Source organism: Apus apus, chromosome 19 (genome assembly GCF_020740795.1).
Source record: "Apus apus isolate bApuApu2 chromosome 19, bApuApu2.pri.cur, whole genome shotgun sequence".
NCBI classification, from domain to species: Eukaryota; Metazoa; Chordata; class Aves; order Apodiformes; family Apodidae; genus Apus; species Apus apus.
The window spans coordinates 11687772-11935563 of record NC_067300.1 but is presented as its reverse complement, the minus strand read 5'-3'; the positions used below and the strand labels follow the sequence as shown (position 1 = coordinate 11935563).

Sequence of the window (247792 nt, the reverse complement as noted above, 5' to 3'; positions counted from 1 at the left end):
TCTTCCTCAAAAGAGGAGGAGAAAAGATCTTAAGAGAAAATGCAGGAGCAGGGAAAGTGTGATGGAGATGTGAACACACAACAGCAGACCTTTGCTGGGAGACACATGGGGGTGTTTAAACCTCCTGCTGAGATTCCCACTGATCCCTACTGAAGGTAGAAGAGCTGGAACCAGCTATCAGGCTCCAGGCAGCCAGGGAAAAATGTTGGGAATGACATCAGTCCTGTCCCTGCTCTTCTCTGAGGACTCATTCCCTGAAGATCAGAGCTGTGACTTTAGCAGGCCAAGCCCTGCTCAGAGACAGAGGTTATTTTGGAGTATTTTAGATTAGACAACAAATTAATTTCAAATTAGTGTGGGATGTTTTGACAGGTTTTTTTAGCTTTGATAAAACCAATAAGTGAAAATGTTTGGTTAGGTAACAAAAATCAGTAAAAAAAAATTCAGATGCCAAATGGTGTTCTTCCTCTTGCAGTCAGCATGGTTTTCCAGGTAAATTCCTACCAAATTCTGTAAAATCTTTATTTAAAGTTGTTAAAAGAATCCTTTGCAAGTACAGACTAATATTTTGAATATGCTTTTTTAGCCTCTTTTATTAATGTATTTTTTAGTACTAAAGCTTTTGTAAACAAATAAAGTCTGCTAGGTCTGTTAAGATGGAGATATTTTTACTACAATAGAATGAATTTCTCCCCACACCAATTGGCATATATTACAGTAACCCATACTGCCTCTTAGGACCAGAGCTTTTTGCTTTACATACCTATGAGTTTTTCTGCATGGAGAACTAAGCCAAGTTAGGCAATCCTGTTATATAAATAAAAAATTATTGATGTAACATTAAAATACTCTCAGGTCTCTGTATCTTCTTTTAACCTGATTAATAAAGTTTATCTCGGGATATAGTTCATCCTAATTTATGCATGTTACCTTTTCTTGGGTTTCACTGAGATAAGCTTCCTGGAGTTGATTTTCCACATAACTCACTCTTAGTCATGTAAAATCTATTTAAAAAAAAAAAAAAGAAAGAAATGGAAAATCCCAGCAGTTCAGCTGATAGACTGCTCAAAGAGATCATAGAACCCCACTTGGTAAAGAAATTCATCAGCTGAGATCAGTTTTGTTCATTTGAATTGTTGCATTTAAGGCACAGAATATATATGAGGAATTTAAATTGTCCCTATAATAAGCAGAATACTAAAAGTCAATGAGCTACTTCAGCGTTTGACATTTCATTATGCATTTTCCTCTTCTATCATGAGACAGGAGCAGAACCTCCTCAGCTGTCTTTTCCACACTGGTTTTGTCAAGCTAAACCATAGAGAGAAATTCTAATCCATGTCTTCCAATGCCGTATGTTCATAGGGTTTCTTATCCTGACGTCCACTTCTTTCTTTGGTTCAAACTTGATAGTGATTTCCAGAAGAAACTCTAATTTTCTCCTCATTACAATCTCATTAATTACCACACTTACACTTCAGAATGTCTTCCCTGGTTGCTTTCTGCATAAAGATGAGTATTTTAACTGCAACTCTAGAAGAGGGATTGGCACATTCTAAATGTGAACTATAAAGTCCACGCTAGAAGGAACCGAGGGAAAAGGCAGACATGCACCGGAGATGTGCGTGGTACTTGCAGACCAGGGCAGACACCCTCCATCCCTCTGGTACTTGTGTGGCAGAGGAAAGGCCGATGACACTGAAGCAGTGGCAGCTGAATCTCCTGTGGCAGGATCAAGAGGGGGGAACAGCAGCCCTGCCGCTGGACATTTATGCTGCTGAACACTTAAACAGGGGAACATGTTTTGCCCCAGATTTCCTGAAAATCTATGCGTACCAAAAATACCCATCTGAAACCTATTCATGTTGGTTACTCATTGAAATAAGTAAAATTTGGGGGGGGGAAGCACATAAAGAGAAGACGGACACATGCAGAATAAAGCCAGAGCTTACACAGCAGTGCAATGGCAAGAATTAGAGAAAAACACATCCCAAGCAGTCCACAGCCTGTCCCTAGGAAACAGGCCTGCAAGCCAGACAGAAGAGATGGAAGGCAGCACCCACCACAACTTATCTTGGTTACCTATAACCTCAAGCACAAGGATATTCCAGAGTTGTGGAAGAAATTCATAGTTTCCTTGAAAGTCTAGAAGAGGAAGTCAACTGCATTTTTTCTCCTCATTCAGATTATAAGGTAGAGAACAATGGCTTTTGTAACGGACTGCCTCTCCAAAATCACAGACCTGACATTTGAATTTCGTATCAATAAGATGATCCAGAACAAAAGAAGTCACTATATAGTGTGATAATTTTCAAATGGCTTATGAAATTTTGGTTCAATAAATCAATTATATGAAAGTAAATAAACACAGGGTATATTAAGCTCTATCTTCATAACATAAAGAATAGGCTCAATTTTTGTTTCACAATTTAAGTATCAAAATAATAGCTTCAGTAATTTCTGTTGTATGAAATAGAAACCTATGTAATACTAGCTCGAAAAGCACTAGGTTGAAAAGGAATTAAAAGCTCACACTGGCTTTTCCCTCTCAGACTTTGGAGTAGCGCTTGTAAAGTCAGCAGAAAAATGTGGAGGGCTGTCCAGTGGTGGAGCCGAGCAGATCAGTTTGATTGAAGTTGTGTCTTGAGACACTGAAGAACTATTGATCCTAACATTAAAAAGAACCAAGTTATTTACAAACTAGGCACGCAGCCTGTGGTTAAATCTAAAAACTACAGATTCCTAAGGAGAAACCGAAGCAGTTTTGACTGTTCCCTACTAAAAAAACCCAAAAAAACCCAACAACAACAACAACTTAAACATTAAACCTCTCTGCCAAAGCCATTTTGCTAGAGACCTTTCAAAATACTTGCTACCTGCCTCTCATCCATTTTTTTGCATTACTGATGTTTCTTTTGACTTCCGTAAATTCTCATGGCCTACTGAGGTGAAGCACGGCACTGGAACAAAAATGACAGCAGAATGTGGGAGCTGTCTTTTTTTTCTGGTTTAATCAAGCACAAGTCTAAAGTAGTTATTCTCTTAGATAAAATAAATTGGAAGCTAGCACATCTTCCTGCAAAGTACAACTTAGAAAAAAGTCACATTTTCAAGTGCCACCAATCTGAAAAAATAGTTTTTCCCAGGGAGAAAATGTGAAGTATTCCCTTTCATCATCAAAATCACTATACAATGCAATACTTCTTAAAGGGCTTAAGAAATTTTGGTTCAGTAAACCAATTCTATGAAAGCAAACAAACACAGGACCTATTAAGCTGTATTTCCAAACCATAGACAACAGACTCTAGTTTTGTTGGACAATTTCAATCTCAAAATTACAGATTTACTTATTTCTGTTGTACGAATCAGAAATCTATGTAACACTAACCTAGTAATTTAGCTTCTACAAAGGTAATTTATTAAAAAAGGTTACACACTGCAAGCCTGAATCCCATTTAGCACCACATTTTGTATTTGTGAAGGTAAGAACAACTAAACAGGTAACATCTGCAGGCAGCTGGTGAAACACCATAGCCTGAACTTGCTGTGGTTCCACAACGCAGGGAACAATTTGGAATCATTTCCTCAAAAGAGCAGCAGAAGCAACAGCAGAGAAAAACGAATAAAATAAATAAAGGGGGAAAGAAATAACAGGGGGAGAAGGGAGATCAAGGAGGGAGAGAAGGGAGATGTGAAACAGTGACAATTTTATTATGTATTTACACTAATGACTACTGCTTATTACATTTTTAATACCTAAGACTCCTTACTAATAATATTACACATTTAATCAGACATTAGTTAATTAATTGTACTTAACTATTAATAATTTTCATTTCGTACATGAAACAAAACGGGGATGGAGACACAGGACCACGTGCGATCCATGCTCCAATGGAAAATAAACACAAAACAAATGCAGGTGAATGCAGGGGAGTTGGAAAAAAATTATCTCTAAAGTCCCTTCTCACCCGAACTATCCCGTGATTCGAGGAAATACCAGCTGACGATGCCCCCCCGCGCCGCATCCCTCCCCCCTCGCTTCTCGCGGCCGCGCGCGGCAGGGGGGGGCAGAGCTGGGCGGGGGGGGCAGCGCGCGGCGCCGGGCCATCCCCCCCACACCCCTTACCGCCGTATTTTCCCCGCTCTCCTCAGTTCCCACCCCACACCCCCTGCGGCTTCTACCCCGATGTAGACACCACCGGCGGCAGAACCCGGCCCGGCCCGCCCCGCGCTCCCTCACCGACTCCTCACCCCTCCGACCAACCCTCGGCCGCCTCGCGCCGCCTCGCACCGCCCCGCGCGGGAGCACGGGACCCCGCCCAGCCCGGCGGGCACCAATCAGCGGGCAGCAGAGCACCGCCCCGGCCACGCCCACGAAAGGCGGCTGAAGGGCGGGGCCGCGCGCCCGGTGGGCGGAGATCACAGACGAATTAAAAAAAAAGAAAAAAAAACACGCGGCAGCGCGGACCCCCAGAAAGGGGCGGCGGCACAAAGAGGGGAGCACGCACGAAGGAGCGGCGGTGGGAGACACAAAGCAGGGGCGGGGCCACTCAGTAAGAGGGGGCGGGGCGCGCGGCAGGCGCGGATCTTGCTACAAGGCGCAGAGACACCCGAGAGGGGCCGGGCTTCACGGGAAGCTGGTCACGTGAACTGCCCTGGAAAAATCAGCACATAGGGCTGTGATGCCCCTGCGCGGTACCCAGGCAGCTAATGAGGGCATAGACTGGGCCAATCTCCTCCATCTAGATGCCGATTTCACCTTCTCGGTGCTTGGCCCGTCCATCTTGAGGTTAGGCACACCATCTTGATCGATGGCCCTCTTGGCCATTTTGGGGCCAGAAACAGCCATCTTGGGGCAGAGCACCGCGTTCTTGAGGCTCAGCATGGCATCGTGATCCATGGTGCTGCTATCCTGACGCCGGGCTTAGTCATCTTTGCGTCACGAAGGTGGGAGGGCGGGGGAGGGGGCAATGTTGACATAGGGTGCCCCCCAATTTTGATGTTGCTACAATGGCAGGGGGCAGAGCCCAGCCCGGGGGAAGTCTGACTCAGGGAGGTGGCAGTTGTGGGAAGAAAATGCAGCCTAATGAGGGTGGGAGGGGCTGATACACCTTTTTCAAATCTTCACCCATACTTCCCAGAGGCTAGGAGACAGGTATGCTTGCACAGCCTAAGTACCGCTGCTTATGGAGAAAAAGGCACTATAAAGCAGCATTTAATAATATGGGTGGCCTACCATGATGGTAGGAGTAACATGGAGAGCCTAAAACATTAACCACGCAGGGCTTACGACTAATCTTGTGTTGTGGTTTTATCCCAGCCAGCAACTAAGTACCACACAATCACTCACTCCTCCCCCCAGGTGGGATAGGGGAGAATCAGAAGGGTAAAAGTGCAAAAACTCATGGGTTGAGATTAAAACAGTTTAATAATTTAAAAGGAACAACAGCAACAGCAAGTTGTAGGGAAAGGAGGGGAAAAAAATAACACAAAAATCCAAGAAAAACAAGGGATACGAACAAAAAGCAAAATTAATAACATCTTAAATCAAATTTCTAGAGAACACAAATAGAAACAGTAATCCAGAGCTGTCTGCAAATAATGTACTACCTCCTGTCTTTTTAATTTCTAGTCTGATGAACCAAATTTGGAAAAGCTGTCAGTTACGCATGTGTGAAATGAAGTGAGGTCAAATTTATGTTTTATTACATATGAAGGAATAATCTATTACTCCTTCACAAAGCTGATAAATGGCGCTTAAAACAATTCCAACCATGACAGGACTGTTTCTATTTGGATGTCACATTTAAAACACAAACCATACACACCTTCACATGACATTAAAAACAATGGTAATACATCAGCATTTAAGACAAGTGGTAGATAAAAACTTTTTTTTTTAATCACAAACACAGCAACAGTCTTAACAATATACAATTATTAAATTACAAAGCAGTCTGCTGACACTCAAAGACTTACTTAAAACTGATGTTCCAGGTTGATAACACTTTTTGCATAAACCTTTAGAGACATAATGCTTTTCCATTCAACCAGATAAATACCTAATAGAGCGATAAATAAATATGCAGAAAATAGTTTCTTAAATTTTCTTTCAAATCAAGTGCTAATTTCATGACTTCCAGTAGCAAACAAGTCAGTCAGTTGTGGGTCAGCAACAAAATGAAGCAGCTGGGCAGCATACAGACTGGTGAAGTTGCTGAGTGCAACTAGTAAGAGTAAAAAATACCTTCTAACCTGCATGCAAGTACAGATGTTTGCTGCATACTGTCATATGAGCTTTCCCATACTGTTAGTGTTAGATTCTTAGGGTGTAATTTATTCCTTCACAAAATCAGGCTAAGCCTGAGAAAATACTGCTTTAATGTAATTAGCAAACACTCTGCATATGAACCATGACATCAAACAGTTAATAATGCCAATACTATGGTACTCATTTTCATACACTGAAGACAACAAAACCAATTCTGAAATACTTGCAGATGGGATCCCCCCAGTAAGATCACATTGCTTTAGATTCCTATATATATATATGCACTTAGGGCTTTTAATCCCTTAAAACTTGTGGTAGAAACTACAAATATATACACATATACATGTATATACACACATATGTATATATATATTAAAAACTAAATCCAAACCCATAGGATTATATCTCTCAAATGCAGACTAAGCCATTAGCTGTGAGAAAGCTGCTGCATTTGCAAGCACAAGGTATAGATCCACACCTTTAGGAAAACATGCATAAGCCTGAATCCAGGGTTGGTCAAATATACATAGAACCACTGCAAGTTAACGTCAGGAGCTACTACCTTGACCGTAACTGCTTATGCAACAGTGTTACACTTCACATGGGTGCTACCTGTCTCCTGCCCTATTAAGAACTGTTTAAAAATTTATTCAGTTGACTGGCCTCATAGTAAAAAAAAATATACATAAAAAAAAAAAGTATTTCAGTTTGAATCTACTGCTCAATTACAAATGCTTGTTTATGTGTAGAAAGAGTCACATGAAGGCAGACAGCAAATCTGCTATTCATTCTGGGTGCCACTTGCATCCTGTACATTATTGTATTGCAAAAAACAAACAACAAAACCCAAACAAAACCACCCCACAACCCCATTCCCAGACCCCAAGAAACCAAAACAGCCAGAACAAACAAACAAAACATTTGTTACTATTGATGGATGTCATCAATACTGTGATTACAGGCAGACCTTCAAAAGTTCTCACACACACACCCCCTCTTACTTTACAGCTATACCTTACTTCACTGCTGAGGCTCTGCTTGAAGACTTTTGATTTATGGCCCCTTCTTTCTTCAGTCATCTCTATGTTATGACACAAATGCCGCATCTATATGCATCCTGACTACCACCATGCCTAGTGGCCAAGCTTTCAGTCAAGCTTTTCTCATTCTTCTTCCCAGTATTACATCTCCAAGGGTTGGCTTTCAGCATACCTAAATATGTATTTTTTTGGGTTCTTCAAAACCAGTTTTAAAATCTCCAAATACTGCTTCAACTGCTATCAATCTATGGCTAAGTCATGTTCAGTCACTCTAGAACAGCACAGGGGAATATCTGCAATATATTTAAAATTTGATATTGTAACAGTGCAAAGTAGTTTCCAGTTAAAACTGTATTTTAACTAAAGACACGGTTTTGCATCACACTGGTACAGTCTTCAAAAACACCCCTATAACAGAAATTAAATACTACATCAAGAAATTAATTTACTTTTACTTTCTAAAAATATCTAAGTGCAAGCAGTGCTCCCTAAATGGAATTGGTAAGTCTACATAAGTGTTTATAACCTTCAGGAGAATCAGCACTCTGTGATACTTTCAGATTGATTTTTTTTAAACCTTAGCTGCCCAGACGAATAGGACAGGGTAAATTAACACAATCCCTGGAAATAGCATTCTCAAAAAGAATTGTAAGCTCATGCAAAGACTTTGAGCTGGCACTTCCTTTTAGATGCTTATTAAGGTCCACCCCACACTTTTATGGGTGCAAGTAATAGTATCCACTGGTAAATACTGTTTCTGCTCCTAGATTAATTCCTGTTGAAAATATTGCTTCTTTCCTTGATCAGCCACTTAGGCTGAGAGTAAGAAATGATCATTTTATATAAGGTCTTGCCTATTTTTTTACGTGGAGCAACTAAGCCCTCATATACAAGAAACTAGGCAAAAAATACTTTGCAAAAAAGATTTTACATTCAGACTTAAGCAAAAGGCACACATCTCCAGATGGTCATGCTTGGGCAGAAAGTGAAATCATGACACATGAATAGTATTACAATATAAAATCAAGGATACAGAAGTATTCCTACATATAGAACAGCAAATACTTGCTAATAAAGCTAAAATCTTTATATATAAAAAGGCTAGAAGCATCACGCTTTCATGAGACAAAAGAAAAAACTAAACCCTTTCAAAATATTTTTTAAAACTGGTTTTTGGCATAGAGGGAAAGGGTTAAAAAATAATCAAGCTTTAAACATGAAACCCTGTCTTTTTAATGTAACAAAAGATCTAAAATTACTATTTAATCATAGAAAACCAGCTGCTTAGCAATGAAATTTCAGTCTGGATCCAGTCAGAAAAATGATTCTCTCAAATAATGAGTTACACTGTTGGAGCAAGAGCAGACAACAGCTAATGCTGATGCCTGCATAGGAATATTTGTGTAGTCAGAAAGAAAATCAAGGGTTGGTTCTTCTGCCTGTAATGGGAGAATCTGTAGGCGTACTACAGTAACAGTTTTCTAGTAGATGGAGGAATACATTTGGGTTTTGCTTTTTTCTATTTTTTTATTTTAACTTCAAATTCTTAAGGAGTATTTAGAAAGTTTGTGTTTTCTATAAAAAGTCTCTCTGCTCAAGGATTCTTAATACCAGAACAGTCTTCAAGTTTCTCTAAAAAATGTCCATTGACAGGCCAGACTAAAGAAAGTAACATCTTCGTATCTTACCTGATCTTTATAGAACATCCTTGATTCTTCAGTGAGCATACCACAGCTGCATCATTTCAAGGACAGACTACACTGTTTGGAAAGATCTTGATTGCAAGCCTTTTTTTATTTTAGTTTGTTGGGTTTAGTTTTTTTGTTTTGGGGTGGGTTTTTTTTTGTTTGTTTTTCAAAAGGCTGAAAACCAAAAGGAGTGATCTACATTATAAAATTCCTTTTCCCACATGATATAACACTGCTGTAAAACAACTTATGATAGTGATAACAGCAATTAACTTAGATTAATGTCATTCAGGTACTTCAAATTTTAAGAAGCTCAGAACAAATAGTATTTTTTATTCTGTTTCAGCCTACGTCTCTCATTGATTATCTACTTTTAGAATGCCACAAAAAGTAATGGTTTATTAAGTGAGAAAAAAACAACATACCTATGTCAAGGATACAAGCACCACCAAATTAGGCTGAGCTATCCAGAACAACATGGGTTCTATAAAAACTAATCATCAATACTTCCAGCCACATTTTACCACATCTGTGCCGCTTCCACAGAGCTCATACCTTTGTAAGAAAATGTGAAGTAAGGAAGTAAGGTTTTAAGACTGTTTTCACTTCAAGTCAATGATGTCTTCATCATATACAGAAATTGGCTGAAAAGGACAGCTGGATGTTGAGCTCTCCTCCCTGTTTGCTAAAGTATCAGGATCTGAACTAGTGGAAAGATGACGTACTTCAGCATAGCTTTCAAAAGAGCTTGAGACTATCCTGTAAAGAGGAAGACAAAAGTTACTAAAACATATACGGATAGGGGCAAGGAGGATCAGTGTCTGTTTCCAGATTCAATCAAGTTGTCCTGAAGACAGAGACAGACCATTAAAACTTGAGTTTCTCTGTTTTACTCTGCTTAAAATCATAAAAAGGCAATGTTAATGAAGTCCCCTGCCAAATAATTTCCAAATAGTGAAATAAATCAAATACGGTTTTACAATGCAGGAGACTTTTTTTTTGTTCATCTCAGCCTGCTGTATCTTGGCTGAATTCTGCCATTATGCTACACAAACACATGTTGTGGAAACAGTGAAAAGAAGAGAACGGCAGTGGGGCCAGGTAAGCAGAGCCAAAGAGACAAATGCAATGATGTTTCTTTGCAGAATTTATTCTGAAAACAGCAACACAAGAGCATATCAATAAAACAGCAAGCAACTTGCACAGCACAGTTCAAATCCTAAGGACAGGCTCAAGTGCAGCAGGTCCCCACAAAATCCCATTTAGTCTTGCTTTGCTCATTAACATGCCTTTGGAAAAAATTTTAATTGTGACAGTACTTAAAGTATTCAGACAAATAACAAACACAGTAGCATGAAATTCACATTGGTAAACACAGGTCTCAGTCAGCCCCATGCCAACTGAGATAAGCAGTTAACAGGTTGAAAAAAATTTCTGAAAACATTTATAGCCCTTCATAATTTCTCTTCTAAAGCCACTATATTTACCTGTCACTACTAGTTGATCTTACTGTTCCCTGCTTGGGATCTGACTGTCTTCGAGGAACCTTTTTTTGCTTCTGTGCACTTTCTGTCTTGGGTACAGGCTCATCCAAGAGGCCTTAATAAAGGAATAAAAGACTTAAACCTCTCAACAGAAAAGAAAGTATTAATGAAAATGTTAATAGATTCTACCTGGCTTTGAATATGGTCACCTTATATGCAAGCAGATGTTGGCTATTTGCAAATAATGTTTTCTCACAGTTTCATTTGTTTGTTCATACTACTTATTTATGACTACCGGTTGCATGTTACAAATCTGTCTGTGATGGTCCACAGACTAGAAATTATATACTTGGCAATTGATATGGACACTGAAGAATGAGGAGAATTTACCCAGCAATTCTTTACGTGTTCTACTTGCAATTTCTTTAATTTCCATACGAGATAAGGATAGCGAGTGAGTAACTGGAAGAGAGGCAATGCCACTGGATGCTGTAGTAGTGATAACTTTGGGAGCCAAAGGTGACTTCAGAGGTCGTTCAATGCTTCGCCCAACCAGATTACTGAGAGGAATTTTGTACAGGCTTTTGCATGGAACTTCAGCTGAAACACAGAAAGAAAGAAAGCTGCACTTGTACAATAGGATCAGTTCTTAACACTTCCAAATAAAAAGTAAAACAGAAAAATTATACTTATTGTGCTGGGTGCTTTTTAACCCAAATAACAAAGATCTTTCTTGCCCCAGAGATCTTTTGATATAAATAGGATGTTTTGAGGCTAGAACTTTTTACTTTTAGTTCACAAAAGATCTATAACCATCCAGTAGTGGTTTAGCTCTTCTTAAATTAATGTTGTACGCGAAATCTCAAGTTTTCCAACAATTTTATACCTCTTTTTGCATTATTAGTCTTGATCATATGCCCAAAGCTTCGCCAAGTTACCGAAGCTTAATTCTTCCCTCCTACAGAAATAATTTCTTCAAAACAGTCCTACTGTGAATTTAAAAGAGATATTATGAGGCAAAAACTCAGTCAGGTGCTTCATATCTGTGGATTACGAGAAAATCTCTATCTTCCAGACTTTCAGCCAGGCCCCCAAAATCTTTTACCTGATCAATTTCATCTTATTTAAGAACAGCTGCACTGAGATGTGATGCTGCTGGAATGATCAAAGATTGTTATTCAAGCTACCTGGAAACCATGTTACCTTCTAGTGAAGAAAGAGGACATTCTGGCATTTGATATGCTGTTGGTGTTTGAGGAGAACTCCTTGAACAGATTTCCTTAAAACTGCTGTCAGATGATCCACTTACGGCAGCAGTAGCTTTAAAGTAAATATCTGACTGAAATGACAAATCATTCATCATTAGTACAGCCAGACCTTCCTAACCATCTCCTGAGTAAGAGCTCAAATGTTTGTCCACTATGTTCTGTTGCCACTATTGCTGCTAAGTCAAGTAGGGTTGGGCATGAAAGGTTATCCCACTGTAAGTGGAGGGAACATCTGTGATGCTGAGGATAGCATTTACCCCATAAACAGTCAAATATCTCAGATCTGCATTTCCATGAGCAATATAGGATAGTGAGATCAATATTGATTCTCTTTGTATTGATACAAACTAAGACCACACAGATGAACAGTCATCATGGATCAGGTAGCATATGCTTCAGTTTTGGTTTGTTTGGTTTTTCGCTGCAGAAACTTTTAATGTGAATTAGATCCCAGGATATCATGGAAATAGTTAAACATTTTCCTGTGTCTTACCCTTGATGCTACAAGTTGCAGCTCAGGCACAACTGCTGTGTGGACTAAGTTCCCATTCACCACTAACCGGATCTCAATGGAATCAGTAGTGAAGGCAAGGATATAAGGGAAAGCACAGACTGCAACGAAATAAAAAATATTTGTGGCAAGGAAAAATGATTAGTGTAAATGTTTTTGGATGCTCCATGAAAACCGTTCTTGAGTTTCTGACCTCTTCTGGCATCTCCCTTTCCGATTAAAAAAGCTGTCTAACATACTGATGGACACTGAGCTACATCAAGCCTGAAGACAACTTCCCTCTCCATGCCTGGCAGAATGTAGGCTGAATGGAAAATGAAAAACAGAAAAAAGAGAAAGGAAAAAAAATTCAGCAAAGGAAGAACTTGGCACCAAGGCTCCACTTTTGAAAATTATCAGATGCAGAAACTTAAGAGAAAGTGGCATCACAAATGTTACATGCTTATTCCTAGCATACATACTTTAACTCCACTAATCATGGAATCATAGAATCATAGAATCATAGAATCCTAGGGGTTGGAAGGGACCTCGAAAGATCATCTAGTCCAACCCCCCTGCCAGAGCAGGGTCACCTAGAGTACATCACACAGGAAGGTGTCCAGGTGGGTTTTGAATGTCTCCAGTGAAGGAGACTCCACAACCTCTCTGGGCAGCCTGTTCCAGTGCTCTGTCACTCTCACAGTAAAAAATTTTTTTCTGATATTCACCTTAAACCTCCTATGCTCCAATTTGTATCCATTACTCCTTGTCCTATCACTGGTCATCACTGAAAAGAGCTTAACTCCATCTTCTTGACACTCACCCTTTACGTATTTGTAAACATTGATGAGGTCACCCCTCAGTCTCCTTTTCTCCAAACTAAAGAGACCCAGCTCTCTCAGCCTTTCCTCGTAAGGGAGATGTTCCACTCCCTTAATCATCTTTGTGGCTCTGCGCTGGACTCTTTCAAGCAGTTCCCCGTCCTTCCTGAACTGAGGGGCCCAGAACTGGACACAATACTCCAGATGGGGCCTCACCAGTGCAGAATAGAGGGGGAGGAGAACCTCTCTTGACCGACTAACCATCCCCTTTCTAATGCACCCCAGGATGCCATTGGCCTTCTTAGCCACAAGGGCACATTGCTGGCTCATGGTCATCCTCCTGTCTACCAGGACCCTCAGGTCCCTTTCTCCAGTGCAAGCCTAAATGGTAATGAAAAAAATAGCCATCTAGTAAAAAGAGGTATTTTCTTACCAACAGCATAAGGAACTTGATTCCAGCTGAAGTGGAAGTCGTAAGGTGATGGCTGGATCAGTGGAGAACCTCCATTGAAAGGATATACCTTTCTGTATTGGCAAACATCTGTAACAAAATAAGAAGCATCCTCCACCTTACACTAAAAGGGACATACACCAACTTTATAGGCAGATTTTGCAGAACTGTGAGCATTATATACATAATCAAATATTTAGGTTGAAGTCCCTCAAATAAGAAAATGTGCTTTCTCTATGAACACACCATTCGAAAGATCAAAATAAAAGACCTACATTTTAATAAGTTGCCATGTTTCATAAAGTATTACTGTTTCAACAGTTGACAGTTCCTTACCTTGTCCGTGGATAGAGGAATAGGCCAAAAAAATTCAGAAAGCAGTTTCAGCAGAATTACTTACTCTGTAAGAACTGCCCTTCAAGCAGCCATATGCTAGCACAGTTTGCTGCCTTTGAAGATTGTTATACATATGGGATACTACAGACACTTCATTAATCATAGAACCCACTTCTTAGCTCCTGTAAGTTTACCAATTCTGAAATGAATAGTCTTTCTCTGAGTCAGATATTAATGCTGGCTTATCCAGCTTCTTACTGACAATGAAATTCTGGATTTTTAATTTGATAGATCTACTTAAGGGGAAACTTAACTTTCCACTAACAATAGATTTTTCTTTAAACACATGCACTAGTGCTGATCAAAAATTTATTTATCATAGAATGCCAGGGTGGAAGGGACTTCAAGGATCATCTGGTCCAACCTTAAAAGTTCAGGGACTTTAGGAGTCATACCAGCAAATAAGAAAGCTTAAAGATAAGATGCAATTGGAATAATCTTTTTTTCTTGATAAGCTTATACAAGTGTACTGCAGGCTCCATCTATGATCCTCTCAAATATGTACTGTTTCCAGCTCTTTTCTATTTTTTTAGGCAAAATTGTATTTTTTTCCTGTAACTGATGTCCTTAAGCTGATAGAAGTTTATATCCAGAAACATATTGCAGTTCTTCTTCTAAACACAAACTTAGGACTCCACCAAATTCTGTGTTTTCAAATTTGTTCTATATACTTTCAGAATTATTAAAACTCTAAAATAGAAACGTAGGTTTCCCTGTCCTAGCAATAAGAATTCAAGTTGCTGCAAGCCTTTGCAGCACGTTTATTGTAAGTTTAAGATCAGCTATGTTTGTTAGCTTTGGCTCAGCAATGGGTCTATTAAAAGGGAACTGATTCTGTGCAGAAGTGTGGGTGGGAATTCGCTATGCTTCGTCAGACATTTTTTTAGTTCTGAAGCAGTGCTAATCAAACCAGAACCAGGTAGAGTCTGGAAAGCTACTAGAACCGGTAAGGCCTCATCAGAGTCTAGAAAGATCCAGTTCAGAGACACTTATAACCTGTTGTTTCAGGCTGATAGCCAATGCTGCAACACAGGTGCATTCATCCTGTCTCCACCAATGTTCATTTTGGAGGGGCAAATAAGAGCTGCCTTCTGCAGCAAAGGAAGCTGTGCCTTGTCCTTCAGCCTTGCCTCATAAAGGCTACTTCATGCTAAGACCTTGCATTTTCACAAGGACTGGAAGAAAAAGTATCTGTGTGTTGCAGAGAAGTGCATATATGTATTATATCCAAGGCCATATTATAACATGAAATTGAGAGGATTACAATAAAACAATGCAACCAAGAAGCAGGTGGAAGAAAAAGCAAAATGACAGAATGGAACAGCACCCAAAGGAAAAAAAGGGATGGCATGCTAAACTGTACATCTTGAAGACGCCTAGTAAGTGTGTAGCTACCTAAAGTATGAGGCAGATCTGAAGAAACAGGACTTTAGTGGGTAAAGTGGTAACATCTATAAATATACAGCTACATCCTTTTATAACAAATTAAAACCTAACAGTTAGTATGTCTAAACTCAACATACCCTGCAATAAAATACTTCCATTTTCAGTCTAATACACATTTAAATTAAAAATAACTTATTTTGAAAAACTTTCCATGAAACACTGAATTTATTTGAAAACACAGATCCAGATTCCAGTGAAAAAAATAACTACATATGGAGATTGAAGTATTTCCATTTTCAGTCTTCCCAAAATACTTACAGTTATAACACAACAGTAGACCAGCTTCACCATCTTCATATACATCAATAGCTGCAACAAAATTAACCTGCAATGACAATGAGACAGAGTAATGAACAGGCAGAGAACACTGAGGCTATTATAACCAGGTTTTGTCTAACAAGCAAAACAATCGGTTGGGGGAGTGCACAACTACAAATAAGGGTGGTGGGCAGGGGACAAAGGGGATTTTGTGATTAATTTCCAAGATGCTCTCAGAATGGAAATAAATTATTTCTGTGTTCAGTTCTGTACAATACTACATATTCAACACCACACCCACAGTATAAAGCAATAAAAACTTACATAACTTATTTGGCACCATGAATTGTTATATAGCATTTTCAGCCATCCTTTGTAGTGACTGAAAGCCATAGAGCCAATTTCTGCTCTATTACCCATTAAAATAATTTGCTGCCCCATTTCAGCCTCACAAAAATCACTGGATGAGCTCATATTAATTGTCTGCTTTGTTTGTGTTACCAAAGGTAATAGGATTCCTGGCAAGAAGAGGAACGGGGGTGTGGAGTGGTGGGGTACTTCTCCATCCCTATTCTTTACTTGTAGTTCCTCCTCATCCAGATTAAACCAGATTTCCACTGCTGTGGAGAAGTTTACATTGTTTCACCCATGCTAGGAGTATGAAACCTCTTCATCACAAGATGTGAATAAAAATACAGATGATTGAAAAAGAAAATAACATATCAACAAGAACCATCAAATGAAAAGAGTAGTCTCTTATCTCAGTATGAGGAAAAACAACAGCAAAAAAAGATTAACTGTGCAAAATCTTCCTTTTTAATTTTTTTTTTTCCCTAAAGCTGTACATTCACATCCATATTCAGAAATAATTAAAATTATCTGATTTTCAGAGATGCTAAAGATCATTGTATTTCCTGCAGTATGAAATACTGGAGCTCTTTTCTGAAAATCAGGACATTCACTTAAATCCCAACCCCATGTCCTAGTTAGATATTTATTTGTTGACTGGGCAGTTCCTTAAATACAATTAAAAGATACACGTAAATATTTTAGCCTTAGTATATGCAAGTAGACAAATCTGAATGACATGCTGGTGGCCAAAACTTGAAGTTGCTTTACTGCAATTTCTTAAAGAATAAAACACTAAGACCCCCCCAAAAAACTGCAAAAAGCAAGCTGCAGATTAAGAAAGGAGAAAAAATAATTTATGCTGACAGTGATATTCCAGAGCCTGAAACACAAGCTCTTTCCTAATGTGTCATACCTTACAACTGCCTTGTTTGGGAGTGATTATTATCACATATCCCAAAAGGAACAAATCTCTTGGAGCGCACTAAATCAGGTTACAGAAATTAAAAGAAAGAGACATGAGGATCTCCATAAATTACACTCCCGGAAGGTCAGCACAGGATCAACTGAGTATGCGAGAAATTACATTCAGTGTGGTTCTGCAAGACAATAATTTCAATGATGAAAACTTACCTTGTTTGTTTCAACATGGTGCAATCTATAAGATTCTCCGGTACTCTCATTAACTAAATCAAACTGATGCCGATATGCTACACAGATCATATTGTCACTGTCTTCAGTAGGTCCATCCACCAATGTCATAACCACTGGAGGGTCAGAAAGGCCTATTTCCTATAATGTAAATAATAGAAATATTCTCTTTTTCAAGCTCCTGCTGTAGGTGCTGCAGTTACTCCATTAATTTAAAGGCATGTGCCCTAAGCACAGAAGCATGATAAAGAATAAGTAGAAACTTACTTAAAAATCTAAAATATTTTTTTGGCATATGTATGACGGAATCCCATCACATGGCTCCTCACTTGCAATTGTCTGGAGGTTCAGAAGATAATAATGCATGCTCTTTGTCTACGCCCCCAGCTGAATGCTGCCTAGTCTGTTAAGGTAATTAGCAATCAGATTACACATACCCGGATGTACTGGAACTCCTCTACTGGAGATTCAGACGATGGTAGCAGAGAGCTGCTGGTTAAACTGTTGTGTGGATTATATTTCTTTGTGACGAGAAGTAGTTTGTTCCGAATAGCCACAACAATCCTCAGTTCACTGCCATGATGAGTATTAATGGCGTACAAATGGCAGCCTGAGGAAATAATGCGCTAGATTGTAAGTGTTTGTGGTAGGGTCTATTTCTGCATTTTGTTTTGTTCTCTAGGTGTGTAATGATTAGTACAACAGGGCCCTAATGCATGACTCAGCAACCCATAAACACAAACCTCCCAACGGGGTAACATTAACTTCTAGGAAAAGACAAAAAGCTATGACCCTCTTGAAATCTATTTTCCCCATACTCCTTTTCCAAGTAGAGACTAAATACATGGATGTTCATTATTCTGCAGGTTTCAGCTTTCCAAAGCAGCTCTCTTCTGAAGACCACAAAATATTTACGTCTACTAAAATAATCAGCAACACCCAAATGAATCTAAACACTTCTATTTAACGGAGATTTGCTAGTGTTCCTCCACCTTAAAATGCCCTTTATTTTAGTCTCACATCCCTGAATAATTCTTCTCATACCCCTCAATCCTGAAAGCAACACGTCTACTTTTCTCTAGAGCTTTTCATCATCAGCGTTTCCCAAGTAATGTGGAATTTTTACAAAGCTTTAAAATGTCATGCTGGACTATACCAGACATCATACTACAGTGGATTTTTTTAACACAGGATAATGAAGTCACCTTTTGTTCTCTCCAGTTTATTTTCTCTGCAGTTGTATTTGCTCCTTATAATTTGCTTTGTTTCTATATCTTTTTGGACAGCACTGAGTCTGAAGACAAGGAGACGAGATTCCTTCCCTGAAGGATGAAGAGGGACAGAAAATAAGTTAAAAAAAGATGGTGGTAGTTTGAAATTAATATTCCTAAAAAGAAGCATCACCTAACAAGCAGAAGAAAGATAAACAAAGCATACTACTCCTCTGGGGATGAGCCGCAACATCACACAAGACTCTCTAGGCTTTACAATTCTAGTAACCAACCCCTTCAGGTCAGTAGCTTAGTTTCCCATCAGGTGGTGCTGCATCAGAAAATGACTAAGAGCTTCAAAACAGTGAAACATACACCATTTTGCAAATACACACAATTTTGCAAGAAAGCACAAATACTGCAGGGTAAGAGCAAAAGGTTTAACTTGAAGAGCTGGAATCATCCAGCTGAGCAGCTGATAACTGGATTCTTAACAAGAGTCTGAAACCTTTTTGGATGCAGACTGGTTTTGCTTTTCCATTCTTCAAAGGCAAGCAAGTTTCGTTCAAGGTATATTCCACCTGCAAAAATAATACAGTATATCTACTTCCATAGCTAAATCTGTTTCCCACAAAGATAGGTATGAGTTGAGTCTACAACTCCTAAGTTTAAAACAAATACATAAATGATACACTACTACTTGCAGTTGGGAAATAAGCAGCTTAAGAGTAGTTTCTTCTCTAAGAAACCAAGTTTCTTAAAATGCAAGCAAGACACAATTTTCTGACAAAGTGTTTTACTAGACTAGCTGATATGGCTGGAAAAATGAAACATGCTTTCTTAATATATAGTTGGTGTGGATCTCACTATAAAGGCAAAAGCAAAATGATAGGTGGTGCCTTTAATTCTGAGAGAACAGCAACATGAGTCAGGAAACCAGGCCTCTCCATTACTCTCTTCCCACAGCAAGAGAAGATGCAACACAATTTCAAACACTAAGTAATCCAGCACTTGAGAGCAAAGTCTTACTGTCAACAAAACAACAAAAGGAAAACATATGCAATCCCTCTCTTTTCAAGGATGTGTTCACTCAAGAATCTTTGCTTCCAGGAATAAGTTCATGGAAGAACGGCAAACAACATTCCCACCCTTTTGGAGGGAATGTCTAAAAACATATGCTAGGTCAAATGTTCAAAGGTCAGAATTACTGCTCTCATCAGTTGTCTCTCTTTGGACTTACTCCTCCTGCCTTTGTGTTCAGTTTGTCATTCCAAACACAACAACCGGAAGAATGTGGCACCAGAATTCTGCAAATTCCTCAAACAAGCAAAGACCATAAATACAGTTTTCTGTGGTGGGGACACAAATGTCAGATAAACATCAAGCCATAGAGAACGGACATCTTCTGTTTGTAATGTCAAACAAGTTGTCAAAAGATGAACTATGCTGTAGATTTACAGCGAGTCAACTAGTCCATGCTTTAAGTCCTGGTAATACTAGGCTACTCTTTTCTAAAGCTTTCTCCTATGATGAGTAAGGCTGCCTAAAAGGTGTTTCCCCCTCTGTCCAAGAATCTCCTCGTCTTCTCTGAAACCATCCTTGACCACAGCATTTGACCAGCTAACATCTTCCATGCTAGGTGCAATAAGTGGGAGCCTGGCCAGTGATGATCATCTGGTAGTAACTTGGTAAAACCTGAGCTAGAGAGCTGCAGAGGCAACTGAATGGTTCTCTGTAGCAACCAGTAACCCAAGATTTCCTCAATAAATGAGTGACTTTTGATAGCGTCCCACAGGACTAGGGAAATCAATGCAAAAACATATGGAGGGTCTGATTTCACTTCAGAAAAGGCGTAAGGCAGAATCTTTATTAGAAATACAACCTCTGGTGAACACTGCATCATGATAGTTTCCTGTTGGCTGAGTACCAGCCCTGTCATCAACCTTTGCAGTAACTGCTTGTGCCTTCTCTTGGAATGTTGACCTGAATCAGCTCTTGCTGATAGCTAAGCTTAAAAAGTTAAGCCTGCAGCATATAACATCCTAAAATCCCACAAAATCTTTGCACCCAGCTTATGAGCCCAGTGTGAGCATGCTTTTTTTCATCTAACTGATTGTTTTTCTCACTTTTCCTGCTGATGTGTACTCTGAAAACGAACAGCAAGTATAATTTTTCTTCCAGCCCAGATCCTAATTTTAATATGGTATGCAAATACAAAATAGGAGGCCAGAATTCCAGCAAGTATAGAATAACTTTCCCCCAAATGCTTCAAAAAGCATTCATACCAAAAGTTTAAAATCTCTGCAATTTTTTACATGAGTAAGAATTTATCATACAATGTTTGAACTGTCATAAATTGATGACAGTAATAACTTGTTCTGTTATACCTCATAATGCCTGCTTAAATGTTTCTCTTCTGGTTTAATCCAACAGAATAATGTTTTGACAATTAAATGTAATCATGTTTTCTAGAAGCTTCACAAAACAAGCTTCAGATACAACTACCCTTTTCAGATCTTCAGAAAGATCACCCACCCTCCAAGGTGTCTTGAGAGAACTGCAAATGGCTCTCAGGTAGTCTGAGCCAGTTCTGTAAGGTCCAAAGGTGAATTTCTTCATGTGCAGCCAAACTGGGCAATTCCCAGTGATACAAAAGGAGCCATGTTTTACCCAAAGTTTGGGTAAAGGCAACTTCAGCCAAAACTGAGCAAACGGACAATATGCTAAAAACAGTAAAACAATCATATTTATATTTTTTTTTCTCTGTGTTACACATAAAAATCCTGTTCTTGCTTTGTGTATACTCCCTTTGTGAAATTCAACTATTGGGTAAAAAGTACCTCACCAAAAAAGTGCACAGTTCCTGCACATTTAATGCCTCCAATTGAGCCTAAAAGGAAACAAACATTTAAGGTATTTTATACTAGAACCTTCAAGAAAATACATTCTATAGCCCTAGGATGTGGTGACAGTTAATAGAACAAATACCAATAAAACCATTTTGTAAAACTGAGACAGCGTAATTTCCCCCACATTTTTGCACAATTAAATAAACAATTCAGCCAATGAGATTTCCAAAAACTGCTGAGTTCCAATAGCTGCTGAAGAAAGACCATACGACCAGTTTCTGGCTTCCTCAAAGGAAGAATGATTGAGCTTTTAGGGATTCCCTCCGCTGTCCCTGCCTCTAAGAAAATAACAGTAGTTGCTGTATGTGCTCCTTTATTCTAAAAGAGGCATCCAATGTAATTTCCACTGATAGACATAATTGCCTCATGAGACGTACATACCCAGCACCAGCCACATACATATGAGAATGAAAGAACACAGATCTCTCCTACCTTTGTCTGTTCGTGCAATCAAAAGATCCAGAGTTTCTAACACATGCATCTGCTTTATTTGGAGAGTTTTATCAAACACTTGCACTGATGGCTGGCCATCTGAAAAAGAAACACGTATTTATTCAAATTCCTGCTAAATTTTGCTAGTCACTGGTTTTGACCTATTTCCTTCATGTAAGAAAAGAAAAGCTACACAAAGCTGCTACAAATACCACAGCATCATAGCCAGTATTTCCTCACTGGAGTGTTTTGCCATTGCCATGAATCAGATTATGCAACTGAAACCTAAAAGGGAGCTTCCTTTGGAACATTTGAGAATTATCACTGAGAACTAGCTTCATTCTCTCAGTCCCACTGGCTTCTGTGGCACACAGAAGATAAGGTGTCAAACTAGCAATATCATTTCTATGGAAGAAGCAGGCCTGTACTGTCACATAAGCCTTTGGCTTCATGCTCACTATCGTCAAGGGCTCCATTTAAACACTCCATGAGGTTGGATATGACTTTGTAAGTCTTTTCAGATGGTCAAGACAGTAACATCTGAAGTAACAAAACATTCAGATATCTGCATTAACACTGGCTCCCCAATACATAAAAATTGACACAAAACACTGGATCATTTACTAACCATCTAATAACAAGATGCCAGCATCTGTAGAAACCAGCAAGGACTGGCCCCAAGAATCTGCACAGACCACCTCATGAGGAAAATTACTGCAGAAAGACTGAGATTCCCAAGGCTATGAAGTAACATAAGGGATACATATTAAGTACACTAGGAAATACAGATCATACAGACACAGAATGTGATGGACAATGGCAAGTAATAACATGTAAATGCTTCTGGCAGAATACACTTTCAAACAGTATGTATTTTTAATCTGAAATATAAAAATTTAGTTACTTTTCTTGCAGAGGAAATACCCTCCCTATTAACTGGATTTGGAGACTAGTAAGAGAGATTCCTGAAACACTGGAATTAAAACACATGCAGCTGATACTTAGTGCAACTCTGGAAATACTCATTATGTATTTTAAGAAACCCCTGCTGACTGGAAACATGTATCACCATGCATATGCAATTTGCTTACAGTTTATGGTGCCGTTCTAATGTTTAGTCATTAGTACATGGTACAGTTAAAACTGCCTTTCTGCCAAACTGTTCATTTGTCATGTGTTCTCTGTACTTACCTCCCACAGGCTGCCTTTCCTCCCCAGTTTAAATATTACCTGAAGTCTCTGAAATTCTAGAGGTGCTCCTGAAGCTTCTATAGATAATATGCATGCAGAAGAGTGTGGTTTGCATCTTTCACTCCCTAATGCCCTTGAACAAAATCTGGTACTACAGGAAATAAAAACACAACTGAATTTTGTTTTAAGCTTGATGCAAGAGTTAAAATAAAAGATGACTGTGTATGGAAAATGGCATTTTCATAAAATATTCTCAAATATAAAAATAACCACATCTGCTTTTACTTGAGAAATGTTTCTGCCCCTAAGCTTGCCCTTTATTAATTTGATATTGGCTGCAGAATCACTTCGACACTATACATTTCATCTTTAGTGCTACAGTATCTAATTACAAAAGTAAGTGAACAGTATGCAGAACTGATATGCAGTGCCATATCCAACAGCATTCAATTTTTTCATAGCTCTACTCAGACAGACAGGTTCACTCACCTCCTTTTTACCAAAACTTGTAGTTGCCACGTTAGCTGTGGCATCCCCTTTCACAGTGGTTTTCAATTTCAGTGCCTAATAAAAACAGATGTTTTATTTAAATTGAGTTTTTGTCAGCAATATCCAAACTAAAGACTACAAAGAAAGGACAACTTAGGACTACAAAGCAAGTCCAGTTTGAAATTCCTATAATATTTTAAGTAATTAGGAAAGAAGCAGACATCTGTATATCCTGAACAAAGTCTCCATGAATCATTAGGGAGCTCCTGGAGATCATCTCAGCCAAAACATAAGCTAGTGCGATTTTGGGGGGTTTTGTTTGTTTAATGGAAACTCAAAATCAGAAAAGCCTCCACCTCAAGGCGTAGAAGCTAGTAATCTACACAATTCATTCCATAAGCTATCTGCATAGAGGATCATTTGATCAATGATACAAGCTGGCCTTTTGCTTGCAAAACTTCTTAACAAACCACCAAATCAAACCATATATATACTTTGCCATGGGAGCCAAGGACACACAGTCAACAGTCTGACAAATTCTTCAACTAGAACTAGAAGTGAGCTGATTATGAAAGAACTCTAGAGAAATACTATTTGAGTATAGTTTCAGCGAGATACACAGGAAGTCTTGTTTAAAGTATTCTATATACCAACACTGCTAACCCTGGAGTACTGTGTTTAACTCTGAAGCCTCCAACGTAAGGACAACGAGCTCCTGGAGAAAGTCCAGGGAAGGGCCACGAAGATGATCCAAGGGCTACGGCATCACTCCTACGAGGATGGGCTGAGTTGGGGCTGTTCAGCCTGGAGAAGGCTCCAGGGAGACCTTAGAGCACCTTCCAGTGCCTGAAGGGGCTCCAGGAAAGCTGCGGAGGGACTTTTTACATGGGGAGAGAGTGGGAGGACAAAGGGGAATGGATCAAAACTGGAAGAGGGCAGATTTAGGTCAGACATTAGGAGGAAATTCTTTAGTGTGAGGGTGGTGAGACACTGGATCAGGCTGCCCAGAGAGGTTGGGGAAGGCCCATCCCTGGAAGTGTTCAAGGCCAGGCTGGATGGGCTCGGAGCAACCTGGTCTAATGGGAGATGTCGCTGTCCATGCAGGGGGGTTGGAACTAGATGATCTTTAAGGCCCCTTCCAACTCAGACCATTCTGTGATTATGATTATGATAAAGTGGTAACACATGGAATTGCCACAGTATTCTTTATTGCAAAGTTACCTAAACCGACTTTACTGCCCTGAAGTTTGCCCACCATCATGCACGGTCTCTGTGACATGGCAGCAATCAGCTGCATGCACCATTTGCACATCTGCATTAAATATGCCTATCACCTTACAGATAAGCATTAAATACTTCATCGCACTAGCATTTTTATTTCACCAGTCAGTAGGGATCACCTTGATAATAAATAAATAATAAATAAATATTGCTGAAGCGGCCATCATTGGGTTTTATTTACCATCAAAAAAAATAAGGGACAGATGCATTCATAGAGTTTGACAAGAATGATTAAGAGCTACTTGGAAGGCATGTTGAAATGTGTTCAAGCCTACAACTTCTTACTGAGAAGAAAGTTCTTTTAGGGAAGAGAAAGATGTGTGAAAAGAACCTCTGAGAAAAACACAAACATACAAGTCTCGATGAATTTTTAACCCAGGTATTAGGTTTCCCTTCAATGAAGACCATAATGGAGATGGAAATCTTGTTTAAGAAATGAGTCTCAACTAGATGTGTTACATGAGTAATTAATCAGCATTTAACTTAGGAGGGTGGAGGGGATCAAGCCTATAAGGCTTCTATACTTTCAATAACCATGTTTTTCTTCAACTTCTGTAAAATAATTTGTAAACTTGGGGTATAAATCATTGGTTACTTCTGTTTGAGTATTACAGACATACTTTTTTTTTTTTGACTAGCTGTTTCAAGGTGTTTGGGGAAAGGGTGGGTAAAGCATAGATGAGCAGACTTTGCAGCCCTGCCAATGCAGGTTTTAATAGCCCTGAGATTTCTGCATCACTCTTAACCACATAATTCCATTCTCTATCTTTCACCAGACCTGGAACTTCTCAGACTCTTCTACACCTTAGCTTACTAACTCATATTTAAAAATGAGAGGAGGCTCAGGTTTTGATGGTGATGGGTTTTCTTTAGGGTTTTTTTTTTTTTTTTTTTTTTTTTTTTATTGGTTTCCTGCTCTGTTTACTCCTGCTGGGTTAAATTAGCTCAGAAAAGAAGCATTCTTAAGATAACCAGCAGAATCCTGTCACCAGACCAGGATGAGGAAGAGACAAGTGGAAAGGGACAGGATAAACTGATGAGCATAGACACTTTAGTTTTTTTTGCTGCAATCAACTTTCAGACCAAACCAGACTGTCTAAATCATCAGGAAGCTTTACTCCTCACTGAACCAAACTGCATCAAATAAGCCCATAGGAAACTACAGTCAGCACCTGGTAATATTCAAAGACATATGGCAACCTCTGATTTAGCAGAAAGACTGTTGAAACTTAATGCTGGCTAAAGTAGGGTAAAAATTTCTAAGAAATTCAATCTTAATAAAACAAATAGAGAAAGTCTATGAAAGGCTATGTTTCTCCAAAGCACAGAAAAAGACAGAGCATTCTTTGGCTTGGAAGCAGAAAGATCTGCTGCATGAAGTAGGGAAAAGTCTTTTAGGTTTGATCCTAAGGTGTGATTTTTTTCCAACCTTACTTTAGGTTTATGTATTTTATAAATATTTGCAACTGTGTTGTGTACCTCAGGTGCTACAAATAAATACCTCTATTCATATTTTTCCTTAACATAGTTTAAACTAATGCAATACTGCAAAGCTGTTTCTGACCACAGTGAACTGCATTAAGTCTTGACATAACCCTGCAAGCTAATAAAATTCTAATAAAAGGGATGATGCAGTCTTTGTAAGCACAGGTGCATACCTCTTAAATTGACCCTACCTGACCAAGTCGGACAAACTCTGCTTGCCGAGCTTCCTCTTTTTTCCGTGTTGATTTTGGGGACTCTGGTAACACATCACTGAAGGACCTTCTGTTGAGCATGTTCTAAAACAGAAAATGTTTCTTTTTTAAACTGAAACAAAAGTTTTCAGAATCTTTTAATCTAGGTTAACTTACTGTGGTATGATTTAAATTTTCTGTCTTTTTTTGGATATATTCCTGTAGCATCAATCTAATGGTATGATTTCTCAGAGAACAAAAATAGCAACTCTTTCAAACCTTGAGTGCTTCACTTTCCAGCTTGTCATAGTTTACCACTATCATGCTCTAATCAATCAGAACAAAGACTGCAGATATTAATATATAAAAAAGTTTAAGCAGATCTATTTAGCTAAGAGAAATAAACAGCGGGGAAAAAACAGCAGCTCAGTAATTTTAGAACTATTTCTTTTCTGTTAGTTAAGCATAACCCTAAGAATAAGTCTTCGTCATCTAAAATGAAGAGCTCATTGCTACTCGCAGGTAAAAATTATCCAAATGTACACATTGTTAAATTAGTAAGTGCAGGTTTTATGGTGATGAGATTAATACCTGTATTTGCAGAGCCTAAATTTCCTATTTCCTTACTTCAGGTAAGCTTATACATAGCATGATATTGTTACATTTCTCTTCATTCCTGGTTTAAATAAATGCATCAAGAGTCCTAGTCTGAAATTATTGTCTTTCCATGTTTATATAACTGTAAAACAAGTTCTATGACAATGGTATTTAGCCTAGTGCATACAATTCCATGCTCAATACAGTCTTGTAAAGCAACAGAACATTCAATATGCCAGTGAGAAAAGGAAAGCCCAAATGAGGTATGCAGAAGCTTCCGACTTACATTTACCTTGTGTAGATCAGGCATCAGGTCTTGGTATAAAGAGCGGATCAGCATGTCTAGAGTGCGCTGACGTTTCTGAGAAAATGTTGGGGTTTCCAAGGTGGCTTTTTCCCCATTTATTACTAAAATATTACAGAATGGAAGACACATTACTTAAATGAACTTTTACAGGTTCAACTGACTCTAGTTTGCCTCTGAACAAAAACACCTGTTTTCCCCTTAGTAATTTAGAATTGCCTCCTTTTTGCATGTTTTTTAGGGAATAACGATCCCTAAAGCTTAAAAGAGAAAAATTAGTAATAGGAGATTTCTACAAGGCATACTAATAACATCCTACTTAATAAAAAAATTAAAGACAAGCTGCTTATCAATTTAAGTACTAAACCGATTCAATTTGCAAAATGAGTTATTAGTCAAGTTCCTATCAGATAAGCATCTAATTGTCGTCATAATGATCAGTTCTCACAGATTTCTTTCTTGCTGATTTACAAAATCAATGAAAACCAGAACTGAATCATTACACAATTAAAAAGTTCTTAAAAGTGCTGAAAGGCACCTATACAGCATGCATTCAGAAAAGCTTTCAGGTTTCAGAAAAGCATTTTCAGATTTTCTGAGCTGCTAACCTAACACCTTCTATTACTAAATACTTAACAGCATTATAAATTTTTTCAGGTCTCAAAGTCCTTTAACAAAAAGCAAAGCTAAACATGGCTGCACATTCTGCAAACGTAAAAGACAGTTTGTATCTAGTAGCCTGAGAAGAAGCATAATCACATGGAAATTCAGTTTTTTTGTTCATCTGAGTGGAACAGTTTGATGGAACTGTCATCCTGCCTATGCTACAGATTTGAACAAGAATTCTATATAGAACAGAAGCATACACAAGAAAATGTGTTTACATTTTAAGCATCAATAATTTCATTTTATTAAAGCACTTATTAAAAAAATGTTTCTAGAAAAAAAAAAAAAAAAAAAGAAAACCAACAACAAAACTGACTTACATTTCACTAACACAAAATCCCTGAATTCCTGGTGATTTGTAAATACGGGCGGGGAGGGAAGGGGAGGCCCAAAGAGAGGAACACTTTCTTCTGAAAATATTTTCAGCCTATTGAAAGAACAAATCTTTGTCTATATTGAAAGTCATATTCAAACCCCACTGTTTTTATAGACACTATTCCAAACAGAAAAATGAATTGGAAACTGTTATCTGGGTATGTCGTAGTTAACATTAACTTGGAATTATTCACTTAAGCAAAACTCTGCTTCCTTTACACAAACTAATACTGGGACACTAACAATTACAACTGAACTCTGCAGATCGACTCATAGGAACAAGGATTTTACTGGCACTAGCAAACTCTAGTCCTTTGTCAAAAAACCTGTAAAAGATTAGTTATTTGCCTACAAAATATCTTCACCTAAGAGATTTCCACCTTACCAATATACATTCACCATATGCATTAAATAGCTTGATTCTTTATGAATAACAATGGCTTACTAGAGCTGAATCTGTATCTCGGAAATAGCAAATTCATTTTCACTGAGAAAGAAAGAGTCAGAATTACTTCCGGGACAGCTGGACCTGCCAAGTTCTTTTGATCCATAAGGAATCTGGCACAGCAAGAATGAATGCCAGGTACAAAAACTGTGTATACAACATGCTCAGCAAGCTGCAACGTCTTTAAGGTAAATAATAATTCCTTGGCACTTCAAGTTACAGTCTGCACAATTTTCTCCACTGTAAAATAGCAGTCAAAGATCTTCCAAGTGGCATGAGCAGCTGACATAAGTCGCAGCAAGTTAAGTGGTACAATTACAGATTCAACTCATATTTATTGTTATACAAACCAGTCAGAATTTGCTTGCTAAAAAAAACAGCAGTGATTGACCATGACAGAGTTATATGGATTGATATGGATTAATCCAGTCTATTTTCATGAAAGCTTAGAAACTGCCCATACAATCTGAAATGCACTATCACATTTGCATGGTTATTGGTCATGCTAATACTGGCTTCACAGATTCAAGACACAATTTCAGAGATGCCCTATCGCTATCTTTTTCCATCCAGGAAAAAAGATAATTTATCACTACAGAGTGTGAAATGTTTCTTGGCTAAAGCAGAATGAGTTAAGACAGGGAAAACCACAAAACTGATCTTGAGTCACACAAAATAGGAAGTAATTCTAAGCAGAAATTCAGTGTCAAGCCTCACAGTGGTACTGCATATGAAAAAGCCCAGAGTATCCCCTATTTCTTTGAAATTTTTGCCACTTGGAAGACCATCCTCACAAAAAAATAACAAATGGAACAAGAGTCCTATGTGTGTCTAAGGTGAAGAGACAGAAAGAAATGAAATTAGGCCTAGCTGAAATATAAAATAATGTATTAAGCCTGCCACATAAGGTAAAAATACTGCATGGTACACACTAATGGAAGATGTGTTAAGACTGGCAAAATTAAGCAACTAAGGAATAAGAGGAACTGACATAGTAAAGGCAGTCAGTTATTCAGCGTGAGAGAGACAAATTTATCTTATTTACCATGGCTAGCTCATCTACTGACTATTAGCTTACAATTAGGACAACATTCACTTCTTAAAGGCTAATGACAGTTGTATGCCAGGATTTCTGCTCCAATATAAGAAGAAAATAAGAAGTAACTGAACTTTAATTGAACACTGTATTAACGAACATGTTTTGTGCCTCTCACAAACTTGAGAATTTTGAAAAGCAGAATCTATGGGGACACTCAATTGGAAACAACCAACCAACCCATCCAAAAAGGTGCTCACAGAATAGTAAGAGCAAAATAAAACTGCTCCTTTTTTTAACTGCACTACCAACATTTTCTAAAAGAAACTTCAGCTACAAACAGGAGGAGGGGGCAAAAACCCCACATATGCAAACTGAAGTATCATGCTGTTGGATTGTTCTCTGGAGACAGACTTAATGGTATGCTGGAGAGAGACAGCAATATATATTTCTCTCATTTTATTGAATCCAGATAAAAGTGTCTTAGCTATTTTGAAAGTTACTTCTAAATAAAAATACTTTTGAGATGTACTTGTCCCTATATATATTCTCCCTGTGGATATACATGCACCTTAAGCACCCAAGTTCATAGACTTTCAACTCCTTACCTATTTAGCATATACCTGCTTTGTCTCACACTCCCCTTCAAGAACAACATTGATGGTACGAACCTTTTCCTCCAGCATGCCCCAAAATAAAGACTCCCAAATATTAAAGAACCCAAAGATAAAGGTAAGACAGGAGCTCCCTAGAAGAAATTTAGTTAATATTGATCCATTTTCTTCTCATCTTCCCATTCTTGTGGATTTCCACATTTGCACTGCAAATCACTTCAAGTAACATTCATAAATGACTAGATGGAGTTGCAGTTGCACAAAAAGCACCAAACTCTTGAAGCTAATGATCACATTTTGCATTTAGACAAGAAGGCTTAGTCAATCCTGTATCTCGAGATACAAAAAGATCCAGTAATTTACATTGCAGCAAGAAAAGAAGATTCTTAGATGACATGAATATTGCTCAGTCTATGAAGTTTAAAAAAACTTCCAAAGCAAGCCAGAATTTACATATGTTGGAATGGCTGGAACCATGTGATTGGATGCAAGCAGCAGTCTCTGCAACCATGGATCAAGGCTGGCATCAGGAGTCTGTATTATGCATTGAGGGCGAGGCTAAAAGAATGCCTCCTACACTTGGACTGTATTTCTTAGCTGACAAAGGTATACTGGTTGTTCAAAAAAAGGATGAGTGCCAGGTGATCAGTTCCAAGGATACTGCTGGTCTCTTTCACAGACTTACAGAATTGTCAAGGAAGAAGGAAGAAAAACTACTCTACTTAAGGACCCAGTTTTCCTGGAAGCTATTTCCAAGTTCTGCTTCTTTCTTTCCATTACAAGCTTACTACTAGTTCACATCAAAGGATCACGGACCCAGTGCTGTCAACCCTGGGCTTCATCTTGCAAATGTTGGGTTGAATGATTTGCAAACTATTTAAAATTTTGCTAAATAATAAGTAATGTCATGCAGGCTCACACAGCTGTTAGAAATTTGCATTCAAAGCCTAACTTTCCCCCTTCCATCTTGCAAAGTTTTTAGCCTTGAGGGTTGTAGACATACACACATACACAGATTCCAGTTTGAGGCATAATTTTAGCTTAATGCCCTGAAATTTCCTTTTTAGTGCTTGATAAACCAAGCATTTTGGCTTCCCAATGTAAATTTTTTAGCCTTGAGTGACTTAAGCACCTGACCTGGCAGTGATTTCAAACCTAACCAGTACTCTCCTAAGATGCATATCCAAAGAGCACACAATTCTCCCATTTCATTTTGAACTAGTCTAAGCAGTAAATGACATAGCATACTTTCAGTAGAAGTGGGATCACTACAGACATTGCTAGTTCTTTGTAAAGCAGAAATAACAGTGCTAAGTCTATGTCGTCTCCTGAGGACTGCAGCATGCACTGTTAGCTAAAGGGTGGGTCTTCTAATTCTCTAAACTGCTTATAAGGTTCAAGCCCAAGGTGAATCCCTCCCATGGGCTGGAACAATGACATCCCACTGTCTCTCTGCTTTTTCAAGACTGACAGATATGCCAGGCATCTCACCATTAATCTCAAGATGACATTTGGGATTAACTATTTGGTTAAAGCCACTTTGTTCATTGAAGCCTAAGCATGAGGCTGCAGAAATTCTTGCTTTTCAGATTCTAGTGAGACCTATCAGGCTCAGAGTGGGACAGCATATGCCTCCAAGTGTAAGAGTTCCAAGGCTAACTGAAACACAGATGAATAACATGCTATTTACCAGCAAAATTCCACTAGGCTTTAAGTATGTGATGTCCAACTGTCCAAGTACTCTAGTAAAATCCCTAAAAATGAGCTGCTTTGCTTAGCTACAACAGAATCCTAACGTGCAGTCCATGGTTGTCACATCACATCTCAATAACTTTCATCATACATGTAATTCACCACATCATTGATCTCACAGGTCCAAATGTTCCAGGCATATTTTCCATCATTCTGTTACATTTAATCTAAAAAGTAGTTTTGTTTTGCTCCCTTAGCTTATGCCTGCTCCAGAAATTCATTTTTCTGATGGTCAGACCCATGCAACTTATTCACAGCCAGTTTACAGCCATCTGCATCCAGGACCATACTGCTTTTTCATTTTGCACATTTATTTGACTTCTTGACATGTAGACAGGTGGACAATACAAAACCTTTTCCCATTACATCTAAACCATCGGAAAGTCAGTGTGAAGTTCTTTGTTACAGTCAGCACCTACCTGTAACTGTCATTCTGCTTATTATATCTCACTAAGGCAAAAATATCTGCCATGTAGTTAAGGAAGTTAATCCAGTAGTAATGAAGCTCACATGCATTTTAATACACTTTTTTTTCCTACAGCAGATCACAGGTTTAATTAAGGTAAAATACATTAAAGTAAATATAGAAAATATTCTAGACTATGCACATTTTATTATTTTTAAAGGCCCTATACAAAATTCATTGTTCCATGGTTTTAAAAATTGAGCTAGTACCTCTTGTACAGACTTCTTGCCACTATATAAGTGGAAAACGTGCCATATCATTTTGTGGTTTGTGTGTATTTGATAGACTTGTAATTAAACACTCTTCCAGTTGATAAAAAATGGTATTACCAGTCTTGATTTGTAACTTCAGGCAAATCTGGCCAAAAAGTCAAAGAAATCCTTATGGTTGCTTTGCAAGATACTTCTACGGAATCAGTAAAGGCTTCTTGCTTTGACAGATTTCCTTAACACTGTCTCTTAAGTTTTCAGTCCTTATAAACAGTGTCAAAGAAAGTTTAAGTCTGAATAACTGCATTGGCTGTATGTGCTTGTTCCAGGTAGAACAAAGAGACCTTTACCAACAGCTATGATAATCACTACTGGAGACTGCACAATAAAAAAAGACTTCAAATGGCATTAAATTATTTCAACATAAGCATCCAGCACTATTTAAGATGCTTGTGAGAGTATATTGCCTCGTCTCCAGCTGCTATTCCAAAAGAGGCACAGATCTCCTGTAGGCCCAGAGTCATATCTGCCAGACCTGTACAGGCATTTCAAGTATGCTGGGACACCTAAATTGGTCCTGGACGCTTCTACTTGGGTAACTCAGTCCTAACCCACAGATGACACATGGCAAACCCTTACAGCAGCTACCACTGCCGTATAGGATTACACGGTGGGATATCTGTATGTTAATTTTTCCCATTGCAAAAGTAACAAAAAAGGGGTACTATGGTCTGTAAGAAAGTAAGTACTAAGCTCTACTACAGATTCAATGAGCTTTGAGATTCACCACATCCAACACAGACCAGTGTCAAGCCCCAGTTTTCTTGCAGACACCTTTATCCTTGACTACTGTTCAAGTGAAAATACCAGGATGGCAATATGACTCCATCGACCAGCTGTGGATTACTTAAAATTACCTAAATGATAATACATTCTTACAGATTTAGGGCACAACTGCCCTTCCAACTCATTATGACACCACACACAGCTGAACCTCAAAAAATTTGTCAAAAATTGAAAAGAGTGGGGTCTTTCAATTACATCATAACAAGTGCTCATAACAGCAATAAGGGAAGAATTACTCCTTTTTTACTAATGCGGACACTCTGACACAGAGGTAAATTGACTTAGTAGACATTACTTATTAGCATTATTTAGGTTCCTCTGGTATCTAAAGATTTACTTTTTAAATTGTGGAATTGTTCTTGTCACTTCTTCCATTTAGAGTAAGAGAGGTTAATACAAACAGCTTAAATCTAAAAAGTAAGGCCAGCCACAGATGAAACTAGCAAGAAAGTTCTAACTACAATCAGTCAGCCTGAGAACTAGGTTTAGAAATTGTCGGCTTTGTGATAATTTTTTAAAACTCAGCAACAGAGCACAGATACAAATAAGAGTTTTCTTGTTTCCACCCATTTTTCTTCAGTCCATTCCACCTAGCCTAGAGGTGCCAGACTGGGAGTCACTAGTGTGACCCCATGATAATCCCAAGCGATTGGCAGCTGTTTTTTGGAATCACATTATCTTCACAATGTTTTCAACCAAAAGTTTGAAAAACTCAGGTTGCCAAAATATAGAGAATATATAGTATATATTCTGAGAGATATGAGAAAAATGTATCTGAAATACATAAATACCTAAAATAAATACTATCTAAACATTAAAAGGCAATATTCAGTAGCTAATGCCAAATTAATTCACACCACTAACAGAAATACTGTTTTAAATTTATGTTTTATGAAAACATGGAATTTATTTTGTGATAAAAATAAATACCTTCAATAAAAATATTACTTAAAAATCAAATTCTTGCCTTGACCTTAACTTCTAAGAAGTTCAAAATAAAAATAGTTTTATGAGGCAGACTTCGAGACTCCTAGGCAAGCAGTTGAAGGTAAAGAATGCAAGAACGCCACTGCCTTTCTATACTAGCTTTCACTTCCATAAACAGCATGTAGAAAAGACTTAGGGTAGAATTAAAAATAATATTGATCTTAAAAAAAAAAAAAAAAATCACTGGGGAATATAAGGGAAAAGATACGTGTAAAATGAGAGCGAATCATAGATGGCTTGAATGCTGGAGAAGACTCTTCACCTTCCTGAAAGACAATAGTGACGATGTCATTTCCAATATGTCGCTTCCTTTCTACCTGGAGAAAAAAAAAAAAAAAAAAAAAGGCAGACACAATGACTTAAAAGATATAAAAAAATACCTTAACAATTTTGTGACAGAATGGTAAAACAATATTCCCAAACTGCAAACAGAAAACTTATGGTCAATATGTTTAAAGCAAATAAGCAAGTAAAATAGCAGCTATTGCATATTTTTATGGTAATAAAGCACTCAGCTTCCAGAATTTCCATAATTAATATTCACAAAGTGGGTATGAAACACCTAGCATTCAAACAAAGCAAATCCACCTCTTGAAATGACAGGGAAAAAAACGATGTTGAGTTATTCTTTAAAAACAATAAATGTTCTGATTGGTTGCTGGTTTCTGCTGTGATGTCTCCATCAATCCAAGGCAAAGGCATGAGAAAACTGACATGGAAATTAAAAAAGGGCAATACAATTATATAATTTAACTATATTATTATACTAATAATTATTGTTCAAATAAGAAATTAGTAAAACAAGTAATTTACAAGTAATCATTATGGTTGTGTGAAGTATAGGTAAATGCATATGCTTGTGAAGTATTTTTTCATCATATAATACACAGAAAGGTTCAACTAATGGATGACACCACATTTGAACAAATACCCAAGAACCCACCTAGTCAATCTATGAGACAGAAACAGCAGCACTTTAGAACAAATGCACAAAGCTTGCCAGTAACACAACCACATGGGGAATTGCCTCCAAGCTACACAAACTGTTGAGTATAAGCTGTGTATTACATATACAAGTATTCTGACAATTTACACGTAAGTCTCCAACCTTCCTAAACTGGTTGAGGCAACAGTTGGACCAGTGAAGCTCTACAACTCATCTGAGTAACACAATACTCAATCACTTCTCAGCCAATCAATTTTTACTTTCTTTACAAGTGTCTTTTGTAACATAATGGAGATTATATGATGCATTACCTTCTAACAAACATAATTAAATTCTCAGCATGAGGTATAATGTTGAGGAAAAAATAAAGCAAAAATAAAGCAAACTTACATTTCTAAAATATTAACGTGAAAAAAAAGAGAGAAGGATGTACCTGCTGCTTGTTCTCTCTAGAATATGGTAGCATGGTTGAAACATGGAACATAATTTCATGCCCTTGGAAAACCGTATAGATGGAACAGGTTCCTGTTGTATCATCTGCAACAGAAAATAACTTTCTCATCAGGAGTAAGTCCGCTAAGTTTCCGAAGGAACGAAAGATAAATCAGGTCCTTCTATCAAGCCTTCTTTAGCTGTCCTTTTTTCTGATCTGTTTTAGAAAATGTCCACACTGCATGTTTTACATGAGTCCAAACCAAGATTGCAAGCTAATCTGCACATTTATTCACTTAAATCCTATTACATCCTTCACCTAGCCTCCTGAAATCACAAATGATTCCTTCAGCCATGATGCCCTACTCTCATGAAGCAGGTAACATGTCAGGTTATTTTTCACCCCATTCCAATGCAGAATGAAACCATCCATCTTGAAAATACAGGTCACATAAATACTTTTCTTCAACTGTATTCCCTATCAGTGATTTAAACTAACCTGACTTTTTCCTGGTGGAGCAGAGCATTAAGCATGCACATGAGGAAGTCTGTTTTGGGACTGTATTATTTGTATAATGTATAAAATACATGCATGCATTAAGCAAAAACATTTATATTGCAAGGCCCCCTCCCACCCCCTTTTATTTTTCCTCCTTACTTTTAATGTCCAGTCCTCCTCTGTAGCCTGTCCAGCCTTTCAAAGTAATTGTGTCACCCAAGAGATGCAAAAATCTCTGAAAGCTTTCACTTCCGGTTTCTACATATGGAAGGGAATAGAAAAGCACTCGTAGTAATAGGACATCTATAAAAAATAGTAAAAATACAGAAAGAGGTCCTGCTCCCAAGACACAAGGACCAAAGTTTCAGCTGAATTAGTTTTCCCTCCTGTCTTCCAAGGCTTCTACCTTTACAGAAACAGAATTGCAGTCTTGCAGAACAGGCATCAGTACGTTATATTAAACAGTGACCTCTTTTGCTAACTCCAAGACACTATCCTAGTGCATAGAAGAACATGATCAGGCTGCAAAAAATGTAAAAGAACTATAAACACTGATTTTTCACTGGTAACATGAGTCACCTCCTTCAACTGTATCCTTTTTCTAAATCTTAGCTTGTACAGTCTATTTCTAGAGAAGAACTTTCGGTATCTTCTAAGATGTAACAGTAGGTTTCCTACAGCAACCTTTTATAGAAATAGAAGATTCTGCACTACAGTTTTTCACACAATACAACATGAAAACCTAACAAAACTACTGTTCACATAACCATCACCTTCTTTCTGGCTTCCATGTGTAGGCACTCTTTATTCGGATGAATAAAAGAAGGAAAAAGGTGAAAAACTCACCATTGCTGAACATTTCATCATCTGTAAGCTGCCCATCCTTAGCATAAAGGACTCCAAATTTAAAATTCACTGATCCCTGAGAAATAAAACCAAATATTAGATGATAAAGTAACCAAAATACCTAAAATAATGTATTCTCAACGGACTTTCATAAATGTACCTTTGTATACATCCCATACATGGGTTTATACATTTCATAACAACTCCATTATATGCACAAGTAGCAGATACCTAATAATTTACCTTTGATTATAGATTATGAATTTTATTACATACTAATTTGGTGATTAATATGATCTATTAAGTTGGTGCTTAAAAATTTTTCTTACACATTGCAAAGAAATACTACACTACTGCAATAAGCAACTAATTTCTAAATTGTCAACGATGTCAGTGCAAGTATTTCAAATACAAAACTGTATTTGTTTAACAGGTCTGTGAGCTAGGAGTGGTAAGGTTACATTTACCTCTTGCTCTTCAAGAACCAATAAATCCTGTAAACAAAACAATACATTTAGTACACTAGTATTAACACAAATAAAACTGTAACATCCTTCTATATTTAAGTTTTGTTTGAAATGTCCAGTTTAACTGATAAACACACTTTGCTTTGTATTATCATGTAACACTACTGATCGTTAGTATCCTGTTATTGAAGGAAACAAACTAGTAGCATTTACACTTAATGATTTTTATTTCCAGAAATTAATATAGAAAAACAAACAAAAAAAGAAATCACCTCCTACCTTTTGTATTTCAGGATGAAAAATTTCCCTTGGACTCTTCTCAAATTTGTCAAGATTCATAGCACTGAATGCAAATGAAATATGGCTTTATAGAAGAGCAAGTATACACTTCAACTTTAAACCACTAACTGGTTGCAAGTTAACATTGGTTAGAAAAGATATTGCTCAGAGTCTCCCTTACATGGAATACTAGAATATTTTTTGGAATATCCATTTCTTTCCCACCATACTAACCTCCAAAACTTCTTTTGGATTTTAAAACCATAAATTATTAAGACCCTGCATAGAGATCAGGTTTAAATTTACTGTATTTACTTATAAAGCACAGAGCTTTATTCCATTACCCTTCACTTTGGCTTTCTACATAATCATTGTGAGCATTGTAGGAGGACTCAATAACCTACTCCATATTATAAGCTTTTCTTCTGTCTCTTCTAAAATAAGTCAAGGAAAGAAAAATTAAAAATGAGCAGTTCAGCATCAAATTAACATGCCAAATAGCCACAAAAAAACCAGAAAAAAAAGTACTTAAGTAAGAAGTATGATCAAGTGCCTCAATAAACAGAAATACCTAATTTATAGCATTTATTCCTAATTCACATTTCTGTATTTACTATTATTTTTTTTCCCCAGCATTAATTTATAGAACCGCACAGCATGTCATGGAGTAGCAAACGCAGTTTGGGCACAGCAAACCTGCCTAAGCTTAGAGAGGTCCAATCTGATGCACTTTTCCATCACTGCTTATGCTCAAACCAGGACAACAACACAGATGGGATTTAGTTTACTTCCTTCTGAAAGGAATTAGAATGTTCTAGTTAATTTAGAAAAAACAAATTTTATTAATGTAACCAAAATTACTTGGGACAGTCTGTACCTACATTCCCGCTGGCTGTGAACAGGTTGAAATGTCAGAGGAGTATCAATCAGGCCCGAGAGAAGGCTCAAAGATGAAAGGGATCTGATGTGTTTTCGTCTCACCATCTTGACACTCCAAACCACAGCCACAGCCCAGGAAATTTGAATACAAAGCGAGCCTCAATGCTCTGCTAGCCTCTCTGGCAAATTCAGTGGTCTGGGACCTCTCAGAAATCTTATGCAGCTGTAGGAAAATCCAGATCCGGTAGTACTGACTGCACATGGCAACACAGGCCCTAATGCAAGAACTATCCTCTCACATTAGCATTGGCAATGTTATGGCTTCAACCAAGCTAGAGACATCTGCTCATACTCTATACAGATCACAGGCTCTGAAGACCTGCATGCTACTCATTTATCTAGTGCACACTACTCATTTATCTAGTGCATACTACCTGTTCAGTAAATGAAGGGATTTTTAATGGGTTTCTAGAGGAGGTAAAATCCTTACAGAAGATGTATCTTAATACGTTGTCAGTGAGGGATCTGAGAAAACACACCATATGATTAAATTGCAAAAACTGCAGATTAAATCTGAATGAACACTTTGCAAATAGGTGTTCTGACATTTCTGCGGATTATAATAATGAAAGAAATAGGAATGTTGTTGGACTTGATCACTTTATACTCTCTTCTGCCACAAAAGTGGAATCACTGGGTATAAGCATGCCTGTACAGACTCGCTGGGGAGTTTCCTTGGCTTCACTGACAACGTGGGTAACACATGCACAGCAAGACTTACATGGAGAAAATCAACTAATTAACTTCTGGTTTCTTCCCCGTTTGCCTTCTCCTGCTAAGGCCACATAGTAACCACCTCTCTAGTCAAAATCTGCTGTTCCCTAGGTCTATTTATTGTATATTTAATTTTAAAAGATATTTCTTCTCCACCACTGCAGTTTCACTTTCCGTCTGTTTTCCCATTAACTTGAAAATTGTCTGCTGAAGAAAAAGTGCTAAGAATTTTTCTCCATTTTGTTACTTTGCCTATTTCAGAATAGGTTTTAAAATCACTTTTTGCTGCCTTCAACGATTAAGATTTGTAAACCTGCTTTTACTGTTTTTATAAATCTATCTTAAAAAACATGCAACACAAGCTCTGAATTACAGGAAAAGGCATACTGATAACTTATTTTTAAATACATACCTTAATATGGATTTCACTGATAATGTTTTTGTGGGACTATAAGGGAGACATATTTTCTGAGTACCCTGCAAAGAAGAAAAGCTAGGAGATATTACAGGATATACTGACTGTTTCTACATATTCAAATAGGAATATTAATAAAAACCATTAATTAACAGTGAACAAAACCATGCTATCTTTACTTAGCCATATTTACTACTGGTTTGGAAAAAAAAAAAGTGTGGTGCGAAATTATTTTTTTCTTAGTATGAACCACCTTGGCGTGCGTGGTATGTGGGCTCCTGAAACTGGCAGACAATAAAATCTATTTCTTAAAAAAAAAAAAAAGGCAGGGGGGGAGCCACGCATGCATACAAGAGACTTTTTAAAACGATTAATGCTTGTATAAAAGACTCTTACTCAACTTTATTATTTAAACAATATTAGTGAAACCAGCATCACACCTGCCTATTTACTTAAAGTTGTATAAGAAAATCTTAAAAGCACTCTAAAGTCATTGCTTAAATGGATTGCAGGACATAATCAAGAACAGTTTAGGAAAAATTTCTTAAAATAGCACAGAGTTGCAGGTAAGAACAATTAAAAAAATCTTGCATTGCAAATTTTTCGGAAAGTGTAGTCCAATGATATCTACAAAGCTGGTTTAGTGTTATTTACTATGGTAGAATTATATGTTCTGACTATATGAAATTTAAAAAATGTATTAAATGTTGAAATTCTGAAGAAAGCAAAAAATAGTATAATAAATACAAACAAGCAAACAAACAAAGAAAAAGTCAGAGCAGCAGTTAAATATTTGTTTCTTACTGTTTTTCTCCAGAGTATTGAATGGTATTGAGGAATGCGCTGATTGTTTTGGTCAGAGAGTACAACAGACAGAAGGAAAGGGTTCTTCTCTGCATCCGTACCTATGTAATTTTGATGAACTGTTAGGGAAAACCAAGAAGCATTATCAACCATGAAGACAACACACAGACCCGTTTGCGCACATACGCAGAGAGAGAGATGCATATAAATGTGTAAATATGTGCATTCATATGTAAGAATATCTACATAACTATGTGTTTATATACATATGTGTAAAAAATCCCAGGAGGTAGATACAGCCTTCAAGGCCAAGAAGGGTTTCAAAACATCCCTTTTGGTAGCAGGGGTTCTGCTGCTTACAGAAATCCACCTTCTGTATTCAGGTTAAAAATACATGAAACAAGAACTCATTTTCTCTACAGGAAATGCAGTAATACTAAATTAATACCACACTTTTTTTTCCATATTTAAATAATAGCAATTCAAAGCTAAACTGCATTTTCATTTATCAAATCTTCAATCCACTCATAAAAAGATAATTACCTTTCCCTAAAAAATATCTGAAATACCATCTTGTATGATATTCTGGGTTTTCCAAATGCACATCTGTTCTGTGCCATGTACCCGGAGCATAGTCTGTGTTCTGAAATGCAATTGGGAGACTGTTAGATGAAATATCAAGGGAAAAAGAAAGGATATAATAACAAAGGGAAAAGCCAGTCAAGAGTGGCTGATTCACCAGAAGAGTTTTAGCTGAGTACTGTTTTTTAAGAAGCAAAGAATTATTCTGAAGTTAGTTGTTGTGTAGCTGAAATTAAAATTTCTCCCTCTCCTATTTTTTTTCCTCTTTTCTTTCTAAGTATTTATAGTATTTTCCTATTGTACCACCATCATGGGTCACAGCTTAGTATTCCATTGAAAAGAAGATATTTCAATGTGGAATGTATTTTTAAAACCTAAAAATGGATACATTATGAAATAGAATTCTGCCTTCAGGTCTCACTTTCTCATTTCTTCCCAAAATAAACCTCAAGGACTCCTCCGTAGAACTGTGCTCTGGAAGTTCTTCAGTGCTCTTTCAGAACTGGCTAATTAATGTAAATTCCCAAGCACCCCTCAAGTCCTTTTCCACTAAGAATTAACATATACACAGAAAAAGCCATTCTCCGTATCTATTCACCATGTGGCCATTCATAACCCACTCACAGAATCTTTCTGCGATACAAGCTAATCAGTTTTTCAACTGCATGAAACTGAACTAAAGAAAGTGTAAACAGAACATGACTCCACAAAGATTCAATACAGAATAGTCAGACTGCTTTAAACTCTGCACTCAGTGCTGACGCAAACAGATCACCACTAATAGTTTACTATTAGTTAATATTAGTTAAATACAAGCTTACCAAGACCTTACATATATTTAATGAGGTCTTCTTTCTTTGTATATTAAGATGGTTTGTACAGCTGAAAAGGGTTTTGGAAAGGAAGATACAAAATTAAGCTAAGCAGAAACCTAAGTGTCATTGGAGTGGTTGCAGGGACACATCATGAGTTTAACAGCACAGGAATCTAGAGAGGATGACTCTCCCAGCCTCCACTCAGATTCTTTCTCTCTTATTTAAAGAGAAGCATAGCTGCCAAAAGACAACTAAGCAGCAAAATAAAATTAAAAAATGAAGCTATAACCTCACACAGAGGAATAAACCTAAAAGCATAAAGATCAGCTTGAACATAGTATTATCAGCACGACACCAATATAAAGTGAGGAACTAGAGACTGCGAAGCTTTATCCAGAAAGATAGGTATTTTTCTTCTAACATGATGAGGCAAGCAAAAAGTTACCAAAACTGAAGAAAACACCAGCTTTTCCCTTAAAAATTTAAATTGTCAACATTACATACCCTTGAAAGAAGACCAAAGCTAGATTTTTCGGGGAAAAAAACATCCTCCTCTTAAGATTCTTACATTCCTGTATTATTTAGCATTTTTCAAGTCCTCTTTCGTAGTAATTGACTGCAAATATATCTTTCCATGGTCAGGAATAACTGAAGCTGAATTATTTTTTCAGCTTTCTATGAGTATCTTTAGTCACTTACCTCACCAGAGGAGCCATTTTCCACACGGAACCGTCCAGCTCGTTGAATGGCTCCATCAGCATCACTAGATATAAGCTATAAGAGAGTTTAAGATAGAGGTTCTAGTTCGAAAAATAGCTATATGATCAGCAATCAAAGCTTGCTATAGTTTCTTCTTCTCCCTGGTCAAGAGAGGTGATTCTCCCCCTCTACTCTGCTCTGGTGAGACTCCACCTGGAGTACTGTGTCCAATTCTGGAGTCCCCAGCATTAGAAGGACACAGAACTCCTCAAGTGTGTCCAGAGGAGGCCACAAAGATGATCAGAGCACCTCCCCTATGAAGGCTGAGGAAGCTACGGTTGTTCAGCCTAGAGAAGAGGAAGCTCTGTGGTGACCTTATAGCAACTTTCCAATATCTGAAGGGGGCCTACAAGAAAGCTGGGCTAAGTCTGTTTTACATAGGTATATAGTGAGAGGACAAGGGACAACGGTTTGAAGATTAAAGAAGGGAGATTCAGGTTGGACATTAGGAAGAAGTTCTTTCCTGTGAGGGTGATGAGATGCTGAAACAGGTTGCCCAGGGATGTTGTGGCTTTCCCCTCCCTGGAGGTGTTAAAGGCCAGGTTGGATGGGGTTCAAGCAACCTGATCTAGCAGGAGGTGTCCCTGCCCACGCAGGGGGTTGGAACTAGATGATCTTTAAGGACCCTTCCAACCCAAACCATTTTATGATTCTATGACTACCCACAGCAAAGGGATTAGCGCAGCTCTTACTAATTTACAGATTTGGAATGACCCAATTATAACTCTTAAAGAGGTATGAGCTGGAGAGCTCTTCAGTCTGTTTGTAGATTCTGGTACTGATCTGCCTGAGATTTCAGCTACATCAGTACACAGAATTGCCTACAGAGGGACTTACTTGCTTTCCAGAAAATTATCTTGGAACTTGTTCCTTTCAAAACAATGGGTTTCACAGACTTCATGATTCTTGTTCTCTCAGCCTTGCTAAACCTAAAACTCTACTTGTTGGATGTATTACCGGGACTAGCAGTCTTTTTTACTGCATTTTATTTATTGATGTTTTCAGGAGGTAGAGAGCAACAAGAATCTTCAAACATAACACTCAGTGAACTGAGTATTAATACTCGGTGAACTACTGAACAACATAAGGTACGCATGTCCTGGTCTACTTCCATCATTAGCATCAGAAAATACGTCTTGTTTCCAGCTGAAGGCTTCAACAGTTTCATAAATACTGTGAAAAAAGACTGCCTGGCTTTTTTATAAGGGAATCCAGGGATTGGTAAAAATGTAAAAATTGGTTAAAATGTAAAAAGACACAATTTCATAAAACATTAGCAGAATTTTAAGAAAGCCAATCAAAAAACAAGACCATTTGTGTGATCTTACTGTGCATTCATGATTGAAAATAAATTTTTCTTTTCCAGAAAAATAATCTAGAAATTAAAGAGCTTCCTAGCAGAAAGCAGTTCACTTGCTTTTTTGATTAAAGCACCACATCTGTTATGTGGAATCTATGGAAAGGCAAGACAGACAGACAGTGTTCTTGCAATGCAGCAACTAAGCAACCAATTTACATACATATTAATAAATCTACTATCCAAGAACTTTAAATTACAACTATAGCTAGCAGAAAATTAATTATTTCTTCCCACAATGAGCTGGAGTTCAGTTTCTTCATCTCTCCCCACTTCTGTTTTCTCATAGCAAGTTTATGTAATTTCATTATGGCCTTGTATTTAGAATGATGTTATTTAACTGCTGACGTACTGCTATTTCCACAGCAGAGAAAAATTAATGTATGAGAAAAATGAAATGCCAACTTAATATTTGAATTAGAAGAAAATGCAGAATAACTGACAGATTTTAGCAAACAGTTTTCATTATCTTGATTCTGACTAGTTCTTTTATTTTTAAACCCTCTCTCACTGCTTTGAGACATGTACACATAAAATTACATATAAACATATATATACACACAAACATGTACCACATAATTGCAAGTACTTCATCAACTACTACCCTAATATTTTGCAATCTTCAGTTTGCAAGAGGGAAAAAGGCTCAGTTTCCATCTGGGGTTAAATATGGTATTTTTTTAACACTTCTTATCCTGTTATGATGAAATATTCCTAAATAAGATAGTAAAAAGATTTACTTACACAGGTCTAATATATCTATTCTGAAGTCTCTATTTATTACCACATAACTTTCAAGTCCAGCTCAGAAAGCACATTTTCCAAAACAGATAAAAAATTAAAAGGATATGAGCTCTGCATTATAAGCTGCTAAAATCAAAGGGCATGCAAACTTACAAGCTCCACAGATCCGTAATGCTTTCTGCTAAACTCTCCACGTCTGCAACCCAGATCTTCAGAGACAGAGCTGGAATAGAAACCCTTTATCAGTGTACAAAAGTCAACTAGCCTTAGATCTCCTGCAACACTATACCCTGCCAGTAACAAATATTACTGCAGCGAACACCGCTTACAATGTGCACAATCTCTAGCAGCCTTTGCAGCCTGGCTTTCACATTACCCCCAAAAGAAAAGAAATGTGCCCTGACTGGAAGGAAAAAAAAATATTAAACTAAATATTTAGTCATTATGTGATCAGAGCTTCAAAGCAAGTGGTGGTTTAACACGACGTTTGAAATCCCCTTTAACCTAAGGGAAGAAAAACCTAAAATAAACTTAATGCCTGTAATAGGACAACTGCACTGCGCTCATTAAGCTTACACAGCATATCGCTACCTTTTTTTTCAGAGTCCTTTTTCAGCCTACACACAAGGAGAAACTAAACAATTACTTAAATTCAAAAGCATAAGAACAGCATTCCATGGGTTTTCTCCCCATCAACTTTAACAAAGATAAAATTGTCAAGCAAGCAAAAGTAATCCTAGAATGCGAAGTTCAAAATCTAGATGCATTGTCACATATAATCTCACACTATCATGTCACATTGAGCACATCACTAAACGTTTCATGACGTTAAAACAGCAAACACCACCTCTAACAAAAAATGCCTTTGCAGTGGGGATAAATGTGTTACAAATACAACCTAAATATTTGGACGCAAACTTAACATAAACTTTGATTACCCAGTCTGTACCAGGGCTAGCAGCTCAGTCTCTCTGCATCATCAATTTACTCTTCAGTTAGCAGTAATGAAAACAGTAACTTAATTTTAACAGAAAAAAAACCCAAACTAAACAAACCAACAAGAAACCCTCCATCCAGCAACAAGAGGTCAAATTTCCTGAGAAATACCTAAATTTTAATGCAACATCCTCATATGTGCTTCTTGACTGTACGAGATACCGTGACACCAGACTCCAAGACATTTTAACTTTTAGATAGCATTTCTATTTGGATTTGTATTTATAAGTACTTAAAATTTATTAAGCGTGATTCATATTTCTGAATTCTGTCCACTTGGATTCCATGTCTACAACCAAGAAGATGCAATACAAACATGATGTATCTAACAAACCTTTAAAACTCACAAAAATAATCCTAGTATTTGCTTTTGGTATGTAAATTATGTGGGAAGGATAAAAATATGACAATATTTTTTACATACTTTCAAATGACCCACACACCAAAGCAGGACTGTTAGCTGCTGCAACAACTGAGCTGCCCTTCTGACTTCATGTGCTTAAAAGCCTCAGGTGACACTATTGGTTCCAATAAGGTATACCCTGCACCTTCTCCATCAGTTGCCTTTCAGCCAGACTCCTTATTGCACAAACGCATCTATACTGCTTCATAAGCAAAAATGCCCGTATACAGCCAGTTTTGACCCCTGACGGCAGTGAAGTCTGTGTTCTGGTACCCATGGGGGTACATGCATTCATGCCACTGCAGCAGTAATAAGAGTGACTTGAGGAAAACTGTCGACAAGAGCTGGGCTGAACCCACTTTAGATGCAATTTCTACAAGCTCCAAAAAAACCACTCAGTTTTAAGTATTCCAGTTTGTGGTTGCCTCCACAATGAACTTACGTTTCACTGGGGACAGTTACTAATCTTAACTTTCCAGAAAACTGGCATGAAATACCTACCAGGAAAACAGTAAGTTTCCATACGAGGAATTGACACAGCAGAGACAGAAAAGGTCTGTGATACAAGAAGAAATTGGGCTTGGGTCCTTGCCATCAAAGCAGCTATAATTTTATCTTACTTAAGATGTGCTGTTTGTAGATATAAGTATTTCAGAGCCTTACCATACTTGAGATTAAAAAAAAATATGTTAAAGCCTGCAGTTCAAACAGTTTGTAGTCCTGTTGAAAGTAACAACAATAACACCTCATTTTTCCCCACAGCAGGACAAAAAGTAGACAGACAAAATGAGAAGAGAAATGATATTAAACACATTCCAGTGAGTACGGCTGCTTCGGGTTAGTACCTGAAGAAAACATGTAATGAAGAATTAATTTTCAAAGTTTGCAGCACTACTTCTCTATCTTCTCACACTTGTGACACTGAGCATTTTCAGAGCCTTATCAATGGGACAAAGATCAGAGAATCACAAAATGGTTTGAGTTGGAAGATCATCTAGTTAGAATCTCCTGGCATGGGCAGGGACACCTCCCACTAGATCAGGCTGCTCAGAGTGCCATCCAACCTGGCGTTGAACACTTCCAGAGATGGAGGTTCCACAGCTTCTAACCTAAATCTCTCCTCTTCCAGTGTTGATCCATTACCTCTTGTCTTCTCACTACAAGCCCTTGTAAAAAGTCCCTCCCTAGCTTTCCTGTAGCCCCTTCCAGTACTACAAAGCCACTATAAGGTCCTCATGGAGCCTCCTCTTCTCCAGGGTGAACAGCCCAACTCTCTCAGCCTGTCTTAATGGAGACCAACAGAAGAAACTGTTCTTAAGGTAGGAAGTCTGAGCATCCAGAAGTAGGTTCTAATCTTAAGTGATCACACACCACAAGGACTTCATATCCAATACTTTTGTATACCCACTACTGTTGTTGGACCTTTGAGTACATTGTGCAATGCAATACTGCCGTGTTGTTACACAGAAGTTGTAGCATGCCACAATACTTAAAGGTCCTTCAGAGCCTGCAACAGAGGTGACCCAGAGTAGTGAGAAGACTGAATTCACCTGCGAGCTGCGCATCTCAAGTTCTGTTACAACTACCTTCTACTTCTACCCTACTCCTACATTTAGAGAATCATGCATGTCTTACATTTTACTGCTAATGTATCATCTTCTTCCATCTTTCCATCATCTGAAGGGAAGCGTAAAAAACCCTTCACTTCTGTATGGTCTGTACTCTCCCTTCCAGATCTAACAAAGAGCTCCCAATTTTAGTTATGCACAGGTTGAAAGTGATCCTTTGCCTCTTTACATATCTCAGAGAGAATCTGGAAAGTTCAGATAACACCAAAAAAGTAATAATGCACTGAATGCAATTTTTAGAGTTCCTGCATTTTGCGTTACACATGAAATCTGGCAGTTGCTTCACAGAACAAATGGAATGCCTCATTTGCAATACATTTTAAGGCATTGTGGGTTTTCTATTATTTGTTTACTTTTGCAGAAAAATCAGGTAATCACAGTAGTACTAGTGTTTTGTCTACTACTTTTGTTCTACAAAATTCATTTTTGCAGCTAGGTGTGCTAGTTGCCTTAGAAACTACTGTAAAAGCAATTCTGATCAATGAACACTTGTCACTGTCAGTACTGGTGGCAGAATATTATGGGAACAGCAGGCAAGAGAGATTTTGCTGTCACTGAGCTCTGAAATTCAGTCTTTGATCAAATGAAGAAATGTATATAAGATGACAATTCAACAATTGGGTAAAAATAATTGAAAAAACCCAACAATCACTAGCACAAAAATTTTTTTCAAGTCTTGGGAAAGCCAGGTCACTGTTTTGTGTGTCTGACATCTGGGGTCTGGACAACCCCAAACACAAATATAATACAAATTACAAAGTCACCACAAACAGCATATGGCCTGGTGTACTTTGAATGGAACCACGGCCTCAATATTTTTTAGGCTTCCGTAAGCTGTGCTATAGCTCCACAAAGCAGGAGAAAAAGCAAGCTGAGGTTTATAAAACTGAACTACTTTCTACGTTATGGCAAATCTAACCTCAAAATGCATAAACTAGAAGAAAATGCCACCTCATTAATTATCTGCATGATAAACTCAGGGAGTTATGAAAGCCATTTAGAACGATCTGCATACACACAAATTAAGTCCTATACCTTAATTTGATGATATTTCAGCTGAGTGAAAGTCAAACTCTATCATGCTGAGATCTAAGCATATTAATGCTGCAGAGATAACAAAGTCAGTAGTTAACAAAAAGCTTTCAAAAAATAAATATTAAGAGAGTATTCAAAACCAAATATTATATAACAAATTGATATCGGTATATAACACATGAATGCACTAAAGTAATAAAATACAAGTTATCTAGATAAAAGAGGTCACAACATAAAAGCCATTACTTTAGAAACACAAAAAAGTCAAAATATCTGTTAGGGTATATGCCCAGGTAAAGAGCCCGGAAAGTAATGTCCACAACATGGTCGTAGAAATAAGAGCAAACCGGATACACTGGTAAGATCATTAAGATACGTCCCAACTATTACTGCCTTGAACATTTCCCCAACCAGAGTCTCAACAGAACAAAAGACAAAGTAACCTGCAGAGTCAGTTTGGGTCCCACCATTCAAAACTTTTTTCCCCCCTCAACATGGAAAAGATTATTGTCCTTCTGTCTTGGCTTTGATGGGATAGAATCAATTTTCCACTCGGGAAAGCTGCATTTTTTAGAAGACTGCAGCACCCAATTAAGTTGATAGGACGCTTCGTTTTAGTCCATGGCTAGCCATGGCATGCAGGTTTTCCATAGTGATCAAGGCAGTTTTGAGGTAGCCAGGTGCTAAAGGCAATCCCGACCTGTTCTACAGCAGAAACACACTGTTGCTTCAGTCATGCCGGTTTAAAAATAATTTTCATTCTAATAAAATGACCTGCCAGTACTAAAATACTTAGGTTACTTTACCAGTAGGTAGCTCAGACCACTTTGGCTTAATAACTTACAATTTACTTACACTGCAAAACGTTTTAATACAGATGAGCCTTTATGCATGTTAAAAAAAAACAAACAACGAACAAACAAAAACAACAACAACAAAACAAAACAACAAACACAAACCCAAAAAAACAACCAACAAAGCCTAAAACAAACTTATACACATTTGCACAGCACCCAGGATATACTCCACCTCCCTCTCTCATTTGTTTAGAAACACAGGTGCTGTTGTATAAATGTACAGTAATGAGGAAGACAGAGGACCAGCTTCCTCCCATTTCAACAGAAGCTCCAAAAAATCTAACTGCCCTGAAAGTCGAACAAAGCAGGTATAAACATATTTGCTAATCTAAACTCAAGCATGTATTTTTAGGATCCCAGTGTCAAATAACAAGCTTTGCTTTTTAGGGGTTTGACACCGGAAAGCACTTGAGTTGGGGGCCAGGGGAGTAGCGGCAGAAGGGGCCGAGTTTGTAGATCGCACCTGTGTGATCACAACGGCACAGCCTGCGTGCCTCTCGGCTCTCCATTCTCCTTAACCACCTCTGCCTTCACTCGCCGGCCATCGGTTCACCCGCTCTCACGGAAGAGGCAGGCGCACACACAAGCGCGCTCAGCCACCGCGTATCGCAGCCCTTAACCCCGCGCTATCTGCTTGCACGACCCTAACGCTGAACAAGCTGCAAAACTGCCTCTGAAGACACTCGTTCAGCTCCGCCCACGGCACCTGCAGCAGCCCCCGAAAGCGGCGGCGACAGCTCCGGGTTCCCGCAGCTCCGCTGCCCCCGGGCGCGGCAGCTCCCGCGCCGCCCGGCCCGGCGGGCCCCGCAGCCCCGGCCGGCGGCAGCCGCAGCGCTGCCGCTCCGCCACCAACAGCGCGAGCCGCCCCGCACCGCGCCCCGCCCCAGCTCGGCCCCCGCCTCAGGTACCGCTGAGTGAGGCCGAGGAACCGGGTGGAGGCCGCCTCTGCGCTGCTCGGCTCCATGCGGGCGGCCAGCCGGAGGCCTCACTCTCCAGCGTCACTCACGCGGCTCCGTCCCGCGCGGGAGCTCCGCGCGCTCATCCCGGACCGGCGCGCGGCCGGCAGGGCCCGCCGGGAGCTGTAGTCCCGGGTGCGAGCGCGGAGCGGCGCGAGCGGCTCCTGCGCCCTCGCTCGGCGAGCGGCCGAGCAGCGCCGCCAGCCCCGGGCCGGGCGGTGGGGAAGGGGGCTCCAGGGCGTCCTTATCTCGGACCTGGTTGCTGATTTAATAGGAGCAAAACCCTTTGCCAGCAAAACAAGGGATCAAAAAAAAAAAAAAAAAGTTACAGCATTAAAAAAAAAATCAAAACAAACAATTTGCACAGTTCCCGCCTGGACGCCTTCCTGTGTGATGTACTCTAGGTGACCCTGCTCTGGCAGGGGGGTTGGGCTAGATGATCTTTCGAGGTCCCTTCCAACCCCTAGGATTCTATGATTCTTAGTACAGTTTTGAGTGATTCTAAAGACAAAGTTAAAGGACAAGAATTTATTTTCCCATAGGAAAGATTCTCCTATGTGTCTGAGAATGTGTGTGCCTGCCTACCTGTAGATAAATGCAAAGACATTAAGTACAGTTGAATGGACATAGAACACAGATCTCAACAAAAGAAAACGTAGCCTTATCAAGGATTGGAGGTTCACCCAGACCACATTCGGAAGAGTTCTTACGAATAAAAATGACAAATCTCTGAAGGGGCGTTCCGTTTCCTCCCGTTGGAGGTCGGGCAGGCCGCTGCCGCAGGACGAGAAGACCACGGGCCTCCCTTGCCCCTCCCACGCTGGCGGCTCCGCTACCACCGGCCCTGCCGACCCCCCAGCCCGCCCAGCTGAAGGGCCGCCCCGCCCCGCCCGCGGCCCCGCGGAAGCCCCTCCGGGGCCGCCCCGCCCCGCCCGCGGCCCCGCAGCGGCGGCTCCGAGCGCCCGCCCCTCTCGGACGCTCCCGAGCCAGGTAGTTACCAGAGGACTCTTAGAGGCACCGGGCACCAACAACAGCTGGCGGTGAAGCCGCCCGGCGCACCTGAGAATGGCATCGGGACGCCTTTCCGGCGCTGCGCTGCTGACGGCCCGGGCTGCGCGGCGATCCCGCCCCTCGCCCCTTCCGCGGCGCCGCGGAGCCCTCGGCAGCCCGTGACAGCGCGGGCCGCGGAGCTCGGGGCCGCGCCAGGGCCGGGTCCTAAAGCCCCCGAGCCCTCGGCGGCGTGGAGGGAGCAGCAGCGTCTGTCGGACCGCTCGAGCAAGGGAAGCGAAGTCCTACTCCTGCCCTTGTCCCGGCCAGGGCCAGTTTCCCATTAGCTCAGCCCCTCCGGTGTCTGGGGTTTTTACAGGCCGTGGGTTCCAGCCCGTCTTGGCTGGACACAGCTTTCTGAGCGTTCTGAAGGTCTGACTGGAAATAGTGGGTGCTGTGGCAGTTACATGCCAGCGTTTGCTAGGGTGGATGGACTAGGGCTTCACTTGATGCAGAAGCATAAATGGAGTAGACAGGGTAGACGTTACACATTTGTCTGTGAGGCTGGGGACCAGTCCCAAAGGATCTTGGACCGCTTAGTTTCTCAACATTCCAAGATGACCCCAGTGCTGTTCACAAGGCTGTAAGGGATTTTTCTTGCAGTGCCATCGATGTTCAGCTGTAAGAAACTGCTTGCATCATCCTGGAAGCAGTCAAGTGTTCCTCAGTGCTGTGCAAGTTGTTTTTCCCCTTGTGAGGCTTTTTCCTCCACAAGTTTTCCCCACATGACATGCACCCTACAAGCCACAGTGCTCCTATCTCACACCTCTTCTACCTCCATCCCTCTCTCCCTCCCCATACTCTGCACTGCCCCACCCTATAATGCCTCTGACTCTAAACCCCCTGGGCTCTGCCTGCACCTCCCACGTACCTGTTGTCTGCAAACCCCTCCAGTTCCCTGCACCCCACTCCTACCCCACTCTGTTGCTTGGTGCCTGACTGGGGAAAAGATACTGTACAATACCTTTGACATTCTTACTTGGCCATTACGATAAGTCTGCACCAGGTAAAAAGAACACATAAATCTAAGAAAAAGAACCCACACAAGGGAGAGCATGCAGAAGTGTACACAGATCCCCACAGACTAAAAAAAAAAACCAACACAAAACACAAAAAAAGTCAGATTTTACAAAATTCATTAAAATTATTTGATAGTAAGTTAATAACTGAGATGTCTGCCACATGATGCAATTAGTTTCAACCACATAATTCATGATATGAAGGTTTCGTATCAATATAAAAAGCCTTAAGATCTTCTGAAGTTGGCCTCAATTTGTTCCAGGGTCTGTCCTTTTGTTTCAGGAACATAAAAGGCTGTAAAAGTTACATTAAGGCAGCAGAAGGCAGAGAAAAGCCAGAACGTGCCGTAGGGTGTTAAGAAACCCTGAGAGAGGGGAAACAACAACAAAAATATTAGGTCTGTATTGCCAAAGACTGTGGCTCAAGGCTCTCTCAGGAGCAGCTTTAATGAATTTCCCTATGAGAAGAAACTTCAGATGGTAATTTGTGATGCTTACTATAGAATCATGAAATTCTTTGGTTACCAGGAAGGCCATAACCCAGTTTGTTAACACACAAGCACCACTTGATATGCCTCTGGCTTTAAGTGGGAAGATTTCAGATATCACCAGCCATGGAACAGGACCCCAGCCAAGGGCAAAACCTGCCATTACAAACAAAAGATAATAAATCCAAGTCAAATACGTATTAAAGGGAAGACAGAACAGTTTCCAAGTTATTAATGTAAAGGGGATGCACTTTTCACTCTACGTTCTTTTATGATTCCAGTAAAACAGCACCTCTACTGGAAGAAAAGAGAGCAAATTTTTTTAGGGCAGCATGATACAAGCTAGTCCATTTTACATCAAATTAATTCCAAGAATATTCTTAACAAGCAGAACTTCTTGCCAAAAAGTCTCTGAAGTGATAAGCTTAAAAACTAACCTTGTTTCTAACTGCTGTTGCCTTGTACCCTCACAGAACTGTGTGACTCAGACACTAATAAAACTTTTTTCATTAATGACTGTAAAGCCATAAATTTCACCTGAGCAATTACTACTTAATTTTAGCAAAAGGAGACATAAATTCATTTTCCAGGGAATTGGCTTAACTAGGCTGCTAGTTCTACGACCAGGGTAGTGAACACTCAGCCCAACTTTGCATTACACACTGAAAAGGTCTGTCAAAGACAACTCATTTCCATTAATTGATAACGTGACAAAATGGAACAGAAGTGTCACAAGAATCAGAAACTTTGAGTTTTGTGTAATGGCTATTTAGAAGCCTGTTCTACTTACCAGCAACAAAGAGCCCTAGGCTCACTACTGCAAGCCAAGACATGTGGGATTCTGTTCCTGGGGATGCTGCATTTAGAGTGAGCCATACATCAGGATTTGATGAGTTGTTTTGATTTGGAAGGACCATTTTAAAGTAAAGCCCAAACAATGCAGTACTGAGTGCCATGATTATCCCTGAAAAGTAAGCAATAACCAAGTTGTCACTGGTTGCCACTTAGGCATTCTGAGAGACAGAACATAGTCGATCAGTCAAAGAGAAAATATGCTGGTCCTCACAGAAGTGTTTCTTAAAATATATTGTTCTTTGAAATAAACACTGGTCTTGAAAGGAGTGAAATAATTTAGACAAGCCTTCTAAACACTAGCTAAAGAATAATTCTGACAGTAGTCAGCACTATTGAGAGTGCAGCAGAACAACTGTATCAAACAGATTTTGTTTTCATTAGCACATTTACTCGCAAAGTTAAAAACTGTGAGTTATATCCTTTTATAACTAAACACCACAATGCACCATGAAAGTAGCAGCAGCCACAGAGAAATTACTTTGAAATAGCCATTGGGTTGACAACTTGGGTATGAGAACGTAGCATGACACTGAATCTTATTAAGCAGAAAAAGAATCACAGTGGTAATTGTTTCGGTGACATAGCTATTTCAAAATTAAACTGGTCTAGTAATATGAAGGCAAAAATATAGCCATATGTAGTTTCAAGAGGTTCCACCTAAAATGTATATAAGACATAACAGTTTCCACTTAAAGAGTTTAAGTCTGTAGTTACACCAAATCATAAAGCAAACCACTTTAAATGCATAAATTGCAATACTTAATTACCCCAACAGTTATGACACTTTTTGGTAAACAAAATTCAGTAACATGTTTTACCAGATATGTAAAGCAGCACTTTTCGTCCAGTTTTATCTATGATAAGTGCAGCCACAGCAGTGAAACATACTTGTATGGAACCCACAACAATGGAAGCCATTCTGCTGTCCTGAAATAGTATGTAGGGAGAATTTGCTCTTTCAGGCTGATCAGGATCACCTGGCAAGCATTGCAAATGCATTTGTTTCTTGACTCTGAAAGAATACAAACTATACCAAAGAACTTAATGGTAGAGGGAGACAACAGGGGATAAGAAGGGAAAAAAAAAAAAAGACATCACCAATTAACACAACATACTGGTCTCTTAATAAACTTTAAAATAAGCCACGACTCCCTAGAGGTTCACTTTCTCTGAAATGTAGCATTTGCAACTCTAATTAAAAAAAAAATTATATAGGAAGCTGACTCTAATATGAAATTCCATCTGTATCAAAATTTCAGACCAGCAAAATACAATGCACTTCCCCCACTGCCCTCCAAAAAAAACCAAACAAAACCAAAAACAACATTCAGGTGTGCCAGAGTGACACAGTCAAGAGGGTATCTAGAATCCAAACTCAAAAAGCCCACCAGAACACAAACACTGTTATTTATGTCACAGGCAGGATCATTACAAAGTCAGTTTACTATGTGTTTTAGATTTATTATAGTGCTAACTAAGCTGAAACTATTATAGATAACTGTCAGTTTGAAAACACACTCCAAGTACCTTGAAGTTAGCATCTTCAAAGATAGTTGCTGCATAAAACATAACTGCATTAATTCCTGTTACTTGCTGGAAAAACATTAGAGCCGCACCAATAAGAAGAGGCCTGTAGATTGAGGGGTTCTTAAATTCAGAGAGATTCAGTTCCTGCTAAAAAATTAAGTAATTATTTGGTAAAAAAATTTAGCTTTTAAATCAAAGAACAAAACCAACAACAGCAACAAAAAAACCTGCACAGAACATTTAAATCTGTTCAAACTCAGTAAGCTTCCCACCTCTCCTTCAGCAAAATGAAGTGCTTTAAAAACAGAAATGTTTACATTTCACATATTTGAGAACTCCAGAAAGCAGTTTCCCCTTGTCAGAGGTTCTACAGACGGAAATTACAGGTATGTTCAAGGCCAGGCTGGATGGGTCTTGGGACTAGATAATCTTTCAAGTCACTTCCAACCCAAACTATTCTATGAATCTATGCAGTTGACAGTACTTCATAGAGAAAGTTAACATGAATGAATGTACAGTTTGCAGAAACTGAACTTCAATGATTTGACAATTTAAGCACACATCTAACATGTGCTAAATGATGCTTCTAAGAGACAAAAAAGAAAACGCATTCATACAACACAAACAACAGCGGTAGGTGTGTTGAACAATCCTATAGAATTTCTAAATAAATCAAAAAACTAAATAGCTGTCATATAATTAACAAGATCACAAGCCCAACTGCCATTCAGGCACACTGATGGAAGCCAACAGGGATAGCAATTGCAGCTGAAAGGTAGAGAAAAAAGATTCAAAGAACCTCACTTGCTTCTCGACTATCATTTGTATGAAGGATCAGGTTTGGACTATCATTTGTAGAAAAGGCTATTAACTAAGCTTTGGTACAACCCTTTGGATTACACTATATACCTTCACATGTTATCTCCATACAAAAAGTTTTTTAAGAGTAAATCAGATTCTCATCACCTCCTCCTGAACGCTGGCTTCAATCTGCCTACATTCCCTGTCGTGGTCAGCATGTGGTCCCCGCAGAAAGCACAGGGCAGCTACAGCTTCCGAGTGCCTCTTCTGGCTCAGCAGAAATCTTGGTGTTTCGGGCATGAAGGACATGAACAACAGCATTATGCAGGATGGAAAAGAACACAACAGTGCCAGCCAGCGCCACGTTAGTGCTATTCCTGGGTAACCAAAAGGAAATAAAGAGGGCTATGACCATCAATTAGTTGTAACAAAGTAACATTTATTTTCAGCTCTTGGGTGCAGTTCTTTCATTACATGTACTAATTATTTTTGTAAAACTAGAGCCCTAACCCAATACCTGCAACATAGGCTCCCAGTATGCCAATCACCACCATCAACTGAACAGAAGAGCCAAGCATACCACGGACTTTAGGATGAGATACTTCAGATATATACAACTAAAAACAGGGAGAAGAAATCTAAAAAATAGGTAATAGGGAAAAAAAAAGAAACAAACCAACCCTCCTAATGTTATATATAAGGAATTTGAAGAAATAAATACTATTAGACTATAGCAGAACATTAACAGACACAATCAAATAAAAGACTAATAATCTGAAAATCACATCACTGTACCAGGAATGCATAACTCAAAAGTATCACTAGAAGGAACAAAAATTATATCTTTTTCATTATTAAAAACAAGCTAAGTATTATTCTATCAAAACCAGTTTCCTCTATACCCCAAACTGCCTTGGCTACAGTTATTCAGTTGCTTCACCCAAGCCACCTATAATACTGCTATGAAAAAAGAACCAAAAAAACCACAAACAAAAAAGTGACCACAGATGCACACACCCCCAGAAAAACATCTTACTTACTGGAACGACAAGTGAAGTAACTCCACTGGCTAAGCCTGTCAGTATTCGTCCAAAATAAAGCATCCAAACATTCTGAGCAGATATAATAACTACATATCCAAAAACATATGGTATCGAGCACAGCATTAGACTCAGCTTTCTCCCAACTTTGTCCACAACATAGCCTCCTAGTATTCCTCCAGCAGCAGCTCCTAATGTTACGACTGACTTAAAAAAACAAGTAAAAAAAGTATTATACATATATACAAATAAATACATAAAAAACACTCAGCAATGTCTTTTAAAGTCTTGAAAAATAAATAGCAGCTTCTAAAAAAATATGGGAGAGTATGCAGGTGTTTTGAAAATCAAAATACACCTTACCTTCCTCATAAAAACAGTAAAGAAGCACTACTCACCACAACTGAACAGCAAATAATTTTTGTATTACATACAAAGCTCTTTCAGTGAATAAAAAAAATAGCGGTAACTGTTTCTTAACCTATCTACAAAGCTGTCCATTCACAGGCCTTTCAAACTGTGTTAAAGCCCTGAAGAATTTATCTTCACTAACCTGAAATCCAGCCTGTATCCAAAAAGCAAATATTCCCCATGTTGATGAATCGTACTGATTTATTTAAAAGTTTCCTTTCTGTGGTCCCTTAGCAGCTTCAATTGAGAAACATGAGAATGATTAGAAGGCATTTTAGCTCCAAAAATAGGTTCAAATAATAGAGCCATTTATTAATATTTGCTGAGAGTAATCAGAGCATCACAGCACTGCTACACAGGAAAAATATGAACCCATCACTGAGTTTAGAAAAAAAATTGATTTCATTATTAAGATCTGCATTTACCCTCACTCTTGAGAGGAGTAAGTCCCCATCATACAAGCAGCATCTTCTTGCCCTATGCTTTCAAGTGAAATCACGTTAATCCATCATAGACACCTACCCCAAACCACGAGGCTTGATCGCTGTCCAGTCTTAATTTAGGATCGTTGATTTTCCTCAGCTCTGGAATAACAGGTGAGCTATAGCCTAGCACAAAGCCAAAGCTAAGTGGTCCAAGAACAGCAGCAAACGTGGCCAGGAACAGCTTCTTGTTCTGGACTCTGAGGCAGAAGAAGACAAGGATCACGCTGCCCCCACCTCCCGCTTCTGGCCCCAGCTCCGGCCCCTCAGGTGGGCCTGCGAGAGGGCTCGTCCCCGAACTCGCTTCGGCCGCATCCCGCTATCGACCGCGGCGAGCTCCAGGACAGTCAGCGCTGCCTCAGAGCCCACCAGAGAGGCGGGTCGCGGCGGCAGCGCTCACCTGGTGTAGGAGTCCGCAGCGGGGTCCCCCAGCAGGCAGCGAGACTCCTCCGCAGCCATGCCCGCCCGCGGGAAGCGCCTCAGCGCAACCCGCCCCAGCACTTCTGCACCGGGCAGCCGTGAAGAGCCGCACGCCCGGCCGCGGCCCCCAGCCAGGCCGTGCGGGCAGCGGTAGGAGGCCGCGCGGCAGGGCCGGGCCGGGCCGGGCAGGACGGAGCGCGGCGGCTGCCGCAGCCCCCGAGGCTGCAGCTCAGGCGGAAACGGCTCCGCGGGGCGGCGGGCGGTGATGACGTTGCAGGTGCGCCGGAAGCTGCGAGGGCGGCGAGCAGCGGGCCCCGGGAGCGCCTTCCCTGCGGTGCCGGCCGGTTCGCCCGGCGCAGGGGCCGCGGCCCCGGGCTTGCCCCGCCCCTCTCGCGCCGGGCGCGGCTGAGGCGCCCGGTCCCGTGCGAGGGCGACTTCCTGCCGGTTGCGGTGCGAGCCGCGGAAGTGCCGGGAGCCCGCGTTGCTGGGGCAGCTATGGCCGCAGGGGAGCCCCAGCCCCCGCCGGCCTCCGGGCGGCCGCAGCGGCTGCCTGCCGAGGGACGCTCCGCGCCCGGCCGCTATCTGAGGTGAGCGCCGCGGGCCCCGGGACTTGGGCAAGCGGCGCCCGGCGCCTGCAGCTGTCGGCAGCAGCAGCGCCGGGAGCGTGCGGTCCCCACCGCGCTGTTTGCGTGCGGAGGCAGATGGGAGCGGGCGGGCGCGGGACGGGACGGGACGGCCGGTAACGCCTAGAAAGGAGCCCCGTGCACGCAGCTCTGAGCACCGGTTTCGGGGCCTCACCGCAGCCCTTGCTTTCAGTATTAGCATCACGTAGCGAATACCACAGACGCCTCAGAGGTCACCTGTTCCTTATTCACAGGGAGTCTGTTAGAAATTTTTTGTTTGTTGTAAAAAGAACACATGCGTGTTAGAACAGCAAATATTTTCCCTGCCGTATGTGCTGAGGAAGGCTGGTAAGTGCTGTCAGCAGTAAAAGTTACTGTATGAACTTGGGACTTGATTGGAGCAGCTGTCTGTGCATTTGACACCCAGTACCTTCTTGTGCTTTTATCAGCAATTGCATGTCGGGTGCAGCCTTTCACAGGGAAGACTGCACTTTTCTGTGCTACTGTACCATGTTAAGAGCTGTGATCTAAGATCTCACTCTATGAAGGTAAAATGTCTGTGTAAAAATAAACGTTATTGACACCCCCTGAGATTCCCCAATTACTTGTATTTAGGAGCTTCTATGAATTAAATTCAGCCAGTTGACTAATAAATATAATTAGATCTTCCAGAGGAAGTAAATAATTACAGATTTTTAACATTTGTCCAATGCTTATCATGGTAATCACTTCTCCAAGCTTATTTTAGGATCTCGAGATGCCACAGGATAGTATAAATGCATGTGTATTTCAGAGGTAATATTTCAGATCTTAAATTTTACAGCTAATTTTCTTCATTGGAAATAAACTGAGAAAATAGGAAAAAAAAACCCAAGGATTTAAAAATAAAAATAAGTGTTTCGATCAAAGCAGTACAAACATATCAAAACTGATACTAGGCCAGTACAATCTACAGTCTTCACTCCAGCCAAATAAAAAGATGGCTGACATATCCTTCAAAACACTTTTTCAGACATCTATCTTCTTTAAAAAAAAAAAACTGCAGTTACCTGCTTCATGTTTAAAATATTTCAGAACAGAGGTATGAGTAAGTTCTGTAACTAGCTTATCACTCTGCTTATATGATTTAATTTCTTCCCTTTATCAGTATACTACATGAATAAACTGTTAAGACAATGTTTATTTGTTATAATTTGTTTAAAACTTAAACTAACCCTTACCTTATTGGATTCAGAGTTTGCAAGTGTTAACCTAGAACAAGAAAGATGTTAACATTCATAATGAATGCTAATACTCACTAGCTCCATAAAAGTCACTCCTAAGTCTGATGTGGGACAAATGACAGTTCAGGGTGCATGCAACTGCTTAATCATAACCTAATCAATCTTTAAAAATGTTTGTTCACTTCAGTTTGTGTGTTAACATGCCATTTGGAATACTGATGTACCAGTAATAAAGATGTGATGCTTACTTTGTTTTCTGAACGGAACTAATACAGTATTTTGATGTATCACAGGTAAATTTTTGCATAACCTTATGGAGAAAAAGGACTTTGAAGCATGGCTTGATAACATTTCTATTACATTTCTTTCTCTGACGGACTTGCAGAAAAATGAAACTCTGGATCACCTGATTAGCTTGAGTGGAGCAGTCCAGCTCAGGCACCTCTCCAATAATCTAGAGATTCTCCTCAAGAGGGACTTCCTCAAACTTCTTCCATTGGAACTTAGTTTTTATCTGTTAAAATGGCTTGATCCTCAGACCTTACTCACGTGTTGCCTCGTCTCTAAGCAGTGGAATAAGGTTATAAGTGCCTGTACAGAGGTATGGCAGACTGCATGTAAGAATTTGGGTTGGCAAATAGATGACTCTGTTCAGGATCCTCTACATTGGAAGAAGGTTTACCTAAAGGCTATCTTAAGGATGAAGCAACTGAAGGACCACGAAGCCTTTGAGACATCCTCTTTAATTGGACACAGTGCCCGAGTATATGCACTTTACTATAAAGATGGACTTCTGTGTACAGGTAGGAAGGACAGAAAACTTGGAGTCTTAAAATTCTTTGTTTTCTCCCCTTGCCCCACCATATGACTAATGACAACTTGCTTTTCCTTTACCAGATTATTTTCATAGTGCTAACACGGTTTGAGTTAATCAAAATTGCCTTTTTTTTTTTTAGATTTCTGATACATCTGGCACACTAATAAACTCATTAGTCACTTTAATAGGAAAACAAAGGAGACCAGTTTCTTTGTTGGTTAAAAAAAAGGAGTAACAGTAGGTATCATGCTTCAGATTAGTAAGCTTATTTGCGATGTACCCTCTTGTTTGTTCATATGTTAAGATGGTTACTAGAAACCAACAACTAGACTCTAGCCTGTCTTTCACTTTTCTACTCATTGGGAAATATAAATATACAGGAAGCAGCAGCATCAAAACTTTCTGAAAAGTGGAACTTGTGCCAAAACCACGAGGAGAAACAATATGTGTAAGGGTCCAGGGTTTTATTCTGCTCTCTGAAGACAGCAGTTTGTACTTACTGTTACAAGTGTTAAAAAAAACCAAGAACACAAAAAAACCATCAGAGAGAGAGTGGAAACTGGCGAGTGATGGGGTCTGGTATTCATCTGCTGTCTTTCAAGATTTGTTGGACCCCTTTCCTACCTGAAACGAACTTAAGTATAGTCAGTGGCTCTGCATACCTCAGAGTGATATATCATGGGAACCTTCCATGTGTCTGTTTCAGCAGACTCTCAATCAGAGGCAGTACTATAATTTAGGGAAGGTGTTGAAAGGGTATGATGAAACTTGAAGACCAGGCATCTAGTAGCTTAATTAACATGAAGACAAGAGGCTTTGCTGTAGTGTTGAGACTTAAAAGACTTAAAACTTGGGCTTATTCCCCATTCAAGCAGCTTGAATGTACTATTTAATGAGAAAAAGTTCAACAAAGGGAAATGTAAAGCTCTGCACCTGAGGAGGAACAACTCCATGGCACCAGCATATGCTGAGGGCCACCCAGTTGAAAAGCAGCTGGGCAGAAAAGGACCCTGGGGTTCTGCTGGACACTAAGTTGAACATGAGCCACTAACACCTGTGCTGAAAGAAGGCTAACTATCCTGGGCTGCTTTAGGAGTGTTGGCAGAAGGTGGAGGGAGGTGCTCCTTTCCCTCCACTCAGCACTTTTGAGGCCACACATGGGAGTTCTGTGTCCAGTTCTGGGCTCGTCAGTACAAGAGAGATGTGGACACACTGGACAGTCCAACAAAAGATCATGAAGATGAAGGACTGGAACATCTCATATGAAGAAAGGCTGAAAGAGCTGGGACTCTATATTCTAAAGCAGCGAGGACTCGGGGACAAGCTTATCAATGTATTTAAATACTGAAAGTGAGGGTGCAAAGATGCAGCCAGGCTCTTTTCAGTGGTGCCCAGTGATGGGACAAGAGGCAGTGGACATGAACTGAAACACAGGAGGTTCCCTCTAAAACACTTCTGTACTGTGAGAGTGATTGAGCACAGGTTGCCCATGGAGATTGTGGAACTTCCATCCTTGCATATATTCAAAAGCTGCTCATGGTCCTGGGCAACTGACCTTAGGTGGCCCTGTTTGAGAAGGGGGGATTGGAAGAGTTGACCTCCAGAGGTCCCTTCCAACTATAACCATTCTGTGATACCATGAAAATACTATATTTAAGACAAACATGGAATATGAGTATAGCACTGGAAATACTGTTTACTCTTTGCTTCCAATTACCCAGTTCTTTTATATTCTAGGATCTGATGACTTGTCTGCAAAACTGTGGGATGTAAGCACAGGTCAGTGCATATATGGTATCCAGACACACACTTGTGCTGCAGTGAAGTTTGATGAACAAAAGCTTGTAACAGGATCTTTCGATAACACAGTAGCCTGCTGGGAATGGAGCTCTGGGGCAAAGACACAGCATTTTAGAGGACATACTGGTGCAGGTATGTTGAATTTTTCAATTTCACTAGTTAAGTGACATATGTCATCAGCAAACAAATTGTAATTTAAGTTACCTCTTTGCATGGTAGCTTTTTTTTTTCAGGCTCTGTCCCAGGTCACCTTTGAGGGAGTGGGTGAAAGTGGCCAGAACATACATCTAGATCTCTCTGCCCTTGAATAATGCCAAAGCTTAGCCATATGGTGTTTTACAGTTGCATTAATACTAAATGCCATGGTTATTCAATACTTTCCAGTCTACCAAAGAGATGCAGAGGAACAAGAAGCACATGGCAATAGCAGTTCTTTATATCCCTCAACTGGAGGTGGGCTTACAGCAAAGAGCACAATAAGACTTGGGAATCTGTATTTGCGTTTTCCTCATAAATAACTTCTGTCCTGTACTGCAAAATATTCTCAACTCAGCTGTAGGTCTATTCTCCTGTGAGTAACAAGATGTTTCAAATGTACTAATCCTGCTGAAATTGACTGACTAGAAATTGAAAAATATAAACTAGCTTAAGTTATGCTTTGCCATAATCCAACCATAAAGGAACCATGCTGCATGTGTTCCTAATTTGGACAAAAATCAGTAAATTTGCAATGCGAGCTTAGAAATCTAGAGCAACAATTCACCTATACAGTTCAAGAATAATAGCATATGAATTTAAAGGCTATATGACCTAGTGAGTGTCTCACAGAAAAATGTATGCATAGAGACTGGTATTCCTTTTCTAGTACCCTCTTTACTTGTAGTTTTTAGCGTGGATTACAACGATGAACTTGATATTCTGGTCAGCGGCTCTGCAGACTTCACTGTGAAAGTATGGGCCTTATCAACAGGAACGTGCCTGAATACCCTTACTGGACACACAGAATGGGTCACTAAGGTGGGAATATCTTGCAAAACATTTGCAGTAAGTTTCTATCAGGTGTTCTGAATTTCTGTTTTCTAATCTTAATCCTGCATGTACATGTGGAATCTGAAGAACATCAGGAAATACTACAAAATAACATTTCAGCAGAAAATAATACTTAAGCTATAATTAAACCTCTCAGACCACTGGAAGATATTTCTATTCCAAAACAGTTGGACTAATAATAGGAATCAGTGTTTGATTCAAAGACTGAATAAAAACAATGGTTCTGAAAGAAAGCTAATTTAAAATTATATAGAAAAGTAATGATCTTGATAACCAAAATCTGGGCATGAAAGGTGTTCTAAAGTCAACAACACCTTTTCTTATGAGTATTTCAGAACTTGGAAGATGGGGGATTGATTCTAAAGGTGAAGTATATTTGTTCACTTATTAATACAGTAAGTTGTCACTAGTAGGAACAAGTGTGAACTGTAGTTTCCCTTCAGTTGCTGTCACAGTTTGTATTGCCTCTGAGGACAGTATGCAGATTGTCCGTGGAGTTAAAAATCAAAATGAAAGTTTGCTTTTTTAACACCATCAGCATAAATCATTACATCCTTTAATTACAGGTAGTTTTGCAGAAGTGCAAAGTCAAATCTCTTATGCATAGTCCTGGGGATTATATCCTTCTAAGTGCAGATAAGTATGAAATCAAGGTACGTACCGTATATCATACATACATAATTTTGGAACCCAGGAGAACAAAATGCTTGAGGGGTTTCTGTTGGTACTGGTGCTGTTTAACATCTTTGTCAGCAACATGGACAGTGGGATCAAGTGGAACTAGATGACCTGTAGGTCCCTTCCAACCCAAACCATTCTGTGGCCCTTGTGTACAAGACATGCAACTCTTTGGAAGCTTTTCAATGCTTTCCTTCAAATTTAGATTTAAATGAAATCTCTACATGAATAGTAATGCAAAAAATAAGTGCTTTCAGTGCATACCTAATATTCTAACTTGACAGGGAAGTATTTAACTGCAAATACGGTTGGGAACTTTTGGGTTGGAGAGTAAATAGTTTGTGGCCACAGAAGCCTTCATAGTGTTGTGACATTTCTGTCCAATTGGATGGTTGATTTTTTTTGCTGTCTGTAAAGCACCCATTTTCACTGGGATTTTTTAGGCTAGAAACAACATCTATTGCAACAATACTGTAAAACAAATCACACAATTGATGTTCCTAGATAATGGAGAGAAATATTTCTGAAATAGCAGGCACATTTACCTGATACTTAAAGAGAGACTGTGAGGCTTGCTCTATTGTGTAACAATTTATAATGTGAATGTTTTATGGTCTTAAACCATGTTTTAATTGTAGATTTGGCCTATTGGAAGGGAAATAAACTGCAAGTGCTTAAAAACACTGTCTGTTTCTGAAGATCGCAGTATCTCTCTACAGCCCAGACTGCACTTTGATGGTAAATACATAGTGTGCAGTTCAGCACTAGGATTATACCAGTGGGACTTTGCCAGCTATGACATTCTCAGGTAAATCTTTCCATTTAAGACCTGGTCTTCTTTAATTAAATAAGTAGTAGAACATATTAGTTTTAATAACTTACTTCAGATGTAGGCCAAAAGATTCTTGATAAAAACTCAATAAGCATCTTACTTTACACATATTGCCAGATTTAATTATAATTTATCATCTATTAATACAAATGATTTTATTGTTGTTTTAGTTTCTGGCCACAGGCTAGTCCTCTTTCATATAAGCTGAAGAGTTTCAATGTAGACTTAAATCAGATTACAGTGCTGTAGTTCTTAAGGTGAAACTGTAGTGACTAAAAGTTAATGTTGCCATGGAGACTGTTCTACAGAGAATCAGGTGGCCATTTCTGGGGTACCTTTGATAGGACAAGAAATAGTACTACTTGTAGCACTAATCTGTCATTCTGCATAATGGTGTGAAATGATAGCAAAATGTATCAGACTGCAGGAAGGAATCAAACAGGATGGCATCCTGTTTCTATTAAAAAAATGGGGTTGCATGTATTAGAAATAGTGGCATCAAAGACTGTAACTTAAAGAAAAAATTGCATTTAGAACTTTTAGCAGACTTAATTGAAATGGCCTGAATATTTGTAGAGTATTCTACCATAGGAAGATCTACACCAAAAGAAGTGTTTCTTATCAGTAAGAATAACAGTATTTTCACCTCTTGGTCTATCCTGCCATCTTTCAGAAAAGAAAGATGTTTTCTTACTGCTGAGAACAGATTTTCAGATCCATACATTTTTGTGCCTCCATTCTGTGCTTTATGTCACGCTGTGATAAATGCATAGTAAGTTGTGGAAAACCTATTCTCTTCAATTTATTTTCCAAGTTTTATTTAAGGCAAAAGTAATATCCTAAAGGTGTAGGGGAACAAAACCTTTTATTTCAGTAAACCAGCATTTTGTTAAGGACTAATCTTGAATGATTTAGCTTATTTTCTTACCACAGTAGGACATTTCTGTGTTTTATTTCCAGCTTTTAAAAGAGTGGTCAAATAGTAAGAGGTTTTATTTCTTAACATAAAAGATACTGAAGCATGAAATTCCTATGGAAATTTGCTGTAAAACACAATAAATTAGCTCTTTTGTGTTTATCTGGAATCAAGACTCTCAATTCCTTTGTGCTATGCAGAATCCCTTTCAAACCCTAAACTTATGTTCAGAAGGGCCTGTCCTGAATGCACGAATCCAGAACTGAAACCACAGGCCTGACTGCAGCTAAGTGTTCAGTTGCTTAATTTGAAAAATTTGCATCCAGTTCTTTCTATATGCTTTTTCAGAATTATGGGTTTAGACACTTATTTTCAATAGACACGTAAGGATGTTTTGGTAATGCAAGTTCACGACTACATTGTGACACAGTTTCTAACAATGTTGTCTTGTCTTCTAGGGTTATCAAACCTCCTGATTTCTCAAATGTGTCCTTGCTGGGTTTTGGAGAGATATTTGCTCTGCTGTTTGATAACAGATACCTGTATATAATGGACTTGAGGACAGAAAAACTGATAAGCCGCTGGCCTCTACCAGAGTATAGAAAATCAAAGAGAGGTTCAAGCTTTTTGGCTGGTGAAGTGTCTTGGTTAAATGGACTAAATGGCCAAAATGATATGGGCTTGGTTTTTGCCACCAGTATGCCAGACCATAGTATCCATTTGGTGTTATGGAAAGAACATGGCTAAAAAGCTCACATACGCAGAATCTTCAGGAATATATGGACTATCAGCAGTGTGTCCATAAAATGAGACTTTGCATGAACCAAAGTTGCACACCCAATGGTATCATCATGCAATGCACAATCATGTACTTTTGTTTGGGCATTTGGGAATGGGTTGTTTTGGACGTAATGCAATACAGCACGCTAACAGTATTCAACACAAAATTTTGTCTCTACTCATGTTTAAGCATACTTGTTTGGGCTTTGAAACATAGCTTGTAACATTTAAACCATCCAAATCCACCATGAAGTCTGAAATGAAGTAGTGGTTGACCTGAGTTCTGACCTATTTTTTGTTGTTGAAAGAAAAGGTGAAGCTACTATTTTAGAATTATAGGCTTTTGTACATGTAACAGCAAATACTCGTTACAGTGCATGGCTGCTTAATTTGAATGAGAAACTAGCAAACTCTTTTTCTCTCCAGTATCACTCTTTAATATGTTTTTTCCTTATGATAACTTTAAATACTTAGCCTTTGAAATAGCAGAATCAAATGAGTCCTTTAACTAGGATCAGATGCTAAAAATAATACGTTCAAGTTCAGGAACGTGTCAACATGAACTTTCCTTAGTGAGATTGAGCCAACTTTTCACCTTCCTGATAGATTAACCTTACAGAACTTCTGACATTGTTTATCGTTGTTGCTGACGATAACTCAGAATGGCTTGATCAGCATTTTATAGTCCATATTTCATATTGTTTGTGTAAGAATGTAACTTAGGTCACAGATATATATAAATATAATGAACGGGAAGATTATGTTCAGTCTCTACATCAAAAGTCACATTAAATTATGTCCAGCAGCCATTCACTTTTTCCGAGCGTTGCAGTTAATATAATCATGCACTTAGAGTAGTTGCTACATCTAGATTTGGAAAGCAGGGGCAAATAACAGTGCTAATGACACATCTCCAGGGGGAAGAAAAAAAAAAATTTGAAGAAAAGCATAGGAGTAGAAAAAGGTCTTTAGCTTTGATCATCATAGGAGACCTGATGTACGCAAGTTAACTATTGAAAAGCAAGTTCCTATTCACATACTTTGTGGTATTTGACATGTACTTAAAAGCTGTATCTATGACATCACATGCTTTAGAAACGCTTTAGGTTGGTTTCCCTTCCTCCCTTACAATAAAATCTCCCCTTAATGTCTTTTTTTTTTTAAACAGAATTTAAAAACATGCGTTTTCATTATGATCACCTCATGTCCTTGGAAAGATAAAACTGCCTAGCATTACTCTTGTTAGTATGATTTTTTTCTTCCCACTAACCAAGCAGACCTTATTTCATCCTTAGTATTGAATGAAGGCCAAGGTTCCCAAATGTATGCAGTATGACTTACACCAATGGCAGGGGCGGAGGGGGGCCGGGTGGGATGGGGAGGGGGTTGTTGTGAGTGATATGGTAGGAACAGCATGAAGTCCCAGTGCAGCAGTGTCTCTTGAATACAAAGGTAGGATCTTGAGTATTCAGTTTTTTGCCTTAATTGACAATAACATGCCTTAAAAATGTGTTTGTAGTCAAGGGTTTTATCAATTAGAAGCCAAATTCACAGCTGTCAGTTCAAACCACACTGACCAGGGCACAAAGTATGATCTCTTAGAGCTTTTACTGTCTTACTCTACATGAAACAAAGCTTTTAATAACTTGTCTTGAAACCCAGTTCTCATGCTTAATTTGTGAGTAGCTACTGTGCATGTGTGCAGTAACTCAGCTTACTCTAAAGGAGCCATGTGATGATGGACCACCTATAAAACACTACTCTCTACTTCTTGCAAGTTTCCAACAATGCAAATTTGGAGGGAAAGGAGAAACCCTGGCAAGGGGAAGCAGTCAATATACAAGAGAAGCAGGAATGCTGTTCTGAAAGTCCTCAATAAACCAGAAAAGTGGGTTGACAGAACTCTCACATAGTTTAACCACTGCAAATGCACGACCCTGCACCTGAGCAACCCTCACTCCACACAACAGGCAGGCTGGAGCTGACCAGATAGAAAGCAGCTTCCTGATTAAGAACTCTAAAATTCTCCTTTACATTGTCCCAGAGTATGCAAGCAGAAAATCACAATGAGAAGCATCCAATACACCCTACACTGGTCTTCCACCCTTTTAGTTAAAAGAAGTTTTAGCCTGTTACACAGCAGGTTATTATTATAAACAAAATTAGCAGTTACTTACTGACTGACTTAAAGACTTTGAAGTAAAAGTTCCCATGGACATTTGCTAGTCAACGATACTAACCCAGCTCCTTAAGGGCATAGGTATGTGCCACCACAAAACAGATTAATAAATGAAAATATGATACTGCTGTAGAAATAAGAAAATCATACCTACACTTCACATGCACTTTTCCCTGTCACACACTGAATATCACACAATCACTGTTCCCAGATGTCCCTTCATAGGCAGGTTCTAATACCTTGCCACATCAGTACAATGCACATAGCTTTGGGGGCTTAGCAAACATTAATAAAAAAAAAAAAAAAGTGATACTGTGAAACTACAGTGAGTAAGTGTTTTTTGTTTGCTTTCCATCTGACCCTTCCAGAGAAGTTAATAACTACTTGACACTATTTTAAGATAGTTTGGAAAAGATGCAACTGCTACACCCTCACACAAGAAAGCAACATAATTCAACTTACCCATCACATAAAGGACTAGAATCCCCCAGCTCTGTAATTTTCATGAATGTAGAAACAGAGGCTTCAAGGTCCCAGGAAAAAAAAAACAAAACCACACAAACAAACAAACCTATTATGTATCACAAGTAACTGTTCATCTATCTGTCTTGCCACCTTTTCAGTTCCCATCAGCTGTTTTTCTTTAGCATCTATCCCTTGCCTCCGTTTTAAAGCTCCCCATCATGACTCAGCACTTCCCACTCAGTAATTCAGAACAGCTGTGGGTTACAAAAGAGGGATCAGCCTTCTTAAACTTACATGTCTCAAAAACCCAGCTTAACAGTAATTTGGATCAGCAAAACTCCCAACAGCTGATTAGTGTTACAACACATCACCACTTTAACAAACAACGTTTCAAAAATATAAGGCATTCATTTTTTTTTACAACTGAAACTGGTAGATTTAGTTCAATTACTTTCACCGTGCATTGATTTACATTTTACTCTACTTGGTGCATAAAAATTTTATACCCAGTGACATACAAACTGCAATAATTAAGCAATGTTACCTTTAATACAAATGACAGTAGTTTTATTTTTTTGTACATAAGTTGAAAACTGTCTATAGACTTTTGCATTATTTGAATCAGTTGAGAAATACTGCTTTATTTTTTTAAATTGAAAACAAACTCATTTTACATTTTCCAGAAGAGGTAATACCATCTATATTGATCCTTTATATCATTAAATGACTCATGGCTCTGCTACAAATTCCCCTTTCCCTTAAGAAATAACTAAAAAGTGACAGTTCCAGTGCTACAGCTGGTGTGTTCTCTTATCCTGCATCCCTGATAATAATGAATTACAGTGTTCATGCCAATGCAGGTCTTCATCTTGGATATGCTGTCCCAAGCCATCTTTTAATATGCACCACTAAGCACAGCTGTATTTTTTTTTATCCACCAAGTACTTCAGAGACACAAATAACCAAAACCAAATTAATTCCTTCTTCGAGTAGTTTACAGATTCATTGTACTAGATAAAACATATATGAAGATGGGAAAAGAAAAAGTGAGAAAGCTGGAAATCGGTACATTAAATTTCTAATGTCGGTATGGTCACTTCCTAAGCCTTGAGTAATGATCTTTCAAAGTTACAAGCATCTAAAAGAGCTGTCTTCTATCTCTCCCAGCTTACAAAATTGCAATAGCAATTTTACCTGAGGAATCCACCTCTTAAGTGTTACTATGGACTATTACAAGGTAGCATCAAACAGTCCACAAATCAAATGGATTTACCTTTGTACAGCACATGAAAAGGCTGTTCTCCTAAGTCTCTGTAAGACGTAAACTTCATGTGGAAGTGATTTCACTATGATCATTAAATTACATCCTCTGCTGTCCCACGCTATGGGTAGCTCTCCACTTTCCCTCCTCATAACTGAGGTTTCACTTTTAAGCTTACAGTATGGTTTGATACAGCACCTTATTAACATTCATGATTAATGATGAGTTGTATCTCCACAGCGTTGTATCCCTGATGAGAGATTCTCTGGGAAGGTTACCTTGAAGGGGCACCCGACAATGATAAATGAGAGCAACATCCATGGGAACATTCACACTGTTCCCATAAGCATGAAGGACAGAGTGGACTGAGGTTTGAATCACCTTTCGTGGATCAATTATCATTTTCCTGGGATTGATTACATCTTTCCTATCAGGCTCTCTGTGAACATGCCGTAGTATGTTAACACCTGGCACTGTATTCCAGGATGAAATGTTGAACTCGTCAGTAGATACAGTTTCTGGGAAGATATGGTTCTCAAAGAGGAAAATGCCAGTCCCTGGGTTTTGCTCCTGAAGACTGTTCATCATTGTTTTCCAGTCTGGGTGCTTAAGGGGAAGGATTATTTCATCAGCATCATTAAGAACCACAAACTTGCTCCTCTGCATGTTACGGTATACACAGTCATTTAGAGCTGTGATTTGTCCATAGTAGCCAATGTCTTTTGCATCCATAGAAAAGTGCCAATTAGAAGAAACCTTGAGGTGTGAGTTTATTGGCCAGGGAATTATCTCTACAGTTCCTTCTTCCATATAAAAGTTCAAGACTTTCTCCATCAGGTGGCTGCAGTTGTTCTTATAGATCACCACTTTCTGTACCCCAAGAATCTTGTACATTTCCACACTCTGTATAAACTGCAGAACGTTGTTGTAATTTCCAAACATAGCAGAGATGCATACAGTGAAGTCAACAGAAAAGGTCTCAGCCTTGCGGTTTTTTATTTCAAACCTTGGCAGCTGGTCAATATTTCCATGTGGAGACTGATTAATTGATACATGTGTTGGATCACAGTTTTCGGGTTCCAAACACACTATATCAGCTGCACCGTACGGGAAACCAAATCTATCTGCGTGAACATCAATCTTTGCTTTTGATACATATATCTTTCCATTGGGCTGGCAGCAGAACCAGCAGTATAGTTGTTTTACATCTTCATGGTGAACAATCCCAATCACACGAGTGACTCTGCTTTCTCGGTCATCAAAGTAGGGGGAGATAATAAAAGTTCTGTTATCTTTTAACGGTGTTATCGTGCTATTGGTAATTTTACCTCTACATCTGCTACTTTCTTGAATTATTTTTGGCAGGTGAGAAAGTCTCTGTAACCTAAGATAAGAAATTGTGACCATTGAGGTTAGAGTAAAAATGCACACAGCAGCAGCAAAGTAAGATTTTTTTCCACCACACAACATTTTGAATGTATCTAAATGTGGATGCAAATTTCTTTGTTCTTGCACTTTATGCTGCCACATCTGCAGAAAAGAAAATACATAGTATGAGATAATATTGACTAATTATCATTGCTCAAGAATTTCACAAACAAGACAGGGGACAGATTTCTATCAGTGTGCACTGACTTAATAAGAGACCCAGCTACTGTGCTTTTACAAAAAATCACTCCCAGAACACACCTTTAGCGGGACGGACCATACTGTATGCAACACTCTGAATGCCTCTACGTGGCATAGGTGTGGAACAGTTTCTGTACATGGTTGGTTCTGCAGAAGAATATGATAGAGATCTATATATAGGAGAACAAGAAGCCATTATTCATTATTTTCTATAACCCAAATTTTAGAATATCCAATTAAATAGGCAGCAATTTTTAAAGCAAAAGAGAAGTGCTGATTTTCTTCCCCCTCTACTCGGTGCATATGTAAATTATACACAAAAAAACCTCAACCAGTCTTCCCACTGACAAGTTAAGGGCAGGCATATAAATCAAATGTACATAGGATTCACCAAGTCCATAAAAAACATGGCAACTGGGGATTGCACATGATGGTTCAGATACAATCTCTAACATGCAAATTCTGTAACTTGCAGTTCAACACAGACAACACAAAAAATACAGAGGATGGAGAATTAATACAATTCAGCAGAAGACTGATTAAATATATGGGGGTATATAGGTTATTCTGAGCTACCAGCTCTACCCAAGTTAGCACTGTACAAGGCAGGGCTTGTAGGGAAGGTTGCCTCATATGCTTGCTAGAGATCTGCGCCTCCTCCCACTGCATCAATGCTGACTCAGCTCCTGGCATTGTTTGGAACTTTTGCCCTTGCAGGAACAGATCAACACCCCTGAGCACCTGGATGACCAAAGTCTTCAGCAGCACTCACATGCTCTCAGGTGTTAACGCCTTACAGGCAGCTCACGCCACTCTCAAACACCGATCTCTACAAGTGGAGCTCAGATCACAGCCTCTACAAATTAATCTTCAGGCATCCAGATATGATCCATGAGCAGTAAGGTGACAGTAAGTCTCTTCAAAGGCCTGCCTGTACCACAGAGGTTCTTGGAAGACAAGTGCCCCAAATTAATTAAATTCATGTTAGATCAGAAAACTGAACTGGTAGTAAGAAGTGTGGGGTAAACTGATTTGATTGCACAAGATGAAGAAAATGCTTCTAGTAGGCACGTCACTGCTGCATAAAGCCAGCTGCTGAGGAAAAACACCACTAAAAGACCCAGATTTCTACGTATCTATTTTATAGCTACAACAGGTAGCAATGTCATGGGTGTAGCAAATGTTGGAAGATTCTTGTATTTCTCATCCTTCATTTACTTCTCAAGACTCTTAATAAAATCACTTGCAGAAGTACTTAGTAATCAAAGTGTCTTCAGAGAGTATGCACATACCAAATATCTAACAATATTTTTCCAAAGCATATTACTCAGTCTATTCTAAAATAATCATTAAATCTAATATTCATACTCTTTTTTTGCATTTCACACATTGTGTAAAGCTATTATGAGAATCTTTATCTCAAGACTTTTGTGATGGCACAGAAAACCAGCATTTTTCAAATAAAAGTGAGAAATATACAAAACCACCAAGAACCTAAATCCTTAGTTTTGATCCTGGTATCATACTCAGCAGTTTCGTAACTTTGGAAGTGCTTAAATTCACTTGCAACTTCATTGCTTGGCTTGAAAAATTCCCCTAGGGTCTGGTTTTCTGCTTAAACACAGTGCTTACTGTGTTTACTTAATTACTTACAACCAGTAAAATCTAGCTTCTGAATACAGCAATCTAGCTTCTGAATCTCAACTGAGCTTAGGCAAAAAAAACAATTGCCCACGCCTTCAGAATAATGTACAATATTTTCACAATTGCTCTCTCCTGCTAAGCAAAGTAGGAAAAACTGTAGTCACAACATACCCCTTAAACTCTCAATTTGCCAAGGCAGATATGTTTTATAGGAGCTTTTCCTAGCTACCAAGAAATTGCTTTACATACTAGGGCAGTCACAGAGCACCAAAAGTCTCACCTGAGGCCCAAAGCAGAACAGCAGTGGCAGACAGCACTGACTGCTCTCTGAAATGGAAAGTCCCTCCCCGAAGTGCTTACAATTTAGAGCAGAACTGCAAATGCTTTGTAAGAGCCTGCTACTGTCATACAACTTTCTGGAGAATTTTTAAGTCTTTTTATTAAACATTCTACAGTCAGACAAAAGTTTACCTTGAGCATTCTTATTCCCAGGTTGCTACTTCTTGCAACATAGCTTAGGTCATATTTACCATTTTTATCTGTCTTACCTATTTATGACTTAAAATACTCTTCAGACTTACAGAATAAATCTTTTTTTTAATAAAGAAATATAAAAACACGTCAACATTAAATAATACAATTAATTTATTACCTGTTATTTCTTCTGCTTTTGCTAGCAACCAGCAATAAAAACCTAAATATTTTCAACTGTGTTTTGAACAGTTAACATCTGAAAGGAAAAAGTACCTTTTAAAGCAGATACCTGAGTGAAGTCTTGCTCAGTCCTCCAGTTATTCTTCGCTCAGGTATAATCTACAAATCGTTTCTTCTAACCAGATAAAAATTATAAGTATTTTAAAGATTAACTGCAATAAATGTTCAATACAGAACAATACTGAGGAATAAAATTTTGGTATGATACGTAAGACACTTGCCGACACACCTTATTAGAGATGGCTCGTGTTCTCTAATGCCTGTACCACCAGCCACACCTACTAGAAAAACAAGTTTTCCTTCTCTTGAGCAAAGCATATAGTCACCTCCCAATAACTTCATTTAAATTACAGACTTGAGTGTAGAGCTGTTGAAGCAAATCAAACCTAGGTGCTCAGGTGATTTCTTTTTTTAAGGCTACTTATGTTTCCTTTTGGAAATTAATCCTGCATGGTGATGTTATCTGAAGTTCACATGCATACTTAAACTAGAAAAATACCCTATATGTGTATATCAGTATTTCTTTTTTTAGCAACATACTATAGGCCTCATTAAAATAGGTAAACACAGATTCTGATGAGGAACTGCAAGTGAGATGTGAAACAACAGCAGGTTCTAGCAGAAAAAAAAAAAAAAAGAGCAAAATACAGAACTCAAGACACAAAACCACAGAATCTTAAAGAAATATGTAATTACTTGAAGTGTGAAATTCATGGTTTTCCCAACATGTGACCCCTGACTCTTGATCCCCTAAAATTAACCACACAGCTATACAGTCATGAAGTATATAAAGTCAGATTAATTAGGAACATTTGTATTTCCTTACTATAGAGAGGACAAATTTTGATTTAAAAAATGTTTCCAGCATATTTAAGAGAGTTTATTTTATAATAACAACAATAATTCATTGAGGTGTTGTGTCTTTTAATGCCAATTACTATTCAAGTAGAACATGATACAAATCATGCAGATTTGCTTTAATATTGAGCTAACGGTATCAATGGCTACTTTGCACCAGTTTTCAGGATTCCCTGTAGCAGTAAAGAACCTTTCTTCCTTCCTATTGCATTTATGGGCTGCAGTCTTATCACTTCCTAGTCTTCATATTTATAACTTTTTCATTTAAAAAGACAGGCTGTTCTAACACTGTCTTCTAAGAAACACTTCCCTGACCACCACCTAACTGTGCAGTTGGCCCAGTTTCACACAGGCCTAGTAGCACAACAGACCAGAAATCTCTCTTCATTGTCCATTTGTATATGACTGTCGTAAATCCTCATCACTGTTGGAAATTTCCTAACATATACTAGGATTTTATTTTTTGCAGATGTGTCACATTGCACAGATACATCTGAGCCTGCCATCAGTGCAAGATTAATTAATCTACCCAGTCTTTCAGCCAGCTGAAGTTACACAATGTGTTTTCTTCTGCATCAAGGTCATAATACAGAGCTCTTGTCCCAGTTGCAATCAAGAATCATTGAATGGTTTGGGTTGGACAGGACCTTCAAAGATCATCTAATTCCAACCTCCTCGCTGTGGGCAGGGACATCTTTCACTACATCAGGTTGCTCAAATTAATCACATTTCTCATTTATTTTGTCACAGTCCTTCTAAAATCTACTCTAAAATCCTGAATATGATCAAGACTACACTTACAAAACTGTATACTTACATAATCTTTTTTTCCCCCTTCCTAAACCAAGGAACTGCTCATGCTTTGTTTTGCCACACTGTACCACTATGCCCAAAACACGCACGTTCAACAGCCATTAAACCAAGTAGGTTCTTCAACAGCTTGTCTATCTTCTTAGATTTTTGGAATGGAAATCATTCAGTATCACCTTCCAAGTGGAATGTTGTTTTAATCTTTGCTGTACAACTTCTATTTTCACACCTTATTTTCCATAATCTCTTAACTCTCCACAATTAGCACTGTCCCTACTAAAGTGTGGCACAAAATGCTAATTTAGTTCAAGAGACATTCCTAGATCATTATTAATCTCCCCCATATGTTCTCTACATTGTAGCCCTCCTTTGTACTTTGTTTTCTTTGCTTTTAGACAGCTGAAGACCTTTTACGCTGCTCATTTCAGTATCTTCACAATGTCTACATTGAGCTTAATTTTTTCTAATTCTCAACTTATTACTTTATATTCTGATCTAGGGTGAAGATGGGGGCAACTGACAAGATGTGACTGCAACATTTCAGTTGCTAATATGCAGTATTCCATTCAGTAGTTCAGGAACAAAAAACATCCTAATGCTTGGTTTACCCAGGGTCTAACTACAAAGACACTACTAACAAATAGCCTTATTAATTTATCAGTTTTGGAAACATTCTCCATCCTCTGCTTCATAGTTTTCACCAAAAGCAACAACACAATCCACTGATGTTCAAATAAAAATAAAAATTCCAAAGACTAACAATCCTTTATCATCTAGATTGTCTGTTGTTAATCTTTTAAAAAAGCCTATATTTTTCAGAAAGATTCTATGAAGCAGCAGTGTCCTTCCTCTCTTATAGGATCCAAAGTCAGAAGCATATTGTTTGAAGGATTAAACTGAGGGTAGTGTTATTCCACTATTGTAAACTACTGCTCTAAAAAACCTACACTGGTCATTTCTCTTCTAACTAGGAAGAACATAATTCAGAGCAATATACAGTGCTGCCATATACAAAATTTGTGCCATTAGAACCGACAAACCACACATTTCCCTGTACACTTATAAACTTTTCCATTATAATCCACTGTACATCCCTAAGTCAAATTTCCCCTATTGTAAACAGTTAGAATTTGTGTCATTTGAAAAGAAATACATCAGGCAAAATAAAGATTGCATTACAACACTCAAGTCTGTTATTTCAACCTTTTGTCTTTCACATTGCACTTGTTCTAGCTGGGATAAATCATAACATCTCCTAGGGTGCTCTGTTTTGGATTTGTGACCACAACAGAGCTAAACCACAGTGATGTTCTGACTAGTTCTTACACAGTGTGAAGGCTCTCTCTTTTTCTTATGCTGCTCGCGCCCTTCCCGTCCCACGAGTAGGGAAGGTGGCACAAGAAGTTCGCAGTGGATACGGCCAGGACTGCTGAACCAAACTGACCAAAGGCCTATCCCATACCGCATGACACTGTGCTCAGCAGTAACAGCTCAGGGAAGAAGAAGGAAGGGGGAGACATAGCATTATCACAGAATCACAGAATGGTTTGGATTGGAAGAGACCTTAAAGATCATCTAGATCCAACCCTCTGCATGGGCAGGGACACCTCCCACTGGATCAAGTTGCTCAGTGCTCCATCCAATGAGGCCTTGAACACTGCCAGGGATGGGACATCCACAACTTCCTTGGGCAACCTGTTCCCTGACACTTGTCTTCCCAAGACACCATTACATGTGATGAAGCTCTGCCTTTGTACAAATGGCTAAAAACCTCCCTGCTGATGGGATGTAGTGAATGAATTCCTTATTTTGCTTTGCTTGTGCACGCAGCATTATCTCTTAAATTAACTTTATTTCAAGCCATTAATTTTCTCACTTTCGCCTGATTCTCTTCACCATCCCACCGTGAGACGGAGGGAGAGCGAGCAGCGCTGCGGCCCCGCCCGCGGCTGCGGAAGCGTGTTCTGGTTCTCTGCGCAGCGGGAGGGACCACAGACACCCGCAGCAGGTTTCAACAAAATAACACTTTACTCAAAACCCCCACAACATACAAAAACACAGCTGGCAAAAAGGAGCAGAACAGAAACAGTCTCGACGAAACTCCTAGCAGCATTTCTCAGCTGCTGGCGCAGGAGCGGCTGGGCCAGCCCCGCGGCTTTCCCGCCACAGCGTGTCCGAGGCGTGAACCTGTGCCATGCCGGCACGGGCACGGCACACACGGTTAACCCACAGAACACGCTGAAATCACTCTTTCGAGGAGTTACGCATTCTTAAATCTAAAAGGCTTCAAACAATTCAGTCATACAATAAACATATACCTTTGACACACCGTTAAGCGGTTAGCACCAATAATGAAAAGTGACCACCATCTTATTTCCTATTCCTTGCATGGAAGTAAAATCCAGCGCCTGTCGAGCCTCTTCTGCAAGTGATGCCCGTTACAGGGTCCTGAGCAGGAGCCGTATCCGACGATGCGTCCCTCCCTGCTCCCCCAGCCACCCGCCCCCTCGCCCCGCCTGTCCCGGCGCCGCCCCGGAGCCAGCCCGCAGCCCGCCCCGCTCCGCGCCGGAGCCAGCCCGCAGCCCGCCCCGCTCCGCCCCGCTCCGCGCCGGAGCCAGCCCGCAGCCCGCCCCGGCAGGGCCCGCGGACGCTCCATTCTGCCGCCCGGAGAGGCCGGCGGGGCCCGCCCGCGCCGGGAGGTTTCACCGTGTGGGTCCGCGCGGAGCCGGTCGCACGCACCCGCGCACCGCTGGCTCCCGGGGGTGCCCCGGGCCGTTCCGGTGCCGCCCCAGGCAGGCGGCTTCGCACGGCACCGGCAGCAGCGGCCGCCGAGGGCCGCCAGGCAGCGACTCTGCCAGAGCGCGGCCCCAGCGAGCGGCGCCCCCCGCTCCGGCCGCTCCCGCACAGCCCGCGGCGCGGCCCGGCCGGCGCCTCTGGCCCCTCCGCGCGACTTGCGGCCGTTCCCGCCGGTCACCGGCCCCAGGGCACTTCTCGGGAAAGTCTCGCGCGGGACGGGGAGGTGGGGCCGGTGCGGGGCGCTGGGGCGAGCGTGTCCGGCGGGCTGGAGCAGCCTTCTGGCGGCTGCGGGAGCGCCGGGCAGCGGCAGCAGAAGCGCGGAGAGACCAGCGTAGTTCGCTAGCTCGGCCGAGGAGGTCTCTGGAATGAATCCCAATGTGTAATTGTGGATTAACTTGTGTAAAATGGACAAACGCCAGCAAGCCATTGCATTTTCAAAGTGCAAATAATAAAAAAATAATTAAAAAAAGTGATTATTATATAGTGATAAAATCCTGTTGCTTGCACCAGCACTTTTACTTTTCAGAGACAGCAACTGCTAGTTGGAGAATTTCTAAAGCAAAATATAGTGCTGCATTCCTACGAGTTTATGGTGGAATGTTTTCTAGTGGTGAAGGCTGTAAATTACAGACCTTAATTCCTGTGAATAACGGATGATCTTAAAAAATACAGTGAATTTATTTTTGGGACAGCATAGCATTAAATGCCTATTGTGACACCATTAAATTTCATTATTAAACTTCAAATTGTAGAAAACCCAACACAGTTAACTTTAAGAGCCAAAGATGTATCTCAAAATGGATATCCCTGAAAAGAGTTACCTCACACCATTTTCCTGCAAAGACATATGATGACATCATCAGGCTTTTCAAACCATGTGCAAACATCTCAAAATCATTGGACAGAGCCCTCAACCAGACTTCTTAGATCAAATAATTTTTTCAGCTTTGAAAATCTTTCCCTGAATACCTTCAGTCCACAAATCAAATGGATTTACCTTTGTACAGCACATGAAAAGGCTGTTCTCCTAAATCTCTGTAAGACGTAAACTTCATGTGGAAGTGATTTCACTATGATCATTAAATTACATCCTCTGCTGTCCCACGCTATGGGTAGCTCTCCACTTTCCCTCCTCATAACTGAGGTTTCACTTTTAAGCTTACAGTATGGTTTGATACAGCACCTTATTAACATTCATGATTAATGATGAGTTGTATCTCCACAGCGTTGTATCCCTGATGAGAGATTCTCTGGGAAGGTTACCTTGAAGGGGCACCCGACAATGATAAATGAGAGCAACATCCATGGGAACATTCACACTGTTCCCATAAGCATGAAGGACAGAGTGGACTGAGGTTTGAATCACCTTTCGTGGATCAATTATCATTTTCCTGGGATTGAAAACCTCTTTCCTATCAGGCTCTCTGTAAACATGCCGTAGTATGTTAACACCTGGCACTGTATTCCAGGATGAAATGTTGAACTCGTCAGTAGATACAGTTTCTGGGAAGATATGGTTCTCAAAGAGGAAAATGCCAGTTCCTGGGTTTTGCTCCTGAAGACTGTTCATCATTGTTTTCCAGTCTGGGTGCTTAAGGGGAAGGATTATTTCATCAGCATCATTAAGAACCACAAACTTGCTCCTCTGCATGTTACGGTATACACAGTCATTTAGAGCTGTGATTTGTCCATAGTAGCCAATGTCTTTTGCATCCATAGAAAAATGCCATTTAGAAGAAACCTTGAGGTGTGAGTTTATTGGCCAGGGAATTATCTCTACAGTTCCTTCTTCCATATAAAAGTTCAAGACTTTCTCCATCAGGTGGCTGCAGTTGTTCTTATAGATCACCACTTTCTGTACCCCAAGAATCTTGTACATTTCCACACTCTGTATAAACTGCAGAACGTTGTTGTAATTTCCAAACATAGCAGAGATGCATACAGTGAAGTCAACAGAAAAGGTCTCAGCCTTGCGGTTTTTTATTTCAAACCTTGGCAGCTGGTCAATATTTCCATGTGGAGACTGATTAATTGATACATGTGTTGGATCACAGTTTTCGGGTTCCAAACACACTATATCAGCTGCACCGTACGGGAAACCAAATCTATCTGCGTGAACATCAATCTTTGCTTTTGATACATGTATCTTTCCATTGGGCTGGCAGCAGAACCAGCAGTATAGTTGTTTTACATCTTCATGGTGAACAATCCCAATCACACGAGTGACTCTGCTTTCTCGGTCATCAAAGTAGGGGGAGATAATAAAAGTTCTGTTATCTTTTAATGGTGTTATTACATTTTGAGCAGGTTTTCCCCTACAAAGCTGATCTGCTGGACCGAAAGCTTTTGCCTGAGGGAAGATTTTTCTGGTTACGTTACTCTGTAAGTGAGGATCTCTCCAGGAGCAGATTAAAATGCTTGCAAAAATAAGAATACACGTAACAACAGCACAAGTATGTTTTTTTCCACAGTGTACCATTGCAGAATTTCACAATTTGGAATTTAACAGAGCCTTACACACAGTCTTCTATTCACTTTCTCTAAAACAAAACAAACACACATAAATGCACACTGTCAGTGATTAGCAAAATAACATTTTACGTGTATTATTTTAAACACCATAGTTACTGTTTTGATACATCAGACTTTAGCATGAAGACTTTACGTTTCATACAGGTTTGGAAAAAATCAGGAGATTCTCTTGTATCTCCTCATTCCAAACTTTCTAATATTTTACTACTGTTGGGCCCAGTGCAACTGTTCCAGCTGTTCTGGTATACACTGATGGCAATATAGTGTAATTTGTATCCCCTTGAGGGGATTTTTTCAGTTTTATCTTGGATGAAATCAACAGAATTCTTCACAGAGATGGGAGTAGTCTGCAGAACAAGAGACATGTAACAAGGACAGAGGACAGAAGCTTCAGAGAAGTTGTAAAAGTAGTTTATGGGTCCAGTCTTCCCATTCAAGAGAACAACAAAGTGTCTAAGGAAGGTAGAGAAAATCAGAGAGTGCCAGGGAGGATGAATTACTGCATGAGAGATAGGAAAAATTTACAACAGGGTGAGATGAAACAAAGCACCAATGAAGTTCCTCATCATTAATGTCTGTCACACTTATTTACAGAAAGATAGCATCCAAGTCTGGGTTTTTTCCTTTTTGATACAGATGTTAAATGCAAAAATCACTGTTCCGGTGATATGTTTTCAAATCAGTCTTACATCAGGCAGCATTAAGCCTTAAAAATTTCCCATTAAATTAGGCTTGGGAAATTTACATGAAAATTGCATTTCTAAGATTCAAAAAATACTAGAAAACTAGTAGTCTCTTCCTACAATAAGACCTAATGTTATAATCTACTTATGCCGTGTACTTTACCCCCTCTTCCTTTTAAACACCACTTCTTTCTAGCCAATGTAAAAAGACAGCAGTTCCTGTATAGTCCTCTGCACAAAAGTCTCCATCTTAGCTTTACGTGCCATCTTACACAAAGCAGGAAGTTTACTCAAATTGCCTCTCAGGTGTCTCCTGGGTGAAACAATCTTTTGTTCATTATTAACTATGTGCAAACAAACTTCTGATACCTTTTCAGAAATTCTGCATGCATACATTACCCAATTTGGGCAATGTAAATTTGTCCTAATCACTTATTTTTAGACTAAGGAAAATGAGTAGTTTTAGCATGCCAAAAGCATTATTAGCCACTTGATCTAGAAAAAGTAAATTAGCATTCTTATTAGAAACTAAAGGCCACTTAGAATATGAATGGTGACTGTGGGTAAACCTTTACAGACAGACAGTAAAGAAACAAGCAAGCCCCTTTTTACATAAGTAAGACTATAAAAACTATAGAGATGCATAGAGATCTACACAACCTGTTTAAAAAGCCTGCTGTATTCTCCTCAAAGAATTGTTTAGTTTCTGGAAGCCTTCAGTGGTTGCTAACCTTCATCCTATCTTTTATCTTGACCTGCTCAAAGGGAGATTAGTTTATGTGTGCATTTTCCAAGAAAGGAATTGCATCAGTTCCTAAATATGAAATATGATTTTGGATTCAAGTTAGTGCCAACCTCCTTTGGAATCCACAGGCTGCAACCATTAGCTGATGTCCACTGAATGAGGTGAGTAAAAATGCTAGGTTTCTCTTTTTCTAGCCGAGATAGTATAATTATAAAAAATGCAGCATCTCAACTGTTGTCAGAGCAATATGTTCTCACCAGAAATACACACAGTCATTCTGAAAAAGGATTACGTACGTGGAGTCATTAAGAGGTACTTATTGTACTGCTTTGTACTGCCCCTTGTTCAAATGAACATATATTGAGAAAGGCTTGTATCATGTCAGATGACGTTTCAGTCTTGAGCAAATGACCCCTGCTTCACCGTGTTTGATACCAGTACAGTCTCTGTTAGAAAGACTGCATTTTGTGTGCTCTGAAACTGAAAAATATCACTCCGCTTTAAAAGAATGGTTTAAAATACGTTAGCAACTCTGGACCTTTTCTGCCTAAGTTAATACCACTTGCGGGACAGAGAAGTAACTCGAAGACGACATTTTATGTTACATAAACAAAGTCCAAGAAACTCATTCACAAAAAACAATAAGAGCCTTCCTTTTAACAACTGTTTAAGTGAAGCTTTATAAATTGCTGTCACCCACTTTCCTGGAATAGTTAGACAACACCTCAGCATTTTTCAGTTGTTACGCAAAGGGAAAAATAATGGAGTCCATGTTCTTTATGTGCAGTTTTGATATTTCATCAGAACGCGCAAACCCGTGCCCTCCTGAGCCTAAGAGGAATCGAGCAATAGTGTATTTACTCACAGTTTCAAGCCTCTTTGTCTAGCACTTCATGCTTTCCAGTGCTCCAATTCTGCCTTATTCTCGCACTGAGAGACCTTGCAACCTTTCTTGCTCCCCAACATCTGCTTCCTCTGCACTTATACTAGTACTTTTGACCGTCTGTGGGAAATCCCGTGACCTGGTTAGCTTCCTGTATGGCAAGTCGGCTTGCTTTTTGTGTTTCATTTTCTCAGATAAACAAATTTGACTTAATTGAATGACACATTCTTCAATTGATGCTTCTCTGCCTCTAAGCAGTTATATTTGTTAACAGGGAGAATGAGAGATGATAATTCTCCTCTACTTAAGTGCTATGTGCATGTTCTTGGAGATATATCTAGATCAGGATTTAAATACTTCCCATTAGATCAACAGTAACCTAATGAGTTTACTAAGTCTAATCTTAAATAGTCCATTGTGTTTTTCAGAGGAGCTTTCAGGTAAGCTTCGTCCTCTGTCAAGAATCTTTTTAATGACACAAAATCAACACAGCAATTGTGTGCACAGTTGTGAGACCAATATTTAATTACATCAACTTTTAATCTACCACAGCAGGTATCTGGAATAGTAGGTGGATATAACTTGAGTCAATACTTGATTGGCCAGTGGAGCTGTGTTAATAGCTAACATAAACACTAACTTAAATGGGAGGTGTAGACTAGGAGACATGCAGAAGAATAGAACAATTTGGGTTTAGGTGGTAAATTGGATTTGCCTGCTTTATTAGCAATTTAGACAGTGAAATCTAATAGGACTGCAGTGCTTGAAATTTTTATTTTAAATAACTATTCTTTTCTCTGGATACACCTCTTCAGCTGTCTTAAGAGGGGAAAAGGGAGATTGCAGAAGTGTCCTGGTTAGAACTGGTATATTTTGAAGGGGAAATTAAAATTGTTAACTACTCAGCAATGGTAATTCATGACTCAGGAATAATTTAGCATGGAGGGCAAGAATGAGATAAGCTGTCTGGGAGCAGGAACACCAGAAACAAGATGACTCTATGTATGGGACAAAACTCTTCCTTGCTGGTAAGATATGAAATGCCAAAGTAACTCTCATGTAACAATCAATCGAGCATGTAAGAGTCCTTAGGAGCCACCTTTGGCCAATAGAGGTAGCACTGGGGAAACAGGACTCAATGCCAGGCTGAGGAGCCTAGGCTGCTCCTTACAGGTATCAACACAGGCTGACGGGATGAAGGGATTGAGAGCAGCCCTGGGGAGAAGGACTTGGGGGCACTGGTGGATGAAAAGCTGGACACGAACTGGCAGTGGGCACTTGTGGCCCAGAAAGCCAACCATGATGTCCTGGGCTGCATCGAAGAAAGAGTGACCAGCAGGTCAAGGGAGGGGCTTCTGCTCCTCTACTCCACTCTCACGAGACCCCACCTGGAGCCTGGTGTCCAGCCCTGGAGTCCTCAGCACCGGGAAGATGTGGACCTGTTGGAGCAGGTGCAGAGGAGGCCACAAAAATGATCGGGGGATGGAACACTCTCCTACGAGGAAAGGCTGAAAGTTGGGGTTGTCCAGCCTGGAGAAGAGAAGGCCCTGGGGAGACCTCACTGCAGCCTTTCAGTCCTTAAAGGGGGCCTATAAGAAGGGTGGGGACAGACTTTTTAACAGGGCCTGCAGTGACAGGACAAGGGGTGATGGTTTCAAACTAGAAGAGGGCAGATTCAGACTAGACAGAAGGAAGACGTTTTTTATGCTGAAGGTGGCAAAACACTGGCACGGGTCTCCCAGCCAGGTGGTAGAAGCTCCATCCCTGGAAACTCTCAAGGTCATGTTGGACGGGGCTCTGAGCAACCTGATCTGGTTGAAGATGTCCCTGCTGACTGCAGGGGGCTTGAAGGAGATGGCCTTTAACAGTCCCTTCCAAACCAAAGCATTCCATGTTCTAAGTCTTTACTGGAGTTATTTCTAAAAGGATTTAGAATTTCTGCTTGCCTTTCACTTCAAAAGCCAGGTGTGGGCAAGGGAGGGGAGTAAGTAACAAGCACATAAGCTTTTATGACTTGCTTATCTCATTAACACAAAAAAAGAAGCTGACTCTTCTCAGAAAGCAATTTCAAAGAACTGGGTCATGCCTCTCTTTATAAAAGTTTTTTAAAGATTGAAGAACATTTCCAGTAACTAATTTTGTTTGAATACTATCGTTATAACAGCAGGTATTGTTACGGAAGTGGCATATCATGATGGGCTATTTGGTGCTTCTGAGAGAGAAGCCTGTATAGCAGCTGCAGTACATCCCAGTCAATACACAGTAGGGCCGAGGCTGTCGTTCTGGTTCCAGAGGTTGTTCAGGTGCTGGACACACAGATGGGAATAGAGAGTTTTTAGTGGTGAGCCTGTGTAAGCTTATGAGTTGATGGAACCAAACTGCTGATTCCTGGAAGAAGTGGTGGACTGGAACTGTTTGGCCTGCATTGAAGTCTCTGTATGCAGCTTGCTGTTACTGCTCAGCAGCATAAACAATAAATGTCACTAAGAAACTATCAGGATTTGTGAATTTCTTATTTGTGAAATACCCAAAGTTTTCATAACCACACCAATAAATGAACTTTTTTTTTTTCTGGTTATTGCTAAATGCATAGGTTATAGGAGTTTTAGGTAAAGTTCTAATTTCTTTTTCCTTAAGGTTTAGAGTGACTAATACTACAGCTATCTAATATTAATTACAATTTCCAGCAAACTAATGTCAAGAGGGACCCCACCCTAAAAGCAGTACATTCCTCTTGCTTTTTTAATCCCTGCATAGGTTCAGGTTGTTCAGTGCTTCAGTAGCAAAGACTGCAATGTACACACACTCTAGAGAACTTGCAGGTAAACACTGTAGCTACCTGACTGGAATAACAGAATCATAGAATCATAGAATCCTAGGGGTTGGAAGGGACCTCGAAAGATCATCTAGTCCAACCCCCCTGCCAGAGCAGGGTCACCTAGAGTACATCACACAGGAAGGCGTCCAGGCGGGTTTTGAATGTCTCCAGTGAAGGAGACTCCACAACCTCTCTGGGCAGCCTGTCCCAGGGCTCTGTCACTCTCACAGTAAAAATTTTTTTTCTGATATTCACCTTAAACCTCCTATGCTCCAATTTGCATCCATTACCCCTTGTCCTATCACTGGTCTTCACTGAAAAAAGCTTAACTCCATCTTCTTGACACTCACCCTTTACGTATTTGTAAACATTGATGAGCTCTCCCCTCAGTCTCCTTTTCTCCAAACTAAAGAGACCCAGCCCCCTCAGCCTTTCCTCACAAGGGAGATGTTCCACTCCCTTAATCATCCTTGTGGCTCTGCGCTGGACTCTTTCAAGCAGTTCCCTGTCCTTCTTGAACTGAGGGGCCCAGAACTGGACACAATACTCCAATCGTATAAAGAAGTCTCTTGGTTTTAATGTAAGAACTAGAAAAACCTGCAGTAAGACAATTTTAACTAGCTGTCTGTGGCTTTTCTGTGCACAAGAAAGATTAAACAGAACTTTGTCAGTTAAATTTTGCTGCCAGCTGTGTTTTCCTGATAAACCAATTTTAGCAATTTCTCTACACTAATAATTTGCATTTCTGTAATTCAAAGGAAATTAAATACTTGGCACTGTCTTATCTTCTCTTTTGTGTTTTAAACAATCTTTTGTTTAAACCACTTCTTAGGTTTCATTTATTTGTATTAATAGATTTTTAGGAAGAAATGACAACAGAGCTTATAACACTAGTGGCATATTGTCCTTTTGTGACTGCAACCAACACCTATGAACTAGAGAGGAAACAGACCTTGGCAGAATCAAAAATGAAATTGGTTTACACTTGTATGGTTTGAAACTATCAAGATGAATGAAGTAACACGTCTGGGCACCAGCTTAATTCTCATATTTTTTTCTCATCTTCTTTTTGCCTTTTATTTAAACAAAAGAGCATGATTTTTCTTGCTAAACAACCTACTTCAGATAGTTAAGCAACCTCTTCTCACCATTCTGTCATTGTTTCCTCTTCCTGTACATAAGAACAGCCCAGTCTTTCCTCATTCCCATCTCCGTACACAACAGTTCGTGCAAAATCCTCCTGTGCCACTGTGCAGTTTTAGAAGTGTTTAGTATTATTGCCAGAGGGAAACACGCACTTCTGCTTTCCTCCTCATTTTTTACCTCCTCAGAGCAGCTATGGATGCCTCCATTTCTCAGCATACAGACAACCACACAGAATGTGTCAGGAGGGCAGCAAGGGCTGGTGGCTCTGCAAGCCACGAGCAGCTGTAGCTGAGGGAGAGAAGACAGCTGCGGGTGGGGTTCTCAGCAACCAGGCCCCAGCCTCTCCATACTTGTCAGGCAAGCAGGGCTGGCCATGGCCAGGTTCATCCCCCATCCAGACCAGTCCATGGGATGCAGCAGGTCTGAGGCCAAGCTGGGAAGCCAACCCACAGGTCAGGTCCAGCAGCCGCTGGGCAGGTCCAGGAGTACAAGGTAGAACTGAGGACAAGGCAGGAGGCCAGTCTGCCAGTCAGGGGCTGGATCCACAGGGTGTCAGGAGCACAGCCCAGGACTCCTGCAGAAGAGCTCAAGTAGGGGCTGAGGGGCCCAGGCTAAGCTTAAATGGGCTCCTGGGCCTATGAGCAGGGGTGTGGGGGGTCCAGGTGGGGCTGCTCAGGGCCATGAGGGCAATTAGTGTCGCACAGGGCCCTGACAGAAGGCTTTAAAAAGGTACTTCCTTTTTACAAGAACTCAACATATATGGTCATCATATATGCCAGTTACTTAAAAACCAACCAACCAAACAACAAAAAGCCCACTAACACCAATGACAATTAAAAAAAAAAATCTAAAAATGAAGTCTTTCTCTTTTAAGACTTCACATTTACTTCCACAGAACTGTACCGCAACACCAGAGCTGCATCAACGGAGGTGACTCCAAACTTCTGTACTCACCTTTGAATTCCAGCTTCTTCACTGAAATCTCCATTCCAAGGAGGTCTCTTCTCCTGGCTCCTATCACGGTATCAGGAGATTACTAAGATGGAGGTAGAGTGAGAGTCAGCAGAAGGCTGACTTCATGTAGATAACTGGCAGAAGGAACTAGGCCATTGCCAATTGGACTTTGTACTGACATGTCCCTCTATCCTGGCACAGCTTTCCTTAGTGGCTACGTTGATTGTTAATTAACTAGAGAAAGAGGAATGTTTGAACATGTTAAAAACATCCTGAACTACACTGATAAGTTTCCAGTTTCCAAGGTGTGTAAATGGAAAGTTTACTGAGCATTTCTGTTTATTCTGCCATTCTCCTTTCCATAAATATGTACAGGGTACAAAACCTCCAACACCATGTTAGAGACTTCAAGTAACTGCAACCAGCAGTTTAAAGTCCTGGTATAAACTGCAAAATATACAAGACACTACGATGTGTGAAGACTCAGTGTGGATGTATGTAACCAGAAAATATATATGGATATTGGAATTGTAATCTGCACAGCATAAGCTTGCTACAGACCACATTTTTGTCTCACAGTATACATATGTGCCTTACACCTTTAAATATGAATGGATATATGGATGCTAAAGACCAGAAAGCTCAAGCAAATAAACCTGACTAAAAGCCATTATCATACCCACAAATGCTTTGCTTGTATAGTACATTCTTGCCTCGTTTTGCTGTATCTGGTCTGCTTTTGTCCAATAGTTTTTTGATGTAACACCTGAACCACCCTGGAATGCTGACATACATGATCTAAAACTCCTACCATTACAGAAATTTGCAGAAGGCTTGACCACAATATACCTTTGAGATTAAGATACATTTCATTAATAATTTATGTAACACAGATAAATTATGAAAAAAAACTCTTCAGTCTCCTGCAAAGCTTCAGTTGGGCAGTAGATTACACGACAAGAGAGAATTATCTTGCAGTTTGAATAGTGCCTAACGTAAGGTACAGGATTTCTTGCTGCTTTTTTAGGGGCAGCTCAGCCCAGTCATTAATTAAGATGGGCTATCAGACAACACCAAGCTTGCTTTTCATCCAGACACTGTTATTGTCCACATTCTAACAATGGGTACAGAACTTGGGAAACAGTTTTGATTTTTTGTAAGAACCAGAACAGGATTTCTGTTCTGGTTCCACATGTAGTAATCACCAGCTGAAAACCTGACAGGTTCCCAAGACTTAGTAAGGACTGTGCTACCACTATGCCATTCTTTTGCACCGGAATTTTGAGTAAAAAATCCTCGTCCAATAATAAAGCTCAATCTATGCAGCATAACACTCATTGAATAGTAAGGAATATAAACAGAGAAAAGGAAATTATTTTCTGACCTCCAGCTCTATAAGAAAACAAAAATTCAGGAAAAAGGAAAACAATAAAGTTCTACCCTCAGAAATCTAAGCAACAGCAAAAATCGAATAAATCTTGAGACACGTAAATAAAATCACAAGCATTTAATAACACAAAATTCATGCAAGCCCAAATCCAGTTTCCGCTAAGTACTGAATCAACATTTCAGAGACAGAAGAATTAGAAAAACACCCCAATCAATTAGAAAACACCTTCATCTAGACTGCCGGTATATCATAGAGCTAAGGGGTTACAGTGCAGGTGTATCTGTCCTAAAACAATTCACCTCTGAGACACAAGCTCAGCAAGCTTACACAGCAGGGGGAACTGCAAGATATCAGCAGACTGGTTTCAATCTCCATTAGGATGATCCCAGTTTTGTAGAGTGATCTTAATAACTGACAGCCTTGGCCTAACCAGCCATTTTCTGAGCTCACTCCGGGTCACACACACACTCCATTAATCCTTTTTTTGTTTCCTACCTTTATGATGTGGCAGTGTGTTATGTTGTGATCTCTCCAGAGTGAAACATCAGACTGAAACAAATGTGCTCCTGCCACACAGTAGCCATGAGTCAGGGGTCGGTGCAGAAGTTGGTATCTCTGACATTAAATCATTCCCCCCTTTCTTTGCCTCCTCAGAGCTCAAAGAGGGCAGCAAGACAAGAGGCAGCTTGATGTCAAAGGAACCGGATAGCCACATGAACTCCACAGATGCTTCCCCTAATGGTTAATCAGCACATCGACTGCCTGGGAATTGCTACATTTCCTATTGACGTTTTTATTTTACTGCCAATTGAATGTAATTATCTCATTAGAGAGTCTTTTGCACTTCTGGAGATGGAGCATGCCTGTAAGAGATGACACAAACATAGAATGAGGCTAGGTATGAAGACAAGAGCAGTGCCAAGGACAGCCTCAGGTCAGATTATGTTGAGAACAGTCTCTCTGCTCCTTGTAGGGCTTTTATTACAGCTAGCAAGCTTGTGCTCCTCATCTTTGGGGAAGAAAACTGCATTGTTCTTGGACAGAAATTCAGAACAACTGTATGAATCTACTCAACCTACTTTGTAACCACTAAAGGTAACCACTATGCTCTTCTAGCTGGAGACTGCTCCAGAAACTTAATTACTGAAAGTAGAATTTAATTGACTGTTATCTTACTGTCTTTTGTTGTTTCACATCAGTTCTTTAACAATTCATTATAAATCTGAATTATAATGCAAACATCTTTGTTTGTGTTGCTCTAGGACATAGGAACCTCTCTCTGGTTGTGGATGGGATTCAATACATGTGATGCTTATGTAGAAAACAAATATATGCAAAACAATATACTACATTAAGTCTCACGTACAACATAAGGTGCTCAGCTTCACACAGCAACCCAAAAAATGGTCTTTTTAATGACTGACTAAACTTTCATAACTCAGTAGCTGTGCTAAAGTATGCTTTCACTCTGCCACCTGCACTTACCCTCAGGATCTGAAGATAAGCATCCTCAGCAGTTAGAAACATACCCTCTTTTAAATAAAAACTATTCCTTCCCTCTCTCCCAATTGTTGAAAGAATTAAAACAATTGCACTACTAAACAATGCAGACAGGACTAGTTTGACTTCCAAGTAAGTTGTACTTGAAAGCAGTGAACATAATGTAATCTAAAAGGGAGCGTAGGTTTTGGTGTTTTTTTAATCTTCGTCTACTCACTTCTGCACCAGCTTCCCTTGCATTCCATTGTTTTTGTCTCCTTGCCCCATGAAAGTGTGTGACATTACGCTCTAAGAGACAAGGCACCATGTTTGTGTCAAACAGGTTCACATCAGTAGCTCTGTATTATTACAAGAAATGGTAACCATTTTGCTACAACTAACTCTCAGTGTTTCCAGGGTTCTATGGTGTTCTTACATGTTAAAAAACTGCATTTCTAATTTTGTTAAGATAGTGGTATCAATTAACAAATCACATGTAAAATAATTTCTCTATCTGGTTGTTTACTTTTTAATTTGGCAGAATTGGACAGACCTTTCTCTATACATACAATAGAACAAATATATGTTTTTTTCTGACTTTGCTTGTTGGGTTTTTTTTTACATTCAGTTACATTGTGCTTACAAACCCAAAGCATGGACCATCTGAAGCAAATAATCACTTGGAACACAATCTACTCTTCCTCGAAGCTGAAAAACTGATTTTTTGGCAGTAAGAGCATGGCTACAGACAAAGTCCAGAAATACAAAGGATACTTCCTCCAATTCATTACTATCTGCTCTTTCTTATGCACAACTGTGTTTCAGTTGACGCAAAATGGGTGTTCTCATCCTTCCTAATATGCTTATCTGACTGGCGCTCACAACTCACATTCTTTACACTCCCCCTAAGGAAAGGTCTGGTATATTTTCAGAATTTGATAAACAAATGTTCATAGTAATTCATCACAGCTACCGGAATACCACAACAACCATTACTGTTCTCAGAAGAAAAAAAAATTGTGCAATTTACCGGTGCCATCACTTACACACACATCACAGCCAGACATCTGAACTAGAAAAAACTTTAAGGAATTTTTTTTTTTTTTCTCCCCCACATTACAAAACAAGGAAGTTTGGACAAAATGAGCATTTAATGAGCTCTTCAGTTCTAATCTTTAGGTATTGCAACAAAAGCACATTACCTTATAGTGAAATACTGCAATGCAGAAAGTAGTCGTCTTTCTCCTCTTCAATTTGCCTCTATAACTATAATAATGGCAATGTGGAACATAGTGATTGCTGCTTTTCCTTCCTAATGTGCTCCCTTTATTTTCTGTCTTGTTGCCTATGGGGAAGAGAGGAATTACAATCCATTTTCCCATTTCAACTGACAGCATCAGTGAAAAGAACCATTTGGTAGATGTAAGTGACACTGATTAATGCTTCCTTTATAAAATATTTAAAATGAAACACTGGACATGACCCTGGAGGAAAACTGTATATATAAATAAAGTGATTTCTAAGACTACAAAGTAATAAAACCCACTCTTCTTATTTCTGGGGGTTAACAGGAAACGAAGCTGATTTCAGGAAAGGGAAATGTGCTTGGTTTCTTAAGTATAAAAGCAACCATTTTATATGAGCTTGATTTGCTCCCACCTTCACATCAGTTAACATTTAATTTCTCAGGCAACTGCTCATGAAATTAGGTTTCTGCAGAAATTAAGGCACCTTCTTTGGCAGTACAAAGCTTATTTACCTTGAACGGAAATCATGGAATGCTTTGGGTTGGAAGGAACATTTAAAGGCCATCTCCTCTAACCCCCCTGCAGTCAGCAGGGACATCTTCAACCAGATCAGGTTGCTCAGAGCATAAAAAACATCTTCCTTCTGCCTAGTCTAAATCCGCCCTCTTTTAGTTTGAAACCATTACCCCTTGTCCTCTCACTGAAGGCCCTATTAAAAAGTCTGTCTCCACCCTTCTTATAGGCCCCTTTTAGGGACTGAAGGGCTGCAGTGAGGTCTCCCCAGAGCCTCAAACCTGATCTTCTCTTGCTGTGAGAGGGACTGTGCTCCCCTAGTCCCTGCCTTGAAGTCCATCCACTCAAGAGGAGTGGGAAGAGAGGTTGCCAGTAAAGACTGAAACAAAGAATCTGTTGAGTACCTCACCTTTCTCTTCATCTGTTGTCACCAATTTGCCAGTTGTGTTCATCGGGGGGTACACTTTCCCTTTTCTGGCTGATGTACTTGAAGAAGCCCTTCTTACTATTCTTTACATCCCTTGCTGTATCAGCTGCAGCAATGCCTTGTCCTTCCAGATCCCATCCCAACACAACTGGCTGTGTCCCTGTACTCTTCCCAGCACACCTGTCCCTGCTTCCACCATGCGGTTCCTTCTTGCCTTGTAGTTAGAGCAGCAGGTCTTGATTTATTCATGCCAGTCTCTTGTCTTCCTTTCTCAATTTCTTACACATGGGGATCAAGAGAAAAATGATACAAATAAGAAGAGAAGTTATCAAAGAAGATGGACACTGGTCAACATTTCCACGATGATCTCTTCCAAGAGAAAGTTCTACTGAACATTCAATTGCTAGGCTATCCCTGTCAGCTCTGCTCTGTGTTTCAAGGTTCTCATTGAAACTTCATTTCAACACTGCAAAAATAAAGGAAAATTCAGATATTAATACTAGAAGATCTTATTGCACATGTCTACACTGACACTGTAATTCAGGGCAGATAATTTTATTAGTGGATGAAGTATTTTTTCTTGTTGACTTCAGTGTGTGGAGGTGAGAATCCAAGCGTGTAAGTGAAGTTTAATGGTAAGTACTAAGAAATTTACCTTGGTATCCAAGTGAACATACAATTTTGCAGTGGTAAAATACGTTTTCTTAAGAAAAAAAACAGGATAGATTCATCTCTACTTCTTGGGACTTCCAACCTGAAAGAACAGCAAATGGAGGGTTTTTCAATTTTGTTAGAAATTTGGGTTCTGTGGTATTTATACTATTAAATGGCTACACACTATGCACTATGAAGTCTGTTCATTCACAAATAAAGCATACTTGCTGCCTTTGAGCTAAAACATTCCTTCTATACCTCTACTATTCTACGTCAGAATATCTTATTGTTAACCACAGGCATACTCTGCACATTTTTAAACTTAACAAACAAACGCATTTGTTGCTGAAATAAGCAAACTTTTTTTTTTTTTTACATTAAAGTATTTAATTAGTCAAACAATCATTATCAATATAACAAACTGAAAAATACAGCAACTTGATACAAGACTGAGGTAACAAAATACTTCGCCAAAAACCTAGATTCCAACACCAAGGTTATTATGGGTGAGACAGCTCACAAGAATTACAGAAAGAATCTTTACACAAATGGCATGCAGCGGACTGCTGGAAAATACAGCCAAAAATAGTGCAACAATTTTCACACAAAATAAACCAAAATGTTGAAACTGGTTTACATTACAATGTGACAAATAAGTGGTAATTTTAAAACTACTTTTTTTGCCTCATTTTAGTGCTATTTGGAGAAACATGTATTTTGGCACTGAATGCATCAAAATTTCACATTAATAAATTAATAATATTGCCTACATAGTTTTTATATCTTCACAATTCTGAAAAGAGTAATTTTTATATAATGTTTATTTTCACACAACTATTGCAGTTACTCTCTTTGTTGGATGATAACTTGTAATTTTTTGTGAAAATGCTGTATTAATCAGTACTGATAAGCAGTATTTTGTATTTCAATAGCAGCTTTCAATCCACATTAAAAGTACCAGATAATAGCAAATGGTACCAAATGACAGCATAAAAACTCAAATTAGCAGCTATAAACTGTAATATTTAAAAACTAATATAAAAATAGTTTAAGACAATTTTATAGTATTCTTACACTGCCATCATTCTGAACTTTTTTGTGTTGTGCAGCAATTTCACAACTGTGCCCTATTGAAAGATCTTTACTGGACTACTGTGTAAAACTACTATTTGCTGTGTTCCTTCTTTCTTCTATATAATGCTTTTAACATTCAAATTATAGTAGTGTGAGGGAATTTAAGTTACTTTTGACATATTTCCAAATTCCAAGGCTTTGAGTAGGATTTGAGTTTGAGAACTAAGTAGGATTGAAGTTTTTAATTTCTCCAGGCATTCATCTTCTGCCAGTGACAAATAACTGGGTGTAAGAATCGTTTTGAATTATTGCCTTTCATTCAAGCCACGTTGTTTTGGGGCACATCATGGTTTATGGCAAAGATGCTTCCTTTCTAGTTGGGAATCCGTTTTACAAGCAAGTGAAAATGGATCTTTTGTAACTTCTCCAATATGCTCTGTTGTCTTTACATGAGTAAACCTATTTTTTGATAACTAATCACAAAAGGCCAGAGGTGCAGAATAGTTCAGATTATATCATATTCTAACAGTCTGAAGTAATTTACTCCTGACAGCATTTTACCATGTTCAAAAGCCTCTACACTGTCTCTAAAGGCATTGGATGCTTGGCCTGCACAGATACTGATGATTTTCCTAGTTCAAAGTTGTCTTAACGCATGAAAAAAGTGTTATAAATATATTTTGTACTACCACTCTTTTCACACAACTCCTGAGCTATCAAATAAACTTTGTCAACTTTATATTTTCCCATGTACCAGGATTTAAACGCAGTTTTTGTCAGGAACCAGTTTTCTCAAAAAGCTGGTGTGTATCAGCCTTCATTCTCATGAACACTTAAAAGAACACAAAACTGACCTATGTTTAACAATACAGGTTTGGTTTTGTTGTTGTTATTGTTATAAAAGTTTCAAAATAAAAATTTAGAAAATCATACAGGTCCACAGAATAAATGCTCCTAATGCCAGAGAGCTTCTTCTAATGTAGGTGGCACTGTTCAGTTAAACTGACTTCTACTTTTGCCACGGGTTGTAAGCTTGACTTTGGTTTGCAAATGTCTCCTCTATGCAACCTTAGGAAACTCAGAAGAGGCTTCCCAGTGATTCATGGAGTCTGAATACTGATGCCTTATGGCAAAAGAGTTTAAAACACAAAATTAATTACTTAACTTAGCACGGGAACTCAAAAAAAAACTCCACAGGAGTGCTACAAGGGTAGAGCAGGGATACAACTATGGATGTAGAGGCAGCTCTTTCAGAGGAAAAAGCTATTTTTTTTCCTTTGTATTTGCTCCAATGTCAGTCTTGCCTAGCTTTCATTGCCATCACAATTTCCTAACAGCATTACCATGTGCCAGTCCTATATGTCAGAAAGGTGCATCATGTACTGGAACTGACTAGAGCTGAGTCAACTTTAGAAAGACAAACAGAAACAAGGATATGGAACCATTCTGAGAAGCCAGGGACATATGGTACGTAACACCCAATTACCTGCTTCCCTGTACCAAGGGATTTAAGATGAACAACATTCAGACTGAATTAAAAAACAAATCTGTAAGCAACTATGCCACTAGTGAGAGAATTAAAGATGACCTTTAGCATGACATAAATTTAAACAACTTTAAATCCATTGTTAGGGCATTCCTGACTAAGATTAATAAAAAATAAACAGGACCAACTGTCCTGTGCCAAAATACATTTTTTCCCAAATAGCTCAAATGTGAACAGCAGAATTGTCCAGAGATTTGATGCAAAATCTGAGGCAGCCACATTGCCAAACAACTCAGTGCACTTAGATTATAAAAATGTTTTTTCACAATTTTCTATTCTAATTGACACTTTGCAACAAGTTAACACTGTCAATCATTCTGTGCATAAGGAAGAACTGAAACCCAACATGGGCCAAATATTCTTCAGTCACACAAAGCAGCTCAACAATAAAAAGAACCGTTTTAAAAAGAATAGGCAGAAGATATGTTCAGTTTGTGGTCAAACATCAGTTCATGGCCACAAAATTGAGGGCTCTAGAATCCTGCAGAAGTTGGGATTAATCTTCTGTCCATCTAATTTGTCTGCTTTCACTCAGTGCATGAGGCTATATCTGGTCCTAAGGACAACATTCTCTTTCTGGTTTTAAAAGCTGTGTCAGAGTCACTTTCAAGTTACATAGGAAAGTGCTGAAGTATTTGTGGCTGGCTCATGTCAGGAAAACCATTCTCCTTTTCCTCCTTAGAGAACAACAGCCTGTTTCTTCAGTTTGGCACTTCAATTTGCACCAGGTAGGAGAGCACATCATTCGAATGACATCAGATTAGCAGGTACCTGGAAGAGAATGTAAATTATTCAGCAGTATAATGCTCCTATGCCTGTTGGGAAACTGCAAGGTTACAAAATAGTGGGCTAATGTGAAAAAGGTAATCAGTCCCAAACAGGCCCAAAACAGGGCTAACCCCACAACTGAGAGGAAAGATAAAAACTCAAATTATTTTTCTATTCATGAACTGAATCCAGCCAAAGTATTCTATGAAGTCATCAGTACACATGGGGGAGGATGTGTGTGTGTAAAGAAGATTCTCAAGCTACATCCTGTTTTAGGTCCTATGTGTATCAGCATCCTATTAATATAACCTTTGGAGATCCTTTCGAGAATAAACATTTTCCTTAAAAGAAGGAGACCACTATATAAAGGACAAACAGTGTTTTACAGAATTGTCTCTCCAATGACACTTACAGACTCGGGCACTGGAGTAAAATGCTACCACATTTGCTTTCTTTGTCCATGAGAAAGACTTTCTAAAGTAGAGATGGGGCTACCTCACTTGAAGAGTCAGTGTAGACGTTACATGCTGTTAAAGTAAGCAAACCTCTATTTAAACCTGCACAAATCCTGATTTGATGGGAATTCTGTATTTTTAAATAGTTTTTATTCCTCCTATGGAAAATTCGGATCAATGTAGGCAAGGAGGAGTTACATCTATCCCCAAAGGAATGTGTGTGCACACATAGACTGAAAAGAGGTACATTTTCTGGTAAAGATTTTCTAGAAAATATTATAAAGTGGGTAGAAATAAGTCTCACAACCTTACCTGAGGCTTGTTGCTTTTGCATGCATCATCCAAATGCTTATGCCATAATATTGCATGAAACCTTGAACCAGTCTGGAACTTGTAAACATTGCCTACAAAAATAAGAAAAATCAAAGACTCCAAATTTGCAGACAGACATGTATTTTCCAGGGATTCTATTTTCTGTGGCAGAAGCCCAAGTCCTGAAGCAAACTCACAAATGAATTTGCACCTCCAATGCTCAAACAGGATGCTTGCTCATACAATAGACACCACGTGAAGCATGTTACCCAGCAAACTTTGGGTGAAGGGAATATAGGAACACATGTGGTCTGCAAGGCTAGGAGGAGTGTAAGAACAGAGAGGCCAAAATACAGCTACAGGAAAGACCACTTAGGTCACATCTAATTTACTCCTGGCTTTCTTCTTATTAAGACTGTTGTGGTTACCGCTAAACTTCTTATGAATGTTTTTGACACTTGTGAACTTACTTTTCTTCAGTCCTATTGTGAATTTCCTCTATACCTTGTTATTCTGTAAATTGTTTCCTGCAGTCAAGTACTTTGTGCATTTTAACTAAATGCCCAAGGAATGCACTTCACACAGTAGATGCAAATCCATGTCCAGCACCAAAGTTGAAAATGTGAAAAGCAAAGGAAACCTTCAAAATATTTATGTAACCACTCAAAGTGCAAACACCTCCCGGAGCTTTCTAATATTTTGAAATTTTAGGCAGAAGAGTCATGGCACTTTAAAGTAAGTTATTAAAAAGTAACTAATAATTTTTTTAAGAGTTTGATGTTTGAAGAATTTTCGTAATATTTTAATCGGCATCAGTGTAAGTTAAGATTTTATATTGACCAGTTCTAAGAAAGCTGTTCATAAACTTGGGAGATTAGGGTATGCAGACACATGGACATGCAGCCATCTCGTATCACTTGGGCAATTTCTGCAGAACTTGCAGTAATTGTCAAGATACAGCAACACCTCTGCAGGCACCACAGAAGCATCACAGTATATCGTAGAAACATATTAAGTTTCACTTGTATCCTCCTTTGAAAATTCAGTAGTGAAAATCTCCATTTTCAGTCTTTTGAATGAGTGCCACGGTAAGTTCTGTAATCTACAAACTCATTAAGAGAGACTAATCTACTTCCTGTCACAAAAATACAATGCAGACAATGTCCATCCTGCAACATTTACCTTTGTCAGGGTTATTTAGCTGGAAAATATCAGGATGCTCAGGGTCGTCAGGCAGTGCCACCATCCAGCCCACAATGGAGACTTTTTTACCAGGGGTAGATTTATACTGGAAAAGAAAGACAAGTCAGATACAGATGAGACTGTACTAAGGATTAACTTTTGATTATAAAAGTTGTGCAGATGTATGGCTTAACCTGAAACAGCAAGTACACTTCAAACCCTTCCAGATCTGCTTATGAGTACACAATTTTTGTTTTTAGAACAAATTTAAATAAAGCTTACATGTTTTCTTTCAGTGCCTCTTAAAGATTTTGCTCCAAAGTACAGAAGAGTTGACCCTGAAAGCATAACCCAGTATCTAGTCCATGAAGAGAGCTGTATCAGACAGGAATAAAAATTAGGAAAAACTCTGCATATCTCTGACATTTAAAAAAATCTGTTCACAAGCAAGTCCAAGTGCTACTGAAGTTAATTTTAGAAGCAAGGAATGGAGAAGTTAATTTTAGAAGTAAGGAATGGAGAATTAGGTAAAGAGTGTCTCCTGGTGTAAATCAGCCCAGGTACCCTAAATTTCCATGGCTGGCTGTGAATACAATCCATCTTACTTGGGTATCTCATAAAAATATCTGGATGGAATGGTTCACAGCAAAATAGCTTGCTGCCTTCTACTGGAGAGATGTTAGACTCTGCATTTGATTAACAAAATTTAGTGAGATGACATCTCTTCAAATCTTTCAGAGCTGGACAGTAGGGCAGCACATAAAAAGTAACCATGAACTCTACAGAAAAAAAACCCCAAAACACCCAATATGTAGGACCAGAACCACATGAAAACTGTGAATTTATGTTAAGTATGAATTACCATGACCTTGTTGCTATGGGCAGGTGCCCTGCAGACTTCCCATTTCACTATGATACTAAACGTCTGCCCACACAGAAACACATGATGATTTACAGAGTGGCTTTACTCTTGCTCTGCTGTCACAATCTAGAGACACGATTTGCAAATGCAGGGAGAAGCTGTAGATCAAATGACATACAAAGGTTATAATCTTGTTATAACCCAGTTAAACTTTGAAAATAAAATTATTTTACTGATAGCAACAAGGAACATTGTTTTGTGCAGCATCAAGGTGCAGGTTCAATCTAATCCTGGATATTAGAACAGCCACTACTGAATTAGAATCATGGGATGAATTAGAATCACTTACAGTAGGTTTCTTGCCTTCTTTGAGCAATGTTTTTCTTCTTAATGGCCCTTCCATGGTAACATCTCCTGTGGAACTACCTACTGTGCAGCTGCAGGCCCCTGTTGGGCTGGAGATAAAAAAATTTGCCGTATGTATTTGCGCAGACAAGTAAGGACAAGAAGCAAGCAATATAATTTAGCTCTAAATATAATTTTTGTGCATTGCATTACATATATTGTATGTATGTAACATCATTAGTTGTGACAGAAGGCGAAGATAGCCTTTGTGACAAACCTGCTTCTGTGATATCATACAGCCCAAAGTAAACAACAGTCTTCTGCAATATGGAAGCCAGATACAATGAGTTAAATCAATAACTTCTCTGAATCTCTTCTGAAAGCTTCTGCTTTAGCATTAATAGGAATTTTTACAAGCAGGAGGTCATACAAGGATAATTTTGGGCACAAAATACATTACGCTAGGAGAGCATAGAGACCCAAAGGACAGTTTAGCACCATACACAGAGCAAGGTGGACCCTGAACTGTACCTGTAGACACAGCTTCGACTCCGAGGAGAATTCCGGATCGGTGCCCTCCAGTTAGGCCCCAGCGTGGCATATAAACGACCCCTGTTTGTGAATGCAAATATCTGATGAGGGAAATTCTAGTCTGAGACTCAACAGTTAGGGTTTGGTAAACATGACAGAGATGGTTCCCAATCTTTTCAGGTCCATGGGAAAGAAAAACACAGTAACTTTACAGTGCTTTATTTCAAATAGTATGTAATTTTTCCCTAACTAATCAGTAATTTGATAAAAATAACTATTGCTTTAAGGCTTACCTATGTTAGGAATCATTCATGAATTTCTTAGCTAAGTCTGAAGAGTGCTCAGTGAGTGTACATGAAGACTAACTCACCTTTCAAGCCCTGATGGCAGCTCCTCACTAAATTCTGAGCTTTCACTGCTATCTAGAAAAAGAGTAGTACAGAGAAGGAGTAAGAAAACCACCCAAGGGAAAACACAAAGCCAATGTATGTGGATCACCAGAATTATTTTTATATAGTACAATGAAATTGCTTACTCAAATCATGTTTCAAAGTTGAAGTCTTTAGAGTTCACGGTGAAATCTAAAAGGCTCACATGAGCCTTCCCATTTACAATATCTCACTGATTAATTAAGCCATCATTACTGCTGTGTTTAAATACCAGATGTCTCCATGCTACTTTAATTTTCATTAAGCTGCTTTTCCTTCAAAAGCTGAGCACTTCAGGAATGCAAAATCCAGTTACTTTGTAAGACAATACTTCTAATCAACTTACAGATGTTGTGGTATTAGACATGATATCATTTTGTTTCCAACAAGCATACGTGTAACAGAGGATATGCCAGCTGTATGCTGCCACTAGGAGCCACAACAAATCAGTACGATGCTACTCGTAATTCACAATGACAGTCTCTATTTCTCCTCCGAGGCCAGGCCTGATTTGTCCTTCCTTCCCTGGCACCACTGTTCAGCTCATAGGTAAGTCTTGCCCAGGTAAATCTTTCTGATCTTCTAATACTCAGTATACTAACTCAGTGATCTGTGCATTTGTTTTCTGAAGTTCAAAGATCAAAGTGTCAAACTCTTCTTGGTAAAGTAACCTGCTATCCCTCACAGTCTATTTTCTACTCTAGAAATAGCCTGAGTCACTTAAAAAGTAGCTTTCTCTTGCTTAGAACACAGATTCTTAATAACTTTGGTTTTATTATAATAATTATTAACTATAATACCATGATTCAATTGCCATAATCCTCTTTCACAAGTTCCTTTTCTGTTTCTTTTGAAGTCACATAGATCACAGCTAAAATATTCTCTTGTCTTCTACAATATATTGCTAAAGTTTTCTTTGTGAATATATATCCACTTTTCAGTAGCACTTTTTTTTTCCCTGGTGAAAGCTGACAAGTGCTCTGTGTCATACAGAGCACATAGCAAGACAATCCTCATGTCACTTTTACCAAAACCATCAGCAGGTAATTGAGGAAAGCAGAGATGAAGCTGACCAGGTGGCTGAGCAGCAATTCTGGTGAAAGGGACCAGTTCCTGCACGGGAGCTGATGACCTTCCCAGTTCCCTATTTTGGGGTGTGTCTGTGAGTTTCCAGAGCACAGGGACAGAAAAGCAGGAACGGCAGTTCCCCACACAGACTCTACCTATGGACAGGCCGTTGGTGAGGAGCGTGTCCAGGGGGTGGCCGCGGGCCGGGCTGTGCGACTCCAGGACACTGTCATCCAGGAGGTGGCGCGGCTTCTCCGTCGGGAAGGTGGCACTTTTGCTCTCCACCACACTGAACTGACACATCATGCTGGAAAATTGGAAAAACGCAAAAGCCCTCTTATCATCATCTAATAGCAAACTCTTGGCTCCTGATATTTCCACTCATGCCTTCCTGATAGGTTATCAAGGAGCACGCAACTAAAAGGCACTCCTCACACTTTCCCTTGGCTGTACATGTACAGCTTGCCTACCAAAACAAGTTTCAGATTTTAGTGGTCTTTGTAGGTAACAAATGTTACATTTCTGCAGATGGGAAGTTTTGTTTTTTAGCTGCTCTGTACAAAACCTTAAAACCCTGGAGGGAGGCAAAGGCAGAAAACCAGAAAAAGCAGCTAAGCCATTGCTTAGTAGCCCTTATTAAGCTGAACTAACACATCAACAACGTCATGACCTTGTCCAAGTCACATGAATTTCTCTTTCCCTAACTTGTTAACTATGAAATCTGGTAGCTATTGAAACCATAACTGGGGAGCAGGTGTTCTCACTTCACTGGGTAAATTATAGAGAAAAATGCTGCTAATCTATACTACCCAGGTAAAGCAGTGCAAAAGATCATAACTTTTCTGAATTATAAGATGCACCAAGCAGCCAGCAAGTTTCTGTAGAACCATTAGCAAGATGCTTTAAAAAAATCAAAGAAAAAAATAATCAAGTCATGCACACCAGAAATCCACAGACCAACGTGGATACACAGCTTTCAAGTACTGCCAATGTCTGGCACTAGCAGAGAATAGTCAGCAAAAATAACTGTCAATAGAAAACCCAGGGAATACACAGTAAAGCCTGAAGTGCTTTTGCAATACAAGAAATGGAAGAGACAAATATCAGAGTGTTCTGCTGCTATCTTAAACCTTTGTAATGCATTACATTGCCCGAGTGCAAGACAGCATGGAGTACCCACTTGTTTCCCAGGCTGTGACTCTTCCTGTGCCGTGGTACAGGAGGTGTAGGTAGACTTGCTGCTACTGAAGCATCAGGACACGTGGGTCTCCTGCTGAATTTCATAATTGCTGACATGTCAGAGGGACCTAAAAGACAAAGATAATTTAACACTGAACTGATGCAAAACTCAGAAATGTCATGGGCTGCTGTGTTTTGCCACTGTTTAAAATTAATTGTTCCTGATAACTGAAAGGAACCACTTCTGAAGAACTGCATATTATGGATTATGGTTACACCATCCATTTCTTTGATGAATTCATATCTATATTCTTGAACTGTGGAGAAGTCATTTTTAAAACAGCTTTGCACATACTTTTAACAATGAACTCCTACAAAAAGTCTTGGCACCCTTACAACAGCTGGATGCGCCAAAGTGTAATATGCAGAGCCATAAAGTCAGTTTGTACTTCGTGTGTGAGCAGGAATGCTCACACGTGTTTTGAATTTTGTTCACAACTTCATGTTGTGAATAAACTGTAAACAATCTGCTCATACTGACTCACAGCCTGAACATGTAAGACAAAGCAGGGGCTTTTCATGTATCTAATGGCCAGACAGATACTCTACTTAATCATCTATGAGCTCTAGAGATGTCTCACTGCAATTATTCCTCCTCTTAGAAATTTTATGAGGTCTCATGGAAAACATGGACAAGCTGTTCTTGTTTCAGTTCCTTGATCCTGTTTGCAAAAGGCTGGCAGTGAACTCTGCAATACAGTGGAGAACATCATGGTCTATCATCATCCTCAGTGAATGCAAGGCTAGTCTCAGTGAAGTCTTGGCTTCACAATAAACAGTTGATATTTCACTATTAAAACATTTAGTTGTGACATTGGTGCCTGTGACAGAACTGGGAACAGTGGTCATGAAAGTGGTCATCTGCCCCATATTTATCTCTAGACTTGGTACAGCTCAGGTAGCTGTGAAACAAACTTCCCCCTACATTACTCAAACCACTTCTTGGAGGCTCCAGCAAGCCTAGCTTAGTCAGCTTACGGCCTCTAACTTAAAACCACCTGTTAAGAGGTCGACAGAGACAGAACCTTTGTTATGTGAAAAGCCTCATTCAACTACCATCAGAATCCTAACAAAAGTGTCTGACCTCAAATTAGTGATAAAAAGGAAAAAAACCACAACCAAACACAAACCCCTGATATTCCAACATTCCAAGGACAGTCTGACAACAGCATGTGAAGGTGTACTTGTAACACACAGTTCTGAGAGGATGGTTAGTCACTGGAACAGGCTCCCCAGAGAAGTGGTCATGGCACCAGGGTGTCAGAATGCCAATAAGCATCTGGACAATGCTCTTAGGTATGTGATTTAGCTTTGGATAGTATTAGTATTTCACCGTTAGGTCTGAACATCTTGCCTATAGTGTTACTAGTAAGTACAGGTATTTTACTAGTCTTTTGCCATGAGTTTTCATTACAAATTCTTAACATTTACACAGAGACAAACCAAATACATTTAGAAGTTTCAGAAATTATTACAGTTCTTTTATTTGAAAACCTCCAGCCCTTCTGATGAACTAGGTTCACAAAAAGGAGTTCTCTCTACATGCCTTGTTTGTAGTACCTTTCCATTAACTATTTTTCAACTTGTGAACAGTAAGATACTTAAGATTATTGATGTGTTTACTACCTGCTAAGAAGTTTTAAGATATACTGGAACTGAGACCCAGTATGAAGACTGTGGCAGAATTTCCTGGAAATTCTCATGTATCAGCAAGTTTAGTCTGAAAGTCAGCATAAACTTCTGTGTTAATGTGATCTGATGTTACCATCACATCTTGCGATGCTTTAAGTCACGACTTGTCCCTTAATTTGGCTGCAAGATTGGTTCAGTTTTCCCTTGCTTCCTGTTGTGTCATTCAGCTCTTTCTCTCTGGTGCCCGTTCTAAATCCTGATTCACATTAAGTGGATGACATTATAGTTCACTGAGAACTACTGAAGCATTACATTTAACAAACTGTTGAAACTGCAGCTTGTAAAAGAGTAGTAATCTCAAGGCACAGCCCTAAATGAGTACTAGTACGATGCAGACACACACACATACCTTTTTCACAGACACTATACTGTATGTCAAAGTAACTGTTAATTTTTTTTTAATATGTAAGAGTTTAAAGGTTTAGGTTTCTCACTGTGGAGAGTCACAGAGCTGGAAGCAGTAACAATGTTCAATTAATTTGATTCCAACACAATGTTCATTGCATTGCACAAAAACTACTACCTAGAGAAAGAACAGCAAAACAGCAAGTCTTTTGATGACACAATCAAGCCATTACAAAATCAAAGTCAGCTGGATTTTACTCCAGGTGTTTTAAAGTACTTACAAGTTCACATGTTATCCCTACCAAAACCTACAAAAAATAAAGAGATAGTTGACTACCAACAAAAATAGTTGTTCGGGAGTTTTCACTCCACACTCCTTTTTTTTCGGAAATTAGACCCCCACTGCTAGGAAGCATCGAGTGAAATTTGCACTGATATGAATACAACACAGAAACACTTAAAAGACTGATCATTTAAACTTGATTTTAGGAAAAGCTTTTTACTACCTGGACAGCTTCAGAACAGTTTATTTCAATAAGCCTCAAAACAAATGATGTAGTGTGTCTAAAAGGACTGCATATCTCAGACTTCAGTTCAGGTTGAAATATAGCCTGGCTCAGGTGAGATGTGTCAAGGGTGACAGAATTTGTGGAGATAGGTTCAGGAGATGTACAACGTAAGCCAACAGTTCAGCCTGGCTTACTATTCTATGCGGCGAAAACAATTGTTTTCATCAGTCCTGTGAAGGTAGGTAATGGATTTATTTTAATTCCTAGTTAGGTGTCTGCAGTGAAAATCCTGATGACAGAAAACAGAATGCTTTGAGGGGTAAGATGTTATTACTCCCTTCAGAGTGGCCATTCTCTATGCAGTTCTGCATCTTTCTCATCTCCAAGGCAAGAGAAGGAAATAAATATGGTTTGGCTCTGTTACCCCTGTGCTAAGATAAAAAGAATCTGAGTTTTAAAACTTCTACCGAGTCTTTGCATCTGTTCTGCTGTCAAACGCCTATGAGGCCAGGGTGAAGCTGAGAGCCCTGCCTGTCAGGAGCTGTGCTGCAGTCACTCAGCTCAGCACAAGCCTGATTGCAGAGTCAGCCTGAGCCATGGGCAGTGGAGCTGACCTCATTTCTGCACAGGGTAAGAGACAAGAGAGCCTGTGCCAAGGAGGATGCCAAACAGGGTAAGTGGGGAGATACTGATGAACACTGCACAGACCAAGGGATGTTTATGGACATACCAGACTTCTGAGCAATTAGCTAGGGAAGCTATGCCTGATACTGCTGATAACAAAGTTCCAATATTTAAATTCAATTGAGATTGAGTTATTTTGCCCCCCCTTTTTTTTTTTCCAATAAGTGAAGTCATCTGCTACTGCTAACTCTCCTCTTCACTCTCCTGGCTCCACTCCTAGTGCATACTGTTACCATGATTGCTATTCTGTTGTTTTGCCTTTCATGGAGACAAAGCACTCTTAGTAGGATTTTCCAGTCAGCTGGCATGAACAAGGGTTAGTTTGGTTTTCATTATTTCTCAGCATCATTTTGAAGACTACGCTGACATGCACAAAAATAATGTATAAAAAATATTGAAACATTATTAAAAATTTGTTTGTGTTAGGGAATGTGAGACAACTTCATCAGAGTGAGCTAAGTGCTGTTCAGAGATCTGTGGCAAGAACATTTGGAAAAGTTTACACATATCCCAAAGGATCTCACTGTTTTTTCCTTTGCATAATTTTTCCATGAATAATTCTTCAAATGTTATAAATGAATGTGACTTTTGCAATCCTTCAGTAGAACATGTGAACATTTACAGTCTCCAGAGCTTTTTAAAAAAGTAACGGGGTGAAGGAGTTAGAGTTTGCAATTTTTCTCCACTAAAAACCTATCAATAAAGCAACACTAGGCATCCAAACAGAAAACTGAAAACAAGTTGCATATTATATGCTAAAAAATAGTTATTTTTCAGGAAGGTAAAATAGTCTCAACTATGTACTATTTTTTGTAAGCAGCTAAGAAGTAAAACTGATACTTACCAGCTCTGTCTCTAAAACTTAATAAAGACATTCCAAACCATGAAGTCTCCAGTTAAATCTTTGCTGTAAATTTTTACTGTTCTGTTGCCATTGTAACCAAAGTCAGTGGGTGATAATTAAAACTTTCAAACAGAAAGACCTACTTACAAAACACACAATAAAGAACTTAAGAAAAATTCTGTGCACAGAAGAATGAGGTGAAAAAATGAAATCTAGAATGGTGGCTATTGTAAAAACATAGTTTCAATTTTCAGAGTATTGCTTTACAACTCAACTAAAGCCTATTAATGCATACAGCATGCAAGACCCATGTATGTTATGGCTGCTTCTCAGACAAGAGCAAACTAAGAACCCTCTGTGCTCCCTCAAGGCCCCCAAAAGCCCAACCGCCCCAGGCATGGATGTTTTGGTCAGACAGAAGCCTGCCCACTCTCTTTGGAACAGAATGCAAAGGCTTTTTGCTGCAGAGGTCAGGAGATGATTTTGGTTATTGCATGGAAGTACTCTCTTTTTCAGAAGGACTATGAGCTATTTCTAATACCATGCCTTGGGAGTAAAGGGAATATAAATAGGATTCTGTAGTTCTGCCACATGATCCCTGGTGCTGTAATTAGAATCCTATTCTCATCTCCACCTCCACTCTACATAACAGCAAAAGGTACAGATACATTTATAAAAAATAATCTGGAAATCTTATTCTATGGTGCTTTTTTTTTTTTTTACTCTAAGGACAATAACTGATATAGAATATTAGTCTGTCTACTTTGGCAATCAAGAATTTGTAATTCCAGAAATATCAGAAAAACATTAACTCACTGTCATATTCCAGAATTTATATTTTTAATATTTTTAATCTTCCACAAATCCTTATTTTATTTTAAAATTTTTTTTTCTTTTCTTTTTTTTTTTTGCATCTAAGAGGAGTTGTAAAACTTTGTGGAGAATGTATCACAAAGGAAGAGTTATCTAGATGTCTGTAAACTTTTGTGAAGGAAACTTAGTTCTTCCTTTTCTACCTTAAGTATAGTGTAAGAAAAGCTGACACCACGCACAGGAGGCAATAACCAAGCACTTGCAGGAGGATTAGACAATCCTTATTTCCACAGAACGATGGGCTGCTAAAGCACTTAGCACAAACTATTTATTAGTTGCCAGAGCAACCAGTAAAACAAATGGCAAAACTAAATGTCAGCTCAGTGTTTACATGGAAAATGATGGTGTGGGTTTTTTCATTCTAAAATGCCGGGACTGCTGTACAGATGTCACTAGTGTAGTAGACCTATTTCCAGAGGCTTACACTTGTGCAAACATCCCAGTCTTTCTTCCTTCTGTTTCTACACTTTCTAGATTTTTAAATCCTACATATCACATATATAACATCTGATAAATCTACTGCTTCTAATTAATTAACATACTGGCAAGCATATTCTAATTAATTAAAATTAACAATTAGATTATAAAGAATGAAAATAAAATTAAAACTTCTTTAGCAACTCTAAAAGCTGAATGGACTCAGCACAATGGGCTGAATTTTACCCCAAGAACAAAAAGCAGAATGCATCCATTTCAGAATAATTACTTCAGATTCCTGGTAGGGAGGTAACACAAAACCTCTGATCCACTTATTCTCCTATCAAAAATTATACCAAAATCTACTAGGGGGAAAAAAGGAAAAAAAGAGGGGGTGAGGGTCCATCCCTGACTACTGCATGACGAAAATGCCAAAATACAGGCTGCCCACAGCTGAGCCCTGGCTGTGGCTAAAAAGGACTTCTAAATGCTAACTTCAATGAATGGGTTCATTAAAAATCACATGCAGACTATTCTTTGACTCATTTAGTATTAGATATAATTTTCTGGATATGGTAATTATTTTATCTATTTATATTGCTTTCCAAGACAGGATAAATATGGCATATGACAGAGAAGTAAACATTTTCTATATTCTCATTAGCACTGTGTCCTGAATTTACCAAAATAACATTAAGATGATCAAGAACATGTATAAAGTTTTCTACACTGAGCTACACTTGGTGTGGAAATGCTAAGGAACTTCAGTTGCTTAAAAAGGTAACTTATTTACTATACATTAAATATTTTCTTTTGTTCTGGGAAAAGGCATTGAGTTATACCTCCCAAAACAATCTGTCTACTAGCTGTACCATAAATGCTGGGCACCTCATAGCCAGGACTGCGGGAACACAGATGTCTTTAACTGCTTATTCAACTGGAAACTGTGAACAGTTCACATACTATCAGCTCTCCAACTATGTCCTCTCTCAAACCATAGCAAGGCAGAATGAACAGACTTCAGTTGCTGCCAAGGAAGTTGTGTGAACCACACAGTTCCTGAAAGCATACAATTAAACTGTTTAAAGCTCCTTTTTAAAAGCTATTTGCAAGAGACAATCTCTGCAGCGTTGAGGAAGGCATGAAATCTTCCTGTGAAAGCACCATTCAGAATTATATATGTGTTTGGCAATTAAATGAGACCATCTTAGCCACTAATATACTAAGCATAGCTTGTTGTGAGATATTAACTTTAATCAGATGTCTGCCTCCTGTTCAAATTTACTGGAAAACCAGTTGGCAACTGACATGGAAAATAGACACATGGTTTTCTCCAGTACTTTGCAAACAGAAATACTAAAAGATTCAACTGTTTTTATTGAGCCTCACACTCATAAAGATACTTTAAGGGGAAAAAAACCAAACCCACACTGTCTCTGGCAAAAGTACACTGTTAAACTTCTTTTGAAAGAAAGCAAGCTGAAGTTGGGTAGAAGATAAAGTCAAAATGCTGGGAAGGAAAACCTATTTCCATCAACAACACAAGTAGTGATACTTTAGGACACAAAGAAAACACTATTCCCTGCACTTAAGCCCATTTGACTTGGGAATCATTACCTCAATACTGATCTTTTTCTCATATTGGAAACACACAGCAACCTAAAAGAAGGCAGCATGTCACAGGAAGAACTCACCTTATTCCTATTATTAACACATTAACTTTCGGGTGATCATGAGAACTGAACTAATGACTGCCCTTATGAGCCAAGAACCTTTATTTTACTTTCAAATCACATTATTCAGACTTCTATGCCTTACCCTATTGACTGAACATTAAACTACTGCATAAACTATTTTGAGATCATCTCTTATCATTATTGCTCGCTGACTGCAAAGGATTTACTCCTGGCACACAATGGTTGAAGTGGAAATAATCTCAAACTACAATTTAGATCCAAATAAAGTTGACTTGAGTATCTTTGAATGTGCAATTTTTAGTTCTCCATGGTCAAATATCTCATTCCTGATATTTGGATATTTTAGCTCAGGATTACTCAAGACCAACATATCCTAAATTTCTATTTATTAGTGATGTGAGATTTTCCTGGTTTTCACTTCATTGACTCACTTGTGCTCTTCTTCACTTATTTCACTTTCACAGAAGTGCTCTTCTTCACTTATTAAATAAAAAATAAAACTGCAAGCACTTGTAAGAAACCACACAATCTTGGCTGCTCCAGTGCTTACAAACACCCCGTTTTATCCCTCAAGCTGTGATTGTTTATATACAAGGCAGCAACCTTTACTGGTGACTCAGGTACTGAAAATACCTCTGAATTACCAGGTCTGGCTTCTGGACAAAGAAGCTCAGGACAAGCAGGAGTCATGGTAAGAAGGTTAGTGGGAGCCTTGGTAGCAACACTGACAACCTGGGCACTCTGCATTGGCCAACTCCAGGGACTGGTTTCAGACATTGCATCTGTAGCTCGGTTTGTAATCTCACCCAGGAAAGGCCGGCAGGTTTTATGCTGTCTATTAAAACTCTGAAACATTCTAATCAATTACCTTAAAAATGCTTTTCTTTGCTATGTTCTCCAGAGAGGCAAATGACAGGATATCCCTCCTCTACAATATAGGCAAATTAAGTCTTTCTTCTGAAATTAAATTGTTTTCATTCATTTAAGATCCATGGATTTGTTTTGCCTAGTTAAATAAATGCTTGTATTTGTGAAACAGATCTTGATATATGGGATATAACTTGTTACTGTAAGAACCTCCAAGGAAGAATATTTTTAAGACAAAGGAGGGTGCTACCCCAAGCACAAGTCAGATATGTAGAAATCTGAACCAAAAATCAGAACTTTTACAACCATCTGAGAAGTGGTGTTCCAAACCAAGAACGTCCTGACAGTGGGCATATGCACAGAAAGGGATCAATTTTCTGACAGCCTTTATGAGATAATTCAGTAACTGCAACAATTACTAATTTCTCCAAAAACCCTCTGATATAAAATGGGTTTTCCCATATACGTCAGTGGAAGACTTCTGTAATTCAAATTATTTCCTTACTCAAATTTTCAAGAGAAGTCTTATACCTGCAAGATCTTCTTTGGAGGAAACCAGTCGAGGAGAGCTGTTACCTGGTTCAATTCTTAATGATAATCTGGAAAAACAAGTTTTTAGAAAAATTAACAAAAGAATTTTCTCAAAAAAGCTGAAAGACATTGAAGAAAGTAATTATTTCAGCAATGGTAAGCAGGATTTTTTATTTTTGAAAGTGTAATAATTTGTTATGTAACAAAGTAATTTTTTTAAAGTAAATCACTACCTGTGAGATCCAAGAAAGAAACTAGGAGGGAAGTCTATGAAAACATAAATGGAAATTGGTATTTTATACTCTCTATCAATGTAAAAATGTGTGTTCATATAGTCTTTCACCTGAAAAAAAAATCCTACAAGGTATCAAATTTAGATACAAAGCTAACAGCAAACACCTTAGTCTCTCTGTGCATGAAAAGTTAATTTATTCTGTTATCATGTGGAAAAGTGCACTCAGAAATAGCTATTTAGAAATATCAGTTACTATAACTTACAAAAAAGGAGCATAAGTGGGTAAAGTGACCAACGCTTAATAGTAAATAAGATAATTATAAAAACATTTTATTATATGCCAGTCTGCCTCACTCTGTGTGTTTTATGATGCACTCACTGTGGCCCTGCCTCAGCACTCCAACACATCTTGATCTTCCAGATATTACTTCTGCCACCTTTCAAGTTCATGCACTCTTTCTTAACTTGACACTCATTGGTCCTTTGTTTTGTACCAGTTTGGGCAAAAAAGTACAGAGGACTGCAATGCTAAGTAAATTCTAGTGCAACAGGCACAAAACCAAAGGAAATAACTGCTGTCATTGCACATAAACTGACCCAAATCATGCTTATTAAGCCGGTCCCGTCTATAATTTCAGATAACTATTTGCAGAATCAGGTACTTTTCAAAGCAATCGTGGCAGGAGTACCTCACAAAGCTGAGAAGGCCACACATCACTCGCCTAACTTGTCATTTTTTATCAACTTGATTAGCTTACTATGCATCAAGCTCCAAGACTCAGCACAACTCTCACACATTTGAACAACGGCACAGTTGAAATCTTGCCTACAAATTATCTACGTGAGGGCAAGTGCCACGATCTGTCACCGGATTGAAGGCAAGAGCATTCTTATACCTTCTTTAGTGACCAGAACATCTGACAAAACAAAGTAAAATAAACCTCCATGCAACTACTTGTACTATACCATTTATCTTTCTGTTTAAAAATATTCTTGTAAAGAAAAGGGGAAGATAACAGCAGAAACTAAGAGCTAATCACTTACTGCTTTTAACAAAGTTATTCATTATACAACCTAGAAAGCACCCACAGTGTGTGCTGCACTTAGAAATTCAATGACAGAACAAGAAGTCTTCAGTGTTGCGCAGTGAGATAACATCACTCTCCACTGGTCAGCCACTCATAAGGACATTTTTGTGTCTGCATCTGTATATGATCAGAAATTCATCTTACAACTCATATTAATCCAGTATGACAGCACTGGTAAGATTATTTTTTTTTCAGGAATTCTTTTCAAAACCAAAATATTTGCTTTAGCATGGTGAAGAAGCCTAGCCTTAGTGCAAGGTCTAAGTGCTGATACATCTGTAAATCATTTTAATACTATATTGGAATATCAAAGTCTTGCTTAAATACACTGTAAAGAGCTGAATTATAGGTATAGATGGCAGCCTACAGAATGGGATTCCAACCCTGATTGTCCTATCCAGGTAACACTGCAATGCAAGTAATAGTGTTCAAACTGGCTTTACTCAAAGAACTGTGAAGAACACAAGGCCTGACCTAATGATATCAAAAGGTCAGCAAAAAAACAAAAAAAAGTTTTGAAACCACTGTGAGGCATGGCAAGATGTGGCATGATGCCACGATGTTTGGATGGCTCTGTCTAGCTCAGGGAAAACCTGCATACCTGGGGAACAGCACTGTCCCCATATCACTTCTTCCACTGCTGGAGGGGGAAGCAGGTCCTGCAGCAGCCACATCACTGGCTGCCATAACAATCATTAGCAGTATATTTCTGGGTATAGCTATGAAAGAATCCTGATGCTTTAGGTCCCATTTTTGCCCCTTCAGTCTTGTAACAAGCAAATGTTATCACAGCATATGGGCTGAGCAAGAAAGATCTATTACTTTTAGGATATTACATCATTGTCAGGGGTTTTCTGGAGTGTTTGTACTTGCTGACAAGCACAAACCTAAACCAAGCCATTGCACTGGCACCAAAAATTGTAGAGAAAAGCTTTGTTTATATAAAGCGGCTGCCAAATTTTCCTGTTCAATGTAATTGAGGTTCTCATTTGGTGAAACACGTTTTGGGATCCTGCCAATAAATTTTAGGGCAACTATCTGAGCTTCTCTCCCTGACAGCCTGGTACTGAAATAGTTCTGTTCTCCCTGCCAAAGGTCAGGCACACATCTCTTCAGAGTACACTAATGCTGTCCCTGGCTCAAAAAGAACAGTCACTGGAAAGAAAGAGAGGAGATTCTTTCCCATTATAAAAACCTAACAGTCTTTGCCTTTTTAAGGCTTACAGTTTATTCTGGCATGGGAGAAGAAAATGCTGTGAAACTGACAATGTATTAGAGAAAACTGAGAGAAAAATGTGAAATAAAATATTGAAAATAAAATCCAAAACCTTTTTATCAAACACAAAGATGGAAGAAAAATGAGAGTTCTCTTTAAGGGTATTTGTGATGAGTTTTGATGATTACAGACTTTTAATTAAAGCTTTATTCTAATGAAAAAAAAACATGGTAGAAAAAGGTGAAAGTTTTTCAATGTCTGCAAATTGCAGCAACTTTACTGTGCTAAGAATCAAAACTTTCTCTCTTTTTAATACCTTCTGTAACTGAAGTCCAGTTTTTCCTTGCCATAGTGAAGCCTAGAAAGAAAACTACTAAATTTGATTGAAACGTTCTCTCAAATAACTAAATCAAAAGTACTAAATTATCTTTAAGATACATCAAAAACCTTCCAGCATTAACAGCAAGGCTGCTGCTAAAGTTTAAATTATCTTCAAATTTAAACTGGAGTTACTCATGACTTGTAGCTTGTCCAAATGTTATGTTATAGTATCATATATTTACAGAAAATATTTGTTTAATCTTTTTTTCCTAAGATATTACAGTTCATGAAAGCTGTTGTATATATAACATTACCATCAATGCATCAGCAGGAAACGCCATCTAAAAATCAAATTTAGCAACATGACCAGTTTCTTGAATCCAGTCCAGGGGCTGTGAAGCCTAAACTAACTGCAATTCTTCACCTTAACTAATTACTACTCAGCTTAATTTTGCTCTATGCTTGTGACTTCAATGAAGCATGGAAGTGTGTGTGGAAATTAGTAAAAAATTACAATTTAAGAATTAACACTGAGGTTTACATCTCAGAGTACCCTTAACACGAGTCTTGGGCTGCCTGACCTTCTCAAAAGGCTGTGCACAACACCCATGGTCAATGTGCATCTGCAGCACAGGCATATACAATGTTAGGAGACTGAGAAAAAGAACATACACGTCCTACCATCAGTACTCTGGCAGGAATTCTAATTCCATGAAACAGACAAATCTTGCTATGAAAACATCACAGAAACATATGCAAAAGCACAAACCCATCAAACCATGACTAAGTATAGTCTTCTGCAAGGAATTACCCAGGTCTGGGTCAGCTTCTTTTGCTAAAGGTTGCCCTAAGCCAGAGGACAGATTGTAGACATTTTCTCTCTATTTGAGGTATGTCCTGATAATACTCGGAGAAGTTCCAAAAGAATACCTTGTTCGAATGGTTTTACTTTTACAATAATTGTCTCAGGAAAAGCAAAGTTACACACACATTTACCACAAGAATCCTCACCAACGGGTTGGGCTGAGGAACAGTGCTGCATGCTCAGTGGCCTGAACCTGAGCTCAGCGGAAGAGCCTGGGCAGCTGGACTTGCCATCACCAACTGCAGTTATGTTCAAAATAGAAGAGAAAAGACAAATTGCTCAACTCATGCTATGCCCAAACATGTTTATTTGCCTGTTACAGTGACATCATCTTATTCCTGAACTGTCTCAGTAGGATTTTGCATCTGTACACCAGCAGTATCAGCTATGACTGCAGAGAAATGTGGAATGGTTGGGGTAAGTAATTCCTTATGCCCATGTGTACACAGCCCCACACTGGTAATACCCAGTCTTCTGATTCATTTGGTCTGCTCTTTTTCTCCTCACAAACACTAACTGGTAGCCTTGATTTCATTAACTGATCAAGTTCAACTTAAAATTATTTAATTATTTGTCTCTACTCCAATTAAGAAGCTGTTCCAGAATTCCATTACTCTGATGGTTAGGAACCATATTTCAACATTTAGATTGTAAATTGTTTTATTCATTTATCCTTGTGTATCCATTACAATTTAGTTTAAATTGCTCTTTACCTCCTCATTTTCTACCAATTGTGTTCCTACATAGTGATTCTCCTACCTAAACTTCTCCTTTTCTAGGTTAAAGCAAAGTCTAATTCTTCAAGTCCGCTGTTACAATACACACTTTATTGACCTGACTGCACCAGCACTTTTTTGAAACCCACTCTAAGCATGGATGTCCAGAATCATGTACAGCACTCCACACACTGTTTTTTTTTTTAATAGAAACACTGTATTTGATAAGGAGTAGGGATGAATTTGTCTTTTCATTGCTGTATCTCATTTCTGACAGACGTCTACTGATCAACACCATAAATTATTATTAGAATAAATATATAACATATTTGGTTTTGTTTCACTGTCATTTCAGTCATCAGGCCATCTGGTTCTTCCTTTGTGATAGCCACACCACCTTCTACTTCGATGAACCCTTCCAACACTGTTTAATTAGTATATGGTATAAGTACTCACAAATTCTGAGACACAGTTCTTAACTGAACATTTAATAAAACTAGTAACAAGACTGGTTTTAAGGAAGTTCATTAGCAACCTTGCTTTCCAAAACATATTCTAAAATCTTTCATACCAACATCATATCACTGAACATCTGGTTGCTTTGAATACTTTTAATTCTGCTCACCGGAACAGAGGTACTATACTTGTCAATAGCTAATTACATAGCACTCCATCTACCTTGGTTGTGTTATTTAAAACCTTGGCTGCCAGACCCATGATTAGGTCTAGACCGGGCTAGTTTTTTCAGAATTATTGGCCAGGAATTCTCACCTTCTTTAACTGGAGCACATTCACATATTGACCAGCATGCCCTATACTGTCTACCTCACATCACTCTGTGGATCAGTCCTTCTCCACCTCTTTTGTCAGCATTGCTTTAACATGCTTAAACCCTCAGAACTGTCAGGTTTATATCTTAAGCACCAGCTTCTTAAAAATAGTAATTTGAAATCGGAAGTTTTTAATGTATTATTTACAACAGCATAGAGTCAATTCTGGACTTCTTGGGAATGGCTTTAGGGTTCCTGAATAAAATTCTCAGAACACAAACATCATGTAATAGAATAAAGACTAGATTTTCATCTGCTTTTAACTTTTAGAAAGATACTTCGTTTTGGAAATCTGGTTAGAGTCATGAAGGAAGACTGTCATTCTGGATTTTACTCAGGCATTCTGGTATTACCAGTTCCATTAATAAAATACCAAGAACACCAGAAAAAGCCCAAAACTTCTTCAGCCAATGGCTTTCTACTCAACTCTAATAAAACTAACAGCACAGTGATCTTTACATTAAATTCCACAAAACATTAAGAAAAGAACAGTACTTACTTATAATTGTCATCTTCTACGAATTTCTGAAGTTCTTCAATGTAACGGACAGACTTCAAATACTTTTGCACATGGGGCAGTGTCATAAGATGATCTGTGGAGTGTTCAAAGAAAAAAAAATTAACATTAATGTAGAATCATAGAATCATAGAATCCTAGGGGTTGGAAGGGACCTCGAAAGATCATCTAGTCCAACCCCCCTGCCAGAGCAGGGTCACCTAGAGCACATCACATAGGAACGCATCCAGGTGGGTTTTGAATGTCTCCACTGAAGAAGACTCCACAACCTCTCTGGGCAGCCTGTCCCAGGGCTCTGTCACTCTCACAGTAAAAAAAATTTTTCTGATATTCACCTTAAACCTCCTATGCTCCAATTTGTATCCATTACTCCTTGTCCTATCACTGGTCATCACTGAAAAAAGCTTAACTCCATCTTCTTGACACTCACCCTTTACATATTTGTAAACATTGATGAGGTGACCCCTCAGTCTCCTTTTCTCCAAGCTAAAGAGACCCAGCCCCCTCAGCCTTTCCTCATAAGGGAGATGTTCCACTCCCTTAATCATCTTTGTGGCTCTGCGCTGGACTCTTTCCAGCAGTTCCCTGTCAAAACCAATGTAACCCAAAACCAATTATTCTTTTATTGTTTGTTGGGGTTTTTTTCGGGGTTTTTTGGTGTTTTTTTGTTTGGTTGGTTCTTGTGGGTTTTTTTTTTGTGTGTGTGTGTTTTTTTGTGTGTGTGGTTTTTTGTTTGTTGGTTGGTTGGTTTTGTTTGTTTGTTTTTGTTATTTTTGTGGGATTTTTTTTTCTTTTTTTTTTTCCTGGTTCTCATAGTTACCTTAATGTAAACAGAAAACTTGAACCTTCCTGAAGAATAAACCAGGCAAAAAAATTACTTGGACTCTAAGATGATGTTAAAGATGTGATTGAGCAAAAGTGATGCTCAGCTGCTAAAGAAAAGACAGCTGCCTTTCACCATCATGAAAGCTGGTGGGTTTTATTATTCGCTATCCCATGAGTGGAAGAGTTACCTGTTGCAGACCCTGCTTGAATTTTGTGCTCAGTTCTGGGGAAAATTAAAGCATGCACCCATGGGTTTCAGGCATTCTTATACGAACATGAAGTGAAAGGACTTAAAAATTCTAACACGGTATTTCATGAAAGACAGACACTAAGTTCAGAATGACAGAAAAATCCTTGGATGTGTGGTGCACAGACAGTAACAGGCCTTGCAGTATCTAACTTAACTTCGATGCTCTCAGAAAGACAACTGTTTTAAAAGCACCCGTTATTCCGGAATATTGTTTCTTTGAGGCCATTTTAAAATTTTCATTCTGATTAAGCCACCAAAACTATAAAAAGGGAAGGGCCAGTGAAATAACCCGTTTTCTTTTGTCATTTAAAGTATTCAAGGACAAAATCTCACAATAAGAACATGACAGCTGAATAATCTAGCTCTTCAGAATCATAGATTATTAAGCCTAGTCCCTATGTTTAAATACTTTAAATAATACCAAAGTTGACAACAAAGGACAAGGGCTGGACACTTAAGGATACACAAACAATTTCTCACCTCATTTTCTCACAATCTAACATTTAATTTTTTCTGTTCAAAACTCTCTGAAACTGTAGCATTTAAATATTTTGAATTTAATTGTACAGTTGCTCTCAAGGTTTTCCAGCTTGTTTCATGTTTAATAAGTCATGCTAGGTCACCAACAGTATACTACGTGTCAAGACCCCCAAACCAGCACATTTCTTGGCATAAGCCTTCACTAAGAGGCTAGAATCGAATATATTAATTTGAGAGTAAAATCCTGTTAACAGAAAGAATCAGCTCCCTCATGTTCCTCACTTCATCAACAAGTGAGGTATATGGAGAGGCTTAACACACAATTTAACAACTGGTGTATAGATTGAGATCTTTGTATTTCATTTTGTAAATGTATTGTTAGGATACAAACAATAAAATGATAATGAAACGTACACATTCTACACTCCAAATACATCGTATCTACTGAGAAGGAAAGGGATTAAGATACTTCCGGAAAACAGAATATAACCCAAATGCAATAGCTGTACTTGAAAGCATGTCATTTGTAGCCTACCCATAGCAGTAAACTCTGCACAGTTTCTGCTATAGCTCTTACAATTTAGAATAAAAGCTAATTTACCGTAAAGATTGAAATTGCACAGAAGTGAAAGCTACATGACTTACTGGTGTTCAACTCCACAATGTTCGCCTCTTGTGTTCCTTCACACAGGGTCAAAATTTGCTTGCACAATGTTGCAGTAAAGAAATTTTAGTTCAGGCTTAATAGGTATAACAAAATTTACCAACCATAGTTACAGGAGACTTGCAGATCAGCTATTATTCGAAGAATATTGTTCATTTGGTTAGATCTTTGTTCATTCTCCATAATGCTGCCTGAAGCGGGATATGCAGAATCAATGTAGATTAAATCCAAGAGATAAATTCCTGAAACAAACAAATCAATCAACCAATTGATCTAGTGTTTCAAACCGAAAGAGTTGCATAATTTTTAATGGATAGAACAGCCAGCAACGATTTACTCCCTCTGTGGTCTGGGGTCGTTAAACGAAGGATGGCTTGGGATCTCTGTGTTGAACAACTTCATCATTAACACTTGAGTTCTATAGGCTAATGTCAACTATGAGAAATTTTCAGGACCATTACAATGACACTAAAATAAAGAAGAGCAGCAGCCGCCCCAGCTTGCGGTGCCGGGGGGTGCTGTGGGAGCAAGGCCCCGTGGAACGTTTTGGCCAAGGCTCCAGGCTGCATTTGCTAGAAGACAAAAGGATATTTAGGTTTTGATTATGCGTTGATTTAAGAAAACAAATTGAAAATGTTTTCATTTGTTTTGTCAGTGAAAAAATGGCTCAATTATTTGCCTAGGCCCTGAATTCTCAGTAACTATGAAAAGACAGTGATTATTGTAGTTAGAAAGCAATCACAAACAAAGGGTAAAGCACTGACTGGGAAGAACACCCAATATCCAATTATTAACTTTGAGAAAACTGAATCATCACTGAGATTGCCTAGCAAGTTCTAGCTTTAACTCTGGAAAACTGAAAGATAATTCTGCAACATAGTCTTGCAAAACTCATGAAAGCCACTATGAAAGCATAAATGCAAGGCTTATATATTTACTTCAGTAACTAATTAAATGCATTTAAATGAAGATGATGAAGAGTATCAGTCTTGCCTTTTGTGAGGATACTTCAATCAGTTTTTTACTATTAGGTAAATATCATTTCAGATAAAAATCATATACTGTAAGTGACAGCTTCGCTCTTTCAAGACTAACCAGATATAAGGATTTTTGAAAACAAACTCAGAATTCCCAAAATGGAAGTTCCATCCCAGCAACATTTATTTTTTCTTCACACTATTATTAATTCATATATGTAATTCATTTTCTGATCTCAGTCTGTAACAAATGTGGGTGAAATTAAAATTCAGAAATGAAGAATTATGAGATAAAAGTCTGTAAAAACACAGCGTACCTATAAACTCTCTAAGACCTTTTCATAGCAGTACAATGGTATTTTTTCAGAGGGGAATGAGAATCTTAGAATTCCACTCCAGTGGCATTTTATGCACACTTTGTGCTGTCATGAATAATCACAGAATAACTTCAGTCAGAAGGGACCTCCAGAGGTCAATCTAGTCCAATCTCTTGCTCAAATCTGGGCTATATCAAGAGTTGGAAAAGGCTGCTAAGAGCCTTATAAGTTTAGGGATGGAGACTCTCTGATCAACTTAATCCAGTGCTCCTAAACCATTCTAACAGTATTTTTTGTTTTTGTTTATATCCACTTCTGATTTCCTATGTTGTAACTTGTGACTACTGCCTCTTGTCCTTTGCTGTGTAACAGAATACGGTCTGTCTTCTTTATAAGCCACCCCTCCCCAACAACAAAATGTGTAGTAAACATAAGGATTTTGACAGAGGGGGCTGGAGAATTGTCCTTCATTTTACCACCAAATAAAACTAGGAGACTAAAAAACAGGAAATTGTATTGCACAGGAGTAAATGCACTAACACACTCTTATGCACAAAGCAGAATTTTTTCAACTGATTAATGGCTGAAATCTAGAACCTGACACAGGTTCTTCTACAGCATTAAAACTGCCAGTCAAAAACACTGAGTCAGAACAGGAAAAATGCACATTCTAGACAGCAATATAAATTAGCAAATTAAATCAGCTTCACCAAGCCTTTTCAAATAGAAGTTGTTATGTCAGGATTTGACATACAGTAGCAATTCTGGCTTTCCAGCAAATCTGTCAACAGGTGAATGTAAGCAACCTACTGTGAAAATTCTCTGGCATAAGTAAGAGCACCACTGGTATCTTCCTGACTGTTCACTGTTGTTTTCCATTCCACCCATCAAACTCAACTGAGAACTTCCTTAAGAGCACATGATGAAATCCTCGTTCAGTAGAACAGTGCTGCAGTCTGTGAGGACAGCACAGCATTCCATGTACCTTGGACACCTGCAGATGGCCTCAAGCACAGAATTTGTGCAAAGCACTGCAAGGAGGATGGCACCTGGCACATTTTATCCTTTCCAAAAACAACCATAGCTTTCAGGAACATCTTCTTACCATTTGTACAACTGCTGAGTATAAAAGCATTGCAAATTCACAGTTGCTACTGCAGTTCAGAATATTAAATACTATATAAATACAAAAGATGGTTTTAGCTCCTCTTAAGTTAGGAAGCAAATTTTAATTTAACATATTCCTAAACTATTCTATCAGCTGTGCGGGGAAGTTGGTACTTCTTTGCTGTGTAACAAAGAAAGGAACATTCTTTTGAGCAGGAAAATAATTTGTGCAGCATAAAAATCTACCCGATTTCCACATTTGATTTTCCATGCTTGTTTCTGAGCATGTTTATGATCAATTACTCCCCCTGTACCTCATGTTTTCTTGCCGTGTCTTGAAAAGAGACCTTTGCTTCAGGAAAAATAGCTACCTGGCTGACTTTCACGCTTATAGCTTCAGAAAATTACATTTTCCCAATCACTCCCAGCTATTAAAACAACAGGAAATGCAACCATGCTCGTCAAGTGTAATTTTTTAAAAGGGAAGGAAAGCCACTACAGTGAAATGTATGGGGTACATCTAAGCAACACACTCCTGAGAGAATTTCAGTATGCTTGGATTAATTACTGATAACAAACGGATCTTTGGAAGTGTATTGTTTCTGCAGTGAAAAAAAATTATTTCAATGCAATCGCCTGGTAGTGAGCATACCTCAGACTTACTCAGATTAAATAAAACAAAACAAACCACAGCCAAAACCCAGGAAGTAACATTTCCATCTGGGAAAATAAAAATTCTTTCCTGAAATTAAAATGTTCTTATGTGTTCTCTAGTAACGTCTTATTACTATCACGTAGAGCTGTAAGATACAGACCACCAGCAATAGTCGAGCAGATTTAAGAACAGAACATGTGGCTTCCTAAGGTTTTCTAGTTTACAGCTTATAAAAAAAAAAAAAGAAGACAGATCTGGCTATTTTGTTAGAATTTAATAAATACTGAGTACCTGCATGAGCAAAATCTCATTCACATGTTGCATACACCCCATATTCACTATTACATAGTTTTTGTGGGTAGTGGGGTGCAGGAAGAAACCAAACCAATCATGCCAATAAAAAGCTAAACTGAATGCACCATGCTGGAATGTAACAGAACATATTCTTGGTAAATACACAACTAGCTACACCTTCTCAATGGTGTTCCTCTCCCCCCTTTTAATGCAACAAGGATTATTAGTTTTTCGTTATATTTTTTTTTTAACAGCCTTTATCTGGGCAGCGGCATTTTGAACTCTTTTGTATGTGTGATAATAGGAATATATGAGAATCAGTTTATTTTGCTCAGAGGAATCACAAAATTATTCCTTTCATCAAAAGATCTTAAGACCAGCTTCTCAAAGAAAAGGCTCAGGGTTGCCATATGCCAAAGAAAACACACAGCACTAGATTTTCAAACCTTGGCTTACATGTGTGCTACTGTGCACTGAAAAAAGCTCTCTTAAGATGTGAAGCCACCAGGATATTTTCCAGAGGGTGAGCTCATGGGCAGCTGCTTCCACAGGCGAAACATTTTCCAGTGATGCTGACTTTTCTCCATTGTTACTAGAACTAATTTTGCAGCTGGATATTGTACGCAGACAACACAGCATTCGTGAGTTTATGGTATCATGGAAATAGTGACATGGACTAAGGAAAGCACGGCCAAATAACCTAGAACTAGAATTATCAGTAGCAATCATACTGTGTAAAGGGGAGGAATTATTTTTAAATTGGCAAAAAGAACTATAATGCTTAGCTCTTATTTTTTTATTGTAGCACTCAAACAAAGCAGAAAATATTACTGACAGTTTAAAGACAGGGAATCTGAAGTACAATGAAAAAGTGACCTTGACAGGTAGTAGTGAATGCCACCCAGATTGAGGGCATTAAGCATTTTGAGTGCTCTACCTATCAGACAACTTCCAAGTCTAAATTTTACTGAAAAAGTATTTATGGAGTACTTCAGTGTTCAGCTGGATGTAAACTTAAGTCTGCATATTTGTGTCTTGATTCACAGCTAGGCTTCATCCTATTATCACCTGAAATCGCAGTAGCAGAAACAAATGGAAATCTGTTTTTTAAGACATTTCCCTAGAAGTCAGGAAATCCGAGTTCAGATTTTCTGTTCTGCCTCAGATTTCTTTGACCTTGTTATCCTCTATTTTCCAGGAGTTCAGTGAGGGAGACAGTGTTTCCCTGTCAGAAAGACCTCATGAAAAAAAATATTATGACCAGGAAAACATTTTTAAAATGTGATTAAAATTCCTTATACAGAATATGTACTGAAGTACAGTATGTAGAAGTAGCAGCACAGTTTATCCTTAACAATTTAGAATTTCAATTATCTTTTAGGCATTTACGACAATTTGCAGGCACAAGGTGTAACAATCTAAACTTGCCAGACCTGAAATTGCCTCACAAATACACATTGTTGCAAAACTAATAATAAAAAAATCAGTTCAGATAAAGATTGAGAACTTGCATAATTCTCAACTGTGTCTTTTTTTTTTTAAGTAACACTTATAAGACCATCCTGTGAAATAGTAGGGCTAACAACTCCAATCAAATGCTTAAAGAACACCGCTACCACGTACCTGACACACGCTTAAGGGCATAACGCTCCAGGGCTCCTTGCAATTCTGTAAATGCAGGTAAACTAGGAAACAGCTGCTCAGTGTACTTTTGTTAGTCTGACATTCACTACTTTGCAACAAAGAATAATTAACTGATGGGGAAGTATTTCAGACCAGCCTGGGGACTTCAATTTGTTATTCTTACTTAACATTTTGATCAAGTACTATAACAATCTCCCACGTTTGTTTGGTAAATTGTACTGTTACTGTAACAACCACAAAAAAAATGCTAAATGTTTTAATGAACAACTTTATTTCCCTACTTCTCCTGTACTAAAGATACGCATAACCCGGAAGCCCCTGAATGCACATGTGCTGCAGTGTAGCACGGATGTGTGGGTAGAGAGCATTCCACTACTACAGGAAGCAATGTCTACAAGACATGCAGTAGCTGGCAGGCACAACAGAAAGGAACCTATGCAAAGTAATTATTTTCCCTTTTTTCTCCCCAAAAGTTGAATAATGACACTAGTCTGATAGGAAAACCAAAAGAGACAAAAATATGTTTCCAATTTATATTCAGCAATATTTATGAAAGCCTTTTCCCACAGAGAGTGGTTATTTCATACTAAATAGAGCAGAGGACAGAGGAAACTTATCAATTAGCTAAGCAGTAGAAAGTCCAAATCACTACAGTCAGCAGTCTGTAAAACCAAAGACACCATTCCTAGGAGATGAGCTCATAGTCAGAAAAGCCAACAGTTTTGTGGTATCATTGGTTTCAAGCAGACTGGGTATTTTCCATGGACTAAGGGCTGGAAAAATTTTCTACAAAACCAAATGTATACACTGGTTAGCCCTGGTAGGACTTGGAGTACTCTAAGAAAACCTGATTTGATCCTTATGATTGCTCTATCCACAAATGTGATAGTATAACATATTGCCTCAGACTGCTTTCTCAGTTGTATCTATTTTGTGTTCTGAGTCATAAGAACAAAGATCAAGAACAAAGTTAAAGCACAACATAAGTATGTGTCTCAAACTTTTCAATCTAACTCTTTGATTTGTTTAAATATTAAATAAGAAATAATGAGCTTGGAGTTCATAAATCTTCACTTATTAATAAATTAGTAAAAAAATGTGGTTTTAGTCTTCCCAGACTATTTATGAATTGAGTTTAATTCATTGTAGTTTTGGATGGAAGCATTTCTTTTCCTGAGCATCGTTCTCTAATAAGAATAACTGTCATTTGCTACTTTAATCAAAAGCTCAACACTAAAATATTTACCTCAGGCAGAGCACTCTGCTAACTTAAACCATTACATTGCACTTCACTTTTCATATTTAACATTGGTCTATCCAGTTTTCAATTTATTTTTGTTTTCTAGAAAAGGAATAACCTTTCTGTGGAAGAAGATACATCACTAGCAAAAGTGCCAATGCTTCTAACTGCAGTGGTTTCACTTCTGTGAGTGTTACAGATACAGACTAGTCTTTTCAAACTTCTCTAACCTTCCCATGGTTTCTCAGATCTACCATCCTGTACTCCAAAGAGCCTTTAAACTAAACTAATGGGTAACATCAGACTCGTTAGGCATACAGAGAATATAACAGTGACTCAATATAAAAAGCATTTTCTACTAATGCTTGGCAGAGACAGCTGGAAATACTAGTGCTTCTACAGTGGAATTTCAGCACGGTTGAAAATTCACAAGTTTTAAAGGAAAAAAAAGCGCTACAATTTCAGGGAACTGACTTCTAAGTTTGACATTGGATTCAAAGCCCTTCAGAGAAAACAGGTACTTCCTAGAAGAGATTCTTCCTTACCTTTTGATAGATCAAGTAATCAACTGAGCATCCTACCATCATGCTGCATGTCATGCAAGGACTGCTGCTGACCTCTATGAAGTTTTCATAAAGTTGGAAGGGACCCCAGGGATCATCTAGTCCAACCTTTCCTGGCAAAAGCACGGTCTAGACAAGATGGCCCAGCACCCGGTCCAGCTGAAACTTAGAATTGTCTCATGTTTGGGAATCCACCACTCCCCTGGGGAGATTCTGCCAATGGCTGATTTCTCTCATTGTGAAAATTTTTCTTCTTGCATCCAATTGGAATCTTCACAGGAGTAACTTATACCCACTACCCTCAGCTTTTCCAGGTGAAGAAAAAGAGGCTGAGGAGAGACCTCATTGCTGTCTACAGCTACCTGAAAGGAGATTGTAGTGAGGCAGGCATTGGCCTCTTCTCTCACGTAAATAATGACAGGATCAAAGAAAATGGCCTGAAGTTGTGCCAGGGGAGGTTTAGATTATATATTAGGAAGAATTTATTTACTGAAAGAGTAGTCAGGCACTGGAAGTGGATGCCCCTCATCTATGTTTAATAAAATAAATAAAATATTATTGTGCTTTGTACTCAGCCATCCCATGGTGTTTCCTGAATAATCTCACCCTAAGAGATCACTGGAATCCATCATTCACCTTTCTCACTGTAGCAGTTAAGCCTAATATAGAAAAACAGACAAGTAAGTGCAGCAGAAACCAAGCAACTCTCAAAATAAGATCCTAGTGTGTGAAACAAGAAGTTACAAGTAATTCAGATGGAATTATATTCAGGAATTTATGTCCAAAATCACCTCTGATGGGTGCAAATCATTCCCTTATCCACAGCCCAGGCCAGGGAGGTTGGAACTAGATGTTCTTTAAGGTCTCTTCCAACCCAAACCGTTCTATGATTCTATGAAACACTTTAAAAAATTCTGAAGCTATCTGGAACTTTCTGGAAAAGCTTTCCCTCAAAAAAAAAAAAAAAAAGTGACTTTCTCAAGAGCATGGCAATTACTTTTTTTCATTTTTCCCCAAAACCCAACTATTTGCTAATGCTTTTCCCATGAATCAGGAAAAATACATTGCAGAAGATTAAATATTATAACAGTGATTCATTTCAACATTTTTAAACATATGTTGAATCATGTCAGAAAGCAGAGAATGCTTCGAAAAAGAACACTGGAGAAAGGCAAAGGTACAGTAATTGTTTTCCAGATGTAGCTTCCTGTCAGCAGTGAGCTGTGGTTTAGGGACTTCCTGAGACAGAATATCTTTGTATAAACACTTTTGTATTCAAGTCTGGGTGGTATTTTTTCTTTACAACATACATTCTCTGAATCTGTCCACTTTTTCTTTTCCTGGTATTTCTCCACACACTTCAAAAAAATTAAAAATTTAAAAGATCTTGTTGGAAACTAATTCAACAACTGAACTGTCTGAAAAACTAATCAGTCTGATTTCTTAAGGTTTGCCTTTTTAAAATTAGCACATTCTTATCTATTTTGTTTACTTTGAGCTTCTGATCAGTGACTCAAAGTTGACTTCCATAATCATTTGGTTTAGAGTATTTTCACTAGTTCTCAAAGCCAAGTCTAACATTAGACCACTCCTTACTGACTGAATTACCCTGGTGAAAGCAACTGTCAGCTTTTACCGCCAGAAGTAACTGGTTATTAGTATCCTACTGTTAGTAGGATCTGTTATTCTCCAATCATAGATTTAAATGCAAGCTGATCTCTGAGATTCTCAGGATGAAAAGCAAACAGAACCACTATGAAACATTTTGAAAATCATGTCATTCAGCCTAAAGCCTTTAACAAAAGCAACTAACTCCACAGTATTACAAATCCAAGGAAAAGGCATTTCCATTTGCTCCAAGTAGAATGCCCACACCAAGGCTAATCCCATTTTTCTTGCCAATCCTTCCCAAAGGGCAAACTTCTAGTGTTATCCAAACAATTCAGACATCTTACAGAATCTGTCCAAAATGACAGAATTATCACATTCTGGTTCAATTAAACTAGCTCTTCCAGTATAAAACTAGTGCATTGGGAAAGCTTTGGACTGCTTTAATCCCAGGCATCCTGACCATGCTACTTAGTAACACTGAAATGATCAGTTCAGTCTCTGGTTTTGTCTCTTCTCTCATAGGCACTGAAAGCAATAAGCTTTTGAGTCAAATCCGAAAATAACAATAACATAATGACAGTTACTAATAAGAGGCCTTAATATTCCCCACAGGAATCCGAGGCCATACAAGTACAGGTACAAGAAGCTTAAATAGGCTAAGGAATACTGAATTACTAGAGTAATACATTTAGACCTGGGTTGTTGGCTTTTTTCTGACAGAGTAGACATTCACTTTTACAACGGAGATGACTTAATCTTAGGATAGCCACTGCTTGATCACATTTTAACTTGAGCAGAACTGAAGAGTTTGTTTTAATCCAGGGTCTTTAAATGTCTTGTCCTTTGATTAATCTAAGTGTTCTCATATTAGTTTCCTCAGCTTCTTTCAGAACACACAGCTCTTTAAAACTTTTTTAAAAACTATGAACAAATACATTATTTCAATACAGTTCAGCTTTCTAAAGATGGCTATGATATACAAAGACAGTGAAAAAAGTTTGGTTTGCTAAACTGTTGCTAAAAAGTAGCTTAACATGTGAATATTTTAATATCGTGAATTTTCATTTTTAATTTTGATTCTTTGTAAGATTCCCAGCAAGGTACAGGCACTCCTTAAAGACAAATTCTGTACCAATTAAAAAATACATTTTTAAAACCACAGGTGAGAGCTAATAACCAGAAGCATTCCATGCACAGAAAGTTCTGTGATAGCAAGCTTTTAGAAAGGTTCTAGGGAAACAGGGAGAATTCACAGCAATCCAAAGAGAAACATGCTTTAGATTACTAACATGAGTAGCAAGTAAACGTTAAAAAGTGCAATGGTGCTTTGCCAAATTATGGGGTCTAAATTTGCATTAAATTATTGAAAAAGCTTGCTTGAATTTGGACAATTTTATTTTCCTTTATTTCTGGAAACATGCAGCTTCCTGATAGGAATGACCTAGGAAGTGGTAAAAATGGAGAATTTCAGCACTACTCTGAATAAAGCAGCCTTCCTTTCTCTCTTTAAAGAGGATCAGTCAGTAAACACCAGTAGAGATTGCTTTAGTGCCTACGGCGAGAAACATTCCATCTTTCTCCATCAGTAACCTCGCTGTGAAAAGATGACTGGGCAGGAAGTCGCCCTCCCCCGACATTTTGGGGACGAACCCCATGCAGTTAAGACTCTAACATCTGATTTGATCTAAAAATCCTAAGCCACATTTCTCAATCAGTCTCCAGGATTCCACGCCGACAGACGGTTCGGGCTCTGGCCCTGGGCGGACACCGGCTCTGAACGCGCCCGGTCGGTCGTGCCGGGGCCCCGCAGCACAGCCGGTGCCCGCCGGGCCGCCCGAGCGAGCCCCCCGCCCCGCACAGCCCCCCGCCCCCGCACAGCCCCCCGCCCCCGCACAGCCCCCCGCCCCGCACAGCCCCCCGCCCCCGCACAGCCCCCGCCCCGCACAGCCCCCCGACCCCGCACAGCCCCCCGCCCCGCACAGCCCCCCGCCCCCGCACAGCCCCCGCCCCGCACAGCCCCCCGACCCCGCACAGCCCCCCGACCCCGCACAGCCCCCGCCCCGCACAGCCCCCGCCCCGGCTGAGGGCGGGCCCGGCCCTGCTGCCGCCAGCGGGGCCCGCGGGCGCCTGCCGCTGGTGGAGCCCGGTGCTGGGGGGAGGAGGAAGAGGCTTATCCAACCAGAACTTGTCAGCTTGCAGCAGGCTTGCCTCTTTTTTTCCGCCCTTCTCCCCCTACCAGGACGTGACTCTGCCACAAAGGAGCTGGAGTTCAACCCAGGCTGGGCAGCCCCGCAGGGCAGGACGGATCGTCCAGCGCTGCCCCCGCCGCCGGGACCGCCGGGCCGGGCCTCCGCGGCAGCCCAGCGAGCAGCCCAGCTGTGAGAAACCTTGGAGGAGAAAGCCGGAGAGAAGGGAAAGCGGAATCGTGCAGAGCCCCGAGCCCGCTCCGTGCCCAGCGCGGCACACAAAGCGGCTCAGCCCGGACAGCGCCGGCTCCGCGGGATGTCACAGCCCCTGGGGACGGGCGCTCCTGGAAACCTGTGATGAAACCACGCTGAGGAAGAGGAGAGAAGCTCAGGACCAGGGTAAGGATGGATGGCACCGGGACGGGTGTGGGTGCCAGGGCTGCCCGGCCGCAGCCGGGATATCGCACGGGGAGGGCGCTTGTCACAGGTAGGACTGGAGCTGGCTTGGCCTTTAGAAACTACATAAATGAAATTAAAATATAGCTGTAAAGATAGCCGAGACGTTTCATGATACCAGACCATAAAAATCTGCCTTGGCATTATTTTCAAGAATTTGAAAAAAAAAAAAAAAAAATCTTAACTCTGCATGTAACTTTGGGCTTCATGTTTCCTTGAACACGCTGAAAAAGCATGTCTTTAAACAGACTTTCTAGTGCTGATTTCTGTAACTTTTCAGAATACTACCTGTATTAAAAACTGTGAAATCTGCATTCAGGCTTTCTTACACTCACGTCTGATCAAGGAGATACAATAAAATGTCCTGTACAATAGATCTATAAAATAAATATTTGAAAGATTTTGCAAAAAAAAAAAATTAAAAAGAACCTAGCATGTATTAGTACCTTTGTGTAAGCAATTAAATATTTACTGTATGATGTAACTAATATTTTTCATGGGCAAAACGAGTCACATTTATTAAAATGTGAATCGGTTTAAGGGCTATTATGTACAATGTGCACGCACACATATGAACACACACAGTATGAGCACTTTTTGGTAGTGATTGGATTAGGTGAAAATAAGGTGAGGCCACTGTTAAGGGAAGTAACAACAAAAGCAGTGCTCTCTCTTTCAATAATTACATTCCACATCTATGACAGAATTTTGGTAAAGCACAAAGAACAATCCACAAACAACATGACTAAAATTCTTAGTAATCCAGAAACAAAATTTGTACTTCTTGTAACTAAAAAGGCTATCTTTTGCCAAAACTTGAAAACAGTTACATGGCAACAAAAGATACATAATCTTTTGAAGTTTCTTGCAGCACTTGACATTATTTCAAAACAAAAGCTCTCCAGAGCTAATTCAGACACTCTCTGAAGTGTTGCTTTAGTTATCCATTCCCCTAATGAATAAAAGTATTTCCTTAAAAAAAAAAAAGAAAAAAAAAAAAAAGAAAAAAAAAAAAAAAAAAAAAAAAAAAGAACTAGTGCTTGAACCAAAATGTCACCAGAATTTTAAGTGGACAGAAAAGTACAGAATGCATTATAATAAAAGCACCTACAGCAATCAGTTGGTTTCTGACTTATAATGGAATCAAGTAACTAGTGGCAAAAACATCATTCACCATGTAAGTCTGGAGTTAAAATTTTCAACTTAGTTTTACATCATGTTCTCATAACTGAAACTATGTGCTGTAATGTGTCAGCTCTTTCCTATCCCTTATTATATTTACTTTAAAACATCAAACAAAACCTTAAAGCTTTTCCTAATACATGTGGCTTGCACACTACTGTGCTGTATTTTCACTGTGAATTGGCTGTTTCCTTTTACAAAGCTGAAAAACAGTGTTCATTTTTTTCACAGCTCTACTCTTCATCTAAAAATCAAACTACATGAGTTAATTCTAAAAGAAAACGCTCTCCTTAGAAAAGAACAAACATTAATAAATCACACAAAAGATGAAGACTACCTGAAAGATTGCATGGATGGATGAATATAATTCTAGGCAAAAGAAGCAGTAAAAACAGAGCATGAGCTCTGAGAAAAAGGGGCAGGGAGTAAGAAAGCAGCTTCAGAAAATTCATGCTTATCTATCTTATCACAATGGTGTTGTGAAATCCAGATCATATTACTGGCCTGGTGCCTGGAACATGCCAGCTTACTGTAAGACCACAAACACTGACTGTCAAAGGACTCTGCAGAAGGAAAACTGATGTTTGTTAACATTAACCAAAAAACCGAAACCAAACCCTCTGATCTTTTTATAGTAGGATTTTACATTTTCGATACCCTTGCACCATTTACTTTTACAAGCCAATTAAAATATTTAACTGCATTAATCTAAAACCCCCTTTTGATATCAAAGACAAAAGTATTAAAGAAACAGTGAAGATTTGTTGCCAGTTTTCAATGTTTTTTCTTTAGAATGAACAATTACCAAACTATGTATGAATTCACAATCAAATAAAATAGTTTACCTTTCAAGAATTAATGCTGTAATAGCTGACACTGTGCCTTTTGTGAACATGCGTTCATTTATTTATACATCTAAATGCTTGAGGAATCTGCACAAAAGGTTCCATAGCACGTCAAGTATGTAGTAAAAGCCAGCCCATCAGATGACTTCTAGCCTCATTGTATTTATGACCAGCTCACCAGCACTGATTAACCATCAGAACTGAGTTTTGTAGCAGAGCAGTTCAGCGCAGCAAAGGGAACTATATGCATGGAGGGTCTCACTGCTACTTTGTTCTTCTTAGTTAAAACAACCCACAGGGGAATGTCAGAAAGTATCAGTGTTGTGCTAGAAGTGCCTATCTCATCCTTCCTATATGTGTGGTTTTTTCATCTATCTTGGTATTTCTGAAAAGTTCTGAAATATCAGTGGCGTTATGGTGCATTCAATCCTGGCATGTTAGACCTGCTCACACCATTAACCATTCAGCCTCTGTGCTACAAGCCTTTGAGTCAGAGCAATTTACAAGGATGGGAAGAAATTTTGAGTGTTGGACCCTGCCTATCCACTCTTTAATGAAAAGAAAGTCACCTATTACCAAAAAAAGGAGACAAATAAAACCATATACAGAAAAGAATGAAATAACAGAAATAACACACCCTCCTCCTCACCCCCAAATTCCAGAATTAACTTTCTAAGGGATGTAATACTCTGGGGAGTATTTTCAAGGAAGGCTGATTGAAAATGACACAAAATAGGAGCAGTCTGTTGTAAAAACAACAGTTGTTATCCCAAAGATAAAATTACTTAAATGGTGAATCTGATTTTGACAGCTTACTGAGCACTCCTACTTAAGTTTAAGAAATCACACAGGAAACCTCTCCTTCACCTTCTTTATAATAATTATCAGAACTAAAGCCCAATAAACTATAATCTCCTCCTCAGTTCCTGAACTGCGACACAGAAGCCACTAAAAAATCTATTTTAACTCTTTGAAGTGAGAATTGCTGCTATCTTTCATCATGTATCAGGTTGATGTACTACCTCCTCAAACCAAATTGCTAGTGTTTTTTCTTAATTACATTATCTACAATAAATTAAGCTACACTGAAATTCAGCGACTGAAGTCCCCAGAAATCCTCATGTGTAATATCCTAGTTTTAGCACAGAAAATTATCTTCTCTGCAAGCCAGTCTCCAAGGGTAGACATAGTGCCACATTATCTCTTGTACAAAAGCTGCATTTATATAGCATCACACTTTCATAGGTACCGTTCTCTGGCTTAATAACAGTTTATATAGAAAAACAAGAGCAGCAGCAGGAAAAAATTCCACTACTTTCACCTACTGGGTTCTTCTATGTTTCTTGTCTATCAGAGGAACCTGTACCAACGCTATTTAAATTAAAAAAACAAAACCCAAACATATTCTGGTATGAAATCCAGGCAATTTTCCACATTTGTTTTAGCTACAGTTTTCCACAGATCATTATTTTACTTTTGTATTTCTTCAAAATGCTATAGTGGTGGTTACGTCTTCCTTAAATGTCAAAACATTTCCTCCCTGAACTGAGATGTAATCCTAAGTAAACCATAACAACATTCAGTGCTCAGCCATGTGCTCTTCTGTGGTGTCAGCTCTTTTTTTTTTTTTTTCCAGAATGCTTAAGAGTGCAGGTGTAAAAAGGACAGTATAAACTCCCAGAGACGAGAGGCCAATCTCTCAATGGTTCAAAGACTCAACAATGCAAAACCACTTCAGACGTAGATGCAACAGTGCTGACAATATATACTCAGGCCTTCAAAAACAACATTCTTTCCAGAGGAATTTTACAAACAAGTTTAATGCAACAAAAAACAGCCATGGCATTGAAAGACTACTGGTAGCATTTTCAAATAAGCTTAATGACACTTGATTATGTTACTGCAAGTCATACTTTTCATGTGATGGAAAGATACTTTTTTTCTCTTTGTACACAAAAATCCCAAGGATAGGTAAAGTATTCCATAAAACCTGAAAAAGACAGTTAACCAGTCTCTTTTTTAAAAATGAGGTCCTCTGAAGCACAGCATCAGAACCAATATATACAGGAAAAGATATATATCTTGGAATATCCATAATTAAATATGTTTTGTTATAAGCAGCTTAAAAAAAAAAGGCACTAGTCCTGAGACTCCTACCTTCAATGCTTCCTTATAAGGTAAGCTAATTAAAAAAAAGTGAACATTTGCTAAACAGCAATGCTTTGCACATAAAAATATTGATACCTTTATCATTTTAGGATCATGACGGTGATTAAGCCATAGAATGTAAAATACCTGTATAATTTTAGATGGTAAAATATTCAAATCTTTTTGAAATACCACATATAAATGTAAAGATATTCATAACAATCAGAAGGTAATATATTTTGAGTAACTGAAACTCCCTTATAAGCATGACAGAGTACAGAACAGAAAAATATTCCAAGGCAAAGCCAATGAAAGCTTTTATTTACTTCTTCCCTTTAAGAGACAGGGAAAAACAATTAAATGCTGAAACATGTGACATCCTCTCTTTTTTCACCAGATCATGAGAACGTCCTCAGTTGGGCAAACAATGAATGAGCAAACAAACCAACTTACTATTACCTACTTCCTACAGTTATATACACAGATAGGCCAGCATCTGGACTACAAACTGAAATTTTAACCAAAGCACTTATGCTGGCTCTAGAAGCATGAAAATTACTATTATTATAACCCACACAATGCTGCCAAGTCTTCACACAAATGTCATTATACTAGCAAAAGACAAACAAAAAAAAAAGTATCATGCCTGAATAAAGTAATTTACACTGCCAAGTAGGGTAAACATACACAAAATGGGTTCTAGGTGCATCTGCACTATGGCAAGTTTGTCCTAACTCAGCTCCCATGAGAAGTGCTTTTATCAGTGCACAAACCTTGAACAGCTAATCTAGAAATTAAATTACTTAAACTTCCATAGTTTTTCTAAGTAGAAGTTCTATTTGATTTTCATTAAAATCACACATCTTTCCTTTTAAATGTGCTGCTTTCACTTCTCCCATTTTTTGTTTGTATACTTGCTCGTTGCAGTTTTGTCAATGCGCATGATGATAAAAGACAGACATGCCATATTTCCAGTAATTAAGAAATTTTACACCAAACCTGCAAGCATGCTTTTAAATAATGTAGTCCTCTGCAATGGAGAGGTTTAAAAGTCTACAGCTCTGTAAGTTGAATTTTGCAGTGGTGACAGATATGGCCCCAGTGGTTCCCTCCCAGTCCACTGCAGTAGAGCTACTGGGAGAGGAAGAGAGGAAGAGGGGGTCTGAGCCAGAGAAACAGGAAGAATGGAATGATCAGCAAGCAACAGCACTAGTTAAGTACAAAGAGTACAAGCAATTCCTTGGCAAAAGTGCAGCAGAAGAAAACTGAAATCTAGTGTGCTAGACATCAAATGAAGACCTTCCTCTCCCCTGGGAAGGAATTCTCATGTTCTAAGAACCTGATGTACTCCTACTCAAAAGGATGAGAAAAAGATACTAAAAATTAAATTATTCCTTAAAATTGATCCTCTGCCTTCCCTCCCCAATTTCTCCAGCGAGATTTTTGGTTTTACCCTAAAAGATTAATCATTGAGTGTTGTTGAACCAAGCACGTTGGTTACGAACTTCATTTGAATTCAACTGCAGAGGAGAAGAAATGCCATTTGTTTCATAGCCCATCACAACATGCAGCAAATAGCCCTCATTCTGAACACCTGTTTTTTTTAATCTGATCAAATACAGACAATAAAAGACTTAAGAGATCACTTCATAAACAAACTGCAAGAAGGACATCCGAAGACAGTGTGGTTCTTGTTTCTATTGGTACAGGAGCCTTCCCTTACCAATACACTTTTCCTTTCAATGTTTTTTCTTATAGGAAACCTTAGAAAAGGTGACATGTAGGCAGGATGATGAGCGAGAAGCACTTCAGCACGGTCTTATCATGCTGATGTCATTCACTGATGGCTGCCCTTCTGTGATCAGACACTGGGACAGGCTTCCTAGAGGTGGTTAATGCCCCAAGTCTGTCAGCATTTAAGTGGCATATGGACAATGCCCTTAATCCCATGCTCTAACTTGGTCAGCCCTGATTAGGTCACAGTTGGACTAGATGATTTTAGTTCCCTTACAACCAAAACAGTCTGTTCCATTATATTTTGAAAGATGTTTGAACTGATATGTTAAGATGAGGCTGATAAACTCTGTTCCATTTTTTTCTTAAGCACTTCTTAAAAACAATTAGAGAAAAATCAAACTGTTGTATGTTGCTCTGCATTTCTTCAGCCTGGAAAATAATGTGCATCCCAAATCTTGGGCTCAATTAAGGACATGAGATGCTGAAACAAATACAGAAATGAACTCTGAAAAAAGTTAGTTTCTTTTCAGTGGACACAATAATTACAGTCTTTGAGAGGAAAAAAATGTATTAATTCAAACAAAAATAAAACCCCTTTTACACCTATATGCAAGATAAATTTGCAAAAACAGTCCATCTGTGCAGAAATATGAGGCCTGGAAAACTGCCACGGTTTCCAAGTGTGACCTGCTGTGCAAATGCTGATTATGCAAGTTAAAGCTGTCTGGGGTGAATTTATGTTCCCTGTTTTCCAGAATTCCAAATAACATTCCTTTACTTACAGAAACCATGTTAAACTCTAAACACTTATCTGACAGATTTTCAAGGTTCTTGACAGGTGTTGTAAAGCACAATTCCTTTCTGTTTGCAAAATGAAAATGAGTTTATTCCAATTAAGTAACTGAAGCAAAAATGTACCTCCAAAAACTTTAAAAAACATAAATTCCTGGTCACTTTTGTTTGAATCACAGAAGCATTTACAGAAACTTCTATGATTTATTTCAAATTGTGACTGACAACTGTATCTCTTCTCAGTATGAATAATTATTTAAGCATGCATATGTATAATTACCTTGAACCTCAAAAAATTTCTTAGAAGTCAGCAGCTGCATAGAAAGACAGAACTATTCAGACTGGATGGGACCTCACCTTTGTCTCGCAAAGCAAGGCAAATTTCAACATTAGATCAGGTTCCCATTGTGAAACTCCTTTTTTTATAAAATCCAAAATGAATTTTCCTGTGGCAATTTGTATCCACTGACCATTATACTTTCGCTGTGCACTTCCAAGAATAATCCATCTTCTCTGCAAAGACCCCATTAAATAGCTGAAGATAGCAGGAAGATGTCTCCTTCACCTTCTCTTTCTGGAGGCCAAACAAACATAACTCTTTCTGCTGCTGCTCATGCATCACATCTGCCAACCTCTAGCTCTCCACGTTGGTAGTGCTCAGCTGGACGCATTCCAATTTCTCACAGCTGTTAACTTAAAACATTTAATTGTACTAAGGATGACCAAGCAGTAAGGTGACAGTTATTTAAACACTGAATGGTTATTCCATGTGAAATGTATTACAAGCACAGAAAAACATTATGGTAACACCACCTTAGTTTTAAAAAGTATCAGGCAGGCTTCATACACTAAAAAACCTCCATATTGCATTTTCTCCTGCCACATTATTTATTTTAAGAAAACCAGGCTATGTACCTATTAAAATTCAACAACAAAAGCTGTTAGAAATACACAATACCAAAGTGCTGTTCAAGCAGCTGGTAAGAGAGAAACTTGTGTCAAGGGCCTTCCTGGCAGCAGTGACAACACTAAGCTCATGTTTCCATGACAACTGTGGCCTGCAAAGCTCTGGTATTTTTTAAAGAGATGGTGATGGGCTCAAATTTCCACCTTGAATATGAACCTGCTATGACAATTTAGTGTAATTTCACCAGATGTGTGCTGTTGCACTATGTGACTAAACACTACTAGCTAATTTTGAAAGTTGAGGGTCACTCTGTTCACCATGAATCATAGAATCACAGAATCCCAGGGGTTGGAAGGGACCTCGAAAGATCATCTAGTCCAACCCCCCTGCCAGAGCAGGGTCACCTAGAGTACATCACACAGGAACGTGTCCAGGTGGGTCTTGAATGTCTCCAGTGAAGAAGACTCCACAACCTCTCTGAGCAGCCTGTTCCAGTGCTCTGTCACTCTCACAGTAAAAAAAAAAAATTCTGATATTCACCTTAAACCTCCTATGCTCCAATTTGTATCCATTACTCCTTGTCCTATCACTGGTCATCACTGAAAAAAGCTTAACTCCATCTTCTTGACACTCACCCTTTACGTATTTGTAAACATTGATGAGGTCACCCCTCAGTCTCCTTTTCTCCAAACTAAAGAGACCCAGCCCCCTCAGCCTTTCCTCATAACGGAGGAAACATGCACACACGCTTACCCTTCTGAGGAGACGTGGCAGTGAAATGACCAGACTGAGTGTAAAGACAATGTCTCCAGTGAGTCACCATAAATATTTTCAATGTATATCTACTAGTCTGGAAAAACAACAGAATTTACTGCCTGTGACACTTGGGCAGTAGAATTTTTAATTATAACTATTAAGGACTAATGTAGAGTAAGTTTTTCCCTTTTTTTTGTTTAAATATGAGGTTCAATACTGCTCACTGAAGTGAAATTGTTACATTTCATCTAAGTTGTATCTCCTGCAATATATATGCAGTTATAAAAAACTACACTTGTGCTATTCGATATTTTTAGAACTTTTAACAGCAGATATTAACTTACATCTTGTCTACATTTAGAGGTTATATTTGTAACTGTAAGAAATGAAAATGTCATTCATATTTAAATGAAAACACCAAACTTGGAAACTTTAGTGGCACTTGCCTGGAAGAAAGGACTCTTCAAATCCTGGTATTTATTGCTTAGTTTCTTGTGGTTCTTGGCAGGCTTTTGATAAACTAGCAACTAGAAACTACAGCTCTGGCCATAGAATGATACAGCTATTCCCAGTGATGTGCCCTTTAGCCAACCTAAGCTCATGCTAGACAAGAAAAGACATACTAATCATGATTAAATATTTTCTACATTTTTAAACAGACTATCCATTGTAAGTCTGCATTGATTTCCTATTTGTTACTTACTGTTATATTTATTTTAAAATAGATTTTAAAAAGTTCTTTGCAAGAATACTTGACCAGAACTAGAGGATCATGATGACAACAAGATTCCTCTGCCTACTGCTAATAGCTGTTACGGGAGCTACTGCAAGCAAGACACAGGAATTTGAAGCCAACGACGAGGAAACAGAACAAGAATTCATCTACATGAACAGATACAGGCGTTCCAGTGACACTCAGGATAAATGCACTTACACCTTTATTGTACCTCAACAACGAGTGACAGGTGCCATTTGTGTTAATTCTAAGGAGCCTGAAGTTCTACTTGAAAACAGGGTAAATAAACAAGAATTACAGTTACTTAACAATGAACTTCTTAAACAAAAGAGACAAATAGAAACTCTGCAGCAACTGGTAGAGGTGGATGGTGGGATTGTTAATGAGGTTAAACTCTTAAGAAAAGAGAGCAGAAATATGAATTCTCGTGTCACACAACTCTATATGCAGCTACTACATGAAATTATCCGAAAACGTGACAATGCCTTAGAACTTTCTCAACTTGAGAACAAGATTTTGAACCAAACTGCAGATATGTTGCAGCTTGCAAACAAATACAAGGACTTAGAGCACAAATACCAACATTTGATGTCAATTGCCAATAATCAGTCAATAATAATTGCCCAACTTGAAGAACACTGTCAAAGAATGCCACCCATAAAACCACTGCCACAAACTCCACAGCCACCAAACAAAGTGTACCAGCCTCCTACTTACAATCGCATTATTAACCAGATATCTACTAATGAAATTCAGAGTGACCAGAACTTAAAGGTTCTGCCACCTACCTTACCAACCATGCCTGCGGTTACTAGTATTCCAACTTCAACTGATAAACCATCTGGTAAGTAATATTATTTATACCTATACATTAGTTTATACTAACATGCAGAGAGCAACATTTTAATTTTTAATTATAGTATCCAACAGGCAGACATTATTTATTTAGCAAAATAAATGCAAATTAATTATTTTGAACTAATTGAGATTTCTTAGATCTGATGTCTGTGTATCTACCTTGCATAATTTCATATTTAAATGTTGTAGAGAAAGAAAGCAAAAAAATGAATTCTGAATGTCTAACAGATTCACATCCTAGCCCCACAGAGTTTGCTTATGTTACTTTGCCAAGACAAATCCACCATTTATATGAGATGTATGCGTTAAAGGAGCTGCAGAAAAATCTTAATAATCAACAGTCAATCATGTATATTTTCTTTACTTATGCCCAAGACCAAACTGCTATTAATTCGTGGCAACCTGAAGTGTTCAACACTTCTTGTGTAAGCATTTATGAAGGTTTTGCAAGTTTGTTGATCTAGCATGTGATAATTTTTGTGCTTGTGTAACTCAAAAAGGAATATGTATCTACTCTGTACCCCATGCAGAGCACTCAGGCTCTAAGACAGGAGCAAAGGGAAGCAACTGGTGGAACTGTAAGAGATATTACACAGTCCTCAGTAAGAGTCTAAAGAGTTCTGCCATAAGCAAGTTAGAAACATCTTAAATCACATTAGAGATCACTTGATCTACATGATAAAGAAGACAAGAGACCCACAGTCATCTGAAACTTACACTTGAAAGAGAGTAAGACTAAATTTCAAGGCCATTTGCAACATATCCCATATGAAATAATCAAATAAAAATTAGGAGAAAATTAGGTCTATTACAATTTCTTAGGAGCAATACGTTACAGGATGGCCTCTTTAATAATTACATTTTGACTCTGATCTCAAAGTACAGTCAAGCTTAGTACAGTGTTTCCCTATCTTTGGGCAAGTGTAATATCTTTCAAGTGTCCTTTTAAGACCTTTCTCCTCCCTGTCATACTCTTCTGAAAACTCATTAATTGGTTCACACCCCCCTTGTACTTTTAAGTATCCAAACTGGAGCTGAGGCTTCACCGTCACACAGCAGAATACAAGTGACCCCACGTGCACTATGCTTCTGTTAAACTATCCAGTTACAGCATTTTTGTTTTTGCAAAGTCAAGCACTGACTCATGACCAACTTGCAACATTGCAGAATGCCTAAATCTTCACCTGAAGAAGTGCTACTTATCCAGCTATTTTTCATGTTCATCTCCAGAGATCCCTTCCAAAGTCCGTGACCATAAGATAAGATTTGATAAGTTATTAGATAAGGGAAAAGTAGCAGTTATCAGAAAACGAAGTTTAATGTTGCTTCTGCACAAATCCATTCTAATATTATTTCTCTCCTTATTTTCTCATTTGCCGCAGTTTGTTTTGTTCAAGCAACTTTCCAACAACTGAAGCTAAGCTATTTAACCTTTCATTTCCAGGGTACCCTCGTCCCCTCTCCCCACCATTCTTTTTGGGCAAGGAAGGAACACTTTAATACCTTTTCCTTATCCTTAAGAACATTCTTCACTCACAATGCACATCTCAAACAAAATCCCTCCTCACAGTGAATGCTGTAAATGATGCTTCAGCCAGGTGTCTGGAATGAACTAGGAAAAAAACACAAAACCACACACCTCCCAACCCCCATACTCACAATCTACAAGCCATATACCCCATAAAGCTCATTGCTCACCACAACTGCCCAGCCACTGGAAAAAAATCCACTTATATTTTATTCAGTCCCTTCTGTACTGTGTCTTGAGTTCTCAGCTTTTGTCAAAGCACCTCACTGTAGTAATCATCATAGACAACCTGTGCAATGAAAACTGAAGCAAAAATGGAAGAAAAATATTAAATGCCTTCTCAGTTTAATCTGTTGATAGCTCTCCTTCCTCTCAAAGGCAAATATTATCACTTGATTAGAGACTTTCTACAGCCTTACTATTCTCAATAGCTTTATTTTATTCTGTACATTTAGTCCACACTGTTGTTGATTTGTTAAACAAACAAAACCCATGAACAACCAGCTAGCATCTACTTTGAGCTTTCTGCATTTTTTCAAAGCCAATGGAAGGGTCCTGATTGAGCCAGGTCAGTTTCTTACCATTTTCCCCAGCCATGTTCTACAACAGTAAAATCCACTGCAATGTCCTCAGACTCTTTAAGAAATCTGTAAACCGCTCACTTGGACTAATTGTTTAAAACATTTCCCTCTGCACACTCTGAATTTACTAAGTCTGTTATATTCAAATTCATTTTCTCTGCTTTGCTTTTCACTTTCCTTTCTTGAGAACTGTGGCCTACATGATTGCATGATGGAGACCAGCATGATCAGGGGGATGGAACACTCTCCTACGAGGAAAGGCTGAAAGTTGGGGTTGTTCAGCCTGGAGAAGAGAAGGCTCTGGGGAGACCTCACTGCAGCCTTTCAGTCCTTAAAGGGGGCCTATAAGAAGGGTGGGGACAGACTTTTTAACAGGGCCTGCAGTGACAGGACAAGGGGTGATGGTTTCAAACTAGAAGAGGGCAGATTCAGACTAGACAGAAGGAAGACGTTTTTTATGCTGAAGGTGGCAAAACACTGGCACGGGTCTCCCAGCCAGGTGGTAGAAGCTCCATCCCTGGAAACTCTCAAGGTCAGGTTGGACGGGGCTCTAAGCAACCTGATCTGGTTGAAGATGTCTCTGCTGACTGCAAGGGGGTTGGAGGAGATGGCCTTTAACGGTCCCTTCCAACCCCAAGCATCCGATGATTCTACGATAATCCTAGCCACTCCCCTCCTTTTTTGTTTTCATTACACATTAACAAAAAAAATTAGAAAGTATTTTATTTCAACTTAATTGTTCAAGTTAAGGTCAAGAAATTGAATACTATTAGAGACATTTAAGAATCCAAACAGAATTAGTGAAAGACAGAAGTAGAAGACAGAAATTAAGGAGCTGCAAGACAAAAAGACAGAGTTGAGAAGAGTAATCATGTGGTTAGGGTTAGCAAAATTACAGACACAATTTAAAAATTTTATTTGACATTCTTCAACTTGGCACAGATGGGTGCAAGTCCAAAGCAATATAATAAATCTCATACAATCAGATATGAAAATCTTTTCTGGTCTTTACGTAACATAAATGTGTGGTCTCTTCATTATACAGCTGTACCTCCATCCTATGCATCCACTACTAGGGGGAGTATTTTTGTACTTCTTCCAACCCAAACATTATACAATGATAGTTAAATGTGTTTGCGATAGCGAATGGGCACTGTTCAGATTACAGAGGTGCACTCCTCGAAGTTCTGCTTGACTCCTTAAAAGTGATTTTATCAAAACTATCTATCTGAAAGTCAGGATGCTCTCACTTTTTCAAGGGAAGATGATCCTTGCTTGTAAAGCAAGCTAATACTTCAGAAGGAGGGTTTACATTTTATTATTATAAAAACACTAATCACCAGACAGAGCTAGTAAAAGAACTGTCCTTTTTTCCCCAGCAGCAGCACATATGCTATAGAGGAAGTTTACATCATTGCTGCCCGATTTTTTTGCAGAAGAAGGGCAATATGGGTTATTGCTGGACAACCAATAATATAACTGGCCCCATCACATTCACCTCAGTCAAAAACCAGGAATCTGAATTGGTGAGGCTAAGAATGGCTGCAGAAATAACTTCAACTGAGAGTTCTACACAAATCACTTTATAAGTTCTCAACTTCTTTCTACATGCATATTTTTTAAGCAACCTACATCAGAAGTTACTGTAATTTAAAATTTTCAGAGCAGCGACCCTTTAGGTGATGACTTTTTACAGTACTAGAATACTAGACCCTGATGCCTACACTCAGAGGAAGGTGCTTCAGAACAGAACACTATTGTCACTATGATCTAAAACAAGACAGCCATTTAGGAGTATTTCTTTGGCACATCTGAAGTCTCTTTCCCCACCTGCTCTTATAGATTTACTGTGTAGTGTGATTTAAAATTTACAACTGAGTGTTTTCTCCATATTCACAAAGATAAGCCAAAACGACTAGCCAAATAACAAAAACCACTGTGCCAGATTTGAGAGGCAAAGCATAGATCATCACCTTGTTAAAAATGTATTGCGCATATTTGAAGCATAAGATATTTAAATGGAGACAGTCTGTTGCTTCTAAGAGAAAAGCTGGTGACATTGGGAGTGAATCATAAAACCCTGATGTAAATTAAAGAACCTCAGTCTCATAGTAAGAAGAAATAGAAAGCATGCATTGTAAAATGTCAACATCATCATTGGATATAAAGTAATTTTAGAAATATACACTTTATAATAGACTAATTAATTTCTCTGCAAGGTATTGGTATTGATTCTGCACAGAAGTGTTTGCAATTTTATCTATAAATAATTTACTTCAAAATTTGTGAATTTTTGTTTCCTACTCATAACCAAAAGAGTAAGATGGGTAGGTTTATTTTGTCTGCAAAATACTGAACATGTACTGAACACTGAAATTCTACAGAAAAAACATTTAAAATAAATAAATAAATCAGTAAATAGCCACTAAGTCACCTCATATCCATACCAGAGACTGTTCAAAATAACTAAATTGTATGTTACTCCATTCTACAAAGCAACGTATGAATTCCAGGTAAGATTCCTATAGTCCTACTGAAGAACACTGCTCCTTAGACTTGACTGAAGGAGCTCAAAGCCCAACAGAAGACTTCAGGATGAAACGGATTTGCTGTGACACCAACAACTCCTTTCCCCAAGTTATTACACAGAGGTTTGGGGTGGGATGTAGGGCTGTAACACACAAAAGCCCAACATTTCTGCATTCATTAATGCTTAACAACTACAAGCTTCAATATGCCAATGCAAAAAGCACCCAATGTGTTTTATCTGCAATGGGTTTTAGTTTATAACATTAAGAAGTTCAGCCCACAGGGTCAGTAATTGAAGTAGCTCTGAAACAATTTATGGTAGTGTAGAGTTCCACATACAACAGGACAAATGCTATTATGTGAAGCACTGCTACATTTTATGCATGGAACAGAGTTACATGAATAGCTTCTCTCACACTGAAGTGTTGGTAGAACAGGTTTTATGTTTGTATCTGACAAAAAAAAAAATAAATCACCTGTCATGGAAAAGTAGTAGCAGACTCTGCTTTGAAGAATTTATAGTAGTTTATCTTCATCTTAAAGCATCCAGGGAAAAGAATCATAAAGTAGAGCACTGTTGCCAAGTTGCCTAGAAAGAAACTGCAAATACTGTAGCATATACTACTATACATTTATTTTTATGAAGATCAATGATCTGTGGTTGACAATTTTAGGAGTTCCTTCAATAATTACTTTGAATCTACATGTTCTTTTTTGTTTTTCATAAATGCCACTACAGACACATTGTGATAAAACAAAAAAGAGCGATTTAAATTAACAGCATTCATTACATTCATGTTCTTCCACCTCTCAGAATAAGCCATGCACTTGTGTCACAGAATACTGCATCTGCATTGCCAGAAATCTTAACAGTTAGCCACAACAAAAATAGAGAGCGGGTGCAGAAGCAGCAGCCTAGGTAGTCTGTGAATATGACAAAGCAAACAAGAACACCACAGTGTGGCCACAAACCAAAAATTTGGATTGCCTCCTGGTATACTGACTTTTTTTATTAGCTAGTTTAAAGGCCAAAAAAACCCCATAACCCCCCGAGACACTGAGGTTGCTTGTATAAAACTAATGTATTAGTAACTTGTTTACTGAGTACAAGGATTGCCCCAGCATCACCAGTGTTGGTCAGTGATTTATGAAAAAGGGTAAATGAAATGAAATAATTACTCTTGATAGCAACATATGCTTCAGTAAGACTCCTCATGGAAAGATGTGACAAACCTTCCTCCTGCTCTGTGTATGTGTGCAAATCAGTCATGGGTCTTTAATCCTAAGGATTCTTGTTGACTTCACTCTTCTACTTGGGCAACATGAGGACATCAGCAAAGCAGCTGGGGGAGTTAATCTGAAGATACCAAGACAGACTCCTGACTGATTTGTATCTAGGTTTCTCAGATTTGTTAAAATTAAATCTAGCTATCTTCCCATTGGAGAAAATGTATTTAAGAATCATGAATGAAAGATACTTTCAAAAACAGTAAGATTTTTATAGACTCTATTAAACTCAAGAAAAAAATACAATCTACTTCTGAAAATAGGAGAGCATTCTCTGTAATTTCTGTGAATGCAAAGTATTTTAAAAGTCTTCTCATTTATCTATGATTTATCTCCCTATGTAAGTGAGCACTTTGTATTACAAATCTGAATTTCTATTTTATCATTTATTAAGGTGACAGCACTAACACCTACATTCTTAATGTATGTTACTGGTTCCATTGTTAATCCCTGTGCTAATGGCATTTTTGGGGATCTAAAAAGGTGAATTTCTCAAAGACAGAAACAAAGCTGAACTTATCAGTTTGTTTTTCTAAAGGAAATTATTAACACTTATCTATGTGGTCATAGTATAAACAAAAGATTAAGTGCAGTTGCCCTAAATATTTTTTTTTTTTTAAAATCTACCTTTATCAGTAATTCATTGTGAAATATCCAGAAATAAAATTACAAGAGATTAATCTGTTTGAAAACACTTAGTGGATGCTGTACCTTTAATGAGGGGAAAAAAACCCCACACTACTCAGCAGAAGCAAATCTACTGTAAAAAGCTACTGATTCAAATACTGCCCTTCATTAAAGATATACTTAATTGCATTTTGATGCAGAGTCTTTCTGTTTTGACACAGGACCCTGGAGAGACTGTCTACAAGCACTAGAAGATGGCCACGACACAAGCTCCATCTACCTTGTGAAACCAGAAAACACAAACCGGCTCATGCAGGTCTGGTGTGATCAGCGGCACGACCCTGGTGGCTGGACAGTCATCCAGAGGCGGCTGGATGGGTCTGTCAACTTCTTCAGGAACTGGGAGACATACAAGGTTAGGACAAGTGAGCAGTTTAATGTTTTCTACCCTCTAAAAATTATTAGTAAAGCTAAAGGATAATCTGGCCAAGAACACACTTCAAAAGGAACTCGTGTGTTTACCCTTCCAGAAGAGGAAGTCTCTATGAAATAAGTTCCTGTGGTTTTCTACCTCAGAACGCACTCAGATTTACCACTAGACAATGCACAGTATTAACATGCTTCTCCTGCTTCATTTACAGCAAGGATTTGGTAACATTGATGGAGAATACTGGCTTGGATTAGAAAATATCTATTGGTTAACAAATCAAGGCAACTACAAGCTGCTTATAACAATGGAAGATTGGTCAGGAAGAAAAGTATTTGCTGAGTACGCCAGCTTCAGACTGGAGCCCGAGAGTGAACATTACAAGTTGAGACTGGGGCGCTACAACGGCAACGCGGGAGATTCCTTCACTTGGCACAATGGCAAACAGTTCACCACGCTGGACAGGGACCATGACGTGTACACAGGTACGAGCCCTTGCCACCGCCTTGCCCAAAAAAATTATTTTGTGCTTTGCTTGCTTGCTGTCAGATTTTTCATTTGCTCCTATGACTGAATCAGAACTTCCTCTTGCAGGCAATTGTGCCCACTACCAGAAGGGAGGATGGTGGTACAATGCATGTGCCCACTCAAACCTCAACGGGGTCTGGTACCGTGGAGGACACTACCGCAGCCGCTACCAGGACGGTGTTTACTGGGCCGAGTTCCGGGGGGGATCATATTCACTAAAGAAAGTTGTGATGATGATAAGACCAAACCCCAACACATTCCACTGAAATATTGCTTCCTCGGACTGGTTTCTTGTTCTAAAAAAATAACATAAAGCTATGATGTTATTACCTGGAAATTACCTTTAAAAAAATGAGGAATGTAAGATATTGTACATTTATCACTAAGATGTAAGGGCTTGTATATTGTATTTTCAAGAATCATTCCACGAAAATTCAGGAACTGAAATGACACAACATCTAGAACACCTCTTGGTACTTCAAGTAGTTCTGTTAAGCCTTCTAGAACTGGCAGTTTATATGGACTGTAGATAAACTTTCTGGTGTTTATTCCCTGTAAATTAAGTTTGGATGGTAAAAATACTGCCACAACATTTAAATATTTTTGTATGTTATATTATGTATAAATATTCTCAAATACAGGAAATATTACAAACTGTACAGCAAGAGTTTTATTATTATTATAAGCAATAATTTGACACAGGAAATCATATCCTTTGAACTGTGTAGCTGGTGTATGTACATTAGTGTGATTATTCTAATTTAATCTTTGTTAACTGCCATTAATAAAGTTAATATTACATAATTTGACTTTGAGAGCAGATACTGAAACCATTACTGTTGTGATAAATCTAATCTTTCCCCTTCACTTTGAGCATTTTAATAATGTACTCCAATAAATCAGAATACACATTTGATTCAAGTATTTTAGATTAAAAACACTAACGATTTTTCTTACAAAAATGAAGTAGATATCTGCATAAGGAAATTAATCCAGTTTCACAACAGATATAATGTGATGTATAGCCAACATGTTATACTACACAACAGCTGTCACACTATTTTATACCTGACTTCAGTCATAATCTGCTGTGTAGCCTCTGTAATCAGAACTGGCTGGATATAAATTAAAGGGACTATCCAAATTTGCAGGCAAATGATGGATACCAACACATAAGCTATTTACTATCCTTAGCCAGTAGATGAAAATTATATAAAGACGTTACCTGTAGCCAAGAGAAGTTATATTTACCATATTTCACAATTATAACATAGTACTGTAAATTATTAAATAGATTTACTTATCTGTATTTAGAGGTCAGTTACAACTATGAAATACAGACTACGATATTCTGAGGTGGGTTTCTAGAACAAATTGTTGTAACAGCCATTTCAAAACAGCAACAGCTATGAAAAAAGTAAGTTAAAGAATGCATATGAAGCAGAGGAATAGCCTCTAGAAGTTAAATATATTTTTCAGTAAGCCTGTAAGATACTTACTGTACATTTGTGTGCATGTGCTTGCACACTATTACCTCATCACTTCTTTACAATGGTATGATGTGCATTAAACTGACATGTCATGTAGCATGTGTTGTATATAACTGAAAGTAGGTTTTAAAATATTAGAATAGTCCTGTAATACTGTAAACCTTTAATAAAGCAACAAGTGTTATTTTGACATGTTCAGATTTCATCCTGTTTTAGTTCCGATTACTCACAGAAAAGAAGAGACAGTTACTTAATTTCACACCACTGCCTCATGACTCAAATCAATTCAAATTAGCATGTGTGAAGTGTATAAATATTGCAACATGAAAAGCACAGCAATTTGCAGCTGAGAAAAGTACTAAATTTCCACACATCCCAAGGAGGAAGAATTTTTTTGTAAGTCCTGTGAAAACCCAAACATTTTCAAACACTATTCACATTTTATCTTCCACTGGTTTATCTAGTGGACTCTGGAAATAATTAAGTTTTAGGAAAAAATACTAAATGCATCTACTGGCTTTTCAGCCTGTCCATAGTGCTCTAAGAATTAGAACTGTAGCACTGAGGCAGTAAAACTCCTGCTGACATCTGCACCTAACCACTAGTTTTGCCAGAAGAAAACACACCCAGCATACAGATGCCTACCTTAGAAGTCACTTAGGAGCTCTTCAATGTTCATGGTGTGTATGCACATTCAACCTATACACCTACAGCTAAGTAATAAAAACTTCCTGAAAACACTTTAGTATAGCAATATCCTCCTAACATGGATCTATTAGTATACTTGTTCACTTAAGCAGGTTAAAGAAGCTCTTCCATATCTAATACTGTCTCCTCCAAGAAGAGATTTATTTGCTAAAACAAGTTCGCTTTGAATAGTCTCTTTTAATAAGCTAAACCTTCCTTCAAACAAGAAATTATTTTCAAAGTAGTTTCAATAATTCTTACCAATTTTTAAACACATTTTTTCAAGTATGGCCCAACTGGGGTGACTGTCAGATGTATTTAATACAAAATATTTTATACAAGCAGTGCTGACTGCTAATGACAGGAATTTGTGCTGGGATTCATGCTGTTCAACATATTCATAAGTGACCTGAAAATGGGAATGAACAATGGAGCAAATATCTGAGGATATTAAGTAATTGAGGGGAGCAAAGAGAACAGCTAATATGGGGATTCACAAGACAGACTGACTGGACAGTATGACAGATGAAATATCTACAGACAGTGATATATGCAAGGGGAAAAAAAGTCCTGACCTTCCATATAAAACAAAAAGTGAAAGAAAATGCCAGTAAAAGCAGTATCTTGGGCTTACAATAAACAGCTCCTGAAAACAACTTTCTGTTTTGACTGCTACTAAGTTTTGAACTAATTATCAAGCAGAACACAAATAACTTCCTGAAGTCACTGTATCAATCTAACACGGGCTTTTATTGTGAATTCTGCATACAGTCTGGGTGCACTCTCTTCCCCTAAAAAAGGATACAGAACTGAAACACTACCAGTGACACCTGTACAAGGTATAAGCAAGGAATCCAAGGAAAAGAGGTAACTGCATATTTAGTATGAAGATAAAGAGATGATGACTGAAGTCCGTAAAGTCAGCAATAGCCCCAAGAATCTGCTTTTAGGACAAGGTAGGGTTTAGCTAGTTGTCACAGTTTGACTCAGGATCAACAATGCTCTCGATCCCCTCCCCTTCCCACACAGGTAGGGAAGGAGAGAATAAAAGAGAGACTCTCTGGATTGAAAACTAAACTACACAGCTTTAATTAAGCCCTAGTGATAAAAGAAAATATATACAATTATATAACAATATGTTCAGGAATGTGCAAACCCCTATTGCCTCCCCTCACCCCCTGCAACTCCCACAGCATCTCATGAGCTGAGAACAGTCCCAAAAAGTCCCAGAGCTGCTGAAGAGCGAGAGAGTGATGAGGGTCAGGAGAGCTCCAGCTCCAGCCTAAGTGATGGATCGACAGAGTCCTCCCTGGATGCCAGCCACAGACAGAAAAGAAGGGAAAAAGAAGCAGTAAGGAAGTTGTCTTCTGTGATCTCTGAGCTTACATAGATCTATGGAATGGAATATCTCTGGCCAATTTTGCTGTCTGTCTAATTCAGCCTCCTACGGGGGGGTGCGTAGATCTCTCAGTAGCGTCTGAGCTGGCAGGACAAAGACATGACCTTGGAGTCCTGGCAATAGCATAAACATTCCAGCATTATCAGTCCTAGCTTTCTGCTAGTTAAAAGAGAGCTTACTGAAGGAAAAAAAAAATATATCAGTAAAAGGAAAAGCGGCTTCATCCTGGCTCAAACCACCACACTAGTGAAGGTAGAAAGTGCCACGTTCAAATTAAGCAGAATAATCTGGTACTGGAGAGCTGAGGAAAACCTTCCGAGCTGAGTGCTGTGGATGCAAAGAGTCTACATGTGTTTAAAGAGAGGGTGCATGAGCTCATGAAAGTGCAATCCATTGATGGTCACTAATACAAAGGCAGCAACTCTGGCCCAGGAACCCTATACAGAATTCTTGAGCTCTAATTATCCAGGTTCAGTGACTTAAAAACATCTACCCTTTTTAGCTCCACCTTAGTATCACTCTGAATTCATAACAAAACCAGAAAACAGTTCATTATATTAATATGTAGGGACGTTTCTTCACAAAATAAACAAAAAACTTCCCAAGTTTAACTTTCTGAAGGCTGCTTGACACCTATATGCTAGTGAAGACACGGTCACTTGTTCAGATTTACAGTTTTGTTGTGGCCATGCACCAAAGTCTTAAAAAACCTTTTCTCTAGAATTCAGTACCTAGTCTTCATCTCATACTCACTATCACCAAAAACTGTTTCTGAGACTGAAAGAAAGCAAACAGACATTTTTTTTACTTTATAGAATACTTTTTTTTTTTTAAATTCTTAAGTATTTCTTGCAGACTAAGTAGAAATTTTAAACAACTGTTCCCAGTCTCTGATGGAAAAGTGTTTTAAACTCTCCCACTGCCTGCTCATGTTGTGTAATAAACTATGGGGCTTAAGACCTAGCTTAGCTACCATTAATGTTTTCTGAAGTCTTCCATCAGGCCACAGCAACACTGAACCTGGGTCCTGGAATCTTCAGGGATCCAAGAGTTAGAACCTTACAGGGCTTGTCAACATACCTCAATTGCATAACATAAACAGAGAGGAAGTTACAACTCAGACATTATTAGAATGCTCACAGCAGCACTACAGTTGATGGTGGAGCATAATATAGGGAGGTACCTGGAACAATTCTTACCAGACATGTATCTCATCACTGCAGAACATATGGTCCCTACTGCTACATAAATTAATCAGGCATCATCAGAAAAAACAGGACCTTGTTTCCCTCAAACTTTCAGCTAAGGATGCTCTTCAGACTTATGCATTTTTCATTACAGATGCAGATAAAGAAAGAGGTATATTTTATGCACATCTAATGAGAAAGCCCATAGGAAAGAAACAAAATTCTGCTTTCAATGATCCTTAAAGCTACCAACACTTCTTCAGCCAAAAAAACCCCTACATAGCAGCATAAAGCCAAAACCACTACAAAAGCAACCATCAACAATAAGCACTAACAAAACTGCTGTCACCCAGGCTTAAAGCAAAGAGGTTGCATGATACCAGAAGCCTGCCCAGATGACAATTTTGAACATGCTTCAAGTAAATGGAGGTTACCTCTGGTATGTCATGCAGACAAAGCCTTTTTGAACCTATGCAAACAACACTGAAAAGAAGGTTAGCAGAAAAGATACAGCATTTTATGATTTTAACCTTGACTAGAATCAAACCAATCCTGAATTCAAAGTTCATTCCTTTAAAGAAGGATAAAGACAGCTTAAAAGACTAATTGGCAGGACAGCTGTATACAAATAGTGCAAATATGCATAAAAATTCTGGAGTCCTGAATTTATGCCAGTCTTCCACTTCATAAATGCAAATACAGTAAGTAAAATAGTTCCAGCAATTGTTCATATCCTCTATGTTCCAACATAATAAACTGTCTTTTCAGCTTTTAAATCGGACTGTCCAGGACAACATATTCACCAACAAGGCTTGGCACATCTGTTCCCTGGCAGTTTCTCAGTAACAAACGAAAGCAGTTCTGCACATGACAGTTGGGAAAGGATCCTACCTTTATGAATCTCCTTGCTTTGGGGTGGGGGAAAAGGTAAACACAAAAACCCAGACAAAAAACTCCTTTCAAAAAGTTTAAAATAAACACAATACCATGTGTCATGGATTTCTTCTGACACCTACACACTAAATCAACTGAATAATGAAAAAGCCAAAGGAATGAAGACTCTAAAAAGTCTACTGAACACTAGATCAAGCTACTGCTTGGTTAGTGTGCTTACACATCCACATAGAAGTGATTTAAGCTCCTTGAATACTTTAAGACTACACCTAACGCTCTTGTAAATTTTGAAGACATCATAAGGCTAGTAAACAAAAACATACTTGTAGTTTCAGATGTTAGTAATGCACAAAACTTTTCTAAGTCAGAGATCCTAGACACATGGCTCAGAATTTCTAACAGATAATTTTTTGTGATTATGAAATTAAATTAACCATACCTTCTATATAGAGTGTTCTACAAGTGTACAACATGATACATTAGTGTTTGTCAATCAAAATGAGCTACAAATAAGGTAATTGTTCACTCACCTAAATATGGAATAGTAGGGACCATTTTTAAGCTCCTTATGTACTCTCGTGTCCTTTTATAATTATCTTCCTTAGACAGTAAATAGTCTAACTTCTCAAAGGTGGTCTTGTCTTTGCGATTCAAAAGCTACATAGAAAAAAATGGAGATAATACAATTTTACAAGACATCCACACAAAGACAAGAACAAATTATAACTTGCTGAAAAACCCACAGTAAAGAAAAGCATTGTCAAATTAAGATTAAATTCATCATCACCCAAACCAGCACAACGTTTGAAAATGTGCTACCTGTTAAGAAAAGAAATAAATAATTCTGTATAAGTCCTAAGCTATGAACAAATATGACTATTATTTCTGAACAGTTTATCAAGGATCCACATATCACTAACTCAGAGTTTGGGATAATTTCAGCAAAATTAATTTTTTAGAGGAAAAATATACATTACTATACAGTCATCAACATTCTTGCAGTTCATCAGAATTGCTAAAAATCATCTTGACTTTGAAAGTAGAAATAACAATGGAAAATGCTCTAACTAAATGCAAATTGTGACATTCAACAGTGCCTTATCAAAAGTATGACTGAACTTTTTGAAAAAAGTACAAGGACAGTAAATCACTACGACACTTAAATCTGTTTTCTGTTACTGGACGTAACACAAAATATTTAGCAATGTGAAAGATCCTAAAGTCACAGAATATTAAAAAGTACACATAAAATACACAACTGTAGCTATAAAAACACATTCTTTGTTTCAGCTGTTTTTAGAAACACCAGCAATAATTTAAAGATGACTTCAAAAGCCAACGGAGTCTGAGTGGAGAGCCACAGCTCTGTACGCTGGCTTCCCGCAGTTGTGCTGTATGGCAACAGCCAGCTGTTCCGTAGAGCATTTCTTCAGACAGTTCTTCCCGTGGAAAATTCCAACCCTTTCAGCACAGAGCTCGTAAGCCTGGCTGCTCCACTGTGAGAGAACTGTGAGCCTCCTTGCTACAGAAATACCGCAATGGATGCGCATGAGTTAGCTGCTGCCTTCAGTCTTGCTCAGAACAGGATGAGCTTGACAGGAATCACCAGTAAAACTGCCTTAAAAACCTGACCCCAAGGCTGGAGCACAGAACATCGCAGCTACACAACAGCTGTTAATAGTAACATAAAAGGTACAAGACTTTAAAAAATTCAGAATAATGTTTCTGTTTTCTTCCTAAGATGCACTGAGAATTCCTTGAGGCTCTAACTCTGCACTGTACTGTATCTTTGAACTCCTGTGCCTACAGAGAGCTTGACACCTCTTTAGGTCTAAGTCCTGCAATTAATTGTTCACAGTTTCACACGTGAGCTGAGTTCCAACTTCATTGAACTGCTCAAAACAGCAGGCATTATTTTTATATTTTTATTAGACTATAGCCTCTTTCTGAACAATAAAACCATAAAAAAAAGTTACAGGCATTTATAAGACAAACTTAGGAAGAAGATTTAAGTAGAGCCACCTTTATCAGTTCTGAACAGCTAATATGATCCACATTGGGTGGAATACTGAATTAATGAGAATTACCTAATCATTTGTGTATTTAATGATTAGATAGAGCAGGACTAAGCTGTAATTGTGTATTCGACTTTAAAGAAACAGCAAAGCTCACAGTACACTTAAACGAGAAATTTTGCCCTCAAGAGACCAAATTTCTGAAAATGGAAATAATGTCACTTTTAATTTCTAAAATAAATGAAAACTGAAATGCACTGTACAATTATAATAAAATTAACACTTCTATATTTCTAATAGGTCTTTTTTTCTTCCTTTCAGGCAATGTATTAATGACATAATGATTAGGATAATGGGACACTGATACATGCTCTGTACAAATGTCTTCTAAGATTACTTATCAACTAAAGTCCACCTGAGCACATCATCAGTGGCTTCTAGAACAGACAGAAAACTTACAGGAAAAGAGACAATTTAAAAACATGCAGCCATTTAAGCTCAGCTTTCATGAAACATGCAACAGACCACTACCGGTACCACAAAACCAAAAGTGTAAAGAACCTTCTTCCAGAGCATGCAATTTGAAAATTCAGAGGAGTTCTCTCAATTTAAACCAGATAGAAAAGACAATGGTCAAGGAGCCACTTACAGCCCAGGTTTTGGTCAGTCTGAAGATGGGTGCACTTTGCAGCGCTGACACCACAGACATGAGAGAATGAAGGTTATTCAGTTCTAGAAGCTTCTAAAAAGAAAACAGTAAGTTTTAGCACATTGAAAAGAGAAGCACGATTAATTAATCTCAAAGTTGCATTAATAAAATATTTTTTTAAATGCAATACAAAGTTTTTTTCAGTGACTGCTGATAACATTACCTAATGCTGTCAATGTGCAAAATTCTTAAAACCACTTCAAAAGTTGCAAATTTTCCAAATATTCCCCTCAAAACAATAGGCATTTCAGTTGTGAGAATACAAACTATGCTTAATTTGAATTTGTTATTTGCTAAGGCTCTTCCTTCAGGAGCAGAAAATATGAAAAAATTAATTGATGCATTGTTCTTGAAAATGAGTGTAATTTTTGAAATTAAAAATTTAATAAAGCCAAAAAGATCAACCAAAGATGCTTCTGACCCTTTCAGAATTAATACAATGTCTTATTTTGTAATCTGCTTTTCAGGACAAATTTTCCTCACTTCAACTTTAAATTCACTCTGTGTTGACAATTGCTCAAAACACATTCATCTCTCTTAAGAAATAATGCTTTGGAATAAAGCTCTGCTGTATCCTAGAACATAGCTTCAGAAAGACAGAAAAATTAGAACTGCTGTTATGTTCTTCATGTATCTTAAAAGAAGCTGGATTCATGCTTTAGCAATTGATTTACTCATTGCTCGGGAACATTTGAGGAAGATCTGGATTATATTGAGAGAAAAGAACAAGGAAAAAAAAGAGATAAAAAGAGGGGAGTGTTTTCCTTTTTGAAAGAGAGGAAGAAAACAAACTCTCTTATTTCTAAGAACAACCTAGCACCTGCAAGTTGACTATCCCCCACGCACTTGGACTATGCATTTGTGCCAGGAACTTATTCAGATACATTCTCTTCTGCACAAGCACAAGACTGCTAAGTAAACCTACTGGCAATATGCACAATGGAAAAAGAGTAATGATAGATGTCATACCTTTGTCTTATTCATGTGGTACAACATAGCAGATATGCTAAAAAAGAACGTTACCCTCTGTAATCCAACAACGGTTCATAGGAGTAGTGCAGAAACAAACAAAAAGGAAGTAAGATTTTGAATGATAGTACAATAAATTTGCACTTACTTTAGCTATTTTCACAAAATGGCTCAATATTTCTGCCCTTATTTTTAAGGTCTGTGCTGTTAATATTTCTCGTACAACCCAAAAACTGACCTATAAAGTAAACATATATAACTGAATTTATTTACAAAAAAAGACTTTATTAGATCAAATATTTGTACACTTTCATGACGCTCCCCAGGGAGAAAACAGGGTAAGGAAAGAAAAGAGTTCCAACCCCATGAATTCCCATCTGTATAGCTGCAACTACCCAAAAGTATTACCACTGGATATAATGAGGCAACACTAAGATTATTAAGCAGGTGAAACACAGAGAAAAGAGGTGAAGAATTGTTAATGTTATACCATGACCTATCAGCATAAAATTTTAGAAACTAGTAACAAGAAACAAATGGTCTAGAGGAACAACATGAAAATGCAGACAAAGCAACTGAAAACAGGAATTGCCATTTTAAAATCCTCATCTTAATTTAGAAAGATATTCTGAAGTACCTGCTTATCACAGTAATCAAATCATTTACCTGGTTAAACCTCCTAGTAAAGGCAACAATATTTGGAGCGAGGATGTGTTTTTCTTTCTTATTCCATCCACAGCTTGCTAGTTCCTAAGAAACACATTTTAAAATTTAGAAGCTGTATATTTATTATGTATAAAATTTGGAACTGTAATATTACTGTATACAGTAATTGTACACTAATTTAAAAAAAACTTGAAATATCTGTATGTGATATTCAGATTAATAGAATCTATAATTTGAAAAAGGCTGGACAGTAACAGTGTTAAGACTGAAGGTCTTCTGATCAGAGAGTTGGGGTTAGAACTCTTGTTTGATTTTTATTTCATTATGGTGGCCACTTCAAAATAATTAAAAAAAATTAAAATTCTGTAGTAAATCCATAACCAGAACTAATACATTTCAATGCATAATAAAATCCCAGTGCTCTATGGCAAAAAATTTTACCTAAACTGCAAAATTACTAGTAGAAATTCCTGTGGGAAGTATAAGGTAAGCAGAAGAGCTAAAAAGCAGATTAATGGCTTTATCTCTAAATAAAACTGTATTAAATTATGCATCAAAACAAATTTGAAATTATAGCTACAAATTTGATTTAGCCAGAAAGAAAGTGTCCACTTCCCAATAGTTATTTCAGGCAGTTCCAAATATTTTTAGACAGCCTGGCTCTTTTTAACTACAGATTCAAGTTACCACATATCTATACAGTCTTTGTGTTCAGATCTGACAAGTAGTAGATACATACATACTGGAAATGAGTTCTCCATAACACCAGTTCTAAATCAGTCTTCTGCTTTTAGAACCCCAAACTGCAGTTTCAAACAAAATGGTGTTCAACTTTCCCAATGCAGACTATTAACTTTAGAGAACCTTCACATGAAAAGGCAGAGTCAGTCAAACACACTCTCAAGATGTTCTGCATGTTCCTTTGTGAGCACCAGGAAAAGCACTTCCAGTTCCAAACATTTTGTATCTCAACCTTCCAGCATTTAAGCCTTCTGCAGATAAAAATGCCAATTTGCATCTGTCAAGACACAGATTCTCCACAGGACTGGTGCACGTCTCGTCTTAAGAGTCTGGAAATCACATGTTTATGTGGAAAAAATCTCAGTCACTATACTAGGGAGAGCAAAATTTACATTTGTCAGAAAAGAGGAAGTTCAGTAACCTACGGACATTAAGCAGTTGCCAGAAGGCTAGTGAGCAACAATGGAAAATCCTGTGCACGGTAAAATCATTTCTCTGCGTTTAAAATTCAAGCTGAAGAGGACGGCTGATAAAAGTAAATGATCAAAGTGCCCCTGTTGAATTTTTTTAAGCTGCTAAAATGTACCACGCTCTAATATCACACTTCACCATTTTGTATGGCAGGATGCACGCAATTTCCTCAATGCACAAGCAACTTTCCAATCAAGTATGTAAGAAAACCCTGAAGTTCATGGAGACTGCAATTTCCAGGACTTAAAAAAAAAACCCACACCACTAAATAACGTTACACAGAAATCCAGAATGTAAACACAGTAACTGCTGCTGAAGAGCAAAGAATTGTTAATCACACATCTGCTTACAGAACTCTTGCCAAGTAACATGCAGATGTGTTTTTTAGTAATAGCTCAATCAAAAAGCAGAAGAAAAGTCTCAGCAAGCCCTAGGTTTAAAGGATATTTGTGTGTCTGAGATAAGACTTGGCAACCAGAACTCTAAAATCTTGAGTCTTTCCATCCATCCATAAACTCATGTTGAAGACTAAAACCTGAAGAAAAAACAATTTAACACTCCTCCAAGGATGTAAACGGATAGTATAAGAAAACCCACCTCAGGCTGTATAGCTTTAAATACTGGCATATCCATCAATGTAATCTGGCTCTGCAATAAAGATACAATTTTAAATAATGTAGTACAGAGAACAGTCACGTATTTACATCTGCCCTTTAGTTACTAGAGTCCCAGCATTGTGTTTTCTCCACAGACCAGAACTGTCCAGCCTGGACAGGGCCTCCCCTGCCCATGCCAACAGACCACGAGCACAAGCTCCACTGTGCTGAGGGGCAACAAGTCCTTGTGTTCTCTCGCACTTCCTCGCCTTCTCCTACAGGAAGGTCTTCAGTACCTGCAGCACTCCAAGTTCTGAGATCAAAACAAAGTAATTTTTTCTGGTGTAGATTACAAACTATATTCTGTGCTGTCTTTGGACTTAACATCTAGTCTCCTCTGATGAAATTAGACACCTGTTTCTGTGTGATTGCATAGGCCCGTCTAAACTGTAGTTCTCTCAATTTCTGAAGGCAGTCCTTGGCCGTGGATCATCTGAGCTTCCATGAGTAGCAGAGAAAGCATCAGGACATTTTTTACCTGAGTGGATACAGAATTGCCAACCAAGTATTTTTATATTTTTTACCTAACAACAGCTCTCATCTGTGTACCCTGTATTAGTGTTTAAAAAGACTCATCAGAATTTGTTCCAAAGTGACAAACTTACAGGAACAACGTAGTCCTATCTCCAGGACTTTTTTGTGACTGCATATTAAACAATCCTTCCAAAGGAAGAAAACACCATTTTGATACCCAGAATATTAATGAAAACACTGAACTATGCTCAACAACTTTCATCCTCACTCCTTCCTGATTCCCAACAACTTAACATATAAATTAAAAACAAGGGATCAAGCACAATAACTGAACTTGACTTCTGCCAAAACTGCCATTCTGCTTCAGTTTAGTACTAAAAACTTATTATTAAGGGATGCAAATTGCTTCCTCCCTACAAGCCTCTTCCCTGCTTTTAAGAAACTGATTTTTCTGACAAACTAATGTTTCAGCAGAAAGATGAGCACATGTGGTTTCAATTAAAATAAATAAACAAACAAACAAATAAATAAATGGAGTAAGACTGTGGTTAATAAACATCTTTAAACCTATGCTGGGCCTTCTAAAACACCAGAAAAAATTTAAATGGCTTTACACAGAAAAAAAATGCTATGTCAGGTAAGTACTGAATGATTAAAACCCAAGACATGTTTATTTTGTTAAGGTTTATATAATCAGAAGTTTGTTTTCAAGAACACTGAAAGTTCATTTAAAATATTTAAGAAAGACTTTTAATATCCTCCAGGCCCTTAACACTATACAAGCTTAAATGCAAAAAACTAACATTTCTACTTACAGCAAACTCCTCGGGAGTTACTTTCAACACATCAAATACAACTGCATCGTAGCTTTTAGTGGCATAATCTGAACTTCGCCCTTCCAGAGAATCTGAGCTGCTACTACCCTACAAAGAAAAAATAGTAGACTTACCTGCAGAATTATGAATTTTAGGTCAAATGTAGAAAACAAATACATGTAAAAATATTAAGAAATAGTAGGTTTTGGAACAGCACAACAAAGCTGCCTTGTCTCCAAAAGATACAAAGGGTTAAAACGAACAAAATCTTACAGAGCACTTTCTTACTAGTAGACTAGCACATTAAAAAAAATTAAACTGGAATATTTCTGACTGGTTCCATTCAGATTGTAGGTTACATTGCTCTTAACTCATCAATACTAAACAACTGCTGCAACATACCGAGTTACAGGTCAAACACTATTTAAAACTAAATGAGCAATCACCTTCAACAACAATAAAAAAATAGGTTGTGAACACTCAGAACCATGGAGTGTTCTAAAATTACTCTGTTTTCAAATACTACACCATTTGTAAGAGAAAGGACTGATGGGACTGGTAGTGAAAACAGCTTCTGTGAAGTTGAAACAAGCCAAAGTTTCCATTTTGATACAGGAGCTAACAAAAAAGAAAGAACTGTACCTCTGGAGTGGCAGAGGTGACCATCACATTGGCCATGAGCTCATTCCTCTTATACATGCTCTCCCCTAGGATGTAGGAAGTTTCAGTTCATCCAGTACTGCTGAGACAACATGATGAAAATAAAATTCCTGTAAAGCAAATGTATTCATGCAAATAAATAAACAAAATTTAAAACCCCAACAATACAAGGAATTTCATTGTTCTGAGAGAATTTCAGAAGCAGAATGATCTTAGGAGCTAGATTCTCTTTCAGCCTTAATGAAGTTTCAGTGTTCAACATGATCCACTGCTAGCACTCTTTATAGAGAAGGTCTTATTCAAGGATTGGCCTCTAGGTAAGCAATGCTTTGCAAGATTCAGATGTGAGAATCCTAATGGAACCTTAAGTGACAGCTTGTTAAAGTAGGCATAAAAAAAGCTAACACTGTTGAGACCCACAGAATTGCACAGAAGAGGCTGCTGAACCCAAATATCTGCCTCATCAAAAGAAATAAGAACTTTTCCTCCAAAATTAAACAATTGGCACTACGCCATAGCATTAAAACTAAAATACTCAACTATTTCTAACAATTAAACCTAAATCAACTGCTAAGGACAGGTTAAAATAAAGACACCACACAGCCCTGTGTCACTGCACTAAGAGCCTGCCGTGCTGCAGGGAGTTTAGACACACTTTAAAAGCATGCAGCTGGCAGACAGGACAAATTTTTCATATACAGCATGCTCACATGTAGAAAGAGCAATTTGTGTGTGTCTCTGTACGTGTACAAATGCGTGCCCAAAGAAAAACCAAGAACTGTTTATAGAATTATCAAGTCAGCTCCCCTTTAAATGGAGGAAAAAAACCCAGAATGGTTGTTTTCTCAGTGCTCACAGCACAAAGGTACAAGGCCCATGGTAACCAACTCCTCTTCCAGCAAACATCTGCTCTTCCAGAAAAATCTGCAGTTGCTCAAATGTGCAACCAGGGATACTGCCACAACTCCCTTTGTGTCCTCACCCCTTTCCACAACACTCTGACCACACAAACAGGAAAATGCTGGAAAAGCAAGCAGCTGAGAAAATAATCTCTTATTTTACTTCCTTGAGAAAGATGAGGTCTTTGCCTCAGTGGTCATCCATATGAGGCCTTACATGGCAAAAAACTGCCCTCAGGATCTCATGGGCATGCATGACACAAATCAGTAACTGTGCTTCAAATAATGCCAGAATCTCCACAGTTAAACTAGTCAAGAAGCAATTTCCTTTATCTTGTGTCCTAATGAAGTTATCTCGTATTTTGAGCACTAGCAGACTGCAACACATTTCTGGGCCTTAAGTTGCTCCCATTGATAGTCCTCAGACATACTGAAGTGGAGAGCAATTTTCATGATGTAATTTCTTTAAAACGTGGCATTTACGTCCAAGGCCACAAAAATATTCTTGTCTCCGCCTTCTCTGCCTTTCTGACTAGTCTTTCCAGTGTGCGGGGGCTCAAAAATGCTCTGAAAGGGAAAAGAAAAATCCCATATGTGATCTTGTATCCTGTCCAAGCTCAGTTTTCCTCCAAGTTTTAACGTTCGCTAAACCAAAAAGAGACAGAAGTGCTTTAATATTTGAAACTAAGAGCACTAACATACTACTGCCTTTCAACATGCAGTACTTAGAAAAAGCTTGCAAGATTAGATACTTTCATTCTAAAAAAGGACCAAAATAGATTCTTCCCCCAAAGGTTTCCAATATAACAGACGTGTTAAAATTGCAGTCTTTTCCTATGTTCATTGGTTTCCTCCAAGATTTACATCTCCTACGAAAGCTGCTTCCCTCCACACCCATTTGTTTTGCTGCCTTGAGGAAAGTCATAGGGAGTAATTATTCTTTCAAGACAAATCCAAGAAAGTTTTTATTCTTATTAAATCACCTGAGGATTTGAAGTATTTCCATACCTGCTACCACAGAAGTATTACTCTGCAAATTAACACTGGAGCTACTCCTACGCCTGCTATACCAAAAGGCTGACAGACTACATATAGAAAGATATTAAACCTATTATTATAAAAGATTCTCCCCCATACTTGCAATATTTAACTCCAGCAAGATTAGAAAGAAATTTCTGAAATTCTTAAAATTATCAAAGATCCAGTATCTTGGCAATAAAAGGTAAAAAGGTCACTAACATGACATATAATTTCTTTTCATAGCTTTCTCAAAGATTCCTTCAACTTGCAAGAAGCCAAGTAGATAAAACAGGACTCAAACACAAATTCCACCAGAGGCTGCCTGTTCTTCTTTGCCAACTTAACAAACCCATTTAGATATGCAGTTCCCTCCGAAGCAAAAGCGAAGACAGTGCAACAACAACTACATCGGAAGAAACAAACACAAAAAAACAAAACACTGCCATCAAAGCTGAGCACAAAAGTAATCTCCATAGCTATTATTTCACAAGCATTTCTTAAATTTTGTCATCTATGGCACTAAAATGACATTTTCTAAAAGCAGAAATGCAAATTTCACATTTCTGTTAGCAATATGCATGTAATCCAGTAACAAAGACCGTAAGTTAATTCTCATTACTAGTTATCTAAGTCACTACGACTCTTATACATGGATACCACCTCCGGACAAGGAAGTCCCTGTGCCTTAACTTCTGAATGCTCGCAGATCAATCTGGGGACGTTACTCACTGTTCACACAGCCCTCAGCAAATATGAAAATAACCATGTAAACAACCACTGATGACCATTGTTATTTATTTTCTAGCTGGAGGAAAAAATATTGAGCTAGACAGGCTTTTGATCAGACCTGGTACGGCCCAATTAGCAGTTAACATACTGAAGGACTGTATTATTAAAATAGGATTAAACAATAATGTGGTTATAGTTGTGCCTGTGCTTGCACTGATGTGAAACTTGTATTGTTATCTACATCACACTCAGCTTCAGCCCAGAGGCTCCTAAGAGGAGGGGAAAAAAGTCCTGTTTTTTGGTGTTATTTGCTAAATAAAAAGGCAATTAGCATCAAGGTATCTAAAACCACGTGTTGCTTGTTCTCCCTACCTATTTATATATCTCTACCACCCCCTCATTCCCCCTGCTAAGTTTCTTTTGTTTAATATTATCATTTTAATATTAAAAACATTTAAAAAGTAAATTATTAAATTCCTTCCAAGTCCGGGGATTTTAGACCTATTTCATCATTGCAGTGGCACTGCAAGCCACTCTGGGAAGTTTACAAGAGAATTTATTTCAGAACATCCCTAATGCACTGTTATGCTTCAGGCAACAGTACCACCTATAGATAAAACATGCCATGAACAATTTTGTACTTTCATGTATGTTCTTTTCTGAGAAAATTCTTACTATATTTAATGAATAATAATGAAAATAATATTATATTTTTCTACATAAAGCCCTATATTGGGCTGTGACATGATCCAATGACAACACACCTTTCGAAGGGAAACAGCACTTTAAAGTCAGTACAGCAACTTATACCTGTCACTGTTATACTACCAGCACAAATACACCAGTTAAGCAGAAATAGCAAAGTAACTGTATGCCAGTTTTAGGGTCACTAGATCTGTCAATCTTCAATAGATTGAAACCACTATAAACGTTAATAAGGGTCTGTGGATTAACTCATGTTAACCCCACTGATGTAGCTGACCACAAACTGCAATTATTGAATAAATACTCTTCAATAACCTGCACCATTCCTGAGCAAACAGGCTGAAAAACTAATTCTTGCAGCACCTCCCAATAGCTGTCAGTGAATCAAGCCTAACCCAGGAAAAAACAGATTAAAAACTGATTTATTGTATTAAAGCTGTCTCAACTCTCCTACTTCCACCCTTCTAGTGCACATAGGCTCAAATGAGTTCCACCATGAGGACAGAAGCAGCTGTTCTGAGAAGTTTAAGAAACAACTTCACAATCCAGGTCCCCAAACTCTCTGGGTTTCATGAACACACAACTAATTTGAATTATACCTAACAGTAGGTTAAAAACAACATCTGAAGCTCAGGTCATGTTTTTATGATGTTCTCTACTTAAATGAAGAATAATTACTATAAGCTACTCCAAAAAAGGAAATCTAGTATCCTTTGCTGCCACTTGTATTCCCCTCCAAACGTGTAACCAGTTTTCAAACACTTCAGTTTTCAACCTTCCACCAGGTGGCAGTGACTCTTAACTTACTACAGGCCCGTTTTCAAAATTGCTTAAATCTTCTGTTTAAATATGTAATTATAACTCAGAAAAGAATATGCACTCAGCTTTGATAGATTAAGAAATTAAAATAGAAAAAAAGTGCTTTCTAGGTTTCAATTTTTTATGCAATTACTCCAAAAACCTATTTTACAGCATTTCACAGAAAAATAATGGAAATAAATACCAAAAAAAGTGTCACTACTTCGTTGATGTAAAGTCATTCAGAAAGAAGACAATGCCAGACTGCACTGTACTGTCCCAAGTCCTAAAGAACAGAATTTATTCAGGGCTAGACAATAATTTATCCCTCACAGTTCCCATAAATCCAATCTACGTTCATACTTGGATTAACTCTGCCAAAGCATTTTGGTTGAAAAAGCAAGTATTTTGGGAGAGAACTGCGAAGTGTAGGAGGGAGTGATTACCATTACTACCCCGCCCATGATTTAATTTATACTCCAATTATCAATATGTAAATGTAGGACTGCAAAAAATACTCCTCCTTAGCACAAGATGCTATTCACAAGCATTTACCATGCTCCTTCACTACTTCACCTTCATATAGTTCAGAAAGCCTACTGTCTCTCTCAGACTCTGTAACACTCACAATCTTAATAACTGTATTTTCACAGAGTAACTGAGGCTGGAAGGGCCCTCTGGATCTGATAAAGTCTAATGCCTCTGCTCAAGAAGGGCACATTTCCCACATCCAGCTAGGTTTTTACTGTCTCCATGGTTGATGCAACTTCTCTGCACAACCTATTCCAGTGCTTGATCTTTCTCATAATAAGTGATTTCTTGTTTTTAGATAGAATTCCATGTATTTTATTCTGTTTTAACTTGTGTCCACTGCCTCTCCCATTCACTGGGCACCACTGAAAAGATTTTGGCTCCATCTCCTTTACATCATCTCACCAAGTATTTTGATACATCAGTGACATCTCCCCCAGCCTTCTCTTTTCCAGACTATCCAGCCCCAGCTCTCTCAGTCTCTTCTCATACAAAAGATGCTCCAGTCCCTCAGTCACCTTTGTGGGTCTTCGTTAGACTCCTTTCAGTAAGTCGATCACTTTTGTGAACTAGGGAGCCCAGAACTTGACACAGGACTCCAGATACGGCCTCACCAGTACTGAATAAAGAGAATGGATCACATCCTACAACCTGCTAGCCATGCTCTTCCTCGAGTAGCCCAGCATGCTTTTCCACAGTATTGCAGCAGCAACAATCAGTAAGGAGGGGGAAAGAAAAGCAAGACAAAAAGTGAGTGCCTTAACCGAAGACAAATGAACGAAACAAATTCCCATGTCCTCCCCTTCCCATTTTTCACTGAACTAATGCTGAGCACTGTGGTGGGAAACATCCATTTACAATGGTCCTAGGACCCTTCATCACTGACCAAGAAACAAGAGTCTCTGTGTGAGGCACAGTACAACAATAAACAAAATAAGAAGTCACACAGAACTACCAGGACATGGGCAAACAGCTTAAAAAAAGACAGACAGAGATAGCCTCACAAAATATCAGAATGTAAGAGAAGAGAAGAGGATTGCAGGGTGGCAAAAGCATTTATGAGTTCTGAAAGAGTACTGCACCTTTCTTGCTTAGGAGTAACACGGAGCAGTAAACTGCGAAAGTGAACCAAAGCAAAAACTTTGATGAGTATTCATTTAAGCAAATAAAATAATGGTTGCTATCCAGAACCAACCAGTTCTTCAGGTCTGAATACTTTAGGCTGGTAACTAGAAAATTGCTGGTTGCTGGTGAAAAGTATTTCAAGGTTAGCAACGGTAACTACAAAAACAAAACCTGTCCTTAACAAAGAACAAATACTTAGAAGAACACAAGTTAAGAACCCAGTACCATCTTGATCCACATCAAGACAGAGCTGCAGCTCTCTCTTCAGCAGAAGTCTTTTCTCAAAAGGCATCACCCTTCAAGCAAGTCTGACAACTTGAATAGGTTAGAAGGACTACATATATGTTTAGGAGAGTTATACTTTAGTAGAATCTCAATAAAACAGTCACAGGAAAATAAATATGTATCTGCCTTATTACGGCATAATACTATCCTAACTATAACATAACTCTAGGTTCTCCTGAAGAGAACTGGCAGACACTTTTGTAATCTCTGGGATCAAATGTAAGTGAAAAGAGGAAAATAACTACTTTTATAATTACAGTTGCATACTTACAGTGGAGTAAGGTAATTCAGCCCTCATTCAACCCATTTTGTTGCACACCTCCATCAATTCGTTGCTGAGTTCAGCAGGTTTATCTCTTGTTTAGAAGCATGACATTCCTGTAAATTAACAGGAAACAGGATTATGCTGCCATCTTTTACATAACTCAGTTCTTCTCAAACTGTGCATTCCTTACTCAAAACATGCACTCTGATATTTTTATTTTTAGCTCTCCCTCCCAGCTATGACAACTGGTTTCCCATTCTAGTTTCACTGGTATGAAATTCCAATACTCAAAGGAACTAAAGAATACATCACAGAGGGAAGAGCAACATATTCGGAATTTCACAACCAAGTATTCTCCAAGTATGTACCTGTAACTCTTCCTCACTCTGTCCATCAACATGAGGCCCAAGCTAGTAAGGGACTACCTGTTGGTTTTAGCTACCGATTTCAAGGTGATTTATGAATGGTTAAATGTTACTCCTTCTCACTTTATTTCCCTCAAGATTTAAAGAAACAAAGCAGAATGGACACAAAACCAAATACACTCATTCTTCTTTCTACTGATCTCCAAATTAAGCCATAGCTCTTCCGCCAAACATAAGTAACAAGCAATAAAAAATACTGTTTAGGTAACTGCTTCGGTGACACTTGAGACATACCGTTCCCTCTTCTCCTCTTTTGCCTTATACCAACTTTTGTAACAGCTTTATTTAGGAAAAGTATACCTCAAATGAGAAGAAAGTAATCTCAAAGATAGATACTTCCAGATGGAAAGTTACATTAAAATCCTATTAAAGCCCATGCTGCTTTGATAAAGTTAAAAATTGCTGCAGATCACCTGATGTTACTGATGTGCCTCTACTAAAGTCTCTATTCTTCTATTGTTAAGGAATCTCCACTTAAATGTATGACTTCTGGTCTTTAAATATATATAATTCCTAATGCCACCAAAACAAGCTATCCTTTACTAGGAAAGTAGTAGTTTCTTCATGTACTCAAAACTCATCCAAACTTGGAGTACAAAGGCACTCCCCACAGGAGCAAATTATCCTAGCTCATCAATGAATCAAAATGACAAGCTATAAATGTGTTAGCATCGACTTAAGTATTTCAACCAAATAACAGACATAATTAATGTATGTTCATATCCCATCTCAGCTTTGGCAACCAGATTTGTTCCCTGGCAATTAAGTTTTTGCTTTGTGTGTGTGTCTGTGCACATGCTCTATTCTCTCTCCTTCTTTCTTTCTTGATGGCTTTGAAAACTTTTCAAGCAAAACTTTGATACATCTGAAAAAAACTGCCTTGGTAAACTCTGTGCTGGCAGTCTTCAATGTACCTGAATTTTTCAAGTAGGCAGCATTAATTCTTCCTGTTTCTCCAGCTCCCCCATGCTGTTGATAGTCAAAAGTCATTAAAGATGACAAGTAAAAAAAACAATCTTTACTGTTCACCTTAGCAATTCATGGTGTTAGAAAGACACCATAACCTCTCTCAGACACCTCCTGTAGGCTGAGGGCTCCTAATCAAGTTACAGTTTACTTCTTCTAAGTCAACCATATCCTTCACTTCAGCCTCACTGCCCCTCTATGTAGCTTCTCCAATTTTCTCACATCCTTTTGAGGATAGGGATAGAACAATACACTGTTCAAGATACACACCCACTGCACACTTGTTCTTCAGCCTTCTCATAAAAATCTCTACCACTTCTCTGATGACTTTATGTTCCCATAGATCTCTTTTGCTTATCTTGAAGAGACTGACTGCAGCAAACATTTCTTTTGTGTTCAAGACCCTCCTTGATCTTGCATTTAAGCAATTATGCTGATCTTCCCCTTGAAATCTCTTATCAAATATTCTTAAAACATTTGTTACTGCTAATTTTGGGGCACTCATAACTTCTATCTTCCTCTTTAAAATGAGGATCTAAAAATTGTGCATTATAATCTAGTATAATTTTCTCCAAATGTTTTAGAACTTAAAAATCTTCCTAGTTCTGTTCACAGTAAAATATCTGTTGAATTTGTTACTAAAGGGATAATACATTATTATTTTTTAAACCCGAGTATGAAATAATATGAGAGTGCTTGATTAAGTACACAGATTTATAGTTTTTACCTAGTTACAATGGTCAGCTCAATCTACAATTGCATACAACTACGAAGTTAGGTTTGGTTAGCAAGACAAATTTCTCACAGAACTGTGTTGCCTAACTACCCCAATATTTCTGTTCTTCAACATATTATTAAATAAAGCCCACCCTATTTTTCCCTATTATTTTCTTTGATCTGGATAATCAAGGTAACATTAAGGAAGAAGCTTCATGGAGCACTTGCCTTTTGTTAGCTCCAAACTAGAATTCTCTAGTCTTCAAAATCCAGACTGGCAGCCCAGAGATCTCAACTTGTACTTTACAAGTTCAGAAGAAATCTGGCTAACAGACTTTTCAATTGCTTATCCTCAGGATATACTGTCTGACATTTATTAACTGGAAAATATTTCATAGTTCTTATCCAATACAATATCCTGTCTCTTACAAAATAAAAAATAACCATACAGACATTACTGAATTTACCAAATTTGACTAGCAATAGACAAATGTATTGCTAGGCTTCCTCCAGAACAAGCTCCAATTTATTACTTTTTCATCTACGGTACTTCAAAAATTCCACTTCATACAAGTGCTACCTAGTTCCCCCCCTACTCCCATTTTTATATATTCATTTTTGCTTCTAAACACCTCCATTTTGAAACTAAGCCAGTTTGAGCTGCTGGTGAAAAAGTGTTACTCTTCTATTCTAGGCACAGAATGCACAATCTTTAAATGGGACAATGTTGCCATTAAAACCCTCCCTCATTCTATAAAGGCTAATACATCAAGTACAATGAAAACTGGGAGAAAAAAATTGCAGAATAAAAGTTTTAGAGAAATGTTGTGGAAAACTGAAGTTTAATTAAAAAACAGTTTTTAGCAGGTTTTTCTTTTGAGAATTATGAGCTTTTGCTTCTTGTCAGTACAACATACTGCTTTAACCAAAGAGCCTGAAAAACTGAAAATAAACACAATTTAAGTTCATCATTGTCAGCCAAAAAAAAAAAACACAACACTGAATGGGACCAAAAGTATAATAAATATGGCCAAACAAAGACCTTTTTAAAAAAGAGCAAGTTTCTCAGTCTCAGTCTGACAAAAGCTGTGCTTCCTATATAAGTTTGCTTTAAAGTTATTTTACATTTATTACACAATAAATATATCTCATTTTCTAAATTACTCCTTAATGCTCTCATACTATCACATCCAGATGTCAAGTTTGACTATGGTATGTACTAAGAGAAATAAAGTTTGCACAGAACAAAAAGCAAAGCTCATAATTACTGCCCATCTTGATTTCTAGATATGACCCCTTAACAAAAATAAGGTAAATAAACAGAAAAACTAACAAAATAACTTAGTCAAAATAAGAGTTTTCTAATAATTTTCTTCACATTGGTGCTACACCATGCAGGACAGACAACATACAGAAAATGAACAAGGGCCCATAGTTCTGTCCTGATGACACATTAATAACTAGTAGGCACAGCATGAAAACAAATCTGACTTTAATAGCACCTGTTGGGCATACAGGGCACAGACTGCTGCATCCCATGCTAGGGTCTTTAAGGCAAGGAAAATCTTTACACACTGCAAGAGGGACCAACCCAGATTGATTATTTTTTTTTTCTCCAGTAATAAATAAGGCAAGAGACTACATATGTTCAGTTTTCCTGGGTTTACACAGACTGCTGAGGTCCTGCAACTGAGGATTTCAACAACAGCTCCTCAGTACACACCAAAACCTTAGACATCCTTAAGTCTGCTGAAGCCAGACCATACATTAGTCGAAGTGATCTGAAAACAGAGCTCAACCAAGCAACACTCCTTAACAGCATCTGCACAATATCATTCATATGATATGCAAATAGTTTTCAAATTTATGCCAGTGGAGGATGTGTCTAAATCCAAAAGGTTTTCACCTGCTCCCATTACCCTACACCTCGAAAGACCCCTTGCCATTGCCTACCGAGTCTGGAGCAGCACAGCACTGGAGCCTGAAGCAACCTGATCTACCGGGAGGTGTCCCTGCCCATGGCATGGGGGTGGAACTAGACGATGTTTAAATGTCCCTTCCAGCCCAGACCAGTCTGGGATGCTGTGATTTCACCACACCTTCAAGCCCTGAAAAGCCAACCAACTGGTCACACACCAGCGCTGAGGGCGCCCAGCGAGCAGCAGCGCCAAAGGGCGCGGGCAGCGGGGGCGGCACCAGCGCCCGCGGGCGGCCCGGCCGAGCTGCCCGCGGGCCCGTTCCGCGGAGCCGCCCAGGAGCTCCGCGCCGGAGCCGCGGCGGCGCCCACAGGGAGGCACCTCGCTGCGGCAGCCAGGCCCCCAGCCTGCGCACCTGCCAGAGACGAGCTGGGGCCCGCGCCGCGCTCCCCGCCGTGCGGAGCGCCGGGACCGCGGACTCCGCGCAAGCCGCGCGCCCCTGGCGGCCGGGCTGCCGGCCGGGCCCGCTGCCGCAGCGCTGCGCCCGCAGCACACGCCCGGCGCGGGGACGGCGGCGGCCGGGCCTAAGGCCCGGCGGGGCGGGGCGAGCGGGGTGGGGGGCGGCCGCGTCCCACCCCATCCCGCCGGGCTCGACCGCTTCTCACCTGCACGGGTACGGCCGCCCCCAGCGTCGCCCAGGAGCCCTCTCGGCGCGGGGACCCCGCCAGCACCAGAGCAAGGGACCCCTCAGCGCCCTGAGCCGCGGCCCCCGCCCGCCGCCGCACGGAGCCCCCGCCCCGAGGACGAGGACGAGGACGAGGCCCAGACCGGCCGCGGGGGATCGCGGGGCGAGGCCGGGCGCGCCCGACTGGCGGGCGGAGCAGCCAATCGCTGCTCTGCCGGGGGGCGCTGGCCAATCGGCGCGGGGCGGGGCGCGCGCGGGCACTGCGCAGGAGCGCGCGGCCGCAGGTGCGGCCCGTCCTTGGCCGCGCGGCGCGGGCAGCGCCCCCGGGGGCGCGGCCTCCTGGGCCCGGGCGGGTTTCGGTGCCGGGGCCGCCCCAGTCCGGGCTCCTGGCAGAGCCGGCGTCCTCTCCGCCGAGCGATCGGTTCCAGCGCGCCTGGGGGGACGCGGCCGAGTTTGCGCAGAGGCGGAGAATGAGCTGCTGATCCGCCCATCACCTGCCGCAGCAGGGAGCGGGGCCCGCCTTCCCCGGTACCGGACAGAACACCTCAAAACCGCCAAGCCAGGCCCGGGGTCAGGCTCGCGGTCAGGCCCTGGTGCTGGCAGGAACAGTAACGTCTGCCTGGGCTGTTCACCCGGGCTCTGTGGGCCTGAAGGTACCTGAGAACATTTCCACCCAACTACGTACAGTTAAAGTTGCCACACACGAAATGCTGTAACACACAGTGGTACAGGGATCTTCAGTGCTTGCAGCTACGTAGGGAAGGTGCATCTTTCTCTGAAAAGCAATAATAACTGAAGAACAGACTGAAGAGCAGCTGCTCTGAGCTGTGTTCCGTGGGCAGGCGTTGCTGCAGGGAAATGTTTGCTCCGTGAAGTGGAGCTACACGCGGGATCGCATCTGTTCCATCAGACTGAAGTGTTGTGTGTGAGAGAACAAGAGCCTAATGAGGGGCTTGAAGTTTTGAGAGACTGTATGATGTCCAGAATACATTTACAAGTTCTTCCCAATTCTCAAATCCAGAGCAGTTTAAACAGCTTCAAACGTCCCAATTAAACACGTATAACCCTTCTTTCCAAGGCAGAAATACTAATTTTGAGAATAAACTAGAAAAATAATCAAATTTTTGGGTTCTGCTTGTGAATGCTGGTGCTCACAACTCCAATGTACTCCTCAAAGCCAAATTCACTATATGGAAATATACTATATTCACAAATTCACTATATATTTTGCCCCCTTCAGAATGGCTGAAAAATTGAAATTATTTCATATGTATCCAGTAATTTCATACCCACAACCTATTCTTGACTTGCTAGAGTGTATCCTATTGGTACTGCCAAGCTACATACACTTTCCTCTAAAACTTACAGCATCAGCTTCCACTAAAGCAAGGGTACAGAATTCTCTGGCAAAATGTTTTCCACTCTGTCCTGTCTCACTATGCCAGGACATTAAATCAGCAGTTCATGGGCTACAATCCTCTTTAAAAATATATATATGTAGCTACTGACATTTCTACAAGGACTCAGAAAACAGACAAACAAACAAACAAACAAACAAACTCGGAAAGCTAGTTCTTTGCCTAATATTAATGAGATTCTAAGTCAGACTTTCCAAACTGATGCTTTAAGTGCTGATGTCTATGATCCAAATAGAACTGGTGTAATACAGCAGGACACCCTCGGAAACCCTGGATATAAACATTGCCCTGCTAAAAGTGGATTTACTCAGCAAGTGTTCCTGTTGAGGGAATCATGATAAACGAAGACTGGAAACCTTTTAGTTTCTGTTTCAGGTTTCTGCTATGTACCGCACCTTGAAATACTTCTACGTTAACAATTATTTTGAAAAATTGGCCAGCACCCTCTAGTGGAAAGACAAGATGCATGGTCACAGATTTAGGGTTGAGTTACTTGAAACCGTTGGCAAAATGCATAGTCAAATACTGTCAATTTACACAATGCCATTAACCATATAGTTTCTCAAAATTTTAGCGAAATGTTTCTGTCTGTAGCTCAACTGGCAATAGATTTATTACTTGATTTAAAGTTTTCCTAGATCTATGCACAATACAATTATAATATGCTATTTCATATAGTAAATTAAATGTAGCATCCATGGGGTCAGACTCCATTTTTACTGCATAATTATTGCTGAAGGAAAATAAATTCTTGTATAGGTTCTGTTCACTGGCTATTCTTCCTTCCCCTCAGGAATCTTGCATCATGAAAAGTTACACAGTGTGGAGCATGTCTGCAAATACACACAGATCAGTTGAACAGAACTGGGGTTTTTATCCTAACCTTTTTTTTTTTTTTTCTTAATGTAATTTCTTTACAAAATCTTTGTCATCTGTCTCCCACTTTGCTGAGAGTGGTGTTTTACAGCACCTTTTTAACAAGTACTCAATCAAGTGTTTTTCACTTGATGCTGAATTCAGATGTGCCAGCACAGACAGGAATAGTTGAGGTATTCCAGAGCATTCATAGAATCAGAATAGTTGGGGTTGGAAGGGACTGTTAAAGGCCATCTCCTCCAACCCCCTTGCAGTCAGCAGAGACATCTTCAACCAGATCAGGTTGCTTAGAGCCCCGTCCAACCTGACCTTGAGAGTTTCCAGGGATGGAGCTTCTACCACCTGGCTGGGAGACCCGTGCCAGTGTTTTGCCACCTTCAGCATAAAAAACGTCTTCCTTCTGTCTAGTCTGAATCTGCCCTCTTCTAGTTTGAAACCATCACCCCTTGTCCTGTCACTGCAGGCCCTGTTAAAAAGTCTGTCCCCACCCTTCTTATAGGCCCCCTTTAAGGACTGAAAGGCTGCAGTGAGGTCTCCCCAGGGCCTTCTCTTCTCCAGGCTGAACAACCCCAACTTTCAGCCTTTCCTCGTAGGAGAGTGTTCCATCCCCTGATCATTTTTGTGGCCTCCTCTGCACCTGCTCCAACAGGTCCACATCTTCCCGGTGCTGAGGACTCCAGGGCTGGACACCAGGCTCCAGGTGGGGTCTCATGAGAGTGGAGTAGAGGAGCAGAAGCCCCTCCCTTGACCTGCTGGTCACTCTTTCTTCGATGCAGCCCAGGACATCATGGTTGGCTTTCTGGGCCACAAGTGCCCACTGCCAGTTCGTGTCCAGCTTTTCATCCACCAGTGCCCCCAAGTCCTTCTCCCCAGGGCTGCTCTCAATCCCTTCACGCCCCAGTATTGATACTGGGGATTATAAATTATTAGAAATGGCATTAATAATAGCATTATAAACAGCAAACCATCAAAATGCATCAAAGATATACTGGCCCTGGGCAAATAAGTAAAAATTGACACTGAAATTGTCAGTAATTAAATTCAGAATTATTGCATTTAGAGAGAAAACTTTACATCTCTTAAAGGCTTTTCAGAGAATCTGTCAGAAGTTCTATTGTTGCCTTCTAATTCTACTGTCCTCTGGTATTTATCCCATCCCCACAAAAGACTTAGCATGTGAATGGTCACATCTTTCCTTCTGCCACTGCTACATAAATGGTCATTTCCTGCAAAGAAGATACACGGCAGCCAGGCAAGATCCTGTACATCTTTATAGTACAAGAATATCTATAGGCAATAGCTAGAGTAAATTTAGAGTAAATGGGTGGATACCCATAAAACAAAAGATAAGTCTCTGCTTATAATATTTACTCTCCTGAATTTACAGGTATGGTTTAGGGAAGCAAGATACATTATATACAAAAGTAGGAAAAATGAGCCAAATGAAAGTAGTTCTGATAAGCAGTTCAGGCTTGGTGTTATCTTGGATCAAGAAGTTCTGTTTGTTATTTAAAATTATAAACGATTAAGTAGCTTCAATAACCAAACTTTTTGTGTGTGTGTTTGTCTGTCAGCATTGCTTGAAACTGATTTAGAGAAAACCTTTTCCAGGCTTTATCAAATTAGTGCTTTGGAAATACGTTAAGTTTATGGAATAGCATTATTTTACTGGACACCTCTGCTGAAACAGCCAGAAGTATTTTCCAAGTTATTAGGGACAAACTCTAAACAAGCAGATAAGTTGAAGTTTAACTACACATACTGTACTATGGAACTGTAATTATTGTCATGGATTGCAACTCTAAACAAATATGAACAACCCAAGGTCAGTGGTGTATCGTAGATAGAACTGGATGAAGTTAGAAACATATGCAGCAAAAATGCAGTGTAAGGTTAGCTGGAAAAAAGACAGTTAATGAAACCCCTGAATAATTTACAACTGCTAAGTGCAATGAATAGCAGAATTATTCTGGATACTCTAGAGACATTTTAATAATCTTAAAATAATCGTAAATACACCACCACAATTTCTTATTTCCAAATCTTCATGTGGACAGAAGAGACAAAAAGGGAGTTCTTTGAAGCTACCAGCCAGTTTACACAGGCAAGTGACCTATGTCACCTCATATCTGAGTACAGTGGAACTTCTCATCTGTGTGTCTGAAGATTTTTCCTCTCCATAAAAGGAGAGAAACCAATCTTAAGAAAGACTTTTCAGATACAGTGAAGTCTTTTGATGCATTATGAAAGGCTTTTGGAGTTACAAACACTGTGTTTTGCACAATGTGAATATTTGATTGAAAGATCAGCATTTCAGCTTTATTGGACTAGCTTGACAAGTTTTGACTCACTAAACCTACAAAGACAGTTTTCTAGTTATGTTGCTTTGGTCACATCCCTTCATTCTTTTCCCAAGTTTCCTCTTCCAAAAGCAATGGTGCATCTTCACTTCTCAGGGCTTTACTATTAATCCTCAATATATCTATTTTCTTATAATCACATTTCAGTTACATCTGGCCAGGGTCACTGTCCTTTACCTGCTTACCACGTTTTCCAACAAGCACCTTTGTACTTTTCCTTATTGTGCCTCATACTCATAAATTCTCCATCAACCTTGCAAAACTGCCTCAAAGAATCACCCTTCAAAACTCTCCTTTGTTTCAGTGCCAGAAAAAGTCCACTGTGAGTGACTGCAGCTTGCTCCTCTGATCAAAACCCTTTTACCTTCTCCTCTCCTGTCTAAATCTGTTGTCTTCTGTTTTATGCAGTACAAGACTTCTGAGGAGATTGTATAAAAACATCTTCCTTGAAGACAAGTCTCATTTATAGCACCAGGCAGTACAGATGATTTTTCAGAGCTCTGTACTGCCTTTGTAACCTTTCTGTTATAATCCATCATACAGAAGATCTTCCCTGATATTATTTTACGCCTTTTTTCTGATGTTGGAACTTAAGATGTTTGGCAGAAGGGGAGATTTCTTGTGCCCAGTCAGCATTGTTAGCTCCTACACAAATAGCTCTTGTGTAACTAGAAAAAAACCCAGTTTGCACAGTGGACATGAAGTATGGGCAGTAATAAAGGTACAGCTTTTCTCTGATGCCCTTGTCCAAACTCTACTATGTTTGGGCACAGGCAGCCAGCACCAGTAGTTTACTGCTACCCAGAGAGGCATATTTACATTTTGCTAGTGCTACAGTCTTGTGCTTTTCAAAAGAATACAATTTTAAAATGGAAAAAAAAAAAAAAAAGTCTATCTCATTAACAATCTAAGTTACTTCTACAATTCACAGTACCACTTCTGCTTAAGGCACACTATCCAGATGCTATTGCACACACATGATGCATTTATGTTGCTCTAATGGTGCAAAACAAAACATCCCATTCTTACTGAAACCCCCCTTTCCAGAAGCACCAGACATGTACCACTTCAACTTGGAAGATGTTCCCAGTTACTTTCCCTTCCCCCACTACTCCCAAAAAGTTAGCAGCAGTATCTGTTCTCAAGGGTAAATGTATCTAGAACTTCTAACTCAGACTGTACTGGCACAGCACTCTAAACAAAATCCAGCAAGCTTCTTTTGCTTGACTAGACCAAGTGAAAAGCAGCCAGCCATGTCAAGGAGGAAACTTCCCCCTTGCCTTCAAACAGAAATAGCTAAGGTACTGGGGCCTGTGACTGATGCTGCAGGGCAGCACCTTCTGCATATTTGCATATCAAAGCAATTTCCACAAGGTGCCCAGGGTTGTGCAACAGTCTATGCTCTATGCAACATCCAGTGCTCAGATACCTGCTGCAAACAAACCTATTTGTTGAGGATCATGTCAGCTTCCACTCTTCCCAGCTAACAAATCTGCACAGGAACCAGCTAAAGCTGCTTGTATCACTGGTCTGTGGATAGAAACTTAAAATGAAGGAAACACAGCAAATATTTTCTGAAGGAAGTGGCGAGTAGCTTGGCTCTAAAGTTAACAGCACCAAGTTCTATGGACACAACTTTGCTGCATCTTATCTGTAACCTCTACAGCTACGTGACAAGATGAATCAATTCTACCAACCCAAATGAAACGAAAAAAACCAAAGGTGTGAAGAAGGTTATAAGAAGTATATACATTCTGTCTCTCTGCTCTCCAGGAAAAAGCAGCATCACGTTTATTCCTCTCCTGACAGTCATGTCTTTATTACCCCATTCTGCATTACTTGAGTTTTCAGATGTTACGTGCCCGGGGGATTTGAACTAATGTTTTGCTAAAATAGTCATCCTTTAATCTGCCCACAGGGACCAACCAACACAAACTCCCATCCCCTTAACCTAAAACCCCAGAGCCAGTCAAGATAAGTATATCCTTCAGCTGCACTAGCAATATATAAACACAGCGTTTGCTGCCATGTGAGTTTAAAACTCTTTTAAATTTAATTCCGCTTTATTATTAAAGCTTTATTGCTTTGCTTGCATACGTCTCACACACAATGAAAAACTGGCAACAATGCTGGTAAATTTTAACCAAATCTAATAGTATCAGCTGTGTTTTTATTAATATAAAGCAGAAATTCTTTCTACAAAATTCCAGTTGTCCCAGGAAGACAGCAAACAAGTACCAGCACACAATGCCAACTCCTCCAAGAAGCAGCTTGTTCCAAAGGCACCTGAAGAGCCATCCGTGAGAGGAGCTGAGGCTGTGCTGCCTGAGGGCAGCCAAGCAGTTGTTGGCTACTGGTGTTAAATTCAAGCTTGTGGGCTAAGAGATCTATCCCACCAGTGCCAAGAGCAGCATTAGCTCTGCTGCTGCATCTGGCAGAGCACAAAACAAGAGAGCTGCAGAGTGATCTCCACAGCCCCTGCCTGCCCTGGGCTCCCTGTCCCACTGGCTGCCACTGCATTTTGGTTTATTTGAGAGCTGGACAGACTTTTGGAGTGCAAAACTCAAAGGATCATCTGTTCAGAACTAAACAAGCAATGCTGACAAAAAAGAAAAACTTCAAGAGTAGTTTGTCTGTCAAGATTCTTGATTCCTGATTGGTACATGAGGATTAACCTGCAACTTTTTATGACACGTCAGGAGAAGCACGTAAAATGCAAGCCCCTTCGTAATTAAATATCTCAATGTAGACACTGACACCATAGATTTGCTCTAGAAGCATTTTAATTTACAAACAGCAATTCCCATTGACTTTATACCATAAAAAAAGCAATTTACAAGCAAGAAACAAATTCATCAGAACAAAATAAAGCAGCACTGAAATATTCATGTCACAAATCTAAAAACAAAGTGAATACAAGAGTAAAATATCATTTGAATAAATATTTTAAAATTCATGCTATAAAATAATCCTTAATGGCAAGTTATTAATTGTTACAGCATCAGCTTAGCTAGCTTCATTTACTTCACATGGTGATGAAGTGTGGAGTTGTGAGGTTTACGGTTTATATTGCAAGATAATGACACCAAGTCAAGTCATTCAAACTGTTCAATTATTTATCAGGAAAAACAACCATACAAATAAAAGTTATTTAAAAATACAATTTTTCAGTCAGAAACAAACACTGTTAAAATCGTGCAAGAGCTCTACCTCGAATCAGCCAGCCAGGGGCTTGCACACAAGTCCAAGGCTGAATTCATAGCATCTGTGAACGGAGGGACAGCAGGTTGTGGATGCAACACAGCAGGAGCCACTTCATCAACTGGAAGCAAAACCTGCTCAGTTACTGACACTTTGCTTCACTCCTCTGAAGAAATACAGGAACACGTGTCCCAGGCTTACTTGTTTGTTTAGCTTTTTTTATTTTAAATGTAAACTTGTGTAACTTAAGTTAATGCTGTCACAGGGATGTGCAAGTAGTATTAAATCTACAATATTAAATACAACTATTCTGGCACTTGTTAAAATATATGTAAAATACACACAGATTATAAACTTTGAACATTTTGAATGACTTTACTAAACTTCCAATTCAATCACTGAGTATTAAGAAATTTACAATTCATGAAATAAACAGATTCATATAAAGAATTTACATAATTCCCCAAATACTTTCAAATATAAAATTTAATAAATAACCCTGACCAGTCAAAAAGCACCATTCAAGGGTAAAATGCCCTTGGAAAATAGATTAGGTGTTGCATATTTGAGTCCCTTTCAATGGTTCCATGTGAAACCTGTTTAGAAAAATGACAATAAAAGAATCACAGTAAACTAATACAAAAATTCAAATTATATATATATATATATTTAAAGGTAAAGCTCATTCAATCTTTTCCCAGCCCTTGATTTTATTCCTGCTGTTCTTCCCATAATTCAACCTACATATATTAAGAGGCCTCACTGTTTTATCTAAAAGTAAACCAAAGGCTGCAGCATAGAACATGAATTTATGCTTGGGAAGACTGCATTAAGAACTATCAATTTAGGCCTACAGTATATTCTGCTGAACAGTGAACTGACAGTATCCTTTATGCTATTGAAAGATTTCACACTAAAAAAGCAGAGCCAATCCTGAGGCCTTATTGACCAAGCTCAGCTTTTAATATACTGCAAGTATTTACAAAACTATTTTCTAAATGTATTTACAAGTTTAAAAGAAATAATATGGAAGATAACTGATTAAGAAAACTAAAGTGTTTAAAACCACAAACATTAGCAAATGTAAAAAATCCTTTATTTTCACAGTTTGTCATAATATGTTAAGCATCTAGAGGAAAGGACACTGTCACTGTTTTCACATTTGTCTATAATTAAAAAGGTAGATTAAGAAGAGACTCAATTATGAACCAGCCTATATAATGTCATTACTTCTTTTGCTGTCAAATATTTCTTCACGTATTTTATTGACTTCTGCATTTATTGTAAATGAAATGTGTAACAGCTCTGTGCTAACTTAAAACTGTACAGACACAAGACACTGTACAGTACTTCCATAATTTGCTTAAAATAACACAGCATACTCTGTTCTGGTGGACTTGTGAAATGAACTTCAACCAGATAATGCTTCATGTTTCATGACAATGTTAATCCTGGCATACCACTATGTGACAAGGCACAACTGAATTGCTGTTGCCAGGTTTGAAGCTCGTTTTCTACCAGAATCACACACTTGAGAGCGTAGGTGTGATGCTGGACAATGGTTGCTGCTCGTCCCTTGCAGCACTGCTGAACTTCACAGTCCTGTGCTATGGCTTGATCATTACTGACACTGCTGGCAGGGGAAGGGCAAATGGCAAATCAGCAGGAACAGGAGCAAGCAGAACTTGCACGCTGCTGAATCACGATTTTGTAGAAAAAAATATCATTTCCTGCCCCTTAACAGTCCCATTACAATGTTTTGAACCTGAACCTGTACAATCAAAGTGATGTTGGTTTTTTGTTTGTTTTTGTCAGAGACAATTTTGGATAAGTCACTCTTTGGTAAACTCAAACCATTCAAATACATTTACAAATACAAAGAACTAAATTTAAATAATGTTAAGGTTGTGACACAGAGAAATTCAAGAAATATAAAATTAGTACCCATATCCTGCTATCCTCAACTCATACTTCCATGTAAAAGTCACACCAAAGGCACCACAGCACAGGTCCAAGATAAAGGGTTAAAAATAACTGTACATTTCTTGGATTTTGCATGTCTCAAACTTAATTTATCAAAACACCTTTTTTTTTTTTTGCATTTAATTAATTAAAACAAACATTTAGGAAAAAAACAGCATCAGAAACACCAACATGTTTTTAAGTGGGTAAATATATAGCCTACCTTCCCTAGACACAGACATATACTTTCCCTTACTGGAAACAAAAGCTCTATTGTTGCTTCAAGGACAGAAACATCTCCCCACTCTCTGCCTCTTTATTTAGGCAATTTTAGAACAAAGAGACAAATTATGTACTCAATTAAAATGACACTGCTCCAATAGAGCAGGTGGGGTTTATACTGTAAATCTGTATTTAGTGAAATTAATCCTTATTGCAGATTGTTTCAATATTAAGAAATAGTGTATTTAATAAAGCTACTGCACAAATATGCCCCAACTTCACAGGAGCCAAAAGCTTTACAAGATAGCAAACCTACCTTTTTGCTTTCCTGTAATTTAGGAATGAGCTCTTATTGTCTAAATTTCAGGACTTTAACAGCATGTTCACAGATGCATTTTCAACATTTGCTAAACAAACATAAGGCCCAATTAATATATAAAATCTGTACGTTAAAGAAGCATATGATTAATTTAATTCTGTTCATCAGGTAGAATTTCACACAGTAGTGTTTGCCAGTTCATGCTTCTGAGGTCTCTCAAGCTATTGTTTTCTTTTGTTGTTGCAGTTTGTTTACTTGATGTGGGTTTTTTCTGTTTGCTTCTTGTTGCATTGTTGTTGTTTTATTTTGTGTGGTTTTGTTGGGTTTTTTTGTGGTGTTTTTTTTTTGTGGTTTTTTTTTTTTTTTTGCTTAACTGTTACCATGAGGTTTCACATTTTATATATTATACTGACCTAAATTATTAAGTTAGCACCATATTAAAAAAAAACATTTGGTGAAACAAAAAGATTTAGAGTATTTTAAAAATTGTTGGTAGTTCCTTTATGCAGAAAACAACCACTGAAAATAGTAGGGAAGCCATAGCAATTCTGTAATACTCACACATGAAATAACAAACATATTGCTCAAAATTCCCATAGAGTATTTGTTTTTTTTATACAAAAAAAGGTACAAATTCCAAGTGCTGACATATGACTTGGAGCTTTAAGTAGGAAGTCAACGTGCACCTGAAAATAGTTTTCTGTGAAGAGACCTATTAAAACACTGCTTGGAAATACTGTAGTTTAAACTACAACATCTCTCTCAGGTTTTAATCAACCATGAAGAGTGATGAAGCTAAATTTAATTACCTGGTGTGGTTCTACAGTACGAAATGAAGGTAGATTCTGAGGCCAGTAAAAACACATTTAAAACCACAATGCTACTTTTAGGTTTGCTAATTTTTTTTATGTTTTTTTTTTGTGTGTGTTGTGGTTTTTTTTTTGTATGTTTGTTTTTTTAATATATAGATATATCTATTTCTATATATATAAAATGTCAGCACCACAGGTTGTCCAGCTTGCATTCTAGACAACTAACAAAACCCCTCAACAATTTAACCATAATTTAATAGATTTATGGCATTTGGTTTACATGTTATAAAGCAAAGCTATTAAAACACGGTCATTCACTTTGCTCACTTTTGCACACAAAGTAATAGTTTAATAAAATGAAAACCAAACAACATTCTTTGAAAACCAAAACCATCCCTCCAAAGTCTGAAATCCTAAATCCTAAGCAGGGAGGAGACCTAGCAGTTGAAAGAGTGGTACATGGTATAAACCTTGACATACTTTTACATTCACCTCAACCAGAATAGGAAAACTGAAAGTATTTTATATATATAAAGCTAATTTATATATATAAACAGACTAACTACCAAAAACAGTTTCTAAAAGCAAAGAGATTCCATCGTGACACGTGGAAGGAATCACAGCTGTGATATTCTCTCTCTCCACTGCTATGTAACTCATGACCAGCAACAGGATTTAGGAAATAAAATAAGGGAGATTACAGCTTCTTGGTGTACCCAGCAGAGCTGCCAATCTTATTCTAGTGTCTTTCTCCACTGGAATTTGTGTCTTGCCAGATCAACCAGTAGGGACACTGAGCAGACTCTTCCTATCCTTTCCCCAGCATAGCTTTTTACATTTTGAGCACCTTCAGAAGTAAAAAATACCCAAACAACCCAGCCTCCTTCAAAAACAAATAATAATTATGGAGCCCTCCCCAGAAACAGTTTAAAACTGATTGCTGAAAGGTCAGGAAAATTAAAAGGCTGTTATACTCACACTGAAGATTACTAAAATAGTAAGATTTTAAAAATACATTAGTAATGTGCTTGTTTGTGTTGCACTTAGAAGGTAATATTTTAATCAGATGTGTTAGCCATTGCATGAATTTCCATACTAGAATCCATAGCTTCAGAAGCTGAAGCATCATTATCTACCTTCTGATCCACAAATGCTTCTGTTCTGTCTGGGGACTCAACCCTGTTTCTTACTTCTGTTACCCCAGGGTGATTTTTTCGCAAATGCTGATTTAGTGTACCCTGGAAAGGAAAACATTTGCCACAGATCTCACAGCGAAAGGGTTTGTCATCTGTGTGACCACGAATATGATACTCTAGCTGGTCCTTGCGGGTATACTTCTTCCCACAAAATTTGCACACAAAAGGAGTTATTCCCATGTGCAATCGCATGTGTCGGTCAAGGCTCCCTTTCTGGTTGAAAGACTTCCCACAGTAAATACATATTAGCCTCTCACTGTATGGATACCAGTGACCTCTTGCATTTCTTTCCCGTGGACTACTTTCATATCTGGGGTTACTCACCATAGATTCACTGTCAGCCCCTTGCACCAAGCCCTGAAGATCACTATGCAAGTGACCAGTGGATACCCGTTTTTGGCGTGCACGGCCTCCTCGGAAACAGCTCAGCATTGACCTTGAAGGGCTTGTATTGCTCAGGCTTCCGAAGGCTTCGGACACACCTGTAGCCTGTGACGAGGCATGGGTAAATGAATAAACATGTTGTAAGACAGACCCATAGGAACCAACATTTACTGCCACCACCTGCTCTCCATCCACCATTTCAGTATGATATCCGTCATCACCCAGGGAAGAGCTATCAGAGCAGCTTGGCCTGTCAGACTTTTCCATTTTAACTTTCACCTCTGCAATCTGACTTTCCCTTACTATCAGGTCTCCTTGCTCATGATCACCTTCAATCTGAATCTCATACTCAGAGACACTCCCACTGCTTCCTCGATCTGAATGCCCTTCTTCTTGCAGACGACTACGCAGAGTTTTCCCAGAAGCAGTTTCCATCCGAAGGTCGCTGCCGGCCGCAGCCTGTCGCACCTGAGAGCAATAGGGGGGAGATATCTCAATGGGGTTGGCAAAGTAGCTGTTGTCTTTGACTCCATTGCGATTTTCTGAATTTTCTTCAGCACCAACAGTGACAGAGTCAACATCACCCACACTGATCTTTGAGTGAATACTCTCCAGTATCTGTGTGCATTTATCAATGACACACTGCATCTGTAGAAAGCTGGCTGCAGTGAGAAAACTGACAACATCCTTCAGCTGCAAGGACATCCTTCCAGTGTAACAAAAAGAAAGCAACTGTTCAAAAACATTGGGATTTTTAATAACTGATATTGATAAGCCACTCATGGTGCTTAATGCTGAATGGTCACGGAAATACGGAGAGCTGGCAGCTAAGACAGCTTTGTGGGCTCGAAAGGGCTGACCCTGAATGTGCACAATTATGTCACATAGCTTCCCTTGCAAGCGGAGCTCGTTTAACTGGCTCAGAACAGTGTTGCTGTACTCAGGCACATCAAACTGAATGAAACTGCTGCTGTCCATTTCTACTGATGTAAAGAGTAATCTGAAAAAAAATGAGAAGATTTACAGCTGAGAATGAACACAGAGGTTTCCATTTAAAAAATAAATGTTTGCACATGTTGAAATTAAATCACCACATTGATGTGTATAAGGTGCATTGCAACAAAACAGTTGGTACAAATACTTGGTAAGATACAAAAAGTAGAGGTTTCTATAATTTGAATTATTCCTCTGCAACATTCACAATTCAATTGCTGATAACACATCACAGACTCCTCGGGACAGTCTACGTCCTAAAAGGAACTTCACAGTTTCACTCTCATGTAAGAATTGCAGTATAATACCCCCACCCTTCCAAAATAATATTAATTTTATAGCCACTAGGCAAATTAAAAACTTCAGAACCTTTAGTAGGTCTTCAAGCCAGATAGTACATTGATACTTGTAGGGAGCAGCACTGTTAGATTGCCCAAGAATGATCTTTGGAAAGTACCTAATGAAGTTTAAAAACATGCTAAAGAAAAGCCAGAGGCATGTATATATGTGTGTCTGCATACACATGCACCAACTAGTATTTAAATAAACAATTCCTTAGGTCTAGATACATAAAGTTTATTTCAGAAGAGATTAATACACTATGACATTTCTCAGTAGACATTTCTGATTAATATACAGTGCCATTTCTGTTTAAACATTTACCTTTTTAGAAAATATTCTCAATAATTATTTTAAAAATTTAAAATCAGTATTTCAATACTCAAACCACAAAATAAGGAAATCTTAGTGAAAGGAAAAACTTAGGTGCGGACTAAATTCCAAACTATTTACCCAGTGTGTCAGAGGTTCCCAGATAATTCTGTCAATATGAGTGGCAGAATTTGAAGAACAGTGTTTGAGACACCCATGGACTCTCAATGTTTTTAAAATTTCTTTTTGTGATTTTATTTTTTTTTAATAAATCATGCTGTGAGCTTTGAAGCTCGTCTGACACAGCAGTGATTTCCTAGCTAGAATGATTTGACATTTAAATTCTAACCTAACGTAAAAGCCACGGGTAACCAAACTTGCCTGATGCACTGAGAAAGGACGTTCCAAGAAGCTTTAGAGAAAGGCATAAATTTCAAAAGACGATCTAGAGAAAAGCACTTTACCAGTTTTTCATAGTGTATGATCATAGAAAGTACACACACATTGTTATCCCCTTGAGAGTGTCTGTAGCAGACATCACCTTACATTTCCAAGACTAGGCCCTAATCAAGTGCCCAAGAATCTTCAGACTTTTATTGCTATTCTTGTTCTTATTAATGCAGAAGTCTAAACACATAATATTGCCACCATACCTGCTTTTCCAATTGAACAAACAGACCTCAACATCATCCATTGACTTCTGATGCAGGAAGCACGTCCACTGTATCACAACATACTACTGGATTTTTTTTTTTCTATTTATGTCTTATGTTACATGCTGTAATGGGACATATGAACAATTTAAATCAAATTATGAAAATTCATGCACTCTAAAAACAAAATCAACAGGTAGGAATATGATAAACATCCTAAAAGAACTGGAACTGTAACAGCTGTCACTTAAAGCTAACATACATAATCTTCATAAATGCCAGCCTCCTATCTTCCCTAACATTATGTCTGCTTTAGTTTTCTGACAAAAACTCTCACGGAGCATTCAAAACCAGGTTAACAGAGTTGCTAACATGTTCTGTAAGTTACCAGTGTGTCACAGATTATAACGGGTAAACCAGACTTCATTTGAGTTATGTAAAAACTGGAGGAAAAGACAGTTTATTTGCTCATATCTGATGAAGGAAATGAGGATGAAAAGATGGTTACAGATGTGGTATGATGGCAGCCATCTATACAAAAATAGCTTTGGCAGGACAGGTCTTTTATTCTGTGAACAAAGCTACAGTATCACTCAGAACTAGTGAGCTGATGCAAGTCAGACATAGGTCAGAAATCAAACATTACAACAAAACCCAACCTGACAGTGGAGTAATTAAATGGTAAGATCAACCTTATTATTCTGTGCATCCCTGCACGTTGTGCAAAGAACCCTACCAGATGCATCCACCCCATGGGGAAGACAGAAGTCGCAGCAGTTAGGACGTATTTGCCAACTTCCCCCATCAGGCCAGCAGCAGGCTTCCTTGTGAACCCAACAAAACCCAGACCTTTTATCTGTAGGGCTTATCAGCTATGCACAGATACAACATCAGGACATTCCTGATTAAGCTTCTCTTTGTTAAGTGAAGGCTTTGTTAAGTGAAGGAAGAGCTTTTGTTGTCCTAAAGTGACATGAATTGACAAGTTACCTTGGTTGAGGACTGTGCACAAACTACAAAACTAGTCCCCAGCAGTGATAATTTGTTGTTTCTGCATAATTTCAGATCCTTGAGCTAATGAACCAATCTTGCTCAAGCCTCACTCAAATCCCATCAGAAAATACGCCTTTCTCTTTGTGCCTAGAACATACAGAAAGTTTGTCATGCACAGGAAATGCTCTTCCTCCTTGCCCTGTACTTCCCCCTAAGGGCTCTTGCTCAGCAAAACTGAGAACAACTTAGGCCTAGACAAAATATTACAATACAAGCTGTCAACACCAGCACTAGTCCAGACAGAAGGAATGAATTAAGGAGAAGGTACCTGAGTAGAAAGAAAAATTGACATTTTATATATACCATATAGAAAATAATTATGTTGTTCTGATCATGGCATCTCAGCATTTTTAGATGAATTCACAATCCCTAGGACACAGCCACACCTTGAAAATGGGCTGTGAACACATACCAGAGGAAGCACAAGAAGCAAGAAGGAAGGGACACCACAAGGAAAGAAAACCTCATCAATCCTTGCACATTACACCTCTGCTAGAACATCTAATTATCTCCATAGGCAGATGTATCTATAAGGAATTCTATATCCCTGTTCTCAGAGTTGTTTTATCAGTTTTGAGGGGAAAGTCTATTTTCCTTAAAATGTTAGAATTAAAGAGCACAAATCCTGGTAGTGACTGGAAAGTATGGCAGAGTTAAAAGTCTGTAAGACTGGCTGTCAGTGTAGGAGATAAGCAGTAAAAACCAGAAATAGGGAACAAGGGAATATACAGTACTGCTTTGAAAGCAAACAGATCAAGTACACCAAACAGCCCAAAAGAGAGTGGACAATGAGTTTCTGTACCTATCTGCTCTCAAAAAAGAAAGTGAACAAGCTACAGTGCACACTTGTGACTACTCTTCCAACTTTCTCAGTCTTCCTTTGAAGACACACGCTTCCCATGATCTTGAAAACATCTGCAAAAAGCTGGGCTAAATAACAAGAATTTTGAACAGCAGCACTTGGCAGCAAGGAACCCTTCCTTTGCTTTCAGCCAAACTCTGAAACCTCAAGTTGAAGTCTTGGAACTGATGAGGTTGCCAGTAAACATCATGTCCAGGAGGAGACAGGAGTGTAGCAGGAACAGCACTGAGACTGCAGTAATTTTGGTGGGAAGTACCAGGGCAGCCCACCTTTATTGCATCAATTTGGGAAGGCAAGACCGAGGGAAAAATCTGGGCATTACACACATTGGAGAAGCAAGCAGGCAGCACTAGCAATGTTTTATTGATGAATAATGGTTAGAAGAATGATCTTATTAACAGAAATCTCCAATGTCACTATCTAGAAAATAAAATATAATCTTTAGATTATATTCCCATATACAATAAAGTTTTATTTTGTTTGTATACAGAATAAAGTTAGCAGTTCCATAATGAAATTCCAGTAGAATCAACCAAAATATTGTTCAGCAGGGTACTGTACCATAACAATACTCAATTACTCATCAATGCTGGCAGGCCACTAGATCTTTCAAGACAACATGATTTATGGTTGAAGCATTTCTGAAACAGTCCTGGAAGATCACTACAGTTCAAAAAGACTAATAAGAAGCCCTTTGTCCAAATTGAAAAGTCTCCCTAACCTCTCCTCTTTTGGGGTGAGGCAAGTAGCATTAAACTGAAGCAGAAAGGTACTTTAAAACATAGATTAACTGTGGACGCATCCACTACATGCTTTAAAGAAAAAAAAAATTATCTCTGCAGTTAACCAGAGAATCAAAAGGAAGCTTTCCTTGATGAGAATATAACTACTTGAAATCACATAACAATTTTTAATAGAATTACCAGAAGAAAAAAAAATAAATTAATGTATGTTTAGTCAGAAGTCACATCTAGTACTTTCCATATTTCAGCACATACAGAGGTAACCTGTGCTCTTTAGGTCCAAGCCCACAGTACAGCAGTTCAGAATTAAAACAATTTGGTTTGTTCTATACAAACTCAAGCATTTGGGGGAATAAGGAAAACTAAGACAACTCATAGCAACATTAGGTGCTCTCGTTGTTAAAAAGCAAAGCATTTTGTCTTGCTTTAGCTTCTGCCCCTGGCTTTGGGATAGTGCAATGTTAGGTTAAAGTTTTGTAAAATTTAAGCCCACTTTTGGGCACCTGCCTATAAACAGGTCCTCTCTCAATCCTCCACATAAGTAGATTAAAGTGGTTAGGGTTTTCCCAGATATTATGTATCCAAGAAATTGGCTGAACACTTTGTGGGAAACTGTTCTTTTCTTCCCCCAGCACTGGCTTGCGACACACTTAAAAGTTCTAAAGCATTGGCCAGAAGTGGACACTAAATTCACCTCCTGTCTATTTCTGTAGGAAAAGATCCAGCCACATTCAGAAGAATCATATCAATCCTCTTTGTGTCTGCATTACGTTTATTCATCGTGGCCTCACACGACAAACTTAAACTGTAACACAAATTGACTAGTAGAGGATGACCCTGTGTCTTCAAAGAAAACTGTTCATTTAAGTAACCTGTGAACATGACAGTGATATGCATTTAACATTTCTCATTAGGTTTCAAAAGAAACTTATGTTTAAAATTAGATTCTAAGAATGCTCTTTTTGCACCTAAAAAGACAAGAATAGAAGGTGACAAAATACATTTGGTATGTAATTTTACTGACATCATACAGTAGCAGCAGGGAAGCATCATATAACTACAAGATGAAGCTGTGTGTCTGCCAGCGCCAGATTAGTTTCTGCTTCTAAGTCTGCACCTGTTTAATTTCCTTCACTCACTGATGCATGATTCGGCATTCCCACAGACAGGTGAAGGATACCAATTATGCTCATTTTAAGTCACACAAAGGTGTGAGAAAAGATCCCTTGCATTTTCTTTAGTTAGCTCAGCTACATGGGTTCCTTGGGAAAAAAACACACATTACAAATTATTACAGTTATAACGTGTTTGAAAACAGAAATACATAGAAAAGTTAAGAGAATCATTCTGAAAATTAAGACTAAAGGAAAAAAGTGCTCCATGACACCAAGAATACATATTCCATACTTACTGCTCAGAATACAGAGAAAAAAAAACAAAAACAAAAACACAAGAAAAAAAACAGGTATTTATTTGCATAAATCAGTGCACTCCTCCCTTGAATTGTGTAGAATTCAGCATTTACTACACTCACCATCTGTGAGAATTTAAGACAACATTGCATTCCAGAGAATTTCAATCTATGGCCGTAACCCTGTCAGCTGTTATCATGGAAGTTTAAGGGCAAAAAATCTTCATCACTCCTTTCAGTTTGCATTTGCCTTTTTCTTCAGATTACAACAGCCAGAATCATTACTGCCAGCTGTAGCAAAGAAAAGCTGCAATCAGGTATGTCACAGTCTTGCAGCAGTCTTTAAATAATCTTTGAAAACAGAGAATAAACTGATTGTGTAATCTTTTACCAAGGTACACCTCTCATAACAGTAAAGTTTTATATTATCTTTTAAAAGTTAGGATATAGAGCCCTTGGATGGGCTTATGTAGTGTGACACACAGCACTGATGCTTCACTGAAAATCTGGCCCCTGAAGTATGGTAAGTTTCCCTACAGGCAGAAAACAGATTTTAGTATCACAGTAATTAAAAAAAAAACGAAAAAACAAACCAAACCAACCAAACACACACACAAAAAAATGGAATAAGAAAAAAGCTACTATCCCAACTATTGAGATAATTCTGTGCAGAACTACAACACACGTATAATATTAGCAGTATTATGTAAATAAGCAACATTGTTTTTTGCATAAATTCCTCCTAAATTCAAGTGGACATTTTCTTAAGAACTCTCCAGTCTTTAAAGACGATGAAGGAGAATAAATTATTTTATATTTATCCCAAGTGAGATAATAAGATACTACTGGGTTTTTTATAGATTTAAAATTGCAATTATATAATTTAAAATTGCATTACATGTTTTTCCAGAGACACACACACAATAAATAATGAAAAGAGTCACTCAAATGCATTTAAACTTAGACACACTGGAGAGTACAACTAGCGGGATTGCTACATATAAACCTGAAATATTGGTATCTCAGAATAAATAGGGAAGTGTTATGGACTCAGATGGAAGTTTAACACAGAGTTGATACGCAGATCCTAAGAGATGCTACAGCACAACAGGAAAGTCTGTGAATATTTCCACTGCAGCATGAACTTTCTTTTTGTTTGCAGCTTCTCCAATAGGATAAAATGCACTTTTATTTGTAGCATCTTTTATATCTACAGTGATCTCAAAACCCTTTTCAGCTCAGTTCAACACTAGATTTGTCTCTAAAAGGTAAATAAAACTGCCAGTATGACTAAAAACAGCTAGCACAAGCCTATGTTTGCATACAAACTTCCTGCCCATACTGTGGTTAAGCTCAGTACTGTTTTCAACAGTCTACAGTACAGCTGATTCCCAATTCAAAAGCCATCCGAAGACACTCTAAGTGAGTACTAAGCTACCTTACTAGTAGTCTAGTAACACAGTAATGTAAAATTTATGGAAACGACCATGTTTCTCAAAATAAATGGCTGTGAGAGCCATTTCTTTCTTTACAAGAGAGGATTTCAAATCCTCTTTCCTCCAAATGCAAACTATTTACAAATCACCCTATAGACTTAATTCACAAGGTGTGTTAAATTTTGGGAAAATTTGAACTTAGCTAAAAAAAGCGTCCATTGGAATGGAAGGAAATATAGACAGTTTAGCCAAAACTTGAAATAGTGAATTATCTGCAGTAATTTGCACAATAAAAGGTGCACGTATCTTACTACTCATTGGAAAACAGCTTTGAAAGCGAGTTTGCTTCACTTTTGTTTTAGACTAAAATACAGAGTCTGTTGTAGTAGTGGCGACTACAAAACTATTTAAAGCTGCCATCACATTACTTCATAAAAATTAAGGAAAACCCCCGTTTCAGAAACTGAAGCCAGTTAGTACAGGCTCAAATGTAGTTATTAGGAAACTTATTTCTTGGACATATTTAGCAGTAGATATAAGAACACTATGGTGGAAGTCGATGTCATTATTCCTCTGCAGGCAGGGAGGCAACACCTTACTCAGAGCGCTAACGATCCACAGTGAAATCTGGAGTAAAACTTGTGTCTGTCAGACAAGCACTCCTGAAAGTCTCACAGGACACAATCCCATCATCTCCATGGGCAAGCAAGACATTAAACCCCTAAACTTTCTACGGAAACTTTTTTACTCATTCAGACTTCAGTCTAACAAAAAATGAAAAGAACTTCTTTTTACCTCACCAATATTCACAACATGATGAACAGAAAAACACTTGAAGGAGTGGATGATTTTAACATAAAAATTAAAACAGAAAATCATTTATACGTACGTATATATAAACATACACACAGGCTAACATTGATAACACTTACAAACCTATTCTCAATGCTTAGTATGGTGCAATAGGGAAATTACTGGAACTGCATATTTAGCATTTCATAGAAAAAACCAAAACAAAACAGGAGACTCTTATTTGAGCAAATATCCAAAGGAAGCAGTTGTGAAACTGAAGTCCAAGGGCCACCTTCGTCCCTTATTCTCAAACTGTCTTCCTCACAATTGCTTGCCTGTATGGAAGTGATTAAAAGAGTAAAAATAAAATAACTATTGATGCATAAACATAGTTTCACCCAACGATTAGAAACCTCAATACAAAATGTCTCTAAATTTTTTGCTCTAGAAGTTACTACAAAAGCAGTATTTCTGAATACAGGAAAAAAAAAAGTTCCTAGAAGGCAAACTGAAGATAGCCAAGATCAACAAAAGTATTGTGTCAAATAAAACAAAAGGGCATACTTATGATACATATACACTTTAAATCAGCAAGATCTTACAAGTAATGATCACAAACTTCTATTTTGTGTACAAATTTCACAACATACCCATTATGTAATTCTAAATAGTTACTGCCCACATTTTCTGAATATCTGACAACTTTCAGATGTCTGCTTTGAGAAGCCACTATCAGTATAGAAAAACCCCAACTGATAACATGAGACTTTATAGATACATATATATATATATATATATATATATATATACACACACATTCTGAACTTTAAGAAGTGGGGAGGGAGAGAAGGGGGCTTTTGTGCCTTCTGCTATTAAAATAATAAGCAATTTGCTACCAAGGTAATAACAGGTGAGGATTATGCATTTTAATCCACCTTCTCTTTTTTTTTTTTAAACCTTAAATCACTCTTCATCAAATGGTAACTTTTTTGCCCCAATGTTTCATTTAAGCAATTAAGTAGCTATATTCTCTAGATATCAGCAACATTTTTGGGTAGATTTAAAGTGGCTGGAAAAACACATTTTCATGGTGTTTTTCGAGCTGGTTACTTCTGACAGCCTGGAAGTTTTGCGGCTCTCAGTGCTCAGGCTCGGCAGCACAGCTACACTCCGATTCCAGATACTGAGGCAGCTAATCCTGTGTCATCTTTTTTTTTTCCCGGCAACCAGGCGCTCCCATATTACTGAGACCGTTCAGGTTTGTTTCAAATTCACTTTCGATCTCGGTTTATTCCAGATTAGTCCCATTCCGCGTGTCATGCACACCTGCAGGGACCCTGAAGGGCCGTCGCAATTTCAGGGGCTGGGGCTTCACTACAACTCCCAGCTCCTCCAAGGGAACAGCAGCAGCCAAAGGGTCCATCCACCCGCGCCCCGCAGCACCCACAAGCGGCGCCGGTCCCACCCGCTCCAGCCAGCCCGGCCACGGCGCCGGGAGCCCCGCGCCCCGCTCCGCTGGCAGAGGCCCGGGGCGCACCCCGGGTCGCCCTCCCCACTAGAAGCCAGAACTACAGCACACACGGGGGTTACGCGGCGAGAGCTCCCGGCGCGGGGAGCAGCGCCAGCCCGGCGGGCCAGGGACAGCAGCGGCCGCGGAGCAGCTGCCGCCCCCGCCAGACGAACCGCCCCGCGCTGCCCCGAGCCGCGGCCCTGCCGGGGACCCCGCGGCCGCGCCCGGGCCGCCGCCCCTGCGGGGCCTGTCTGGACGCGGGGCTCCCTTCCCGGAGAACGGCTTCGGCCCCGCACAGCCCCGCGGAGGCCCGCCCGCTGCTCACCTGGCGCTGTCAGGGTCTCTCACATGGCGGGTCCCCGGCCCGGCCCCTGCCCGCTCCACCGCCGCTTCCCGCCCGCTCCCGCAGCCACTCGCACCCGGAACCGATCCCGCTGCCCGCGCTTCCGCTTCCTGCTGACGTACGGCGGGCGGGGCCGCGGTCCCGGGAGCGGCGGGGCCGGGGCGGCGGGGCCGGGGCCGCTCCCCGCTCTGCCGGGTGCCCGCGCGGCCAAGAGCGCCGGCAGAAGGCGGTGCCTGCGGGGGCAACTCCTGAGATGGACTCAGGTGTTACACGGTGCCTGAAACTTACACAAAGTGCTTCAGCAAGCAGCACAGGCTTTTTGCGCTTATCCTGCATATGCTTGTGGTTCGTGTACAGTTCATGTACCGCTTGATAAACGCCAGGGAGCCGGTAAGGACTGCCAGGATACCCACCCCTCTAACCGTGGACATCTTGTATCTTCTGGAGATTTGTCTTTTCCCTATAAAACACATGGAAGACAGTCTTCAGAAATTGGGCAATGAGATGAAGAGCAGCCTGAGGGAGCATCCTGACCACAAATAACAAATTAAATAGCACGCACAAATGCTGTTGGCTTACTGATGTAAATCAAGTGACTAATTCTGAACAGACAGAATACTCTGGGCTTGTTCTTACATGCATTCAGTAGGTGTAACCAACAGCAATAGGAAATGAATTTGCTTGTACCATATTCCATTTAGTTGCTGAAGACTGAGTAGTGTGGTACACATACTGATTTCTCCAGTTCACTGAATGTGCTTTAAAGGAGAGCAAGCTTGTTTTCTGTTCAGACAGAAGCACTAAGCTGCTGAGTAAGAAGCATCAGCTGTGACCATTCCATGAGGACTGAACAGATGCAGGTTGGACAAAGAAAACTGTTCAGTAAGAAAATACTGAAATTTAGTCGGGGAGAGGAGGAATTCTCACAGGAAGGTAAGGGAAGCTTAATCTTGGATACTTCTTCACACTATGAAATTTCTTTCATATTTAAACAAGAAAAACATCTACATGTTTTCTTAACCTACTTCAAATTTACCTGTAGGCTTTTTGGACATGCAGTTGCTGCTGCTATGAAGGGAGTGTTCTGGAGCTTTTCTATCAGCCTGTACGTTCTATTGTAACTTTTAGAGACCACCATTCTGCAAAAAACAATTACAATAAAACCTGTTTGATGAATTTGGACTAACATAGGAACTAACTACCTAGCACCAAAAAAATGGGTACAATTCCATAGTCATCAACTTCTTGTGGTATAAACATCAGTTTTTAGTTTAGTGTTTTCTTAGGCTAGGCTGGCATGCTCTCAGTAGCTCAAGAAGACACATTACTAGATACACTTTTTCTTTATATATTTAATAAAGTAATATATCAACAACTTTTGGATTTGTACTTTTGTTTGAGCACTTATCATTTTGGCAAAAGTGATATATTAAATACCTACTACTAGACATGCATTCCTTTCATTCAAGCTTAAGAAAACATTTACAAAGTTGACAGATAACATTTATTAAAACATGTTATACAAAAAAGGGGCATGGGACTCTTCTATAAGAAGAAAATATTAAACAGTAACATTAAATTAAAACCATGCTGTACAATTAGGACAGCAATATTTATAGACAAAACTATCCAAACTGCAATACAGGCATAACATCTCACAAAATATCAAGATATGCAAATTTACTATTATAAATGACTTGTTTAGAATAAAATCTTATAGCTCATTAAGGAAGATTCACTTGCATAAACAGTTACATTTCTGGAAGAAATATGGAATCCCATGAATAATAAAAAAAGGAGCAGCAATCAACAGACACAGGCTTCAAGCAAAAATCAGAACTTACAATTTAATCACATTAAAAATATACCATTTTGTTTTCCAGGATCTTCCCCTAGGGCACTGACAGTTTACATGTTATAGCTAAAGAAGCCTAACTACCCAGTGAAGCATTTATATGACAAAAAGCAACCTTCCTTTGTTGTTTAGAGAAAGGTTCTAATTCTGTTAGAGCAAAATACTCAATATACTGCTGTAGGCTCTCATAATTCAGAGACAGGTCACCTTTCTGCACCAACACCAAAGTGCTGAGGTTGCAAGACCTGCTGTGCCTCCATTCTTTCAGGCTCAATGATACAGGGACATCAAGTATTCTTTTCATAATGAGAAACCAAATACATCAGCCTTTGATTATCTGCCTTGCTTTTGGTACAGGACAAAGTTTTTCAACCCCAGAAACACCTCAGATGAAAAAAAATTAAGACCAAACATTGTTCTGACAGTACCTCCTAGAGTCTACCTGCTTATCCATAAAATAAACAAAGTCTTGCTTAAGAAAAGCACAAAACAAAAAAACCAACAGTGGTGTGTGAAATAGGAACCTCCTCCCTCATAAGGGTCAGAGATCTTAAACATGCTAATAGTTGAATTTTTCAAAACGGCAGTTACACAGATTCCATGATAATCAATATCTTAGTTACAAAATGGAATGAAAAGGAACTCAGCTGTAGTATCATTAAGTGTTCTTACCAGTAATAGAACAAGGAATGGCTTCACAGTAACAGGAAATTCTGAAAGCTTCCCATGTGTACAAGGATACTGGTTTTCAGAAGACATTCACTTTACTACAGCCAACAGTGAGCAATAGAAAAATGCACAAATGTTTCTAAGCCATATCATTAAAGGTGATGAAGCTTAAGGGAAGATTAGTGAAATTTATCATATACATATGCATTCATATGGATCACCTCCCTCCTCCCCTCAAACAAAAAATAAGTTCCCGTATCTTTAATGAGAGCACTCCATTAGCAAAGATTAAGAGCTCGACAGAAGCTGCATCTGCCTGTCTTGGTTTACTGTGTACAACTGCATTAGTCACAGACTGCAGGGGCTGCAAAGGGGACCTGTGGTAAAGACTGCCCACTGCCCTGGGCTAGTCAGGACAGGTTCCAGCCTGAACTGAAACAATCCCCAGCCTGTGCCAGAGGGGCGCACGGTGTCTCTGCTTCAACGTCAGTGATGAGTGGCAGCTGCGGGTGAGAAGTGAAGGGAGACACAGATACTGCTGGGGAAGAAATGTGCGGAGAAACTGAAGAGCTGCTCTTGGGAAAACACAGGGAGAAGATGCTGAGGACATGTAGAGAGACACACTCACAGAAGGACACATGCCAAGCCTGAGGAGATTCACTTTGGAGGGGACTTTGGTCTATAGCTGAGCCATGCCAGAGCAGGTACTCCTCTGGTAACTGGAGCCCACAGAAGACCCAAGCTGGAACAGGCACATCTCTCAAGGGACTATGGCCTGGTGTCACCATGAAGAGTGACACCGACCAGCCCAGAGTAGCAGAAGACACCCAGTAAGATGAAGTGTCAGGCTAGCCAGTAAACATGTGACCCCAACCTCCTGTGCGATCTGCCACCTCGCTACGAGAACTGGCACAGACTGAGCACAACTCTCTGTGAAAACAAGGGAAATGGACCAGAAAGGCAGGGAGGAGAGGTGTCACACTGAAGCTGAGCCTGAGGAAAGGGGAGGAAAGATGTTTCCTTAAGCATTTAGTAAGTTTTGTGTTCTCTTTTTCCCCCAAAACCTGAATCAGTGATTAGAAGTTTGTCAATGGGCAATAAATTAAATTCAGGAAAAACACCAGAAGTCCACTGTTTTGCCTGTGATAAGCAAAAGTAAGGATTTTAAGACATGTATCTCAAGCTTCCTTTAAATCATCCTCTCAACTAGATCTTGTAACAATCTTACCAACATTTTCCCGAATATCAATTGGTTTCATGTAAATTAGCTTCAGAAAGCCAAGTGCTGCAGAATCAGTGGAGCAACATCGGTTGAACTTTCAAGACAATGTCATAATACAGGGAAAAACAGTAATAGGCAAATATTAAAAAGTTACTATTCGTGCTAAGTCATTAAAAAAGGACATGGTTCTATAATATGATCTACTGGACCTGTTATAAAACTTTTAAAGTGTCTCTCGCAGTACATTTTATTTTAAAGCTTTATTTCACAGTAATCTAACTGCAAATAGGAATAATGTTTAACTCTGAAATGTCCCATATAAAAGTCATTCCGAGCTGGTAAAAGAAACAGTTTTGCTGGCAGCTCTGTAGGATGGTCTGGGTTTAATAATTTTTTGCTTGACCATGGTTTTCACCCTGGTGTTTCTGACCAGCCTTTTTTATCATTGAATGGGAAGAGGCACCCTTAACCTTTTTATGCAACACTGAAGTGACAATTTGAAAGGGGTTGAGAACTAAGGTCATATACAAGACCATTTTTGAAATGAGTATGAGAATACCTTCCCTCAAACGTGATGATGGTACTTGCAGAAATGACACCCTGGATGTATAAGGCCATGGAGAATGGAAAAATAGGGCCACTGAGTGCAAGAACCCTTTCCTCTACTCTCATGTAAACAGGCAAGCATTATATTTTCTTTTAATATTAAAAAAGACAGTGTTAGGTGTGGAAACAAACCATAAAGGGAATATAATTTCTAAGCTTAAAAAACATACTTATAAAGTTATATGGTTTGTTGTGGGTTTTTTTTTTAAATACAAAGTGCTTCTATACATAAAGCAGGTTACAGTGTTAGTGAGCAAATCCCTGTTCAGATACCTTGATTACAAGGGTTATATTTGGCACCCATGGTGTACTGCAGAGTTCAACCACATGCTAAGAACAGGAACTCTGTGGTGGTGACCATTCATGCCCATTGCCAGCAATGGGTTCATCATATTTGGGAATATCTGTTTTAACAAAATTCCATATGAAAAATATCTGAAACATTAGAAGATTAAGAAGTAAGAGCCTCTTAAAAAAATTAAAGTTTGTAAGTAGAAGGTCAGAAAAGAAGTTACAGTAATTTCAGGCCACCAAGTAGTAAACCCCCAGCTTGCAACAGACATTCATGTACAGGATAATTTGGTTCTATCTTGAAACAATTTTCAACTGGGAGTTGAAAAAAGCATCTAAATAGTAATTATCTTTGTGTAATTTTTGCTTCACCATACAGGGTCATCTCTTTAAGGACATTTTCCTGCATATTGCAGTATCTTAACACAAACTGGGGCCAGACAGGCTTAGGCCTTCCATGCTGGTTAACTTTTTTCCCCATGTTACCAGCACTGTTCTTGGACATCACCTCTTCCTTTCTATTACAGTCTATGTATACTCTAAAGGCTCTTTCTTTTTTTTTAATATGTTTCAGTAAACTACAAAGAAGGGTTATTTGCTTTTGCATAGGACTGCATTAAGCTTTCAACCCCAAAATCCTGTTGCCACCAATGGATGCATTCACTCTACCTGCAGAGCTGGCAGCATCTACAAACACTCCTCCCTCTGTCTCCAAAAATGAGAGCCCAGCATAGAGATCCTCATCCTAATGAAGCAGAAGTGCCACTTTCCCAGCAAAAATCCAGACTTCAGACATGAGCTAGGTACCGTGTTCTGCAGTACCATTAATAGAGCCAAATACCATACTTAATACTTTTTTTCCACAAGCAGCTTCATTTGACAAGGTAAACAACTCTGGCGCTTGTGATCACATGTAACAACAAGTCACAGTAGTTCAGTACCAAGAATCTGTATTATAGTTCTTGCTATTCAAAGAGTAAAGAATTAATAGTGTAAATACCTATCAATTACTAAATCGTTTTCCTAAAGCAGGTTTCTAAAACTTGACAGAAGTTCTCAAAGAAGTTTTTGTACCAAGAAAAACTCAATTCTCGAATCCACAGTTTGGTACTTGCTACTGTAGTAAGCCACAAAAATCTGACCAGAAAACTACAGTTCAAGTATTTCATTATTTTGGGTAAGTTCCAAATGTTCCTTTTTTTTGTTTGTTTGTTTATGACACGACATACTTATTACACACACTTCTAGAAGCTCTCACCATGTAGCAATCAAAATCAAGTCAAGCCAAGAGCCATACAGCAATACATCCTAGAGGAGCAATGACAAATTGTACTTCATACAGACTGAAGTTTATATAGTGCACAACTATATTTAAGTGCTTTACAGACTCTTAAATAGAAATTAGCACAAAATTATAGACTACAAGTGTTTTACTGAAGACGGATAAAGAAATGGAAGACAGACAAAGGAAAGCCAAACCATCTTTAACACAGCCTTTCATTAATCAATAAAGCAAGGGCTATTTAATGCTGTAGACTATCTAATGATGCATGTTAAGTATGTCTGCAGTCTCCAGTTTGGGTGGAATTCTAATGTTTTTCTGTAAAATGTGAATCATATAACCTGGCATTATCCTAGTTATCTTTTTCATTAAGTAGGGATACCTGAATTCCTGTCATGTAAGTATTTGCGAGATTTGGGTCAATTTAGAGCTGGGCTTTTCTGCGAATTTAGAAGACTTAGAAAAACAACAGGACTTCTAAATACTGCTGTAATCACAATCAATGTCACAAAGACCTTACAGACCTCATTTTGCAAGCACCTTTCAGATTAACCATTTGTACCTCACACATCAAACACCTGTAGAAATAATGTGGAAAATAAAATGAAAGTTTGGTCTGCTTATACTAGCGTTATCATTAGAACTTTTTTTTTGAGAATTTACAATAGCAAGTACCAGACATTATTTGCATAATTAATTCATTTTTCTTGCTCTACTAAACAAATGTGAGCACTAATATCTTAGCTCATCTCAGTAGTACTCTGCTCAGCTTTAGAAGCTTGATAGGACTTGGTACAAGAGGTCACGTGCCGATGAAAACTGTCCCGCCACATGAACCTTTTCCCACAGATGTTACACTCATATGGTTTTATGCCCGTATGAATTTTCATGTGGCCTACAAGATGATGTTTCATTTTGAATTTCTTACCACAGACACCACAGCCATAAGGTCGAAGGCCAAGGTGCATACTCATATGCCGATCTCTCTGGCTTTTGTGTGTGAAGCTCTTACCACATTGACAAGGATACAGTTTATCAGCATGTGAAAATCCAGTGAGGGATGTTTCTTCTTTAATTCCTGTAGCCATTTCAATGCCTTCACCATAGCCTGCTGCTATCATAAGATCCTGCCTGTGAGCACTTAGGTTTCCATCTGCCCTTTCACCAGAAAATTCCTCCATAGAAGAGCCATAGAAGTCAACTTGTTCATCATAATTACTTTCATCTGCCTGTTCATCAAATTCTGCTTCCACCTTTTTGTCACCTATATGAAAGTCTTCAACACCTGAAGATTGGATTGAATGATCTGCCTGAATGGCATTCATGGATTCAGAAACTTGATGTTCATCATAAGGATTATCAACACCTTCACAGTCTTGTTCAAATCTCTCTGGCTTCACATGGACCCACCGCTTGTGAGACATGATGCTCGGTTTGCTATACATGGGTCTGGTGTACTGATACTCTGCACTGTCACTGGTTCCTTCTTCACCATCCTGACTTGTCATTCCAGTGCTGAGTCTATCATGTTCTGTTGAAGAATTGCTGGGAAGGTACTCATGTTCTGTCAGTTGACACGACAGCTCATCTTTAGAGCTCTCTTCTTCATTTTCGCCATCCCTTAGTTCCTGAACTTTGTGGAATTCCGTCTGTCCTCCAGAGCCAAGCTCAAAGGTCTCCACAAGGCCATTGTAACTGCTGCTGCTGGGGGACTGGTGATCGCTGCCGTGGTTCATCTTCTGGCACAGTACTGTTGGGTTCCCCTCCAGCACTTCAGTACATTTATCCACCACATGCCACATCTGAAGGAAACTTGCCGCTGTCAAATAACTAACTATTTCTGGAGCAGGCATTACCAACCGACCTGTGTAGGTAGACAGAAGGATGTTTTCAAATACTCTGGGGTTCATCACATCGGGCAGGACTATTCGCCTGCTGTTCTTCAGGAGAACCTGATCACAGAAGTAAGGTGAACTAGCTGCAAGTACAGCCTTGTGGGCTCTGAAGAGATGGCCCTGAACTACAATGGATACATCACATAATTGTCCTTGCTGGCGCTGCTGATTTAACTTCTGCAAAATGGTGCTAGAAAAATCTGGAAATTCCACTCGAAAAGAGCTTGACCCAGACTCCATTTCATTACAAATTTAGTGTTGTGCTGCAAGGAAAAAAAAAAAAGATCAGAAATTCTGCTTAGTAAAGTACTGCTCTTTTCATTTCCTTCTACATTTTTCTTTTTTTCTTCAACAAATAACACTTAAGCAGAGTCATCTGGAACTCAGCCCAACATGCTGTAGAGCCCATGCCACTGCTGTACTTGTGTTTCTCCTACCCCAGCTCATTCCTCCCTTTTCTGAAAGTTGTACTGAGGCCACAGGTTTCTATGCCAGCACAGTTTGTTGTATTTTTTCTACCCAGAGGACTCATCAACTACAGCAGGAGCTACAAACCACACACTACCCAGCTGAGATAGATTGAGAACTTCAAGCATCAGTTTAGGGTAACAAAACCAGTTATTTGATGAAATCATAGCAGCAGAGTCCTAACTTAAGCATGAGTTTATAACAGCAAATGAGAGATTCTGCATTTCAACTGCCAAAAAATCATCTCATCCATCACGCAATAAAGACTAACTGCACTCTTACAAAATACTCCACTTCAAATTAAGTTTTCAAAACCTAACATATTGTTTCAAACAATGACAAAGGCAGCACAGAGACATCAGTGAGAATGAGGCTTATGGCTCTGCCAGTAATATTTCCCTGTTGTTTTATTAACTGAAAGGTGGAATAGCAACATCTACAGTTGCAGGTACAATCCAATCTTTTAATTCTGAGCTTTTTCAGACGTTGTAACTTTGCTTACTTTAAGAAAAACCTTACAGAATTTAAAATGTTAGTAAGGAAAGTGATACCTGTGCTGTAAATAATTTTTTCTGCATGTACCTTGTATACTTGCAACAATTCAACAACTACATGCTAGAAGCTCACCTAAAAGCTCACAGATTTTAATGTTTGTATTTCCACATGATCAAGATGTATTCTTACAAAGCTAATAGTCTTTTAAGCAGTAATTATTTAAAATGTCTACTTTAAAATTGTAATTGAATTTGAGAGAAATTTGTATGTTATTAACATTAGAAATAATGAGAAAATTACATGTAACTACAAAAGACCAACATTAACTGCCTGAAGAAGTTAAACTTGTGCATCTTTCGGTTTGATAATGCATACATTGAATACAAGGGAGTTCCAGAAGAACCATGGTGCAGCCAGCAGCTTCCTCTGACAAGTTCTGTTTTTCGTAAGGGGGAACGTGTCTGAGTTTTAACAGATGGGGCTGCACACCTGAGAGCGAATACTTAGTTAATCAGCAGATAGCACACATATACAGAATTTAAAACACATTTTCAACATAGTGCAAAAATAGAATTTGCATTATAAAGAGTTGGAGGACCCTGAAATGCAAGTACTTCTATGGAAACACAGAATTGAGAAAGTATTATTATAAATCCCTGCTACAGAGCCTGTACCCCAACCACAGCGCCTTCCACACAGCTGTGTCAAGTGTCATGCTGTGCTGAAGTGCTGGCACCTGGGCACATAGCTATGTCCAACAAGCAGCAGTGCTTGTTCACATAACACAATACACAGGAGGAATTATGTAAATGACGCAGTGTTTAATCATGGTTAGATAATCCCTTCCTTACCATTTTGATCTGTTTTCCAACTCCTTCTTGGCAACTCTCCCCCACTCCCCAAAAACTCAGTGTTCCACCCCCAGTTTCAGATCTAGACACGGATGACAAGCCCATGGAACACAGATTATTCACTGTTATCTCACATAAAGGTGACTGGGGTTTACACAGAGAAAAGAGCACAGGAGTGAGAAAGCCACCAAGACTTTTCAGTAAATACAGGCCCAGCCTCTTTGTAAATACTGAAACTGGCATCTTCTGCAGAACTGTGAAATTATGCTCCTAAGTTTCCTTGTATTTTTTTCCCCAGACACCAAGTATCAATATGACTCTCTTAGGAAGGTCTCTGAACAAAGCAGACTGGGAAGAATAATCCATTATTTATGAAACCACATAAAGAATCACAGCAACACAATCAAAAGAAAAACGGTAGATTTTTGACCACAATTTCCTTCTTTCTTTAAAATTTACTCTAATTTCTAGTGCTGGGTAGTGGGAAGAACTGAAAGGACTGAATCAAGCTCCCACTGGAGGAAAGTCAAATTACTAAAACTTTCAGCAGTCGAGCCCTGTAATCTGCTGTGTACAGTGACATTCACATGTTTACAAATCCTTGCTGTTTACTGTTGGAAACAATTGTTGAACTTAAGAGGTATTTACCAACTACCCTGGGATCCTCAGATTTAAGGCAAGAATCAGTCATAATTTTAATTTATTTTTAAAAACACTGGGTGGCAGAAGGCAGTTTTCCCGTGAATGCTGCCTTACATAAATCATGAGTGAGCAGCTCCATTTTCCTGAGACAATGACCAAGATGCATCAGCTGAGGAAACAGCCCAAACCTGGCAAACCCAGCACAGCTTTCAGGTCCTTTGACTGCCAGCCTTAGGGAAGAGGAAAGCCCTTCACATCACAGAGCCCTCCTGACTCCCCAGAGTCCTCACAGCTCTGCTCACCCTCAGCCCTCACAGCTCGCTTCAGGTATTTGACAGGCTAAACATTAATCAGGCAAATCCTTGAACAAGCTTCTTGAGATGTATTCCCAAAAGTTCATGGCAATTTTTACAAGACGGACCAAACCTGGAAATGGCACCACTTCCCCACCTTTCAAGTGAAATGAAGTCTAGAGACAGTAAACAACTCCCTGGTAGTGAATTTCCCCAAACTGACATGCCACAAGTGTAAATGTAGAATGTGGATCAAATACTACTACATTTAGAACCGAGCTGTCATATAACCCCTTCAAGCTGGTCCAAGAACAATCTGTATGTTTGCCAATACAAAATGGTTCACTGTCAGTAAATCAAACAGAATATGCAAACCAGCAGATTCAAAAATTACTTCTTTGGACCAGGAATCTCTGAAAAGCCTGCAGTACAGCTGAGCTTCAACCTGTCACCTACATATCAGCAGAAGACCACCTGTATAAATTTACTGTCTTCATCACTCCTCAGTTTTTTCCCCTCAAAGCATCAGTCCTGCAATGTATACACCAATCAACACCCCAAGAGACCAAACCAGCTACTTTTTCCAGAGAGTAGCAGAATACTATGCCAGCCAGTTCAAGCTTTAGTTTTATTTTCCAATTTGCTTAAAACAACTTGACAATGTAATTTTAGTATTTCAAGCAGTTATTCTATTCCTAGTGTACATTATAAAATACCTATTTTTAAACATTCAGGTTTTTTTAATGCAGACACAGTTCTTTACCTCCTTGCAGAATATTCTGTTTTAAGACTAGTTTTTAATACTTGCTTACAAAAAAAGATAAGCCTTCAGGATACATTCAACCAGAGACACATCTATAGATAAGACACAATTACTACTTGTACAAACTGCCACCTCTCAGCAAGGACTCAGCTTGCCACCACCAAAATGATTCCAGCTGGGAGCAGACACATATATTAGGTTCTCTTGAAAACTAAAGTAATAAAAAAGTAAAATATTTTCTATTAACAAAGCCATACACATCAATAAAACTTTGTTTTTCCAAAGACATTTCCCTTCCTCCTTTTACAATCTGTCCTGTTTCTGCATTTTCTTTACTCCAACTCACAATGAACAAAATATTTATATTAATTAAGAAAAAACAGTCTCCATGCTGCAACACAATTGCTTTAAAATAAAATAACTTTGAACCGTGCTAGCAGGTAGTTCCTTCAGCTCTCCGTAGAGGTCTCTGCAGAATCCCCCTCTCGCACGGGCCGCAGCAGCCGCCGCGGAGGCCCCAGCAGGCCCCGTCCGGCAGGCGCTACAGGCCCCGCTGCCTCGCCCTCCACTCCCCGGGGCCGAATGGCGAGCGGACCAGCCAAGCGGCTGCGCCTGGAGCAGAGCCAGGAGCGCCCCGGGTGCAGCGCCCGCCTCCCGCCGCAGCCTGGTCCGCCGGGGAGAGCCGGCCCGGCCAGGCCGAGGCGCGGGAGCCCCCAGACGCGGCGGGCGCGGCAAGGCCTCGTCCACCGCCCCCTCCCAGACCGGGCCCGCGGAACTGAGCACGGTGGCAGCGCGGCCTCCCGCGGGCCGCGTCTCACCTGCGGAGCTCAGAGTCTCTAGCATAGCGGGACGGACCCCGGCCCCAGCGCCCGGTGCGGCGGCACCGCCTCCGCGCCCAGCCCGGCGACGCCGGAAGCAGCCCTACTTCCGGTGCAGAGCTTCCGCATCCCCGTCACATGACGGGGCAGAAAAGCCCTTCCGCTTCCGGCCCACGAGGGGCTCTCCCCGCTGCTGCCCCGCCCCCTCCGGGGCCGCTCGGCCGCGGCGGCGCCACCGGGCGCGGCGGATCCGCGCGGCGGCAGCGCCCCCTGCCGGCGCGGCCTGGGGGCCCGGGCGGGGCCGCTCAGCCCCGCGCCCCTCGGGCCCGCCCCCGGGCCCGCCCCCGGGCCCGCCCCCGCGCGCCAGGCCCCGCCCCCGGCTGGGCGGAGCGGCGGGGCCGCCTGGGAGGGGCCGTGGCGGGGGCGCCCGGAGCACGGCCCGGGAATCCCGCTGGGAAGTGTGAAGGAGCCTGAAAGGTAGCGGCGAAGCGGCGAAGCGGCGAAGCGGCGAAGCAGCTGTGGCTGCGGCGGCTGCAGGAGAGGAGGAGCACCAACCAGTGCTGGCGGTGCTCGCGCTGCGAGAAGTCCAGGAGGGACCGAATGTTCCTGAGATCCCGTGGAGGCGAAGTTCCTTACGATACCATTTACGTGGTGTCTGGCCTGAGCTGGTGTCCGGAGCGCGGCGTTCGTCCCGGGCCGGCCCTGCCGGGCTGCGCCGCTGCGAGCTGGGTTCACAGAACCAAACCAGGCTCACATTTGGTAGCAGCCGCTGAAGGGAGCACGATCGCTTCATCAGAATTTTTCAATTGTTGAAAATAATTGACAAGGCCGAGACTAATACGTGCATTATGATTTCTTATCGACAACACGGAAAGCACTGACCCTTCCAGCAGCTTCAGGTCTCTAGAACAAGCTGGGTTTCCTACGAGTCACAGGCCAAAAAGCCATCAAAAGCAGGTTACTTCACACATTTAAAAGAACAAACGCAGTCTAATGCCTTGAAAAGGAACAAAGCAGATACATTTTGGAGTAGAACACTAATTTTCCACAGTCCAGCTTCCTATTATTTTTTTTTCTTATCCTTCGCAAGTTAATGTGCTTTGTGGGAAAGGCTAAAAATTGTAATATACAATTTTGAAGGAATTTATCCACAAGAAAATGTTATGTTAATTTTGCTTTTTGCCACATGACTATTTGTCTTAGTATGCCTTAGGGCATTATTTTCCTATTTATTAAAATACATGCCTTTATTTTAAAATTAAGACTTCTTAGAACTGTTGTACGTCCTGTAACTTCCAGGCACACGGAGAGACGGAGCGTCCTGCTACAAACTTTCTGTGTGGGGGTTAAAATGTGTGTACAAGAGGGGACTGAATCCCTAATGTCTTGTCCCTGCTTGTTGAGTACACGATTTTCGCATTCTTCAGGTCTGCTTCTTTGCGTTAATGTTGCATTTGCCTTTCTCGTTTCCTGATTACCTGGAACCGGGGATCCTCAAGCAGAGCTCCACCTGCAGAGGTCACAGCATCATGGATGGGTTTGGGTGGACCTTGAAAATGATGCCGTTGCCATCCGCGCTGCGCGGCCAGGACCCCCCGCAGAGCGGCTGCCGCAGCGCGGGGCGGCCGGGGGAGCTGCGGGCGGGGCCGCAACGTCCCGGTGAAGCGCGGCCTTTGCCAGGGTTTCCTTCCTTTCCCAGCTACTTCGGTCCAGGTTTAGATCAACCTTGCCCTGAGGACGGGGGGCCCGGGGGTCTCGGGGGCCCCAGGTCGCGCGCCCCGCCCCGCGCAGGCCCCGACGCTCGCGAGGGGCCCCGAACACGCTTGTTTCACCTCAGAATAAAACCTCCCAAATTAAGAGGTTTTATGGTTAATCTTTTTAAAAAGAAGTGATAATGTCTGGATTCTAAAGGAACCGGCACGGCCTCAGCTGGGGCCCGCCCGGGGCTGGTCCCGCTCGCGCCCCCCGGGGATTCTGCTTTTGCCGCCCGTTCTCGTCAAGGCCAAACAGAAAAAGGTGCCCGACAAGACCCTCGCTATGTCAGACTTTCGCAGTTAGCCTTAGCTGATGCTCGTAGCGTAGATGATGCTCAGGAGTTCTGGAATCAGAGTTAAACCAGAGTTCCCAGCTCGAGGGACAAGGTTCTGACCTGGTACTTCAACGGCTAAAGACACGAGGCTGAGACGCTGTGACTGTATTTCAAGTGTTCTTGAACCCTCCTCCTTCCAATTTATGCCAAAATTTACAGTATTTCTAAAAATAAAAAGCTAAATATGAAGGGAGCCTTAAAAGCTTATCTGAAGACATCATGTCATACGGTTTTGCAGCACAGGTACTGAATTGGCTGTTCTGGACCAAGCTCCAGATGTCAGCTGCAGATGCCAACACTTTCAGCTCTGAGTCAAACAGGAAAAAAAAAAAAGAAAGAAAAAATAAAGAAGTAGTTTATTGGAATGTCTTTTTACACGTGCTTCTGAAACAAGCAGTGCCAGGTACTGTTCTGCTCACGCCAGTCAGCCAGAATTCTTTTGATACAATTTGCTTCAATCAAGGTAACAGATACAAAAAACTTCTTTCCTTATTTTCAAGGAGATAACACATAATTTGTTAAAAAGCAAGATTATGCTACCTTCCATAGGTGTTTGTTGGGGTTTTTTTGAGAGGACAAACTTGTTAAGAGGTGAAGTGGTAAACAGCTAACTTGAAGCATGTGTTTTAACCTCAGCAGGGGATATGGTGATCCCACAGTTGAAAGTGCAGAGTGTTGCAAAATGTAAATAACTTTATGAAAAGGTGCATAGAGCAGATGTCAAAGAAACTCACAACAGAAAAGAACTGGGCCCGTCCTTCAGGAGCAGAAGCAGCAGCAGAGGCTTCCCAGGCTGCCCCAGCAGTCCTTGTTCCATGTGCAGCGTGCAGACAAGAGGAGAGAGGATTCAGTTTGCTCCAGCTATGGGGATCAAGTACTCCCCACCAGCAGGTAAGCTACTCAGATACAGCTTCAGAATGTTACCACAAGGGTAATCTAATTTCCACTGTAACTGATTGCACAAACCACTTTTGTAGGGATGTTTTTTGGAATTTCTCTGTAGAATGCCATAGTATTAACTCTGCACCTTGCTTGGCCTGCCAGCTAGCTTTGCTAGGTGTTTGGATAGGAAACACACCATGTACTCCACTTTTCAAATGGCTGATTTCTGTAACAAGTCAACAATACACATGCAATTGATACCTGACTCAACAAGCTCCATCCTCAGGTTACAACAGCAGCACAGTTCCTCAGCAGGACGCTTGCACGAGCAAATCCCACAGAAGATACCCTGTCTAATGCAAACTGGGGCCTTGGTGAGATTGTCAAAAGCTCCTGCTAATTTCTCTGCTAAATTAGTCAGGTGCTGATGCATATTTACCCGCCAGACTCCTCTCCCATTCTTTCTTTGAAAGGCACTGACTGCATTGTGTAATAGAAGCCATCTGGAATTGGATACATGTCTGATATAGCTCTGAACTGAGAAGCAGAATTGTGAGGTCATGACGAATAATATAAAATCTAGCCTTCTTTCTCCCTCATAATTTTGGAAGCTACTAAACACTTTTCTTTAGATGGATTATTATTTTTTTTTATTTCCACATTTATGTGACACACAATCTAAAACATAATTAAAAATAAAGTATTATCCTCTGTCCCACTTGATTCTTTGCCAGTCAGGAAGTCTTTAATTTTCTTTAAGGAATGTATACTACATTGCCCTTTTGCATAACACTGTCAGCAAAAGGTCTGGAATATCATATTGGTTCAGCATTTACACTGAATTAGCAGTCCCTGTTAGATTCAGGATCCCATAGTGCTGAGTAATGAATAAACAAAGGATGTTCCTGCCCAAGTATTTGTTGAAAAAGGGATGCAAGACATAGCAGCTGGCTGTAGCACACTCAGTGGATGGAATAAGTGGGAGAAGGGCATTGTGATATGAGGAATATACGATTATGATTTGAAATACAGACAAAATCATTCCATATTGTTAATAGACAGCAGTCACTTCTCTTGTTAGTATCAGAACTGTTGTGATGTGAAATCTGTAATCATTTACTTTGCAGGATTTGGGGAATTAACAACTACTTTTGCTAGTTTATTCTGATTTACTGCTCCTGCATTTTCTTCAGAAAAAAAAATTAAAATGTTTTTAATGGTAAAATCTGCTTGCAATGCCAGTTATGGTTAACCATGAGCGTGGCCTGAAAGGCATTTTGGATATCCTTCATATGGCCAGTTCTTCAGTTACCATGTAATCACATTGACTCCAGGAGCAGACCTGCTATTTTATTCCATCAACATTTCTGTTTTACAAAGGAAGCAAATGGAAACAACATTAACTATTTTTTGTATTTTTTACTTCTTCCTGAGGTTATAAAAGTTTGGATCAAGCTCATGAATATAAGTAAGTATATTACCATTTTGGGCACTTTCTCTTGTTTCCAGACACCTGTAAATAGTGAAGCTTCAGTCTGGGATCTGTGGCCATGATAAAAATATAAAAGCCTTGTGGACACCAAGCCAAATACTAGAATTTTATTGTCTGTTACTCACATGTTCAAGTTTACTTTGCATTTTAATTGTAGCACAAACAAGGGTCTTAAGGCTAGTGGTTGTTACAACCAATAGTTGTTACAGCCAGCATTAAAATGGGAATAACAGAATTGTAAAGTATTAGACAAAAATGCAGCTTCAATTAGATGCTTGTGTTAAGAGGTCCAACTGAAGAGGTTTGCTCATCACTAGGGGCACTGGAGCTTGTGGATTTGATTGCACCTATTTGGCCTCCCTCCTTTCTCCTGCTTTTGGCGAGTACGATGCTACTAACGCTGTTCATATCTTTCAGAAGTTGGATGTTTGATAAACACGTCAAATTCCCATCCAGGTTGGTTGTGTTGTGGATATTTTCGGTAGTAGGTTTTTTTTCTCTGTAGAGGGTTTTGTTTTCTCTGGTGCTTGCTAAATGGATGCACTGAGAAGGCAAAAAGCAGAATGCTGACTAGACAGCTGGTTGGCAACTCAGCTGGCCTCTTTCTCTTACCAAGGATCTTCTGCCAAGATAAAATAACTGGCCCGACTCACAGGCTGATTATTCCTTGGATACCAATTGTATGGAGGCTGCAGGTGGTTCATAAGCTTATCTCTCTCTGTGTTTTTTTTTAAGAAGAATTAATTTAAAAGAATGTGTGCCTGTTGGCTGTTCCTGCTATTAGCAGCCTTTGGGGATGTTGCCTGATTGCTGCTCATGTGCTGAGTCCTGATGGTCACATCTGTCTCTGGGGCCCACTGAGGTCAGCAGGAAACCACAGATGTGTCCCTCCCAGAGCTTTGGCTGCACCATCCATGAAACTGGTGCTGTTGAGCAGATGCTCGTTTTATTCTCATGTGGCACCATCCAGCCACTCTTGACACTGAAGTTGGAAATCTTTGCTTTTGCCTACTTTAAAACCATCCACAAATAGTGTCAAGGATTTCCTTTTACCACTGGAAAATAGAAACACTGTATCTGTAGAAAGGAAATTATTTTGAAGTATGATGCTAGTGATCTCCAAAGCCAAATACTTGAAATACTCATTTTGTCTAAGAGCACTGCCAACTGCTTAGCTCTTTTAAGGAAATACTCATTAAATTCTCTCATTGCAGAATCAAATCCTTTGTAAGTGTTTCTTAAAACTAACAGAAAAAATAAGACACCCCTGCCCCCAATTAATTTTCCAAGAAAGGAAGTCTGATTTAAAACTCTTAGTTTCTTGGCATAGATAGCTGCACTGAGTTGGACTTTCTGAGAGTTACGAGTTAGGGCTTCGTGTCCTGGCATGCAGTTGCACTGATGTTATTTTACACTGCTGAGAGAATATGGTGCTAAAAACCACTCTTACCTCCATCTTTCGTTAATGGAATTTAGACCTGTGGCTGAACTCCAGATAGGGAAAATAATGTGCTTCTGTGAAGCTGTGTCCTCTGGTACAAGGTGTGGGTCATTACAGACAGTTATTCATCTTAGAGGATACATTTATTTTCAAGCTGAGACAGACAATTACTGTATAATAACAAACTGAAATGAGGAAGGGCATGTGCTATTGCACTTGGTGAGAGGCATGGGAGGTTTCCTTTGTATGGGGCAGGTATACTGAGCTGGCAGACTGGATCTAGGGTGCCACATTTTTATCAGTGCCCTGAAGAAAACAATTTCATGGCTTAGATACAGCACCTCCTCATGGTCTGGTGGTCCCTAAGAGAAGAGGAGTTTTTATCTGATTTGTTCCACTCATTCCTCTCTCCTGATACTCTATAGTTTTGCATCCTCATTTAATCTAATAAGATGCCAATAGTGAGTCAGACCTTAACCAGCAAACTATTTGGAAGGGCAGTCTCTGATACCTGTGGATTATGTCTAGATGTGTATAAATGTTTCCCTCTCCAGGAAGAGAATTGGGTTTTGATGCCACGCTGCTGCTCAGATCAACCTCATTGATTTTCAGTACTGGAGAACTGGTCCTAGAGACTGGAAATGGGGAGCATATTTTTCTTTAGTTTGAGTCTAGCTTCTCAATAATTTCTAAATTTCTTTCTTCAATCGAGAAGAAAAAATATACACATCTGTAATTATGCAGGGCAGTTCATTTGCATTTTGTTCAGTTTGTCGTTTACATCTGTATAAAATTTTGTATTTCAGCATACAGCTGAAACAGCATACTGTTGCTAAACTGTTGTAGCACCACTATTCAGAAAATCACCAACCCATTAATCTCCATGTTACTTTATATTATAGCAGAATTAAAAGAAAATCTGAACATTTACGTAAGTCTAGGAAATAATTATGGATTTATCAAATATTTATTGCTTGCTCATAAAAAAGGGAATGCCACAATGATAAGATAGATACACTTTACAATGTAACAAAAAATTGTATGTAAAATTTTATAGCACTAATCAAGTACTATAACAGGAAAGTATTGAGTTCCACAACACCTTTAAATTTTAAACAGACACACATTTCAAAATCCCTGGAGCAAAACTTAAATAATACATTATAAAGATATAAATTTAATTCTGCTTCTCCTTAAAAAGGAAAGGCTGTGTGTTGAGAAGACCAACCTGTGTTGAAAACAGACTACAACTAGGATGCTTACAGAAAAGAAACCAACCAAACAAAAACCCATTTATGATTCAGCTATAGACTTGTCTTTATTGTACTTATAAAATATACATAGCCTTTTATTGAATTGCCTGCTGTCGAAATCTGCAAGAATTTTATTGCTTTTTACTGTCCTGGAGAGGAATAAAGCAGCAGCCTCTGTGTAATTTCATAAGAAGCAAGGACAGTAAATCTAATTTTGCTGGATATGGGATCGATGATAAAAAATCATGCAATGACCAAAATTTAGAAGGTTTGGAATACACAGTATCTGTATCTGTTTCTCCTCATTTGTATTTTCAAAACATTTTTTAAAATTCATATCTGAACGCATTTCACATTACGTTGCACTGTATGAGCTATTTTAAGCTTTGTATTTATATAGTTCCCACAATAAATACATTAGCCTGTTCCAATATTAAATCAGGGTTTGAGTCTGTGCACTTTACAGCAGTGTCTCCTTTCTTTCACTTTGAAATTCTGTGTAGTTGACTCTGAAATATGATGGGAATTAAGGGGAGGTGGCCATTTAACAAAATCCTTTCCTTGCCTTTTCTTTCCTTTCCTCTGAACTGAATGAGGGATCAAAACACGATCACCCCCAGACTATCTCCAGAGAAGGCACTATCCTGCAACTTGAAAATTGGGATTTAATTTTAAAGCAAAATGTATAGCTTAGGAGCTTTTCAACAAGATGTACAGTATGCTGCTGTTGGCTGTTTCTCTAACCTTGGGAACCCTCTGAGTCTCTCCCAAATTTCCCAGATATCCACAGGAATACTGGACCAATATCTGACTAGTTGCTTGCCACATCCTTTCAGGCATTATTGTGATGCTGAGCTGTGCCTTGTTAGTCCACAAAATAGAGAAAAACTTCCTGTAAATTTTTGTTCTTATTAATTGTCTAGCTTTAGTTTCCGTATCTCTGCAAACAGTATTCTGAGATGAGCCCTCTGAGGTTATATGCATTTTTTCCTGTATAAGAAAGTTGAAGCACTTTTGATCTTTAGTTTTAAAAGTATATGTTCTCGTATTTGCTTCAATTTGCTAGCTGTTTTTCTTGGAAAAAAAATGTTTTTTATTACGGTAATGTAAAACAGTTGTTTTGTAAAACAAACAAACCTAACAACTTTGGTGACAGTTAATTAGTTTTCATGTAAAAATAGTGAATTTCATCCTAGGCACCCAGGAGCTGGGAGAGACGGGCACTCTGGTCCCACGCTGCACCGCCACTGAGCGTGTGGCTGGACACATGTTGAAGTTCAGTTCTAAATTATGGTTGTTGTTATAGAGATTTTCTGAGGGAGAAAAAATAAAATTCTGTATCATGTTGTCTCAAAAAATGTGCCTTATTCACAGACATTTCTTATTGATACAATGGATCTGCTTTCTGTCTGAATTTCTTTTGGGTTTTTTTTGTTTGGTGTTTTGGTTTTGGTTGGTGGGTGTTGTTTTTTTTGAACTGCACATGCGCTTATGAGAAGATGCTTATCCGAGAGCACCATAGCAAAAAAAAAAATATTAAAAGCAGATTGGGCATCACATGCCATATCCTGGTACTACCAACAAGCAGCTTGTTGCCAAATGCGTGCAAGCAAATATGTATTTAGGAATAAATTGATACCAGGCTCCTGCAAGAATAATTTGTTATCAGATACTGGCTTTTTAAAGCTCTTAGATACTGGATACCTGCAAAAATTCAATTCATTCTTTCTTGTGAAACAAATCTTATTTTAAGTGTTTTACTGTCTAAATTCTGTCATGAGGCCAGGAATGAGACATAGAACAGTGTATTAATACTGATGCCGTCTCTGTTCTTTCAGCAACCTTGATGAAAAGAAATTTTGAGGAACACAAATGGAAGTCTAGTCACTAGAGGAACAAAAGCCTTGTTAACCTTTCCTTAGATACATAGACCTACGAATTACCAGTGTTCAAGGGGCTGAAACTTTTGGCATGGCACTGGCAGTGAGGGTCGGAAAGGGTCAGTCCTGCAAAAATCGCCTATATGAATGTATCCTTTGAAACTTCTGCATCTCTGCAGAACTGCTCTGATTGTGGAGTGTGCCAGGAGCTGCAGGACCTACTCTTGACATCTGAGTGGTGTCTTCCTGGACCTCACGGGCTGGTCAAAGGCTCTTCTAGAATGTGAAATACTGTCTTTAAAACCAGTCTGTGTGGGGAGTGTTGGTGATGTGATTTGTGCTTTCCTGAGGCTTATACCTGGCCTATAACTACGCTGTACATGAGGAGTTTTTCTAGACATCTGGCTGAGTCCCAGGCAGGGCAGCACAGACACTGCTCACCGCAGTAACTTCGCTGATTAACTCCATAGATCACTCTCGCTGTGCTGGAATCAATGACACTGGTTAAAGGTCTGTCCAATTGCTATTTTTCCAGTAATGAGTTTATAACAAAGCTGCCACCAAATAGTTTAGTGTCATGTGTTTTCTCCTTTATTGATTTCAATAAAAAGGCTAGTTTGGAGATAGCTGGATTGTCATTTCTGGGTGGAGGGTAGTTAATGTAACTAATGGCATTGCTGCAGCACAATGGAAACATCAAACCCGCCTCACTCACAGGCACCAGGCAGAGTTCAGCAGACAAAGAGGATGCTCCCAGTGCAGGTCTGAGGCTGGACAAGATGTGGCAGCTGCCAGGGTGCATGTTAGTTGGACTGTGTGTGAAAAGCACCACCAAATCTGTCAGCATCTTGCTTGTCTGTGGTTCCAGAAAAGTAGTGCCTTTCTCCAGACCTATCTGCATACTGCCATGCTGTGTATGTGGCAAGACTGCAGCCCACTGTCCTTCTCAAGGAGAACATCAAGGGCCTAGGGCCTCAGGCTGTTGTAGTTCTGCTGCAGGAACACACCTTAAGCCCTTCTGGGCATCAGGGTTTCTCCTGTTTAAAGGTGAAAAGCTGGTGCCTGGTCCCTCTGAGCCCTTGGTGCCACCCCGCGAGCAGGCCCCTCCTCTGATCCGTGGCACCTTTCAGACCAACTGCTCCTCCCGCTCCTGGGCCACAGCAGCAGGAGCAGGACGAGGCAGGGTCTCTGCAGAGAACTGCTTAATCTTCTGAGCCAGGAAATTGCATAGGGCCCCTGAGCACAGCTGGGGTGGTTCCTTCACCTTTGTATGCTGCTGGCATTCAAAGGGATTATTCCTTCCTGGGCTCACATTTCCTTGGGTTTAGATCCCAATCTGTTCACTGCATCCTCTCATGAGTGTTAGGATTATAAATTCTTACGTTTTTCAGGCTGCCATGACCAATGCTTAGGGTAAGGCTGCTGTAGCAGTAGTTGATGCAAGAATTGCTACAATAGTTTAAGAACACGGAACTTGCCTAGAGTAAAAAATGTTTTAGCATCAGACTTTGTGGTATGTGGCTTTGAGCCATTTGAGATTGTGGCCTTAGGTTTTTAAAGAATTCTGGCTTTGGAAATATTAGCCTAAGCAGTTCTGAGTAATATTTCGGGAAAGTATTATATTGGCTTTAGCTACTATAAGTCCAGCATTAGTAACAAAACTCCAGTTAAATACCTGATGAAAAGAAAGTAATTCTCAAAAGACTGGATCTGTTTAAAAACAGCATCCATTTTGGCTAAATTAGAGGTTCCCTTATTTCAAAAGAAAAGGATTAAAGCAAAATCTTTTTTTTGTTTAAAATAAACCAAACTAAACATAGTTCGACAATGAAGGCAACGTGTTTAGCTGTGGTCTCTTCTAAAGACTATGCTTCATGCAGTGTGATGTACTGGGAGCATGCAGCTGCCTCTCCAGGCAGCTCTCTAGCTGAGTCCCTAGTAGAGCCGGCTCTCTAGTTTGTGTCCTGGGTTTCTTGGTGTTGTGGCAGAAGGTGGATTGGGCCCAGTACCAGCTACCTGAGCAAGAGTTGCTCTCAGTCCCAGCCCCTGGGCACACTGCAGCCTGTGTCAGAACTCCCACCGCTTCCCAAAGGGCTGGAGCTGAGCCTGAGGTTATGAGGGCCTGTCCTGACGCCCCCCTGGCTGGGGGAGCCGGCAGTGCACCCTCGTGCCCACCACTCTGCGCTGGCTCCCTTGTCTTCTCATCAGCCCAGGTCCCCCTGCCCTGTCCCACTGCTACCAGTCCTCTCTCTCTCAGGGGATGCCCCAGCCAGGGCTAAGGTCACATTCCCTCCCTCTTTTCTTAGCCTGGGGTGGAAGAAGCAAAGATGTTCTCCCTTTTCCTGGGAAGTGGGGTTCCCTGAGCTGACACCTTTAGAACCTCCTTTAAATCTGTGTGGGACACAGGGCAGGTCCCTGACTGACTCTCAGCCTCTGGGAGAAAAACAGTCAGTGGAAAAACAGTGCAATATAAGTGCTTTCTTCAGGCAGCACTAAAAGTGTACTCTGAAATGTACTGTCTCCTCTCAGATACAAGGGTAGACGTCCCATTTCCAACCTTGGTGCAGTGTACCCTAGGCACTAGAAAGAGCTGTTTTTGAGGGTTACTTACTGATAGTCCAGTACTGTGATCTGTGTTTTCCGAGAATGAGATGAGAACATGGAGCTGAGACAAAACTCTGGATGAGGATGTGGCTTTCTTGTCTTGTATCACCCAAACAGTGAGACTTTCTCTGTGACAGAACACACACGAGGTTAGGGAGCTCAGTGACACAGGAAGCTCTCCAGATCCAGACTTTATCAAGAGCTGTATGTATATTGTTGTTAAAGACACTTGTGGAAGACATACCTTTAAATAATGGACAGCATGTGATTTAATATGGCTCAATAAAGATACAGTGTCTGTCCCATCTCTTAATGCAGAACTCCTGCACTCCCTCCAAAACAGGTGGCACTGGCCACTGGGATGGATGGAGACTGGTTCCAGGATAATAACTTGTGGGAACATACATTACTGAAGGAGACTCTTGTACAGTTTGCCCAAGCCTTGTTTTCGAGCAAGAGTATCTCCTGTTGCACTGGTCTGTAGCTTTTGCTTGTGTTTGAGTTTGTCATGACCACACATGGTATTATGATGCATTAGCTGTATGTTTGTCTTTTGTCTGTTGTGTGTGCAAATCTGTGAACATGTATGATTGCACTCACATGTGTACAAAGATGAGTAGCACACAGGAAACTGCTTTCTCATTTCACCTCATTTTACTATCATGTAAGTGGACACGAGCACACAGGTGTTTATCTCCAGCTTACGTGGTCTGATAGAAGAGTTCTTAAGTTTTCATCTTTGTTTATAAATGAAATTGGTCAAATCACTGTGGTTTAAGATAGAAAAACACAACAAAAGCTGCTCAGCTGAATGATTTTTGGCACAATATGAAGAAAAAAATAGATGCTGGCTTCTCTTTCAAATAAGTGCTGTGCTCTGCAGAGCAAAGATCAAGCCAAAGTTCACGTTATCAGCTCCCGTACCTCACCTGGGGCTCTGTTATTGATAGGTCTGTCATCCTCCCTAATATTGGAAGGGTAATAGCAGCCGATGATTAGGCCACTCTCGAGCTATTAACTACATTTCTTATCCCTTTTATAAGAGCTTCTTAGTCAGCTGGGAAACAAAGGCTGCCTTCAGCGAACAAGAGCCCAAACTGTGGTCCTGCATCCTGCAACCTGAAAGACACAACTGTTGCACTTAGAGGAGCCTCCAAAGGCAGCAAGGGGGTAGATGTCAAAGGTTACCCCGTGGTGTTATCTGAAATGAGCGGGCTCTGACTGCCTCTCGTGCTGACAGAAGCTCACAGAGAAATTACAGAAAATTGCCTGTTTTGTCAACATTTTCTCGGGAGGTTTAGAAAAAAAAAGGACTCTGGTTTCAGAGAGTTAAAGGGGCTCAGTCAGCCTAGAAGTGACTGACAAACACTCTATTATTCATCTATGTAAAAAAGTGATATTTTATATCATTTTTTTGAGTGATTGTTAAGTGACTGGATAGTGACAATGACATGCAAGATAATCCCAGTAATATTTCCAGTTCTTGTTTGAAGACAGATGTGCACATTTGTCAGCATTGATAAGAGATATTCAAAAAGCAGTGGTGATGAAGAGCCAGCTCCCAGTACAAACCCCAGACACTGGGAGGGATCTTCACCCTCAGATCTTAGAGTGGATTGGAAATGGACTGTACTGTGGTGGAAAAACAGGCACCCAGCCTTCTTGACCAATCTTTTCACCTTGGGTAAAAATACAGATATGACCAACAGGACTGCTCCCATACTTCAGCTAGAAAAATAGCTTTTCCTGAATGGCTCTTGTTTTAACCATATAACATTTATTTTTTTTTTTTCTGTATAGACTGTTGCTGAATTGGAAATGTTTTTGCTAGTAAGCTAGTAACCTAGAAAAAAAATATTGTTTTTCTCAACATTGTTTATGCCAGTGATGGATGGATGCACTGTGAAAAGTCCAGTCTGTAATCCTCACTGCTTTCTCACAAAATGTGGAGACTTGGCTCTTGCCTCAGATGTGTTGTAAGGAGACTGCCCTGGGTAGTTTTACTTCAGTGGTTCATCATTAGTATCACAGGGAAGACAGGCATGTTTAGCAGAGTAAAATTCTAGCTTATCATAAGCCTGAAAGTGGCCATGTTACAATTTAAAGCTGGTACCTGGCATTCCACTGAAATGGCCCTGTCATGACTTTCAGTGTTTATTCAGCACTCAGGGTTGGCACATGTGACTGAGTATTTGTGTCCTTGTAGTCACTGCCAGCCAGGGCCCTCTGACAGGCTTGGAGCTGCAGTGCTTCCCTCAGCCTTTTTGCATTAAGCAGAGCAGATGTTGGAGGTGACTTTATGAGGCCCATGAAGGCTATTTACACCTTAGCTGAGTTGATGTCTCTTAGCTACAACTCATAAAATCATCAATAACTTGTTTGATTTGTAGTGTCACTGCTGGTCAGTAGATGTTGTCAGATTGCCAGAAAAAATGTTATAGAGCAAGGGAACTAAAAAGATAATTTGGAACAAATACACATGAACTTCCTAAGAGACACTATCTTGGATCAAGTACGAATTTTATAATACATGTGGCTTTGAAGTATTCTACTGATGTACATTTGGAGAAATATAACTTTCCTTTAGCGATAAGGAGCCTTTGGCATTGTTGCTCCTGGTGACAGGAGGTTTACAGTGAAATAAATGGATGCAAAAGCACAACAGAGAGATGATGCTGTTCAGACCAGGATTGCACTCTTGGAGTTCTCACCAGGTGCTAGGCATATCTGAGTAAGTCTGCAGTGTTGGTACAAAGTAAGATCTCTGGAAGTGCAGAGAGTGTGGATGCAGGATGCCTGGGTGCCCTCAGACTTACACAGGAATGAGAACATATTTTGGCTGCTGGCAAGGAGAACAGATGGCTTGGAAAAGTAAATTCTTCAGAGAAAGTACAGCTCTTATTCAAAGTGGTAAATAAAAAATGGGCAAACAAACTAAAAACTGTTATAATTGCTTGAATCAAATCCAGGCTTTAGGGCTCTCTGTCAACATCTCTCGTTCCTAAAATGATACAATACAAACATCAGTGGGTCCAGAGGCAGGCAACAAAAAGGGTTCAATCATACAGTAAATAGTTTTGTTTTGTTGAGAGAAGAAATGAAAAAGAGATAATGTAATAATGAAAAATCAAAAAAGTCCTCAGAAAATCATGCTCACGTTTATCCTTTCTCAATGTAAGAACAAATGCAGCTGAGGACAGGAAAGACTTTTCCTCCATGGTCACTCTGTGGAATTCACAGGATGCTTAGCAGAGTTTAAACAGTGAAATAAATAACTTCCACGTTTTCTTTCACATCTTCAGAGATATTGGAAACTGTTGCTCTTGGTAGGGCAAGCACTGAGCAGTGTTTAGGAAAGAACTGGCACTGCAAGGGAATGTCAGATGAGGCATGTGGAGTGTCTGAGTGCCAGAATCATATGAAGGGGGTTTCACCTCACCTTGCCTGTCATCTCCAGTTCAAATTTCTCTCTTCTGGTGTCTCTCATGTGCTGCTATTCCAGATATGAAGAAAGCCTGTGTACCCAGAAGCTTGTCTGACCCTATAGTGTCAGCTGATGCAATGAAAAATACAATCTTGCCCCACAAGTCTTGGCTTTGCTTTCACTATGCTGTCCAGTGAAGAGTGCTCTCTTCTATTCCTCCTTACCACACAATTTCAGTGTTTTTTCAGCCATCCCATCAGCAGAGTAGAAAGGAGTTTTTATACTCTTGGCCTTTCTTCATGGCTGCCAGCTGTGACTGTACTGCAATTAGTTACAAAAGGAAGGTGAAATCAGATTATATTTGAGGGCTGTCTCCAGCAGCTACATTATAAAGAGCCTAGTATTTATAGAGCCATGTTAAATAAGACAAACTGCTCACTCACACAGTTTAGGCAATTACTGTATATCAGCAGAACCAGCACGTCTGACTGCGCTCAGTGCATCGCAACTGGAACCCCAAATATATTACGTAAAATTTTACCCACGAGAAAGAAAAAAAAGTGTTTCACCTTGTGTTCGTGGCGTTACCGCTGCTTCAACTGCAGCAGCCGGGGTAGGGGGGGCAGGGCTGCCGGGGGCAGACCCGGAGGGCAAGGCAGGCAGAGCCCAGCACACCGAGCCATGCCCGTTCCCTTGCCTGCTGAAATGTGCTGGTTTTGCTCTGCAGCACATGGAGCATATTCCTCCTGTTTAAGCACCATTAAGAGCTCAAAAGTATTTTACATCCTCGTAACTTAAAAACCAGTTCCCACAGATAATGCTTCTCTGTTGCCAGTTTTACTGGGCAGATGTGTAGGCAAACAGAGGAATTAAATCAAAAGGTGGGAAAATTGAGTAACTGTCTTTGTCTCTGTTGGTTAGTCAGTCTCTACACCTTGCAGGGACTCATTAGTATTGAGCATATTGCTTAAAAAATGTATGGCTTTCTCTTCTAAACCAAGGAATTTGTTGGAAGAATACTGTATGTTTAAGAACTGCATTCAAAGGGAACTGCTATTATGAGCCATTTATAACAGTGGTGATGTGTATATGATAAGATGTCAAGAATATGCTCAGAAATGTGATACTCTGTACATGAAATCTCCTGGTTCATTTTATTCGGGGACTAAGCAACTCACCTTGTGACCTCAACAGTAACATTCTTGGCTCCTTCGAGCACCAGATGTCAGTTCACCAGTTAACCATTTTGCTTCTCTGTGTAGCAAGGCAGTTCTCAGCTACACAGTGTTCTTGAGAGAGAGCAAGCAAGAGAAAGTTTCATTAATTTATGAACATTTAGTCTTAAAATTTTGTCAGTACCAGCGTTTTGCTCCGAGTCCATAGAGGATCTCTGACATCAGCTGTCAGAGATTGAGGTCATGGTTGCCTCTGCTGCAGGACTATATAAGCATTGCCAGCAATGTTTGGTTATAAAAATACAAACCCATGTTTATACAGATGTTTGGCCACCTCATGTGCAATTAGTATTTAGTAAGCACTTCTGATTGCCTACTGTCATAAAGTTCAAATCATATGAAGTTTCTTGCATAACAGGATTAGTATAGCAATCATTACATTTTCTCCCTCAGGTAACCTGTATATTAATGCTTTCTCTCACATTTGTTTGTTGTCTGACACATTTTGGTTGCTGGCATATTGAGTCATAAAAATAGCAGCTCTAATAGCAATATAGTGTGCTGTAGTCCATTAGCCTTTTCTCAACTTCGCAGAAGATGATTTAGTTATTAAAATAGATCTCAAACCAAAGTCTAAAATTTAAAAGGCTGTAGAGTAAGACTTCTCACACATCTGGGCTTTTACAACTTGTCTTCAGAGTTGTTTCCATTACATCAAGGAGTTTGCATGTGGATTTATAAAAGTGCTCTTCCATTATTGTTTTACATTACAAAGTCTGGATGACACAAGAATAAACAAAACTGGCTTCTGATGGTGGCTGCTTCTGGGTGCAATCAGTTCACGAAATTATTTTTAATCACTTGAGTAATTATGTTGGATTAAAAAGAAGGGCTAGTGCTAAATAAAATAAAATAAAATAAAATCCTTTGGCTGCAGCCAAAGGATTTTTAAAGCAGGTTACACTACCCCATGTACAGTGGGTTTGGGATGTTTTTCAAGGGTCTGAGGGATCCTTTTCCCTAGGCTGGCTGGACAAAGAGGCCTTGCACACCCTTCTGTGGGACAGGAGTGTTTTTCGGGTGCTGCACCTTCTTGGGTCCACCAGGAGCACAGGTTTCCCTGTGCACTTTCAGTGCTGTTACCTTCAGTGGCTGATAGAAGATGTGGCAACATATCCTCACCATCTTCAAACACAAGAAGTTTGTGTAATGTATCCACAGCTGCCTCATGTGTCCCACAACAGTTGAGAGACGGGAAAGTAGTTAGACTCTTACTCATTTTGTAATGGCCACTGATTTATTCCTGAAGTGGATTTTGCTTCCAGCACCTCTCTAAGTGCATCTCCTTCCCTCCCTGGTTCCTCTGGGCATAATGGGAGACCTACTGACTGATACTTCCCAGCTTTGCTCCTATCTCATATCTTGCTCACGTTTTCTATCCTGAGAAAGGCAGCAACAGGACTTGCACCAGCAACAGCAAATAAGTCCAATACTAGAAGAACCATCAAGGATTGCTCCATTTTCTCCTGCATATACTATGCAGATAAAGATTTGTGATCATTGCAAACTTGTACAAATGTTAGAAATTTTATTAGCAGCCAAAATAATTCAGTTTGCTTGCATCAACCCCTGCCACACCCCAGGAAGATCCAGAAATCTTAGGTTAGAATCATCAGCAGAGGTAGATGAATTAAGCATGAATGGTCTGTGGGAAAGTCATTGTTAATATCCCAGAGCTACCTCAGTCTCCCAGAGAAATGCCAGCCAAACTTGTTAGAAGTGTGAAACAGAAAATTCTTCATTCCAGCTCTTGTCCCAAATGCAGCAGCAGTTACCTGGCTGCTCTGGTAACTCACTGCTAACCCTGCTGCTTGTAGCAGTTTGTGTCAGGATAAAAGGGGTGGAAGTAGCACTGCAGCTTTTGGGTAGTCCCTGAGAGATACCCAATTTGGAATTACCCAGTTCAGTTGCAATAGTAATTTAGCTCTATTTACTGATATTTAATTTGTTTTATACGTGTTTTTATACATTGCATCAATTGTAGCAATACATAAGGAGAAAAGATTTAGTCTCAGAATTCTTCTCCACAAATTTAACTTTGCTGGCACCGATTCTAAGTCTACCTTTCAACCATTATCAAAAAAATGGTGAAACTGAAGACTGGTTTTACTGGCTTACAAACCCTTGGACTACTTAATATATTCTTTCTAAGTAAAAATTAATTTTCTTCCAGACTTCCAAATGTTCAAAGGCCTCTTGAAAGAATTATCGTTAAAAGTTCAAGTCAATCTTTACTTACTTCTTGAATGCTTGGATGCAAATTATTTGGATTTCCTGATTTAAAAATATTACTTTAATTATTGCTCTTTAGTAACCTTCAGACTCACTCTGATTAAATGTTTGGTCCCTTTTTCTCATATTTGGGATAAAGATATATGCTGAACACTGCCTTTTCTGCCTTATCAAACAGAAAAACCTTTAGAACTCTTTGTAGTCCTGTTACATAGAACCCCTCATCAGTATCCCTACTAGACATATATGTGACAAATTCTGAGCAACAGGAAAAAACAAAACATTATCTTTTGAAACCACAGAAGTTCAAGTTTTAGCACTTTACCGGAATTCTACTGGCAATATTCAGTAAGGTGTTGTTTTGTTGGTTTTTTTTTTGATAACTCTCATTCCTTCTCCCACTTAGCTTATATTCTCTGTTTGGGATATTGGTAACCTGCAATGAATCTGATTTTTACCTTCTGCTTAGGCTGCTAAAGGCAGCCCACCCTTTAGAATTTTTCATGTATAGGAAGAATTTATAAGTAGAAACAATCCAAAGATGACTGATATTCACTGGCACTCCATATTATTGTGTGTGCTTTTATCAAGAGAAAAAGATTCTCTAATACAACATCAGAGAGTCTGGTAGTATTCTCAATAACCACAAAGTCATGTGCACAGTACAGTCATTACACTCTCTTGAAGACTGGACTTCTTTTACTTCTCGGCAATGGTGGTTTGGGTTTACCTGCTATAGAGCATGGGGGAGATTCTCTGACATTTTTTAATATTTTTTTTTTTTTTAATAGAATCTTTAATGTGCTCTAAAAAGCCTTTCTAACTTGAGTTTTCTCTTAGTGTTATTAATTTTTTTATTACAGATCTTGTTATTTTCAGGGTTCCCAAGGGACCTATTAACAGCAGACTTTTATGGAAAAGAAGCATGGTTAAACTGGTGAAAATAACTGTGCACAAGTCATAAGTAAGTAACATAAGCTACAGCAAGGATACTGTGTTTTTTTAATTTCCAAAATAGCAACAGTTCAGACATTTAATTGCATTTTTTATGACTTTTTTTCATAGCTGCCTAGTGTAAAATATGTTGCCAGTAATATATAACTGCTAACAACTTTTAAGTTTCTTAAGCTGGCATTAGGTTTCTTATCCTATTGGAAAGGAAGGTCACTTAATGTACTCTTCATCCTTATGAGGAAAAAAATGTGGATGCTGGATCTCTGGTTTTATGTTCTTAAAATGTCAGTATTACCTGAAATCTTTTCTGCAGTAAGAAAGATACAGGACTGTGAATTATTTATGTCTTCTCACAGTCTTAGGGGTGCAAAGGGAGCTTTCCTACCAATAGCACTTTGTGAGGAGCCAGCTCAGTTTAGTTTTGTAATAACTGACTCCTAGTGCCATGGCTATGTGGATCCCCAGCCCTGCCCCCCTCTTCATGCAGTCCTGGGGCACCCACAGGTGACATGTTCCTGCCCTGGGCCAGGCTGGTGACACTGGTTCTTTTCTGAAGCCCTGCAGTGCAGCATGGCTGGCAGCCCCTGTCCTCTCCCTGCCCTCCTGTCCAAACTGCAGAGATTCTTTTTACCTGAGGTCTCTATTCATCCTTCCACCAGCTCTTGCCTCAGATGTGTGATGCTTGACTTCTCTCCATGGTTAATCACCATTTACAGCATCTTGCTGCCATATCCCATTTGCTGTCAGGTGAGAAGCCACTTCCAGTCAGTCAGTTTTGCCTGTCACATCTTCCCATTTTCAAAAAAGGTATTTCTATTTGCTGGGCCATTCTAGAAGGAGGACCATGGCCCAGATGCCGTCAACTGGCTCATGTCTGTCTTGCCCATGGCTAGCATCCTTTGGGGAAGAGCATGTCCATCCATACTGTGGAGAAGTCGGTCACATCTCCCCTGGAAGCCCTGTATTCCCAAAACACCTAATTGTAATTTATGTAAAAGCGAAAGGTGTAGGGGTTAGATCAATTTTAAAACACTGTAGAGAGGGTGAATATTCTGTGCCTTGTGGCATGGCACAAAGGTGGATGGAGGCTTTTCAGGGTAGTGTTAGAAGCCTGTCCTGGACAAAGGCAGGGAAATTTGCCTTTTCTCATTGCTACCTGGATATTCCCTAGTGTGAATTACTCAGCCAGCTCTCCTTGGGTTGCTTCAAGGATGGAACTAACTGGCTAACTAGAAAGGAACCTAAGTATGAAGTATAGTGACTGAAGTATGGATAGTGTAGACACCAGGGTCTGCAATAAATAGGGAGCAAGTCAAGACTGGTAGGCTAGGCACAGGGAGGACCAAATCCCATATCTAGAAGCAATATGACCATTGAATTTAAATAACTTACTTCCCTCTCTGCTTCACATCTTCAGTCTTAACACTCTTGAAGAGATACACAAATTCTCTAAAGTCATAGCAAGGTATTAACATCAGCTACCCATACATGATGCCACATTCTCTTCCTCTTTTCCTTCCATCCACTGTCCCCTTTCTAGATCACTGGCAGTGTGCTGGGGAGTCGTTGTACTTATTAGGATCCACTAAGCCATTACACATTCCTCCACGTGATGCACTTCTAATTATTCCCTCGGAGATTATTCAAGCAATACTGACATTGGGAATATACATCACAGCTGTTCAGGTTAATGGCCTGGTGATTCATTAGACAGGACATTCTTGGAAAGTAATTGATTGCATTAATTGTTTCACTGAACAGTGTGAACCACAGCTGCTACTTGGCCTTCCTAGCACTGGCCCAGAGCTCCCGCTGTGGCAGCAGCAACAGGACAAGTTGCCACCACTGTCATGCTGTAGGTGCACTGGATCTTCTTGTGTTCCTTTGCCCAAGGCTGCTCTCTGCTGCCATGGGCACTTTTTGACTGTTTCCAATTCCTTCAGGAGATCTGTGATTCAGACCAAGAAAGGTACTGGGGTGTGGGGAGGGACAGTTACAGGCAGTGCTAAAGACTTGTCTGCTCCTTGGCACTGCTAGCTTACTGGATAGTCTTATTCAGTGGGCTTGGAAAAACATGCATTTTGCACAACTTTATTATGCTCAAAACAGCAAATGCCTTGGTGAAAGTGACATTACTCAAAGTAAAAGCAGCTAAGATTTAGATTGCTGAAGACCAAATGGCCTGCAATTGTGAGAGATAAAGGACAATGGCATGGAGCGGTATGACCATCTCTTATGTCATGTACTGCATTTTGCACATGGTGATGTTGCTCTTGCTTTTGCTGCAATGACCTAAGGAAGACAAACAATATAGCTTCTAATATACCTGAAATTTAAACAGCATGTTGGCCCACAAAAGTTTTCCTGCTCCTCCCTACATCTGCCATACTGTACAACTGGAGGTGAGACATTTGCCTTCTGGGGTTCTTGGATGGATTCTGCAGCGGGGGTGACTCACCCCAACAGCTTTGTGTGGGTGCTCCCTGTGTCTGTGGAGCTCTGAGAGCCTCTCCTAACATGTCAGAGAATCTGCTGGAGCAGAACTGACACTGAAGTACATGCATGACACAATGGAGAGATCTGCTCTAGTGACACGGGAATGGCTGCGTCCAGGTGACAAAAGAAAGGTTTCTTTTTTGAATTAGCTCATCATAGAACACCTTATCCTAGGATGAAGAGTAAGAACGCCTCTACTTAGAGAGCAAAACCTGGTACTTTATTCTATGTTCTCTCAGCATGCAGATGGCACAGCCCAGGCAGGGAACAGCCGTGGTTGCAGGCAGCCTTTCCAAGATGGCATCACATAGCGTGGCACAGCTGTGAGTAATGTCCCTGAGATGTAACTGCCACATACCACACAAAAAAGAGGCTGTCACAGAGAGGCACAGAGATGCTACTGAACACCAATGCAGCCAGCATTTACTGAAGAAAAAGAAATGGAAGCTGTGGCTACACACCTCTACGTGAATTATGCATCCAGACACTGTGAGTCTCATAAACACCAGTGCCTGGACTTCCAGAACATAGAAAGTATATCAGACAACCTAATTTCTGAGCATTTTAGGGGTCAGACCAGAGAAATTTGGCAACTTATAAGACAAATGTAGCCCAGGAGGCTATAAATTAAGGTTACAAATTGTAGGAGACTTGATGATAAGGAATACACAGTTGTAAGTGTCATAGATAGTAGCCTTTGGTAATTATAGTTTGCTTAAACACTCCCTTGGAGACTTCATCATTATAATTTACTCTTACTCAGAACGTTATCTTTGTGAGGAGTCCTGGTGATGGATTCCTGACAGGACAGTCCTCTAGATATTGTATACCTGATACAAGCACTTTACCTGGATATAAAATCATGTTGCTATATCTATGTATGAAGCCTGCACACCTTATACACAGCATTGCTCACCTATTTCAAGACTGCTCTTTTACACACATAAGGGAAGCAGTCGATTAAAAAACCCAAAAACCAAATTGGAGAACACTTTGGAATTTAAAGCAGCAGATTCTGAAGTTCTTTCACGAACAGATATATGAAACTGTTTCTTGCTAATGGAAGATAAATAAAGGATACTGGTCAGAGCAGTTGGGACCAAAAGTCTGTAGTTCTGTTTCTGACACCGGTTGTTGTAGATGTTGAGGGAAGACTGTAAGATCAGAACAGACAGTTCTTCCCAGCCTTCTCAGGCTCCAAAGATAGTGGTCTGGGACAGCCAAGCTGAGGGAATATCAGGACAGCTTCTCGTGTGTGGAGGAAATGAACTCTTCTTCATTGCTGCTGGCTGAACATACATGTTGGTGTGTATGTATAAAAATTGAATGTGTTTGTCTGTGAGTCATGTAGAGAGAAGTAGTCTTTCAGAGGGATGCAGTAAGACTGACTTTAGTCTGAATTTGGAAAAGAGAATGTATGTTTGTAGGATGAAAGTGTAACATCATCGTCAAGAAACAAATACCACAAAGAGCAAAGCATTGAATTCTGGTGGCTGAAGGAAGTTATTTGGTTCTTTGCAATACATGTGGCTTAAATGATGCAGCTCAAGGCAATCCTAACTAATAATTGTTTAAAATGTGTATAAAATTCAACAAAAAGCTTTAAAAAGAGATATCTTAGACACAATATCAGTGTCAGGGGAGAGTAAAATCTTCTTTGAACTTCCTGCCAACTGCTAGTCACTTACTGAAGTTTTATAGCATTAGCTTAGTAGTGGCAGCCTTCTGTATCTGTCACATCTTGTTTTACTTGCATCAGAAGCTATAATTATATTCATACAAACTTTACCTTATTTTAAAAGCTGAAAGCAGCTCCTGATTTATGCTCCCTACAAGGCAATTCTTTCTCTTCGGGATGTAATATGTCACTAAAAAGAGGGAAGCTGCAGCATTGCTGCGATCCCTCTGCCTCCTCCATGCATGCCTTCAGGATACTGCAGATCCATTAACCAGTGACAGCAAGCCCTGGCTGCTTTCCCCTCTCTTGTAGTGCTCACACTCAGGGGCTGCCTAGGTCTTCACAGTAGAATTTGTAAGTGATGACTTCTCAGAAATGCTAAAAAATGTTCCTAAGAACCCATACATGTCTAGTCCTCTGTGCTCACAGGAAACCCCTCTGGGGGCACAGCAGGGCCCACAAGGGCAACCAGTAACTCCATCTCATTAGCAGAAAGATGAAGAAAATGAACAAATGCAAGCATGAACTAATGGCCAAGAGAAATAGTGGGCAAAAGAAGAAGAAGAAGAAGAAGAAGAAGAAGAAGAAGAAGAAGAAGAAGAAGAAGAAGAAGAAGAAGAAGAAGAAAAGAGCTTCTAGAAAAACTTTGAGCTGAATATTCACGGAATGTATTTCCTGTGCACAAATAGTGCATGGGTTTAAGTTACTAAATGAATAAGGTTTTACATTTCTGTAGAAACGACTGGGAGAGAAAACCCCACCATTCCAGTCAGTTACAATGTGTGTAAATGCCAGGCTGTGTGACTTTTTTCTTATTTTTATTTTACATCATTAACATGGGATTCATGGCCTAGTCAGTTCTCATAATGCACAGGTGGCAATCTTAAAGGGACAATTCAGGGGCCCTGGCCAAAATGAAGGGGTCCTTGGTATTTGTGACATGGAGAAAAGGCAGTCCTTTGTCCTGGGGTGCACAGCTAAATAGGTAAGACAATAGGTAAGACAAGGAGTGAGAGCACCACTGGTGTTGCTTGACTGAACAGGAACCAAGAATCACAGAGAATAAGGGCTTGAGACAAAGTCAGCTGCAATCAAGGTGAAATCAGACAATTTCCAGAACTGAAGTGGTTCACCCAGTACTAAGGAGGGATGCTACTGGCCCCACAGCAGAACTCACAGTTGTCTCTCCAGTTCAGTGCCTTTTCCACAGAATCAGCTGTGGAATACGTGTGCGTGTGTGTTTACTGGAAAACAGAGCTTTCCAACTGTGGAAAAAACAGGGAACATTTCCAGCTTGATTTTAAAGGCAGACTCTCACATGCTGCCTTCCTAGACAGAAACGTCAAAAATCTCAGTAGCAGGCATCTCCAAGCTGCGTGGCTTATTGGCTTGATCTGTATTTCAGAAGCTTCTTTCTTAGCTGATATCCCTGTTTGGCATTTGAAGGACAGCAATTACTTTGCTTTATGCATTAGAAATGTACTGAGCCCTTGTCCTGTGACTCTCAATGGCATTTTGCAGAGCAGCATCTTCCCAGGCAAAAAGTTCTCTTCTGGAATTCCTGTTCTTGCTTCCAGCGTGTCCTTTTCTAGCAGCTCCCCTGACCCTTCAAGGGTGTGGTGAGATTTCTGAGGGAACGTGGGTCTCGGAGAGCTGTGAGAGGGGCAGGCCTCCAGAGCTGGTGCCCAGCGAGCAGGGCTGAGGAATTTACAGCCCCGCTAATGCTCACACTTTATTTCTCTCCACAGTTGCTGTTAGTGTGCAGCCGTGTGAGTTCTGTGTTGTGTCAGCCAGAGACCCGCTGTTGTTATTCTGAGTTTCCCATCTTGGGACTCGCGGGCTATTTCAGATCCCTGCCAGGAGTTCAGGTGTTGCTGCAGCACCGGGAGTTGGTTGCGGGGCTGAAGGAGCGTGGCTGCTGCCCGTCCCGGGGGGAGGCACAGCCGGGGCGGCCCGTCCTCGGCCTGTACCGGGGCTGGTGGTGCCCTGTGATGGGGCTGGTCATGTTCTGTGCCCAGGCTGATTGTGCCCGGGGTGGGTTGTGCCCGGTGCTGGTTGTGCCCAGTTTCTGGGGCTGGTTGTGCCCGGTGCCCGGGACGGTTGTGCCCAGGGACACCCGCAGCCTCTCGGTGTGACTTGCACCCTCTGAAGACAATGCACATTTCTGCATTGCTCATAAACAAATGTATCTAAAACACCACACTTTATATCCACTTACAATTCTGAATACCTTTCCATTTATCTAAAGCTTGTTGAGGTGAGTTCCTATAAGGGAAGACTTATTTCATTTCCATGAAATGTTTATATTTTCTGGGGAGTTTCTCTCTCACCTCTTTAAATTTTACTGCAGTTGGCATGCAGCCTGCAGCAGGGTCCTCCCAAGGAAGCTGGTGAGGCAGGGAGGTTCAAGAGGGACTATAAATTTCAGACTCTCTGGGTTAGTATAATTTAAGTGCACCAAGTTCTTAACCTTAAAGGATCAATACTGATGTGTTTTGTTTGTTTTTTTTTCTTGTAGTGCTGTAAAATTCGAGCTAAGAAAAAACTCAACAGAAAAAAAAAAAAAAAGGCAACAAACCAAAACCAACCCCTGCAAAAAAATATACCCAAAGTAAATAAAGATTGTACATGAACAGAGGAATGATCCTGAACTATGTTTCTGGAGTTTCAGATTGTATTGTCAGAAGGACGTCTTTTTTGGTTGTTCATGAGAATAACCATCTCGGGAAGGTTTTCTTCACAAAAAAAAAAATATAGACCCATGACCTGGTACTCATCCTTGCAAAATGGATGTAGTTCTCTTTCTGCATCTAATTTCTTTGTTTAAAGCCCAGGAGGGACTTGGCCTTTTCAGCGCTGATTGTTGTAGTGGATTAGGTCTGGCAGATATGATCTGTCCCCATGGGTGACAAGGCTGTGGCTGTACAGACCACTTTTCCACATTTCACCCTGCTGCAATTACATTTTCCGACTAGCTTGCTGAGTATCCAACTTAATATCAAGCATATATGTGCAGTTTTTATGTCTTATATCCTCTTGTATATAATTTGTATTAAAGAAGGCATGGACTAACCTGTTTTCTTCTCAGAGTATTAATGAATTGTCTCAGTGAAATCTCTAGCAGTATTTTTAGGTATCCATATTTCTTTTGGGGAAAAAACCCAATACTTTCAAATGTGGCTCACAAACTTTTACCAAAAAACACACAAAGAATCCTGATGCAGTATAAAATCTCAGATGTTGTTTATCCAGCAGGCATGTAAGGTAAATGCATTCTAAAAGAAAGATTTAAATACCATATGCTGTTTACTATTTAAGCCAGAACTTGGGGTAAGAATTTTCCATATTTTTCCTGGTGATGTCACAGACACATAAACCAGCTTTTAAAATCTTATTTTAGCAGAATATGTGAGATCATCAATCTAATATGGGAAATACAGGACCCTGAGATCAATATTTGACAAGTCAGTGCAAGAGAAGCTGTTTTATAAAATCCAAATTCATGTTTAACCTCTAAGCCTACACACAGCCTCCAATAATAACAGTTCTGTCCCATGGCACTCCCACAGCCTCCAAAAATCACACTCACCTTTTATACCCACAGAAGGCAAAGAAAGGCTCTTAATTTAAGATGTTAGTAGACACAACAGCTTCAGTTGTGCCATTGCTGAGGGCTGGGGTACAGCTGGACACAGGACAGGGACATACCCACAGCTGCCTCTTGGGGGGATCCTGCTAAGTCCCCTTTTCCCAGGGGGGGGAAATTACAGGGGATGCAAATTGCCAATACAGGCTACATTTACACTGGTATTTAAATACCTCAGTGCCAGAATTCATTTGCACTTACCACTGAACCATTAGGGTGGTCCTTGACCAGGTTCTGACTTAGGCCAACTAGTGTTCTTCAGGAAGTCAGCCCAGTTTGGGAACCCTTCCCAGTAAGTCCTTTCCATGTGGCCAATGTTTCTGCAGACTGGGATGAATGGCAGAGCCATGGGTGGCTCTGTGCCAGCTGTCCTCAGTGCCATTATCACTGGTGTTTTATTGGTGCATTTGTGGCATCCCTGTCTGAGATGGATGCTCCTATCTAGCATGGCTACTCCAACCCAAATGGGCCCTTGCATGGTTTCATACCTGGCACCACTGAGAAGTCCTTGACCAATCAGTCTTTCCAGTGAGAAGTCACCTGGCATGAGGGACAGGACTGCCACTCCAGCACAGCAGACTGAACTTGAACTGTGGTGCTAAGTCACTTGTGTCTTTATGTCTTCCTCACAGGCTGCTCTACAATAAAAATGGGGGACCTAAACAAAGAGCAAACCAGAGTTACAGGGTGTGTTTTGGGTCTCTTCAGGAGCAGCCCTGTAGAGAAAATTCCTAAATTAATCTTCTGGATGCCCTGACTTGATCAGGGATAACAGAGGTGGAGTTCATTTTGGGATCTTATCTAGAAACTCCATTTGTAGATGCCAAGAACTGCTCAGAAGAAATAAAGGATACCTTGTGTGGCTGTGACAAGGCTTTCTATAATAGAAAGTATCATCCAGAGCACAAAATCACCTAGTATGCACTCTGCTGGGCATTTTACATAGTCTGCAGATCTACCTGCTGCTTTTTCTGGCAGCACCTGCTGTACCCTCTGAAGGTGGAAGGTTTGTACCACGTCACTCGCATGCTGGGCAGCAGCTGCAGGTCATGCAGTAACAGTAGTGGGTGTCCTGCTCCCACTGCTGCCAGCCTCTGCAGGCTCAGAGCCTCCAGGACCAGCATCTCCCTAAGGCACCTTCTTTTTCAGTGACAATCCTAGCTTTGCCAGGCTTTAGGAGGCATAATTGAATTTAATCTAATATTTGTGAAAGTCTGGGAACAAACTGTGTTGACACCTCTGTCTTCTAAGGCCTTGGAATACTGCGTGGAAGTGGCAGTTTCCCTTGACAGAACCATTTGAATTGGGAGGATTCAGTCAGTGCTGAAAAGAGTAAAAATAAACCAGTGTATTAGATTTAGCTATTATCTAGTAATCCTTTTCTGTATATTTTCTGGCATTTTTTTTTCTGGCATAGTTTGTAACTCTCAGAATCATCTCTAGGCAGTGAGATAAATATGAATCCAGCAATCCCTGCTTTCCCTACAAGTGGACTTTCTGAGGAGCCAAAAAATAGCAGAGTTAGTGTTCATGGTGCTTTGGTCATGTCAGCTTCAGATCTTATCTATCATGGGCCAGCTGAAACCAAAAGGGACTGCTTACCAGCAGTAAGATCCACAGATGGCTTCCTAGTGTGCACACAGCCACTGCCTCTGTGTTTTATCCACAAAGAACAGCCCAAATATGTGCTAGCTGAGCATGTTCAATCTGCCACAGCCTTCCCCAGCGCTGACTGACAACACAGCAGGGCAAAGGTTTGTAAAACTGCAGCCTGCTGTTCTGCAGGAGCATGGCAGGAGCCAAAGCAGAGATCCAGGCTAATGTAATTTGTCCTCCCATAGCTTTCAAGATAAGAAGGGAAATGTGGTATTGATTTACCTAGTAAAAGTGACACCCCTCAACATGCGAAATCCATCCCTGCTTGTCACTCAGTGCTGCTTTGCCTTTTTGGACAAGGCTGCTTTATGTGTGAAGTTATTAAGCAGAAACATATTCCCAGCCTGGCTATCAGAGGCAGCCTTGGAGAGGGCAGGCATCACACCAGTTCAAAGAGCATGTGAAGACCAAACAGCACTTAGCAGTGAGCTGCAAATCAGGCTGCAGGAATGTATAAAGACACCTGAGTCTAAAGAGACATATTCTGAACATAAATCCCATAAAATGGTTTAATTGATAATTAATTCAAGCTGCCTCTAATCCATATATTTTTATCTGACAAACCTAAGGAGTGATATGCCTATGAGTACTATGGAGAAAATCTTACAGAAGAAAAGCTTAGGAAGTCTACCCATTCTTAGTCATCTAAAGAACCACATGGTCACTAGCTCTTGCTTTCTAAGTGTCACAGTTTGCAGGTGTATCTAGTAAATAATTAAGGCTGATAACAGTCAGCTGGTTAGTAGAACCTCTCAGGGCCTGGGGACTTCCAGTAATTAAGGCCTCCAGTAATTAAGGCTTGAGTAGAATGGAATGGATTTTTTCCCTTTGTTGATATTAAAAAGTCTAAGAGCTGGAACTGTGTTTGGGATCACTGTTAAACCAGGTTGTCTGTATGGCAAGGTCACTCAGTGTCCTACTCATTGCTGTCTGTCTCCATCAAACTGGTTAATGAAGAGGCAGAAAGGAGCAGTGCTTGTCTGAACTCACAGGGAAGCTAAGCAAGGAGGCTGCAGCCAGCTCCAGTTGAACAGCCACGTGGACTCTGCAAGGAAGTACCTGAAGATAGAAGCTAGTAAGCTCTGTACTTAAGATGGAAAGTTATAAATGCATGGGATTAGCCAAATAATTTACAGGCTTGTGAGCCTGGCAACAGTCATAGGAATTATCTGCATCAGCTGAGATGAGATTCAGACAATGGGAAGATGAAGACAAAATTGTTACTAATACTGATCACCTGGGTTGTAACAAACATTTGTCAACTGAGATCTTTTTCTTTTGTTCCTCAGAAAATATGGAAATCCATAACTGATGGTTTATGGGAATTTATCCTGGGGAAGGCTGGTCCATGTATTTCTGTGCTGGTTTGGTGGGTTTTTTTGGTAGTTGGGGAGGGGCCCCACAGGTGGCTCCGATGAGAAGCTGAGCTCTCCCAGCTCCAAAACCAGGGAGCCATTAGAGACAATGGCTGTGCCTCTGTAATTAACATACGAAAGGACTGATAAAAGGCCTGAGCAGAGCAGGTAATTGGGGGCAGCTGAGCTGGGGTCTGTGCCCGGGGAGGAAGAAGGGGCAGAAGTTTCCCCCGCAACCCGCGGTGAGGCGGTGGCTGTGCCCTTGCGTCCGCGGAGGAACGTGGTGGAACGTTCCCGGAAGGCGCTGAGGAGGGGGGAGCTCGGGTGTGCTGCCCGTGGGCTGGGACGGTGCGGCTGGGGCAGCTCCGCGCCCGGCGGGAAGGGCTGATGGAGCAGAGGTTGGTGGGGGACTCTGCCATGGGAGGGATCCGTGGGGGGCAGGGCAGGGCTGTCAGGAATCTCCTTCCTGAGGAGGAAGGAGCAGCAGGAACCACCAACTTGTGACCTGACTAAGCCCGGTCCCCCTGTGCTGGGGGGAAGGAGGGAGAGAAATGGGGATCAAAGCGATTTGGGCCTGGGAAGAAGGGAGGGGTGGGGTGAGGTGTGTGAGCCCTGCTCGTTGTCTTGTCTGTGTCCTGTGGACGTTGGGTTAGTGTTACGTTTAATATTTTTCCTGGAGTTGAGTCTGTTTTGCCTGTGACCTTCATTGGTGAAGAACCCTCCTTGCCCTTTGTTTCGACCCCTGAGCTTCTAGTTGGGTTTGTCCTCCCCGTCCCAGTTGCGGGGCAGTTGCACGAGCAGCCGCGGGGCCCGACCCGCGCGGCAGCTGCGGCGGCGCCGCTCTCTGCGGGGCAGCGGGCGGCCCGAAGTTTGCACAGGATGGAAGGTGTTAAATGTGGGATCTGGAGTGGAAATGGGGCAGTTTTCTATGTGTTTGGCATTGTAGCTGAGGCCGTGTACTTTATCCCGGTATCTTAGTTTCACGTGTGGGTATATGAAAGAACAGCAGAGAAACTCACTGATGCGTGGCAGGCTTCTGAAAAGTGTCTTGACCGTTTGCACACCAGTGCAGTCCTGGCGGTGCCCTCCCTGCCCAGCAGCTTTGCCTCTTGCTCGGCAGGCCCCTGGGGACGCAGCCTCAAGGACAGATCCTTCTGCTGAGCTCCACAGCAGCAGAGTCACACTGCAGGATGGACTCTCGTCAACAGAAGATTTCCTTGTTGTTTTACAATTAAGCGTAGTATGGATAAGACACTCAAGATGGGGTTTGTTCAGGCATTCCCCGTGTTTCTTTGTCTCGTGCAGCTGCCATGTCTTGTCAACACAGTCATTTAAGCTGTGCAAAGCACCTGCTTGTGGCACTTCTGACATTGATGAAATAGTGGTCTTCATTGGTGGCTGTACTTATTAAAAAAAAATATAACTCATTAGTCTTTCTAGTTCACGTTGGGTAGACCCTCCCAACCCTGCTTCAAAAGATTGTTCAGCCAGGAAAGTAACAATACAAGTAATTAATTATATACTGAGGTTGTAATAATTACAGTGAGAAAAACTGTTTGAAAACCTCTTATTTTTAAAAGGTTTTCTGGACTAGTTAACAGTGCTACTTGCAGAGGCTTTGCTTACATGAGTGTATCTTTAGTGAGAAGGAAAAGAGAAGGGGATGCAGAAGAAATATTGTAAGCAAGGTTATTCCTAAAGTGAATGCTTTTCACAACTTGTTGGGAGGCTTAAGGATCTTGGATGAGCATCTTAAATGTTCTCGCACGCAACTTTAATAGCAAAAATTTTCTTTGCTGTGGCAAGTGACATGATCTCGGAGCAAGCTGCAGAGCATTTACTTAGGTTACCTCTGCTGTGTGATCTTGCACAGCAGAATCAGCCGTGCAAACAATAAATAATGACAGAATCAAACAGCATGGAAGTCCTTTTCCTGTAACAATATATATCTTTTAGTGAAACACTCTGATCTCACAGAAGTAATGGACCAGTATGCCCCTGAGGCCACTCCTCCGATTCCACATTTTATGGACTAGCTCTTTATTCCTAAATTCAGCAGATGCATGGCTTATAGCTGGTCCCAGCATGGAATGCATCACAAGCAGCTTGTCTATTACAAGTGACCTGCAAAAGAGAAGAAATAGTGTTGGTATCCTCTGTAACATTTTTAAGGCTGAAAAAGATGACTTGGAATATTTTTGGTTTTTTGGATCCTGCATATCGCTCAATATTAAGTATCTGGAATAGGAAAAAAGCCACAGTGTGAAGACCCATCATTCATTTATTTTCCTGTTGGAAGGGCAGTAACAGGATGAGTGGTGGAAATCCTTGGGAAGGACTCTGCTTGAAGAGTAAGACAATTAGAAATTATCTGCAATTGCTCTTTGGAATTTTGACTGAGTAATCCTCCTCACATGGAATTATAAAGGCTTTGCTAACACTGATTTTTAAAATCTATTTAAACTGCTATGAAAAGTTCTATGGTTTTTTTTTTCCAGAATTTATTTTCAGACAATCCTTTGTCTTTTCCTTTTTAGTAAGAGATTATTGTATTCCCTGTTACGGAATAGTATGCACTAAATAACTACAGAAGCCTTATTATGCCCTTAAAAATGGTCTATTGTACCTTTGTCCTTCCAGATCACAGACTCTAATCTCTAGTGATTACTTTTGAGGTGCAGTGCTGGGCTCTGTACCAGGTTTAGATTGGAGTAATAGAATCATAGAGTCATTTTGGTTGGAGGAAGGTCTTTCAGATCATGAAGTCCAACTGTTAAGCAAGTCTACTAAAAATAGAGGGGATGCATAGCCTATAATTCTAGTTGATATCTTTCCAAATTCCTGAGATAACACTAGACAAAGCTTTGTGTATGTGTGTTTGCCTATATATACATGCACATATATGTTTGGGAGTGCATGGTCCACATGATGGACAGAAACACCAGCATTCTGGACCAGTGGAAAGGCTGCGGCTGACACTGCCTCAGTGGAAATGAGTTAGTTCCTGGTCACTTCTGGGTTGTGCTTCTCATTGTGACTTTGCTGGAAGCAGCAAAGCCAGTCTCCTCTGTGTGGTCACAGTGGCAGGTAATGCTGCATTTGCCATGGCCCAGAAGCACAGTGAACTCCAAGGAGACTTGAGCAGCTTTCCTTCAGGATCTTTCTGCTTCCAGTATTTTTCATGTTGTTCCAGTCCCAAAATTATGCTGCTTAGTCATAACAATATAGGTTGCTTTAATTGCTCTCTCTCAATTTTCTTCGTCACACCCTTGTCCATTTCATTCCCAGAGCTTATATATAGGTCAGCTTTCTCAGTGTTTTTGGACAAGTGTTTCAAGTGTTCTGACACTGCTCATGGACCTGTGAGGGGGATGCTGACTGAGAGAGGAGCCATGTATCCCTATTGCCCAGCCAAATCCCACCTGCACACGGTTGTGTCTCAGCTGTGGCATCACTTGTGGACTCTGATTTCTCCTTTAGACTGTGCTGTAACAGGACAGCAGAGCACGTGGCACAAAGCAGAGCTAATATTTTCTTTGTCTCTTGATTTCCTTCTGCTGGCTCCAGCAGCCTTTTCTGGCTTACCCACACAAGCCAGCTTTGTACATGAAGACACAGCAGTCCAGTCGTTTTTCTCTAGGATTCCTACGTGGAGATAAAAAAAAGCAAGACCAGTGGGGAGCTGTGAATTAAGGAAGACATTTTGCTGTGCTATATTTACTGAATGAACATGTTAACTGTAAAAGTACATTCAGGTTTGGTAGAAGACAGGCATAATAGAGAACCAGTAATTCCGATTCCTTCCCAGGAGAGACTGGAGCTGTGTTCTGCAGTTGAGAAGTACTAATGACATATTGAATGTTTAAAGAACAGGCTCATACTTTTTGAAGCTGTTTCTTAACTCCCATTTGCTTATAGAGAGCAAACCATTCTGAAAAGCTCTGTGTTACCAGATCACCCAATTTGCTCAGAGTACTACCTATATGAGAGAGTTTGAAATTCTCTCTTTACTAGTGTTTTTTTGCAGAATATGTACTGCAATTGACAAAGCAATGCTTTTTTAAGAAAGATAACATGATGGGGAAGGAAGAAAGCAATGGAAGGATTGGCTCCCAAGTTACAGAGTCTGATTTTGGTTACCTGAAACCATATGGGCATCCAAACACAACAGGACTGCAGCAGGAAAAGGGGGGAAGAAGCTCATTCCCTGGAATGGAGTGACATGTCTCAAACTAACACTTGGCCAAGTAGCTTTATTATTGTTGGTGTGATTTCAGGGTTATAAAGAAAAAGTTCTGAGTGCTGATGGGAAGGACTTGGACTTGCACTCTTGCTTCATGGTGCTTAGAATTTTAAAATAATCCCTTGAAGGAAGAGCACAATTGGAATCATAGTTGAATGTATTGATTTTTCTCCCTGCAAAGTCCACAGAGAGCCTTACTAAAGGGGGAAACATCATCTGTGTGGCCTTGAAACCTTATATAATGTTTCTGTGTTGGGCCAATAAAAAATATCCTAACCGTTATTTTGTCTGAGCTCAAGTCTTGAAGGAAATGTTGGGCTGAGTAGGAAAAAAGTTCTACGGTTACAGCTCTTGTAATTCTCAGAGCTTTCCCCAAATACCCCCTACTTCCAAGCCCTGTCTCCAAACACTCAAACTGTGGAAGTGATAACCTGCAGACTTGGCAGTGTACATGACATTTTACTAAGGGAGCTTACACAAATATTATCTCAAGTGAAATGAGGGTTTAATTCTATTATCTGTGGCTTTTCTTTCCCTGGGGTCAAAAGTACAGAAAGTGGTCATGTTGTCTTTATAGCCCAAGAAACAAAAGACCTGTTTTTAAACCAAATAATTAGTCATCCAGAACTAATGTCCCACAGCACTAACCACTAAAGGGGCTTTAGAGTGATCTGAACCAGTTTGCAGTTCTCCAGACACATCATTTCTGAAGTGCTGGTAAGAACGTGTTGCAGGGGATTCTCCTGGGATGTCTGACACTACAGCCAGGGAACAAGGAGCAGGGAGTTTGCAGGTACTCTGTAGAAACCCCACAAAAGCCTGTTTCTTGAAGAGTGGTGTTCCTGGTGTTAAGCTGAAAAGTTATGTTCCCTGTTGCTTTGCCTTTACCTCGTGCAGGTTGCAGGTGTGTGGCTGTACCGGCCATTGCCTTGTGACAGTGAGCAGTCTGAGGGCAGATGTAAGGAAATGCTGGTAGAGCTCAAATGTGAACAGTCTGTGTGTGGTCGTGCAGCCTGCAAAGAATCTTAAATTCTGCAATTGTGATCAGAGCTGTTGGGAAGAAGACATCTTCCACTCCAGCACCCAGAACTGGGATCAGCATAGATCTGTCCCTTGGCCTGGACTTGTCACTTTCTTTTAGTAGTTTCTGTGCAAAACAAAATTGGTTTGGACACAGTTCTCTGCTTTTTAAAGTGTTTGTGAGCTAGAGCTGGGAATTCTGAAACTTGCAAAAGGCTGAAAAGCACCACAGAAGTTTTATTTAGCTGTGGAGATAAAACCTGAGTAACTCCAGTGTCTGAGTCCTGTCTCCTCCACTTTTGCTGAGGATGTGGACTCCAAGGAGCTCGGTCTAGACAAAAAATGCATGAAAGAGCTGGAGCTGCCACACTCTGGCCCACTGCTGTAGTGGTACTTCTCTTTAAGTGATGAGAGTTTTAAGGAAGAATGACACAAGCTCTCTCTGACCGGGATTTTGTCAGTGGATCAGGTCAGAGAATTGTGCAAAAGAGCTTTTTGGAACTGGTGTGACCTGAAGGAATGAACTGGGAAGGCTACCTGTCACAGCAATGCACATATCCATTGGCTTTGCCTTTGCTGTCAAGTGACAAGAATGGATCTGTGCAAGCCTTCTTCCTAAAGGGTCATAGCTGTCATGACATTGACCCAGGCACTTACAGAGTTACAGTTCAGTTACCTGTTGTAGTTCATGTCCCAAGCCAAGTATTTTAGCTAGTCATGAATTTCCCAGCAGTGCCCACAGTGCTGATTATTATTGCTTAGAAGAATGACTCAAATCTAGCCAAAGCTTTCGTAATGGTTCCATCTCAGATATGCTTTGCAAGGGTAAGAGGTGGATCTTGTTCATTGCAGGTTCTCAAGGAGAAGGTGCTTATTTTCAAATTGCTTACTATTTTCTTGTATAGATCCCTGTTTTCTCCTGGCATCCTCTGTAGCTGTGTATGATTGGCCAATGAGTTTTGCAACTACTTTATTGTACTGGTTTTTTTGGTATAGTTACTTTTCTTCATGGTAGCTAGTATGGTGCTGTTTTGGACTTGTGACCAAAGCAGCCTTGGTAACACGTGGGTTTTTCTGTCTGTGCTGAGCAGAGGTTACACAGCCTCAAGGCCTGGTCTGAAACTGACCCAGCACTGAGTGGGCTGGGGGTGCACAGGGAGTTGAGAGGGGACACAGCCAGAACAGCTGACCCGCACTGACCAAGGGGTACCGCATACCTAATGACATTCTGCCCAGGAATAAAAGCTGGGGGAAGAAGGAGGAAGGGGGACACATTTGGAATTATGGGGTTTGTCTTTCCAAGGAACATTTTCCAAGGCATGATGGAGCCCAGCTTTCCTGGAAACAGCTGTCAACATTTTTGTGTTGAGGGGGAAGCAGTGAATAAATCCGTAATTTTGCTATGCTTGCCTGGGCAGCTTTTGCTTTACCTATCAAACTGTCTTTATCTCAACCCATGAA

General features: G+C 39.6%; 9 protein-coding genes across 34 annotated transcripts; 2 read left to right on the top strand and 7 right to left on the bottom strand.

Moving 5' to 3' along the window:
- Nucleotides 1-5412: 5412 nt before the first annotated feature.
- Nucleotides 5413-52166, bottom strand: GARNL3 (GTPase activating Rap/RanGAP domain like 3). Of its 7 annotated transcripts, XM_051636589.1 has the most exons (30): nucleotides 52074-52166; nucleotides 45354-45423; nucleotides 43040-43114; nucleotides 41487-41586; nucleotides 40944-41062; nucleotides 40137-40201; nucleotides 38072-38135; nucleotides 37793-37819; nucleotides 37326-37401; nucleotides 36639-36737; nucleotides 35982-36085; nucleotides 34811-34919; nucleotides 32514-32559; nucleotides 28193-28299; nucleotides 27189-27310; nucleotides 26306-26410; nucleotides 23349-23423; nucleotides 22297-22408; nucleotides 21669-21767; nucleotides 18322-18438; nucleotides 17554-17726; nucleotides 17099-17257; nucleotides 15617-15683; nucleotides 13499-13606; nucleotides 12248-12366; nucleotides 11690-11825; nucleotides 10877-11086; nucleotides 10490-10601; nucleotides 9558-9761; nucleotides 5413-7607 (listed from the first exon to the last, which is right to left on the bottom strand). In XM_051636589.1, the coding sequence occupies exons 1-29, from the start codon at nucleotides 52145-52147 to the stop codon at nucleotides 9605-9607; spliced, it is 3006 nt and encodes a 1001-aa protein (XP_051492549.1). In that variant the 5' UTR covers nucleotides 52148-52166; the 3' UTR covers nucleotides 5413-7607; nucleotides 9558-9604. The 7 variants fall into 7 exon arrangements, with proteins under 7 accessions (XP_051492549.1, XP_051492548.1, XP_051492550.1 ...); XM_051636588.1 differs by having other exon boundaries at nucleotides 5413-9761; XM_051636590.1 differs by having other exon boundaries at nucleotides 5413-9761; nucleotides 27195-27310.
- Nucleotides 52167-53241: 1075 nt separating this feature from the next.
- Nucleotides 53242-70863, bottom strand: SLC2A8 (solute carrier family 2 member 8). 5 transcript variants are annotated; one of them, XM_051636639.1, is made up of 10 exons: nucleotides 70526-70863; nucleotides 58786-58945; nucleotides 57853-58059; nucleotides 57330-57429; nucleotides 56978-57189; nucleotides 56012-56158; nucleotides 55303-55411; nucleotides 54420-54593; nucleotides 53640-53785; nucleotides 53242-53506 (listed from the first exon to the last, which is right to left on the bottom strand). In XM_051636639.1, exons 1-10 carry the CDS (start codon nucleotides 70567-70569, stop codon nucleotides 53369-53371), a joined length of 1437 nt encoding a protein of 478 aa, XP_051492599.1. In that variant the 5' UTR covers nucleotides 70570-70863; the 3' UTR covers nucleotides 53242-53368. The 5 variants fall into 5 exon arrangements, with proteins under 5 accessions (XP_051492599.1, XP_051492597.1, XP_051492596.1 ...); XM_051636637.1 differs by lacking the exon at nucleotides 70526-70863 and adding an exon at nucleotides 59146-59990 and having other exon boundaries at nucleotides 56012-56155; XM_051636636.1 differs by lacking the exon at nucleotides 70526-70863 and adding an exon at nucleotides 59146-59424.
- On the top strand, nucleotides 59664-69120 carry FBXW2 (F-box and WD repeat domain containing 2). Of its 2 annotated transcripts, XM_051636651.1 has the most exons (7): nucleotides 59664-59752; nucleotides 61305-61814; nucleotides 63566-63760; nucleotides 64512-64645; nucleotides 65245-65331; nucleotides 65995-66164; nucleotides 67563-69120. In XM_051636651.1, the coding sequence occupies exons 2-7, from the start codon at nucleotides 61325-61327 to the stop codon at nucleotides 67849-67851; spliced, it is 1365 nt and encodes a 454-aa protein (XP_051492611.1). In that variant the 5' UTR covers nucleotides 59664-59752; nucleotides 61305-61324; the 3' UTR covers nucleotides 67852-69120. The 2 variants fall into 2 exon arrangements, with proteins under 2 accessions (XP_051492611.1, XP_051492612.1); XM_051636652.1 differs by lacking the exon at nucleotides 59664-59752 and having other exon boundaries at nucleotides 60174-61814.
- A 195-nt stretch (nucleotides 70864-71058) lies between the features above and the next one.
- On the bottom strand, nucleotides 71059-90008 carry LOC127392552 (uncharacterized). Its single transcript, XM_051636655.1, has 3 exons — nucleotides 90002-90008; nucleotides 73479-73565; nucleotides 71059-73319 (listed from the first exon to the last, which is right to left on the bottom strand). Exon 3 carries the CDS (start codon nucleotides 73317-73319, stop codon nucleotides 71964-71966), a length of 1356 nt encoding a protein of 451 aa, XP_051492615.1. The 5' UTR covers nucleotides 73479-73565; nucleotides 90002-90008; the 3' UTR covers nucleotides 71059-71963.
- LOC127392551 (uncharacterized) lies at nucleotides 80895-87215 on the bottom strand. Its single transcript, XM_051636654.1, has 2 exons — nucleotides 85066-87215; nucleotides 80895-82780 (listed from the first exon to the last, which is right to left on the bottom strand). Exon 2 carries the CDS (start codon nucleotides 82717-82719, stop codon nucleotides 81400-81402), a length of 1320 nt encoding a protein of 439 aa, XP_051492614.1. The 5' UTR covers nucleotides 82720-82780; nucleotides 85066-87215; the 3' UTR covers nucleotides 80895-81399.
- A 1485-nt stretch (nucleotides 90009-91493) lies between the features above and the next one.
- On the bottom strand, nucleotides 91494-175551 carry RALGPS1 (Ral GEF with PH domain and SH3 binding motif 1). 10 transcript variants are annotated; one of them, XR_007891290.1, is made up of 24 exons: nucleotides 175385-175551; nucleotides 170702-170808; nucleotides 164321-164448; nucleotides 163679-163786; nucleotides 162331-162381; nucleotides 160522-160605; nucleotides 160004-160093; nucleotides 158827-158919; nucleotides 156693-156819; nucleotides 122092-122229; nucleotides 119751-119844; nucleotides 113981-114048; nucleotides 105463-105589; nucleotides 104438-104589; nucleotides 103157-103208; nucleotides 102787-102867; nucleotides 102260-102365; nucleotides 101331-101423; nucleotides 101049-101154; nucleotides 99867-99958; nucleotides 95713-99102; nucleotides 95040-95523; nucleotides 94073-94215; nucleotides 91494-92254 (listed from the first exon to the last, which is right to left on the bottom strand). XR_007891290.1 is itself a non-coding variant. In XM_051636645.1 (21 exons), the coding sequence occupies exons 3-21, from the start codon at nucleotides 164375-164377 to the stop codon at nucleotides 99073-99075; spliced, it is 1716 nt and encodes a 571-aa protein (XP_051492605.1). In that variant the 5' UTR covers nucleotides 164378-164448; nucleotides 170702-170808; nucleotides 175385-175551; the 3' UTR covers nucleotides 96054-99072. The 10 variants fall into 10 exon arrangements, 8 of the variants coding, with proteins under 8 accessions (XP_051492605.1, XP_051492604.1, XP_051492602.1 ...); XM_051636645.1 differs by lacking the exons at nucleotides 91494-92254; nucleotides 94073-94215; nucleotides 95040-95523; nucleotides 160004-160093 and adding an exon at nucleotides 159856-159912 and having other exon boundaries at nucleotides 96054-99102; XM_051636644.1 differs by lacking the exons at nucleotides 91494-92254; nucleotides 94073-94215; nucleotides 95040-95523 and having other exon boundaries at nucleotides 96054-99102; nucleotides 164321-164420.
- ANGPTL2 (angiopoietin like 2) lies at nucleotides 132592-152185 on the top strand. Its single transcript, XM_051636650.1, has 5 exons — nucleotides 132592-132980; nucleotides 142130-142984; nucleotides 149772-149965; nucleotides 150192-150462; nucleotides 150572-152185. Exons 2-5 carry the CDS (start codon nucleotides 142177-142179, stop codon nucleotides 150769-150771), a joined length of 1473 nt encoding a protein of 490 aa, XP_051492610.1. The 5' UTR covers nucleotides 132592-132980; nucleotides 142130-142176; the 3' UTR covers nucleotides 150772-152185.
- Nucleotides 175552-182823: 7272 nt separating the features above from the next.
- ZBTB34 (zinc finger and BTB domain containing 34) lies at nucleotides 182824-205500 on the bottom strand. Of its 6 annotated transcripts, none has more exons than XM_051636257.1 (3): nucleotides 198890-199131; nucleotides 190452-190576; nucleotides 182824-189154 (listed from the first exon to the last, which is right to left on the bottom strand). In XM_051636257.1, the coding sequence occupies exons 2-3, from the start codon at nucleotides 190490-190492 to the stop codon at nucleotides 187633-187635; spliced, it is 1563 nt and encodes a 520-aa protein (XP_051492217.1). In that variant the 5' UTR covers nucleotides 190493-190576; nucleotides 198890-199131; the 3' UTR covers nucleotides 182824-187632. The 6 variants fall into 6 exon arrangements, with proteins under 6 accessions (XP_051492217.1, XP_051492214.1, XP_051492216.1 ...); XM_051636254.1 differs by lacking the exon at nucleotides 198890-199131 and adding an exon at nucleotides 198584-198647 and having other exon boundaries at nucleotides 190452-197083; XM_051636256.1 differs by lacking the exon at nucleotides 198890-199131 and adding an exon at nucleotides 198584-198626.
- On the bottom strand, nucleotides 200092-210848 carry ZBTB43 (zinc finger and BTB domain containing 43). Its single transcript, XM_051636260.1, has 2 exons — nucleotides 210752-210848; nucleotides 200092-206684 (listed from the first exon to the last, which is right to left on the bottom strand). The coding sequence occupies exon 2, from the start codon at nucleotides 206659-206661 to the stop codon at nucleotides 205267-205269; it is 1395 nt and encodes a 464-aa protein (XP_051492220.1). The 5' UTR covers nucleotides 206662-206684; nucleotides 210752-210848; the 3' UTR covers nucleotides 200092-205266.
- Nucleotides 210849-247792: the final 36944 nt, after the last annotated feature.

Excerpts from the sequence above, each read along its gene's own strand:
- GARNL3 (XM_051636588.1), bottom strand. The coding sequence starts at position 52,147 with ATGCCATTCTCAGGTGCGCCGGGCGGCTTCACCGCCAGCTGTTGTTGG. Across the intron at positions 38,136-40,136 it reads TCAGTGAAATCCATATTAAG|TGCTATGAATCTTGACAAAT; the intron begins GTATGTATTTAA and ends ATTTGCATTCAG. Across the intron at positions 11,826-12,247 it reads TGCAACTTGTAGCATCAAGG|TCAGATATTTACTTTAAAGC; the intron begins GTAAGACACAGG and ends TTGTCATTTCAG.
- SLC2A8 (XM_051636637.1), bottom strand. The coding sequence starts at position 59,990 with ATGCTAATACTGAAAGCAAGGGCTGCGGTGAGGCCCCGAAACCGGTGC. Across the intron at positions 57,190-57,329 it reads ACTGGGAGCCTATGTTGCAG|GAATAGCACTAACGTGGCGC; the intron begins GTATTGGGTTAG and ends TTGGTTACCCAG. Across the intron at positions 54,594-55,302 it reads AGTGCTGCTTTACATATCTG|GGATAATCATGGCACTCAGT; the intron begins GTAAAACATGTT and ends CTTACTTTTCAG.
- ANGPTL2 (XM_051636650.1), top strand. The coding sequence starts at position 142,177 with ATGATGACAACAAGATTCCTCTGCCTACTGCTAATAGCTGTTACGGGA. Across the intron at positions 149,966-150,191 it reads GGAACTGGGAGACATACAAG|CAAGGATTTGGTAACATTGA; the intron begins GTTAGGACAAGT and ends CTTCATTTACAG. Across the intron at positions 150,463-150,571 it reads GGACCATGACGTGTACACAG|GCAATTGTGCCCACTACCAG; the intron begins GTACGAGCCCTT and ends TTCCTCTTGCAG.
- ZBTB43 (XM_051636260.1), bottom strand. The coding sequence starts at position 206,661 with ATGGAGTCTGGGTCAAGCTCTTTTCGAGTGGAATTTCCAGATTTTTCT.
- LOC127392551 (XM_051636654.1), bottom strand. The coding sequence starts at position 82,719 with ATGGTACACTGTGGAAAAAAACATACTTGTGCTGTTGTTACGTGTATT.
- LOC127392552 (XM_051636655.1), bottom strand. The coding sequence starts at position 73,319 with ATGTGGCAGCATAAAGTGCAAGAACAAAGAAATTTGCATCCACATTTA.
- FBXW2 (XM_051636651.1), top strand. The coding sequence starts at position 61,325 with ATGGAGAAAAAGGACTTTGAAGCATGGCTTGATAACATTTCTATTACA. Across the intron at positions 63,761-64,511 it reads TAGAGGACATACTGGTGCAG|TTTTTAGCGTGGATTACAAC; the intron begins GTATGTTGAATT and ends CTTTACTTGTAG. Across the intron at positions 66,165-67,562 it reads GCCAGCTATGACATTCTCAG|GGTTATCAAACCTCCTGATT; the intron begins GTAAATCTTTCC and ends CTTGTCTTCTAG.
- RALGPS1 (XM_051636644.1), bottom strand. The coding sequence starts at position 164,377 with ATGTATAAGAGGAATGAGCTCATGGCCAATGTGATGGTCACCTCTGCC. Across the intron at positions 114,049-119,750 it reads GTAGAAGATGACAATTATAA|ATTATCATTAAGAATTGAAC; the intron begins GTAAGTACTGTT and ends TTGTTTTTCCAG. Across the intron at positions 103,209-104,437 it reads CACCAACGGCCTGTCCATAG|ATAGCAGTGAAAGCTCAGAA; the intron begins GTAGAGTCTGTG and ends CTCTTTTTCTAG.
- ZBTB34 (XM_051636257.1), bottom strand. The coding sequence starts at position 190,492 with ATGGATGATGTTGAGGTCTGTTTGTTCAATTGGAAAAGCAG. Across the intron at positions 189,155-190,451 it reads TTGTTCAATTGGAAAAGCAG|ATTACTCTTTACATCAGTAG; the intron begins GTATGGTGGCAA and ends ATTTTTTTTCAG.